General features: G+C 32.0%; 1 protein-coding gene and 1 long non-coding RNA gene across 2 annotated transcripts; both read left to right on the top strand.

The window, feature by feature from the left end:
• Nucleotides 1-129584: 129584 nt before the first annotated feature.
• On the top strand, nucleotides 129585-284475 carry LOC110999252 (hemicentin-1-like). The gene is made up of 17 exons (XM_045631859.1): nucleotides 129585-129763; nucleotides 177192-177325; nucleotides 220425-220587; nucleotides 235984-236180; nucleotides 251619-251729; nucleotides 254896-255102; nucleotides 260823-260977; nucleotides 261525-261669; nucleotides 262751-262881; nucleotides 264111-264270; nucleotides 268153-268304; nucleotides 269206-269422; nucleotides 270586-270801; nucleotides 272156-272290; nucleotides 278786-278887; nucleotides 280086-280243; nucleotides 281322-284475. Exons 2-17 carry the CDS (start codon nucleotides 177253-177255, stop codon nucleotides 281439-281441), a joined length of 2442 nt encoding a protein of 813 aa, XP_045487815.1. The 5' UTR covers nucleotides 129585-129763; nucleotides 177192-177252; the 3' UTR covers nucleotides 281442-284475.
• Nucleotides 196222-197621, top strand: LOC123689904. Its single transcript, XR_006750775.1, has 2 exons — nucleotides 196222-196609; nucleotides 196894-197621. It is a non-coding gene; the product is annotated as an uncharacterized LOC123689904 (long non-coding RNA).
• Nucleotides 284476-288358: the final 3883 nt, after the last annotated feature.

Below are 288358 nucleotides of genomic sequence, written 5' to 3'. Positions count from 1 at the left end.
AAAATGATTACAAAGACAACTTTATCTGACAGGCCACAGACGGACACTGTTAAAGTTCTTTTAAATCCTTGTTACAAATTAATTCCTATTAAACGTTATACTCGTGATGTCACCACGTCATTTGGCTTAATTACACAGAGAATTCAAGATCAACAGATGCTTTCGGGGTAACTGATTTGTATAATTGTCTATTTTACATCAAGGACCCTTATGTATGCTAATGTAAACGTAAACTAACTTCACTTTATTACTATTATAACTTAATTTTATTTATTATTTATTTACACTTAGTTTTTTCGGTCTAGTTATACTTTTTAGTTATAGTTACTGCTACATGTTATTATGTGTTTTTTTTTTGTTAATTATTTATGAATTTCTCGTACTTAAATAAATATCAAACACAACCAGAGAGTATTTGTTTGTTTTTTATGCTTAAGGCCGCCCATTGCCTATTAACTGTTGGAACCTTCTTTTTTATATGTATGTCTTTGTATAAAGTAACGAAGTATAAATAAATAAATAGATATTAGATTTGCATCATGAAACAGATACAGAAATCTTAGACCTTACTTATATTAATACGTGTATACAAGACAATATATTTCAGCTTGTAATAATGTTGAAAACAAGAATCACTTTATTTTCAAGGGAAGCGTATAATTATTGATACTATAACGTTGTTGAATTTTTCTCTTACGAAGAAATTCTGAATTTAAATTAAATATTGGCAATTGTCGAATGCAATAAATAATTCGATATGTTTGTTCCGTTTTCGTCAAATTTAAATTGTCATACAATAATTGGGATAACTTTATACTATAGTATTAAGTAATTATTTTGGATTTATATTATAAATAATAATTATTATTATGGCAAATATGAATCATAAAAATCTTAACAAGACAATAAAGGAACTGTCAAGAATTTGGGCAAAAAGTATTCATGACCGTTAAGGCTGAAATAATTAAGTTAAATTTGTATTTGTTCCGTATTCATGGTATTGTTTGTGAACGCCAGTTCATTGAATATTTTTTTTTCTCTCAATTCATATTAAAGAAGTAACCAACGATATTTATCTTTACTAAATTTAAGTCAAAATTTAACATTAGATTACTTATACCGGGTATTAATTTACCGCTACCAAGCAATTAAAAACTGTTTAAATATTAAAGAGAAATTCAGTAAAAATGTGTTTTTTGTTGATTTTTACTAATTTTGCCTTTAAATTATATCGTATATCGTTCTTTTAATTATATCGTTTATCGTTGCCGCAAAAAGCTTTTCGAGTCTTTTGAAGTCGGTTAAAAATCGGGTTTTAGTTATTCCATAATACAACACATAAATATAATAGTACCTGGATGGCCGTTAAAATCGTTGGAGCCGATCCCGAGATTCCAATTATATATATATATACAAGAATTGCTCGTTTAAAGATATAATATAATCGTATGTATATCTAGAAGCTATTATACTGTACATATGTCCATAGATTAAATAGTTGGAACCATTTACGAAAAAGAAAAATCAATATAATAATTAAATACATTTTACTTAGTAATACAACATTCGGTTGTGTTGTGTGATGGTGTGAAGTAAGGGTGTGCTCATGATTCAGGTGATTCAGCACTTAGGATATTATTCTTAACTAACTTTAAGCATATTTCCCGATAACTTAAACAAGGCTTTAATATTGGTCGTTGTATATACAGGCTGTGCAATACACAACTGAGTTTTTGGCATAGTTGTTAGTGAGGAACGTGAAACAAAAAATGAAGGAACCTTTTCTATTTATTTATTCAAACTTCGTTGCAAAGAAACACAAAACATAAAAATTACAAGGGACCCAACGGGCGGCCTTATCGCTGACAACCGATCTCTTCCAGGCAACCCTAAACACTTGCTCCAGAACAGCTGACTGATTCAACAGAGTTTAGGATCAGATGTAATAATGATTATCAAAATCGGTAAAGAATTATTAAAATACCTTTACCGAGAGGCCTTTTGATTTCAGATCGCGATTATCAAACCTGATTTTCACCACAACTATATGAATGAATTATGTGTGTATGTGCAAAAACACTTTTACGATAAAAGACATTGCCCACAAGACCCACAAAGACAATGGCGTGTGACTAGCCATGAGTTACATACTAAATGAAAGTTTATTGTGATTGAAAATAGTGTATTATTAAAGATATCCGCTACAAAGAAACATTGCCTCATTGAATTGCTAAGCCAATTCCTTGCCGAGTAAACGGCTGGCTTCCGCGGGGTTTGTGTAATTAATTTAAATTGTGATACATAGCACTATTATTGTAATTTAAGGATCGTTGTACTAATGACTCGAAATTTGTTGAAGCCTTTAACTAGTGAATAGATTTACAATGATAAAAAATCATTTTTGATATAATAAACTATACATAATATAATATTATGTATTACCACTTAATGGTTAATAACCTTAGGTGTAAATATATAGAAGTTAAAAAAAACATTAGAACTTGTCAGTTTCAAACCAAACTGAAGTGCCTAATCATTGTAGGTTTATTGTCTATATCTTGCTCTGGGTACTTAGCGATAACCTTAGTCACACTTTCTTTATAATTATTATTTTTAACTGATTGTTTAATTACAACTAGTTAGCTATAAAAGCTGTGGGTTTTTTATTATATCATATTTATATTATTACACTAATGTGTATTAGTCGTAAATGGTAAGATATAACAATTATGTGGAATAAATATTTTAAAATATGCCAATGTAAAAAAAATTTACCAATGTTTTTCAGGCTCAATCTAAATATAAAACTGACTTACTAATACACAAAATATCGAACTTACTAATATACAAAACGGAAATCGAATAGTTTTTGAAACAATACATCTTTACAAATACTTAACACATAGCCGTTTGGAAGTTTGATCTTTAAGTAATGGTCCGTTATTCTCGATAAAAATTCAGTTCCACCAGACGGGTACCACTGATGAATAGTCTTCGCTCAGTAACCAGATCACGCGCGAGCCGCGATTTATATACAAATACGTCCAGTCGGCTGTATTTATTTTTCTGCCCTAATGCGCCCTCTGAAATATTCATGTGAGAGTCGCGCGATCTGTCTTCCTGATGGCCTATGATAATGACGTTACGCTATGACAAGTGTAATGATGATTTAATATCAGTGGATCTCTTTGTCTTACCTGTTACGTTTAATTAGGGTGCCTTGTATTTTATAACGGTCTGTTTTCTTCGTATTAGATTATAGTAAATCAAGACAAACTAAGCTAAAGGGCGAAGAGAAAGATTATTATTTTTTTATTTTTATAGAACGGGGCAAAAGGGCAGGAGGCTCACCTGATGTTAAGTGATACCGCCGCCAATGGACACTCTATTTATTGTATTTAGTATAATCACACAAGATGCTGTGATTGTACTAAATACTGCAAGTTCATGTATTTTATAACGTACATTGTAGTCAAAAAAATGGATTTTTCTTATAACTTCAATCATGCAAAAATGAACAGATTTGCATTCCGTTCGAATAATGCGCAAAAACTTTTATAGCATGCCTTAAAAATATCTTTCTGTATTCGTATCGCAACTAAAATTAGTATTGCGTATATATATTTATTTATAATAAATAATTATGTTGCTTCAGCGTGCGACATCCCTGTGGTCGTAGGCTCGATTCCCCGCTGCACTTTCTATGTGCATTTAACATTCGCTCGATCAGTGAAGATAACAGTTTGCCTTAGACTCAAAAAGTCGACCTACTTGCCTATTATATTGAAAATGATCATGACAGAGAACTCTGAGATAAAAAGACCAGCCCAGACCTAAAAAGGATATAGCGCCACTGATTAATTTTATTTAATAAATAGCTTTAATGTGTAGGCGTAATTTCTAAAGAATTTGTATGCCCAAAGAAATATTTAACCCTACAAAAAGGTGACTCTTATTAACGTCACAGCCTTATGTCCTGTACGTTGCTCTGTCACAGGTATTTTGTTTGGACCGCATTTTTGGGGTAATATTAAAATTTCACCTATTTATTATAATATGAATTATCACTTTCGGTATTTATAGATTTAAGGCATTTAACGTACTCTGCACGTAGTTAGTGACATATAAGGAAACGGAAGAAAAAATATATACAACGTAAAAATACAAAACAATTACCAAAAGTATTTATTTATTTTATTTATTTATTCACACTTCGTTGCTAGAAAGAAACACAAATAACACAATATATATAAATTACAAGGGACGCAACGGGCTAACATTACTTTTATTTGTGGTTTCTTATATACAATTACACAAGAATAATAATTTATTTGCAATAATATGGTACAAAATTATTATTGTGGTACAGTCCAATCTTTGCAAATTTGACTTAAAAGGTAGAATTTTACATAACAGTTACATAATAAATTATAAGTAGTCGTAATAATTAATTATAAATATCATAGTTAATTCTTATATCATTTTATCACTACTCTTCACATTTTTATATTATTACACACAATATTATTTATTTTTTAAGAGCAGTGTTGGCCTAGTGGCTTCAGCATGCGACTCTCATACCTGAAGTCGGGCTGTGCATCAATGGACTTTCTTTCTATGTGCGCATTTAATATTTGCTTGAACAGTGAAGGAAAACATCGTGATGAAACCGACATGTCTTAAATCCAAAAAGTCGAGGACGTGTGTCAGGCACTGCAGGCTGATCGCCTACTTGCCTATTAGATTTAAAAATGAAACAGATTCAGAAATCTGAGGCCAGGACCTAAAGAGGTTGTAGCGCCACTGATTTTTTATATTATTTATTAGTTTCTAATAATCTACGTTTTTGTTATAAAGCTGCGTGTACGACACGTAGTTCGACCTTTATAAATATGAAACGAAATGCAAAGCGAATCGAATAATTAAATAAAAGTCAAGAGAGTTAGCGCGATCGCTTTGCGAATCTATAATTTGAGTCACCGAGTTAATTTCACTAAATTTGGTTAGAAAACGAGAGAGACAGTAGAGAAAATTAGACGAAGAAAAATAAATGCGGTGAAAGGTCGGGGCATACAAAATTAGAGTGAAGTAGCGTCTTGCTTGCCGCAAGTTATAAGCAAGAAATATTTCATGAATACAAATCTTTTTATCCACACTTATGAGATATGAGAAAATATATTTGATTATATTTTGTCTTTGTAACTTATATGATAATGTGGAATTTTTATTAGCACTTTTGTGCGATATTTGAGATCTATTCAGGCGATGACTTGGAATAGTTTGATTAAAATACAATTGTATCGTGTGCTATATATACAATTTCTGAAGCTTTATACGAAAATTTATGGAAAAATATGTAAAAATTTACATTTCTGTTCAGATATTTTAAACTGAAATAGAAAAAATACTGTAAATTGTGATGAGCAACTCTATCTTATGACTTTTTTCGTTAACAGCTTTTGGAGTTTTGGCATGTTTAATTACAACAATATGAAAGTATTTCTATAGTATGAATAGTAATATAGTGGGGTTTTGGCAAAGTCATTTGATTTTTAGTCCAGTCATTAAGTCGGAAAAATCGGGTTAGAAAAAAAAATTAACCGAGAAAGCCAAATTTTTGGTCGACAATTTGAACTTAAGCTTAAACTTTTCTATTGTTGCGTACAAAATAAAATGATCACGTCTAGATCTGCTAAAGAACTGATAAGAAGTTAAACGCTTATATCTCTTAAATTGGACGACATAATAAGTGCTTTAAAAGAGATATGGCTGAAGCGGGTAACTGCAGCGGATATGTGTCATCACTCTGGACTGACGCAACATCGCGATTACTATATAAAATATTCAGTTTTTATTATTCTCTCAAATGTCTACCATTGATGGAGGATATACACAAAAGCATTGTTCGCGTTGTAAATATGTTTTAAATAATCAAAACTAGAACTACGGCCCTCTAACTTTTAGCGTTAGATACGTAGTTAAGTGGTAATAATGAAAAAAGTTGTAAAATCACACCTCAATCATAAGCAATAAAAGACTGTGGCTGCAGTATGAGCTACAAGACAATACTAATACATAGATAGATAGATAAACATTATATATAAGTATAAATAATTGGACACGATATTGGACGCAAGAATATGGTACAAAAATGTGCAAGGTTACAATCGTAAATTCTCATATTCAGCCTCACACAATGGCGCGCAAATTCATTTCATACATATCATTTCATAAGTTGTTAAATTTATTATAACAACAGTGTCTCACGCAAATTAATTATCGAAAGTAATGAAAAGTTGTATTCATTTTCCACACAAGTCAACATTAAAATACAGCTTTAGACTTTGAAAGCCCTCTACTGCAGGAGATATATAAGTTACCAGCCTTCCATCGGTGATGGGAAATATGCAGTATACAATGAGAATAAAATAATAAACAAGTATCCTTAACTACTAGAGTACGTCCAGCAACATATGTGAACCTTCTGGTAGTGTTATTCATAGGTATCATCTAATATTAGGTAATTAGTCCCCTGTAATATAAAATAAGTATGCGTATTTGAGTAAACGTGTGAGAAATGGATCTAGATATATATCAATAAATAGATAAGATACATCAGTAAGTCCTTCTGAGGTTTCTTCTCAATGTTTTTCTCCAGAAGTGTGCAATATTAAACAGCACAAACTAAGTAATATTATTCTATATATTTCTATGTAAGCAGAATATGTATAAATCAATTCGAATATAAACTTTATATTTTATTTAAATAACACGTACAAATCAACTTACATTAAGTATATTGAATTTTTAAATTGAATGGATCCCAAAGTGGTATTTCTTTATTAAAATCACCTTTTCCTTTTGAAAGAAATTGCGAAAATCGCGTCAATATTCTATAAAAGCCTTTCTACGATTATGATCGATGGTCATAATAAAGGAACTTTGCCCTTTATTTATTCACATAACACTGTAGGCGAGAATTTTTCATGCAAATATTGGACGTAACTTTCATAAACGCTTCTGTAATTTTATGAACTCCTATTACAGCTGGCCGAGTTATGAAGAGATAGTTTAACATTTTTTATTTTCAGCTAAAAAATATGTTTCAAGTAATATTTTTTACGTTTTACAGAACTGTTTTTGTTGGTAAGTTTTTGTAAGAAAATTTTAATTTCGAATTGATTTTTGTTTATTTTTACATACCTGAATCTTTTTCCATTATATATTTTAAATGTATATTTTTGTATTAACACTGTTTATTGTATATACCTGATTTCGCTGGTCACGTCCACATTTTTTAGGGACGACACCGCTTTTTATATTTTCGTATGTATGGTAATTTTGACATGTTTTTGTCCTAATTTTGTGGTGCAAATAAAAAAATAATCGGTTTATATAGACATATACCCGAAAGGGATATAGGACAGACTCTAACTACCCTTAACTGATATAAAACTGATTTCCACTACAATTATGCCGAGTAACATTGAGTGGATTCTAGAACAGATAGCAAAAGTAAACATGTCATAGTCGTTAGACACGTTTATCATTTGTTTAAAAATCTATGACTCTAACGATTACGTCTCGTAAATATAAACTCGGCATAAGCTGTTACGTTTTCGTAACGGAAGCAAAAACTTTAGGCTATTAATAATCCCACCGTAGCGTGGAAAGAATATTTCACTCTTTTGAAGCCGCAAACTGGATACAATCAAATTACCATTTGAAAAGGTCTATTTAATGCGTTCCACCCTTATGTTAAATTGTTTTACGTCCGAATTTATATTATAATTAACCTTTCGAACATTCCTTACTGCATACTTTTAAATTAAACAAAAAGTTGTTCCCTTTTCAGTTGTTTAACCTCCTGTAACAAAATAAGATTGATGAATGTATACTCTTTTTTTATGTATTACTGTTTTTTTTATAGAACAGGCTCACCTGATGTTAAGTAATACCGCCGCCCATTGTATCTTGATACGATAGACCCAGTATACATGTACAAATATACATATAACTCTGTAATTTATGGTAATTTATGTATGATGACATCATTTTTTCTACTCGTTACTTTTACGTCAAGATTCGTAGGTTTTTAATAAAAAGAATATGGTTAACATAGGAAGACACGTTCGTTTTGAGTTGTATATATTAACAATTACTAGCCCGAAAAATTTAACGACTTCCATGTGTATGTTCCGTGATAGCAACCGGATTTACGAACACTGCCAAAGCAAGATATATAGATTCTAGAGATTTTTTATTTTTAAATACCAATTTTATAATATATATATATATATATATATATATATATATATATATATATATATATATATATATATATATATATAAACAAGACCTAAGCCTCATCTACTGTGTGTCTGAGGAAGTTATTGTGTTTTTCACTAATATCATTCATGAGAAGGGTAATTTGTAATTAAATTCTTACATGTTCGCACGGGCCGTTCGCTAGAATTAGAAATAATATCTCTATAGTGAAGCAAGCCTTGGTTCTTTCTAACCCATTTATAATCTTCAATATAACTTTGATTGACTCGTCTAAGGGTCTGTTTCACAATATTTAAATAAAGTACCAAATAACTATGCAACACATAAATTATTCGTAAGATAAAAGTTCCGAATAAGAAACTTCGCGTTTCATGACGATTAGCGCTATCTGAGGATGTCAAATAGTGGTGATATATATATGAATAAACAGGTTTAAATTTTGATTTAAAGAATATATAATTATATATATAATATAATTATAAAAAATATGTTTTCTAAAACAGAAAGTGCATTAGCACCGGGCTTGACAATAATATCTACGCAACACTTACTTTATACTTACTTAATTTATAATTAAGTAAGTATTAAGTAATTAAGGCCCTATCCCAGCATGAATTGCTGTGTCAGTGCCTCAGGGTGGTGCGGTGAGCAGTGGAGAGCTGAAGTGGGGCGCGGCGGCCCGTAATATCAATTTTGTTATTTAAAACATGAAATTAATGTAATTTTGTCAATTTGTTTTTCTGAAATTGACTACTAGGCTTGCGATAAAGTATATTGCCTAAATTTCAAAATCATGTTCTGTATTAATTTGCGTCATAAAATGATTGCCAATAATTGGATATGTTTGGATTTTTTTCTATCTAGCGAAGTTATTTAGATCATGTAAAATCTTAAACTATTGTTGTACAATAAGAATATTTTACAACTCAGCATAGGACAGATTGAGAAGATGGTATTTAGGTTTGTTAGTGAATGTATACTGTTTAGAACCGTAGGTAAATTTTTTAAGTAAGTGTAATATGAAATATGGGCGAAGAAAATGCGGTTTCGAGTAGCTGAATTGCAGGTCTGTGTTGTATGTTGTTGTTGTATGTTTTTTTTCCAAAACAGTTTGCATAGTTTATAGAGATTTATGGAAAAATCACCCTTGTCTTAATGCATTGAGTGTTCTCTATCTAACCGGTCAACTGTCACTACACTGTAGTTGCCAAAATATATTCGCTTCAAAGGTTTAGTCATAATGATGGTTTTGACACTAGGTACTTCACCTTGTTGGCACAAATTAAAGCCATCAAAAAATGATGCTTTTGTGGGTCGCTTGTTATCTCAGTACACGAGCCTAAACGTTTAATTTTAACTCTTATAAGAATTAATTTATCCAGGCCGATATAAAACTCGTTGGTTACCTAGACTTAGAAAACATAAAACTTTAACAATGAGAAAATTTTCCTTTCCCGGAATTATTTTATTGTAAAAGTAAGTTTCCTCATATCTCTCAAAGATATTTAAATCGTATTGTTTTTGTTAATTAAAGCAGCCCGTTACAGAAAACAATCGAGCCTGGTCTAATCAAGCCGTTGTTTCACAGAATCATAAATATTGAAAACTTTGACAAAAGAATCGCTTTAATAAGAAAGTCAAGATATAGTCTGCCTCCTGAAAAGGGCAATTGTATTTATATCTTTACAGTACTTTGCTAAATAAGGTCAGGACACAAAATATGGCATGTTTTTTACAAGTTTTAAGTTCCTTGGTATAATACCAACTATATTGCTTAAACATCGGTACTACCTCTTTTTGTCGAATGTATAATTACACTATGATTAGAGACAAATGATAAACACTTTTAATATGAAACGGTTAACAGATAGTGATGTTGTGTTGGCCTCATGGGTTCAGCGTGTAGCTCTCAGGTAATGGAAAATCGAATCGAAGAAATGTGACTGAACCAGTCAAAGTCAAAATAACTTTATTCATATACGTAAATAGGTACAGTTCGGAAGTTGAGGGTTTAAAGCGGTTTAGAAGAACTGGCAAAAAACTTTCCGCCACTCTTTAGTCTGAAATAGAAATAATCAAAGAAACGAATGCATGCTGAGATCAAGTCTCCTAAGTTATTGCGCCACTGGATCAATATTAAAATCAGATAGTAACTTCATTCGTTATAAAAAAGCCAGTCTGAATATTCAATATTCTTTTAACATCATCCTTTCTTATTTTAGTTGAGTTTCATCATCGGACGTCGAGGCAGAATACGAAATTTCATCCGTAACCTCGACGTCCGCCGTTCCACAACTGAGCGTTTTTCAAGGTAGTTTTTGCCACGCATCACCAATTTGAAGAATGAATGAAGACTTAGGGTTCTTCAGGAAAAGATCGTACCAATTCTTAAAAGGCCGGCAACGCACTCGCGAGCCCTTTGGCATAGAGAGTGTCCATGGCGGTGTCACTCACTAACTACACACAAACGCAGGTTGCCCGTTTGCCCCTGTTTTATAAGATAAATCCTTTTCAACTAAGTATTTAACGGTTTGAAAAAGCGTTTTATTCCCTCCGTGAAAATCTTATAATCTCGAGATTAGAGGCGCAATGTATCTAAGTGTCCAGAATTGTTGGAACATTTAAACACTCTTAGAATTTATCTAGCGTTTTCGTTAACTTAAAATGTACCTACGAGTAAGATTTGTCAGTTTGTATTTAACATTAAATTTCACAATAAATTTTAGTAACGCTGTCTACCCTAATCGGTCTTAGGAATTTAATATGGCTTTTTACTTAAATAGAGTAATTAAAAAGAAAATTTGTTTTGATTCTAAGGAAACACCTATAACCAATACATTCCATATATATATATATATATATATATATATATATATAATATTGTATATCTTATATAGAATTTAGGATTTAATAATTCGCTGTTTGAAATATATAGTTTTAAAAAATCTATTTCAAATTAAACTTCAAAAACTAAAACCTACTAATTCACAGAATATTTCATTTAAAATTCTGTACCGGAAACAGAACTATACGTATGTAGCGACCTCAGACGCAATTTGTTACTGGATTTGAAGCCTACTTCCGGATGACGTTCGTTTCAAAACTCGATTTGAACAGTTTTAAATATCAATATTTTACGTTCTGTAAAATTTAAAATCTACATTTTTGGAATAATTTAATTTAACCTTTCAAAGGAAAGGTTAAAAATATTCCAAAGTTAAAAGTTTTTTTTATATTTATTTGTTGTATACATAATCTTAAACAGAAAGAAGTTGATGTAGTGGGAAACACAAACTGGACACAGGTTTAACATTTGAGCTTCTGGAAAGAGCTATGCTGACTTAATAAGACAGGGCTTTACCCACAAAAAGACCAAATCAGCGTGGTAATATAAATTTAACTTGATCTATTCCATTTAGTTCCTTCTCTATATCCATACAAAATATCTATCTAACAAATAAAATAAAAAATTTCTTTTAAAAAATGCAACCATTCCATCAATATTTTCTTATGACACGTTCAACTATCGTCAGTAAATCGACTTTACAGACAACCATTTTTTTTAAATATAACGTTGTTCAGATCTATGTGTTCATTTACATACCATACTTGTAGAAATTTTACTATATGGTTACTGTTATATAAACCTATATTACGTAAATCATTGGGTATACAATCTACTAATGAGATGCAACTCAACACCAGTAATATTATATTGAATAAATAGAATGAAGCCGCGACGAGACAAGTGTTTGTCGCGGAGTTTGCTCTAATTTGTCAACCCTCATTACGTTATCATTCTGTCGTCTCTATTTGTGGAGTTTTAGTTCGCCACTTGCTTTACTGAAGTGCAAGTGCAAGTGTACATAATATTTTGCTTAATGATGTCTTTAAATAGAGCGGAGTTTTACTTTACAGATTGTTATATGGTGAAAAATTTCATATATTTTCCGTTTGGTTAAAGTAAAGCATAGCTAAGCATTTGTAAAGCTTAATGAATAAGAACCTACATGTGCTAGGCATGTTACTTCTAATTAATTTGCGATATTTGTTTAAAATTGTTGTTTGATAATTTTGTTTTTTAACAGAGCACCGAGAGTTTTTTACGACGGCTTTTTCTCTCGGCCTACACCGTCTGTCATCTTTGCCGATGAGTAGGGATGCCCATTTAAATTTAATGACGTGGATTAAGTGATACCTGTACCTTATATTATAAAATTAACATATTTTATTTATATTTTATAAAAAATAAAGAAAAAAGTATGTAGCTGTCTGCCTTCCTGCATAACTTAGGGATAGAAATGAATCAAAAATTATGTAGCTTATATTATTTTTTAAAAGAACATTCATTACTTATTTTTATAGTTTAATGAATAGAAACTTCAAAAATAACACTGATATGTGAAACCACCAAAAATATAGACCTTTATTTGAAACTAAGACATCAGAGAAATGTACTACACAAAAATAAAACATAATATAATATAAAACAATTTTTAAAGCTTTTACAGTTCTTCATCAAAACAAGAACTTTCTACAAAGTGTAAGAAATTTATTATTGTAACAACTTAGTTAAAAGAATACACTAATTGAAGGACACTTGTAATAACGCTATGAAGAAAATACCTTCTTTTTCTATTTTGCAAATTATTCAGAACAAAGCGGAGATAAGGTAAAAAGGAGTTTCACTTCAAAAGAATGGTTCGTTCATTTGTTTATCGGGGAAGGAAAAACAAAAGTGAAAACACAGCGAAGTTGTTTAGCGATAATTGTAGAAACACCGTATTGATTCAAGGTATTAAACTGTTGCTTATAAAGTTATAAATACATTTTAAATGTAAAACATAATCAATCATAAAATTCCGCAAAACAATATTCGTTGAGAATATTTATACTGCATTTAGGCTGTATTAAATATTTAGATTAATCATTACTTAGTGATTCTATATAGTTCCGTAAATCACAAATGCGCGTTTGTTTCATTGCAATTTTTATGTTTTAAATTCCATTTGTATCGATATTAGGATTTGACATGGTCACAATATTTTTCTGTACATGTCGGCTAAGGGTGAACAGGGAGATAAAATGCATTATATAATACCGATAGTATTCAGTAAAATATTTATTTCAAATATGGAATAAACATTTGAAACGCTCTTAAATAAGTCTCCGAATAAGCGTGTTTAAAAATCTCCATATTTTATTCGATAGTGTAATAAATCTTCGAGACGGGCTCTGGTAAATGTATTCAGATTGCTTCGATTGCTTCAGTAAACACTTGCTTCTATTACGATTAAGTTTCTATTTGTGTTAAAATAAAATCTTTTATTTATTAAAACCATTATTATTAGTTAGAGTTATGTGTCGTTAAAGTCAAAAATTAAATGCCGAGAACCAAAACCACAAAAGGATGTTCTTTGGTGATTAATTGTAGTAATGATCACTGAAGAGGTAGAAAAACCTTACGTTTTAGGGTTTCTTTTACTAAAAATTCCTAACGCAAATCCGACACACTTCTAACACACACAAATCAATCATTCTCCACTCCACTAGAATAGACAAATAACAATCATCGAAACCTGTCCCGCCGTTTAAGAGTTCAATTACGAACTCATGGACAAAAGATGTACCAGCTGTGTACTGTATAGATAAATAACCTAGGTACGTAACTGCAGCGCCATCTGCCGGGTTGTTTTTGTGAATCCAAACCATCTAGGGCGCCATCCTAACGTATACAAAAAAATAAACATTCAAATCGGTTCAGCCGTTTAAGAGAAGTGACATACACACGTACAGTAGAATTATATATACAGCTATATGAAGCGTTTTTAAGCATGTTCTTTACGATCAATCTTATTAGTATTATTTACGAATGCGTGATTCTTTTTGTGGGTGTTAGTTGTTATTACTATCTCTTATCATCTTTCGGAAACTACATTACATTCGAAATTCAAATGTTTTTATCTGACTGAACAGTATGAAAGACATTTGTATGCTTCCGTATTCTTTTCTATTTTCAAAAGTTTATAGACATTACGTATAATGAAAAAGCTTGGTGCATTGGCAGACAAATGCGGCATCACGTTTCCGGTTCTGAGCGTCCAGACAGGCATTTACATTCGCGATCCATTGCACTTAACGAGTCCGCTTTCAATAAATTCTGAAAATCCTCTGAATCTTGCAAAACATTAGGGGTAAGGGACTAAATCCACTTAGTAGTGATATATTATGTAAATTTTATATGCAACCACCATAGCTAAAGTTAAATCTTTTTCTAGGAAATCTCTCGTTACTAACGTATATAAAAATTAATAACTAATATATACGCTAAACCATAAAGTGAGTATTTTAAAAATAACAATTTTCTCAATTATTTTTCAATTCAAAATTGTAAATAATAATAATTTTACTACAAAAGCCAAGAATGAAAAATGTGAATGAGGAGATAAAAACATTAGCTATGTAAAACGTTATCGTAAGAGCATCGTCATATATTTCTTTAAATTTAATAATGCAGCGCCTAAGAGCGAAAACTGTTATATATATGGATATACATTACTATAAATTAGTAATATATATATGGTTGTTTTTTATAGTCGATATTTTAAAAACCTAAAGAAACTATAGTTATTAAACGAGCTGAAATTAATATTAAAATATATATAAAACCAATGCGTTAACCAAAACAATTAACGAGAGTATTATCGTTGAAATGCAAGATGTATCTTAGCGTTCTCACTGGTTGTCAACATAAACGCAACAACTGTCTTTTCAACCAAGCGTGATTGTGACTAGCGTTTGATGAATCGCTCCGCTTTTCTCGCCACTGTTAGGCTGGCAGCATACGTACGGTTTCCTGATCGGGAATTCAGATTAGGTTTTACGAAAAGCAACTCTATCTTTCATTGAATAATATTAAAAATAAAAGTGCATATAATTATATAATTGTTCATCGAGTTAGACATGGAAATAAAATACTTATGACTAGGTATGGTGGAAACCCGTCAGTCAAGGACGAATATTTTTAAATTGTTTGAGATATATTAAAGTTAATTGTACTTTCTAGATTAAAAAACACTACGTTGAAGACAAAAATTTGACTAGAAACGTCTTAACTTATTATAATAAAATAATTGTTTTTCCCTTGTACAAGTGCAGAATGCTTGGTTAAACTGTTGGTGAATAGATGACGATACTCATGACTCCATAGCTGGTGATTTCTTCAGGCAGATTGTTCCGCGTCGCTGTAAGATACCAAAGCGTCGCTGTTCGTGGCATGCAGATGCCTTAGCGTCATATCCAAAAGAAGAGACTAGTTCTAGTAACCAGAAACAATTGGCGTGTGAGTATGGCGCTTTCTGTGTCAAGAAGCATAATTCTTGGCTCTGACTTCAACGGCTAATCGCGTGGCTGGGATGAAGACAAGCTGTTACTGTGTATTGCTTCGGGCGATTGCTGATCGTACCATGGGCACAGTAGCGATTCCCCACCACACAGCTGTAATTATACGTACACAGATGGAAATCACTCTCTATATTACTAGGGGTTACAGCAAACAGGTACTGATGGGATCTTCCGCTGATGACTACTATAAAGTATTTATATGGTACACTAGTTTTTGCATACCAAATATTTATTTTTAATGGCACATGTAGTTTTCGGGTTTATAGGTTTATAGGTCGCGTTATAGGCGACATGATACTGTTTGCGCATCGTTAATATCATGTTTTTTAAATAACTGTCACACTGATTGTAATTAAAATTTTGTATAGTTGTTCTATTTAATATGTCATGTTTCTTATTTTTACTAGTGTAAAACACAATTAATTTATAAGCCAGCTTAATATATGAAAAAAAAAATGTAGTTAAAATGTTTTAATAAGAAATATCTATATTAAACCTTGAAGCATTTAAAAGGTCAATTCAATGTCACTTTTAATTTCATTAAAAAATTTAACTTATAGTACCTACTGATTTTTTATATAATAGGAGGTAAACGTCTAGGAGACTCACCTGATATGAAGTGATACCACCGCCCAAGGACACTCACATTGCCATAAGCGTTACCAGTATTTTAAGAATTGGTACGCTCTTTTCTCGAAAGACCCTATATCAAATTCGTTCTGAAATTGAACAGTGGGTAGTTGGTTCCAAAGGTAGTGTCCGGTAAAAACTGCCATAAGATTCAGTTGTGTAACGGCGTACGTGGGGAGACGTCAATAGACCAACATCACTCTTGTTAACTGTTTAGCAAATTGTTATTAAAATAAGCTGCATTTTGTGGTTTTATTTTGATAAAAGATCGTAAATTAATAAGTTTAGTCGTGGCCCGCTCCCGTGCCCAAGGGAGGTCATTAAAAACTTCGCCTAGTGACGGCGTTTACCCACTGCGCATCGTAAATATCTCTTATACTTATTATGTTTCAATCAGGAAAACTTGAACGCCCATAATCGTTACATGCTTACTGGCTAAGTGTGGTTTTTAAACCACCTAAGCTGTGCATCTCATGATCGAGGCATATGCAAGGGAAGGAGAGGTATATATATTAATAACTGAATAGAAAATACAACGTTGATAAAATCACAACCTCAGATGTCTGTATAATAATATGTTGGCAATAGTGTTCCTAATACTATTTTATAAATAATATTTAGTATCAAAATCATGCTAGTAATCTCATGACGTATTTCAGTGTATTAGAAGTATTGACAATAGAATGTTTTTCTTTATAGAACCGAGGGCAAAGGGGCAGTAGGATCTGATGTTCAGTGATACCGCCAACCATGGACACCCTCAATGCCAAAAAGATCGCAAGTACGTAACCAGGGAAGGAGGATAAAGGACCCTAAGTCGAATTAATTCGGAAGTTTCCACATAGTGCTGCGAATATTCCTTTCCCCGTACCAAACTGTCTAAAGTTAGTAATTATTATTTGGGAAAAGGGATACTCTTCTTTAATAAAATCCCAGAGGCTCTTTTATCCCTGCCTTTTATTAAATTTAAGAAATGTATTAAAGAAAAGCTGTGTAAGTCTTACTATAAAGTTAGTGATTATCTAGTTGATAAAAGGGCCTGGGACTAGTGCTGGGCAGGCTACTTCTAATTAATTTGCAGTATTTGTTTTAAATATTGTAGAATTGTTTGATGATTTGCTTTTTTTTAAAAAGAGTACCGATAGTTATTTACGCCGGCTTTTTCTCTCGGCCTACACCCTTTGTCTTCTTTGCCGATGAGTAGGGATGCCAACAGGCTCGAATTTAATGACGTGGAATAAGTGATACCATGATGATCTTATGTTTCAAAATAAACGTATTTTATTTTTATTATTTTTATTTTTATACGTTCAGTCCCGTTGTTTCCTCATTATTAATACAGTATGAAGCAGGAACAACTGATTGTAAGCTTATCAATTAATCTATGCATTCCTTTCTCACGCCTATTAAAATAATTAAATGTCTTCTTACAAAGGTTTATTATATGGTTCCTGTGTATTATGTCATATAATATTGCACAGTGAGTTAACCCTATAAGAGCAGTGAGACCACGCGACCACACCTCGCCTCTTGATTAGTTTTTGATAGACTTCGCAAGGATAGTCTATTTTTTAATAAAGTTATTTTCGCTTTCATATTATGATTAAAAGTTGCAACTCAAAAGGTTTAATGTAATTTCGAGTTGTCGGCAAAAGTTGTGAAATTGTTCGTAGCTTTAAAAAAGGTCCTTCGTGGTACTTATTTATTTTTTACTTGAAATTATTGAGTTGGTATTAAGGAAATACATATACTCCAGAATGTAATACATACAGGGAAGGTGAATAATTATAGAGTACGTTTGTTAAAAATAGATTTTAGCACCAGACTAAAATATGCTAAATTCTGTATTTATATAGATATTTATCCATAACGTTAAATTATAACAGAGGTATATATCATAAACAAATAATAAATAAATTATTTTTTTACTTATTTTATATTTAATTACACACTGGCTGAATTCAAAACATTTCATTACGTATTTATAAGTAGTTTTTGTTTTAGTTTATATTATGATTTTAGTTAAATTTTTATATTAATAAATTTTATATTGTTACTGAAAACATAGAGAATAAATAAATGTTTTTGAAGTGCTTCTTTAGGCACATGAGGGTAAAATTTTACGTCACGAAGATGTGCAGCGTTTTTGTCGAAGAAATGGGAGAGACCGATTGAGAGAGAGAGAGAGTGAGAAAGAGAGGTCGAGAAAAAAACACGCTAGTGGTTGATGTGTTCGTTTAGTAGTTTAATATTAGAACTTTAGATGGCAATTTTGTCTCATAACATCTAGTGTAGAGAAAGATTTTTTTATTTATTTATATTATCATGAGCACGTATACAGTGTGAATACAAATACATTGAGTGATAATATACTGGTACATGATCATCTATTGGTACTTTTACCTTAGTTACAATTAATTTTAGTAACACTTCTGACATGTGTACTAAGTACGCACGCACTTTTTTGGCTAGAGTTGTGGGTATGCATTTTATTCATGGAGCAAATTAAATGTATAAACCGAACACAATCTTAGTTTATAGCCCATAACGTTATTTACCTCGAAAAATAATCCATCAAATGCAAGCCTGTTTAAAAGAAGTTGGATGTATTCGTATTAAGGATCATAAATTATGTTCCCAGTTTCAATAGAGGCTGAAACTGGGTCAGTGCGGCAGGTACCTTCATTCACACTGATGGAAATCTTTATTTTTCAGTTAAACTTTTTGTTGGCGATTTTGAATATTGCCTCTATAGTCTGGATTGAATGCATCAACATTTGCTCTGTTTGGTTATGTATATTTATGTTTCTGTTATATGCTTTTGTTAAATAAACGGTGCTTAAATAAAGACAACATAATAATTAAGAGGAAATAACAGTGTTGGCCTAGTGGTTTCAGCGTGTGACTCTCATGCCTGAGGTCGTAGGTTCAATCCCCGGTTATGCACCAATTTACTTTTTTACTAAGTGCGTGTTTAATATTCGCTCGAACGCTGAAGGAAAACATCGTGAGGATCGACATGTCTTTGACCCAAAAAGTCGACAGCGTGTGTTAGGCAGCGGAGGTTGATTATTGACCTACTAGATATATATGATTATGTTATATATGAAAAATTATCAACAGATGCCGAAATCTGAGGCCTAGACCTGAAAAGATTGTAGCTCCACTGATTTTGAAAGAGTAAATGAAAATAATAAACAAAGATTTATTTGTACACATGAATGTGGATGGTAAAATGCACGAGTGAAAGAAATGTTGTAATAAATTTCAGATTAAAATGTTATATATGATATTCTGTTAAACATTTCATTATTATGAGCGTCTCCTACGTTTGGCAGCGTCTTGATAGCCAACTACGGTATCCAGTACATTATAACCATAGGTCCCACATGCTAGGCAGTAATATATTGCCAACATCATAGCCTACGTAGCCACTGTTCCTAGTCGATGTAGTGTGGTCGATGAACGTTAATACATTAATTTAGTCGCCAACTCCCCCGTCGTACCGCATGCCAGTGATAAACGACGTAACGAATCGATTTTATTATCTAGCAGTATGGAAATTTGGCTTTAAACTTACCCAACACGACTGGATTTTTTTTAATATTTCAAAATAAATTCAACATATTTTGCGTCATTCTAATGGCACAAAAATAATTCATTAATAATTAATTGGTCGAAATCTATACAGTACTATGGAGTTTATTTACCTTTATCATTGTTGATTATACATGTTTCAAATTTTTTATGGAGAAATGCCGTTTAACTAATTGATGGGGTAGACAAATCTGCGTCTGTTTCATTTTTTGAATTTTAATGATTCAAAGAATTCAACACTTTAACGAATCTAGAATCTATTCAAGGCCCTAACTGAAATAGTTTAGTTTCAAATAATTATATATACAGGTAAATAACTCACTAGGGTTCTCATATAAATTGAATCCATGTCTGTTTATTTATTTCGTAATCTAACATGAATAAATTCAAATTCAAAATTATTTAGGTAACACAATTAACGTCAGTAAAGAAATACATATCAAATGCTTCTAATTTTACATTAACTGCCAGTTCTCAAGGGTGTAGAACGGACGAGAAGAACTGGCAAAACTCTCCACCACTCCTTTACATCGCCAAGTTTTTTTGGAATGAGCCAATGTTTGTCAACAAAAATAAAAGACAAAGATTTGTCCTTTTATATCATTATAAAATTATTATACTAAAGATATTACCAAAAATGAAAAATATAATATTTTAAAAAAGGTTCCAACACTTAAGAAGAATCTTATTTGGTTGTGTATTGTGCAGATGTGAAAGTGAGGGTGTGTAATGAGCAATAATCTAATATAGCTTTTATTAATAATTGTAGTCAAACTCAGTGTAGTTTGCACTAAAACTGCCCGACTGAATAAGTTACCCAAGTCTATACGATTGGCTTCCTCCCTATCGTCTTTTAAAACTCTTCTATATTTTTTTTTCATTTCCTAACCTTATCATATCCTGATCAATCGTGACCTGTGTAATTCTTGTATCTCCTCTTCTTTTGTATATGTAATACACTATGTGCTATTCTTGAATCTTTAAGATTAGCTTTTTAGTTTTAGTTAGTTATTAATATTGTTTTTTTTTTATTTTCTCTAGATTAAGATTTTAAAATAAATAATAAAAAATAAATATATATTTTTTTATATAATTTCTGGTTATGCACTTCTTGCACTCATCATTTTTATTTATTGTTTTCTTTTCTTACTGGGGTTGCCAGGAAGCGATCGCTTGTTAGCGATAAGGCCGCCCGTTCCATCCCTTGTAATTTTTATGTATTGTGTTATTTGTGTTTCTTTCTATCAACAAAGTGTGAATAAATAAATAAATGAATAAAAGACGCATAATTAATATCCTATCGTACGTTAATTTCGCAGAAGTTACTGCATACGTTAAGAGCGTTTTCTAAGGATTTTCAAACTTTTATAGGCCGTGTATTTCAAAGACTTCATTTAGCGCTAACCATTCCAAAAAGCCAAATTTTAATTAGTAAATTATGTCTATTAATTTTTTAATTTTGAATAAAGTAATTGAAAAAGAATATGTGGGTATAGCAAACAAGTGCGGGCTTCATTAAGTAATTAATAATATCTAGCTCTCAATGTGAAACCTTTAAATAAAACCCTCTATGTAGATAGGCTTTAGCGAACCAGCCTTTGAATAGAACCTTCAATATTTGCATTCCGTTTTACAATATCACGGTAGTGTGGCAATCCTTGGCAATTTCTTATTGTTGTCTATCTTTTGTACCGCATTATACTCGTCTTTACGCGGCGTTGCAGCATTTTATAACAGCCTTACAAAGAATAGAAAGACAGCGGCATTTTAAAAATACGCCCTGAAAGAATCTGTTTTGTAATAGGTGAAACTATGGTTTTGTTGAATATTATATTATACATATCTCGATGGCATTTACGTTCTTATACTACGTACGAGATTAAAGAACAAATGAAAAATTATTGCAAAATTCTTGTTTATGGCTAGTTTGCTCCAGTTCAAACATTTTGTATTAATAACTTGGCGATTGAAAAGAGTAGCGGAAAGTTTCTTGCCAGTTCTTCTTACCCGCACTACGCCCTTGTCTTGCGAACTGGTAGTAAATGTAAATTTACAATTAATTTTATTTATTTTTTGACGTTCATAAGTGTACATGGTAAACATGTATGTATATATAGGTATTTATATATTTTTGAGTTTGACTTTGAGTTGAATAAGACTTCTTTATTTACGCGACTTCCACATATTAATTATAAGTATTTATTTTAATTTTCGTCGCCAAGTGAAAATTCGACCGTAATTGGTGTATATTTTTCTTATGTAATTTAGAAGATAAAAATACAGAAAGTGTAGAAAAGTCGAAAAAATAGACAAGTTGTTGAAATCGTCTGGAAAACGTTATTTTAGCTCTCAAAGGGAATTCTTCATAATATCAATTGTAATCTCATCAATCTTTCATACAACGAAGAATTCATGTCCTAAATTTTGCCAAATCTTTCTCTTTTCGTTACAACCATTACGATACAATACAGCGTAAATAGCTCAGAAAATTCACAATTCATATTGAATTATTCCTTCGAATATTTTGGTTAAACCTACCTACAGTTTGTATGTGATTTCAATTTTATTGACATATTTTTGCTATTAGCTAACAAACAGCGTACACCTTAGTCTATTGTTCTACTTATGTTGTTTATGAAATTAATCCAATAACGTACAAAGTATTTAAACAACAATAAAATTAAATTTAAAATTTCGTATAACCAATCTGTAATTCATAAATTTAATTGTCATGGATAACATGACATTACTAGGTCAAAAATAGTAGTCCTCAATTCCAAACAGCGCAAAAAAGGAATGAATTATGTATCTAACATTTGTTTGTGTACCTAATTTTAATAGTAAACTATAAAGGTACCTTGTCCTTTAACATTAAATCACTACATATAAATGGTACTTTTTTATTCTTTTAAGTGTAAATTCTGACTGGACGGCCTAATAAGTACGAACATAACGTTTATTTAAATTGTTCTTTCTCTTAGTCCAAATCACTTTTTTTTCTCTATAAATCCATTCCCACTGTTACTCGATATAGTGCTTCATATGTTTAGTTACATATAATGGTGAAAGAATATTTTACGTTTAAAAAACAGGTCTACACTAAATAAAACAAATAGGAGTAATAAAGGCACACAAGAACATAAAACGGGCAAAGAGAACGATGATTTATCCCAGCCTGAGGTTTTAATAAAACGAAATTGAGCTTTGACCGTCACTGGGTAAAGAACTCCGTCAAATTTATGAATAGATTGGACAAAGCCGAAATTTCCGCTTAAATAGAATCCATCTCGCACATCATTCGATTCCAAATTTGAAATGAAAAAGGCTGGAATGATAATATGAGCTACAAATTCAGACCCATGTCTTTTTAACCGTCACATGTCTACCAGATTTATACCTAAAGGAAAATGTCTTTGGCGCCGAACGAACGCTTTTATTGAAATTGGCCGCATTACCATAATAATATTAGAGGGATTGGCAGCCATCGGCGAAGTGTAAAATCTTAGTATACTACTCTCTGTTATCTCCTTCAAGTACTGCAATCTACATACATTTCTTTTCCCCCGCGATTGTGAGGAATTCAATTACTAAATCTTTTATATTACGCGGCTTGTTAGCTACCGTTTTAGTGTTGGATTTGTCAAATTCTTTAAGTATGTGATGTGATGCGTTTTTTGTCTCTTTGTCGAAGCGCTTTAAGGTCGGATTAAATACTTACTACAAACTTAAATTAATTTTGAAAATAAAGACTCTGGCAACTGCCGCGTTTCTAACGCCCGAACCCAATAATGAATCCACAATCTTATATTGAAATAATCATAGATAAGAGTGTGAAAGTCTATCGATCTCCTATCTGAATCCCAATAACCAAACCCTACGAAGACAATCCATTTTTGGCGACGGATCTCTTCGCTTTTTACACTTATATTTGATAAACAATATAAACCAAACAAAGTAAATAAAACCGTACAAATAATATTAACATTTACATGTCTTTGTTTAAAATATATCAAATAGCTTTTTTATTATTTAAAAAACTGGTGTAAGTTAAAATCTTAAGATAGGATATTGACTCAGTTGAACTGTCATTTTCATACAAAGGTCTATCCACATACACAGATCCGACCTACCATGGATAGCTTGTATCAACAGATGGCTATTACAATCCGTCGATTGGTTATTGGCACACTTTTATCAATATTTTGATAAAGATGTCTATCTCAGATGTTCAAAATGGATTGAGATAGGTTATTGGGTTTGACATTTGACAAATGACGCGAAAACTTTTTTAATAGTTACTTTGGCTTGGAATTAATACAAAATATTTTACACGTTTATGAAGTCAAACAGTCAAACGAATTTAAAACTTACATAAGACCCTTGTTTAAGCATTGTTTAATAACGACATATTACACTTTAAGTATTATTTACTTAAGTAACTGTTATAAGCAGTTTAATTTTGATTATTTGACTTACTTAACATTTGTATTACGTAAAGATCGAAATGAAAAAATAAATTGTTTGATAACTAAACGTAATTTATTTCGAAGCTATTATATTTATTCCTTATCGTTACCATATGAGTATTTTTCATAACAATCATAAACCTTTATCAATCTCAGCCCACAAATACAACAACATATAACGTCAGAATTCTCTTATAACCTAGATACTTACAATGTTCATAGAGTCTTTATTAGACATAAGAGGACAGCCGAAGAGCTCCGAATATAATACAACATTTAGCGGAGACGAATACTGACATTATCTACGATTCCATTTCTGTGAGGGCGCTCAAGTTGTGGCACGTAAAGCGAAGCCATTTGTTCACTTGTAAGTTGTGTTTATTCTTTTTTTGTATCCTTTTCGGTTATGAAAAATGGAAGGATGGAGAACGCTTGACACGGACCAGGCTTTTATGAAATATGTTTATAATAGTTTAGGGGCGTTCAGCGTATTGTGATTTTCCGTACGCCCATTGTGCGTTCAAAGATTCATCCTATTATATTGTATAATGCAATAATATTTCCATCAAATATGATATACGCAATTACGAAAAATACCTTACACGTTAGGTGGAATTTTACAGGTGACAGAATAATATATGTAAATATGTATGTCTTAAAGATTAGTGAATTGAACACTCATAGTGAGGAAAATCATTCTAAATCGTTTTCAGCAATAAGTAAAAAAAAACTCTTGTTTCTTAGTAGAAGATAACTCTTTATTAATGTAACGATACAAACGTGGGCAACATATGAAAAGTATATGACTATGCAAAAGTTTTTTTTATAATAAATGGAGCTAACAAGCAGTAGGCTCATCTGATGTTAAGTGTTACCGCCCAAGGACACTCACATTGCAAGAAGGCAATGAAACGCTTGGCTTGAAAGTTCACTGCCGGCCCTTTAAGAATTGCTAGCCTCTCTTCTCGAAGGAATGTAAGTTGAATTTCTTCGGAGAGTCAACGGTAGGCAACTGGTTCCACAACGTAGTAGTGCGCGGCAAAACTGCCTAAAAAATGCTCAGTTAAAGAAAACACTTTTTAACGGATTGAAGCTATGTATTATTGTTAACTTATAATTATTTAAACATAATTTTAAATTTATCCGACGTTTTCTTGAAGGACCCTAAGTATATATAAACTTAAACAACTAAAAATACCAGTTAAAATCTTAAAGCCGCAACGAATTAATAGTATTAAGTAAAAAAGCAACAAACAATATAATCTGTAACACAAGTTACTAGTACAGTCAAGACGAGGGGTTTTGAGAACATCAAATGAGGAATGCGAATTGTACGGACAGTAAAGTTAAGTTTGTCCAGCGATGACAAAGGAACAATGGCTGACCCGGATGTGAAAAGTAGGCAAGTTTTTAGGAAACTGTGGTTAAGGCGAACTTGTCATTATAGAAATACAGTTGGAAGGTGTTAAGTGTAATTAAAAATGTTGTGAATGCTTTGTTCGCGTTTTTTAAATCCCGCTTTTGTGTCATAAAAGACATTTATCAAAAATATTAAAATTAATTTCTTAATGTATAAATTCTTAATTATATCTTTTTTACATAGAGAAAATATTTTCAATGGGTAAGAATTCCATTTTACTTTGAATGAAGCATTGTCAATGTTCAGTAATCGTGATCGAGTCGGCGATAGTAGAAAGAAGTATTATTAAAAAAAATTGAATAAGCCATAACGGAATTAAACTTAAAAATGCAATATTTCTACCAAATCTTGCTTTCCGAAACCAAATGTGGGAAAAATTATATGCATTTCAAAGATTTTATCACGGAGACTGTTATAATAATGTTGAATTAGTAATTAAAAATAAAATATAAATGATCACAAATTATTCTTTTACAACTATATCGTATTTTAATTATTGCTTTAGTTAGTCATGAAACAAAGAAAATCTGAAATATAAAAGAGAAAAGCTATGTTATCGGATAGTGACATAAAAGTAATGAGTTCGCTTGAACAACCAATTTTTACCACAATATTATATGCCACGAACTTGTTTTATCCAATATTTTACATTGTTACTTTTTCCCAATAAATAATATCTTTAGCATTGTATTATTTTATTTTAGGATCTTAAATCTGTTGTAATAATGCTCTAATACGGTTATGGAATGATTTATTGTTGTAACTTTGTCTATTGTAAACACACAGAGGGTGTAGAAACTTTACTAAGGTAATCTTTGCTTTTAAACCTTTTAGGGTCCTTAAATAGTTCGTTGATTTTATACATCTACTAAAATGCTTCAACCTTTTGAGATCCTCAAATATATTAATAATTTGAAATAGATATATAAATCTAAACTTATAAATTAGCAGTGAGAGAGCAGTGTTGAGAGAGGCTTTAGCGTGCGACTCTGTTATCTGAGGTCGTAGGTTCGATCCCCGGCTGTGCACCAATGGATTTTCTTTCTATGTGCGCATTCAACATTTGCTCGGACGGTGAAGGAAAAACATCGTGAGGAAACCGACTTGTCTTAGACCCAAAAAGTCTACGACGTGTGTCAGGCACTGGAGGCTGATCACCTACTTGCCTATTACATTAATTAAAAATGATCATGTACCAGATTCAGAAATCTAAGGCCAAGACCTAAAGGGGTTGTAGCGCCACTGATTTATTTTATTTATAAATTAACATTCTAATAAGTGATCAGTCTCCTCTGCCTAATGCACGCTGCTAGACGGGTCTAAGGCAAGCCGGTTTCCTCACGATGTTTGTCTTCACCTTTTCGGCGAATCTTAAATGCACAGATAGAAAAAAAGTAAAGTATTGGTGCACAGCTGGGGATCGAACCTGTGACCTTGGAATGGGAGTCCAATATTACTCTCCATCTACTTTTACATCAACTATGTGTGAATTTTTCCGGTTCAAAGCCGGTTCAAAGATCCGTTCTTTAACAAAGAATTACATTCACTTGGTGAGTAATTTTGGAGTATGTATATTACTAATAGACATCGTGTTATGAAATATACGTGGCATTTTTACCATTTGCCTCATACAAACATAGAATACGTAAGTTATGATTGTGAGAAAGTGTCATTCAAAAACACCAAAAGATTCGAGGTTTCGTCAACTTAAAATGTGTCATAAATGTGAAGCGAACCTTTTTACATTTCTGTTCTTTGTAAACCATTTGCCACTTTTTAAAATACAAGGTCGTTTCATTTCGACACGTTTTCAATGTACCAGGCAATAATAAAGCGATGAAAGGCGAAAAGATGAATGCCTCAAGAAAGGCTTAAGACAGAATAGATAAGAAGCCGTATTATCCGTCCCCATTAATTCAAACAATAATCTCCGAGGAAATTAACGGTTGCCATATTTAGGGAGCAATCGCCCATCACTGTTTAATTTACTTTACGTTTATTTTTAGGGACTCTTAGGAAAATTAAAAGCTTAGCGAACAGCGGGAGTTTAATCGTTGGCTAAAGTGGAAGGACAGTTGAAATTACAGGCTAAGTACGTTATTATACATTATTGTTGTTTCGGTTTTTTGACGAGTTTGCTTTGCATAAGAATGTCTATTATTATTGTCGTTTAATCATCCATTTGTTTAAACAAAATCTGGAAATATGAAATTGATTTTATTTTAACTAAATTTGAGTTACTAAAAGACTCATATGCGAACAGTGTTGGCGTAGTAGATTCAGCGTGCGATTCTTATCCCTGAAGTCGTAGGTTTGATCCCCGACTGTGGGTTAATGGACCGTTTCGTTTTTGTATTTTTATTACTCTAATAAATATTTATGGTTAAAAAAGCATCCTAATACAAAAGTAAACATAATTTATGTCTACCAGACAGTTGTCTGAATTATAAAAGTGCATCCAAACAGTTGATTGTGTGAAATTTGTAGGTTTAGCGAAGACTGAAATATTTAAGAGCACACGTCTAGAAGCAAGTCACGCGCTGTTGGGTCAGTGATTTAAGAACGTCTAGAGTCTAGACCAAGACATATTTCCTGTCTGACGACGTAGGCTGTAACGATTCACTTCTCGAATCATTTATTTTGTAAGAGACATGACTTCTGTTGGTCTTGCTTTTATTATTTTAAATTTAGAATTTCGTTGAATTTTTGCAATAGAAATGAAACTATGGTATATCAGATTACTTAGGCAGTTGAAGTTGCTTAGGCACTATAGAGCGATGAGGTCTATGATTTTCTAATTTTATTATATTTGGTAATTACATCAACAGTAATTATTTACTTGTTTACACATATTACTTACACATTGTCTATGCTTAGAAAACGAAATGCAATATCGAGGATTCCTACAAAAAAAAGTTTGTGTTTTTGTTTTTTGAGAGCTTTGCTTACATTTGCTTACAAGATGGGGGGGGGATTAGTTGTAGTAAATCTACTGACGTAATACTTGACGAGCTCGATAGTAACTATATATTTAATATAATTTAGTTGTATTCTATAAAATACATAGCACATTAGAAACATAATTAATATTAATGTTTATAATAGTTTTGAAGAGGGTTTTTTTATAATTACTCAAGTTTATTATATGCCTTTATATATACCAATCAAACTAATACAGTCCTCGCTGGTATTCCATAGCATGAAGGCCTTCTAGCAATAATCATTGGCATACAGTTTGGGGTCAGTTAAGCTGGGTATTCAAAGCACGTACGCCAGGCATCTTGGTGAGGCGCTCAAGCCTTCATCTTGAAATACAATGCGCACGCTTCTAAGAATACCTACTAGGATTGTATGGCAAGTGCCGGGTGGTAGATGCAATTTGGTGTCTAAAAGGACATATATTGTGAAATTAGTTATTGAACTAACTTGCTTGATTATGGCAATATAAACATTCAATAGTTCTCTTAGATTGACTTGGCAGTCGCTGCTCAATATTTCTTACACTCGAAACGACGTGTATTTTTAAAGTATTTGAATAATTTCATTTATTATTAGCATATTGTATGACTTTAATATGTATTTAAGAAACAAGTTAAAGGTTGTTGGACTCAGTTTTCGCACTTAGACTAGATCCGTTGTGTATTGAGTCTTTGCTAACTAAGCCAGTCTAGCTCCTTCAGGTCCTAAACGTCACTGCTCCGAGGATTTCTGTACGTTGTTGTATGTAGTATAATTAAGTTTGTGTAAACCAAATATTTCATGATATTTGCGATTTTAGATAAAGTTTATTGTAATTATAATAAACGTGTGGTACTCGGGGACTGCCGCGGTAAAGCTATTGCACCTTTTTTATTATTATTATTACTTATTGCAAGTGTAATTATTTTTTGTATTCTTTAGTATTATTTCTTTTAATTCTACCTCTTTACGAGACTCAGACTTACAAGCCTATGTAATCTCTCAGATTTCTGTATTTTATTATATATTATATTTTTTTTATTCTAAGGCAAGTGGGAGATCATTTTTCATTCTTCTGTGCTTGACACACACCTGTGTTGGGAAGAAACGCGGCTGAACAATAGTGCATAGCCAGCTGGTTATAAAGCGCCTTGAAACACGACCATTACAGTATTATCAATCGAGATTATATACTCTGTTTTGGAATTATTTATTTTAACTAAAATTGGAATCCATAAAATTTACCTAAATATACGCCAAACGCAAGGCACTTGAAGTTTGTAGGTTAAATAGAAATCTGACCTAGTATTACATTAAACTAATGTTTTAATAAAGAAATCTTGGCTCCACTCCAGGAGTTTTTTGTTAAACTTATGCACCCAGTTGCGGAGCGTAAATAGTAAAATTATGAACTGTTTAAATTAAATAATTAGATTAAACTCAAATGCTTTTAACGCTTTAAAATAAAATTTAAATATTAAAGCAAGGCATGTTAAATTTTTTATCGTACGTGAGAGGTTAGAACTTACAGTTCTGAATTTAATGTAGGTATATTTATGTCTGTCTTTTTTTACACAAAATATGCTTTTAATAATGATAAGATTAGAACTGAATTAGAATATACGTCTCATACATAAATAAATAACATATTGTAACTTATTCAAGCCGTCACAAGAATATATACTAGCTGTATCTTTTGTTGTTGCACATAAATACACGTGAAGTATTCGGTGTATTTTGAATCTATTACGTCTTTGAACATGTTCTTTGAACCTATGATTTTAATACCCTTTACTACAATAGGTATTTTGTATAAGTGTAACCTATTGTGGATGCATCTAGTGTGTTTGTTTTGTGTTTCATTTTTGACTTTGTTTTTATTATAAGGATGTTTCTGTTTGGTTTCCGAATAAATAAATAAATAAATAAATAGGCAATGAAATACTATAATACATATATTTTCAGATGATTTTCACCTCTTCCTTCTTTTTTTGCATTAAATACTTAGTCGCACGGTAAAGGTAAACATAACGAGGAAACCAGCATGCTTGTGGACCTGAAATCGATGACAAGCAAGTATATTAGGCACAGAAGTCTGATCACCTATTTTTCCCAATGCCATCTTGAAACGACAGACGTCGAGGTGTTACAGGTGGAATATCGTATTCTACATTACGTCCGAAGATGAAACTCAGCTGCATTATTTGCCTATATAAATTTGGTATTTTTTTCAAATTTTATCACAATACATACCAAATGACCAATTGAGTAAAGCGGTCATGTTTTAACCTATTTAATATTTCGATATTGAATAGCGACTCCATTCTCGTCACGTACACATCTTGCCATCTGGACTGTAACACTTCGTATCTGTTTGTTTCCAACTGCACTAGTTTTAACTCTTATACGTGACTCACTTGCTAAATGAAATTTGATATAAGTTCATTCTTGTTATGTTATTTTCAGTATCATGCCAGTTCGGAACACTCTTAACGAGTGTTGTAGACAGGTTAATTTCATCTAGAAACTTTCTTTATTTATACGTGGAGAAGACTGAAATTGTTTAGAACTGGCCAGTTAGAAACATTGCTAATGAAAACTTTTTTGTTTTCGCTTTACAAGCCCTGAAGATGCGATAGACCCCTCAGGAAAAATAGGCCCACTGCTTGTCTCAATGCGACGATGTGTAGACAGGAACGAAGATTACTTCGAAAAACAATAAAAGTATTTTTCTACTTTTCTTTTAATAATTTTCAGTGTTACCTAAGTAATAAAATAATATATGACCTGTACTATTTTGAGTGACGTTCAAGAGGAAGGTAATATATTTGGATTTCTAGAACTGAAAACGTAGTTGGTAAGACTTTTTATGATACACAAAGCTGGTTAGTGAAGGTGATGCATATAACGTAACGTAACTTTAACGTAACGTAATAATTATTTAAATGATTGTGCTTGTTAAATTTCAGTACATCGCTATTTATTGTGTTGTGCATGTGTTTTGTGTATATAAGAACTAGGTAATCGGCTCAAACTCTTGATTGTTTTTCCAAAGTTGGTCGTCAATATTTCTACTCAAATAAATAATGAAAGAAAAAAAAGAATACACAACATTAAAAGGATGTGTAGTTTAACAAGAAAGTTCACAAAACGCTATTAGACAGAGTGGAGTAGGACCTGCTGCAGCTAAAAGCCAGAGGTTGCGGGAGATGGCCCAGAAATGGGAGTACTGGAAGATGCTCATTTTGGAGGCCAAGCTATTGGGTTCCAGTGCCAGCGGTGTGAGTGATAAAAAAGAGTGACGGGCAGTTTGCCAGTGCTTCCCGTGAGTTATGAGTTTATGTTATGACTGAGCTGTTCCGTTTCAGTTTTTGTATCCTTCTCATTTGTACCTCCAATGAAGTATGATGTAGTTTTCTATGCCTGACAACTATACATAAATACATATACGCAGATACTGTATCTTGCTGAATATCTCTTAGTTAATTGTTTAAAGGCAAGCTGCTTTTATACCGTGGGCGCGTATTCTGTCTATAATTTTGACACAAAAATATAAATAACTTAACTTATTATTATGACCATATGTTAATGTTCTTATTATATTATGACATTGTAAAAATGAATGACATTTGCTTGTTTATTTATATATGGCTAATTGTGCGGTTTTGGTTTTTGATCGATCTAATTGTACCACTATCTTGGCAGTGTTCCGATATCCGATATCAGGTTACCGAGGCAACAATACATGCAGTCAATTAACATCGTTTTAATTAAGTTAAATGTATTTTAGTGTAGTACAAAACGTAATATTTTGCTATCAAATTTCATGTTAAATAGGTGTTACGGCCCAAAATTCGGTTTGAAATAGAAAAATATCGAAAATAGCCGACGGCCTAACAAAGTCAAGCTAAAAGTTAGGCCCGTTACAGGCACCCAGTTGCTATCCGTTGCTCTGAGTTTTTAATTTTATTCCGTAGCCACTTGCGGGAAACCTCGTTACAAGTTTAAATTGGCATTTCTCGGAGTAATAGTTAGACGCCATTGGACAACTTCCTCCGTCTCCTTCACTTGGTAATTCTTATTTAAAATGTATCTTGTTGGAGCGTTGTTTGACACTAAATGTTGCATGTACTCAAAGTTGGTAAGCGCTGGACGAACAATAACTACATAGACGTTAAGTATTGTTCTTGAGGTATTAAAGTGACAAATTTGATATTATTAATAAAGTACCTAAATTTACCCATATTTACGTTATTCTATTGTGAAATGATTTCTATATTTATCAAACATTTGTATACCGTTTGTTTTACAAGTTTTAATCGTACGATATCTTATACAGACAATAACATCTATTAATATCATATGATTGGATAATAGGAAAATTAATATTTTTGATCTATTGCGTTCCCTTTCATATTTTAAATGCATGCAGTGTTGTTTCTATAAAATTTTAAAATGAAATGTCACAATGAAAGTCATAATAAATCATTGACCACAAACTTTGTTGAAAACACAATGTGACACCAAAGTCTCTAGAGAGACAATCAAAGCGATCAGTAATGCGTTTAAGATTGACAATTCGACAAGACCTGAGCTGAATTTTTCACCGTGGAAGTTGGTATGTATCTGGCTTAAGTTTACTCCTTCAGGCCAACAGTCAGACATATATCTGTTTCTCAACCAACTTTTACCAAATAATTCGAACTGAGATCTTCTAAATATACTAAAATAAATCGTATGTATTAATACAGGCAACGATGGCGGAACATCGTGAAACGCATCACATCTGCCCCGTCTATTTCCACTACTACATAACTATCATGACCGCTCTGTCTTCTAATCGTAAGATCCTTACTTTTAAAAAGTGCACACCTGTAGCACAAAGTATAGAAGAAACTTAAATGAAAACTACGCAAATATATCCTGTAAGATTATAATAATAATTCACGTTAACGTATAGAATAATGTATCGCATTAAAACCCCTGTATATTTTAAGAGCTGAGGTCTATGTAAAGAGTATTTAGCATAAAGTGCAGTTTTTAAGACACCCCTTATATTTACACCCTCAGCAAAATTCACGAGTTCTCCTGAATAATAATAAAAAACTGCGCGCCTGAATTTTTAGTACAAACTAAGATACACTGCATAATTTTAATTTTGCTATCGTATGTTCTATGCAGTAAAATGAGGGCCGTTAAGTCTAAAAAATATGAAATGACGGCTCGTTTTGTTTGTATGTTATTGATCTAAAGGAAACGGACGGCGTGTCTATGGACTAGAGCTAATGTCTAATTAATGACTAATTTAATACACGCCAACCCCTCATCTTTTCATAGTTACAAGTTCTCGAGTTAAAGCCTCTTTATCTCCAAAAGTATTGTTAATATTTAAAATTAATGTATTAAATTACCTATTACAGCATGTTTAGTGGCGTTTGATTCCTACATCTCTAAGATCGTAGGTTCGATCGCTGCTGTGCACCATTGGACTATCTTTCTCTGTGCCCATTTAAAATTCGTTCGAGCGGTAAAATAAATCAACGCAATGAAACCGGCAATGAAAAGTCGACGGCGTTTTGTTGTTTGTTTTGTAATTTTTTTTAATTTTTATCATATATTAAATGTTGCATAATTGTAGTAAATTAGTTTATTTAACAAATGTAAACTCGTAGATAGTTTCAGGACAGATATTTAGTTTATTAAAACAATTTAATAAATTCATTTTTTTTCAAATAATCCGGTTTCATAATCTATTGAATGAATGAATTTGTTTTGGATGACACAAAGTATTTGTAGTTATATAGCGAATTAAATCATAGTGGAAGGATTATCAGGAGATGGTGATCCTTAATAGCAATATTCTGATCATTACATTAGCTAATACGGCTAATGTTCTAGACAACTCATTAACCACAGTGTAGTAATTAATATTGCAAACGAAAATTAGTAATTTCCACTGCATTAGGCTGATACAACAGTATAAATTTATATACACTTTATATTAAAAAACTTATTAAAGTGAATTTTGTACATTTTTTTTTAATTTTTTGTCAATCACAATTGAGTAAAAGATTTTTTAAATTTCATTAACGGTTTTGTAGATCTCTATAAAATGATATAGAAACGATATCAATATTTATAATTTGATAATTAAATGGGATTGATTATATGAATAAAGATATTTTTGAGGTTGTGTGTAAAATATATTTTCTTTATAATTGGTTGTATGTGGTGAGAACTCAGTTTCCGTACTTAGATGGTCATTTGGTTCGTTGTGCGTGTAGTCCTGGCTAATTATGCCAGCCTAGCTCTTTCCACGATCTATATTTAATCCACTGTATTAATTAAACACATCATTAATAAACGGATTTGGCAGATACAATACCAAGATAAAACCACCATGACATTATGGAATACATTTATTTTTTACAAAATATATTAATTTTAATTAAATACATAAAATTTTGAGCAGTGTTGGCCTAGTGGCTTCAGAGTGCGACTCTCTTACCCGAGGTCGTAGGTTCGATCCCCAATGCACCAATGGACTTTCTTTCTGTCTTTTTACATTTATTATTATTAAACATTTGCTCGAACGGTGAAGGAAAACATCGTGAGGAAACCGACATGTCTTAGACCAAAGTCGACTACGAAGTAGACTTTTTTTTGGTCTCTGGAGGCTGATCAGCTACTTGCCTTTTTTAGATTTAAAAAAAAATATCATGAAACAGATTCAGAAATCTGAGGCCAAGACCTAGAGTTGTAGCGCCACTGATTTTTTTAAATATTAATTATAATGAAAACTACATTAACATATCAGAGACGTATTTTTTAAATTTTGTTTATGTATAAAATGGTAACTGAAAATTATAAATAAGATAATGAAAAATAAAAAAAAAATATGGTACATGCCAAGTCGCTTATAAAGTTTACTACCTGAAAGCTTGCAAGTGCGCTGCCAGCCTTTAAGATAGTGTTGCTATTTTACCCAAAAAAATTGAGATTATTAGATGTGTATGATTCTTCTTTGAGGCATTAAATTAAAGTAGTCTTCAAAGTTTTTCTACCTTAGAGTTTCCAAGTCTTTTAGCAGTACCAGGATGTATCTATCAAGTTCTGTATCTAATATTACTGAAGACTGTAATTACTTAGAAGTTCGTCTCCTTTAATACTGCCCAGTATTTGAAGTTTCAGCTCATTGAATATTGAAATAGTCTGCGAAGATCTCGAGTTGTTTAACTTTTCATTCTTTCCTTAATATTTTTCTCCACAGTTAAAGTTCCATGGACGATTCTTTAAACTAAAATATTGAAATTAGTTGCATATGTAATTCTTGAAAAAAATGGTGCTACAACCTACCTACGGGGACTGGGACTCAGATTTCTGAATCCGTTTCATGATCATATTTCAATCTAATAGGCAAGTAGTTAATCAGTTCCCAGTGCCTGACATACGCTGTCGACTTTTTGGCAATGACATGTCAGTTTCCTCACGATGTTTTCCTACAGCGTTCGAGCGAATGTTTAATGCGCATAGAAAGAAAGTTCATAGAATTGAACCTACGATCTCAAGGATGAGAGTTATATACTGAAGCCACTAGGCCAACTCTGCTCAAATGTAATACATAAAGGTAAGTAAATAGTAGATCTTAGGACTGTTCTGACAGTCCACACAGTTTTTGACGACAAAAAGTGCTATTTCTTATAAATGTCATATAATTCTACAATTTTATCTACTAGGTATTAAATATCATCGTACAGTAACAGCGTACCAATTATTAAAAGGCCGACAATGCAATCAATCGCCCTTTGCAATTGAAAGTGTCCTCGGGCCGTGGTATCAGTTAACATGAGGTGCGTGTTTGCCCACTTTACTACAAAAAAACGCATATATTTGCATAATAAAAAGCCTCCAAAAAAGCCCACAGCAGCTAAAAGAACAACCACTCACAATTCTGAAATTGAAACTTATACTAAGAGCATCACAAAAAATTTTCTGATGATAGGATAAACTCATTTTTACTAAAGTCTACCCATTATGTGTGGATAACTATCTATATATATAAAAGAAAGTCGTGTTAGTTACACCACTTATAACTCAAGAACGAAAGAACAGATTTGAGTGAAAATTGGTATGGAGGTAGCTTAGAGCCAGGAGACGGACATAGGATACTTTTTATCCCGTTCGACAGCGTTCCCGTGGGACTTGACATGAAACGTCAGTCACTATAAAAAGTGGTATAACAAATAAGAATCAGACTTGGAATAATAAAACGCAAATGATAGCTATGTAATTGACGTATAATGACAGCTATGTAATGACGTATATATGACAATTTGATATTTGTAAGAAATCAATATTCAAAATATTTCTATTAAATAAATACGTTTAATTATTTTTACAATTTACAATTTAATTATAATGATAGTGCTATTGCCCATTCGTATAAACAGTGAAGAGAACTATAAAACTCGGTATTGTCGTATGTATACAGTTCATCCAAAGAATGATGAATGTTTCTATTTGTTGTTGTTTTCGAATGACGCATTTAATCGAGTATTGGAACGGGAACGTGAATATGATCACCAGGAATTAGATTTAGTAGTTCAAACGAATGTACCCCTGTTGAAATACCAACAAAAGGAAGTTTATGATACTTTAATGAAGGCAAACGATGATGAAAATGGTGGTTTATATTTCCTAGATGCCCTTGGTGGAACTGGCAAGACATTCCTCATGTCATTAGTTTTAGCAACTGTTCGGGCGAGATCCAACATAGCGGTTGCAGTTGCTTCTTCTGAAATAGCAGCCACATTGTAAGAAGGATGCCGTACGGCTCATTCAGAATTAAAATTACCGTTAAATCTTCAAACTATTGGAGAACCAACGTGTAATATTGCAAAACACTCAGCAATGGCCAAAGTTTTAGCGGCATCGAAAATCATCATCTGGGACGAATGCACAATGGCGCATAAACGTGCATTGGAAGCACTTAACCGAACATTAAAAGATTTACGCAATGAATCGAGATGTTTTGGAGGAGCAATGATTTTACTGTCTGGCGATTTCCGCCAAATACTGCCAGTAATTCCAAGATCTACGGCTGTCGACGAAATAAACGCTTGCCTCAAATCGTCAAATCTATGGCGCTATGTGATGAAACTGCAGCTGACAACAAACATGAGAGTTACATTGCTTACTGATAAAAAAGAAGAAAAAGAATAAAGATGTAGATGACCTGAACTACATAATGGTATGCGTTTGGTGGTTAGAAAATTGAAGAACAATGTAATTTACGCTACGATAATGATAGGAAAATTCAAAGGTGAGGAAGTTCTTATTCCGAGGATCCCGATGATCCCAACCGATATGCCGTTTGAATTTAAAAGACTTCAATTTCCGATACGTCTTGCATTTGCCATGACCATCAACAAATCACAAGGCCAATCCTTAAAAGTTTGTGGTTTAAATCTAGAACATTCATGTTTTTCCCATGGTCAATTATACGTGGCATGTTCACGGGTCGGAAGACCATCAGCGTTGTTTGTTTTTGCGCCTGATAATAAAACAAAAAATGAAAAAATGTGTATCACAAGGTACTTAAGTGAAGAGCAACCTATGTACTAAAATACAGAAATAATAATGAATGATTAATGTAGGTATTTAATTTTTTTGTATTTTTTCCAATAAAAAAACCCAAACTGCTTATTTATTGCCATTAAGGCGGAACAAAGTTCGCCAGGTCAGCTAGTCTATATATATAAAAGAAAGTCGTGTTAGTTACACCACTTATAACTCAAGAACGAAAGAACAGATTTGAGTGAAAATTGGTATGGAGGTAGCTTAGAGCCAGGAGACGGACATAGGATACTTTTTATCCCGTTCGACAGCGTTCCCGTGGGACTTGACATGAAACGTCAGTCACTATAAAAAGTGGTATAACAAATAAGAATCAGACTTGGAATAATAAAACGCAAATGATAGCTATGTAATTGACGTATAATGACAGCTATGTAATGACGTATATATGACAATTTGATATTTGTAAGAAATCAATATTCAAAATATTTCTATTAAATAAATACGTTTAATTATTTTTACAATTTACAATTTAATTATAATGATAGTGCTATTGCCCATTCGTATAAACAGTGAAGAGAACTATAAAACTCGGTATTGTCGTATGTATACAGTTCATCCAAAGAATGATGAATGTTTCTATTTGTTGTTGTTTTCGAATGACGCATTTAATCGAGTATTGGAACGGGAACGTGAATATGATCACCAGGAATTAGATTTAGTAGTTCAAACGAATGTACCCCTGTTGAAATACCAACAAAAGGAAGTTTATGATACTTTAATGAAGGCAAACGATGATGAAAATGGTGGTTTATATTTCCTAGATGCCCTTGGTGGAACTGGCAAGACATTCCTCATGTCATTAGTTTTAGCAACTGTTCGGGCGAGATCCAACATAGCGGTTGCAGTTGCTTCTTCTGAAATAGCAGCCACATTGTAAGAAGGATGCCGTACGGCTCATTCAGAATTAAAATTACCGTTAAATCTTCAAACTATTGGAGAACCAACGTGTAATATTGCAAAACACTCAGCAATGGCCAAAGTTTTAGCGGCATCGAAAATCATCATCTGGGACGAATGCACAATGGCGCATAAACGTGCATTGGAAGCACTTAACCGAACATTAAAAGATTTACGCAATGAATCGAGATGTTTTGGAGGAGCAATGATTTTACTGTCTGGCGATTTCCGCCAAATACTGCCAGTAATTCCAAGATCTACGGCTGTCGACGAAATAAACGCTTGCCTCAAATCGTCAAATCTATGGCGCTATGTGACGAAACTGCAGCTGACAACAAACATGAGAGTTACATTGCTTACTGATAAAAAAGAAGAAAAAGAATAAAGATGTAGATGACCTGAACTACATAATGGTATGCGTTTGGTGGTTAGAAAATTGAAGAACAATGTAATTTACGCTACGATAATGATAGGAAAATTCAAAGGTGAGGAAGTTCTTATTCCGAGGATCCCGATGATCCCAACCGATATGCCGTTTGAATTTAAAAGACTTCAATTTCCGATACGTCTTGCATTTGCCATGACCATCAACAAATCACAAGGCCAATCCTTAAAAGTTTGTGGTTTAAATCTAGAACATTCATGTTTTTCCCATGGTCAATTATACGTGGCATGTTCACGGGTCGGAAGACCATCAGCGTTGTTTGTTTTTGCGCCTGATAATAAAACAAAAAATGAAAAAATGTGTATCACAAGGTACTTAAGTGAAGAGCAACCTATGTACTAAAATACAGAAATAATAATGAATGATTAATGTAGGTATTTAATTTTTTTGTATATTTTCCAATAAAAAAACCCAAACTGCTTATTTATTGCCATTAAGGCGGAACAAAGTTCGCCGGGTCAGCTAGTATCTAATATATAAAATTCTTGTGTCACGGTAACCCCGTCTCAATCCAAACCATTTTCTACATTGAATAATGAAAGCTCCAGCCAAAACAAAGTTGACCGCAGTCATATTTCATCGATGTTATGTGCGAAATATTACATTATGCAAATGAGGTGTACATTAAGCATCGTGCCGACTTGAATTTAATTATTAATATATTAAAGAATTTAATTAAAATAAATTAAAGAATTTAAACCGCAAACGAATCGCTCGAAGCACGGCCTAACGGGGATAAAATTCACCGAACGAACATAACTGGAGATCATAATTTTGGAAAAAAGGTCCTTTCGGTTTGCTGTACGTGCCTCGTTTACAAATAACTGACTTTAAATGGATGCTTTATGCGTTGATTGCTATTCGATGGCGATTTTACTGGATTGCGAAATTAATCATTTTATTACGATAAACTTTGAAAGCTTTAGCCTTATCAAATAATGAATGAGTCAGTAACTTTCAAGATAATTATTTGTAATAATATACAAGCTAGCTAAATTAATAATAAGAATAGTAAAGTTATTCATAATTGTTGTCAAAACTTACGTTGTAATTTAACTCTCCCACACAATAAAGTCACCTAGCCTGGCCAAGTACTAAAAAAAGAGCATATTCTGCATTTCGTATACTATTTTATTGATATGATGTTTTTACTTAGTGATTAATATTTATTTGTTTTAAAAGCCACACTAGCGACATACAAAAACATTTGGATCAATGGCATATTTTGCGCAACATTTAGAGGGAAACAATGACAAAGAGAAACATACAACAAATACAAATATGTAATTTAAACATTTCAATATAAGTCTTCATATTTAATAGATCTGCTTCGCATCAGAGCGTCGTTTAATGAAGATCTACATGTTAATACACTCGTATAAGGGTATGAAAGACTCATAAATGTATTATGAGCTCGTGATTGGTGATGTGGGCTGTACAGCTTGCTAGTCATTAGACTGTGTGTTTAAAATTTATATAAATTAAATGTCAGGAGTAAGTGTATAGTATATGTATGTAATGTATGTTTGAGCAGTGCAGCTGGTGACTGAATATATGAGAGAAGAACCAGAAGAGCCAGCCTATGGATCCCTAAGCCCTACAGACGTACCCTAACACATAAATAGTAAATATAAAAAAATAATAATATATATTTATATATATACAGGGCGTCCCACGGCGATGCCACACGGAGGGAAAGTACCTTAAATATTAATGATAGGATATTTTACTGAAAGAAGACATCGTTTAATTTTTAATAATAAGTAGAACTGCATTCACAGATTTTTTAAAAATCGCCTACCTCAACCGGGAATCGAACCCGCCAAATGTGACCGTAAAATTACATGTATTTTATAATAGCGTTTGAAAGGGCTACTCATAAGCATTATTTTTTCCTTAATAACCTAGCATATTAAATGAAACTAAAAACATAAAATTTTACATTTTATTAAAAAAATAATTTATCAAATGCTCAAAATGTGATCCGTTCTGTTGTATACAAATTCTCACTCTTTTAATAATTTCTCTCCCTATCCATTTACTTATTTTTGCATGGTGGATGTTTGAAATAATACGTCTAAGTTCATTTTGTAACTCCTGCACACTGTTGTACCGATTCCTGTAAACTAAATCTTTTTTTTTTATGAACATTTTCCTTCCTGGATCGGCACTTTTGGACAAATTAGATGGCCACCGAGATCCCCAGATCTAACCCCACTTGATTTTTTTTATGGGGTTATGTAAAAGATTTAGTTTACAGGAATCGGTACAACAGTGTGCAGGAGTTACAAAATGAACTTAGACGTATTATTTCAAACATCCACCATGCAAAAATAAGTAAATGGATAGGGAGAGAAATTATTAAAAGAGTGAGAATTTGTATACAACAGAACGGATCACATTTTGAGCATTTGATAAATTATTTTTTTAATAAAATGTAAAATTTTATGTTTTTAGTTTCATTTAATATGCTAGGTTATTAAGGAAAAAGTAATGCTTATGAGTAGCCCTTTCAAACGCTATTATAAAATACATGTAATTTTACGGTCACATTTGGCGGGTTCGATTCCCGGTTGAGGTAGGCGATTTTTAAAAAATCTGTGAATGCAGTTCTACATATTATTAAAAATTAAACGATGTCTTCTTTCAGTAAAATATCCTATCATTAATATTTAAGGTACTTTCCCTCCGTGTGGCATCGCCGTGGGACGCCCTGTATAAGTACGGGATGTCTGTACCAAGAGACCAAACAGACAGCTACTGCGGCGGAGTAAGTATTATTCTACGACCTTTTTAATATGAAGTGCTTGTTAATCCATTCACTTTGTGTGATGTATTTCATAATAAAAGCATGGCAATTTTATCATTGCATCATTTTTTTAAATTATATCGAAAAACTGATAACTACGCAAAAGAGGCCTATACTTATAAATAATGAAACATGAATTAGTATTTTATCATGTAGTTCAATATTTATAACCGGTTGAGTCACTGAGGGTTATTATAGCACATCCTATTAACTAGATCTCAGACTTGAAAATCTCATTTGGTTTATTGATCGTGAATTGGAAATGTTGAAGTTAATCAGGGCTTAAATATATTTGCCCTTAATATACGTTTGGCATATTGTGAAGTGTATAAGGTGTCAGTTTTGTCAAGCCCTTAATTTATGTGGTAGACTCGATTCCTAGCCCAATAATTAATCCTCACTAACAGTACAATGACGCCGCAAAATTGTTTCTGTATACCCCCTGGCTTAGTGGCTAGTTAAGTAAACAGGTTGTCTCAATCAATAGTATTAAACAGGTATATAACCATCAAGCAAAATAATTTAACGTGGAAACGGAAATTAATTTGGAAATCTGAATCGCGTAAATACGAAAGCATAATCGTTTAGAGTCTTGTAATACAAATTGCAATTTGTACATCGATACCAAAGTACTCTTTCAGAGCAATTTCAATAACCAGGTTGTATGGCATTGCTGAATGGTACTTTTAATGACGATAAGATTACATTCAAGAATTTCGACCGATGTTATTCACTATCGTATTTGGAAGTTTACAATCAATACAAGACTTGAAGTGAATTTAAACGGGCATTTTAGTCAACTCTTCCCAGTAAATAAATATAAATGAGAAAAGATAGTGAAGAAATTTTTTCACTGCAATATATTTAAAACAATGAAATTGTAGTGTAATAAAGTTATTACTCAAACAACAAACTATTAAACAAAAAAATAACGTTAATATGTAATCAAGAGATAACTCACACAAATCATTATTTTATTTATTGTTATTTCTTTATTTATTAAACACAATATACAGGAATGTTTCGATAAAGTAGAGTGCACTGGCCCCCACACTAGGATTCCCTGTGTTGTGGGCAGCCGATCTCTTCCTTTTCACATCTAAACAGTATTGCTTAATTAATTCTACATTTATATGTACCTATACTATTTTTGTACAATAAGAATGTTTTCTGTATCAGTTTAGGACAGCTTAACAAATGTCTATAATGATTAAAAGATTCAGTTCATAACCACTTATAATAACGTGATTTTGTTATTTTATTTAGAAAAATAGAGTTACGTAAATAATATAATCGTTATAATTTGTATAACTAAATTGTGTTCATATGTGTAAATCAAAGACAACATCACAATTACTGCAAGAAATCGTAGAAATACTTACAGTACTTTTATATATTTTATATTTCATAAAATTTAAGAGATTTAAAAATACATTCAATTTTAATCAAGCCATAAAGATAACATCAATAATGTTTTCTCTTTCCGAAAACTCTACATTAATGCAGCTTTTTGCAAAATAAAATCGAAAAACCCTTTGAAATATTCGCAGCGTAACTGTATTACGTTTTCAGTCTTTCAAAGAGCCGATACAAGTGCAAACTATAAATTATTTTGCTTTGACTAACGTACCGCGCGAGAATATTTACGATTGGCAAGTTAACGATAGCTTACTGTTTTTGAGTACCACTAGGGTGTGTCAATGATATCGTGTTGGTGACATGGTACGTATTAAAAAGGGAAAAGAATTTGAAAAGATTTAGTAGTATTGGATTTGTGCTTTGACACTTGAATGTGGTCTGTGCACCTTAATTACTTCTATCTACGTGCAAACGTAAAACGTCGAAGGAGATATATCCGTATACCACAAGGATTAAAATAATAATAATTACTTAGATTTTTTACATTTAGTAGATTTTTTTTATATTTTTTTCTATATTCTAGTTACCTTCAGTACCGTCGGTTGGAACCGGGTAAAGACCCGTTAAGGGATTCCAATTAGGAGGAGGAGGCCTTTCCTCCAGCTTTTTCCAACTATCTCTGTATATGCCTTTCTTTCTTCATTCGCATCCTGCTTCTACTTCTATTTCTTCTACCGACCTCTTATTGGGGCGCTCTCTTCTCCTGAACTAAAACAGTTGTCTGTAAAGTCCACCGCAGAAAAATATTACTAAATAAAGAGAGAAAAAGGATGTGAATGGGCCTAACTCCTAATACTAGTTTCTTCTAGACAACCCAAACATTAATATTGTAAACATTAATCAAATATTTAAAAAAATGCAACACCAAATTACAAAGGGTTGTTTCGTACTTTAAACATTTCTTACAGAAGTAGTACATTATGTCGATTTTTAAAAACTTCAATCGGAAGAAATTTAATTATTATTCTCAATTCTAAATCTTATTTTCAATACTTTATAATAATTATAACTATAATTTGTTATGAATTACATTATCTAGCTATTGAAGCTACATAACTTGCTTAACTATGTTAGTACAGCAAAAGTACGAATCTCATACCCTGGATTGTTTCTTTTTCTAAAATAATAAAATAAACAAAAGCTACGTGTAATATAAAAAAGCGATTATGTAAAATAAAATCAAGAGTAAGAGTCTTAAAATCTCAAACTATTTCCTAACTAAATTTAATTACGCCGGGCTATTAGCAGTTGCGGTATTATTCTATTAAGTTTCTATTCATCAACTAACAGTCAAGTTAATACTGTTTAATAATTAATTTTAAGTGACTTGGAGTAATGTGATGATGATGATGATGTGCCTTTGATGGGAATCATTAGTAATTTGCATATATCCCTTGAGAAAGTTTTGCATTAGTGACTTAGCGTGTCTCGGTTTTTCTTCGGAGTCTGTATGTTTTAATTAATCGACAATGATTAACGTCTACATTATTTGATGGTGTAGGTATGGACTGTATGTATGCCTCGATGCGTGAGCGAGCTGTATATGTAGTAAGGCGGACGAGTCCTTACTGCATGCTCGTAATGTAATAGCGGACTAGGCTGGACTCTCCGTGCCTCATTATGACTGCTGCTTTAACTAAAAATAAAATAAAAAAAAACTGTGGTACTCGGGGACTGCCGCGACAAAGCTGTTGCATAGCATTTTTATAAACTTACGCATTTATAATTATTTGTTATGCTTTTTTGGGTAGTATTTTTCTTTGGTATTGATTCAACCTTAATTTTTGATTAATTTTTGCATTTATATATATATATATATAGCTAAATGGGGAAAAATTATATCAATTTTGCTACTAATTACATTTAAAGATATAAACCCAAACATCGGTAGTGTATCTATGGTTTTAAATATCTTAACTATATCTTCGGCACCAATTTAATAATAACTATATGGACTTTATTATATATATATAATTGACAAAATTCAAGAAATCTGATAGTTTCTACTAGTTTTATTAATAAATATTAATTGTTTAAACCCAATTGTAGCGGCAACGTGAGAACATTGTCGCATTGCAATTATTACGAGATTTGTAAATGTTTGCGAATAAGTTTATTGCCCCTAACCACGCGAACAGCGGAACTAGGCTACACTCAGCAAGATCCCATAGAGATTGCGAGGTGCTGCGGTATGAATATGAGTCGGTACTTAACATAATTATGGTACATACTTCAGATTTATGATGCTCTGGTACACCGTAATTATTCATACATTTTTTCCCGATATATTTTATGAAGAGAAGTTTCACACGCAACTCCCTCAGAAATTTAAATGAAATCAGGTTGAAAATTCCAAATTCCAACGTTAATATGTGGTTGATATCCGCCGTTATACATGTGAACATACTAAAAACCGTACGCTCGTGATCGCTATAAGGCGCAAATGTGATGTGCTTCACGACGTTCCGCCATCGTTGCCTATTGGAAGTCATCCTGCTGCACTGATTCAGTGTTTCTCCTACGGCGGACTTAATCTGATCAGTCCAGCGTGTAGGTGACCTGCCGCGCGGTCTAGAGCCGTCCACCTTCCCCTGGACGACAAGGCGTTCTATGGACTGATCAGCAGTTTTTTAGAATGCAATTTTGATGTAGTCTAAATTTCCGTAGATTTTTCAAATTTCAGATCACGCCGAATAAAGCAACTCAATATTGAAATTGGTACCAACAGTTTTAAACGCAAATGAAGTTGTAACTTCTAATATATTCAATAGGACACATATATACAGTATTTACAATATACTTAACCTACAAATTAAATAATAATTGAGAAAAATGGATAATGGAAATTAAAACAAATTAAAAAAGTTTAGTGTGTGGTAGTGTATCTTTAAAGCTGGCTGCATTTCTTCGCTGAATACTTATTACGCTGTATAATTATATCCTTAGGGAAACCAGATGAGTAGCCCGATCATTCATAACCAATTATAAATAGAGGTTATCATCTATGTGTAAAATACCTATTTTAATGACCTTATTTTGAGAGTTGTACTGAATTACTTTTTAATAGTCAATAATTCAATTATCAATCCAAGCCGTTTTAAATTTGGAAACACTCTGTTCAATAGAAGTGGCGAGCAAAAAGTTATCAATTCACCGTCTGTTAACGATCCGGCATGTCACATAAACAAGAGAAAAATCCCACAAAACAATTCGTATCCGAAATTGTTCACTTGTTGTGTTGTTGTTCATTTGTTCCTGGAAATTATTATTTTATGTAATTGAGGTAACTTTTTCTGTAAAAATAAATTGATTATTTGCAAAGAAAAAAGGTACATTTAGATCGATTAATTATGAAAACCCACACATTCAGCCATATAATAGTAATGCAAATGGCATTTTTATTGTCATAATATGGTAACATTAACATAATTTCAAGTTTAGTTATTTATAATTGTTATCGAACTTACATTTTTTCATGAGCAAAGCGCTAGTCTATATTGTCTCTTTTCTAGTAATAAATACAACTGTTCAGATTAAACCAGTGCCTACGAGGTGGTTATATGTATACAGCTCTAATACTAAATAAAGCATCACGTATAAAAATTAAAATCCTTTAACGACATACATATACCCCTAGATAAGAATAGTAGGAATCCTCTGTATATACTTATAAAATTGATTTTCGGTACATTTTATAACTAACAGAAAAAAAAGTTTGGATCTACAACAAAATTTTTCAGTTTTTTTATATTTTATTTTTTTAGAACAGGAGGCAAACGGGCAGGAGGTTCATCTGATGTTAAGTGATACCGCCGCCCATGGACACTCTTAATGCCAGAGGGCTGGCGAGTGCGTTGCCAGCCTTTTAAGAATTGGAACGCTCTTTTCTTGAAGGACCCTGAGTCGAATTGGTTCGGAATTACTTCAGTGGGCAGCTGGTTACACAAAGTGGTGGTGCGCGGCAAAAACTACAGTTTTTGTTAAAAAAAAAAAGTTCCTCACAGGGTTTAGTCAAGGTGCCTAATAACTTTCATACAAACTTAGTTTTCGACTTTCTAAATACAGTACTGTTTAGGCATCTTGACTAATGGGGATATTTCACACACCTTATTGCCCTGAGCATAAAATAAATAACAATCTACAGACATTATTTTGAGACTGATAAGCAGATTAAACGTGATACTGTTTAGTCACGTCCCATAAAAAGAAAAAAACACCGTAGTGACAAAACAATTCGCAATCGAAAGTTTAGTATAACTTAAACAAAGCGGGAGGAACGTTTAATGAAATCTGCATAAGTCCTCAGAACAACAAAGAACGTGGAGACGCAGTCTGCATTTCATTCGGGAAAAATATGAGGAGAAAATAAAATAGACTACGGGGCGGGGCGCAATCAACATCTCATTAGTGTGAACCTAAATTCCCTTGTCTCGAGAGACCTATGGCAATTTGAGGTAGTGAGTAATTCAATTCACTATTCGCTCGGTATATTTTTGGATTGCGGGGATATTGGATTTAATACTACGCTATTTTTACCGGAGATTTGTACGGATTGCGGTTTTGTAATTTTTGTTTAACCTTTTTTAATTTGTCGTATGGTATGTGGATGAAAATAATGCGCATATATTTTTACGGTATTTTGAAATTTCTTAGCGCAAACAACTCTTAATTACAAGGATTTTTTCTCGTATATTAAAAACATCTGTGTGACGTGAAGTACGGATATTTTAGTTTAATTACTTAATAAAATTTATTAACATATTTCCAATGGTAATTTGTTTGCATTAACAGCGCAAATTTTCCTCATACCAAGAAGAAAATTACAAGAGCAAATACAAAAACCGCGAGCGTCAGGGACAAATTGATTTAATTCTTGGGAAAATCAAGAAAATATCGGATGTAGGGCTACTAGTATTTTTTCATATCAGTTTCCACTCAACACTTAGTTTAACTCAAGACCAGTGCTTTAAGGGAACGTACATTATTTTTATACATCATTAGTATTGTAAATTGTCATTAAAGTTGGTAGTAAAAATGGAACGTCAATCGAGAATAAATTGAGTCAGAGGAAGTTTAATGAGCTCCGGTGGAAGCCAGCAGAACAATTTGCCTGTATCGCGAGATGGATAACATTCCCGACCGATTTATTGCTTTTGAATTGCGAAATATTGTCCAAACTTATCCCATTTCAATGTTCTGATTTCATAATTATTTGTACTTGGCGCAGTATTTAATGTTAAAATAACTTTACTATCTAATATATAAATACTATCAAACTAATTACTATTATCAGTCATTCAGCTCAGAACGATCGAACTCAACTACCAATACCTATTTAACAATAATTATTGAAAACTAAGTGAAATTTTATACTATAATTTTTATTTAAATACAATAATACATAACTATAATCCGTAAAAAAGTGTTTTTCTTTATAAGTGAAATTTATTTATCGGCGTTGAAAAAAAATACCGTCACAATTATCGGTTACGCGCCATCTTTTTCTTGTCTATGATATTCTTGATTATGGTAAATAACAAAAATATATAATAATGATAACAATGATAGTAATAATTCTATTATACTTATTTAAATTCTATAATAATCTTAATAGTAATAAGGTAAAAAGAAATAATTGTATTATTTGTATTATTATCTATGATATAAGATATAAGATAATCATAGGCTTTTTTATATATTTCTGTTAAGTTGCATATAGAAGATCATTTTTCAAAAAATGAGGTCATAAAGAAGTTTCACTTCTTACGTGTATATAAATTGATGTCCAGTACACGCACACATTTTTTTAAATGTCTCTCTTAGTTTCATATATTGATTTTTTTCTTAATGTCTTATTTACCATAATCTCTTTATGTACGATAATTGAACGTAAACATCCAATTTATATACAAACCATAAAATAAATAAGATAGTTGAATTATCTTAAAAGCAGTCGCATCGAAACTACGATCAGATCAAAGGAATCAGATAACACTAAAATATTCACAATAGAGTAGACTGACAGCCCTCCGACTTCCCGATCTCACGCGGGCTTACTCCAATCTCAGTAATGTGATATGACCCCGTATCTGACCCTTGGAAAATGGGAAAATGTTTCGCAGTATCCTTGTACAACTTCTATGAATTCTACTTATAACAAATGCCAAAGTATACGTGTATACGAAAAATCTAACTTTTTAAAAATTCCGAAAAACATATTTTATACAGTTAAAGTTAAATTATGAAAATAAAAAGCGTGACAGACACTATTATTTCATTGTATATATATCTTTCTTTCTTTTATAAAATTATATTTGAATTTCTGACTACGACCGACTCGTTACATATGGTAAAACTATTGAATGAATCTGCATAAGCAAAGAGGTAGTCTATTGTCTCTCTTACTTAGTCTGTTATTTATAATTGTTAGTCTTACATAGTCTATTATCTCTTTCACTTAGTCTCTGATTTATATTTTTTTTAATTGCTTTAATTTGTGCCAACTGGGCACAAGGTACTTCGCCAGTGTGGTGTAGATGGAGGAGGCATGATTTATAACTGTTAGTCTTACATACCGGTACTTCACTTTTGATAGCGGTGCAGGCAATTTCGACATCAGTGTAACACTGATTTCTTAACCTTGGAAATGTAATGTTGAAGTCGGAATCCCAATCGCTAACACAATTCGGAGTACCGGCATAACACTGTTAATAGTTTTAATTTCGTGTGAATTATATAATTTCACACGCAATAAGTAATTTTCAAATAAGATGCGCTGTGTGTATGGTGGTACAAGTGGTACATTTAGATTTATTAATAATAAGAAAATATATGCACATGTCAGATTTATTTGCAAAATCTCATAATAAGTTATAAACTTATAGTCTATATATACTCGCCTACAGTACTCTGAACAATATAACAAATCCATAATCCCCACCGAAACATGAATTTGCAATATTTCTTATATTATTTATATAATAGATACTTTCAATATATGTTTAGTACATATATATTAAAGAAATACAGAGTTCCTCGAAGCTATACGTTTAAGGTAATGTTCGCTATTAGTACCTACATATACAATACCTTATTTTTATCCTAACATACATGGCAATCCCTAAAACATATTCCAAACTAAGACCACGAGCTACATCTAGCTAGCATCTACTAGCCTAAAAAAATATCAATAAAATAAATGCACATATTTAAGATCAATAACAACAAATTTTGTGCCTCCAATTATATATCTTTAAACAATAATCTTATAAACTTGATTTATGATATTTTGATACTTTAAATAAAATTAATCCCATAAAGTTCAAAGCGGTAATTCCTAATCGCTTTTCAATAAATTCCGTTTTAAAACAATAAGTCTTAAACGAAACTCGAAACAGTTAATTTAAACATTGACTATAGAGAGCATCTGTTCGCCAATTAGGGAATAGGTCAGCTCATTAAATTACTTTGCGTGAGTTCTGCTACCCTGGTACATTATTAGGCCTTTTAGGCCATATATATATACGGTCTGTAAGTTTATGTTCAATCTACCTTTTAACAATCGAAATCGCCACCGAATATGAAAATAATTACCTTTATAATGTGGTTTGTCGTATATTAAAATTATATTATTATTGAAGTAATACTTCTTTTGGCGCGATGGAGAAAAATGATGAGAGAGAATTTTTACGATGCGCGGGCACACCAACACCGAAATTCGACATCGTAAAGTTGGGTCTAGGTGGCATGGGAATCGATAACTATGTTCAAGTTGTATAATGTAGTATTTCTATATTTAGAACACGTGTTACGTAATAGCACAATTAAACAGAGTGAATAAATAAATATTAATTTGGTGTTTTTATGTCAATTTCATATACGATGACGATAGTATTTACTAATAATTTTATTTATTTAAATAAAACTTTTTCATTAATTTTAATATTTATCCTTAAACACTTCTGCATTTTAGTTATTTTTTTCCATACGCCAAACAAGTATAACTTCTAACGTGTACTTAAGTACACACACTCTTTTTTTATACTGATTACCAAAACTTCAAACGCTTGTTAAATAAATAAAAAAGAGTTATAGAATACACTTTAAAAGTATGAGACATTTATGTAATTTAGTATTTGCTACTCACAATCTGATTTGTCAAAAATGTTCTCGAAAAACTAAATGCATATTCGACGTTTACTACAGAATACTAATACGTTTTTGTGCCTTTATTTTTTTTATTTGAGAGCTTTGCTTACTTTTTCTGACAAGAGTGGGGGGCCTCCTGCCCGTTTGCCCTTGTTCTATAAAAAAAATAAAAAAGGGAGTATTATACGTAAAATAAAAATACTGAATTGTTCAATTCGTCAAACAATGCATATTTGTACAAAGCAAAATAACCTCAAAAGCCTAACGGATTATTTCAAAACAATCACGATCAGATTGCGATCGACTATCATCATATTTCATCACGTATCGTTTTGTTTTTGCACACGCAATTTACCTCAATATGTGATAGAGTCCCAAAGGCAACGAATAATATCGACAATCTTGCTATAAGCCTCATAGATACTGACGATTTATTAAACTAAGCACCGTATTACTGTGATATGGCTATTTTGAATAGATAACGAGTAATTTTGTTTTTATGATACATTTTTACGTTAAATATTTTTTTATAGAACAGGGGGCAATCGGGCAGGAGGCTCACCTGATGTTAAGTGATACCGCCCGCCGCCCATGGACACTCTCAATGCATTTCATTATTTTATTCATTATAAAAATAATTGTAGTACATTTCATTTCTTGCCTGTTAATTCAATGTTGTTTATGTTATTTTCTGTTTAATGTGTATACACTATTAAAGATCATCATCTTGGTAAATTAGGTACACTTTTAAAAAATTTAATTAAATTAAAAATCATCATAGTTCTAACATTGATTATGAATTAACAATCATTGTAATTAAAATAATTAGATGAACTTTTTGTTATAACAACGTCTAGATTGAATCCCAATAAATAAATACTGAATGCGCAATGAAGTACGTAATTAATATAAATTGTTATGGCATCAATATCCAGGTTCATAAATAACGCTATTTTATTGTCATTCAGGTCTCGAGATGTTAATTTCTCAACTTGGTATCCCCAGACGCCAATTTAGGTGATATTTTATTCATTGTCTGACTGGCTAGTACGTAATGACTCCACTTCCATCTTGAATATATTTAGAGTTATTACATTTTTATGTCAATACTAAGTACTTTTTCTTTGGCTTACTTTTAAAACCCAAAAGTACCAACAAACATACGGCCTAGTACATACGTGGCATATAAACGGAGTGTTGGAATGAATTCCCCGCGGAATTGAGTTAGTGATGCCGCAGTAATTAAATTTAAGTAATATCCCCTAAGATAGATAAGATATATTAATATCTGCCATATTAAAAGGAACTGTGATAACCTTCATATATTGTAGGTATAACATCATAAATAAAAAACTAGATTTCATTATCTGCTTCGTGAAAGTTTTACTTCAAAAATGAAGTAAAACTTTTTTTGGTGCATAAGTGTACAAATTTTACGGATGAAACGTCACGAACATGTGCAGCGCTTTGGTCGAAGAAAAGGGAAATAGCTATTGAGACCGATTGAGACGTGGAGATCGAGAAAAAATACACGCTATTGGTTGATGTATTCTTTTAGTAGTTATATAAGAACTTTAGATGGTAATTTTGTCGCATAACGTCATGAGCTATACGCATAACAATATTTGAATAAAACTACTATACAGGTCTATTAATGTATTGTTAGTATACATATTCCAATTTTTTTGTACAAATATCGAAAACGTAGAGTATTACACTTTAAAGACTAATAAAAAAAACAATAAAACAGTGTGCGAGATAAAAATAAAATAATTACAGTTTGTATTATAAAACAAAAAATAACAAAAATATTTAAAATCAGATGAGTAACCAATTGATTTTAGTCAAGTTTATTCAATTTGGAAGTCTATCTGTTTATAGAATGTGGAATCCACGAAGACGCGCCCCACTATTTCTCCTAACCGTTTATAGTATATGTGTGCAAGCTTCCGTCAATGTTTGAGTATTATCGGTACACACGCACACTACAATGAACCGCTTACGGTTCACAACTGACGCTCCCCGCGTTCCCCTCAAACAAAAAATGGTGGGGCGCGTCTTTGTTAATTGTTCGATCTATAACAGACACACAAAGACGCTTAGGGCCTGTTTCACAACGTCCGGATAAGTTCCAAATAAGCTGTTTATTACTTATTGGAAGGATAAATAGTATTTTTGCGTTTTACGACTGTCAGATAGCGCTATACGTCATGAAATGCGAAGTATCTTATTTGGAACTTTTATCTTTCGAATAATTTATGTGTTGCACAGCTATTTGTGAAACAGGCCCTTAGGCTTACAAACATGTCAGTTCTTGGTTTATCGAATTGTAAGAAAACTTAAAAATCCCACTACAACTCGTAGCCAAGAGTTTCATGTTTAAATCTTAAATGTTAAATGTCTAAAACCACTTTATTAACATAGCTAAGAACAAAGTTTCAATTTGTCGCAGTGTAAACGCAGTTCCCACTTCAGTTAATTTGCGATAAACAGTATAATCAATCGGGATTTCCGAGCTCATGAATAATTCGGTCTAAGTTTGTCCCTTGTCCCCCTTTGGAGCTATTCAATAAGCCAATTCGGGGGAATGGTTGTACGTTATGTTTTACCATGTTCACAAACGTTTAATGAGTCCCTTGGTAGGTGTGTTAATCAGTAATTCTAATTATTAATAGGCGATATATAATTTAATATATATTTTATTTAAAAGGTACAATGTTCTAATATGCGTTGATTTTGTTGGACTGGGTATTATGAAATTTTCTCTTTTTTTTAAATAATATTGTGACTTCCAACTACTACTAATTTCTAACTTCGATCCCGTAGTAAAATAAGATTAATGATATAAGAGTGTATTTATTGTCACAAATTCTTGCGCAATATAATATCTTCTGCGCAATAAAAATTAGTAATACCAAGGCTAAATCAAACTGGCATTGTTGGTCTAGTGGCTTCAGAGTGCGACTCTCATTCCTGAGGTTGTAGGTTCGAGCCTCGGCTGTGCATCAATGGACTTTTTTCTATTTACATTTGTTTGAACCGTGAAGGAAAACATCATGAGGAACCCGGCATACCTTTGGAACTTGCCTATTAGATTGACTCATCATGAAATAGATACAGATATCTGAGTCCCAGACCTAAAAAGGTAGAGCTGCAGACATTATTTTTTTATTTTATTTTGAATCGAACTCAAAAATTACAAATTTAATTTAATAAAAATGAAGAAAATAATACGGGTCTTTAATAAAAAAAAATCAAATAAGGATTTGAGAAAACATAAAAACTAAATCCAAATGTTTGCTATGCTATACTTAAGAAAATCTCATTTGTATGGACTTAGAGGGCATTTGTCTAATACAACAATGGTGTATGCTTGAGTTCCCGCAGAGGCTATTAGGCGAGCCAAAAAGCCCTTATAATACAAAATAGAAGTAATGGGCTGTATGACTCATGAAAAACGAGGACGTATTCGGGAGAATAGTTAAAACATTGCTATTGAATTTCTTTATAGGATTGTCGTACACAACCACGAACCATTGAAGTTGGTTAAGAAAATGAAAAATTTAGTTCAACAAAGATTATGTAAAAACTCCGTAAGTGGCTATTAAACGAAATTATCAAATAATTAATAGGCAAAATTGAGGTTAATTAAGTTAGTGTAGGGTTTCAGAAAGAAACTTTATTTACATGAGAAACCACAAATAATGTATGATCACTATAATGTCACAGAGTAGAGAGAGAAAGAAAAAGTTACATTATAGTGTGCTGGCGTTGCAAGGCGTGTATTCAAATATTATCTATATTAGAAAGTTAGAATGTTATATATATTAAATTAGTTATGGAAACTCTTTGTTATTAAAAGCTTAAAATCCTCCTCAGTCGTCTTTATAATTTTGAATTATGTTTAATATTTTGTTAGATCCTAAAGCTACATATGAGAAAACATAGACGTCTTGTCTATTCGCATTAGTGAAAGAGAAAATCTTAAAAGCACATAAAAGCACACGTTGAAAAAGCGTTTTAACGTAGGTATATTTTCAGAAAATATAATCTTGTCAAGAGGGTAATGTACTTAACTTATGTACGTATTAAGATTCTATATTTTAATGTAACGTAAAAAAGAGCATACCAAGTCTCGAAAGGCCGGCAACGCACCTGCGAGCCTTCTTGCAATGTCAATGGGCAGCGATAGCACGTAAAATCAGGTCAGCCTCTATTAAAAAAATGTTATTCATGTATTGAGTTTGTTAAGATGAAAGTTTTTGATTAATTCGCTATTGAAACTTCGGACCTTTCTGAGCTGATTTTATTCAGCATTTTTAATGCAAAGGTCACCTTATCTATAAATTGTATTATTTTATTAGAGCATTTTACTACCGTAAACTACTACTCTTACAAGTTCCAAGTCTTCTGATAACCACTACACTCTAAGTGACCTGACTAGTCGTTTGGATCCCATTAAATTTCATCTGACTTTTTCCTTCCTTTAAAATCCCCTATGGTTGTTTAGAAGAAGTAGCTTGTTAACAGTAAGGCTGCCCATTACCTTTACCTGCTATGAGACATGCTCTACATTATAACGCTGAGCTAGGGCTAGTTACAACAGACACACACATTACAATTAAAATGTACCTTAGTCCTCATTTTTTTTGTTATTTTCCTTTTTGATTAGAATTATTCTCTGTTTGGTTAATGAATGTAATGTCTAGGTGTATGCTTTTTTATTGACGTTTAATCGAGACAACGCACTGAAAAAACTATAATATAGAAAATTAATATAACATTATTTCACAACAATAATATATTTTTTACACTACTATGAACATACTGACTGGCATCAATATGCTACATCAGGGTTATTGGCCCCTTACGTTGTTTTAATTCAAATTAAAGAGAATTTTAATGTGTCTGAAGGTGTCTTGGCACATAAGTTGTATTCAAATCTACCTGATAAGACCTTAGCTCTTTTATTTCTTTGCAGTTTGCAGATAACAGTTACTACTTTACTGCTGTAGATTTAGATAATACTAAATTAATAAAAGGTTTATTACTCGTATTTTAAAGCTAGACATGACTGCGTTTTTGGCTACATACTATTTGTATATACGTTGAGAATAAATATTGTGGCAGCCCATAAAGCGATATTTCATATTTATTTTCAGTTCTTTTCGATGTTAAATGCGCAATACTCTCTGGTACGGTGAAGGAATCACCGTGATGAAACTGACAAACTTAAGACTCAAAATGGCAAAAGCATGTTTCTTTCTACATTATTAAGTTAAGAAAGGACTAGTACGTAACGAATAAAGAAATCTGAGGCTCAGACGTAGAAGGTTGTAGTATCATTGTCTTTTGTTTTATTGATATAGAAATAGAAACACGTTCTACATGCCTGTTATAATAGTTATATAAACGGATGGTATAAACGGATTACGTAACGGGTACAGATATCTGAGGCCGAGACGTAAAAGGTTGAAGCGTCATTGGGTGTTAACTCCAGCTTAAATTCAAAATATAGTGCAAATAAATATGAAAATGCTACATCTTACGTTTTTAGTAAACGACTAAAGACAATCATCTAATGTCGTCAGATCAATGAAGGAAGCACGTTTTAAAATCGGGATTCCAAGGTAAGTGATTAATATCACACAAATATGATGAGTGCTGCGTGATTAATTATAGATAGATTAAGTAAAAATAACATAATTTAAATTCATAGTCGATAAAAAACATTATGTACAGTTAAAAGCAAGCTAAAACACTTCTTGCGGCCGTGTAGTCTAATCACAGACAGGCGACCGATTTCACCAATCACAATAAATCGGTTTTATCTTTCGTATGAAATATTCTGCACACATACTTTTCAGTTAATAAAATCTCTGTTTCAAATGCGAGCTATGTTCTAAATAGCGCTTCATTATTCCTCCAATCGTTTAATGAGCCAATGAATCCGTTTCAATTCCCTCACACATGTGTTTCAGATTGAGTGACTGACAATAAATTAGTGCTTATATCGGTTTCAAAGATAATTTACGCCGTACGTGACGTAGTATTTTAAAAGAATTCAAACGAGAAAAAAATCTAAAAGCGGCTTCGCACTGCGTAAAAACATGTATTCACAAACTGGGTTTTACAGGGCAATGAAACAGGACAATGTTTATCAATGAAACAGAACCTACGAACTGTATGTCCATCTATCATAGGACTATAACTATCTAACGTTATGTATATCAACATTTATTTTGCAACGCAAATTATAATTAGTACCTGGATGACCGAACGAAAAACGAAAAACGTTAGAACCGATTCCGAGATTTCAATTTTATATATATAATAATTGCTCTTTGCTCTTTTGCATTAACAATATATTCTACTAGTAGTCAGCGAAACACGTTAAAGAACGTTATAAAGATAGACAAAAGTATTGAAAATACAGCACTTATATATAGCATCTAAAATTTAATGCTATCACTAGCTGTGGACATGAATCGCCAGGATTAGACCAAACGAAAAAAGTTTGTTTGCACATTAAGGTTAGGTGAGCTATGACCGGCTAGGTTTTGGAGCCATGCCAGGAAATTTCCCACCTAGAGTCGAACGTTAGAGCGGTTTAAATATGGACTGAGGTAAATAATTCAGGGAAGAGTTGAGAGGATAACAGCTTGTTTATTGTTGACATTTTAAGACGGTGTTTTTGTTGGCGATTTGTTGGCTTAATCCTATTTATCGCCGCGGTAAACGTTAGCTTTTAATGGCCAGGATTACGGCAGTTTCTAAAAAAAGTTGTGAATTGCACATGATGTTTGAGTCTGTGATTGCTAATCCCCCTTATTGTTAGCCTTTTGATAAGTAATAAGAACTGTTTTAATCTAAAAATCATTAGAAGTATTGATAAGTAATAAGTGTGTGGATAAAAAAACTCAATTGCATTATAATTTTTTTAACAAAGTAAATCAAGAAAGAAAATCTATAAATAAAACTTAGATAGAGAATCAGAGACTACTAGTATTCGAAAGATTAGGGTTTATTTTCATAATCATTTTGAATTTCATTATGAAAATGCGTAGATATGTGGCCCTATAAATGTTTCAAAATGTATTTACGGTAAAAAGAGGTAAGAATTATATTTGTTTGCACTTTACAACTTTACCTGCCAAGTATTGATCCAATATTCTTTAGCAATAAAATTAATATTAAACAATATAAATATTTAATTATAACATATTTAATAGTTACTTCAGGTTAATTGTTGGTATGATGAAAGGGCCAAGCTTCAGCTTTTTTTATATAGTTTTGAAGGGGTTATTTTGATAACTAGTAATTTACTAGACTCATATATATACAGATATAGCTATCTTCCTTTGTATTTTATTAATATAAAAACACAAGCAATCTTCCGAATCATTTAGATTTAAGCCTCCGATTTCGTTTTAAGTTTGTAAATGCGTGCTTTCGATGTCAAATTCTTAAAGCAATTAAGATAAAACTCGAGAGTCTTTGTTAGCATTATCGTGGTAATTACGAACTTCCAAATCAACTGCCCGCATGAATTGACTTTTTTACGGAGTTCTGAGAGTAAACAAAATACTACACAAGTAAAAAGTTTTTATCAATCAGATATATAACATTCTTAACCTACATAGTAATAATAATAATTCAAAATTCATAAATTATATCTGAGCAGTTTAGTCCATGTGGCAGTACACCTTTAACGCTGCGAGAAAATTGCATTATTATATTCTGTTATCTCCGCAACCCTATGATGTCGTAGTATCGTTAATAGAGGCAGTCGATTATCGTCTATCTTTTGCAATACATAAAACTTCTATAGTGAATGTCAAGGCAAAAGTTATTACCTGTTTTCATAACTACACGTTTGAATGCTTTTCAGTCGTGTTCAGCGAGAAACTGCGACAAGATGACATACCCTGCCCACGCGAGCTTCGTTTCGCCTTGTTTTGTTAATTAACCTACCTTTTTAGAAGCATATGGAACATTTTGCTTTGCTACCCCATAGATACTGTTCATTTTTCTGGAATAAACAACTTATTAAAAACGAAATTGTTATTTTTTCTAGTTTTCCTCCAGGAAAACGGTCCTCAGAGATTAAGGAATAAATAAAATAAGTATACGAATTGGCCCAGTAATTGGTACATAATCTAACATTACTATTTACTACGCTTATATTTATCTATAATACTTACTATATAAATATAATGTAAAACTGTCTTTACTAATGTGTAACTTTTGTCTAGGTTAAACTTGCGTTTTTTCTAGTCTGATGTAGATTATACACATCACGATTGTGCAATAATGGACTTTATTTAGGCTAATTTGTAAATTACATCAGTATGTGTCTTTAGTATGTTCTGTATCTAATGACTTTTATTATATTATTTATTATATCATTAAATCATATTTTTTTTATTAACGATATAAATACCTGACTATAGCAATACACTAACCGCTTCAACGCACAATGGTTATTATAACAATAAACAATTAACTTTGTAGAGAAACACACGTTTTCCACTTTGAAAATAAAGCGAAATGTAACTGCAAAATGCGGTAAGCAAAAATCTTTCATACAACCCAGTGCCGTATAATTAGTTCAAGTAACATTTACATCAACGTATAAGCAACGCCAATTTGATGAAAACCTTTTCCAATGTAAAGTCTTAAAGTTTTTTAGTTGGTTTGAGTTTGAAAGTTCGCGAGTCAACTGTTTCCTACATTTAAAGTAAATTGTTAATGAGATTTGAAGTTTGTGTTATTAAAATGGAAAGTTTTCTTGTGACCGGCTTTAAATTTGGATTCCTTAATTGAGAACATTTAAATTTGCATTTTTAATTGCTGTCTTGTTTTATCCATTGCGTTGACGGCGCATGAACATAGAATTCTATGCGGCTCCGCCTCGCTTAGTTCCACTCCAATAAGGGTCCTTGGTTCGACCCCTGGTAATACTGGTACAACTTCTACCACTATGTGATATACCGGTGCAGTGCTTGAGCCTGCAACCAATGGATGCTGTTGGCATCTACACACCACAAGGCTATTTTATTTTTTAATAAGCCAAGTTTATTATATAAATGCTCGCCTCATGCGCACCTATTCTCTTAGATAATAATGATTTCAATGAAGCAAAAATATAATAAATCCACGCCACGTCCTAGTTAAAATGTTACGCAACTGCTAGCACACTTTATGAAAAAAAGGACTTATGATATTAATTATAATATGAATTACGAACCCATCAGCGGCATATTATAACAATTTACAAAAGAATCGTTTCATGGTTGAAAATGAGAAAATTATCTGTTCGAGGTTCCTCATTTTCACCGAAAGCGACCAAAATTATGTGGTCCAAAGTTTATGAGCTTGCAAAATTTCGTATCGTGTAAATGACGGGGTATTTTTTTCATGTCTACACCTCGTAAGATTGGGTTTTATAAGCCAACTTTGGTGAGGTTATGTGTTTTATGTTGCAATACTGTACTTCGTATTACGGAATTTACCTGATCATAATAATTACACTTGATTACAAAAAATCTGTGAAAATAGACATTATTAGTAGTAAGAGAAGTTTGTTTTAGGCTGAAATATTTTAAACATTAAAGAGATACTATTATAACAAATGAATTGTCCTTGCTATCATTTTTAGAAATCTTATCTTAATTGAGTTAAACAACTCGACAGACCAAAATAACACCATCTATATGAACATAAACAATATTAAAATATAAATAACAATACGGTTTTTTGCATTTGGTAAGGATTTTTGTGTTCTTTTTGTACTTAAATTTTGATAAATATTAAAAATTTGGACGTAACATAAAAAACAAAACATTAATTTTAAAATATTATTTTGTTATGCCAAAATGGAGTCACTCAATAATAGTAGGCTATTTCATTGTTATGTTCTCTTCTACACAGTTATTATATATTCTGCGTTACTTCTCGCAATTATATCTGTCTCGTTTTGTCTTCTCTATGCTTTCTCTGTATATTATATAGAAGGTTAACAAGTTAACGTGATGTTAAATACGGTTCACAGGATACTAGGCATATTTAGTTAATTTGTAACAAAATATGTCGATTGATTTGTACCATTAAAGTAACCAGATATAACTACAAATATACAAACTTTTTAACATTAATTTAGATAAGAGAGTCAATGTTTCTGTTTCAATCCATATGCTTTTTTTTAAATTTAGAATTTTTCAGCATTCGCTCCAGGACCACTGAGTTACCGACCGAAGTTGACTTTTGTCTGACAGTCATGTAAATTAAATTAATTTCTTCATTTTCGTAATTTTGTTTTAGATCACTCCATTAAAGATAATATGTTTAGAGAAGATTTTTACTTAATAAAGGAATTCTATTAAACCGCACTAAGTCTAAATTTACCTTTAATGGTATATGTAGCAAAACCTAGAAAATAACACATTTTCCCAAGTCGGCTGAATCTATATTCAGCTCCAGCGAAGCCTCGGGCTTTCCTGTTATAGAATTTATCACTACAAGGAGCCGAGGTACAATTTCAATAGTGAGGCTTCGTTCTCCTTTCATGTAGGGTTATTGAAATACTTATTTACTATAAATATCATATGATGGGTAAAATGTAGTATTACAATTTTAAATTATGGTGATTAAAATACTGGAATACATTTTCGCTTACAATTAAGACTAATATAAATATTATGTATGTTTCTGTGACTGCTTTGAAGAATATCAATAAATTTAACATATTATCCAAATGTACAGAACGTTAATGAAAGTCATACATACGTAACTTGGTGGGAAGGCAGTATTTCAGTGTTATTTTATGTTTGTTTATTTATATCAAAATTACTTATGGCTTCGCCTCTTATCGAATAACTAGTATCATATTATGTCCGTCCCCTGATTGTAAGCCACCTCCCTACTTTTAGACCGACTTTCTTATATATACATGCTGTTTATAAGAGAACAATAAATTTCCTAATGTAATGGGCCACGCTTTGAAAAATACCTATGTCAATTATTGTTTATCTTTTCTATATATCTAAGGATATCTATCTATCTTTATCTATATGCCTAAGGATTCTTAAGGCTTACATGGATTTAAGAAGAACGATTCTTTGCTTATCAAGTAGTAGGGATAGGATTTATTCCTTACATTTTTATTGGAAAGTTTTAAGATATCTAGATTAGATATTCAATATTCAAGCGGGCGTCTCGAAGTTTCAAAGAATACCGCTTAAGCTCATAACTTAATATAAAGCTAAACAACACGATCAATCAGTCGGTTGGCACGCTCATGAATAATACCTATCCCTTGAAAAACTTTTACAAAAGATTTATTTTTCTTTCGGCGGGACGCTGCGAAAATACTCGAAGATTGATTCGTCTATAAATTCGAAGGTATGTCGACATGATAACCTGATCTCTTTGAAGTCAGATATCATATCTAAATTTACATAGAACTGTTTGGAGCATTATTGGCCGTGCTTTGTTATGAAACTACGAAGTATACGTCTTTGGAATGTATAAATATGTTAAATATACATAAGACAAAAATAAACTAATATTACTACTTATTATTTTTGCAAGATATTCTTAATGGGCGAATAGATAGTATATTTGCTATCGTTAATTCCTCTAAGAATTCCACCGTATGCGGCAAGATCACAATTGTTCCATGTGCCTATGTTTTGGGTTTTCTATCTATGACTCTAATTATGAGGATATTCATATTTTCCACCTCACCAAAGAGGATGTGAAGAAATATTTAAAGAGGCAGGAAGAATTTGAAATATTAAGTTTTTTTTTATTTCAAATGCTTAATTTCAGTTTTTTTTTTCATTTTTAGATTCTTGTCTATTATGTCTATACTTATGTTTTATGTTTTATATATATTGTTTATCTATGTAATAGTTAAAGTATGTTGTGAAAGTGTTTTGTTTTATAATATGTTTGTTAGCTGTAAGATTACTAATAAATAAATATGCTTTTTCAACCATATAATATTTCCTATCCGCGACCGGCTTGTGATTGAATCCAAACATAATTCCTCGCTTAGGATGACATTAGCCAACAGATTTGAGACGACGCAAGTAGGAGATTCTAATATCTTTCATTGTATTTTATATAATAGTAGTTTAATTATTGTATGTCATTACAAATAGGAAATTTAAAGACCAAATCAAAGGAAGCCGGAAAAGACTTGTGTAGTGAATTTTTTTCAAATCTTTACCGTAAATATCGTCAGCTCTTAAAATATGGAAGTGCTAAGATTTGTTCTTCTTCATAGCGCTCTTTCTACTCATACTATGAATTCAGTATGTATAAATACATATTAAACATAACAATGACTTTTGAAAAGGAAAATCAATCGGTTAAGTTTATAAAATTTTTGGGTATTTAGAGATTTTTTTTTTCATTTTTAATCCGCATAAACTACTGGTCTTGTACTCGTAACTTTTTGTGTGCAAAGAGTGAATGACCTTTCACAGTAATAAAGTAATAATACGATAATTAAAACATAATCGAAGGCCTTACATTCAGAAGAGCTAAGCGCGAATCTAATCTCTCTCTCTCTTAGCGCTAAGCAACTAACGACAAAAGTGTATTGTTTTTTTTGTGCGTTGCCAGCCCTTTGCATGTTTGTTGTATGTTAGTTCACATTAATTGTTATTATTTCACATTTTATTAGGAGAATTACGAATTGTTTAGATATGAAGTTAAAATGTACATTGAAAGAAAGTTTCGTTCGATATGTCATAGCAGGTATGGTGTATAGCTGATATTGTTTTAATTATTCCGATAACACTTCTAAATATAAAGCAAACAAACGTAATTTCTTATTTTAATTAGTTATAAAGAAAACATAACTAAACTTATTTATATATAATATTTACGTCTCAATCGTATGTTTCCCTATAAAAACCTCAGTACTTTAAGACAAAAATCTATTGTTTTTTAACACATGGAAGTTAATGTATTAATGCTGATAATCAAATATTATGTAAATAAATTTCATCAAAATAGTTTTAGAGAAACATTGAGATTTATATTATAGAAAAATAGTCCTTGTCAGTAACAGTTAAATGCCTAAACGTGACGATCACTACTCTTCGAGTCGCCAAAGAGATTGATTTACGACTTGTTGAAGTGTCCCGATCATTATCTCGTTAATTCTATAGCGATCTAAACTGGCGGGTTTCGTGCCAGATATTTCCTCAAGTCGATTTTCCAAATGCTTTTCAGGCTTTCGACGCTTGATATGAAATATTATAAGAGCTATATTTTCGTATGATTGAATAATTGGTTGGGTAAATATGGGCTTTGTAAAGACAGGTAATGTTGTTTAATAGATAGGATAACAATGATATAAAATTTGCTAAATTTTAATTAAATCTGAGAAGCCTGTACGAGCCACGGCTGTATGTACTTTTTGCTCACTCAGGCTTTCTTAGTTTTAAAAGCCTGATGTTTCCCTAAGTACGTGCCAAGGCTCGTACATGTTGCTCATTTACAAGCGAAATGATTTCCTATATACGTGCCATGTACATTTTGATCATTTATAAGCATGACGATTTCCTAAATGGTCGGAGTCAATTAATTAAAATGATGTTTATCCGTCTTAAGTACAAACCGAAAAATCGATGTACTAAAATCATAGATATCTTCTATTGTATTATTGATTTTTGTTTGGTTTTCGTGCGGTAAGGTAGGAATATCGTTATATTAATAGGCCATAGACGTAACGCTGGTGTCCTAGTGGATTTACCACCGTTACGCGTTACGGCAAGTGCTAAAACACACTGAAAATTCATTAGTACTGTGAAAAAGCAGTGTTGGCCTAATGGCTTCAATGTGCGACTCTCATACCTGAGGTCGTTGACCAATCGACTTTCTTTCTATGTGCGCATTTAACATTTGAAGGAAAACATCGTGAGGAAACCGACATGTCTTAGACCCAAAAAGTCGACGATGTGTGTCAGGCACTGGAGGCAGATCACCTACTATTAGATTGAAAAATGATCATGAAACAGATTCAGAAATCTGAGGCCAAGATCTAAAGAGGTTTGTAGCGCCACTGATTTATTTATTTTTTTAACGTGTAGAGAGCAGTACCTTGAAACATTCCTACATCTTTTTTGAGCAAATAAATGTTTGCTAACTAGATATCATTAAAAGTTTTTAACAGTTTATGGAGAGTGCTATTTAGAATTATCAAAACCAACTTTCATATAACCTTAATCGTTTCTATACGCTCCAAGAGTGCATTGAATTTTAAAGAATATATTTTTTATGAACCAATACAATAACCATTTTATGTTCCATGTCTTTTTTAATTAAAGTCATATTAATTAATTGTACGATCCATGTAGCAATTGAAAATTATTTATATATATCATATATATTGATTTCACATGAAAACATTCTCAAAGTTCGAACATAAACTGTTGTGAATAAACTTTGTGTAAATGAAATGCTTAACACATAATGTTTCCAGAAAAACCAGCGGAAAGAAACAGCGCCCTCGTACTAAGCTTGCCATCTATCAGATTTCCCTTAGGGATGTAGCGATGCGTCCTTGCGATGCAATGAACAATTGTCGTTTTAGTGTTCTCGGTAGGACTCTTCGGTAACGTAAACAATAACGACGATGTTTTAACAATTTGTTATGAACCAAAACTTCTTTACTTTTTAAGCCAAAACTATAATTATTAATGAAGTTTCATAATCGCTTCTTAGATTTTGTAATAGGTTTCACAATTCAAACTGATTTAAAAATATTTACTTCCAGTCGAGTCAGAATACGAAATTCCACCCGTATCACCGAAGTCCGCAGTCTTTGGTGCGCACCACCACTATTTGGAACCAACTGAAAACAGAAGTGTTTCCGAAGCTATTAGACTTAGGGTCTTTCAAGAAAAAAGCGCATCAATTTTGGAAAGGCTGGCAACGCACTTGCGAGCCCTCTGGCATTGAGATTGTCCGCTTGTCTACATTTTAACTAAATTTTTAATCTCCATAATGTTTATAATTAATTTATAGTAAATTTAATATTTATATGTTTTGTAGTCTTGCTACAACAGTGAACATATCAAATTTCGAATGGATAAAAAAATAAAATAAAGGTTATAAAGATGACGATTTTATTTAGTTTGTTGTAGAACAGAAAACGTATAAAGAATTGTATCTTAAAGAAAATTATTTAAGAATATATTTTGTTATTAAATCACAATCAGAACAAGTGAAATCATCTTAAAAGAAACTAACTACTTCTCTGTCTTTTACGCTTACCTAAATCTATCTATAATAGAGACAGACTTATCGCTTTAGCCAACTATTCTGTACCTGTGAACGATGTTTGATTGATTACAAGTGAATGCGGGAAATATCAAGTGGCGTAAAAGTGTGACGACACAGAGCATCGATTTTTCCTGCCCCTATTGTGAGCCTGCGTTTTTGTAGGATGAAATCCCTTGGGTTTTATATATTTCACGATAAAAATGTTTACTGTCTAGCTGTAACATTTACATAATTCGTTGGAATTAATTTTACATATTTTTGTTTGAAGAAATGTCTAATTATAATTGGATGGTATGACTTAGCTTTATATATTTTACCAAGTGTATGATCCACTTTGAGATGTGTTGGGCTAGTGGTTTAAGCGTGCGCCTTTCAAACTTGAGGTCGTGTGTTCAAATCACAATTATCCACACAAGATGTCGAAAATATGAGATTTTTTGTATCAAAATCATTTATATGTAGTAACAGAATGTACACTTATGAACGTAAAAAGATACATATTATATGCTTTACATTTTTCTTATTTTCTGCCAGTTTTAAAGGGCGTAGAACGGAAGAGAAAAACTGGCAATAAACCCTTCGACACGCCTTTTAATCGCCATGTTTCTTGTTTTACACAATGTTTGTAAGCAGTTGCAACCAGTACACCATGCTCCACATCAACCTGTCATTCTCTGTAAGTCCGTGCATCGTGCAAACGACGATCCAAACTGTGATACGAGACTATTCGTCAAATTGCTTCTTCTTCACCTAACTGAAGCCATATACATACATTTTTCCCCTCTCTTGGTCTGCAAAGTTTGTGCGTCAGCCATGCGAAAAAGTTAGGAAGTGCTTTATTAGATTTATTTTATTTGACGAGACATAGGTGCGGAGTTTAGAAAAGGATCAGACAAATTTAGTATATAAGTATATAAATTTAATTCTATATTGATATGAAAAATAAAATTAATTTTAATTATTAATATTAGATAAAAGGACATATATTAAATTAGGAAAAAGTAATTTTAATGAATAAAAGCGGAACGGTCATGTCGAGTATACAAACATTTTGGATTTAATACTAACACACAAAATTATGACAAGTGTGCACTGGGAGAATGTGATTTCAAACATCGTATCCAAAATAATTACTATAGATTTAAACTAAGACCACGCTGAGGTGTTAGTATTTGGGGCATTCATAATGGCTAGTGGTGCTCTTGGCTTAATCTCACTCGAGAGGGCTTCACTGTTTGTCGTTTGTATGCGATAATTAATTGAATTGCTATTGTATCTTGCGTTGCGGATATTATTGAAACTATATTAATATTGTTAGCCGAGATTCTAAACCCGTGACATTATTCGTATACGTAGGATTATAATACTTTTAAGATACAAATAAATTGTAAATAATAATTCTTTATTTAGGATATAATAAAGTCGTTAAATTTACATGGGTGGATATATGAAAAAAATATTATGAGGATTATTTATAAATGCAAAAATTAGGCGTCAGTGTAAAAGTTGCTTATATACAAAAAATATAGATAATGTTAATAATTAATAACTCTTAAACCTAAACATATCAATTAAGTATACATATATTTACAATTTTCTTAACTTACGGAGTTAAGAAAATTCATTAAAAATAAAACAAAAAACTTTTTAAAAATCAAAGGAATCAACGTCCAATAATTTATATATATATAAATTGTTAAATAGACAGATTAAATTTTACAATTAAAAGCGTCTTTATCGACGATCACAGTAAATTCTGCTAAGTACGTTATACTGTATATCATATATACCTCTGTTATTTATAAGATAAATACAAAATACCTGCTTAGTGTAAAGAAATAAAACAGACTCAGTTCGTCCCGCACAATTTAATTGCGAACAATGAAGGAAACTCCGCTATTCAAGTCAAGTACTCATTGTGACATTGTAAAGTGAAGTCCAATTACAGTGGAAATCGATGTGCGTCAGTGTAATTGAGAATGGGGAGCCATTGTTTTCGCGTGTGGTTTGTTGCGTGAAGATCTGAGGGTTTCGAGCTCATCACAGTTAAGTGCGGTGCGAAAGGGTTATAGAATATATAACTATTAAAGTAACGGAACCTTTTGTGACACATCTATTCAGAAGTTGTTTTGAGTTTTCATCTATACTTAATATTATAAAGAGGAAAGGTTTGATTTTTTGTTTGTTTGTATGAATTGAATAGGCTCCGAAACTACTTGGCAGATTTGAAAAATTCTTTCACTGTTGGAAAGCTACATCATTCCTGAGTGACATAGGCTATATTTCATTTTCAAAAAAATAGGCATCCTTACTAAAATTACGATAACATTAACATTTGTTTATTATTTGATACAATTCTAACAGATGGCGCTGAGTTAAAGGTAGTAGTTTGGCAAGACGACGTTTGCCAGGTCAGCTAGTTTAATAATAAATCTGTATTGTCAAATAAGAATTCTCGTCAAGAACAGGTTTATTGCGTTGGTTTTGGAGCGACAATGTTTCAATTGGTTTATTACGTTGTTCGTGCAACTTTGATGCTTTCATGGTAAAAATGTAATATTGCATATTATATCACTGGCCTAAGTATATGTTAATTATTTAAATATGTTCGACGTCAATGACAGAAAAACTGTGTCCATTTTGTGTTTCCAACACATCAACTTCTTTCTATTTAAGATTATGTATACAATAGATAAATAAAATCTATAATGACACTATTCATGAAAGATTTCCTCTGTCTATATGTATTTCAAGAGACAATCGAGCATCATCGTTCGCAAGTGCGTTGCGTGCGTATATTTTTCTTCAGTGGAATTGGTTTTGAAATATTTTTTATATGATTAATACTATTGTAATGTTATGACCGCCGTATGCTGGTATGATGTGGCAGTGGCTGCCTATTGTAATTAAAATATACATTATAGGTGTGTATGTGCAAAATACATGTAGGTATACATTTATTCCATTATTCCTATGCCGATAGCACATAATAGGGAATGACCAAAGTATTTTTGATTATTTTAATAAATTATAAAAACCGTATTCAAAACTGAAATATGATTGTGACTAAAAACAGAATATGATAGTCCTGTAGGTAACTAGACTACAATTTTACCTGGGTTCTCTGTAATAAATTACTCTTAGCAGTAAGACTATACTTTCTTCACGATGTTTTATGATATTGTTTTTGACAAAAAAAAGTCATTATAATGATTATTAACTCAAGGAAAATTATTTTATTAGAATAAAAGCTACGGCGTATTTTGATTTGCGACCTCACCCAGGTAATTACTTGATATTGTTTATTCAATTACACAGTTCACTTAACAAAGGTAATAAAATAGATACACATGGAGAAAGTCACAAGATCCAAATACAATAATTCTTATTAAAATGTATACACTCCACAATTTCTTCAAAGAGCCATTGAGAATATTAGCTCCAAAATTTAATTTTGAAATTGAATTCCGTTGTATGAAATCCTACTTCAATTTTATCAAACAAAAGAAAGTATTGATTATACAAATAATTATTATGTTTATTCTCCTCTTGGTAAATTATAAATCTCGTATGTCAAAACCCCTTTCTGGTGCTTAATATCTAAACACATAATACCCTAATTGCTAAGTAATTTTCTCACGCTAAAGACGCGCACAATTTTTCCTTACAAGTAAGTAAGTTACAGTAAGTTTCTGATCAGTCTTGACGCTGAATCTTATACAGAAACTGTATAATAAATGAAATGTGTCAGGTCAAAGAGAGATTACCTACTTGTCTATAAATATCACAGATACAGATGCAAAAATCCCAGTCCATGACGAAAAATTTATATACTTCTTTATATATGGTTATCGATATCACAGGCCCTTACCTAGTTTGGGATCAAGTCTCCCAATACCTTCTCAACTGTCTAATTGTGTGTTACAAATATTGTATGGAAGAAAATAAATTATTATTATTAATAATACGAGTATTATATAAGATTGATTCGCTTTTGCATATTATTATTAGCCTCATATGTATGTTTACTAACCAATACTAAAATATATACAATACTATGTCGTGATTTTACATTAATATAAAGGATGGATAAGATTAATTACCTCAGGCATTTCCTTATCTGACTCTGAAGAACGATCCTGACGTTAAGCGGGAATGAAGTGCGCTTCAGGGGTTTGAACGGTGTTCCGAGAGGTATGAATATTTTTTTTTAGAGCAAATTAATCATCATTTTATGACTGTGTTTTTGTATAGCATGGTCCCTTGACCCTCTTCCATGACCCCTCTGGTCATGCTATTCAAAAACCAGAACAAAGCTCTCTATGTTCAGTTGAAGTTCAAAGCATGCGGTGGTACAGCATGCTGGCGGTAATAGCGGGACGGTTGGATAACCCTTACATGATCATTGCAATGTACTGCAATTGCCTAGATGGTATATAAAAAATACTGTGTACAATTATAGTAAAATACACAAACATATGTGTTGCAGTGATGTGTCCTGGGAAACTAACTGAATATTAATTTTATAGTTAATTTTAATATTTATGATTGTATACCTTCAAGTTAACCTACTAAGTTAGTGTTAGTGATATTGTTCTAAAACAATTGACAATATTGACTATGAATGTATTCTGAAATAAATAATAATTACTTTAATATATGACTGAATTGTTAGTTATCATAAGCAGTAGTTAACAAAAAAAGGGTCAATGGTTTGAAAATAAAAATTATTCTTATACGAATAATATTCCAGAACGGAATAATATAAAAAGAAATAAAACCGTTTTAAATTCTCTGTATTACTAAGCTTTGAGTGGAAGTTACGGATATTACAATTTCTATCGTTGACACCGTTACCTAGATATTGTGAGGTAGTTTTGTTCAATCGAAAAAATCGTGGATTTTTAGAAAACCTTTGTAAGGTTTCGTGGTAAATTTAAACGTAATTTCATAGAATTATCTAGAAATATTGTGTTACATGAATCTAGACTGAACCTTCGATGCTTAAATAAAATAATGATAATATATGAAATAAATATTGTCTGAATGCTGTAAGGCCACCGAACTTGAATAAAAATGATGACGCAATGTGACTTAAAAATCTCATTGACGTTACAATCTCTGAGTTGCCTCAGAGTATGGTATCTGTTTCGCGATATTTTTTAAGAGTAGTATGTGAGAAGTACCTTTGATTTGGTCTTAGGCACTAAATCGATATGGTATCAGAAGTCACAAACTCATCTTTAGCGCTGATACGGCAAATACAGAAACTGGATGGAAACATGAAAACAGAACATGTTTCATTGGTTTTGTAAATACGGGCCGATTAGCTTAGTATTTATGATAATGTTCTGATTTTAAAATTAATAATTGTTGAGGAAATCGTTATAAACAGATCCAAGTATACACTTTCCGTGTAATGGATTAGAGTCCAACAAATCAAATCAAATAAAAAAAAAATCTATAAAATTAATAATTCAAACACATTAAAGTAAAAGTCTCGAAGAGGTAGAGGAATCTGTCACCCACATAGAACTGGAATGCGTGGCTGTGGCCTCCTAACTTACAGATAGCTTCAGAGCATTAGGGTCGCTTCGTGAAGCATGCCAAGCACCCAGGAAACCACCAAACCAAACGGACTTCTAAGTACGGAAACCCATACTCACTCCATACATACCGTATTCAAATCAAAAGACATACTGCAACGCATGAACGATAAATTAAGGAAATTCCTAGAATGCCGTTTCAATTCAGTCCAAACTGATTTACAAGCATCTGTAACCGGATTACACAATAGTATTGTTTTTAGACTAATCTTCGGCTTGTGAAAGCGTGTTTACAAAGTGAAACACGTCCCGACGAACATTGTCAAGCCAATCTCGAACAGTGAAGCCACAAAGCGCTTTGGATATTGGGAACTCTGAAAGATTAAACTAGTCAATTTCACTACCGCCTCGTCTTATTTATATGGAAGCCGTTATGAATATTGTTAAGGCTTAGGAATAAACGGGACGTTTACAATCCAGTTTAATCAAATAACTTATGAAAGTAGTTATACTACTTATAAGTTATTATTGTTTGTTTTTTTACATCGAAAACATAGAATAATGTTGCATATTTTAAGAATTACCTGTTTGGTAACTAAAAATGTTGGCTTTAAATTCCTGGAAAAGGATTTGCTGATTTTTTGCTCGACTTAAGCGCAATGCCGTACCCCCAGCTGTATAGCCCTAGTTGGTTCATCTAGTATATAATTTAAACGTGAATTAAACAATGTAATAATTGCATATATAAAGTGCGAATCGTAAATCAGAATCGATTTTTTCATATAAAAAGACAATTAAAATTAATGTAAGCTGACTAAAAAACAAACATAATATTTTTTTTACGTAAACAGAGCGGGTAAGTAAAAAAATTGTACGTATAAAGATCACATGTCAGAAATGAAACTTCTTTATAAATTTATTATTACTAAGGTAAAAGCCCTTATCAATATCTATTGGGGCTGTCAAATCAGATTCTGGTATATGATCAGATGATCAGAATTGCTATCTAGAGTCCTTATATGTAACTACTACGAATACATTAACCAATAGCGTGTATTTTTCTCGATCTCCCTTCCTCTCTTTATCGGTCTCAATCGCTCTTTCAGTTTTCTTCGACAAAAACGCTGCACATCTTCGTGACTAATATTATTATTGCGTTTCATCCGTAAAAAATTGTCCCTCATGCGCCTAAAGTTTCACTTCAAAAAAATGTCAGTAGTGCAATAATTAATAGGGAAGAGATATCACCAAGACACCCATATATTTATATATTTTTCCAATCTAGATTTTTCTAATAGGAATTTTTAAGACGGTATTTAATAGTGTATTGTTAGATATCACAAATTATGGAGGGTAGGCCGAACGTATAATTAACGTCGAACTGTTGGCGCCGTGAGGAACATTCTCTTTGAGACATCGCTCTGTGGGGATGTTCCTAAATTTTGTGAACTATAAGTAAATTAAGCAATAACATAAATAACTACATTGTGCAAAAGATAGTTTATTCTTTTTTATTTACAGTATAAAACGTGTCTTAATCAAATTACTGCCGTGGATGTGCAAATGTGCATTGTACTCAAACTGACCATTTGTAGTGTATTCTTAACACATTGAATGCTTAAACAATGGATACAAAATAGTAGCCGGAAACCAAAACTTTTTATGGCGAATTTTGATTAAGTAAACAAGCATGTTTGAAGATATAAATAAATGTATATTATTATTTTATTTAAAAAAAATCATTTTTCGGAATCGTACACATTGAGTGCCGAATCGGATCCGAGAGTTAGGATGTGCAATGGTTTAAAAAAGTGAACGGGACGCTCGCACGGATCCGAGTGAACGGCACTGCTACTATGACACCGCTCCACTCGGATAAAAGAGCACATTATGTGTTAAAACAAAAAGATAAAACTAGTATTGAAATTATGAATGCAAATAGTAAAATATTTAACTAAGGAATCTTATTCTGATATATTTTTGCTCATCTATTGTCGTATGTCGGCATGGTGGGAATGTAAACACAAGCAGGTGCATCTTAAATTACGCGGTTCAACTAAATAGCTCCTGTAAATGGTTGAGGTGACGCGCGTTGCTCGGAGATGTATTATTGCTACTCGGTAAACATTGTTCACAAAATTACGGAGTACGTACTGTTTTGATATTAATACATCTTGCCTTGAAGACACGAAAATCTTCCATGTAAAAGACAGAAACGTAGCAATATAGAATTTGCTACTTAAATATTTAATATTAACTTTATGTTGTATAATACCTTATTATACATCATCTAATTGGCTTACTATATAGATAACGATTATCTATTTGATAAAAGGGCCTGGGACTAGACAGGCTACTTCTAATTAATTTGCGATATTTGTTTTAAAATAAGTGTTGTTTGACGATTTGCTTTTTTAAAAGTGTACTAAAAGTTTTTTACTTCGGCCTCTGTCTTCTTTGCCGGTGGGTAGGGATGCCAACAAATTTAATGACGTGGAATAAGTGATACCTGTATCTTATGTTCCATTAAAACATATTTTTATTGTTTATTATATAGTTAGTTAATTTATTAGTTTTTTATAAAAATAGCATTGTATAATAATTCCATTTAGAGTAATTGGAATTCTAAAACAATTTTTAGAATTGGGTCCTTTTGTCAGAGGTACCTTTTAGAGTGACGTTCAGAAACGAGTGCGAATCATAATTTGGAGTCATAACTCCAGTACATTTTTTAACTACATGACGGGAGACTTGCTGTCTGCCCTCAGCCCCCAGTCTTGTTATTACTACATGAGTATGAGACAGAAAATATTACTAAAGCTAGTATTCGTTTCATATGTTCATAATACCGCTATCGCTTCAAAAGTGATACTAACTTTTGACCAGGCCGCAAAAAATTTCAACGTGGCTGCAAGACTGATTCCATGGTTTACAATAATGCAAGATAAAAGTTTTCATTGTTTTACAATAGATATTCTTAAAGACTCTTGGGCCGTGGGGTTTGAGTGCAAAAGCTAAAGATTTAACGTGGCTCCTGGTAGATAGTACCGCTGAACCCAAAGCTAGTGCTTTCCTCGCTCAACGAATAAGTATCTCAGTTCAACGAAAAAATGCACCGTTAACTGCCATAGTGAATTTGTTTTAATTTTTTTTTAATTTTTTTTGATTAATTTTTAATTATTTTCATAACTATGTAGGTTAAGAAAATTTTAAATACTATAGTTTTGATTTTATAATTTGATTTGTTTTAATAATACAATATATATATATACATATGTATATATGCATATATACGCGTATCCTGCGCACCTCTTAATATTATTGCGTGTGAGACAGATGTATTGCACACTGGCTGAATTCACAATAATTACATTATTTATAATTAGTTATAAAGTTTTAAGTTTTTACTTGTTATGTTTGTATTACATTTTTAGTCTAATTTTCTATTGTATTAGTATTATGTTACTGTGAAAATAGGAAATAAAAATACATAATTTTTTTTTATTATTTATCATTTATTAATAAAAACTTGCAGGAAGCGACAGTATTAGTTAGTACGGTACTTAGAGATTAAAAGGCACGTGATCTCTTATTCTGAGCAGTTACCATTACACCATATATGAAACATTAAAGTTATTCGATATACACGAATAATCCAATAACGTTTGGTGGACGTGAGCGAAATATAAACAGAAACTTATTGCTGGATTTCCAGTCGTTTTAATCCTAGCTAGGAGGTAAATGCTACGTGGACAGCATTTTATGAAGGCTTCGTAATGTTTTAATTGGAAACCGAAGCAAATATATTTTTGGATGGTGTTTTGAACGTTATGATTGGTTTTAGTATCACGTCGGCGCGGGCAGTTAAAGGTGTATGATTTTTGAATTGTTTTTACTGTAGTGCAAAATAGTGATTAATTTTCGTTCTTCTCAAATTCATAAGGGTTTTACTCACTAAGGTACACTTAGTACACTTATGCAATTTAACGCCATCCGTTCATTAGTCTACCAGGAGGCCTTGTTCTGAGAAGAACAGGCAAGAAACTCAGCAAAATCGTTCCTCCATTTACATTATTCATTATTATTACGGGAAAGGTCACAATTCACAAGGTTAATACGTCTAAACATTATAATAATAAGAAAGATATATATGTATATATTTAAACCGTTTACAATATATCTTGCCCATACTCACAATTTCTGTGGAAGTTTTACTATTTTGGAGTTGAAGAACCGCTTATTATCAAAGCTGCCTGTTGCACAACATAAATCTTCATTAATTTACACGGTGTTGCCTGTTTACAGGTAAATTATATGTTTCTATGTCAGCGCCGTAAATAATATAAATAATACGTCGAAAATTGAAATGACGTGACGGTTAAAAGGATCAAATAATCAGCGTCATGTTAAATCAGCCTTTAACATTGTGCAAGTGTGTGGCATAATGAAATTTTCCACGAATCAAAGTCTATAGCAAATTATGAACTTCCACTTCAACGAAGTCGGTAAAAGGGGATTTTTAAAGATTTTTTAATAATTTATTTATCATATTTTCTATATTCGAAATAAAAAATATCTTAAAGATAAAAAATGAATATTTTTTCCTTTCGAGTTTTTTTGTCAAATTTGACGGAAACGTTTAAAATAATTAGTGACCTATCATAGGTAGACTTTACGTTTGAAATAATATCAAAAGAATAGTTTTATATTAAATAAGTACATATTTTAAGACTAATGCTTATTCGTGAATTATAAATTATTTAAAATTAATTTATATTTCATTTATTTTTATAGAAACATCTGTCACAGTAAGTTTGACAGATAAATTTCAAAACATACATAGAAACATGAAACAAAATTATCTGGTATTATCTAGGATTTGGCCAAGCTACCTACATCAATGATTATGATTAGGTCACGATATGTTGTCGATCGATCAAAACAAGTGGAGCGATAATGCTCCAGGCTTGAATATGACTCGGAAGGCTGTCTAAATACGAATTGATTTGCCCCAATATGTGATCGGTACGAATTAGCCTATCCAGTTGTATTTTCAATTTTACGTCATAAACTTTTTTATTATTGAAGGTTTTTATTATTTAACTTGTACGTTTGTTGATGAATCTATATCAGTCTTGAAAAGTTATTGCTTATACTAAACAATACATTTAAAACCATTAAAAAAGAAACAAATTTTTTATGATATATATAATTTATATAGGTATACAACTTGAACATAGTTATCGATTTTAATGCCATGATATCGATGTTATTTCCACATAGCAAATCATATGTGGAAATAACACCAGTGGTTACAAATATACGACATTTAGTTTACGTTCAAAGTTAAAAGACATCTATCCTAATTGTTTAATATATAATAAATGGTATGTTAATGTTCAAATACGATTTTGTTAAATACTTTATACTATGACTTAAAACAGTTTTAAATCTACAGTTAAAGTTGGTATCATAATTGCGATTTCCAACAGCTTAGTCTGGCTCATTCGCAATAGGCAATTAGTGGTAAAGTTTTTTGCACGGCTTTAATTCTCACCGATTAACGGCCACTGCTTAATCAGCGGATTGTTTTAAGATAAAAATGTATTAAGAATTCAACGGTTTTCAAAAGTTATACAGATTCTGTTTAATTGTGTGTTATCTGTGCAGGGCAGCGTCGGAAGACTTTGACCTAGCCGCAGGGGTATAACTATAATATTATTTGGGACTTCATACAAACAAACGAAGCTTCTAATTATTCCACAAGATGTGACTTACTTGCTAGTTTCATAACTTTAATAATATAGTAAACACAGTTAAAATCAAATATTTCCTCTTGATAGTATTTGTAGACTGGTTCAAAGGTTTTTTTTAATTAGAATAAATAAAAAATTCTAAAACTTTATCTATTATCACTGCATTAAAAATATTTCTTACATTTTCGATCCCAAATATGATTCATTTAGTAATAGAAAATTGGTAAAGTCATTGACTTGGATAGCCTTAAGTCGATCTGTCGGACCGCGGGACTTGGCCACCGTACCGATGGATGCAATTTCACACTCCAACGAGCCCTGATATTACTAACTGGTCTGAGGCAATACGAACATGACAAATTTTTTACGATATAATCGATACGGAACGTGTACTGAAAATAGATTTTGTTGATACAAATGGTTCTTTCGTTTCGTAGGTTAGGCTAAAAGTAGTGTAGTCCACATTCTACGTACATTTTATTATTATTTATTCTACATAAATATTTGTTTTCTAAACTATGTTGTGTTATACAATTTTCTATCAGACAAGAAATAAACTTTGTTATAGGAGATATAAAAAATCAAAATAAAACAATTAATAAGAAGTTTAATTTAATATATAAAAGAACATAGAGATCACACATACACAGAGTCAACGTTCTTTTTAGGTTTATTAAAGACAAAACAGAGGTACAGAGTTGGTCTGCTCCGTAGCAGTAAGGAGGAAGGATTTTTATCATGTACTTCAAGGGTCTATAGCAGTGTTGGCCTAGTGACTTCAGCGTGCGACTCTCATACCTGAGGTCGTAGGTTCGATCCCCGGCTGTGCACCAATGGAAAGTCCATTTTATCTTTTTTATTTCATCTTTATCATTTTTGACTTTCTTTGTGCGCGTTAAATGCTCGAACGGTGAAGGAAAACATCGTGAGGAAATCGACATCTCTTAGACCCAAAAAGACGACAACGTGTGTCAGGCACTGGAGGCTGATCATCTACTTGCCTATTAGATTTAAAAATGATCATGAAACAGATTCAAAAATCTGAGGCAAAACTTAATGAGGTTGTAGCGCCACTAATTTTTTTGTCAACGGTCTATGTATTGTAATAAAGGATTTTTCCCGAGAAGACATATCTTAAGAAAGGTTAGATTCCTTAAAAATACTTGAAGATTTTTTCTAGGCCTCCTTTGTTTCCTCCTTTGTTTTGTAAAACCCATTCTTTTGTTACGCGTACCACTTGTTGGCATACTGTACCCACTTTACTTGTCTTTGTCTAGTTAACCTATATGGGCTTCTTACGCAGCTATCATACCGTCAATAGAAGATGGTGATCGTCACGCAATAAATTTTGTATATTTGTCACCATCTATTTTATAATAACTTGCGAGTATTGTTTATGTTGTCTTCAAAAGAGAAAAGAACATAGTGAGGAAACCAGTATGAATTATAACACCAAAGTTGAAAAACTATACATTTAGACATAGACATATTATTTATTACAAACAAAACACATAGACACACAACATAGCAGTAATATAGTAATATTTAATATAATAGTAAGTATTTCTTAATTATAACTAATTTGCTTCTTAGGAGACGGTCTACCATGAGTTGTGCGCCATTGTGTTTTCTGTCTATATGAACAACTAACACCAACTTACAATGGGGATTGCGAGAAAACCTACCTTGTCTTGTATAATATATCAAACACGGTAGATCAATCAAATCAAAAATGTCTGTGTAATAATGAACTCGATTGAAACAGAATACAATACATTATTATTATTAAAATATTAAAGTTTAGGTCCAGTTACAAATATAAAATAACAATATTATTTTCGTATAATGAGCGTTAAATCAGCACAGCCTAGGCCGAAAACCAAATAGAAGATAAATTGAAGGGCGCTCTATTTCTAGGCACTTATTATTGAAACAACGCTGAAATCAAGAGCTCTTATCAATGCTTGTGTCGGGTCGGCTTAATGAAAAGACTGTTTATTCATGCCTTTATTTATATCATCAATGTGTTAATATTTTTTAATTGTGTGATGAAACATTCGGAAATATTTAGACACTTCGTAAACGAACATAAATATGATTTTTTTATATGTAATTCGATTTTTCGCTCCACGTGTTCCGCGTGGTTAATTATTATACAATGGTGTTTAAACACCACGCTGAATAATTCTTAGAGATTTTACAGTTTGGCGTAGCTAACCTTAGCTTGTTCTAGTAAAGAATATCTTGATATACAAACTAAAACGCATCCGCTCAGAAGCTCACTTGCATTTTTTAAAAACTATTTCAATGAAAAGTTTGCAAAAAAACGAATCGAGAAAAGTTTATTTTGAAAGTTCAATTTTTCTATAACAGTGCCTCTCGAAAGCTTTGATGTATTTTTGAAACAATATTTAAACAAAGGAAACTTGTAAACTTGTACAAAAAAAAATTAAACACGATGTCAAGCAACAGAAAAATATAAATACAGTCGCCACTACACAGATTCGTTTCGTACTTAACCGACTTCCGTGAGGTCTTGTTAGTGCGCTAACAACCGTATCGCGAAGGCAGGAGGAAGGGGTGAACTACCCCACAATCCTCTTTTTCCCTCGCTTTTGTCTGTTTTCGTGAAACCAACGGCACTCCGTGTCACCGCGTTTTGTTTTCGCACGATTGTCACGTGTTAATTTTACGCGTTCCCTCCCTCGGGGCTCGTAAAGAGATGTTTTCTTTGTGATTTTTTTAATTAAACGTCTTTAATTACGAAAATTATACTTTGATATAAAATTCACGTTAACTTATGACAGAGTTACATAAACGAAACTCAAATAAAACAGCGATACACTTCCTGATTGTTCGAAATTGTTTAAATTTGATTCGTTTGTATAGAAATTTGTTTTTGCGTAAAAGTTTTTTATAAATGTGACTTTATGACCGCTGCGGCTGGTTTAACTTGGCTTATCTTAACTGTAGTTTAAAGCTAGCCTCTCGTCTTTTATTTTTAATCTCCCCCCAACGGCAAACGTTGGCTAAGTTAAAATTACTTTGTTCTAAGAAAGCTATCGAAGATTCGAGTTCATTTTTCAATACTTAAACTAACTCTAAGTTCTCTATGTAGCTCCTATCTTGGACGGTTTTAGAGGGTAAGAAATATCAAGGGAATTTATAGTTTGAAACAGCTATAAATCATGGAATAAACACAATTACAGTTTCAAATTACTTACCTAGTTTTTCATTTTCACACTGATCATATATAATAATAGGAACCACCTAGTATTCGTATTTTGCAATATATTTTATTTTACTTAATGCTTAGTTTTATATAGAGTAAGTTAGTCACTTACATTAACAACGCTAGCCTATATACAAGCTTGGGGCCCATAAAATACATCTATTTTAAGTCTATGGTCTTTTATAAGTCGTAATTACCAATAGAGTGCTTACAACGAGTAGATCTATTCCTTACTGGCGTTGTGAGGTGAAAAGTGTCTTATAAATCGTAGAATGCCAGGTGTCTCTCTGAATATCGTTAGTACCTTATGTACAGAAACAATCTGTTTCGTGTAGATAAGTTTAAATTTATATTTTACATAAGTTGTCCGGTGTATTTTAGTTAATAAATTACATAGGTTCGCGGACCCTTTTGTTTGTTTAGTTAACTGATAGAAGCTCTATTTATTCGTGCATATAGTTAGTGATTTTTTTAATTATGTAATTTTGTTTCGTCTGTAAATTTTACTCACTTGCTGTTCACTCTTCTCAATTAAGGGTTACCTGTTAGGACAGGATTGATTTTATAAATGAAATGAAAAAGTTTGTACATATCTAGTATTGCTGTGAATAACGTACAAACGAAGATTAAGAAAAAAAAATATTTAAAGCCATTCCTCCAATTCTGAATAAATTGTTAATCGAGTGAAACGCTGTCGGAGTTTTTAATCGGATTAGTCGTTGCCTTTCCCAGTAACTCGCATTTAGCTCGCCGGTGACTTGTTTAGCTTTTAATGTAATGAGAATACTATAGATGTTAATTGTTGTGTAGCCATTGAAATAAAGCTTTTTAGCATACTAGCAAATTTTATTAACACCTTTTTGTTTCTTTCGTTGACCTTAACTCGATCGCTAATCCCTTATGAACATCAAAAATGACCAGCGCTGTGGAACATCCTGCTCCTAAGCATAATGCTGAGCCAAGGCCATTTACAGCCACAGCACACACCCATTACATACTTGAGCCGAACCGAATGGGAAAAGGAAAAATAATAATATACATATATGTATGTCATTGTCTATGTTTAAAAAAGAAATAAATATGAAATGCTCGTAATTTTACATTTACTGCCAGTTCTCAAATCCACTCTCCGCCACACTTTTTAATCGTCAAGTTTTTTGTTTTACTCAACGTTTGAACACAAGGAGATGCAACCAATACACCATGATCCACATTAAATCTTACGTAAATATTATTATATTATCTTAATAGTATTTCCGAACCAATTCAACTGAGGGTCCTTCAAGAAAAGCATTGATAGTGTCCATGGGCGGTGGTATCACTTAACTTCAGGTGAGTCTCCTGCCCGTTTGCCCCCTGTTCTATAAATAAAATATTTAGGTATTTTATATTTGTCCTCTTTCAACAAGTGAAATAGGATCACGCACTTGCATTCTCGTGAGAATCAACGCATACACGAATTCAAGTATTAACAGTCACCACAAGCACCCGTTTACGAGTATGAAGCATGGCCAGTCATAGGCCCTCTCGCCATTTTTTAAGGAGAGAGACAACCCGACGCATGGACGCCGCAAGCTATGAAATTTATGCGAGATGACGATTCTTGAAATGTGTACTTGGCTACATAAGAAAGGAGTAATAATGCTATAAAAATTAATAAAAACAATTAAATCTTTTTATTTAGGTACATTGAATAACTTTCTACTAAATTATATGGGTATATTTATTGTGTATTTATCGCAAATACAGCTTGCATATCGAGGATTTATTTTAAATCCGATTTAAAAAAAAAGCAAAACACATATTGAGCAGTGTTGGCCTAGTAATACTTGAGGTAGTAGGTTCGATCCCCGGCTGTGCACCAATGGACTTTCTTTCTATGTGCGCATTTAACATTTGCTCAAACGGTGAAGGAAACATCGTGAGGAAACTGACAAGTTTTAGACCCAAAAAGTCGACGACGTGCGTCAGGCACTGGAGACTGATACTTGCCTATTAGATTTAAATGTGATCATGAAACTGATTCAGAAATCTGAGGCCAAGACCTAAAAAAGGTTGTAGCGTCACTGATTTATTTTTTTATTTAAATTCATATAGATTTCTCTTTTGTTTCTAAGATTGAATGTCGTCAATGAAGCGACCGTACAAATTCTTCAAACATACTTGAAGAGGAATTAATTTAAAGTTGTGAACTATCATGCAAATGCGGTAAAACGGCTGAATCCTTAATAACTCAAATTAAATTGAGCCGACAACTTCGCGTATCCGCTTCATACTAATTATATTTACGAAAGTGATATCTATAAAAAGTTCCAGTAAACAACAAACTTTTGATTGCCTTCTTTCTTCACCCAAGAGAAACGTAAGCTTTTTTTAATCTTCAGAATGTTTGTATAAAACCACTGTTGTGAGAGAAAAATCAGGCAGGAAGCTAAATTTTTCTCTTGTTCACTTCCCATGTTATTATTAAGTACTACATTAATAATTCATTAACTGTAAGATTTACACTACAACTACTACTACTACTACTTGGTGAGTCTGAACTTAGATTGTAGAACTAATATTAAACAAAGTATGCTTCGCGGTTCGCCTTTGATATAAATTACATAGTGTTAAGAATATCCATAGCGCTAAATAACCTGCAACATAAGCAGACCACACATACTACACACAGCTAGTTTTAGTTTAGCTATATTTTTAGTATAATTTTTTTTGGTATAATCTATGATATCTGACCATCTGATCTATGAATTTATGATAGAAGACAGATAGGATTAAGACAAAAATAAATCGATATATAAATATTGGAATTGTTTTGCTTCAGAAGGATAACTCTAATGGGACATACTTCACAGCCAATCGGGATTTCTTCAGAAGACTACTTCTTCAGAGTCGTTGGTTTCAAAAACAGTCATACTGAGTTTTGAAACAGAAGTTAAACATGCATTGATAAACTGTATATACCCTCTGCAGCAACTAGACATTTCTATATGAGTTAATGCTAAAAGATACTTGGTGTTCACCCACGTAGTCTTGAAATGCGTGGCTGTTGGCTTCCTAACGAACAGAGATCATTGGAGAAGTGATCGTTCCGTGAAGCCTGTGAAGTACCCAGGAAACTTCTGAGCTTCTAGAAGGAGCTAGGCACACTACAGAAAAATATGAAAAATTTCAGGGTGTCATAGATTACTTAGTGTCGCTGAACTGAAAATTATGTTAACAACTGATTTTGATTGCTAGCCTAACTCGACTCAATTAATTTTACCGGCAATCGCGGTGCCCCACTAAGTTCAATATAAACACAGTTCTACAAACTGTTAGTAAGTCAATTAAAGTAAATAGTTCCTTGTTATAATATTTATTTCAAAGTCAAAAGTCAAAATTTATTTATTCATATAGGTTACTTAATGTACACTTATGAACGTCAAAAAATAAATATTAATTGAATCTAATTTTAGATTTACTGCCAGTTCTCAAATCAAGGGCGTGATCATTTCAAGTAATAAATAACATGACAATATTGTTAGGTAGTAAACCCGCTGCCTTACCTTTTTGCTTTGTAGTCTAGTCGTCTAGATAGCTATGATTTAAATACGTTAAAAGATTGGCAAGGATTTCTAACCATTTTGGCATTGAGAGTGCCTATGGGCGGTATCACTTAACATCACATAAGCACGATTATTACATTAAAAATGCCAATTGTATAATCGTTTATTTATTATATTACTTTTCTAATCAAATTTGGCGTAGATATGAGTCAGAATAGTCAGAAGCTTATAAAGATATAATAAAACGTTCTGAGAATTGCGTCTCTTGTGCATATGACTTTGGTAATAAAATTAATAAATTGTATCAAAGTAATGCTTATAAAATACCGAAAATAGATAATCGTTTTACTTCATATACAATCTTTTGCACCACAATTAATGTTAATTTATGTCGAATAAAATTTTTTATTACGACAAGTAGGTACGTCTTGTATATTTGCAATATTAGTACTATAAATATAATCGATATGTCTCAATGCAAACTTTTTTAATTTGCTACGGATTCTTGCCGCACTTGCTGGTACTATTTTTTAGTATTGTTGATATATTCGCATACTAGTTGAATATTGGGCGAATATTTCATAAAATAATTGATAGTCTTATGGCTTCCTTTTATATACTAACTGTCGGTTATTGAACTGTGCTGTTATCGTTCTGGGCCAGTTACATGGTTGAACTATAACATTGGTATAAACTCGGTATCACACTGTATTCAATAACTTTATACTACTGAGATTAGGATTACTATTTCAGACGAATTAATCTATATGTTGGAACAAAACTTATGTACCACGGATTAACTGTCGATATATACTTGATATGTATTTGTTTGGGAAAGTAATAATTCAGTAGTTGTGTTTTGTACCTAGTAGTGTATTAACTCATATTCATACTGCATCAAAAAAAAAAATACAAATATATGATGCATAAAAGGGTTCTTGTAATACTTATACTGTAGCTTGTATTACCCACAGAAATGCTATCTTTAAGGAACATTGTTAATAAGATTTAAAGAACATTATCATACAAAACTAATTTGTTAAACACATACACACAACTCTTTCGAACAATAAGAACAATAGTTACAGTAAATTATTATTTTTATGTATTAAATTATTTTGAATGCAATTTGAAATGTTGTTGGGTATGTTGGTAATATATAGTATATATACGTTACTTTAATATTTAAAAACCGAAACAATAATTGATTGGAATCGCCTAATTAATACGACGAAACCAATTTTTCCCATCAGTATTTATTCGTCATGCACAAATGCACTTATGATTAAGAATAAATAGAAATATATATTTAAGTTCATTTAATTTGATAATTGTGCTCGTATTCGATAGGTCTATAAATGTATTCCTAAAAGCATCTATTATTATTAGACTGATGGATTTCTATAAATAGCTAATCAATGCCTACGTAAGTTCCAAATTGTATTTTATTTATAAGTAAAATAATCTGACTTATTCGACTGGTCAAAGGTTGTATACAATTGGTTTAGAAATTATAATTTTTTTTTATATTCATAAAAATATACCTAATATCTAATCTTAACATTTAATAATTAAAAAAAATTATTAAAAGGAGTCCCTTTAGGCAAGGTTCCGAAGATACTAGCAGCGTTCCCTCTTTGAATAGCTAAACTAATTCTTTGTGCGAGGTAGCTGCCAGCTCTTCGTTCTCCTGTGATGTCGACCAACCTTTTTCATATTTCCTTAAAAAGCCTTAACCGTTGGACACATTATTTTTTTAAAAAATGAATTATTGTTGGTATCCAGCTATTTAAGACGTATACGACGTTGCTTTAATATTTTAATTCTATTTAATAACATAAGAAAAAAAGATATTTTTAAAACATTTTGTTTGTATAAAATTAATTAAATTCCAGCAAAATAAATAGGTAAAACTAGGTAATTTAATCACAAAAGCAGACTTACCCAGATATCACGTTTCTTGTTTAAATTTAAACGAATATCTCAAGGATTCAAGAGTGAATCCAACAAATTAGCGGCGTGGGAACTCAGACTGAATGGGTTCTGCAATGAGTTGGAACTTTTTCGGAACTATGCTAATCAGCAGACAAACGGCTTGATTGGACAATTCCTTTCTCGTTCTAGTGATTAACGATTCCAGTAATTATAAATACCTGTTAACTATCTCATGTTCAACTATTCCGGATAACATCGGATTTAATACGTCATTGCTTCCTCAAACATGATTTCAATTGCGATATTTGAACTCTAGCATCAGATGAGTAGGCAAAGGTCTTTTGCGTGCCCAGTAGTGTCACACACGTTCCAACGCAGTTCAGAAGTTATAGAATAGAAATTCCACGTGTGATATATATTTCTATGTATGGCCAGTCTCTATAGAAGTTATCTGTCGTAGCTGAATTGGCCCGGAAAATATTAATCTATTATTGTTTTATTAAAGCAATTTTTCATTGAAATTGCTATAGTGTTTCAACCAGAAACAAAAAAAAAATCGCCATAGATGTCTCCAGGACCGAGTTGAACGCATACAATTTAAACCGTACACAGATACCGTGCCGCCTTCAATAGCGGCAGTATTGCTCAATTTGTTCCAAACACCAAATCCTTTGGGAGTTAATCATAGCAATAATTAATTTGGAATAAACAGCATTTCCCGTTACCAAAAACTATTTTCAATACGAATAGTTGTTGCTGGAATTTAATACTGCATTCTATGCATTTTGACCCGTGCTCTGGCGTCAGGTAAGCATTATAATGAAATTAAATTCCTGAGGCACCGTTTTGCCAGTACTGCTGCATAAACATCATACATTTGCGACGAATTTCTAAGCCTGGCTCAAGCGCTCTGCAATCTACTAAGGAAAATGAAACTAAGCGGGGAGGGATATTAATACAATTTGATTTGTTCGTTGCATCGCCATTTATTGATTTATCTAATATTTTTAATGTAAATATATAGTTTGATTATCTTGCCGAAGCCTCGTACAACTTATTTAAAGAAATCTTTTAGGTATGAGTGTGTGCAATTATTTAATCAATTACCATCTCAAATTCGCAATATTGGAGTGTTTGACAAATTGAAAAAGGCAGTAAATATTCACGTTACATGTTACAACTGTGTTGACTAAAATTAAGACGGCTACTGGCGACGTGTATCTGCTCGTATATATGTACATATTAATATTAAGTTTCTCATGTAAATAATTTTTTTTTGTACTAAGAAATAAAGTTATTTAAACATTAAATATTTACTTAATGCAAAATAATTTTAACATGCCATATCAATTTTAAATTTCATCAGCATCACCTTGATGACTGGAGGTCTTCTACAGTCCGCTTTACAAGACACTATCTTTTGCGAACTCGCGAGCATTGACTTCCGGTGGCGATCTTTCCAAAGAGTTACGGCCTTCAACTGTTCAAAGTAACAGTGTACTACTCTCTGTAAGGCCGGCAACGCACCTGCGAAAAATGGGTGTCCATGACAATGCCTTTGACTGTTTTAGTGGTCTTCTCTATATGTATATTATATGTACCTAATATAATATATTTGTGTATTATGATTATTAGTCATAGTAATTCAGTGCTACAATGCAGAATTAGTCTTGGACAAATTCACGCCTATCGGAGTGTATTTTTCCTAACCACCAGAGGGAGATTATTAAGTTCAAATTCTATTGGTTAAAAAACTATATTTATAATATTTTCAATGTATATCAAATAAAGTATGCAAATGTTATCGAAAAATGTTCATATTGTTATTCGTATTGATATTTAATGCAGTATCCGGGCCGCAACCGACCACGGTCGAATATCCTGCAAATTGATTAAATAACCGCAATTGAAATCTTTTATAGCGAAATATTTTTATGAACCCTGAAATATTTTTACGCAAATGAGCGAAAGCTCTAAAACAAAGCTATTTTCAATAAAGCTTGTTGGGATTATGAGGGGTTGTAAAATTTTTTAGGATTTCACTAAAAGTTTTCGATGGTCTCATGAATGTTGGGGCCGTCTGTAATAATCGATATTAATAAGGCCCGTTTTCCAATAGGTTTTATGAGTCACAGTTTTTGTTTGCATTGTTATTGTGTCCTCCAAATAAACTTAAGGAGCTAGATTGAATGTATGCTTCAAAGACATTGAATCATTAAGAAAGTCAAGGGTTAAGAGCGCCCAAGAAGAACTGGCAGGTATCTTTCTGCCATTATTTTTAAATGCTAAGTTTTGAGTCATACAAATTGTTTGTACAATCATCCCAAAGAATTAGGATCCTTTAAATATTCATTTACTTTTGACGACAGCTTTGAATTTATTAATAATAGTAATAATTCTGTCGCTTGGGAATTTGTTATAAAAACGAACACAATATCCATATAAGGAGTGGTTTATTTTCTGAAGTGGTTTACTATATATGAAGATTGAAAATTTATTTTGGGGTCAAGCTCAAAGATACAATTTTTTTAGGTTAAGAAGGATAATACCTAAAGTACTTACTATAAAAAAAACCCATTACAATAATGTGACAATATATAACCGTAATGGAACAAACATTTAAAATATGGCGTCCCTAAATGAGTAAAAAATGTGGTACCCCAAGGCATGAAAACGCATTAAGTTATTGTAGCTACATTTAATATATACCATAGAGATTATCTTCTGAAAGCCAACCAAACGCACGTAATTTTTGCTTAATTAGAATCCTGATTAATCTCTCCGTAGGCTAATTACCAGCTTTTAACACAATTCCGTTTGCCAGTGCGGCTGAGGGGAGATTTGTCGATTAAACCTTTGCTAAGTTGCCTTTATAAACGAGTCGTTTTATTATACCTTCGTTCTACCACATATTTATTCTAACAGCTGTATCTGAGACCCTGAGATTGAGGGTTCGAGCCCCAGATATACATTTATTTATCTATGTACATAATAGACATTTATAAAAAATAAAACTCCTAAGTGTTTAAACCAAGTTGACACATTTGTCGAAGTAAATTATACGTTCAATCTATTTATAAAAAAAATAGCTGTCAACATATTAAATGTATAGTTAATACATAATTAATTAATAATTTTGTTTGATATTATATGTATTTTGTGTTAGCTGTAGGAGTACAAAAAATAAAAATGAAATAAAAATAAAATAACTGTAAACATAGTATAATTTCAAGACAATATTTTAAATTTCCAACAAATCCTGTATAATTTATAAAATATTACATGACGTAAGCAATGTTGGCCTGGTGGATTCAGCATACGACTCTAATGAGGTCGTAGGTTCTTGTCCCGGCCGTTAGATTTTTTGTCTATGGGAGCATCTAGGAATGTTTTAGTGAAGGAAAACACCGTGAGGAAACCAGCCATAATTCAAATCCATAAATATGCGACATGTGTCAGTTTGACAGCTCATTAAAAATGATCAAAGAAATGAATGCAATCTGAGTTCAAGGCCCGTATAGGGTTTTGGTTCTACTAGATTATTATTATTATTACTATAAAAGATGTTCAGAAGACTTGTTCGGACGAGAAGAAGAATGTAGCTGAGGTTCATCACCGGACGTCAAGGCAGAGTACAAAATACCATCGGTATCACCTCGACGTCCTCAAAGCCAATTTTTTCCACGCACCATCACTGTGTGCTGCCACCTGCCCTTTAAAGTATTTCCGAACCAAGTCAACCTAGTGTCTTTCAAGAAAAGCCTTCTGACCGTTTGCTTCTGTTACATAAAAAAGAGATATTATATATAGAACACTCTAAGAGTGACATACATATATTTGCTAACGACTCTCTTCGTCTTGCTTATAGCTGGTCAGTATATTGCATAATGTTTTCTAAAATTAACTTCGGTTCTTATTTATTTCATTTACTTATTATTCACGTTTGAATGATCATTAGACGTCGGAAGTCGTGTATATCTTTACATTCGAGCGGACATCTGTCACAAACTCAATCAATTTGCTTTCCGCTCTAGTTCACGAATGGCCATTAGATTTAATATACCGTAAAATATAGTAAACTGAAGTGGCATTGACCTGATATAACATAATTATATTGTAAACTTAGTGTAGAATTTTGTAGCAGTATCTGTTAAACATTAATAATTCTAAATACGTTTTGTAGTTGTTTGTTTTGTTTGTAGGGTTTTAGCTTAGCTTATAATTACTTACTACTATCACAGTATAGTGTCAACAATTGAATTTATGTCAACGTTGAATTAATCTTTTGTTCGAAATTATATATCTGTATTTTTGAAAGTATATAAACATTTCAGCGAATGGAAACAATTAGGAATATATGTGTAAAATATATGAACAGCTTAGCTAAAGACTACTTCCATTTAGTAACTATACAGATATTTTACAGATAATTTAAATTTCATATTAATTATAGGATCAGTATTGAAATAATATTAGGCGTTTAAAACTAAGTAACTACATATGATGATAATATATCTAACTGATGATATTGATTTCCGGTTTGGCAGATACACTACCGGTAGCTATCTTCATCAAGGTTAGTCTATCTCATCCTGTCCAAGTAGAAATGTACAAGTGTCAAAAGTCAAAGTCAAAACATTTATTCCATTAATCGAATCATGAACGATAAATAAATTTCGTGTGGAGAAGAATAGGCAAGAAACTTACTCGTTTAAAATAGAATTTACAATTTTTTTATACATTAATTAAATAATTATATATAAGGCAATGTACACCTAGGATAAAACTACAATACATAAAATATACATACACACAGAAAAACCGTCACACAAGGAAAAGTATATATATTTAAAATGCATTTAAAATATTTTTTAATCCCTTCAAGTTTGCATACCTCAATTATTTTTATTTAAATAACAGATGCTTTTAAAATACCCAAGCAGTGACATTGAATGAAAGAAAATTAATTAATATAATATTTCTTGATTTCTAGGAAAATAGCACTGAAAAGCTCGCGAAAGCACTCAACGCGTATTGGCTAATTAAATAGACGTTTAATAAAACGTGAACTGCGAGCGATTTTGAATAGATCATTGGCTCATTCAATACTTAACTAATTTGTAAGTTACAAAGCTCTAGGCGTAAACTTTGTCGAGTTCTTGCTTTCTTCTTTGAACTCTGTAGCAAATGTAAAATAATTTAAATAATTGCTTTTTCTTCTGTGTAAGTCTAAGCGCTAACCTTTGTAAAAAAATTAATTTTGTCAGTCACGACATTGAGTTCTGAACGTATTTTACGTAAAAAATATGTATATTGTATAGGTTCTTAATGTACTGAATAACGTATTGATTGACAACAAATTGCTTATCAACGTGACGATAATATGTGGAATTTAATATTTTCATATAAATATAATTTAAACCTCACTATCATAGTTGTACACTACATGCTATGTAAATAATTTAATTAAACAACATCACGCATCCGGCGCCATTATCCTAGCTTGCTATCTCGAAGGGACTTCCGGTCCAGTCTTAAAAGGCCCAATTAAAACGTACGAAAGGTCAAATCAAAAGTTTCTCACTTTATCCCGCCCTATTGACCCCACAAAGCCTGTTTAATTATTTACTCCGTATTAATACACCTAACACATTAGACTATACCATTAATCATAATCTACGGGCCGCGTCACCTCCCAAAGGACGGCGGACGCTTGCAAAATTAAATTCAATTTACTCGTCTTGATTAGTTTGTCGGGTATAATGCCGCTTTATTAGGTGCAGCCCTGATGGTGTTCAAATTCAAATCTAAATTGACATTTAAGTCTTCCCTTATTTATACGATATAATTAAGAACATCTATCAGTGTATATGCTAATTTTCTTAATCTCAAACCTAATTTAAAAGGCCGCAATGCATTCGCGAACCCTCTGGCATTAAGAGTGTCCATGGGCGGCGGTATCAATTAACATCAGGTGAGCCGTTTGCCCCCAAAACAAATTTAAAAAGTTTGATCCTGGGGCCTTGCGCTGGCTGCATTTAGGCTGTATTGCGATACTTATTAGTTAAGCGAGTAAAGCAACAGCCCTGGTCATCAGTACTATTTACCTAGCACCAACTAAAATCTTTCATTAGCGCCCATGCACTTGAACCCCAAGGCCCAAGAGTCTCTACTCCGAATAAACTTAAGTTTGGGTTAAGGAAAGACTTTTAAAGTTGAGCCAATATTATCCACCTGCATTGCGGGCACTTGCTTGTCCAAGGGAGGTGAGACGGGGCAACAAGTAGCATCCCATACCAAAGCTCGTCCCATCTTCCAAGGGAACGATGACATCCCATGTGACCACTTGCCATCGCATCGTTAGAAGTTAGTTGAAGTTAGGTTGGTATCAGTTACAGATATTATTAAAAAAATGAAATGCTAAAATGTGTTTAATTTTAAGCCATCTTGAAGTGAGTTCGAATACTGGCACAAACACGGTTTTATTTTAGACAGGAAAAAACGTATTGTATTTGCTATCGTTAATTACTCTTAAAATCGCTCCTCCTAATGCGACAAGATACACAAAATTGGTCCATCCAGTTTAATTGTTTAGAAAATTATTTTTGTATATTTTGTATATATAAAAATTTAATTTAAGTTACGCTCTTTTCTTGAAGGGCCCTAAGTCAAATTGTTTCGGAAATACTTTAATTTTTACGTTTCTTTATTAATTCACATCTTACGTATACGTATTGTATTTCACATAATATTTTATGCCTTATATTTTTCCATTTCAATCGTAGTTCATATGAATAAAAAGCTAACAGTTCAAAGAACAATGACAAAATTTTCCTCGCAATTATAGTGATATAAAATATGTTGGATGGTAATCGTCAAAGAAATAGTTACTGCAGAAGTTGTTATTTGAACTTCATATAGTTTTCTATGCAAAATGTTAATATTGTTCAGTAATATTTGGAGTGTATAACGATGCTTATGATGGGTTGAGAAAATTTATTTCACTTCTCAATACGTACTGTTTAATCAACTACTCCTGTTAGAAATTGTTGCTTACTATTTACATTGCAGAAGAGCCAGTCCATCTCATAATCTCAAACGCGATTCTTCTAAAATATTTTTTTTGATGTGAAACATCTATAGCCGCACGTAAAACCGATTTCTGGCGTGGCGACGCATGCCGTGGCGACGCGTCACCACGCTATATGATATGCTATATATATGTCTAAATGCAGTAGAAAATTTTACATAATTATATATTATAAATATTTATTGAATAAACATTATGAAAATAATGTTTATTCAACAAATAGTCATCGTTATCTGGAAAAATACTAAATTATTGTTAATATTTTAGCTATGATAAATTATAAATTAATTGACTTATATCATTTCCGATGCTCCATTTGTAAAACATATTCTCAAAGATATTATAGATTAAGTATGTTTAAATGTAGAAAAAAATCGGAGCATTGTTATCTTATTTAATTTGTATAAATATTTCAATGCAAACTTATAAAATAATACAAATTCAAAATTCAAAAATCATTTAGTCTTGTTGGTAACATAATGTATACTTATGAACGTTAAAAAAAGAAATTTAATATACATAAATGCTTCTAATTTTACATTTACATTTACTTATTATATAAGACAAAAGCAATTTTCTTGAACTCAAAATCTCTCCATAATACTTAAGAATAAACCTAGCATAGACAGTAAGCTATTACCTTCTCAAATAATCCAACATTGGATAATATATAACAGTTATGACTAGCTTTTCAGACCCACGTCTGAAAGTCCTGCAAAGTTAAAACTTCTACGCTAACACTGTCCACAGGGCCGTGTTTAACACAATTAGGGCCCCACAAATAAAGACATTGCCAATTAATTGTAAGGGCCAATTAATTGTAATTACATCTTATTGATATAAAAAAAAATCACGATCAAAATAATTCATGTATTAAAAAAAATATAGACATGTTGCTTTATTTGTAATGTGTGCAACAAGTCAACGAACACATTCTTAGTATGATATTAATATTTTTTTATTTCTATTTTTGTCGATGATATTGTTGAATCACTGTTATACGATATCTGGCGACTATTTTAAGTATTGACTGCTTACAGTGAGTCCTAAATGTACTCTGTTGGGGCCCTAAGGAAACGTTGACTTCAATTTTGACTTGAGTCGGCTAAACCTCCCGAGAGTGCTTTCTCACTCGAGAATAAGAATGTTGAAGTTATAAGCTAACGTTATGGTTAAAGAACAGACTTGGGAACACGCTAGATCCCTTTATTTTTCTTTTGGCTGAATTTAAAATTCAGGTTTCAATCTTGAATCATGAATCGATTTTCAGGTCTTTATTTATACATGGCTACCATTGTTGATTATCTCTACGTTGATATACACTTTTCGGCTGTGGGATAATCTGACTCGAAATTAAAACAGGTCAGACCTTAGTAATCACCATGATATTCCTATAGTAGAAATTTACGAATAGTGTATTTGTTTTTATAAAAATATATTATAGTAAAAAACATTATTTAAGTACAAATACATCCAACACATAATTTAATCATTTAATTTACGGTAGAAAGTCGACCATTTCGCTAAGCTTACTAAAGGTTATTGACCTTTGTAATCTGATGAAGCCCATGCAATTATACAAAAGTCAATTCTGAATTTAAAACTGCCGCTTTAAATAATGTAGGTGCAGTTAATTAAACTAATTTTATATACACGGTTCCCTTGAAACTCAGTAGAAACATTGTTTGCATCTCAAATGCAACCAGGTTTGCAATTAAACATTCTCAAGACAGAGCGTCGGGTATAATCTTCTTAATTACATCATAACACAGTCAGTATGGTCTCAACTAACTACTACAACTGTACCAACAAATATTTAACTTATGAGATTTTACGTCATCAACATTTCTGAGTAAAAGATAAGATTCAAATGGTATTAAACATACGCTTCGACGACTCTACACTGAGCTTGATTAACAGACTTACGTAACTCGTACCCTAAGTATAGGTGAAATAATTTTAAACTTCGGGCTAGTCACGATTAAGGTTTACGCCTATTTAATGTAATTATTGTCTATTCTTACTACATAAATAAAGTACATACGAACTCTGGCTGCTGACATATCTTTGGAGGTATGTGCCAGAAATAATTGACTGATTTGCCTATACAAATATAATCAAGAGTACAAAAATTACCAAATGCACTCTGAGGCCAATGCAATTACAAGTTTTAGCGCCACTGGATTATTATCACACATTGAAATCGAGTTTTGCTTAGTTTCTTAAGTTATTTTTTTACTAGTGTTTTTTTTTGTTTTGTCAAATAGTTGTTTTGTTTTGTTTATTAGTTGATCTCTTCATGTATGTCATGTTTGCCTATAAGTGCTTGTCACATTTAATATTGTTTTTTGTGATTTTTTTCGCGATTTAACTTTTTATCAATAAATAAAATATTATAAAAACTACCGAATCTGTATTTTAATCATACACAATACAACCGCTACATACTTAATCCCCTTGGCAAAGCTATTAAGTTATTGCTAAAAAAGGTACACCTACGAATTTATTTTTCTTGCTACGAAAACATTTTTCTATAAATGCAATTTTCCTCATGACTTTGTAAACCACTTGAAACGTCTACTCCATACTACGCCGTAGAGCTACGTAGAGGCTCTACGAAGACGTGTGCAATTCTCTCCCACTTAGTTACTAAGTTCACGCAAAGACAATGTTTGTTGCAGAATCAAAGACGTGGTGTCTGATTACCTAGAGTCAGGTTACGTGTACCTGAATACAATTGCACTAATTGGATAGATAGAATGAAGGGTCTAATTTGTGTCCACCACAGTTAAACTAGACTTAACCTTAAATAATAAATACCTATATATATTTTAATGAGTGTTGTAAATATAATTTTGTGAATCTGTATTCAGATTCACTATGAAGACAATATTTATATTTTAAACTGTAAAATTGTGAACTAAACACAAACTTGTAATGGGCGTTAAGTGAAGTCATTAAAAAGCTTCGAGCCGTTTTGTTCTACACATCCGACTTACAATTATAAAGTCTCATGAATCACGTAGCAACTAATTATGAGGTAAGTCCGGGATACTGTTGACATTCGTGAGTACATTTTCTCGTATAGTCGAGGAATGCATGAGTGGTGAATAAATTATCTAAACATGAGCGTAGCTGCAGGTTTCGTTATTAAAATAGAATTGTTCTAGACTGTTAGAAATTGATAATGTTTCATTGTAGTGTTACATCAAGTAGTTTGTTTCAAAGAAAACATTTGTTTGAGAAAGTCTTCAGTGCTATATTTTTGATAAACAAGTTTTGAATCTTTATTATTATTTTCCACACGATCCAGAATTATATGTACGTATGCATAGCAAAGGTTTGAAATCATGACCCCATAGTGATAGAGATAAGTTAGCTTTGAATTGATAATGTTCCATTTTAGTAATACATCAAGTAGTTTGTTTCAAAGGAAACATTTTGTTTGAAAGTCTTCAGTGCTGTATTTTTGATACACGATTTTTTATTATTCTTTACCAAACGATCCAGAATTGTATATACATATGCATATATCTTTTTTTTGACATTCATAAGTGTACATTACGTTACCTATAGGAATAAATGATTTTTGATTTTATTTGATTTGATAGCAAGGGTTTGTACCCCGTTCATGACCTCATAGTGATACAGATAGGTGAGCTTTTTAGTCTAACATCTTAAATATCATCGTAAATATCTGGATGTATTAGAATGGGATTGATACAAGTCTGATTTTCCTTATAAAAGGAATATATTCTATTAAAATTATTTTGATCAGAAATGTTGGTAAATAAGCAAAATATCATAAGGAAAGTAATATGGAATGAAAGGAAATATCTTTCAAAGCCACGTACGTACATTTAATTACCGCTAACAGAAGTTCTGTTAGTAATAGGCTGCGACATTAGTAAATAATTTCTTTACGGACATGCTAGAGACGAGTCCTTGCCTTATTCCAGCATTTTGTTGAACATTGAGTTTTTTGTAAAGAAAAATTCTCTTTATTAACAAATTCTTTTTTTTTAACAGGATCCTAAATTAAGTAAATTATGACTGAATGATATTATTAGACAAAACGGGTTAAGATCTTTGAGCGTTTCTTATATATTACTTTTTACAACAGTATCACCTTATCAAGGTACTTTCAAACCGACTGAAGCCTTCAATGCGTGCGGTGGTAATCTATTTATTTTAAACACTTATAGTAATACAATATCACAAAGACATGTACTTAATTCAAAATGACCATCATGGATGATAATAGATTTCTCCAAGTAAATTAGTTTTCAGTGCAATTATTAAGTTTTGCTGTTATTTAAAATCAAAGCAGAAATAAAAAATATACATCGAATCCATAACATCCTCCATCGGTTACAAATTATGAACACAATTAAAAGCCCGGCAACGCACTTGCGAGCCCTCTGGCATTGAGAGTGTCCATGGGCGGCGGTATCACTTAACATCAGGCGAGCCTCCTGCCCGTTTGCCCCCTGTTCTATAAAAAAAATAAAAAAAAACACAGTATACATTCTAATATTTTCGTTACTCGGTATTTTCTGTAAACCGATTATGTTACTCACTCCATCCATGGTCAAACGAAGTTATACAAACGTATAAATTTAAAATTTCTCATCAAGTTGTTTAATATACAACGAAGAGTATTAAATACTATATTGATATAAATAAAATATGACCAGTAATTATTAATATCATATAAAGAGAATCTCCTACATAATTAATGATATATTTGTTAATTAATGAATAAATACTGTCTCATTTAGTGGCCTACAAGTCGGCCTTAGCTAATTAGATCAATGAAATTCCGATTTTATGTCGTATTTTATCCAAAAGTCTTTGACATAAAGTTGAATTTTCCTTGCCCTTATTGTGTGAATATTTCCACGAAAAGCCCGTATTTTTGATGCCTGTTAATTAGTTATGGAGTTCCTTTTTGTACGACCTCAGTACAGTTTGCCACACGACCCGTATAGATGATTTGCGAATTTGAACCTTATTACATGCTCGTTATGCGATGTTTTAAGAAATTAATTATTCTATTCCCTAACAAGTTTGATGTGGGTGTGGAATTTTGTTTCTCAATGCGGTTTATTTTGAAAACTTTGATGTTAAATATGTACTAATTAGGCGATCATAGAACCCATAGTTTACGATTCCTAGAATTCGCTTTTATTGTAAGAATTTGCAACTAAGATTACGACTTGCGTATTTTACATATATTTCAAAATTTGTTGGGATCTATTGCGTATGCTTCGTTATGCGCATTTAACATTTGTGCGGCGTAATCAAATATCGGGAGAAAACAGGCATGCACGCAAAAAATGTCTTTGGCGTGTTTCAGGCACAGAATTTATTTGCCTATAATAGATAACAAGTGATCATGAAACAGAAATTATAGTCCCAGATCTGCATAGGTATTTTTTTCAATGAGAATGTTTTTAGATTAAACACAAACGTTAAACACATTGAAACCACTCGGACAAACCTTTAATAAATCAATCAATAACTTTAATCAAACTATCTACACTGTTTTTCTAATACTTCGTATAACAAATAAAACCTTTATTATCCGAATAAACGATCATAAATATTGAAATAAATTTGTCTGCGCTTAGAATTATATTCGCAGAGTTATAAGAAAGTTTCGCGTAACACAAGCAGTAAACTTTCAAAATGAACAAACGTGATATTTGTGGAGTTTTATTGTTGAGAAATGAGAATAGAAGTTGTGTGTTTGACTTTTGATATTTGTCGCTTGTTCAATGTAAGCTTGTGGCGTTTCAACCCAATGGCAGGACCATTGGGTTGAAACGCTTCAAACCAGAGATTTATAATAATACTGATTATATGCGCAATTTATTGACGTCTGGACAGATGTTTGGCGACAACCTTACCTATTGTTAAGTGAAATGCGGCCTATACGCATCTCGTCCAAGGAATGAAAATTTAACCATTTAAACAAAGTCATATTACACCACCACTCCTTTACTGTTTTTACAAGAAACGACAATCCAAAGCGTGCAGGCACCTGGATATTTCAACAACCAGCTGAAACCAAATGAAAGTCCAGCGTGCTTCTAGTTATAGATGACCGTTGTTTGTGAGGGCATGACGGAATTAGGTTATGTAGCTCCATTCTCAGTTGAGTTTCAACGAGTGATTCGTCGTCTGTAATTCGCTTAGCTCGATGACGTTTGAAAGCACTAGCCCAGAGATGACTGCAGTACATAGGTACACGAGCACACAACTTGAGTTTGATAAAGATTAAAGCTAAACAAGTTTTTCTTAGAGTGAATAAATCCAAATATCAGATTCTCTTTCGCTATTCTATTAATTTTAATTATTCATTATAATAAAACTGATGCTTGAAAGCTAAATCAACAAATGCAAAAAAAAAACATATAATAAAACAGGAAAAACTAAATTTCTTTGTAAATTTGGTTAAGATTCTTCGGTAATTCAATGAGAATTAATAACAGTTCTCTTTATGTAGACCAACAATTTAGTTACCTGAATAATGTGTTAGATTTATGCTCGGACTAGCGTTAATATTATCTTTCTATGGTAAGACATTATCTTATATCTTCCTTAATGTTTTCCTCGTAAATGTAGTAGCTGAGTGCGCTGTTCTGCCGTAAGTGACGTATACACACTGTGCGCTAATGAAACACATTCCATATTTGAAAATATTAAAACCTAACTGGCAACCATGCTTTGTGTAAGTATCAATCGATTTCTAAATTCAAATATAAATGTTAGCCAAGTTATTTATTACACCTACCTACCGTGTATGTAATACGTCAGTTGTTGTATAATAATAAAAAAACAAAATATAATTGTGCCAAATTAATCCAATTCTAGTCCCCATACTAGGGAGTAAAATATATTTCGTAAATAGTTTAAGTAAAGTGTGTAAACAATGAAAAACATTTATATATACCTCAAAAGAGCCAGCAATATTTACAGTGGGACATTGTACGTGGGTGATAAATTTTGGCCACCTAAATAACCGCACGACGCCAAATATCGAAGGCTTCGAACGAAACAAACTAACAAAATACACTTTTATTGCTTTGCTGTAGTTCGTACATTGCAAAATTTTCCCTTTATTTTGTGTAAGCTGTATGTAAGAGCTGTATACGTTTTGGTACAATCGATGTTTGAAATATATATTGTGTTGGCTGCGACGCTAACACCTAATATTTGCAAAGAACTATGTCCAAATAAGACAATGTACCTCACTAATAAAACGCAATTCAACAAGTATTGAAAAGCGGAAACGATGAAGATGACCACAGCACATTGTGAATTTAGATTTATTACCCCCAACGCAAAAAGGGTGATAAGATTGCCGTGTCTGTAGCATCGTAGAACTTAAACAAATGGGAAGAACTACAATTTATGACGACAAGTGTTATACGATCGTCAATTCTTCTTGTTAGCGGCGGCAGTATTCTTACACTTATATATTTATATAAATCTGTTGTTATTTAGACTAAACATCTTGTAATCGTAAAGTTTGAAGGTTGTCGGGGTTCATTTCATAAGTGCTTGAAGTTTTGGATAGAGGATAGGATACACAGAGCTTTTAAATTTTGTATAATAAATTTACAGAAAAATGAATTGCTGTTCGTTAAATCTATTTTTTTATATGTGGAAGTTCATGGAAGGTTTAAGCAATGGGAAACATAAATAATAAAAAGAATAATTGTACAAACGATACTTGAATTTTACTAAAAAAACTGGTTCTAGTTGGAAACTATTCGAGGTATTTTTATAAAATAAAAAGTGCCACTTGTATATCATATATTTATGCCTTCAAAAATGAATGTTTAAAACTGTTCTATTAAGTTTTGACATAAATATATGTAGATGATAGAAGTTCTCCGGATCATCTAGGAACATAAATAAAACAAGATTATAATTGGCTTAAAAAAGAAATGATTACAGACATTACTCTTTCGTAATTTAAATATAAATACATTACATCTTTGATGATGAATATAATAAGAAACATATTAAATTTAAATTATAGTATTATTATATAAATCAAAACAATTATACGTTATACACAATAAAAATTATGCATTCTATATCCGAATGAGAATTCTCGTCAAGAACAGGTTTCTTGCATCGGCTATCTATGGAGCGTCAATGTGTGTATTGATTTATAACGTTTTACGTTAATAATTTAATGGTTATAATTTTACTGTGTATATGTCACTGGCCTTTTTATATAGTTAATTAACTTAATATATTCGACGTCCTAGTAGACAGAAAAACTGTGTCCAGTTTGTGATTTCACCACATCAACTTCTTTTCTACTTAAGGTTACGTAAACAATTAATAAATAATTTAACAGCGACTCGTTTTAATTTGTTTTTAAAAATAAAATTTCAAATTCTAATTTCAAATCACAAATGTAAAAATATTCATTTGTTCGGTCTATTACGCGTTGGTGAGTATTTGATTCGTGTTCAAATCGCTAATGGAAGGATGATGTTGTAAGCCTTACTGGTCTACATCTGTTTTAAACGAAATCCCATTTGATTAACATAGGGGTCAGTGATTCGAAAACATTAACCAAATCGCTGTTTCGTGTATTGTTTGATAAATGAATGGAGTAGTTATAGCTCGCTTAAAGTTAAAGTCGTATTGTAGTGCATTATTTCGTCGTCATGCTTATTTTATTTATTATTAAAACCACTTAGACAGACAATAAATTACAGTCTAATATCCGATCTTTTACATATATAAACGCACTCGCGAGCCCTCTGGCATTGAGAGTGTCCATGGGCGGCGGTATCACTTAACATCAGGTGAGCCGCTGCCTTTAAGTCCTGCCCGTTTGCTCCTTGTTCTATAAAAAAAAAATGAGTGAGTGTATATACCGAAATCTGTCGGCCGAAAGAAAGATGATTTTAAAGATGCTGATGAAGATATCTATACTAATATTTTAAAGAGAAAACATGTTCTTATATGTATGTTTGTAATGTTTTGACACTAACTGGACAGATTTCAAAAATTATTGTCTGTATCTTCCTTGACTGACAAAGATATAATACATTAAATAAAATAGTGAGTTATAATAAAAATGCAATAATAGGATCAGAAGCAAACATTTGCCATAAAAAATCTGTAAAAGCGTGCGCTGTGGAAACTGTAGATGATAGAACGGGGCATTACTAGTATAAGTTCGTTGATATTCCCTTAATAAGTATTATTGAAATAAAATATTTTTAAGTTTACTTATCACTTACTAAAAACAACCACAAATGTACTAAGAAAATGTATTTTCTTTTGTAAAAGTTTCAATAATATTCTGCCTAAGGGCATATTGGCCGTGAGTCCCTTCAAAGCCAGCTTTTGTGTTTCCTAAGATCGTGGTAATAATATTTTCTTAGAATCGTTCATTGTTATGAAATTAAGGTACCAATAAAATAAATTTTGAAAAAATAAAAGCAATTTAAATTAATTGTCAAATGAAATGGTACGTACGTATTCATGTTGCGAAATCATTGAAAAAATACTTTTTTACGATTTTGATGAAACTTAGTCCATTCCTTGAAACGAAGAGTACATAATTCCTTAGTAAACATTACCATTACAAACACAACTTACGAATAGGTCTTCAGGTACAGAAGAGCTTACCTTAAAGGCTGGTACGAGCAGTAGTTAGAACTCTAATCGACCCATCTGCTAGTGTATTACTCGATCGAATCGTGGTACACTTCACGTAGCATAATAAAAGGGATACACTTACAGGAGGCAGACGGGCAAGAGGCTCATCTGATGCTAAGCGACACCACCGCACATGGAGTCTCAAACTGCCAGAAGGCACGCAAGCGCGCTGCCGATCTTTGATTTTACGTTTTAAGAATTAGTACGCTCTTTTCTTGAAGGAATCTTAGTCGAATTGGTTTCGAAATACTTCAGTAAAAAACTAGACATCCAGACACAATTTGTTTTATTATATACTTCATAGCATGTGTTTTGTTCTCAACATAATTGCGTACTTTTATTTTGCCTGCTGATAATAAGCGTTCGTAACTTTATTATTACATTTTCTTGCAATATGTCCATTGAAGTATAGCCTTATAGTTTTAATGGACATATTCATCGTGTTCGAAATCATAATAGCAGCCAAAGTATTGTAAATTGTTATTTATTTTCTACGAGTAATAAAAAAAATTATTTCATAAATATTTATTAAACCGCTATACAATTACCATAGTGTATACAAAACAGTAGAAAAAACCCCATATAAAATTAATAGAACTGAAATGTGTAATGTTTCAATACATATATAATAATAATGATTCTCAGTACTTGTGTAACATGGCTGACTAGGTCGAGTGACCTGAAAAAATAATAGCATAGATATAAAACAGTGTTACTTTAAGCAATTGCTTATATTTCATTTTAAAGAAGGTAGTCGTTTTAGTTTCTGCAAGCAATCTGAAACGAAACTGGAACACCAGAAACCGATACGCCAGAAATCGTTCAAGCATCGTAGCAGTGCCTGTGTTTTAGAACCCCGCATTTGTGTTATTCAAGTTTCGTGACATTTTGTGAACTCGTACAGCGCCCGAACTCGAATTGACTACAGAGCAGAGCAGTCATAGGAACTGTTGTCATAGATATAGTAGTACTACTAGTGTCTAGAGTCATGTCATTTATATTGATTGTCTTGACATGACAACGTCTTATAATTCGATGGAGCCGGTTGCACGCACGAAAAAACATGACGCATGCGGCGTTACCTCTGTTCAATTTAAGGCTTGAAGTGCAAGCGAGAGCGCGGAACGAGCGACAAAGAGGCACAATAGGCTGCGTTCGGCAGCGTTCGTTTGTTAAAAAAATGACATAATTGTATTTATGACTACAAATGAATATAACTTGATCAATTCAATTGTAATTTCCATTTACTCCATCTCTACACATATCCATACAAAATATCTATCAAACAAATAAAATTAAAATTTTCTTTTGAAAAATGCAACCATTCCATCATTATTTTCTTAAGACGTTGTCACGTTTAACTATCGTCAGTAAACCGTTTTTTTAAGTTGATGATAATATATTTAAAAAATAATAATGACTAGTAATTATTATAAGCGACCGTTGAACAGTCGTTAATTTATGTTCTAGCAATATTGGAAAACCAAATAAATTACTAGTATTAACGGTTATGAACTAATTTGACTTTGATGTCATTTAACTATAATGACAATCACAGCTGACAGTAACGCCATTGGTCTGGAAATAATAATAATTATAAAAGTACTTACTTTTTCAATTAATACTTAATATAATACTTTAAAGATCTAACAAAATTTACAAATCAACTAAACCATTAGTATTAATCTGATAAGACTTAATTTACGTGCTGTGTGACGTAAAATGATAGTGGCAGCCAGCGCCATTGCTCCGATATCTATATATAATGTATATGTTTTGTTTATACTGTTGCTTTTAATCTGTGGCGTATGAAAAAATGTAATAAAAAGTAATATCGCTAATGTGAATATTGAAATATCCTCGGGCTATCGAGAGAGTACCTTTCAAGAAAATATAAAAATGGCCAAGCTAAATTTCGGGTGTCACTCTAAATATTCCGTATAATCTTTTAAATTTTAATTCATTTGTTAAAGAACACATACAATTTAACTATTATAATTTAATAATTTAAAACTGTTCTCATTCTTGTATTTAACATTATGGATATGATTTTATTAAATATCTACATAGTAGATTTGGATAAAACTGTGTTGGTTTGTATATGTGTAACATTCAATAAAACAATGGTACGCTACATGACATTGATAATTTACTTTAGTATAAAAATAAACCTCGTAGTTTTTAAATATAAAATAATACACATTCATGAAGTTTTCACTATAATATATAAAACATATATATATAAATATCAACAGTTAAATAATTTAATTTTGAGGAAAACAAATGCTAGTGGCTTACGCAAGAAACTTGAGTTTGCAGAATATCTCAATTAATTAAATTAAATTTAAAAATGTTTAAAATGTTAAAATACACATAGATATGAGTCCGCCCTAGATATGCAGATACATACTTTAGAGAAAACAAAGTTTATTTATAAATTAAATTAATTGAAATATGAGAAAACTCGCCATTAGGGAACCCAAAAAACTTGGAATACGTCACTTAATAACGTTCAAAGGAAACTTGTATATTAGCTGAGTGTTTTCAAGAATTTTTGTTATAAAAAGCGGTTTTCTGGTCTTATTAACTGGCATATAAAAGATTGTGTGTAATACATTTTATCTTACTTAAAACGATATTTGTTCCTCCGTTACTCATAAAGCGATTCAGTCACTTGTGAATATTTCAAACGTTAATTTAATTTATATGTATTCTATGTGCTATGTTGGCCTAGTGGCTTCAGTGTGGACTCTCATCCCTGAGATCGTAAGTTCGACTCCCGGCTGCGCACCAAGGAACTCATCGTTGCTAGTGCTACATCCTCCCTCGCGAGGGGGACGTTTAGGCCCGTTTTGGGCATATGCCCCCATCAAGTGGTGTTTGGGTTCGCGCCCTGTTGATACAGGTACGGGGGCGCGCAGTATCGCCCTTTGTGACGGCTGCAGCGCGCAGCCGATGGGGTCAGGTCCAGAGTGTGTCAAGTCCGGTGGTGTGGGGTCAAGGATTAATCTCAACTTGACCCTGGTGTCGTAGTTGGTGGTATTGGGCATAAGCTGCACCGGGTGACACCCCCGGTAGCCTCGGGGGAGGCCCAGCGGGGTTGTCGAAGCCAAGGATCTTTCTTTATTTGTGCGCATTTAACGCAGTGTAATGGGATGGGATGGGAAATATCGTGAGAAAACCGGCTTGCTTTAGAATCAAAAAGTCGATGAATGTGTCAGACATAGGAGACCTATTAGATTGACAAATGACCATGAAATAGATACAGAAATCTAAGACCCAGTTCTAACAAAGTTTTAGTGCCACTGAGTTTTTTATATGTTTTATAAATATGTGAATTACCGTCCCATAAACTTTTGTATTTTAATATTATAAACTTGATATTTTTAATATATATATATATATATATATATATATATATATATATATATATATTTAATTTTAATCATTAATTAAATAGCATATATGAATTAGAAATGCAGTATCATATTATTGTTTCTACTAAAACCTAAACTTGAATTATAAAAAATAAAATATTAAAAGTAGTCCCTTTAGGCAAGGTTCCGAAGATACTGGCAGCGTTCGTCATAATTTAAGTTCAAGTTATATAAGACAAAAATAATAATGTAAATATTACTGTGCAGTAAATGAGGTATGCAGTATTGATTTACAACTGAGAGCGAATGCCTACTTAAGAAATAATAGTATTTATCCCAGATATTCTTAGTAATCTTAACAAATACCTATTAAAAGAAAGTTATTAAACGCCGGAGCTTATAATGACATGGTTAGCGTTTTAAATATTTCTAATTAAATCGACCCTCGGGGCATTCCCCGTTCTGAATCCCTTTTATCTCAGACACGTTCCTGCTCAAAGCGATACATAAAAACCATTTAGTGGGTTATTTGCTTATCAGATATTCTACAATTAATCAATGAAAAATAATATTGCGTTGCGTATAATGATATAATTGTTATTCAATTAAAGACATCACAGGAGAACGAAGAGCTGGCAGCTACCTTGCACAAAGAATTAGTCTAGCTATTCAAAGAGGGAACGCTGCTAGTATCTTCGGAACCTTGCCTAAAGGGACTCCTTTTAATAATATTTTTTAATAATTAAATTTTAAGGTTAGTTATTAGATATATTTTTAGTTTGTAATTGTATATTAATATAATTATATGTTGAAGGTCTTATACATTGATATGAATTAAAGTATTTGAGAGATATCTAATGTTACAAGCCCGACAGTGATGATGCCATTACAAATTGTAGGTAGTCAGACTGGTTCAATGAGATGAGTGTATCCCGTTTCAATATGAAATGAATATCGCGTGATCAGGTGCATGTGTATGCAGGTATGGGAGTATTATGTGGGACTCGTCATTGTGCAAACCCATTAAAACCCCAAGGCGCCACCATGAATCGTCTAAGGTGATGCGGTTAGATGATCTATCTGACGCAATGCGGCGCTTGCGTCCACCTCTCCATGCCAGACCGAGTGAAACTTTTTTCTACCGGCCGCTATTTTCCGCGCTTAACATAGCCTTTACTATGTCTGGTAGCGTTTGTTTTGCGTTACATGTAGCAGAGGTCTTCTTTCATCCCACCCTCCCATGCTGAGCAGTCCCTCAGCCTTTGCAGGGCGTCTCACCATGGTAGGTTGGTGCCTCCTCATACCTTACTACATAAATGACGAAATAAATTACAAAAATTAGTTGATTCCAGGCAGTGTGGCTAAAATAATGCAATACTAAAGAGCCGTTTGATGATATGCAGTCTCTTTCAATATTACTTAACACATTTGTTCTATGGGCTACCCTATGTTTTTTAACGCAAAAGCCACCGGAACCAAATTTGACATCGTCTGTCAGCTCTTTTTATGATTGTTTTGACAAAATACAGTTTAGTATGCCAAAGAGTGAAACAATTGTACCTCAGTTATTGGAAAATTATATACTTTTTATGGGGACAATGCTGTGTATTGACGTATTCGCGGGAATTAAACATAATATATGGTAACAGTGTAAGATAAATGAAATAATGTATGTTGCGTCAGGATATTTGAGAGGTCCGGAAGTACGGATGGATGAGCTTACCACAAACTTGTGGGTTCAACTCGGCGGAGACGGACGATTGTCGGGATGAACTGCTTTATTATTTAACGTCTTGACAACTGTGACGTGGGTGTGCGATATGGTTAAAGTATAGGACTCACACAAAATTTATTATTTATGTATGTTTCGAGTTCAAGTTTAGTCTGTTTTGTGTTTAAGACTGTTTAAGTATGTTGTAAGTAAGAAAGTAATTCTCTTTAAATAAATAATTTATTTGGAAATAAAGTGTTTAGATCGATCAATTATGAAAAATCCAAATAAAAAAAGCATGCAACTGTCATATTAATTTTCATAAAATCATTCAATATTAACACGTCATATTAATAAGTTGTTTGTAATAGTTGTGAATCTGATGGTCTAACTTTGCTTTTAAAGGCTTATGCCTATACCTTATGGTAAAAATCTAAAATCCAACAGTATTTTAATTTACCAATATTTTATAATATTATTGTAACAATTGTCGACGCGTCGATAGACCGAAAAATTGTGACCAATCAATGTTACACAGTAACATATTATTTTACATCAATAAATAATAATCTTCCGAAAACTATATACATATAATATAACTCTTCCTTTCTTAGCGAATTCGTTAAGGTCTCCTAAATGAGGTTATGAAATTCACTTCCCGTTCCTATTCGCATAGCTCCTTCTCTATCTTTCTTTAAATCTCTACTGTACCAACATTACCTGTCCACATCGTATCCATAACTTTCGTAGTAACTGATGTCAGACTAATCACTATTATAAAAGCACTATTACTTTTTAATATTATGTCCTTTAGTTTAGGTTTTTGTTCCAGTTTTAGTTTTATCTAAATAACTATGGTATTAAGTATTTTTGCACTTTTTGCTTGCGTTATCTAGTTTGATTTCTTTTTCTTTTTTTTTCACAGTGGTTGCGTGGAAGAGATTGCTCGAAAGCGATGTGGCCGCCGGTTGGCCTCCTTTCCATTTAATTATGTCGATTGTATTATGTATCTGAAACTAAAAAAAATATATTTATTTATATATTCACTTACAGACCATACATGTGGACAACTCACACTAAAAATAGACTATAGAATATTACTCCCATCAAGTATGCGCTTTCCATTTCGTTTTTAATTACGTTCAGACCATGGGCGGCGGTATCACTTAACATCAGGTGAGACTCCTGCCCGTTTGCCCCCTGTTCTATAAAAAAAACAAACAATTAATAACAAATTATCTAGAAAAGAATACATATAAAAATTAATTAATAAATATAAAAATTTAATATACATTTAAAAATAAAATATGAATTATCAAAAGTACCGCAACTTTTTTTTACTATATTGGTTGCATAAAATGAAATACAAAGACTATTCAATGTAATTTTGTTAATGGAATTCCTCTTCCCTCTTTCATTTACACGCATTTCCCAAAGGTAATAACGAATGATTATGTTTAAGTAAGACAAATATTTATATTAAGATGCAAGAACTGTATTTATGAAGCGATATTTGCAGAAATTGTATTATTACTTATTGTTGCTATGTTCTGTTTATTGGCATAGAAAATTTATCAATTATATCTATTTCTTTCTTTTATACTGACGAAATATGTAATATTTAAAGTTATATGTTAAACTAAATGATACAGTATTTTACTAACTAAATTAGAGCTTATATAACACTCTGACTTAGAAATTTAAAACTGATGAACTAAAATATTTTATAATGCCTGTAGATAACCCACAAACAATTACGCCTTATGTATCTTGGATCATTCTGAGGTGCCAAAAAATAACACATATACGCCCACGCATAAAACCTCTCAAATACATGCACACACACTTGCTTAATGTCTTATAAGACTTGTGTTTGATTAGTTGAAAAATTAAACCTACTTTTTCGCACGCAGGGAGTTAGCTACATCCTATTTGTAATTATGAATTAAGTTTTTATTATTTTTTACGAATGAAACGTCACGATGTGTAGCGTTTTTGATGAGGAAAAGGAAGAGCGTGATTGAGACCGATTGAGAGAGAGTGAGAAAGGGAGATCGGGAGAAAATATTTTTTTTATATTTCATTTCTGTAACGTCTCGTGCAGTTAACGAAATTTTATTTAAATTATCATCAGCACGTATACAGTGTGTAAACAGTGTTAATAGATATACAAAAACATGGAGAGATCATATTCTATACAAGTAAAAATTAATTTACAAAGAAGTTTCATTTCTAAAATGTGTATTTTGTACGCAAGAACTTTTATTTAAATAGTATTTATTTTTTACTAATTGGGAACAAGTCTTGCGATGAACTTAGAAAACATTTCCTGTATATGCATCGTACATACTTACAAGTTAAAAAATGTATCATCAAACATCATAAACGTATTACTAAATGGTTCCATTTATTGCTGTGCCAAACTAAAAGAACGTTCAAATGAAAACACAAAGAAACAGAAACCCTTTGCGCTCCTTTAAAATCACAGTTCTTTTAAGTCTGTGAAGTCGCAATTGAGCAGTTTGCTCATGTCGCGACACTGAGGTTTTTTTTACAATTTCTTTGTAGAACTTCAGCTTGTACGCTGTCGTGTAAATTACTTTCTGAACTGACTTTAAGAGTCCCCGGAAGATGGGAATTTTCATACAAACGCTGTTACGCCGGAAATTCATAACGCTTGGATAATGCGTTCCCAAAAATAATGAGGTTACAAATGAATGCGGCTACCTGTTAGTGGATATCCAATTTGAACTACAGTCTGTTGTTCAAACATTGTTGTAGTCTAGAAATTATTATTAATTGTGCAAATAATGCAAATAATAAATGCAAGGTAATTATATTATTATATAATTACTTATTTTAGGCTCAAAATATTTCTAAGTATAACGCTAATAAACTTTTCATTTAAAAGCTTAAAACATAAGAGGTTACAAAATGTATGGAACCACCTTAAACTAAAAACTTTAGTGCATATTTCTTGAATCATGCAGAAACTAAAATTCACTCTTAACTCTTTGGAATAAGGGTCATCATGTGGAGTAAACTAACAGTACCGTGGTGAATTGAAGTTGGTTTTTGAGTTGAAAGTTTTGAAGTTTACTCGCTTTAGAAATTATCTATAAAGGTATTATGTTACTGAAAGGCGAACTTGCCTTATTCTGTGTCAAAGTATAAATACTTATTAAAGAATATTACTTACTAAAAGTTCCTCTATACCTTTACAATTTTAATGAAAAACGTTGAACATTTTAAAACCTTGACATATCATTTTGTTTTGAGTATGAATGTAAGTTTTTTTTTTCGTCAGATGTTCTATCACTATCTCATGGTTTTTAAGAGAGCTACAAGCATCGTTCACTGAATAAATAGATTATAACCATACAGTATAAGTATGAACCAGAGGCAGATACGTTCCATTAGAAAAAATCTGTGGCGCTACAGCCTTTTTAGATCTAGGCGTCAGGTTTCTGTATCTGTTTCATGATCATTTGTTAATCTAATAAGCAAACAGGTGATCAGCCTCCTGTGCCTAACGCCTTCGACTAAGGCAATAACAACAACACTAATAAGGCTAGTTTGGTTACCTCACTATATTTTCCTTCACCGTTCGGGCTATAGTTAAATGCGCAGAAAGAAAGAAAGGCAAGTCATGTCCATGCACAACTGGGGATCGAACCTACGACCTCAGAGAGTCGCAAGTTAAAGCCACTACTCCAACACTGCTCATTGCTGCTGATACGTTCCATTAGATAGAGTAATAATACTTGTGTGTTACATAACGTCCTAAAAGGCTTAGCAGTTAATAAAAGTAATCGTGTTTTAATCATTAAAAAATCAATACTATACAGTACGTGAAATGACGTTTTTTTATTCGAATAAATGAAACAGGTAATTTTGTGTTATAAAATGATTTAATAAATTTTTGACATTATCGCACTTCTTAATAAAGCGTTGAAAGGAATCTTAATCACTGCACTTTAATTAAGTTACGACGTTGGGCGGAAAAGCCTGCAAAAGGGCATTTCAAAGCCTGCCACAAATTCGTAAATTAATCATCATTATTATTAGATATTTTATAATAAACCTTTATTCAATTTTTGACGTTAAGTCGTCGAAGACTAGACAAAGGAGTATATGGTTATATAGATATTGGTCCGCTTGAGTAAAGTCCTGGTGTATTTAGGCAGCCCAACACCTTCCAGAAGCACAGAAGTCTTCTGGGTACTTCGTAGGCTTCACGGAGCGAAAGATTTCTGTACGTTGTTTAGCCACAGCCTCGCATTCCAGGACTACGTGGGTGACTGATTCCTCTACGCTGAAACAGCATCTGCACATGGGACGGTCACGACTCTAACCAACAGATGTTTATTAAAATAAAATGACATAGGACATATATATCTGTCTTGTGTATAAAATCGATATCGATAAGTGAGTATTAATGATATATTATTTTGTCGGGTCTTAAATATTAAATTACCTACGATACTTAACTAAATTAATGAAATACCCCTTCTCTAAGGGCGTCGTCAACTTTTTTATACACAGCGCTTATTTATTAATTAAAATCGTCAGTATAGATGAGCGAATAATAAATGGATGCGGTATGACTTGTACTTTAGAGTGCTCAGTCATTTCCTTAGTATATTTGCAGTACAAGATTTGTTAATTAAAATATACTTAACTGGAAAGGACGTCATGCGTTGCCTATAAAATGAGGTGCCACATTGTTGACTAGTAGTAGATGTAGGTAGAGGCTCTTTTTGACGAAGATTCATAAGACTGGGACTTCCTAATATGGTTTTAATTTAATAAGAATCACGTACACATATATATATAGTTTTATTCATAGTAAAATCATAGCTTCTCCATTAAATGTTTAATGTTTGCGTCTAGACCTTAAATAGAAGGATTGGTTTCTTGAAGGACTCTAAGTCGAATTCACTGGTAGGTCTCCAACCAGACAAAAATAAATAAAAGATAAAATGAGTTGTTCACGCTATTGGCACAGACATAGACTAAGACCTTTATTACTAACAAAACACACAAAATAATAATAATCAAATAAAAAAAATAAAAAAAGGAATCAGAGATAACATTTTTTTTAAGAACTAGGTCATGTGTTAAGTATCTAATGCGTGTGTGTTGTGGTCGTAATTTGCTTTGGTTTAAGATTAAGCTGAGGAGCATAGTATTCTAGAGTTAATGGTCTGATTCTGATAGGTTTTTTTATGGAATCCTATTTTAAATGCACAGGATTATGATATGATTAAACTACTACTTGTGGGTAAGTTCATAATCTGATTTAATCACCGATAGTACTATTTTTCAGCGCTGAAGCCTCTAAAAATGTCCATCACTTACGTAGTAGTACTCAATTTTTTTCCTTTCTCAATTATCATTAATATTATATACATATTTAATTCTGACATTTCATACGTGTTCACTAAAAAAATTCTCATTTGAAGGCAATAAAAATCAAATGCTACCTATTTTATTATATTTACTTATTCATGTGACTTAATGCAAAACTAATTAATATTTCAATATCACGAAAAATATATCGTTATGAAATCGTATATTGAAACGAGACAAGAAGTATCCAAACGATTCTTCAAAACACATCCCCTACTCTTTGGTTATAATTGTATAATACTTTTGATCTTAGAAAGGTGTGGTTTCAGTGTCAAAGACTAGAGTTTTTTTTTATAAAACAGGGGGCAAACGGGCAGTAACAAATAATATTAGTTTTGTAAGTCGTTAGTCCGGTTTTCTTATCAAATACTAATTCGCTGCAATATGCTATTAAAAAAAAGATACTGATATTTTTGATATGAAAACCCAAACTTATAAAATGGTTTAATATAGATTTGTAACTCTCTGTTACGTTGTACAAAAGCTGACATAAGATGACGCTCGTAATTGTCCGTTCTCAGAGCAGATGTTTGCTAGTGCCTTTTCGTTTAGTGGCGACTATGAAAAATGTTTTAGTTTAGAATGAAAAATATTTCAATACGGGCAACCAAGTCGTTGCAACTTTAAATATATGTACACAAGATGTATGCAATCTTAATGCACTGAGATTGAAATGCATTATGTCTGAATTTAGAACAATTTATTTGACTAGTTGCTCTGTACTAGTTTTAGCATGAGTTGGTTTTATAAAATTATTGTTTACTATCATTTTTCATGGTTTTTGTTCAAATGTTTAATTTTACTAAAAGAAAATTTATGCAAAATTTATATGGGAGTTGTTTATTTAGAAAAACGAAAAATAAAATTGCACTTTTCATATAATATAACTAATACGTGTTGTTTCCACGAGAATGTAAGTGTGTGCTTATATTTCACTATGCCTCCCGCCGATATAGGACAAATCATTATTTTTAATTTATTTTATTATTATTAATTAACTACTATTTACTTAAAAAGTCATGTAAAACGTGGCGTAATACCTTCGTAATTACTAGCGACCCGCCCCGGCTTCGCACGGGTGCAATGCTAATACTAAACTGACACTACAGAAAATCTGTGAACGTTGTATGTAAAAATGTGGGTTATCCATATGAGATAGACATATACCATCACGGACTTTTCTGTAGACCTTTTCAATGTGTACAATATGCACAAATACTGCATTATTTTGATAAAACTCGTAGGGTTCAGCCTGCGCTTGCAATGTAAGCGGAAAAAAAGAAATTATTTACGACATCACATTAGTCAAAACATTAGTTAAACATTACCTCAAAAATAAAACAGTACTTCTCCACTATTTAATAGATGTTATTATACATATAAACCTCTAATCACTCTATCTATTAAAAAAAATCGCATCAAAATTCGTTGCGTAGTTTCAAAGATTTAAGCATACAAAGGGACATAGGGACAGATAAAGAGACTTTGTTTTATACTATGTAGTGATGATTCATGTACAAAGAAGTTTCACTTCTGACATATTATGTACTTTGTACGCACGCACCTTTTTTGTAGTTATGTTCATACTACTTGTAGATAAATTTCATACAGAGGTCTATACTAAAACATTCCTTTAGAGGTTTAAATAATATAATGTTATAACAGTATGGATAAAATCTTCGGTTGAATGCGTGTGTGGACAGCGTATCCTTAACACTTGGCCAGTACTTAGCTGTTCATCAATCAGGTGGTTCCGTACAGATCGTAAGGAGTGACTCTGGGTGATTAATAGCTACCACGCCCAGCCTAGTTTTACGGCTACTGAACCCTAATTAATGATTGTTTACAATGTTTGTGGGGTTTTTTATTCGATTTGCTACCATGATTCTTCAATAGCGATTGTATTTACTTTTTACTCATATTGACGCTTTGTTGCACAATAGTAGTTGCAAAAAATAATACTAAAAATTTCAAATGACTACTTTAAAAAAATCTTCCCGCTTCTTCAAATACTTCCTCACATCTGTTTTTTGAAGTGAAAAAGATCAATCCTTTCGAGCAAACAGCCTCTATCAGGTTGCATAGAAAAATGTTTAATATGTTTGTTATTAGAAGGTAAGCTAAATAAAGACATCACATTATGGCGAAACGATTATGGGGCCACTTCAGAAGTATTAAAACATAGAAGAATTATATGAATAATTTGGTCATACAAAGTTTCCAGCCAATACTCATGTATATTTTAAAATCCAAACAAATTAAAATGATTAAAAGCTGCTATTAAAAACTATAAACGCGAATGCTTTCAACGCGTCATGAAAGTTAGCGGACGCCTCATTAAAATTATTATTTGGCAAAATTTGTTTTTCGACAAATATTTGCAGTGTCATTACTGGAATTGCAATTTTAAACTGTATCATAGATGAATTTTAATTTTTATACTGCTGTTAATAATTAAAATGTAGATGAAGAGTAATCGCCCTACTGTAGTCAAATATAATAATATCTAATAGTTTCAATAAAATTAGGTTTTTACCTTCGACTTAGTCTATTGTTTTTTTTATGTAACAGGAGGCAGATAGGCAGGAGGCTAACCTGATGCGCAGTGACACCGCCGCCCATAGACACTCGCTCTGCCAGAAGCCTCGCTAGCGCGTTGCCGGCATTTTAAGAATTGGTTTCCTTACCCCTTTTCTCGAAGGACCCTAAGTCGAATTGGTTTGGAAATACTTCAGTGGGCAGCTGGTTCCACATATTGGTGGTACGCGGCAGAAATTTCTTTGTGGACTACTTGTGGAATACGCAAAAAAGACTAAATAATTACCAGTAGACTTATTAGAGCTTCCAATCAAACCTGTGGTAAACTTTTTCATCTACTCCTTATAAATGATACTCTATGTGTGGTTGTGAGTGTTATTATATTAGTAGGTTTCTACGAGTCATTATACAGCAGTGCAAATGACATCAGCGCGCAACTCTTACCTCTGAAGTGGTAAGTTCGATTGCCGGCTCTGTACCAATGGATTTTTGCTCGTAATGTGAAGGGAAACATGAGGAAACCGAGAAGTAAAAATACACGGTATTTGACAGATAGAAGGCTTGCCACCTTCTTGTCTATGAAATTAAAATTATTAAAGAAACAAATGCAATCTGAGGCCAATTAAGGTACGTAATGTTGCACCTAGATTGTTTTTATTATTAATGTCGTTTCTGCACAAATAGCAAATCTGTTTCTTTTGTATTTTTGCACTAGCATGCAGTTAAAGTAAAATAGAAAAGTGCAGGAAGGTATGCTGACACGTTGTCGTAAGATTCGTAACCAACATAATAGGGGTAGTAAATAGAGTAAAAAAGATACAAGTAAGTAACTTTTCAATGTATAGTAACTTTCTTATTGAATTTCAAATAATATTAATAGATATTTCTTACTTTAAGTTTGGGTAAAATTTATTTTGCTTAATATGAACTCCTCCAAAAAATTAGCTTTTACTACATTTAACGCGATAGGTATTTCTTTTTATGTACTATTAAAACACGAAGTATACAAAAAAATTGTAGGTTAAGTAAACACGTACCTACATCAAGCGATCTTTTTCTTTTTGATCATTGTCTCGAAGAAGTAGATGTCCCAAATTAATGAACCGATACGAAGTGGGAGAGTGTTACAAAAACACTTTCCGCCTCTGGCCAAAAGGACCGACCCTAAACCGAAAATTCTAATGGAAATACAGTTAATGCAAAAACAACTGGCCCCAGTTTTTACCGGTTTGATCCGCCTCGAGCTAGTATATTACGCACTGTAACTGTTATATTTGGAATTATATGGATTTAATTTTACTAATAGAAAATACTAATTACATCATTAAATTACATCAATAAATCTGTCAGAAAATCATTCAAATGGGTATTTTCTCAATCACATGAAAAATGTAGCGAATCTATAATAAGCGATTATTCAATAAATCTGGAGCAATAACAATTAATTATATACGTATGGTCTTGATATTTAAGCTTACTGGAGTGTACAAGAACCTTAGAATATCTGACGTCAAATAAAGCATCTATGTAGAAATCATCTGTTTAACCTGTAGATAACGTAGATTTTTTATACACAACATTTTAATATTAAGTTTTAGAGTACAAATAAATAAAACTTCTACCCTTACGTCACACCACTGACCTAATAAGTATATTAAAATAAGTACCAGCTATTTTCTTGTCGAAGTATATCTAATTAAATGTTTAATAACTTTTCCATCATTTTCTTATTATTCTGAAATAGCGTAACACATTTCTCAACATTTTTATTGCTTAATAACTGTTATAGTCGGTATAAAACAAGGGCATAAAATATCGGAAGCGTATCTAAAAATAAACCTTAAAACATGTACGTAAAGGTAATTATACCATGGCCCATTGAGATATATAAGTAAATATGTATTCACAAGTAGTGGCTAACTACCTTTCATTAAAATAATTAATTTCATTAGACCGGACACGAATGTATGTTTTAAAAATTGTATAATTCTTTGGCCTTATTAAATTCCACAGAAACACAAATAAAATTAGCGGAACTCTTACTTATTTGAGCACGAGATTATGTAAATTTTTACGCATAATTCCAGCGTGATTTAAATAACGAATCCCTATAGAAATGTTTTTCTTAAAAACTTCGCAAATTGTCTGTAAACTCGAGTAAAGTGCTTGTATGTATTATGACCATATGTTGCTTAATGTAGTCATTAAATATAAGAAACGAGTAAGGTAAATAAATGAAAGCTTATCAATACTTGAATACAATCTGTACTATGGTATGGATCTCAAACTAAAGTCTATACAAAGCTACAGGTGTTTCAAAGAACGATGGAACAATGTTTGATAGGGAAGAAAATAATAGAAAAATAAAGAATACATAATTATGAAGAACAACCCAGGTAGACGAAAATAAAAGTGGAACAAGAAAGTAGTGGAACAAGGAATAACCGAAAAAGAGGCAGATAATTTAGAAGGTGTTTAAGGAAGTTTATGTACAGTTATATGTATATATTAGGGTTTATTTAAACTAACTCTATATCTGTTTCATGATTGTTAATCTAACTTTCTAACTCTCTCAATTTTTCGGCAAGCCGGTTTCCTAAAGATGTTTTCCTTCACTGTTCGAGCGAATATTAAATACGTACATAGAAATAAGCCGATTGGTGCACATCCAGAAAATGAACCTGCGACCTCAGGGATGAGATTCGCACGTTGTAGGCGATGACTGCTTTAAAAAAAGTTTATATTCTCATATAAACATAGACATTCATTATACAAAACAAACAATTTGGCATGTACATTTACTTTATTTATTTAAAAGATAATATTAGCAATATTTTTAAAAATGAATATTACGCTTAATAATAAACAGCTGATAATGTTGCCCCAGGTATATGTCCAGTCCTAATACAAATATATCGTAGTACGTACAGCATCATCTAATTAACAAGGTAGGTATATTGTATGCCGAGAGAAACGGGTATTTGAAATAATACAAGACAGGTTACCAAGGACGAAGGAATTTCACATCCTAAGAAAACATTCCAGTTCGACCCTTATTTGTTCTGGTAAGACCCACCCAGGGTGTTCTTATAATAGAAAAATTAATGTAAAGATAATATTAAATCTAAAAACGGCTAGTAATATCATCTAGAATTACTATAATAATTTCGATGATAATTAATACTTTTGAATTGAAATCGGTATGATTGTAACACGATAGCTGTTTTTAAATCAGTATAACTTGTGTTATAAGAAAAGCTTGACAGTTTTATAATTAATCTAGTAAATGTGAATCATATTCGTGTTTTTACTGCATTATATTTATTACATACAATAATTGCTATTGTTCTTTAGGGAGCGTTCAAGTATTACATCACGCATTTTTTGGAGATACTTAACCCCGCCCCCAAATGTAACACGCCGTGAACATTTATGTGGTGTAGTATCGGAAAGTCGAAAATAGTATTAACAATAAGGTATAATTCAATCCCCGCCCCGCATCGTAACGTTTTTCTCCCCCCCCCAAATTCGTTACGTAATACTTCATCGCTCGCTTAGTCGTACTCTTCATCTATGAAAGTCGTATTAGTGACGCCACACAACTTCATCCGCTCTTCTCTGTCTTCAGCAAGCTTTTGCTTGTACGGTCCAGCGAGTAGGGGATTGGTCTTACTGTCTGGTGCCCTCCACTCTGACAGTCACGATAAGTTTTTCTATTCTAGACTTTGTGGATCATGCAGAGTGCTGCATATCCAGAAAACTTCGGATGCGTTGATAACAAAGTGTCGAAAGACCTGTAACCATCTTAATTTAGACACATTATTTTCTTTAACTGTCCTGGGAATTCTTAACAGCTGCAATAATTTATATAAAACGCGCTTAAAAAGTGGTAATTAATAATAGAATTAATTTTAAAAGCGAATTAATTTTAATTGGGACAAACGAGACACTCAATAAACTTTATCTACTAGCGTTTCTATAAATTAAAGGAGTTTTAATTTTTTTATTTATTTATTTATTTATTTATTTATTTTCCATTAAATTTTCCTATCTTAATTTAAACTCGCGTAGTTACAACAATAAATTGTAGTCACCATAATTACTTGAATTATTTATTTTTTTAATTGATTATAATACATACAGACTGTGCCAATGTGAACGAAAATAATAATGACGAGAAAAATAAATAAAATATATTTAACACGTAATATACACAATGTCGCTACCGTGAATTCACTCTGCGAACATATAAGTGTGTCTATAGTATAGGAGGCGGAATTCAGTAGGCACTTTTTTGATAACGGGAGTCTGTGCCACGGCTTGGTTCGGGCCTGTAGTATCGCAAATCCTATAGGCTTTCGCCGTCACATATATCCTATAGGTATAAGGAACCCCAGATCTTGGAGTACACTTGGGTTGAACACTAGTCTCAAGACTTTCACTACGTAGTAGGCAAACTAGGCAAGTCCTGTCTGGTTTCCAATTTATTGTACCCCACCATCCTTAAGACAAATAATGTTGGGTAAATAATAGTAGGAGCGTGCGACTCTCATACCTGAGGTCGTAGGTTCGATCCCCGGCTGTGCATCAATGGACTTTCTTTCTATGTGCGCATTTAACATTTGCTCGAACGGTGAAGGAAAACATCGTCAGAAAACCGACATCTCTTATACCCAAAAAGTTGACGACGTGTGTCAGGCACTGGAGGCTGATCACCTACTTGCCTATTAGATTTAAAAAATGATCATGAAACAGATTCAGAAATCTGAGACCTAAGGAGGTTGTAGCGCCACTGATTTATTTATTTTAAATAATAGTAGAGATAGACGCTATACAGTCTGTTATAAAGGTATCGTATATTTTTTTTAATTAGAAAAACATTTGTTACAACGAACGTTAGTTACAAAAATTAACTTTATCTGAGTTAAGGCAGTTGAAATGTTAATTTGGATTGCGACTTTCGGTGCTAAGGGAAAATTACTAAGTTGGAGCATTGCCACACAGCCACCTTGTAAATGGTCTGATTGTTATACACTATGGTAGCGTGTAATACGAACGTTTAGACACTCGTATATTGCGACGACCTTATGTTACTTTGAATAATTTATCCTAACGGTAATTGCAAAGATATTAAATTTTTTCCTTTGTTTTTTATCAATGGAACTGTTATTCTTAAAAAAAATTGGTTGCTGATCAAATTTTGTTATGTTTTGTTGTATAATACTACAAACGCATTATTTATAATTATCTCACACACTGGTTTATTAATGTATAATCTACGGTTTCGATATTTGTAAATGTGTGAAGAACATGTATACTAACAATACAATAATAGACCTGTATAGTAATTTTATTCTGGGACGTTGTCTTCACATAATATAATAATTTAACCAATATTGTAAATTATATTTGAAAAGAGTAAGTGTTGAATTTCTTGCCCATTCTTCTCCACACGAAACTTTCTTTTGGAAAGCGCAACTAGAATTATCTTTATATTTAATTTAACGTTCAATAGTGCCATTTTAGGTCGTCTAACTGGAATACATGATTTGATTTGTTAGCTTTTTGGCGTTTTGTTTTTTGATTAATTCAGTAAAATTGGGTAACCTATATATGTAGAATACAATAGAAAACAGATACAAAATTTACATCAAGTGTGATGTAAATTTTGTAAGTAGAGAATGCTGACGAATTTACTTATCAGGAAAAATATTACCAACAACAAAATCCAATTGTTTTAATCACGCGAAACTAGTTTTACAGAAGTTCAATCACACGGATCAGCTTTAAACATTGGTATGTAAAGAATTCAATAATGAGATATTGTTCTACTACTTCTGTGAAGTCATACAACCAATCTGGATTAACGGCTTCGTCAGATTTACAGAGATTATCCGCTGGGCCAGCGGAAACTTACCTATTATGAGTTTGTTCACATTTTTACTACGTATTATTTATTTAACGCATAGAGCGTAAATGTAAAAATTAGTATTAACTTATGCGTGTTGGGTTGCAAAGCCAGCGGTGAGTTTGGGTGGGAGTGTGTTGAAAGTCATGGGACAGTGGTCATGTAAAATATAAGAAATTCAAAAATAGAACATAAATTTATGTGATGGTTTGACATAAATTGGTCTCAACTTTTCTGTCCACCGCAGCATCAAATAAAATAACAACGATAATACTATTATAAATTGTATTGTAATTGTAACTAAATACTACAAATTACGTAGTAATTCATTCATTCATTCAGTATAAGTACTGTGTATATATATCATACACATGTATCTGATCTTTGGTACCATTTGAAAAAACTATTTTTTGATAAATATTACTCAGTATATTATATCATAATATATTCATTTAAATAAAACACCTTTGACTGATAAAAAACCCGAATTCAGGGAATCTTAGCCTGTGTATGGGTATGGTAGTGCACTTTACGTTTTTCGATTTTTTTTTATTATATATAATAAAGTGTTTCCTTTTTTAATCAGAAATAGTTTCATCACACGCATTCATTAAATAATATATCATTAAAGGCTGAATAAGTAAAATTGACAAACAAATTTTTAACCTTAAACAAATTTAAACCACAGCTAAATAATGAAATCAAAAATGTAGTGTGCTTAAATTCAGAGGACATATTAATTAATTAAATTTCGAATAAGTGCAGCAGCAGTTCTTCGAATCAGCTTGCAGGTTTCATTTTATTTCAGAAGATATACCCTAGTTATTTAAATGAAATGTTATTAATATTAAGTTTTAAGTATCATTTAACACGTTTTTATAAAGTTCAAGTTAAAATGATTATTTTATAAAATGGGCTTACCCGATGTTAAGTGCCCAAGGACACCTAGACGACTCCCTAGTGTGCTGCCGGCCTTTTGAAAATTGGTACGCTTTCTCAAAACTTGTATTATGAATTGAATATTATTTTTAATTATCTTACATTATTCAGTGTGTCGAAGTTAAGGTGCCGCAAAACATAAGCGTCCTTTAATTAGATATTGCCAATATCCCAGTGGTCTTCTCACATATCCAAATTTTTAAGATATACATAGTTTTTATACAACGTAAAAAAAGGTTTTGGCATTTTTCGTAATGCAAGGTATGGGTGTAGTATGCATATCTTTGCGATAGTATAAGGAAAATGTAATTAAATAAAAACACTATTTTCAATAAATTTAACATCAATGCAAATTAAATAAATATATTCTTGTAAAAAGGCGACGGTGAAAAATTTCAACGCCGCGCTTTGGCGACCGAAACGTAAATACTGCCGCTAAGGACACTTAAATTGAAATAATAACAATATTCACATTAATGGTATACACAATTTTAGATGTTCCTATGAATATTTAAATAAATCTCAATCAGGTATATACTAAGTGTTGCATGTAGCGACTTATCAAAACGAATCGATCGACCTTTTAATTTCAATACAATACAAATATTGTATCCATGATTTAAATTATGTTATAATTATAATTCACAAAAGAAAGATATTACAGTTATTATAGTAACCTATAATTCATCGTAAAGTAACTTTAAGCAATGAACAGTATCAAAAAATATTTCTTCACCGAGAAAGCGGCTCCAAGTTGCTTGTGTGTTGCGTTTCTAAAATTGTGTGTATCGCGTAAATTTCCAAAAATCAGCCGTCTGCATATTAAAATTTAATGTATCTTTGTAATAATATGTAATGAATAGGTTTACGTTTGATTATTTGGGTAAAGTCACGTTATAAAATTTGTATCATATGACTTTTAGATCTAAAGATATAAATAAATTTATAAATACTTTGTTGCATGTTTAAAAATATAAAGGAGGCAACTGCCGGCATTATCGCTTTCATGCGATCTCTACCAGGCAATCACTGTAAGAAAAAAAGAATTCAATTAGATAAAGTAAATGTAAAAATATATACAGTTATTTAGACAAAAATAATGGAACAAAACAAAGCAATTTTCCACAATAAATACTTTCGTTTTTAGATGTAAAGTGCAAAGCACGAAGCGGGACGCGACTAGCTTTGAACTAGAACTGTAAGCGACAGCCGACATCAAAGAATTTTGTACGTTGTTATAAATTTGTTATAATAGGACAACCTATCGTAACAAATGAGTTACGATTTACTTTGAGTTATATGTACGAAATTATTTTATATATGAAAATTATTATGTGGAGTAGAAGTAGTGGAGGCCTGATGACCTGTAACACAGGTGCACAACCTTTAACAGGCATCAGTCTCACATAAACAATAACAATTACTCCAAAGAAGAATGACAATTATTTAGATACTTTACTGTAACATATCATGTTATGAAGTTTTGTAAGTTTTTGTGAGAAATAAATAAATATTATTATTATTATTTTACGGTGTACGAGTTCCTGTTAAATAATATACGTGGTCTTTAGACCACTTCGATTTTAATGGCCTTTACTCATTTGTTTTATTTTACATACATTTATATTTATTTCCTAAATCGATGAACTGACTGCATACATTTTACAGCTGATATTTTGAAATATTACATAACCTAATCATATTCTTGTGTAAGCTCAACGGTGGAAAATGTATTAAATGAATCAGTAAATGCATTACTTTTATGATTTAACACAATTTTATTATTTATTAAGTAATATTAAATATTTATAAAAAATATATCCTAGTTTAGTTCCCAGCGCACAATGTCATCAAACTATAAAAACATATAAGTAAAATAATGCTACAATGTGCATTGTTAATTACTCCCATAGTAACTACTGCTAACAATATATTTAATAATAAAATTAAAATCTTTAACAATAATCTTCATAAAAAGGCTTTAAACTTAACTTTGGTACTAAAAATGTTTTAATAATAATGAGCATCTCTATACACTACACTATACACACGATGAAACTGATAATTACTTAAGATAGGGTTCAGCGAAAAACCTTTCACACCTGAAAGAAAAGCCTCTTTTCGGGCCGTTCACTCAGAATTGTGAAAAAGAAAGAAACAGACATTTTGTAGCGAAAATGCTAAAACAATATAAACTACGGCTTTAAGTTTAGGAAGTTACAACTTTGTACTATAATGTAATGCCGTGTTCGACTCACTTCGTTTAAAAATCGTTCTAATAAATAAATAAACTTCGTTTAAATAAATCAGTGGCACTACAACCTCTTTAGGTCTTGGCCTCAGATTTCTGAATCTGTATCATAATCAATTTTTAAATCTAATAGGCAAGTAGTTGATCGGCCTCCAATGCCTGTCTTCAGTTCTTTTTGGGTCTAAGACATGTCAGTTTCCTCATGATGTTTTCCTTCACCGTTCGAGGAAACGTTAAATGCGCCTAAAGAAAGAAAGTCCATTGGTGCACAGTCCGGGATCGAACCTACGACCTCAGGTATGTGAGTCGCACGCAGCCACTAGGCCAACACTGCTCTTCTCCCTTCGTTTAACATAAATAAAATTTGTCAAGCTTGCTTGCTTGCTTTTACACGTAAAATGCGTTATAATCAGGTCATTATAATCGTTAACAAGGCATTTATAATATGTAATTAAGTTTTTAATTTTATGATTTTATTGCGTCCATGTGAACGTAAAAAAACTAATACGAGGCACTATTCGAATGAATATCAATTTTTTTATGTCTAACAGTAAGGCCTTTGAGTAATAATTTTGTTTTTATCAAGTATCGCGTTTTATAAAAAATATTACTAACTCAAAAAACTCAAAAATATCTTTATTCATATAGGTAAACATGCACACTTATGAATGTCAAAAAACAAATTAAATTAATTGTAAATTTACATTTACTTCCAGTTCGCAAGTCAAGGGCGTAGAGCGGGTAAGAATAACTGGCAAGAAACTTTCCGCCACTCTTTTCTCTAACCAATTTTTTAATACAAATTGTTTGAACTCGAGCAAATCAATCCAAAGGATTAGGATCATTTAAGTATTCGTCACATTCGTCACTAAGACGTAGAAGTGCACAATGACATAATTAAATGAAAGGAGGGCTCGCGAGTGATCTCTTTCTCTCTCTTTATACAGTTTGCCTTTTGAATCTCGAGTAATATAAATACGGCTTGCAACAAAGAGATTTTAATAGGTCAGTTTTGTTGCTTTTTAGATAGTTTCTAACTTCCACTATCATATTTATGGATAAGCTTTGTATATTCTGAATAAAATAAACAAAATGCCTTTTTGCGAAAAAACTGTGTGGGTAACGAATTGTTCATATTTGCGAGTATGTATTGTTTGGTCATACAATGTGGAATGTAGACGCGATATTTAGAAATAAAAGACTAACTCAGCATTTTTAACGAGGGCTTAACATATGTGGAATTTAAATTATTATACAGCTTTAATGTCCAGACATATTTCTGTTTCTGTTTTATTCATCACTTTTCATTATAAGACTGTTCCATAGATGGTCGAATTTTATATCTCAGACATGCGTTTTCTATTAGTTAATTGTGAATCGCATATATATAAAGTTTAATTTCAATTTCATTGTATTGTATCCTTAGCTATATAGAATTTAAATTATTCATATGATTTTATCTTATTATCTCTATAGAAACGAATAGCAACCAAATGCTTTCCGAGCCGCAGTGTAAGATTCATTACAGCTTTAAACATTTGTAATCGTGCTAATTAATCAAGTGAGGCACGTCTCAAGCCTTGCTTAGGGCTGCCAACAGTTTTTTACTGTTCACAGGGACTTGAGTTTCAAAATCGTTGTTATTTTCACGGCAGACTAACCGCATTGGATTCCATTAATGTCTGCTAACGACCGGACGCGTTTCGAATTGGGGTAAAAGGGTTGAGTGGTCTCGTACAATCGTTCTGATAAAGGGATGAATTGAGCTTTGAACGGTTTTAAAGATGTACCGTAGATTAATTTTAGCGCCAATGAACTAAAAATCTTGTTTCGTGCAATTACATTTTATTGGGTCCGACCTGTTCTTATCTAAAGTTGTAAAACTTGGAGAGTTTTATTGCTGAAATATCTTAACGGGGCTTGAGTAATTCGTTTCGATATTTTATACACTGAAGAGTTGAAATGTGTATCAGATTGCAAAACAAACAAAAAATTAAAATAAATAAATGAAAGGTGTAATAACGTTTAATTATTTACGTTAAATTAATTTTAGTTCGGTTCAGTGAAGCTTTGAGTGAAACTTCTGATTCAATTTTTGCGGTTTGAACGGAAAGCATTATTTATTCCCAAAAAATAAATACACTATCCGAGTAACTAGCCGATACGAAAATATAAAAACTGTATAAAATATTTATTTCCACATATTTACTCTAATAATTCGATAAAACTTAAAATTACTTAACTTAAGTAAGTCAGTCAAAATAACATTATTCATAAAGGTAAAGAAGAATACTTATGAATATCATAAAAGAAGTTAAATAATATTTGATTACTTTTTGATTATTTTATTTAAAACGAGAAAAAAATCAGTGACACTACAACCTCTTTAGGTCTTGGCCTCAGATTTCTGAATCTGTTTCATGATCAACTTTTAAATCTAATAGGCAAGTAGGTGATCAGCCTCCAATGCCTGACACACGTCGTCGACTTTTTGGGTCTAGGACATGTCGGTTTCCTCACGATGTTTTCCGGGGATCGAACCTACGACCTCAAGTATGAGAGTCGCACGCTGGAATCACTAGGCCAACACTGCTTATTTTAAACGAGAGCTTTGAATTTATTTAGTGTTTTTTTTTATTTCGCTGGGAGTTCGTTGTAGAAACGAATACAAATTCCATGTAAAGTTGTCCATGTTCCATGCTTTATCTTCTGAAGCCAGGATGATTGTATCCTTAAATTAGTTCTATTTCTAGTGTTATACTGGTGAAAATCAGCATGTATTTTATAAAAATTAACAATTTAAAAACATTAAAAAATCCTAGATCCTATAACTAATAATGTCACAAGCGACTCTTATCAACTAAGACAGTGTCAAAACAAACAGATCTACCTTGATAGTGTGTTATATTAAATACATAATATACGCTACTGTGAACATATAAAGATGCCGATAGCGCAGTCCATACACCGTTTGTTCATCTAGTTATACTGATCACTAAATATCACACTCTAATAGCCAATCGTATCAGTTAGCTGACGATATAAATACCTATAGTACCTAAAGTAATATTACGATACATTTTGTCATCCCATACGCTCGAAAAACTTATGAGGAACCATAGGAAAACTTAGATAGTGTCAATTGGAGTCGCGCCTGCGCAGTCCGTATTTCGTCCGTGCCGAGTGTGCGAGCTTCAGTAATTGGCCGATAGCGGTTCGGTTTAAACCTGTTTCAGCTGGTATGCTATCACTTTCCTGTGTTTACGCGGTGTGCGATCATGGTGAACTTTAGGACATTCTGTGTTTAACATTGTGTGACACTTTTTGCGTATTGTGTGTGTATTATAAAACTGACTTGGATGAAACTTTTTGTGTTAGGATGTGGATTTTGTTTTGGGTAAGCATTTAATTTAAATTCAATTGAAATATTGGTTGTATATTAACTAAATTATAATAAAATTTTAACTGGCTAAACGAACTTTATCATTTTTTTAATGAAATTACCCAATCTGTTACGTCAGAATTATATTTTATGTAGACCATTTTAAAGTATTTTAATATTAAAGTGTGTGTAATATTTGGATACTTATTACCTTCTTATAAATAATAATTATAAACATAAGTTAGTTTATTAATAAAAAAAATATGCAACTTATTATATAACAGTTAAGAATTCACTTATAATTTTTACTTGCTTTATACACTTCAAATTCTGAATTTTATATTTAATTACAGTTTTATATTTCATAATATTTTACAGAAAAACTGCATCTATTAATGTATATATTAATTTTATAAAAACGGATTCTGAAAATCATAGAGGTAAACTCAGACCTCAGTTCTTCATTTGCTTTCTCTGTTTTAAAGGCAATTCTTGCTTCATAATCCGTATTATTAATTATACTTCTAATTCATTTAGAATTAACGTCTGAATCAACCTTACATCGCTGAAAAGGCATAATATCATTCTAACGATATTCAAATACAAAATCAAGCTCACAACTTAAGACTTAAGTAATCAATTAAAGTATTTAATATTCCAGTTGATCGTAACATTGTGGCTGGTGAGACTAGAATCTTCTCTATGGTGAAAAATAGATCCATACATCAAATTGGGTTACACGCCGTTAGCTTAAAATTTAGGTATCCTCTTTTTGAGGATACCGTGGTACACTCATATTTGCATACATACAGTTATTGAATTTACCGACTGAATACGGTTGTATTTCTATGTCATTTCGTATTTCTGGTAAACTGCAATGGGAATATGAAAACATTGATGCGCACTAGACTATCTAAATTTAGTTATATTTTTTTGTTAAAAGGGCTACTTTTCTTGAATAAAATCTCTGAGGCTCTTTTATAAATTTATGAAATGTTTTAATGTAAAAAGGCTTACTATAAAGTTAACGATTTATAACTAGTTTTTAGTTTTTCATAACTAGTTGATAAAAGAGTATGGATCTGGTGCTAGACAGGCTACTTATAATAATTATTTTGCGATATTTGTTTTTAAATAATTATTTTTTGCCATATTGTATTATGATTTGCTATTTTAAAATTAAACCGAGAGTCTTAACTTTTACGTAGGCTTTTACTCTCGGCCTACACCCTCTGTCTTCTTTGCTGATGAGTAGAGATGTCTGCGGTACAAATTTAATGATGTGGAATAAGTGATACCTGTATCTCATATTCCATAATAAAGATATTTTATGTCCATATACAATTTAGTTAGTCGAGATTATCTGAAATACATTTGCAATCATGATTTGAAGAGCTGAGTCAATGATTGCTCTTCTTGTTGGTAGTTTGCGTGATCATAAATTTTACATTAATATGTTTTGATCTGTTTGTCTGGCATTAAGTACATGTAGTCTTCTCGTTGTACTTTTGATGACTTTGGATGTGATGGCTTCCCCCGCTGACTGATCAGATGTTCGCTTTTTAGGCAAACTATAATATATAAAATTATAATTAATTACCATATTTTATTGCGTTATCCCCTTTTCGAAAGTTCAGCAATTTCCATAGATGCACTACTTGACTTATAAAAACTAATTAGAAATATATAATTAAGGCACAATAATATCTGGCCTTGATTTATAATTAGTTAATATTTAAAGCAATACATTGATATAAGGTCAATAGATTTCGATTGCTACGTTACCGTTTCCGTATTTAACTAGTATTGTTTTAACATGTATCAAGTTTGTCTAATAATTTTGATCTTAAAAAAATAAATAAAGATGAATGTTCATAGATAATGTTTTTATATGATTTTAATGTGACGATCCCTTTAAAAGACAATACTCTTTATTCTTAAATAGATTTCTTAGCCTAGTTGACAATGATATAGGTTTAGATTCCAACTATGCACCATTGGGTTCATCTTTCTATGGCACTTCGACCTTTTTACTTCTAAGTAAATCGATCAAAGGAAAACATATAAATTTCAATTATATTTGAAAATGGAATCCTAAAAGTCATGCGGTTTCTTTTACCATTGTGTGTATATATTAAGAAGCATTTAATTATATTTACATGGTATAAATAAGACTCAGTCACTTGTATATGATAAACAAATTTATAGTATAATGTTAGCTTATTAATGTCAACAAGGGTCGCCTTAATTGAGACTTGAACGACTAGTGTTAAGACTTACTCCAAAGTAAACGTTTAGAAAGTCCCAAATGAGCTTCATTAGCGTACTGTATTTTTAAATTGACTATTTTTGTGGGAATCTAAATAAGGTAACTCAGAAGTCTGAACGTGATGATAATGATGATAAAGATAATGAAATTCTAAAGATTTAAATTAAACTTTATATATAGTACAATGTATTCACTAGATGGGTTACTGTTATTTATGGATACGTTTAAACTATTTTTCAATCATATGAATGATCATCATATAAATGGAAATCATATAAATGGAAATCTCGCCGGTGATTTTTGCAATAGAACACTGCAATTTGTGTTTCAGGTTTCTCTATGTACAATCTTCTAGTCGTGATATTGTAGGCTATAGGTGTAACGACTTTACCTATCGATAAAATTTGGAGGTTTATTATTTCATTAGATGTTCTATTGGTTCTATTCTATGACACATTTTGGGTACAATCTTAATATATATATTTCTTGTGTGCGTGTGTATGTGACTGAACTCCTCCTAAACGACTGGACCAATTTTGATGAAATTTTTTGTGTGTGTTCGTGGAGATTCGAGAATGGTTTAGATTCACAATTTTGTCCGCTGGACAATGTTTTTTTTAATTAATTAGTAGTTGTTGATTTTGGAATGTTTTACATTGGATCCAACAGACGGCGCTACCATCGCACTGTCAAATTTTAAATAATATTCGAATTTTAATTTTAGTCTGTCCCGACAGTTAGCGCTGCGATCAAATTAAAAAAAAGTTTTGTTATCATTGTGTTATTGTAGACCATGTGCTGGATCGTTAGATATTGTCATAACATTTGAATAATAATTTTCATCAAAATGGTCCAGAATGTTTTAGCTTATTAAAAAAAGTTTGAAATTTTCAAATTAAAGACGTATAATAGACAGGACAACGTCTGTCGGATCCGCTAGTTTAATATATATTGCAAACGCTTAATATAAATATAATAAACTAATGATCACTCCGCTTCACTCTTTCATTGTTCAGAAATTTAATGTTTTTCGTTGTGATTTGGAGTTTATTTCATTGAGAGGTTTAAGCAACAACATTGTCAATTTTCTTTGACTGCTTTATACCGCAAAGCAGTCAAAGAAAATTATTAATACCACGAATCTATACGTGGTATTTGCACACCAATCGAACATACTACATTGTTGAACGGCAGTCGAAGGAACGAGTGTCTAATAATTACTTTAATATTGGTATAAATTGATTGACTTTGGCTTGAAGTGGCAATCAATGGTTTTAATTATACTAATGACTGTAAAATCACTATTACAATCAACCATTGAATATTTAATTTATAGATTTAAAGGAATTGATGTGACATTGTTGGTGTTTTTTTGGTTATTACCTTTGAGGTGCATTTATATATAACCTAATTAACTGTAGTAGTAATTGTGTATTTAGTTGCTGGTATATAATAAATTAATAAATAAAATATTGATCACACGATGAAGAAAACCATTGGCTACTAGAGTCGCAATAATATAAAGTTCGCAAATCATTTGAAAATTATTTATAATAGAAACTTTATTTGGGTAAGAAGAACTCCCGAATTTCAAAGAAATTATATAAGGATTTAAATAATAGTTTGTATGAATAAAACGTAATTTATAAACGTAATTGTAACGGTGTTATACTGATAAATTTAATCCCGTAAAAGTAATTAATAAATATTTTATGAACTTCGTTTAGTCACAATTAAAAGCGCTTTTGAATAAAAAAACTGGCAATTAGGAAACCATTTAAATTCATTTATTGTAATGTTTTGGGTGGATAATTGGACCAAATTGTATTTAAATTGGGGAATATTTTGAAATCTGATATTGAATTTATTATATGAATTTTTAAACTTATTGGAGTATAATACATACTATTTAATTACTGCCCTACCTTTAGAATACAATATGAAATCACGGTACGGCGTGTTTATATTCCAGATCACAGAGTCGGAGGTCCTACGTTCGATTTCGGGCGAAATTACTGATTCGTGTCAGCAATTTTTGAGATTCTGGGAAAATTTAATATCAATGAAACTTTTATATGTCACTATGAGGTGTTAACTTTTATTTGTGTACTCATTATTTTCGATACAATACAAGTTATTTTTCATGTACAAATATCTTTCATCTAATTTCAGCTTCAGATTTCAGTACTACTAATAATAACCGAGCAATGTTGGCCTAGTGGCTTCAGCGTGCGACTCTCATACCTGAGGTCGTAGGTTGGATCCCGGGCTGTGCATCAATAGACTTTCTTTCTATGTGCACATTTTACATTTGCTCGAACGGTGAAGGAAAACATCGTGAGGAAACCGGCATGTCTTCGACCCAAAAAGTCGACGACGTGTGTCAGGCACTTAAGGCTGATCACCTACTTGCCTATTAGATTTAAAAATGATCATGAAACAGATTCAGAAATCTGAGGCCAGGACCTTAAAATGTTGTAGCGCCACTGATTTTTTTAAAATATAATAACCATCATTTCGTATTACCTTACTATATAGATTTGTATTTATGAAAGCTTGAGTATTAAATTTGACCTTGGTGAACGCCCTGTCTTATACACCTATTATTCAAATTTCAATCAATTTTAGTCCGTCGCGTGTAGGAAATAAAATACAAAATAGAATTTGTTTTATTGAAGTTTTGTTGACCGCAGTTTCGCGTGACTACTATTCACGCAAACCGACCACTTATATACCCATATTTTTTGTATGGAAACAATTTGTCAATTTCCTCACGTGAGTAAAAATTAGTTGATTGTATGAGAGTAATTTCATTTCATTTTAAAGGCAATTCGGGCATTACTGCTAACAATTGTATTCTGATTTATCCAGGTGTGTTACATTAACATTCAAAATATTTCCTATGATCCTAAATTCTAGGAAAACGTTAAATTATTATGCGTTCAAACGTTATTTACTCACTTCTAAATGCGTATTAAAATACGAAAGGTTTACTGATATAATAAATGGATTAATCTATATACGCTAAGAAATAACTGGATAGAAAAACCAATTTATTAACAGTACAGGCCAAGACACAGTAGACGAGTAAAGATTTATTTGATGAAACAGATTTTTGTCATCGGACATTACGATAAACATACTTTAGGAACAAACACAAATAACATTTAAAACTAATGTACAAATTTATTTATAATTTATTAATTTATCGATACTTCGTGTATATAAAGAACCAACAAATAGCTTTAAACATAAAAGTTATAAAAGGTGCAATGGCGGATTTATTGCTAACAAGCGAGCTCTTCCAGGCAATCCTAGTAAGGGATGAGTAAAGTGCAAGAAGTGTTAAAGCAAATCTTATAGAAAAAAAATGAATTTTAACGGCAAACAGAGCATGCATCAGGGAGAGTGTTCAGAGGAGTTGTTTAGAATTTTTAACAAACTTTATACCTAATTACGGCTACTTATGATTTCTTACTATAAGGGCCTGTTTCACAATGTCCGGATAAGTTCCAAATAAGCTATTTATTATTTATTGGTAGGATAAATAGTATTTTTGCGTTTCACGACTGTCAGATAGCGCTATTCGTCATGAAATGTAGTAGTATCTTATTTGGAACTTTTATCTTTCGAATAATTTATGTGTTGCATAGCTATTTAGCACTTTATCCATACATTGTGAAACAGGCTCTTAATATGCGATTTAAAACCTGTTGAATAAAAATGATAACCTATAGTATTAAATAGCTCAGCGAAACTGATTATGAGAGAGATAATATCTTTCATATTGTTAAAGATAAACCTTTATTCCACGAAATACTATCAGAAAAGAGGCGTGTAAACGAAAATAATAAATCCCTCAGTTTTAAACAGATGAAAGGTCGTTTTTCACGAAATCCCTTTGTTTACATTCACGCAACTAAGCTGAAAAATCGCTTCAGAAAATGTTGACGTGAAAACTGTTTTACAGAGGAAATTCATGATTTCGCATTAAAAAATTCGACAGCGGCTGTTTGCTTTAAATTAAAGCGAAAACTGAATATTTAGGTTTTCAAGTATTGTTTACAAAATGTTAAACAACATAATTTGTTATGTAATCCTTTGAATGTTTGACATTTACATACGTGTGGTTTAGTCATCCCTTATAAGTGAAAAATAAAATCCGATTAGTTAGTACATTAATAAACCGCCCTAATAAATATTTATTTTAATTATTTATGTCTTCATGGTTTTTTCTCAAAGGATAGGCAGAGACTATGAATCTCTACTTGACTCCTGTGATCATCTCTTGCTTCATCCACTATTATGATATTCACCAAGCATTCCCGGTTATGGGTACTTGTCCCATCTCTAGTACGCATTAGGTCTAGGCGTGGTCGACAAGGCCTGAGTTCACCATTCACGATTGCCTTGTTTATCCTAGTGTTAACAGCTTCTCCTAAGAATTTCCTTTACGAATCGGCATAACTAAATATATATAACATATATTATATCTTTTGTAACATTTACGTTCACCAAAATTGTCATATTAGATATATATAAGAGCTTGAAATATAACATAAATATTAGTATGATGTGGTAAACTATTCTTCTTGTTCAAATGATCTATGTGAGAGAATGTTGTATGTGGAGTGTTTTAGTGCACAAAGTAGATTTTCCTTTGAAGAGAGAAACAGGTCCTTAAAAAGCGTTTATACTTCCATTTTATTGCGTCTTCTACACATCTTCTCATAAGCAGCTAAGCGGAAATTTATTGAAAATATATTTTTGAAAAAGCGCGTTGAAAGTTAGTCATATTGCATTTAGCCGCAGTTTGATTAACAATTTTTTTTTTGAGTAAGCTTGCTCATGCGTTTGATATCGTCTTTTTAACTCGAGTATATTTAAATTAATCTTATTTCGAATAAAGATTTGTGAATGAGTGATATTTGCATGTTTGGAGCACTTATCACTTCAAAACTTGTTCACCAATTTGACTTTTCTAAAAGCGCATTTTACACTCCTTTGCTTAAGCAAAACACGTGTGAATGAACTTCTACTAGCCTATTAAGAAATAATAGTATGAATCATACAGAAATCTCAAGCCCAGACCAAGTACCATAAGTAGTTTTTTTTTTAATATTGCAATGAATTCACGTTAATATCCGTTAATAATCAGTACAAATATACATATGCTTCTCATTCCTGATTAAACCATTGCGATTTTACATCACTATTTTTTTATTAAAGTCGAAATGAACCGAAATTCATTCCATCTTTGTTTCTTGGGTGACCTTAAATGTTGATCGGCTTACTTATAACAATACCGCATCTGTTGTTTATTAATCTGTGACTAAGCCGCAGCTTTAGTTGCCGAAACAGAAGAGTTAATGTTCAAAGTATTAAATGGAATAATCTTAAATGTTGTACAGAGATTACTTTGAAATTTGGTGTTTTTCAACAATCCTTACTAAAATGTAAAAGCGTTTTATACTACACCTTTACTACGAAAGTGTTCCTAAAAAGCTTTTAGTATTAATAAGTATTACGACTGGGATCTTGTATATTTATTTTATTTATTTATTTATAAAACACTCCTGCCCTAACAGGCGACCCTAAATTGATAAGATTGCACTATATTTGGATAAATTGTTTTGTTTTGTTTTGATTGCTCTGTATCATAGATTTTATTCGTGAAATTTTTTTGGATACATTCAATGTCTTAGTTTATGTTTCATTTTTAAGTTTTTTTATTGTATATATATATCTATACAATAAAAAAATCAATGCCTGCCGTTCCACAACTGCGCGTTTTTCAAGGCAGTTTTTGCCGCGCACCATCACTTTGTGGAACCAGCTGCCCACTAAAGTGTTTCCTAAGCAATTCGACTTAGGGTCCTCAAAAAAGAAAAAAAGCGTACCAATTTTTAAAATGCCGGCAACGCACTCGCGAGCCCTCACGCATTGAGAGTGTCCATGGGCGGCGGTATCACTTAACATCAGGTCAGCCGTTTGCCCCCTGTACTATAAAAAAATGTATCTATATTATTTTCAAACAATTAAAAAAAAATTTACAGACGAAACAAAAAAACAAACTTAAAAATATAATAAATTTACTTACTACCATAGGCACTTCCATATATCTTCTATGGGAGCATGTCTTTTCGTTATAAGAGTCCGTGGAAATATATAATTAAAGAAACAAACAAAATTATCTAGAGCCCATTTTATACATAACATTAACTAGACGAAGGACAGTATTAAACTTAATTAATAAAAAAAAAATTAAATCCATACTGGAGATAACTGTAGAAAACTGTAGAGAAATGCTTAGCCCCGCAGTGCGTCCGCTCCCCAAAGTCATTTTTCATTTGCAAATTACATTCGTACACTCAACTGGATAATACCTTGGATGATGTGTTATTTATGTAGCGCGAACCGTATTTTGTTCTAATAAAGTATGAGATGAATTTTTTTGCCGACTGTACGGGGGAAATGTTGTTTAGGTTCGTGTTACGACTCCATTACTTTGTATTACTGCGGTATTTCATTATTATTAGAGCGTTTTTTACATGTATTTCTAAAGATATTTTAATATTTTGTTCATACTGGTTTTGGTAGTAAGCCCAGCGGAAATATTTCCGAACCAATACCACGCTTGGTTATGTCTTACCTATCTACGTAGTTTAATGAATCTCTAAAATGATATAGTTTGTTAGAGCAACAGGATCTCCAAGAAGTTTGCACAGTCGGCAAGGCATGTAAGCCTCAAAGCAAGATGGCGTAGCACCTATGACGTTTCAAGCCCTTCGAACGAACGTTTTGTATAAAAAAAGTCAAATGACATGATTAAGATAAGACAGACGAAGACTTTATTAATTTATAATGATGCTAATCTATGACGGTGTCACGTGATGAATGTATAAAAATCAATATTTTAAAATTTGGATTTTTGATAAATTAATCATTTACATGTTATTTTACCTCGCAATGCTTTGTAGTGATTACTCGTTTTTTACATGTTACTCGTGATTAAGAATATATAATTTAGAAATTAAGTCATATTGTCACAAATTAAACCATTCATTGTCCGCAAAGACCTGTGTTTTAACTCAGAACTTTTTCAATAATCCAAAAGTTTATATTGTATTGTGTTATATCCAATTATTCGGTTCGTGAAAAGTAAAACAAATTGGTTCATTTTCTTTACAAGTCTTTCGGGGCCCAGCACAGTAGTTCCGGCTCACATTAAACTGTTATCAACCAATCTAAACAACCCGCACTCAAAACTATGACCTTCGGTAAGTGATATAGTTTTATTCACGAGTCATGCGAAAAAGCCGCTTATTCAAACGAAAACAAAGGCTAATTTGAGGTTTAAAAGAATTTGTTAATTTGTGAACAAAGATTTCGTAATAGTTTTTGGTATGTGTATTTTACCTCTGACCTTACAGTTTACCTTTCTTATAAATATAATGCTACGTGAGGAATGCTTTTGATGGTTGACTTTAAACGGAAAACCACAGAGGGGCTTAAATGAGTCTTGAATTTTGAGGTTTTTTTTTAATCTTAAAAATAACCTCATATGATCTTTATGCCCGGAGTATATAAGTAAATTGTTCCATATTTTTAGTAATCAAAGGACGTATCTGATGTGTATTACTTACTTCGTATTAGTATATCTTACAGTCGATTGTACTGCCTTTAACGGAAAGTATGAGTTTCATTTATCAAATGAATTATTCCCAATAAGTTTGGTATTATAAGGATTTTTAGGGAAATATCAAAAAGGTTAGTCGACGTCACAGGTCCGAAGAGCTGGCTACCTAGCACAAGGAATAAGTTTAGATATTCAAAGGAGGAACGCTGCCAGTATCTTTGGAATCTTGCCTAAAGGGACTCCTTTTAATAATATATTTTAATTATTAAATTTTAAGGTTAGTTGTTAGGTATATTAATTACAATTAAATGTTTGGTATTTATTATTATATTATTATTGACACTGTATTTAACAAACGTCGGGATAATATAACGTTTTTTTACAGTTTTTTGTATCGTCGTAAGGCCAGTAAACTTTTACCAGTAATGCTTCTGCATACTAATTAACTTGCCAGATCACGTTGGCCTCTTTTTCATTTACGGCACGGAGTAGCAAGACAATTCAATTATCAATATCAGAATTGACTGACAAAGGGCTTCGGTCATAGTAAAAGCAAACACAAGACAAAATAAAAATACATTTACGCGACGTATTAAATATTAAATTAATATTGAGTTAATCGAAAGAGCCAATAAGCTAGCTACGCTACTGTGACTATGTTGTAATACTAATACCACCTACTTGTCGTAGAAGACAACCATGGGTGCCTGACACCCGCCATCGACTTTGTGCGTGTAAGGCATGTTGGTTTCCTTACGATATTTTCCTTCACTTTACGAACGAGTGTTAAATTCTCATTTATAAAATTCCATTGGCGCAAAACCGGGGTTCGAACTTACGACCATTCACGACTCTCCTTCACTCAACTCTCATATAAACGCAAAAGTATTAAAACCACTTCATTTAAAATGTGTGAAGTCCTAAAGGACGTACTTAGTTTTGATGGGTTAAAAAAGTTAAGCGTTCGTGTCTACACCCTTTTGTTTTTCAAAGGTTATTTTTCGTTAAATTTTAATTGCGCTTCGCTCCAGTTGAGAGGAAAAATGTTAGGTTTTTCATACGAGAGTCGTGTGAAAGTTTGCTCAGCTCTAGAATAGGAATAAGTTTTGTATTCAAACAATGTGAATTGTATAGGGATAGCGAATTGGAATTTTTGAATAACATATACATTATACATTGTGTGACATAGACACGCTTACCAATAGCCACTTACAATCTAGACGTATAACATGTTAAGTTAATTTTTTCATATATGTGTCCTTACTGAGACATCATGGAACATTACGATTAATAAGTAATATAATTCTTTCTAATAAGGAGTTAACCTTCCAGTATCTACTAAAGGGAAGACACTGTTCTTGTCTTATTTGTTTTCACTTACCAAATAATACTAATACTAAATCACTAGTTTAAATGGTTGTGTCCTTTTCAGTCTTCTCACTAGGCCTATGTCAAGGAGTTAAATAGTCGTGAGATTCAAGTGCTGTAGCCCATGTTAGTGGGTTCAAAGACTCCAAGTTAATGCCCTTTTTAATTATAAAACCCTAAGTAGGGTTTTTGTCAATACATTACCACCTAATCTAAAATATAGGTTGTGTTGTTGAGAGGCACAGTAATACTTATCTATGAAAGATTTTTAGTAGTGACATATATGCGTAAAAAATCCTGATGCACTATATATATATATATTGAGTGCAATGCAGTAATCACAGTGAGAGCTGGAAGGATCGACAACTTTAATTCTAAAATTGTACCGTATAAAATTAAATATGGTCATAAAACTATCGACAGAGTATCTGTCAGAATACTATATAATATATATATTTCTATATCGAAATGATAAGGTAGCATTAGCATAGTAAAGAAATAATTACGCCAAATCCTGGCATCATTGCCAGAATTTTACGCATTACCAGCATATAAGCAGTGTTGACCTTATGGCTTTAGCGTGCGACTCAAATCACGAGGTCGAAGGTTCCATACCCGGCTGTATTAATGGTATTTCTTTCTGTTTAAATATAACATTCGCTCGAATTTTTAAGGAAAACATCGTGAGAAAACGGGTTACCACGGCACGGCACAGGAGGCTCAACTAAATGACAAAAAATCTGAGGCCCAGAACTAAAAAGATGGTAGCACCAGTGATTTTTTTGTTTATTTTATATTTACTAGCATATGCATTTTCATAAAAAATAATACAGATTTCACAAGCTAATTTCTGACCCAATTCTTAAACAATGCCGTGTCAGGCGAACAATTTGAAATTACGGGACCATGTTGCGAGGTCGGTCATTTCGTGGAATTTATTAATTAACATAACAACGAGCGTGTAGGTTCCGCAATTACTATTTAGACCTTGAACAGTCCTTGGACTTTTTTTAACCTTAAGCACTTGTGAAATATTGATTTTATGATTTTCCAAGAAATTATTACATTTATGAGAAGTTTTGCGTGTCACGACTTTTTTAATAAAATAAATATTGAACTAACAGCAACGCATACACGAATTCAAGTACGACCAGTCACCACAAGTAGCACCCGTTCACGAGTATGACGCATTGTCAGCCATCGGCCATTATGTGCTATGTAATAATTTTAATTTAATTATATATGAAATAAAATAACTACATAAATAGTCAGATAATATAATTTTTAAATTATTAGCTAATACTTTATACGTAAATGTGGTGTGTGTCCATTTTATTACGACTTAAGTTTCTTAAAGAAACCGTACCACATTTAAAAGTCCAACAACAAACATACGATAATTCAAACATCGTAATTGTTAGTGATTGCAGTATTAGTTAATGTGAGAAGTTTGCCCGGTTCTTTAAAGAGAACTGTCAAGTACTGTATAGAGTTACTCAAACTATTTACTTAAACATTTTTAAATTATTAATTATTATCATATTCACCGTCTACAACTTCTATATTTTATTGAGGAAAACATAAATACAAACTAAAATAGAGGCAAAGTAACGTCTGAAACTTCTTGAGTTTCAGTTGTTTTTGTCTAACTTTATACAGATTTAAAATCTTCAAATACACGAAGACAAAATGAATAATAATAATAATAAAAAGTCTTTATACATTTTAAGTACATTTTCTTTTCAAAGTTTAAGATTTGGAAACCCTTTTAATAACCCTTCCATAACAAACTTAATTACTTAAAATAATGACATTATTTAACCTAAGTAGGTTAAATAATGTCATTATTGTTATTTCTAAATTCACTCCAAATGGAGTGAATTTAAAAATAATTTACTTAACTAAATGTATTTCTTAATTTAATGAATGAAGAATAAAGCTATTAATTTCATATTAAATAATAAATATCCGATTTTCTATACAATTTATGATTATTTTTTTAATCCGTAAATAGTTACAAAACAATTTCGAAGAATGGCTACTACAATCAACCTTACGGGTTAAAAACTAGTCGGAACCGAATTTCAGGATTTCTTTCTAAGATTAGTTCTTCCAGTATTTTTCAAATTTAGGTTTCTAAAAAGGATTTTACAGTGGTATATTGTAGTTAAAACAACTTTCTAAGTATCATTAATATTTTAAAAAACAGGTGTCTTCTGTACCCAACAGACGGTGTCCGTTCAACACATGTTACTTAGATGTTTTTCATTACCGTGAAAAATTGATCGCACGGCAACATTGGCAGTAGAAAAGGCAGTATTTCATTTGTAACGTGAATGATGGAGGCTTTAATTTGAGTAAACCTATTAAAAGTGTCTCAAAGGTACATTGACATAAGTGAAAACCACAGCGCAACCGCAACAAATAAATTATTCTTTCAACGTCATTGCACACGATTGAAAATGCAATCCACATTTCATCATCCTACTTGTTCCGGTCGTCGTTGGTTTCGATTGAATACGTTACGTTATATGATGTGCGTTTTTTTTTGTTTTTATAGAACAGGGGGCAAACGGGCAGAAGGCTCACCTGATGTTAAGTGATACTGCCGCCCATGGACACTCTCAATGCCAGAGGGCTCGCGAGTGCATTAAGTTTCTATATGTTTTTTACGAGTTCAATTTTGTATTGAGACTAGCTGAGGAAATAGTAGAGATGAAGCGCCAAGTCGACGTATTGGTTAGGGATTTTTAAGACAGCCACGACCCTACAGAATGGTAACAAAATAAGTACAAAACTGACATTAATAAACACAAATCGGAGAGTTTTTTTTTTAATATAGATAGAATCATGTTATTTTGTCTTTAATATTATTTCAAACAAACAAAAATATAATATCTTTATTCAAGTCAAGTCAAATCAAATGAAATCTAAATATCTTCATATAGGTAAACATGTATACTTATGAACGTCAAGAAAAAACAAATTGAATTAATTGTAAATTTACATTTACAACCAGTTCGCAAGTCAAGGGCGTAGAGCGGACAAGAAGAACTGGCAAGAAACTTTAAGCCACTCTTTTCAATCGCCAAGTTTTTAATACAATTTATTTTAACTGGAGCAAAATTAAAAATATTCTATCTATATTTTAAAAAAAGTTGGTCGAGTGGCGGACAGTTAATTGCCAGTTCTTCTTTTCCGTTCTACGCTCTTGATTTGAGAACTGGCAGTAAATGTAAAATTAGAAGCATTTAATGTATATTTCTTTATTTGACGTTCATATGTGTTTAATGTGTTACTTATATCAATAAATGACTTTTGACTTTTGACTTTGATATATCAGAGTATTAAGTTATGATTGTGACTTCTTTACTCATTTGGCGATAAATTATATAAACAAATGTAATTACAGGCATTATTTCATTCAGATTCATATCATTATTTAATTCATTCCAACGCTTACATGAACGTATTTATCGTAAGACACTTATAAAATAAATCATTTTATTAAATCCATTACTTTAAGATTTAAATAAAAAAGGAAACTAATTTTTATATGTAAATAGATTCTTTTTAGATAGGTAAAATACTAGAATAATATATATAAATTCAAATCTAAAGTAACTTGATAAAAATAACACATTTTCAGCTATATACAATTTATTAAAATATCTTCATTCATTAATAATCACTTATTAATAATAAATAATTAATTAATAATAATTATCTTTAATTGCTATAATTAAACGCATAACACTACTAATTAAAAATTTAAAAATCATTTATTCATATAGGACGAATAGAATACGTATTTCATTTGACGTATATAAGTGTTATGAACGTCAAATGAAATATGATGATGATAATGCAATTTAATATATTTTAACATAGTTTTATTATTTAATAAATTCAACATTATCAATATATTTGAGCTCCATATAATTATAATCCTGCAATCTGTGCACGCCGGGGCGCTTCATAAATAACTCATTACAGAAAATTTTAATAAAGGTTATTTATTGAATGCGTTTTACCTCAAAATGATTACGATACAACTTGATATATTACACTATAAATTAATAATTAATTATAACGTTTGTAAGGGCGGAAGCAGTGGTAAATCGTGTGATAGGTGATACTGAGCATATATGCTCTATAACATAAGATGTATTCGAATATCGTGAAGAAACTGGCATTCAAATTCAAATTCAAAATCATTTATTCAAATAGGTAGCACATTGTACACCTATGAACGTGAAGAAATAAATATATATGTGAAATGCTTATAATTATACATTTACTGCCAGTTCTCAAATCAAGGGCGTAGAACAACACACAAATACATAGTCGAAGTAACTACCATCACCGCATACATGGATCCTTAAATAGCTATTATCTTGAATATCTTATAATTATTTATTTTTTACTTACATTTCGTTGAAGTAATAAAGAAAGGTATAATATAGAAAGGATGGCGCTAGGCAGTCTTCTCTTTTCCAGGTAACAAATGTAACAAAAAATACTAAATTAGATAAATTGAACGCAAGAAGTGCAATACATACTTTACATTAAACAGTAAAGGGATAATAAAAAAGGACATAAGGAAGAAAAGAGCACACGAATCACGATAATTTTAGTTAAATCAAGTACGAAGGTTATGCATACGATGTGGGCTTGTAAAGCTTGTACAGTAGAGATTTAAAGGAAGATAGCGGAGCTAAGGAATTATGTCGGAGACAGAAGGTAGTCCTAACAACAAACAGATTCTCTGGAAAAATACTGGTAAATTTATTTCATGAGAAATTTCATACCAGGAGAGAAAATATAAATGTTATGTGTTTTAATAATAATAGCATTTAGCATTATTGGATAATCGTTAGTTTAATATTAAATATTATCATGTTTCAAATGCGGTCTGATTTCATTTAACAAATTGTTAACATTCCTACATTGTATTTATGGTATCTTAATTAATTTTAAAGAATCACTGTTTTGATAGTAGTAATAAATGTATATTGTATATGTTTTTTGTTAATTTGATAAGAAAACTTGTACTTTGACAGTTAATTATTTTTAATTTTGTGTTATTAAAGTACTATGAAGCAATTATTATATAGTTTGTTCGGAGAACAAAGTTAAAACAAAATCTATTATTTATTTTAAGTAAAAATAAAAGAAGGTACCTAATGCTATTTTACTAGAATACTAAGAACATTACATGTTTGTATATAGCAAAATGAAAGATATTTATTATCCTATTCGACGATCTTAATATTTTTGCTACGTATTTAGAGCAGCAAATGTCTAGTACGTAACAATGTTTTTCTAGTTTTTATACACCTTTATTTGTTTTTAAACAGTCGCGTTAGCTTTTATATTTATTTTGTAGAATTGCAATCCTAACTTAAACTAAGTATCTATATGGTTCTTGCGTTCTATTTCAGGAAAGTAAAATTATGTAAACGAATATTGTTGAAAGCAGTGTTGGCCTAGTGGCTTCAGCGTGCGACTCTCATACCTGAGGTCGTAGGTTCGATCCCCGGCTGTGCACCAATGGACTTTCTTTATATGTGCGCATTTAACATTTGCTCGAACGGTGAAGGAAAAAATCGTGAGGAAACCTACATGTCTTAGACCCAAAAAGTCGACGACGTGTGTCAGTCACTGGAGGCTGATCACCTACGTGCCTTTTAGATTTAAAAATGATCATGAAACAGATTGAGAAATCTGAGGCCAGGATCTAAAACAGGTTGTAGCGCCACTGATTTATTCATTATTAAACGAGTATTACTCACATTGTGGACACAATAATTTCGAGAGAATAGTGTTTTTTTTATAAAAAAAATGTATCGCAAAAATTCGGAAGAAAGTCCAAAAAAGTCAAAAATTAGAAAACATTAAAATAGTCTTACTAATGCTTTACGATTCTCTTCCTAGGGATTTGATTTGTTTGAAAAGCATAATAGTATTATCAAACAAAGGGGCTTCTCCGCCTGATTTATTGATAATTATAAGACAGTTAAGCGGTTTACCAATTAGCATGTTTACAACCAAGTATTATAATGTTCAACATTAAATTAAGAGGCATCTTTTTGGGATTTGCTATAAAGATCATACAAATAGTAGTTAAAAGAAATAGATAGTAGTGTTCATCATCCGAGTTAGCAATACCATTTATGTAAGCTATTTCATACCTCTGACTATTACATAGTCGGGGAATTTTCTAGAAAATATTTATTAAAAAAAAACAAATCAAGGAAACCATTTGAATTAACATACACGGAATTTATATTTGTTATTTCAGTAAAAATAGTTTTGAAATTAAAACAAAGCACTATTAACAGCTAAATATAAAACAAATACAATGTTCTAAGCTCGCAAGCACATCGTAACCAGCTTGATCGAGCATCCACTTTTAAGCGGATAAGAAACGAAGTCCCTCGATTTATACATGTTTTAAGAACACTCCCGTACCAAGTATACCTTCGCAAGTCAAGGGCTGACTGGCTGAGTGGCTCTCCAATCTCAACGTCAAATGTCATTACTTGATGTCAGTCACACTGCCACGCGAAAGAAATCGGTAATGCGTTGAGGAAATGAGTCGACGTTTTGCTGAGGATTCGAACATATTAATACTACCGATCTACGAAACTTTTTTATCAGGGGTAATCACGATGATATGGTATGGTTCTTAACCATAATTTTTTTGTAGCACAGGCCAAAACGGGCAGGAGGCTCACCTAACTTTCAATGGCTGAGAGCTCGCGAGTGCGTTGTCAGCCTTTTAGGAATTGATACGCTCATTTTAAGCTCCTAAGTCATATTGAAGCTTAAAATGAGAGGTGAAATGATGAATGCAGCTCCCGCGAAGGGGTTCTGAGATAACAAGGGGTCTAAGATATAGGATATACAGCAGGATAAATAAAATAATGTAACAATTATTATTATTAAGTCCTATTGGATCGGAAATACATCGGTTATAGCAATTGAAATGAAAGACATATTGAGATTAATATTTATTTAATTTGATCTTTTTCAAAGTAAGAAACAGTTTGGGTTTGATAAAAATACGATCAATAGTTTTAGCCAATCAATGCATGTCTGGATGGCGTAACATACCTAGAAAGGTTCCCTAAGTAAATTATTTTGACAAATATTCGGAGTTGATTAATTTTTTTGCATTTCTTAATTAAAAACTAAACATACAAAAACATATTATAAAGCACTCAAAACACCGAGTTATGTAAACTTTAAAATAAATTTACAATAATTAATCTCGATTTTTTTAATCGTGTATAATGATAAACAGGGTTAATACATTAATATTATATAGGATTTTGTGACGTAATTTAGGTACTTCAATTAAATGATTACTACAAATGGTGCAGCTGTATTTTCTTCCTCGTTCCATAATAATTTCCTTTGTACTTCAAAAGATAATCAACTTGTTAAGGGAGCGTATTATGAAGACAATCACGTCAAGATTGCTGTGTAGTATTAAATTTATCATTAATGCGCGCTTCATGATTAATTTAATAGCATCGTATTAACTTGTACTGTCTACAGAATCTATTTTGAAATAGCACCTTTGATCTTTTAGTTATTAAAATAAATTTAAAATAAATTCTTTATTCGATTTTAATTTTATACAGTATTTACAATATTCTTACCCTACAAAAAGAAAAAATCAAAAACCTCTGGGATCACCGGTACTATCTTCTAGGCGCCAACATAAATCTTTAATACCTCTGCACTTGAACCCCATGGCCCAAGAGTCTCTACTCCAAAGAAAACAAAGTCGAAGTTGGAGGAAATTAGTTATAAAATGAAAACATCATATATGAAAAATAAAATATTATTATACATTTATTGGATCTAAGATCTTTCTGAAGTAGTAAGTGTTGATTCCCAAAATCAAATCGAATCATTTATTCCAATTAGACCACCTACAATAGCACTTTTGATCGTTAAATAAAATAAAAATTCTAGTTTGAAGATAAAAGGCCTTTGAAAAGGTTGTATTCTATTGTATTGTTCTATTATATATGTTCCTCACATATTTACAAATACTGAACCCATAGAATATTATACATTTAAAAGTAATAAAAAAACAATAAAATGTGTGTGATAAAAACATAAAATAATGCGTTTGTAGTACATAATACAGCATACAACAAAAAATATGTATAATTAGATCAACAAAAAATCGATTGTCAAGGATATATCAAAGAAATTGCATTGACAAACAGTGCGAAATTAAATTGACTTCAAAGTTTTCGCACACTTAGGTCGATATTTCAGTACTTTATTTGCACTTTAATCTAATTTAAAGAGTTTATACACAGATTGAATTAATAAACTAAACTAAACTAATTGCTAAACCAAATCATTTTACACCTCAACCATGCAGAATAATGGTTGACGAAGGAGTTATGCTTGAACAAATACAAATAATTACACGTCAATAAACTTTTCCTTTGAGTTTTTAAGTCGATTTCAACGAAATATCGTGATGTTATCTTCGAAGCTTGGCTTCTGTCACATATCATCCAATTTTGCACAAAAGCTCACAGGCTCCACAATATTCCGTCGGTGCTGCCAAATAGAAAATGAAAACTTATTTATCATCGCCTGTTGCTGACGTAAAGTCTCACTAATATTTTTCTATTTGCATATATTTTTTTACCTAACACCTCCATTAGGCCACATAATGTATATTATATCTCCGCGTATGTAATAGACAGTATATGCCTTTTTAGTGAATATCCTTAGATTACCTATAAGAAAGAGAAAATACAATTTCCGGATGGGAAGTTCTTTCACTCATTAGCACTTACAGAAACATTGATTGAAATTAAGTAAGTGTTTCTAATCTGTTAAGAACTAAGTTTTTAGGACTATAAGCTATAATTTAAATATAACTTAACAAAATTTCTCAAAGTTAATTTTACTTCCGGTTGAGTTCGTAGAAACATGAAATACTTGACTGAGTTAAATTACAAGTAATGTAAAAAAATAAAATCGGATTAAGCCAAAAGTTAAAGGTAAACTTGGCTTGAAGGTGAGTTTAAAAAGAAACAAAAATCGCCGAACTTATAATTGAATTGCCCGAAGGTATTTCGTGATAATTATAATACATAATTGTAATGTATTCATTTTATAGTTACCATGTCGTTAACTAGTCGTGGATTCGATTATCCGTCGAAAACTGGGCTGGTATATATCTTATATCTTTATTACGAGCAATTCTTATATATATCTATATTATAATTATAATTGGAATCTTGGATTAGGCCAACGATTTTCATATAATTTAGTATACGGTGGGTTTCGGGGGCGATAAATCGATCTAGCTAAGATCATTTCTACAAAACTTCATTTTATTCTGTTGGTGAGATCAAAAAATATTTATATATCATCATTTTATTAGTATGTAATTCGTAATAATACATTATTTCCAAAAAAACACAATTCCTAAAAAAAATGACCGAGCAGAGATCGGTCATCCAGGTACTGTGTATTATATCTGAATAATTTTCATGCGAAAAGAAACAACAGTTACAATTTACGAAAATATGAGCTGAAAATAGAAACGGGAAGTAATTAGAAAATAATGACGAACGAAGAATTAAGAGAGGACAAATTTTAATGGGTAAGAGTCAAATAATAAACATAAAGAGGGAAAATGTTCAAGGAATCCCAATATTTATAATAACGAATTTTATTGCCGCTCGATCGCTTAGTAATTATGGCATTTCATTAAAGCCATTTCAAGTAAAATGCGATTTAAAATCATTTCTTTCGTATTCCGTTTGAGAGAGCTTTCCACTGATTTTAAATTGAAATTCGAACTGCCAAATAAAGCAAGAGAAAAAACACTGGAGGAAATTGCGAACCGCCATAGGCGGAGGTCGCGTAAACTTTTATTAATAAAAGAATAAGTAACTGGTAGCCTTCAAACATTCAACGTGGGAGTAATAAAAAAGTAACGAATAAGAGAGAATGAGATGGCCGTCTGACACCTCCGGTGGAGGTTTGTGGGGGGTTCAAACGTTTAAATACTTATAAATGCTTTGAGATCAAGACTATTATAATCGATAAATGTTTCATCTCCTAAGATAATTACTTTTGTTAAAAATTTATTTCAGTCTAATTATGCATTATTTAATTAAAAATAAAATAAATATTAAATAAAATAACGTATTTTTAATTTTGCAAACTTTATCATACTATGGAAGACGGGCAACTAAGATATCTATTTACTGAAACCTTAAATGCAAGATAAATGATTGTATTTCTACGTAAATGTTTTCTTCGCAATGCAAACCCCGAAGCGGCAACAAAGTGCAAAGTCAAGCGACTACCTTATTGTAGTCGGGGGAAGCGAAACAATAAGATAGTTTGTAAATAATGCATTTTGGTCTTTTCTCACTGAATTTCTCACTATTTGAACTGTTAAATTGGCTTGAAGTAGCAATGTGATCATTGCTTCCCGTTTATGTTGGCCACAGTGAAATGACATACCCTGGATTATAACTTGTTAAAAGGATCACAGATTTCAATTAAATACATATATCTGAAAATTTGATGTAAAACAATTAATTTAGAATTTCAGTCAGTGTATACAATATATTTATTTACACACTATTATATTTAATCACACTTCGTTGCAAAGAAACACAAATGACAGAATAGATAAAAATTACACGGGATGCAACGGGCGGCCTTATCGCTAACAAGCGATCTCTTCCAGGCAACCCAAGTAAGAAAAGAAAAAAAATAAAATAGAAATGATGAGTGCAAGAAGTGCATAACCAGAAGTTATATAAATATATATATTTATCTATCTATAGAACCTTGCTCTAGAGAAAAATAGAATATTAATAACTAACTAAAACTAAAAAGCTAATCTTAAGGATTCATGAATAGCTAATAGCGATGTAATACAAGAGAAGAAGAGATATAAGAATTATACAGAAAATTATTATGTAAAATACCAATCATGCAGGTAGGGCAGACTGGTATATATTTATTTATATATGATTAAAGATTTAATCATATATGAAATGCCTCTGTTGCCACATTAGAATAGACTATTGACAGTCGCAACTGACATGTAATGAACCTATTGTATTCGTGATACAGGTATGACGTACTAGGCTGCTGTATCTATTTGGATAATATTGTAATGGTAATGAGCACTATTCAGTTTATGTATTGGCTGGATGACAACCAACCTGGGGTCGTCAAAAAAAAGATAATATTATATACTTTATCAAATTATTAAGAGAAGCTACGCTAAGTTTCATTAAAAAAGTTAGCGGATTAAAAAATAATATTAAAACAATTAATTGTTTTAAATCAAATTTTCAGGCATAGGTATGTAATTAAAATTTGTGATCCTTTTAGCAATTTTTTATTAATGTTTTGTGTGTTAACTTTAAGTATTACGTAAGTATTATTCTTTGACTTTCTTAGTTGGTGATTACGTCATAAATATTTACTTTTTTACTCACACATTCTTTATACTAGAAAACGATTTGGATTCCTACAACAAAAAATAATGCTTTTTACTGATAAGAGGCAAGCAACAAAGTACGTTGCCTTTTAAGAGTTGTTACCCTCTATTTTTGATGGATTGAATATGATGGGAAATATGCAAAATAATTATATGTCTGGCAATATATACAATCTATCGCAAAACGTCTGTCCAGTACAGTTATTTTTTTTTTTTATTTTGTATTATCCAGGTAGATAGTACCAATGAGGCCAACGTAAGAACCCCCAATATAAGAACAGGTCATAAAGACCTAATAGAGACATACGTTATGTTACGTTTTAATTTTGAGGTCGGCCGCAGAGTAGGAAATAAACGGCTGAAATATAAGAGTCGCTTTTACAACTTCGATTTTGTTCCCTTTGGAGTAGAGACTCTTGGGCCGTGGGGTTCAAGACTACAGGCACCAATTAACGATTTATCTTGGCGCCTGGTAGATAGTACTAATGATCTCAGAGCGCATGCTTTCCTCACTCATTTTTTTTTTTTAATTTTCTATTTATAAATTTTAATAATAATTATTAGTATGTAGGTTAAGAATATTGCAAATAAGGTATATTTGTGTGCTGGTAATATAACTATAAATTTTTTATAAATTATAGAATATAATATGTATGTGTGTACTGCATTACAAAATTTATAAGTGTCCGTAATATGATTTGATATTTTATTTATGATACAAATATATACTTTATAGCTAAAGTAAACGTGGTATTTCAACCTTCAGGTTAACGATAATAGCTCTTTGAAATATGGTTAAATTGCAGTTAAAACCTCAGTTAAGAAAATTACAAGTATGTTGAATATTCAAGAGGTCAACGGTTCCTGGTCGGCCTGTTTTCATTACTATGATTGGCTTGACCGGGTTAAGTGTTTTATGAGGCATATGTTTTGTATGAAGATTGCATGACTTGTTTTTCTTATAAGTACTTAATTTCTAGCTTATAATTTCCTGTTGTACATAAAATCGATTGACAGTCATAATTAAGAATCAAGTGGGGTCAGAATATTTTATGGCCATAAAGGATGAAAATAAAGGATTTTCATCCTTTATTTGGTTACGGTATATGAGTGGTGATTAATCATTTATTGTATTACTTTTTAATAATTATACCTAAATTAAATTAAATTAAAAAAACTTTTTTGTTGTTGTACGTTATATTACAATTATTTACGTAATGTTATCACATTTATATCCGTTAAAAATAGCATTTTTAATAGTATGTTCAGACAATGAAGAAATACAATTTATTACAAATTGTTTTTATTCATGGCCTGAAAATACTAATAAAAAATAATATCACGAAAGTAGTACATAGTAGTTGCATGGATAAGCAAAACAACACTAACATGCAAAACTGTCACGAGGTGTTAAGTGATACTTTAGAGTGAAAACTATTAGGGACTAATAAATATTCACAAAGTTATTTACATAATATAACAAAGTTACTTGGTTCAATTGCAAGACTTGTCAATATTTTAAACATTTTTTAAAATTATTCGATACATCAATAATGACGCCCAATAACTGTTTTTGGACTAACAACAGAATAGTCGATTTTTCGACAAAATTTATTAATTTTAAATATAATGATTTAAAATATATATATATATTTGTATACAGAACAAATTAAGGACCTCAAAAACTCAAAATTTCACCAGAATCAATAAATAACGTTTCTAAAAATCTTTTTATAGTAAAAGTAACTTTTTATTTACGTCAAAGCAGTGTTAGCCTAGCTTCGATCCGCGGCTGTGCACCATGGGCTTTCAGTCTATGTGCACACCTAAGCATTGCTCGTTCGGAAAGAAAAGCATGACATGCCAGTTAATGTCTCATATCAAAAAAAATGTGTCAGATAAAAAGCTCACTTATCTTTAAAAAAAAGATCAAAGACACGACTGAAAAATGGAAACCCATATAGGGTTGCCCGACCACTAGATTATTTATTTACAGAAAAAAATATACATCGCAAATGAGTGACCTATTTTAAAAATTAATTTAAAACTCATGTTAAACTCAGATATGCCGAGAATTACGATAAATCTTACGATATATATACATTCTGGATTACCTAGCTACACACCATTAAGAAGGCAAAGACAGTGTACGCCCAATAAAAAAAAACTGAATAGCTTCAACTATAGATAACAATGTGTATACGTATACTAATGACAGTGTAGTTAGACATTTGCGAGTTTAAACATTTTTAAATCTATAGCTTTATAGATTATAAATGCCTGAAATTTAAAATTCAGCGAAATAGCCTAAACGCAATTAGCTAGCTACGTTTTACCTGCCAGCGGCTATACACGTGAAATCCATTAACACTTTTAACTGGACTATGTTGCTGCCTAGATATTTTGTTGCGTGCATCCGTAAGGCTATATATTTTCATTTACGACTTAGCTAACAGGATTTTTATACGTCTAACCAAATGTATTCGTTAACACTATTTTTAGATACAATTCTATTAAAATAACATATGTACGTATGTTAAAATCAAACGTAATCAAAGGATGGATATTTGTGCACTATAAAACAAAATTAGGAAATCTGCATCAGATATTTGTTTTAAAGTTATTTCATAAATGTTATCGCGGGCTTTTAGCGCGGCGACCGAATCAAGAAATTAGACTAAATATAGGTGCGGCCAATACGCGTTAGAGCGAGACGGAAGGCATACTGCGTCTTCATCGGTCTGGCGTGATCGGTGACGTAGCGCAGGTGCATTAGAGTGGGACAGAATGCATACTGCGTATTCACATCTCTCTGATGAGTTCGGTGACGTGGCGTAAGCGGTGCAGCCGGTACGCTTTAGAGTAAGATGTACTAATATAGGCCTGTTAGTCTGATAGAGTGGTAGATTGAATTAATATCAAAGAAAAAAACTGTGTATAAAAAAAAAACTAAAAACATAACTTTAACACGGCAGAACGTTTTCTTTACATAATTTTATTAGAAAACATATATGAAGAATTTGTATTGTATGTAGCTGGATTTTTTCTATTCCAAACAGATATTGTTTTGACGGAGGTTTGACATATTATGACCGTTATTCACAATATGTCTTATATATTTCGATAGATTACTGCTGCTTGTATTGTTAAGAAATATAACGTAAATACCGTAAGTTCAATCTCAGTAAAGATATTTTGGATTCGCAGTAAAATGATAGATCACATGCCTCGGAAGGACAAGGCGAACGGAAGTTGAGTGGGGGAAGCAAGAGACAGCAGTGCTGATTTTCTTTTATCTTTCTCATATAGATAGTAAATGAAATATATATATTTCAGTCAGTAGTTCGTTTGCGAGTTTACTAGTTACGCGAACGGTGATTTTTGGTTATTTTTCGTAATTCTACTTCGTTTTGAACAATTTTATGAATTAATATTTTATTCAATACATTAAATATTCTACGTTTAAGTCGTGTGGTCATAAGCACACTTGTTTTTTAAAAGTGCTTTGTAGTATATAAGAAGAAAAATCCTACAAACTATATCTACACACAATACGTAATACGTATAAATAGTAGAACTTATCCTAAGTCCAATTTCGCTGGTTAACTTCGTAATGGTGTGTTGGCAAGAAAATGACGCAACATTTCCGTCGCCCAGACTATATTGGTTGTCTGGCAAGACTTCAAACGTCTTGTTATTGTTACAACGAAATCTGGGAAAAATTCAATTAACAGACTAGTTCTGGACATAAATTATTTTTAATCCATGTTTAACATTTTTTGTTTATTTTACGTATGTGATTTTGAATTATTTCTTGTTTGATTGCTACGTTATAAGCCTGAAAGCACCTGGCACATTAGATATTTTAATTTTCAACACGACCTTACAGTAAATTATACTTCTGTATTATTGTAGTCAATGTGGTAAGGTTTTATTTAAAATGTTGAAAAAGATTGCTACGTTATATTAGCCTGAAAGCACATGAAACAATATATATATTGTATTTTTAAATATTACTTAAATTATATTTATATATTAGTATAGCCAATGTCGTATAGATTTAACTAACAACTTTAATTCTTTACAATTAAAACTTATATATTCAGACTCTTGAATTGCTCGTTGAGATTTATTTCGTAAGCAAAATCAGTCGAGACACAATCTCTCTAATACAATATAAACAATTATTCACTGAAGTATTTCCGAGCCAATTCGAATTCATTAAGAACGTACGAATTCTTAAAAGGCCGGCAACGAATATGCGAACACTGTAAGTGTTCATGGGTATCACATAACATCAGATGAACCCCCAGCCGGATGATCAGAACTTCTTTAAAGCTGTATTAAAAAAATTGGATTTAGGGTCTGTTTTATAATGTCCAGATAAGTTCCAAATAAGCTATTTATTACTTATTGGTAGGATAAACAGTATTTTTGCGTATACAACTGTCAGATAGCGCTATTCGTCAAGAAACGCGAAGTATCTTATTCGGAGCTTTTATCTTTCGAATAATTTATGTGTTGCATAGCTATTTGGTACTTTATCCATTCATTGTGAAACAGGCCCCTAATCTATTAAAATTAATAACCATAGACAACTACGGCCACGGCTTTCAAATATTATAAAGCAAATCAATTTCATACACATTACAATATTTCACGAGAATTTCGAAGAATCGCCTCAAGCCGTGAACACGTTTCGTTGCATTGTGACAAATTCGTGACTTATTCGAGCGTACGTCGAGAATTCAAGAAAAAGCTGGGAAAGACGTTGAATTATGACACCTTTCTGGCCTGAACCATTTATATTTCCACTCACGTACTGAATAACGTTAAAGTTTTAAAATCGAAATCGATTTTGTTGACCTGATTTGTGCTACCCATTCACCTGTGGAACTGTATAAGGCTGCTGAGATAAGACGACGTATTTCGATTCCCCGATTGTGCTGTATTGTTTCATGAAGCACCTGAATTGAGTTTTCAACGAACGAAGCAATTTTCTTCATCAACACTTGACTTTGTTTTTCTTTCAATATGAACAACGAATATTTGATGCCGAAGCTCGTTATACTTTAGTACTATTCAATAGCTGTTGTATTTTTAGCTTAAAACAGTTAAAATACAAGTTACTAAGAAGATTTATTATGTGATAATTAACATAGTATTTTGTTCTATTTTTTTGTTTTTTTTATTAATATCAAGTATTCCTTAGGGAATTATAGAAGTTTCATAAAAATAGGTTTAGTGGTTGATCCGCTTTAGGTACGTTTGTAACATCAGTTTTTTTCTTTATAGTTGACAGACAGTTGAAGTAATGTTGAATAACTTATTTTCAATTTTATAAGAATGCCCTAATAATACGTTTCATATTGACCTTAATACAGATGAAACGTTATAGACAATCAAACAGGCTCTAGAATAGCTTCAAAATCAAAGCAATTTTCTCTCGTCAACTCAGAACTGCACATGACGGCCCCATTTGTCTAACCCATAAGAGAAATCGGTACAAATGATTACGCTATCGAAAAATTTCGATTTGGCACTTTGGTCGAATATTATAAAGTATTTTTGTATGATAATACGTTGAACGGAGAACGTGATTTAATTTTTGGTTACGCATTGTCTACCAATCTGAATAGTTCATAATTGAAATAAATAACCATGTAGGGAGAGATAATAAACTTGTTTGATACAACAAAATTAGGCTATTTAAAATCATAATAGTTTAAAATTTAATTTAAATAGAAAATCTTAACAAAATATATAACTTTACATACTTAACGAAATAATGACACTAAATTCATATCTCGTATCCAAGTTTCTCATCCAAAAGACTTAAAAATCATTGTCGATGTTCACACTTACTGCAGTTTAACCAATTGTAACAATTTAAATATAGGATCTATTTATCCAACAAAAAAAAAACAATAAAAATTAATAAACATCTATCGTGTAGCCCTTGCTGTATAGCACGAAGCGTGGCGCGTTCACTGCGTATCGTATTCAGCACGCTGGACTAACAAAAAACTGTAATTGACATTTTTATGGGTTCTTAAAAGTAAAGGGATCGCTTATAGCGTACCGAAACTGACGTTTTACAATGTATTAGCTTAACTTAATATATATATTTCTTGTGTGCGTGTGTATGTGACTGAACTCCTCCTAAACGACTGGACCGATTTAGACGAAATTTTTTGTGTGTGTTCAAGGGGATCTGGGAATGGTTTAAATTCACAATTTTGTCCGCTGGACAATGTTTTTTTAATTAATTTTCAATTTATTAGTTGTTGTTGATTTTGGAATGTTTTACATTGGATCCGACAGACGGCGCTACCATCGCAGTGTCAAATTTTAAATAATATTCGAATTTTAATTTAAGTCTGTCCCGAAATTTACAAAAAGTTTTGTTATCATTGTGTTATATCGTGTGTGACCATGTGCTGGATCGTTAGATATTGTCATAACATTTGAATAATAATTTTCATCAAAATGGCTTATTAAAAATTGAAATTTTGAAATTAAAGACGTGTAGACAGGACAACGTCTGTCGGATCCGCTAGTATGATATATAACTTAACGTAAGGTTACGAAACTGGAGTAAAATTAAAATAATTTTTTGAAAATAAGTATAAAAGTACAAAAGATTTGAAGATTAACCTATTCAGTTTGTGTAATTCATTCAACGAATGAAAACATGTAGAGACTCGATACAACATGAAGTAGCTATATGTTACCTGTCGTTAAGGGATACGTATATTTTTCTTATGTCATCTCCTGTTATTCATAGCTGACTTCGTGTAACGATGTTATGTTAACAAATACGAGGCGTAAATATTATATTAATTCTGGGATAAGGTATCGAAAAAGTAGAATACTTTTTCCTTAAATAAATGTATCTATATAATAAATAGTTAACTCTTTATTATAGACCAATATTTTTTATGGTTGTCCTTTACATGCTTTCCTTTGTTACATTAGTTTCGTCTTATGTAATGTTGCACTGTTTGTACTCATTTCATTTATTTATTTTTCCTTGCAGTGATGGCCTGGAAGAGATAGAGAGATATCCCATAGTATTCGAGTTTATTCGTTACAAATATACAAATCTTTAAATATGCAATTTAAATTTTTTTCCTATACTCTATAAATTCTCTCTATATTTATTGATTTCAATTTGACTTTACTAAATTATTTACACAAATAGACAGTACACTTTCTCCGACAAAAGCCCTTAAATTGATGAGTTTTGTATATAATTTAATAAATAAGCGATTATATTAAATAGAGTTGATTTTACTTGGGATGTTACCTGAGTAAGAATGAACCTGTCTAGACAATCAAAAGTCTTAATCAAAAGCAATTATCACGATGAGATTTTCATTTTCGAGAAATTTAAACACGATTTTTTTCAAAATTACACTTAATTAAATATGTTAGTAATTATACAAATCTTATATAATTACTAACATATAAATATAGGTCAAACTGTTGTTTTACAGGAACTAATAAACTTTAGCAAGAAAGTAACGTGTTACATACTATATATTTAAACGCGAGGAAAAAAAAAATAATTACACTTAACATAAGTACAATAATCTTCAGCATTTACAGTTTTTAGACAACACAACTATCTAAGATAATTTCATCTTGCGCATTGCGTGTCAATTAAAACCGTGAATCCCAAGACGCACTTCGTAATACAGCTCTCGAGCTAATGGGGCTGTCAAACGCAGGTGCGTACTGTATGTGTGACGTGTTCGAGTGCTGTAACTTATATTTGCGTTGATACAGCCCTAATTGATGGAAGCGCTTGTCATGAAACATTGTTGGCGATATAATAATGAATTTGCAATTCACTCGTAAAGACTTGCTAATTGGAAACTACGGCAACTATCAAAACGTGTTTTCATTTAGAATAATACTGATGATAAATCTTCGTTACTTAATGTAAATTTATTTGATTTTATTACTTAGAATTTATATTTTAAATTAAATCTGTTGAGATAAAGAGTGAGTTATAAAAAAACATAGATCACGGCTTTCATAGTTTGTGATAACTCTCGACTGAAAATCTTAGATTTAGTAAAAAAGCTTACATATAAAGGTGCCACCAGACTATAAATGTTTGAAATCGTTTATTATACATGTATAGATTATTATAAAAATCCGCACAATCAGCCATATATAAACATGGACGTAAATGTCATATAAATGGTTATGTTACTAAGAATCGATGTCAAAGTTATGATCTAAATATTTTCCCACATTTATTTTAAAAATTTAACTTGCCTGTAAAAATTTAATCACCTTCGCCTTGAAAGCTAGAATATCAGTATCAACATGTCCGTTTTCATTAACTATAGTAGGGTTCAAGTGCACAGGCACTACTTAAAAATTTACGGCATCTACAGATGATCCTTACCCTTCTGGTAGGTAGCCCTATACCTGAAGCGTTCCTCAACAATGAATAAGTATCGCAATACGGCGAGGAAATGCTTCCAGCGTAAAAGGTACACTGCCACCAAATTATTTGAATTTCTTGATTTTCTTTTTATTAATGTTGAATTATTTTTATTATTACCATGTAGCTAATTTTGATTATAACCGTTGAAATTTGTAAATATTTAATAATATCTGATTGTTGTGATTACTAATATTATTAAATTTAAATTATACTACGTATTGGTTTTTTTTCTAAGCCTTATAAATAAAATTCTCCTAAATCCAACGAAATATTAAATGATAGCTGACGCGGGGCTTTCAACGTTCTCGCTTAATTAATTATTATGTACAATAGTACCGAGTAAGAGTCTCGATGTTCGAGACGGATCATTCATACGGAGGGAAATTGTTTCAGCCAACCTGCCTTAATAATTTCCTTAAGGTAAATGTTTGCCAAGAAATCGTCGAGGTAAATAAGAGAGGCTTACCAAATGTGCGATATGCTGTTTGTAATTTATCGACGCGGAAACGCTTAAGTCGTGAGTTATTTGCGCTTATATTGAGTTGTAGCTTTCGCACACAGCTTTGTAAGTAATAAAATACTCTTTGCTTTTGTATTTTTTTCCACGTGATTTGGCTGAATATATTATAGAATGTCTTTAGTACCGAAGATCATCATGTTGGCTCAGTGGTTGGGAAAGCTATTTTCAGTCCTAAAGTGGTTCGTTTAACAGCCGTTATGAACGTGTGAGAAAGTTGGAATGTCAACACAAAAATTGGAAACATGTTACTTTCTCAGACCGCTGATCTGACTTTCCAATCAGCAAAGAGATACATGCAAATAAAAAACAAGTGAAATCTTAGACTAAGCGCCACTTGATTATTATTGTCAAATTAATTATTTATTTATTACCTTTATACGAGTGAAGTTAAAGATTTTTTTCGTCGATGAGTTTGGAATTACAATATTGTATTTTTATATATAATAATTTAATAACAACACCACACATCATAATTGTTTATTTCACAATCATTAAATACATAAATACATTTCAGTAATAAATCAATAATATATCGCCATGGATGAGATCCATTTAAATTTTTAAATTTCATGAACCCCTTATTAATCATTACAACTTACTGTGATGAATATGTTTTTATAATGATATAGTACATAAAACTATTAGACATTATGCTCGTTGGAAATTTCTTAGTATTAGAACATCAGAGAACATCGGTAAGTCGAGATTGGAAGATTCGGGTCAATACGAAGGCAAAGTTTATTAACTAAAAGCTATTACTCGCTCAATTATTCGAAGAAATGAAACTTTTGTTCCTTCAGCATTATCGCACTATTCAAACAACGCCTCGCAAAGTGCATCCATAGTGCATCTCAAAGACAAATAACTGAATTTGAATTTCTGGAAGATTATGAAATTATGCGAGCGTCTTGAAATAACCGTCTCGATAGGAAGATTAAAGGTTGTATGGCTAAGAAAAACAGTCGAGAAACTATAAATTTTGATTAAAGGAACAAGAACTATGGAGTCATAGGTGTTATAGATTAAGATTTTTTTAGGTTTAATATCTGTGAGACATGAGACAATTTCAGTAATATTTTTCTTCCAATAAAAAATTAAAAGGTAGACCTTCTTTCATATCTCACACAATTAAATTATTGTGTTATGTTTTAAGAAACTTCTTAAATGAATATTTACTAAATAAAATAACGCAAAGTTGCAGTCTAATAGTGAATATAGAATTATATTTTGTTTGATTATCAAAAAAATACTCTTTAGGCAATTATTATAATACAGGCTAATGTGGTGTAGAATTTTTACAAAACTCTTACGAACTTATGGTTCGATAGATGATCTTGCCTTACAATTTTAAACGGAACAATTAGTTCAGTTGTAGGTTGAAAGTTGGCTCGCAATAAGAGCAGGTAGGCACATGGTCGGCCTCTAGACAGTCATTTGACCTTTTCTTGACGATAAGATTCGGTCTATTTAAGAGGACGCCTGATATGAAAGAATTCAAAAATTCAAGTTTTTTTTTTTGCTTAGCTATATGTATAGAATTCAGATTAAGGCGTCCCTAGTACGACAGAGGCCTGTGATAGGGAAATAATTGCAAGTATCTTTGTAATAAAATAAAATGGAGTGTAACAAAAATATTTTGTAAATAAATTCGTATTACTCTGTAATCTCTCTGACTCTGTAATCTGCCAAATTTCTGAATTATATTATTTTAATATTACTAATTTAGTACACAGAATATAAGCCTAATTATAATAAAAACAAATTTTATTTATCAAAGTAAAAATAAACAAAAGAAACAAAAGCAAATAAACGAAGGCACATAAACGCTAACTCGTTTAAAATTTCAAAGCAACGTCATCACACTTAACGAAGAAACAAAAAAGATTTCATTTCCAAAGGAAAAATTCGGGTACCTGAAATACGGAACTTTCCCAGCAAGATTATCTACTCCAATCTCTTTATTGTTCTCGGCTATCTATGCATTTAATCCATTTTATTTTTACGAAAGAGGTCTTTGTCCATGACCGTTGATAAGGTGACCTTAGTGAATAAAGGGAAAAATACACCTGTGCATTCATCAGACATTTCATTAGATTCAATGGAGGGTAGGGTAATTGCAATTCTGAGTTGGCTTTTGCTTTATTACTTTTATAAATATAAAAAGGATTACATTTGTTTACGGAGCGTTACGTTGCAACATATTATGTATATATATTATAACATAATGTTAATATAGATTTTCTGAATGACAAGGTTTTAGTTACAATAAGGTAAAAAAAGTTGTGTTTACTTATGTACAGTTATACTTTTAAACAGATTCAGAAATATGAGGCCAAGACCGAAAAGAGGTTTGTAATTTTTTATTGTTTATTCTGAGCTGCCTTTTAATGTTTTTCTTTAATCTGTTCATAGCACTTATAATCTGATAATACAACCATTTTTATCTTTGGTCCATCCAGTAATAGTATCCACCGAATAAATGACAAATAATGCGATTTTTTTGCGGGTCCACTAATGTGTAGAAGCCTTTCATTCTTATTAGTATAAGAAGTGTTTATCGTTGTTATTTTTGCGTGCTGTTATTTATTTATTTTAAATGAGTAATTTCATAATATGAAAATTAGTTTAGTCAAAGCAATACCCCGTATGGGTTTTCATCGTTCTATGATATAGACAATTATGTGATTACTTTTCCTGTACGTAACACATCCCATCTTTTATGGCCCTAGCCGTGCCAGTTTCACACAAAGAAAAATCCGTTGGTGCCATGATTTTAACACACGATATCAGAGTAGATAAACGCACGTTTATGCCATTATGCCGACTCTGCTTAAATATGCAAAATTAAATTTAAATAAACCATTTGGCTTCACTCAAATAAGAATTTGCGTAGGCATGAATAAAGGTGCTTACAAAGTTTACCAAATTACAAATTTATTATTGTAGGCAATTCAGAACAAAGTTGTGTTTGATGCCTTGAGTAAGAACATGCGTGGAATATATTTACATTAAAATTACGAAGTTCAGTTAAACAGGATGTTTTGATAGGATACATGAAAGATAAGAAAGATTAATAATTTTATTTGAAATTGTTTAAAGTCAACGCACTCGCGGACCCGCTGGTATAGAGGGTCCATGCCTCCTGCCCTTTTGACCTTTGTTCTATGAAAAAAAAACATAAAAGAGCATAAGGCCCTATCCCAGCACGAATTGCTGTATCAGTGTCTTAGGGTGTCACTGAGGCACGCCGGACCGTAATAATAATTAGTTATGTAAAACATTAAATTAAAATAACTCTATCAATTTCTTTTTCTGAAATGGATTACTTGGCTAGCGATAAAATATATTGTGTAGATAAAAACGTCTTAAAATGTTTTCAATTTGTCAAAAATTGGCTATGTTTGGATTTTTTTCTATCGAGCGTACATATACTTATTTAACACTTATTTTAATTAATCACGAGGCATTTTTTCGCTTCAGCCAGCCATACAAAAAATCACTTGCAAAAAAGATAATGTAAATATTCGCTTGAACTACGCCAAGTTTCCTAGACACGCGATTTACGAACAAAGTACAGCCGAACTGAACAACTGCCGGCGTCAAACAAATATTGGCTTGAATAGCAAATAGTGGCGCATTGGCAGAGCCATACCGATTACTTAAAGACTGGCTGTAAAGCGGTAGATTTGAAGCGATTCTATGAAAGCCGACGTTTAGTTTACTTTTAAATCATTTATGTACTGGCTAGCGTGTTTAACTTTTAGAAAGTAGATAATAGTCAATGGTCTTTGAGAAGAACTAATGATGAGTATGATTAGTCGCCTAGTAGTAGGTACAGATGTTTAGGTTTCTAAACTTTAAATGACAATTAACTGCGCTTTGAGTCCAGAAACGAGATAATAAATGTTTCTATCTCTCTCTCTCTCTCTCTCGTGTTAGCTGGGTAGAGCTCGAGGCCGTTACCGCAAGATAAAGTAGTAACACATCGTGAACATCTACGACTAGAATATCTGGAATTAAGACACTATACTGTCAGGTTTTGAGCCGTCAGATTTACTGTTTGGACACTTTACTATTTAATATATGAATATTCAGGTGTTCATAGTTCATATTTGCACGAGTTTACGTCAGTTTTCATTAAATTGTCAGTTTTATAATAGTAATTTTTGACTTGCCTGTCTTCACTTCTATCTATATATGATGCCAAATTAATGCCAATGTTTCATGACAGTGTTCATAGCTTTGAAATTTCATATATGAATCCTATCGAGCAGGAAAAATTCTATAGTTAAATTGCGGTTTAAAATACAGTATGTACTATGTATTGAATTACATTATCATGTCCATTAAACGTATAGAAAATACAATATTAATTATTACAAAAGGATTTTATTGTTTAAGCATACATTAACAACACAAACATTGATATTATCCAATCTGGGCTTATGCATTGTATAGGTTTTTATTTCTATGTTTGCGTCTCATCGTTTCATTATATACCATACCAATGGAAATTATGTCACCAGAAAGCGAACCCAGTCGCGATAAATATGATTGAGATTTAAACCTGATTTTCACAAGATATGGAATTGTTTGTTAAATCATATTTATTATATGTGTTAAGGACTACGAACAATGCAATTTGGAGTATTAATTTTTTTTTTCAATTTGTAATTTGAGAGTAGCGGCGGTGGTTCAGATCGAGGCGCCGACGTTTATAATATGAGTAGGATTCAAGTGTCTGAGGTTTCTTCTGAATGTCTAATTTTACTTTAAGAGCGCGGCGTTCGTTCTGAATATTTTAATAGTTCTGTGAATTTCTTTATTGGCTTATTAAAAAATAATTGTTTCATGATCTAAGGCTTATATAACTTTTTGATGAGTAAATATTTATAATTGCTTGAAAATCTAGTTGCGGTTGATCTTTTGGTAAAATTCAGTACGCTTTACCGTAGTGTGAAAACTATAGTAAGAAAACTACATAAAATATAAGAAATAGTTGTGTTTAAGTTTATATATATTTACTGTGCACTAATAAATAAATTGATATGACAATCGCTTGTGTCTGCGAACGCGAAGAATACATAAACAGTTGTTTAATAGAAAGATCGACCCTTAGTGATATTAATTAGTAAAATAAAAACAGTCTTCTTTTAAAATAACCATCATTATTTATAACAGAAACAAAGTAATGAACCCAAAATATGCTTAGCGTAAAAGCGGGAAAATAAAATATACACATTTTCTAACAAAACCTTTCTCAAGTCCATTAAAATTTTCACTCAAGGAAATATTATACACCGCTGCGCGTCAGAAAACTTCACTATTAGGTAGTTAATTTTAAACAATTACCTTAGAAATTTACCTTATATTTTAAACCTCCGCTTTGGGCTATTAAAACGTTTTATGTATTAAAGTACTGATATTTACACGAGTTTACGTCACCTAATAAATGTCAGTTTTCATTAAAATTTAAGTTTTATAATAGTAATTTTTGGATTCCGTCGTTGCGGGTTTAAGTGTTAACACGTGTTTCGGATTTAATTATTTAGTTTTTTCTATTTTTATCGTAGTTTAAGCTGACTTATCTAATTGGTGGTGGTTAATTAATAACATCAACTAATAACGTAAGTTATTTTTATTTATTTTTTAATTTTTCCCTTTAACTTGTTATATATTTAGTAGTCCTTAATGGAGAAACATCCTCCAGACCCTCCGGATCCTCCGGATAGGGTCTCTTCTCCGGTTGAGTTAATGGATTCATCCCCCTCAATGTTTTCCCATCCCGGTGTCAAACGCAGACTCGACACTGACAAAGAAGTTTTAATGGAACCCTCTAAAAAACCATTGATTGAAGGCCGGTCATCTGCTGATGATGTCAACCCTGGGTTTTATACCCATCCATCATTAACTGACTCACCCAAGACTTACCTTGTCAATGACAAGGGTCCTTTTATAGTACATGTTTCTTGCCCTGAAGCTGACCCATCCGCTGGTACATCAATCCGCCCAATTAAGTTTGGTCACTTCTTGGTCAAAAACAAAGTAGCCAACATTGTTCGAGATGGTGTTAAGAAAGTGGGTCGTAACAGAATATCTGTTGAGTTTAAGTCGGGTTTAGATGCCAATAATTTTATATCTAGTCCCATAGTACCTTCCAGCAATTATTCTGTTACTATTCCCAATTATAATGTTTCCCGTATGGGCCTTGTGAGAGGTGTCCCAGCTGATTGGTCGATGCAAGAATTTGTTGAGACTGTTGAAATTCCCGAAGGTTTTGGTATAGTCCTCAAGGCCAGACGCCTAAATCGCAAGACAATCTCCGATGGTCAAATTACATGGACTCCAACACAAACAGTTGTTTTGACGTTTCAAGGACAAAATCTTCCGGAGAGAATATTCTCCTGTCATAATTCCCTCCCCGTAGATACTTACCAACTTCCGACAATCCAGTGTCTTAACTGTTGCAGATTTGGCCATGTTAAGTCACAATGCCGGTCGAAACCTAGATGTTTTCGTTGTACTCTAGCCCATTCTGGCGATGAATGTAATATCCCGGAAACAAAATCATTATGTTTATTTTGTACTGCCCCACACTTTGCAACCAACAAAGCATGCCCCGAGCATAATAGACAAAGAAATATTAAACACTGTATGTCGCAGGAAAATATATCCTATCTGGAAGCATCAGCTCGCTTTAGACCTAGCAGTGGCAAATCTTTTGCAGATTCTGCAAAAGCTACCCCGTCCTCTTCATTCAGTTTATCCCAGCCCATTATTATACCTTCCCAAGTATCCCCCCAGACTACATCATACAGGAAAACTATATTTCTCCCTTCTCGCTCTAGGCCAACATCAGGTAAATCTTATGATAAAGCGGCCCATGAGGCCATTACTTCCAATTTTCCCTCATGTTTACCAAATGGTTGTGCCATAAGCCCCTCTTCCCTTATCAACAATGAAGTTTCCCCTAATGAAAATCTTCTTGACTGCTTATGGTCATTGATTTGTAACATGCTATCTAAGTATGATGATATCCCCGTACCGTCCCACGTTGCCCAAAAAATCAACTTGCTCCACTCATTTGTTACCAAAAATGGCGAATCTGGTGATTCAGTGGAATTGTAAGAGTATTCGTAATAAAAAATCCGAATTAGCCTTTCTGATCAACAAATTCTCTCCATCTATTCTAGCCATATCGGAGACTTGGTTATTGCCGGATTCCCGCTTTAGGGTTTCTGGGTATCGTTGTCTCCGAGATGACAGGGATGATGGCTATGCTGGCTGTGCCTTTTTGGTCAGTCGATCTCTCACCTTCCACTCATTATCCCTTCCTCATAGTGATGGTATTAATGCTGTGGCTATGAGGGCTTTTAATATCTCATTTATTTCTGTTTATATTCCCCATCCCCATTTTGACCTCATTTCTGATTTACGTTCTATTATCCTTTCGGTTCCTCCTCCTGTTGTCATGTTGGGTGATTTCAATGCCCACCATGTTGCTTGGGGTTGTCATTCCTCAGATTCTTTTGGGTCCCTTCTACTCGATTTACTTGATGATATAAACATAAGTGTCTTGAATAATGGGTGTCCTACGAGAAGGTGTCTTCCATCTCAGAATCCCGCTAGCGCAGTGGATTTATCACTTTGTTCTCCTGATCTCTTCCCTTTTCTATCCTGGCGGGTTTTTGAGAGCACATGTGGAAGTGACCATTTCCCTATTTTCATTGATCTCCCATCCAATTTAAGGAGTGTTATTCGCCATTCTCCTCTCTTAAAATTTAATCTGAACCAGGCCAATTGGTCAGACTTTTCATCCACTATGGACTCAAAAATAGCTGCGCTCCCCGCAGTTTCTGCTGAAAACTGTCTATCTTCATACAATGATTTTATCAATTCCCTTAACTCATCTGCCTGTTTACATATTCCTCTTAAACCTTCAACACATAGAAAAATTTCCCCTCCTTGGTGGGATTCCGAATGCACAGAGATGATTCAAAAAAGAAAAGCATCAGAAAGGTCATACAGTCTCTGCATGACCTTGGAAAACTTTTTAATTTATCAACAAGCCTCTGCAGCTGCTCGTAGACTTTTTAATAAAAAAAAACGTCTTGGGTGGCATAAGTTTTGTGAGAGCATGTCTCCTGGTACCCCTTCGTCTGTGGTTTGGAGGCAGATCAGAAGATTCCGATGTTCGCTCAATTCCTACGATGTCCCTTTCAATGATCCTTCCAGCTGGATTACCTCCTTTGCCGACAAATTGGCTCCTTCTTCAGTCCCTTTTTATGATTGTCTTCCTTTTAAGTATAATTCTTTTATCCCCTCTTCAAACAGTCTGGATTGTCAATTTTCCTTGGAAGAACTCAACAAATCATTAAATGGTCTTTCTGACTCTTCCCCTGGAGTAGATGGAATCCCCTACTCATTCCTCATAAATTCTTCGTTAGGCACGAAAAGATACTATCTTGATTTAGTCAACATATTTTTCGATCTTGGAATTATTCCTGACTCATGGAATCGACAAATCGTCATTCCTCTGCTTAAACCTGGCAAGGACCCATCAGATTTCTCTTCATACAGACCTATTGCTTTGTCTTCCACCCTCTTAAAAATTATGGAATATATGATTAAAAATCGTTTAGAATGGTTTTGTGAAAATAACAATATCCTCGCAAAATCCCAGTTCGGTTTCAGGAAGGGCTTGAGTACGACGGATAGTTTAAGTGTCATAACCACCGATATTCGGATTGCTTTTAAAAAGAAACAGTTCCTTGTGGGTGTTTTCTTGGATATCGCATCTGCGTATGACCACGTGCTGGTTCCAGTGCTCAGGCAAAAAATGCTTCAGCTGAGTATCCCTGAGAAGTTAGTACGTTTTATTTGCAATTCTATTTCGTGTCGTTGTGTTATTATAAGATCCCAAAATACCGAGCTGTCTCCTAGATCTATATGGAGGGGCTTACCTCAAGGTTCTGTGTTGAGTCCACTCCTGTATAATATTTACACCTATGATCTGGAGCTTGTAGTGAATTCCTTCTGTCAGATCCTTCAATACGCGGACGATGTAGCCTTATACCTTTCATCAAATTCAATTGAAGAAGCATCATCACGCATAAATTCGGCTCTGGATTACTTGGGTGATTGGTTAGATGATCATGGTCTTTCCATTTCTGTGTCCAAATGTACGGCAGTCACGTTTACTAGAAAATACAGGGTTCCTCAATGTAACATTTCATTTAAAGGGTCCCCGGTGTCTTGCTCTAAGCATGTAAAATTTTTAGGCCTTATTTTAGACTCAAAATTAAACGGTGTTCCCCATTTCAACCATGTCATTAAAAAAAGTGAGAAGGGTGTTAACGTTCTTCGTTCGTTATCTGGTGTGAGATGGGGAGCACATCCCTACTCGCAAAAGCTTTTATACAATGCTGTAGTACGAAGTCATTTTGATTATGGCACCTTCCTTTTAGATCCTGGCAACAAGCAAGCCCTTGACAAAATTTCCAAAATTCAATCAAAATCTTTACGCATCATCCTTGGTGCTATGAAATCCTCACCCATCAATGCTCTCCAAATAGAATGTGCTGACCCCCCCCTGTATCTGCGTAGACAATTTTTAAGTGACCGATTCTTCATCAAAGTCCTTCAATATTCTTCACACTCCATCTTGTCCAAATTACGTCGCTTATCTTCTCTTACGATGCCATCTAGTACAGGTAATGTTCCATGCCTATTACTCAGTTTTAAGAAACTATCTCGTCTTCCTAATCCCGTTGAAAGTTTCCCTAGTAATCCCTTGTTTTTAAATAGTTACGAATCCCTCATTTTTGATCCTAAAATAATTTTAAACTTTGGAATTGATATAAAATCCCCCCAAGCTTCCATTTCTTTTCTAGAAAAAATTTCTAAAGACTGGCAGGGATGGTTGCCGATGTATACTGATGCCTCCAAGTTTCCCAGTAATGAGTGCATCGGTGCGGCTGTATGGGTCCCTTCATACAAAACAGTTTTGAGCTATAAACTTCCTCCTTTGACCTCCGTATTTTCAGGTGAAGCTTTTGCAATTCTGGAGGCTGTTTTGTACGCTGAGTCCCATAACCTGAATAAAGTTACAATTTTTTCCGATTCTCGCAGCTGCTTACAGGCAATTCTTTCTAATCCATTTAGATCTAAAAAAAAACATATTACAATTTTAAAAATAAGAGAAGCTTTGTTTAGGTGTAGTAAAAAAGATATTCAAATTGTACTTATATGGATACCTAGTCATTGTGGTATAGCGGGTAATGAAACTGCTGACTCTTGTGCAAAAGGTGCTATTTTCTGCGGGTCTTGTCAGCACCCTAACATCTCAGCCCACGACCTAACAGCTCTTGCATACTCCCACCTTCTAAAATCCTGGACTATTGATTGGCAATCTTCTAAAGAAAAAACCGGCAAGCACTATGCCAATATTCAATATTCAATCCCTTCTTCGCCGTGGTTTTTTAAACATAAGTTTTTAAGCAAAAAGGTCACATCTTTAATCTGCCGTCTTCGTATAGGGCACGCTTGTACTCCCGTTCACTTAGCCAAAATTAAAATTAAAGACAGTTCTCTCTGTGAGTGTGGTATGGACGAAGGCTCGACAGATCATATATTTTTTAACTGTTCTCTAATTAATGACTCGTTATATGACCACCTACCTCCAAACTTCCCTCGTCCATGTAACCTTAACTCCCTTCTTTCCCTCCCATCCAGTCCTATCGTCAAAATGTTAGGGAAATTTATTTCTGCTAATAAATTAAACTTATAGGATTCTCCCCTCCATAACTTGTAGTATTATGTTAACCTCTTGTATATATTAGTATATATCTATGATTGAAGTAAGCTTTGTGTGTGTTGTCTTTTTTCTGTGAAGTCATTTTTGTTTTGGGTAACTCTGCTTAGATTTAATTCAATCCATCAAATCTATCCTCACCGTGATAATGCTTAGAACGTGACATTGGCGGAATTGTGATTGACACAGAAGTCGCCATTAAAAATAGAATGAATGAATGAATAGTAATTTTTGACTTGCCTGTCTTCACTTCCATATATTTGCCAAATTCATACCAATGAATGTGCAGATAAAGGTCATGATGGGTTTAGATGATGCCCAAGAGTACTGAACCTCCACAGGAACTGTTAAGCTCATAGTAATGTCATGGTCTACTTTACTGGGTTTTAATGTTGGACTTCCGTCGTGCTAGTCCTAGAACCGGGCTCGCAATAAATAGTCGCTTATCTCAGATGCAAATCGGATTGTGCGTACATTACTTAATGTTTTTAGGAATAAATTTTATTACTTTCATGTTTGCAGCCTTGTTAAGTAGTGTGTAGGAAATCGAATGTCAGTAGTCATTTTTTTTGCGCGCGCGATCGACGCAACCAATTGTACATTTCACACTGTCGCTATACAATAAGTGTGGTTTACATAAATCCTCAATGTTGATTAATACTGAAAAGCACAAAGACTTTTTTATTTTCTTAATAATTGTAGCTGAAACATTACATGCCGGTAGAATTCAACACCGATTTTGTTGGTCTAAAAAACAAAAATATTATTACATTCTCAATTTAAAGAGAAAATATTTACCTCAAAACAAAAAAAGACTAAATTAAGTTCAAAAAATAGAAATATATACAAATTAATGTATTATACACAAAATTATATTAGCATAATCAATAATTCAGGTCGTGACCTTTTACTATCGAAGCTTAATACCACGTCTGGAACTAAATAGAAAATGAGAACAAATTAGACTGAGTAATTAATAAATTGTATAATTAATTATCCTTAAATGCACTTGTTATATTACACTATCATTAAACGAGAGTAACGCACGCGATAAAACTACAGTTTTATTATTATTACGATTATCATTGAAATTCAATTATGATTTAATAAGAATTGTCCCGGACTTTTTAAATATAGACTACTCAGGGCTAATAAAAGCAGTGTTGGCCTAGTGGCTTCAGCGTGCGACTTTCATACTTGAGGTCGTAGTTTTGATCCCGGCTGTGCACCAATGAACTTTCTTTCTATGTACGCATTTAATATTTGAAAACATCGTGACAAACGTTTACTTAGGTTGGTTTAAAAGGGATTAAAATCTGTATTGGATTTTTTATATATATTTTACGGGACGAGTTGTGTTTTTTATATATATTCGACGGGGTGTGTTGATAATAAATGAGTACTTACTTAGTCGCTTAAACGTCGTTCAATGTACATAGAAACTATTCCATACGTTATCCGCTTATCGTTGTAAAACCGGATTTTACCTAAGAAGATTATACTTTTCTTGGGAAATTTAAAAGAAAATCTCAGAGTACCAGTTAAACCTATGCTGCATTCCTTAAACATTCTTTGTAAAGTGCTGTCATAATGTAGACTGAATTGAATTGAAAATAACGGTTTACATTAACAACGTCCTGGTTTCGATTTCTAGCTGAGCAGTTATGCTTTAAAGCCTAGAGATTTACTTCACTAGAAAAGTATGGCTTAACGAAAGTACGAAAAGAAACTGACGGCGAACCTCCAGTAATGGAGAGGCACTCAAGAAGAAGAAGCATCAGTTTCATCATCAGTCAAATGCACAACCTGGATTTAAAAAAAAACTCATACATAAATATTTGAAAATCGTTGAATTTAATAAGTATTAGCACAGTCTCAATTAACATCAAACGTTTATTAATCTCGCTACTTAATTTCACAATTTCTCTGCAGTATTTAGCTGTTAATAGATAAGCTGGCGAAACGCTATCAATCTTCATATTTCCTGAGAACAGTGACGTAGAACATTCGTCCCACTAAGTGCTGCTAACGATCCGATTTCTCGCTAAATCTACGTAACGAAACTTAACAAGTTGCTGAATTTAAGGATTTTGATCTATTTTTTGTAACTCAGAAACTGTTTTCACAAGAAAAATTGTATACAATTTATTACAATTTTGATGGAATCAATCACCTGGCCGAATGAAGGAGGCCTATGTCCATTAATAAACTAAATTCTGATGCATAAGGGTTCTAAATATTACAGTGTATTTTAATATTAAAAGTTATTTTTTTCAATTCAAAAAAATTAATGAAATTTTTGTTTGTAATTAATTTTTGGAAATAAAGGCTATTATTTATTATTCTTATTATTATTTTGATATTTTATTATAGCTTAATTTGTTGGAAAAAATTACAATGACAGCGTTTTGCTGGCGTTTGAGCGCTACTCGATTGTTTTTTTTGTGAAAATAAGTATTTGTTTATTAGTTGCGTGCTTTGAGTGATTATAATATATAGTAAATTTCCTATCATTGTCAGTGCGGTTCAGTAAATATTTTATGATTAGTTACCCCTTGTACCTGTCCAATTACCGAAGATCGGCAGACTTTCTATGAAATATAAATAAAATAAAAGATAAAATAATAATATGATAATTAATATTTTATCTTTTATAAAGTGTGTCTATAAATATTATAAAAAGTATCAAATTTACGAAGAAAAATGGTTTCAAAAGTCTATGAAAATGAATTTAAATCTATCATGGTAGTTTTGCGATGTTAGTAAATTCTCGAACACACTTCAATTCTTAAATTGAAGCAGATAAAACAGTAACTTTTTGCTATTTAATTGGAGGTCTAGTGGCTATCAATACACCGGCTTTTATACTAGAAACTTCACGATCGCTTCAAATACAAAAGAACCGTTTCTCTCGAGTCGAGCCAACTGGTGGTTCCTTCACAAATCAGTAATAAACCAATAAAATAAGACATATGATTGTGATATGGGACATATCACATTCATATGTCTTACGTCGCCAAGGCATGTATAGCAGACTGGTGAGGAGTCCGATAAGAACGCGAGCGTAAGAACTGTTACTAGGGCAAAATTATTTAACTTATAGCGTTCGTATTCGTATATGTGGGCCTTAAATCACGTGACACAAATTATATACCAGTGTAGCATATTTATACTTTGAAACGAAAAGCCCTGTCATTATAATTAGAAATACATGGAACGTTGAATATCATATAATGTGTAATAATTATTTGAATTGTTATACATGTCATTATAAAAATTAAGCAATACTGTTTAGATGTGAAAAGGAAGAGACTGGCTGCCCACAACACAAGAAATCCTAGTGTGAGGGCCAGTGCACTCTACTTTATCGAAATATGTATATTGTGTCTAATAAAGTTCTTTCTTTTCTTTATTTTTTTCTTTTCTTTATGGAATCATATTCATCATATTATCCCTAAATAAAACCGTATTCAAGGAATAACTGTTCGAATCGTCGACGACCAATCCCTCTCTGACTCGCTGAATCCCTTTGGTGTTGAGTAGAGGACATAGACACTCTAGCCTTGAGAGTGTCCATGGTGGTATCACTCAACATCAGGTGAATGGTTGCCTCTGTTCTTGAAAAAAATTCTACTTGATATCCGCGGTTTCAGAAATAATTGTTCGAGGACACTTTATGAACCGCTTACCTATAATTTCTATCGAGCAAAGCAAAATCACACATAATTGAATCGCCGAAATGAAAAATGTTATATTTGACAATTTATAATTGCTGCAGTCATTGTTGCGGCATTGATAAATAGTTTCGTAAAAGAAAGTATCGTATTGAATTAAAAAAAAGTCTATTATTAATAATTGTTTTTTATCCCCTTTTTCGTATGCTGTGTACTCTTATGTACTGCTTGTGCATATTGTGTTTGGAGAGTAATATTTTTATAAAACCGAATAACAGGTATAAGACGCCTAAAGAGAACTAAACTTTTGAGTTAATAAACCTAGCGTAGTGAATTTACCTGCAAGTGCGGTGAACATAGTGTCACAGTATTATGTAACACTAAGAAAGAAGAAAGAAAGAAAGAAAGAAATAACTTTATTAGACACAAAATACATTAATGTTTCTATAAAGTAGAGTGCACTGGCCCCCACACTAGGATTCCGTGTTGTGGGCAGCCAGTCTCTTCCTTTTACATCTAAACGTTACTTAATTAATTAATTTTACTTAACAAATTTATACCTATACTATTTTTGTACGATAAGAATGTTTTCTGTATCAGTATAGGACAGCTTAACAAGATATTTTTTGAGTTTTTTAGTGAAAGTATGTAATGTGATTTTTGAAATGTTAGTGATAATTTTATTTTTAATGAAGTGGTTAAAGATGAATGGGCCTCGGAAGGAGAAAAAGCGTTGAGCGAAAAAAGTGCGATTTTTAGGTTGCTTATATAAAGGTTTGCGTTTGGTTAGATTTGGTGTAGGGGGTGTTTGTTTCCAAAAAAGACAACGTTAATGTTAATGAACAATATATAGTTTAAGCTATTCATTACTATTATAGAAAATTTAGTCAACATTACAATTTTTTAAATTGATTACTTACAAGCTATAAATATAGACTAGATTTTAATTCATGTCACACTCTTTTTTGTGTTCTTTATTGTAATAAAAAATCAATAATACTACCGATTACATGTTTTAAGGCATAAATATAATCATATCATATGAGTTATTGCAAAAGGGCCCTCATAAAGCAAATATTTAGTAAATCGAAACATGTTTCAACATTGTATTTAATCTCCAATCATAAAATCGACCAACTTCAAGAGCTTTCAAGTAACTTTGCGTTTAATTTTTCCAGATTACGGAGCGGATGAAAATGTAATCCTAAGAACGGATGTTGGAATTAAAACTAAGTTGCGATGGAGTGTTCCATTGGCCCAAGCCGGGTAATATCCCTATGGACTCTTCTCATAGGCAGCTTCAATATTGCAGGTAATTATGTAACTCTTAAGGAAATTAAAACAATGAACGAATTGTTCTTAATTTAAATAGCTTTATCCTTTGTGAATATATAGGAATTAATTGCTGCAAAGCATTAAGTAATCATGAATATATAAAATTCTCGTGTCCCGGTGTTTGTAATTAAACTCCTTCGAATTCTTGTGAAATTTTGTGTGCATATCGGTTTGGTCTGCGGTAAGTATATCTATTTTTAATCTCCCTAAATGGTAAGGGTCGTCCACCACTATTTTTTTGTTTTTACTTTTTAAGATACAGCATACAAAAATACATACCTTAATTTTACCCTCTACGATCAACCCCTATTTTTTTAATGTTCCTTAAAAACATATGACTTTTACAATGAGGTTTATATAGAGAAAAAATCACAGAAAACTCTAAAAAGTTTTCAGTCCGGAAAACCGAATAGTCTCTGGGCAAAATGTTCCATGTTGGTATGTACTAAAACGGTAAGCTAAGTAAAATCACATAAAGATTAAATCCTTTATATGGTACAGTGGTGGTAGATTGTTGACGTCACAGGCATATGTCATTTTTGATAATAAATTTGATATTTTAAAATGTTAGAAGGATATTAAGAATTTGTTAAACATTTTCATTCTTACCAACCAATTCTTTAAAAATAAAATCTTCATGTAATTTATCTTTTTATATTAAACTTAATACCAATAGTAAAACTTCATTGAGATTGACACAAAACACACACTTTTACAAATCCTATGTACGACAAAATACTAGTATATTCAAGCAATCTTTATTTATGTAACCCTGAATTTTTTTTTCAAGTAAGACTAAATTAGAAATATTTATGAAACCTTTTAAAAAGTAAGAACAGACAAAACAAAGAACAAAACGTGCTTTGTACCTCATTCACACCGATTATATCTAATTCTGTTCTGATTACGCCACTGAGGATGTCTTAAATAAATACTAAGTGAAATATACGAAAAGTATATTATATAGTACTAAGCTAAGATACGCATAATTATACTGACAAAATCACCGGCTCCAGTGCTTGGTATTAGCCTAAGATGTCTCTTTCTGTTACGTGATATTGTTTACTTTAAAGGCAAGTAGGTAATCCTTCTAAATTTCGTCTTTTAGGTATAACACATATGAAACTTTTTTTTACATAACTGGCAAACGGGCTCATCCGATGTTATGTGATACCGTCGCCCATGGACACCTTCAATGCCAGAGGACTCGCGAGTGCGTTGCTGGCCTTTTAAGATTTGGTACGCTCTTAAAGAATTCGAATTTGATCATAACTGTGATAACAACACAGGAAAATGAAACTAGCTTTTGATTACATTGGAGAACATATAAATGTTTACTGAAAATTTATATCTTAACTAACTAATCTGAGTATGAAGTACGAATGCAAAACTAACACGCTCTGAATCCATAACAGTAGGGATATTCATTAGTCTTGAAATACAGCTACGAACATTCATTCAAATACATTACAGTGTAATGCAATTACTTTTATTACGATATTTTGTTTCGTTAGGGGTATCCATAACACTTAACTGCCGAAGCGAAAGCCTTAATGGTTTGAGAGCACGAGATATTCAAAGAAATTCTTTACATTAGGCTCTGTTTAACCTCCTAAGACTTTTATTGATTATTTACACTTTTGAGATCTGTTAAATATCTAGTGTAGATAGTAAAAAGTAGGTGATAAGCAAATGCGCATATATGTTAATTTTTTTTGCAAATAATTTATTTCATACAGTAGATATTTTGTTAGGATTATTCGTAGTTCAAAAATTATCCTTTTCTTATCTAATCGTTTTTATTAAATGGTAGCTTATGTCTAAGCTGGTCAGCAAGAAAGCATCTGGAGCGGACTATTTCCACCGTATTCTGCGCTTCTCTTATTACATTGTACAGTTTTGAGGAAGAGTCTTTGACGTGATAGGTCTAAGTAGCTGGTGAACAGCCAAGTGATCTTTTGCATTCTGTTTTCGCCTCTTTGTATTGTATTGCCGAAATATGAGATACATCGTCCGGCCAGTCGAGATGCGGATTTGGATCAATAATAATAATAATTTATTTATTGCAAGAATATGGTATAAAAATATCGATCTTTAAAATCCTCGGTATTTTTAAATATTTTACCTTTCTTGGGCCAGGATTGTCCAAGTTTCTACTTCATACAGGAAGATAGTGAATCGTAGAGACCGGGACAAACTGATATTGGGATTCACAGCAATACCTATCGTCTTTTTTCCAGATGTTTTATCTTATTTCTACAATAGTATTAAAGATATCATTCATTCCTTTAGCCATTAATTTGCTACATAATAATTTATGAGTAGCTATACCTGATTACAAAATATATAAAAGCAACAAGAAATTTGATCTGTGTAGGAGTAAAAATATTTCTCTCGGATCCCTTTATTGTTTTTTCTTGTAATTTCATAAGAAATAAGCTGTAATAAGTAATGAAGGATATTCTTTGTATTTTTATTACTTTAAATATTGGCTTATATTCTCAAACATATATAAATGCAAATGAATCAAACACATCAAAAATGTTCTTAATACTTATTTTATTTTCAATGAAATATTTTCACGTAAAATCTTTGTATTAAAGTCGATAAAACCAGTCCGTCACATCAGTTATGTTTGTTAATTGTTTCATGTATTTTTCAACGCTATGTATTTAATTTATTCGAGCCTGGAATCACATATTTTTATCCACACATAATAATTATCTTAGCTATCAGCACAACAATCTATACAATTTACAGATGCTTGATGAATATTTACCAGACGGCGCGTTGTTTTCATTAGCGTGATTGCTAGAATTCATTTTTGCAAAGTGTTCAACACAAGTGCTCCCAGATAGTTTTGTTTTGCTTGCGTTATGCTTTGATTGCCTTATTTTTAATATAATTAAATTTTGTAATAATCTTGTGGAATATTATATTAGAACATACGCACAATGTCAATACTCGGAACAAACGCAGGCTGCAATTTCCTCGTACTAGACTATGTAAAGTTAGTAATTCTTTTTTGGGAAAATGGATACTCTTCTTTAATAAAATCCCAGAGGCTCTGTTATCTCTGCCTTTTAATAAATTTAAGATAATATGTATTAAAGAAAAGCCGTGTAAAAAGGCTTACTATAAAGTTATTGATTATCTAGTTGATAAAAGGGCCTGGGACTAGTGCTGGGCAGGCTACCTCTAATTAATTTGATATATTTGTTTTAAATATTGTTTGTTGATTTGCTTTTTAAAAGAGTACCGAGAGTTTTTTACACCGGCTTTTTCTCTCGACCTACACCCTCTGTCTTCTTTGCCGATGAGTAGGGATGCCTACAGGTTCGAATTGATTGACGTAGAATAAGTGATAACTAGATGATTTTATGTTCCAAAATAAACGTATTTTATTTATTTATTTACTGCTGTAACTTTACGTTCATTAATTCAGCAATATATTAATGGACTCTTTACAATACTCATTAGCTAACTGTTATCTTGAAGTGACAGTTATTCACCGACCAAGATGCTGTGTATCTTTCAAACAACGTATAGTTTAATGTTAAAGTTTTGAGTAAGTCATGGCCAGCCATGTCATCTTTAACGCCAATATATATGCCAGAGATAATGTTATAAGAGACTACGATGTCATTTGTTTTTTTTTAATGGAAACAGCACTCCATATCAGTCCCATTAAGATGTAAATTTTCATATGTCAAAGTCAGAAGTGCGTTGGATCTATGATGAAGTTTAGTTCTTCTCTTTAAAATTCAAATGAGGGATGGCAAAACTGATAAGTATCTGGCTAATACTATTCGTTTTGAATCTGCAACATATGTTTAAGGCACTTAAGAATAGATAACAAACAAGCAGAAGGCTTGCAACTACGTTGCCAACATGTGAATATATCTACACTTGCATGAAACTTTAACACCATATCTATATTGTTTAAGTTTTCACTCCTAATGCATTTATGACCCACAGGTGGCCCGTTCCGTTAACTCATTTGTTAAAACTCGACGTCTCAAGATAAAACTTATGTAATATTCAAGTAAGACCTGCCGAAGTAGTTAACTATTAAATTCACAACAAAGTAAATGTGTTAAACCCACTACAATTGTAATCTAATGGCTTCCTAATTGGAAATTATAACTTGGCCATAAATACTGTTATATAGTTTTTATATAATTAATCCAAATTTTTAATTTATTTGAATTTGGAACACGTATTGTATTTTAAAAACTTCTTTTGATTTTGCGCCATTTTACATATTTTTTCGTGTTCATGACAAAGTGGGTATGGAGCCTTGAGTCGTATCCCAGACCTGGTACGATAGTATCAACAGATACGATAATACTTCGTCCATCGCACACCAGAAAAGATCGAAGCGTGCGCCTGAGATTAGAACTACAGAGGCTGTTAATGCTGTTAAAGCCAGAATTCGTTGAAACACCATTAAGAAGAAAAAAATCCACAAAAATATCCTCTTTACCGATGAAAAAATTTACACGATTGAAGAATACTACAAAAAGTAAAATGATAAAGTGTACACTCACGCAGTTCTTAAGCAACTGCTCAAGTGGTCGGAAAGGTACAACGTGGTCATCATCCTTCCTCAGCCAGTTAAGTGCTGCTTGCCTTGTGATAAAAATGTTTTTTTGTGAAGAAAGACTGAAAACTTCAGCCAAAGTGTATCACGAGAGACAGATACAGTCTTGGATCATGTTGTGAAACCTCTCACCATTAAAAATATAGCGTGGACGTACTTGCACCTGGTCAAAAGGCACGAACTACCCAAGCCTGGCTTTAAACCAATATTCCAGATTTTGTAATAGTTGAAGACTGGCCCTCATCTAGTATAAACCTCAACCCTTTAAGACTTCAAAATATTGCACATTTCCCCTGGAAATAGTGCGTATATCCAGATTCGTGGCCAAACAGATTAGATGCCTTTATAAAAGCCGTAGGTGGCCATTTCGAATACAATTTTTTTTTAATTTTTTGTTAAAACTTTATCAATATATAGGTATTTTTTTTTAAATATTACATTACTTTATAAAAATGCATTTTCATTTGTAACAGACCTTATCAAAGAAAACATAAAATAACAAAAAATTAGTTGACGATAATACACTTAAAAAACTTTTGATACACTATTTAATCCACTGAGGGACTCAGATATCAGACCCCTTACCAACCATCTATAACGTAATAATAACCTTAAAAAGGGATTTAATAGGTATAAAGGTGAATAAACTTAGATCTAGCTACCAAGTACTTTTAAGGTACAAGTTTTCTTAGAGCATTTATTCTCAGTTATCAAAGATTTTTGAAAAAGCCAACGTCGCGTCGTGTTTATAAAATGAACTTATATCCTTTGAAAGTTTAAAAAGGCATACAACCTATTACGGAGCTCTATATACTAAACCCTTTCGTGAAGACTTCTACAGAATTTAGTCACTAAATAGCAAAATGCGAAAAGGAATATATTCGTTTATAAATAAAGATATGTTAAATCCTAAAGTTAATGATATTACTGGCTTTGGTATAAATGTAATTAAGCCTTATTTTTAATTAGGTTTCATATTTTAAATATTTCTTGTTAACATGTTTTACATTAATTCATGAAAAAAATAATCGCTATATATGGCCTTCAGAATGTATTGTTTATTGAATTACTAAATAATGTATAATTAAATAAGTATAGTTTGTATCATTTGAACCGCTTTGTATTCAAGGACGAGTGGTTTAAATCGGCGACGTTCTATCCCTTACCAAGCGGCTTGATCCCTTGCCTTCTGTCACTTTTACCATGGTTCTTCAGATCAATACCTACAGCTGGGTTTCATCATCTGACGTCGACGTCGAAATTCCAACCGTATCACCTCGAAGTCCGTCGTTCCACAACTGAGGGTTTTTAAGGCAGTTTTTGCCGCTTACCACCACTATGTCGCAGCAGCTGCCCATTAAAGTATGTCAGAATCAATGCGACTTAGGGTCCGGTATAACTTAACATCAGATGAGCCTCCTGCCCATTTGCCCACAGGTCTATAAAAAAAAGTTAAACACACAAACACTTCACAGTTAGTTAGCCTTATTAATGTTTTACTTAGTCAGGAATCAAAACGTCGTTAAACAACGCTTTAATAATAAGTTTTAATTTAACTTAATATTTAATGAGTGAGATAAGATATTTAGCCTGATGTCATTATATCGTTACATTATAAATTTTGTTAAATCTCTAAAGGAATTTCTCAACAGTTTGCCGGGAATGCCTTTGAGCTGCCTTCTACTTTGATATTCACTTTTGACCTTTTTATATCGAAAACAGCATAAAATTATGCTTTTATAATTATTTCTTTATAAATAGATCTAAAAAGCTTTATTTTCCCTATGAAATGTTTATAGTGGATTTCGTGTATGCTGCAAAAAGTTAAGTAAAGATATCTTGTCACTTTATTAGTGATTAGGCATGCGAACCTTAATGAAATTATTGTTCATCATTTAAAAATTAAAAAAAAAACATTAGCTGGCTGTGTAATATATACATATATATATAATCCTTGTACGCATTTAACTTGCTCGTCTGGATAGGTAAATATCCTAAGTAAATTGGCATTTCTTTGAACCCAATCGGCCATGTATTTCAAGCGGCCTTTTGCCTGATATAAGGCCTAATCAACTTCATTAAAATAATATCTAAAAAAAAACACCGGTCTTATTATATTTATTGTTAGGAGTCCTGATTATTTTTTTTTAATAATACAAAGTTAACCCTTTAGTTTGGAATTTAATTTGTTAGTCGATTTAAAAAAAACTTAAGAAAGACTAACTATTCGATTTCTAAATTAATCTCTATGTATTTATTTCTCACACATCGATATCAACTTTCCGTCAACGGATCGTTTTTTATCTTTTATAAGCTATTTATAACTTTTTAAAATTACAAATTAATTTAACAAAAAACTTTAAATTTGTATTATTTTATAGAATTAATTTAGTAGCAACCAGTTTAATTTATTACATTCTTTATGAACAATTTTATTGAGGTTTCCCATTTATCTTTATAATTTTACAGGCTTTTAAAAATCCAACATAAAAGTATTAAAAAGGTTTTAAAGCGACAGAGTGGCCCTGTCACTTTGACAGACATGTATTGGCGCGAAAACGGTTATTGTTTTTTAACACTAATGAAATGTCAGTTTTAAATAAAGAATTTGATAGAATTCGCAGTAGAAGACAATTGATAGTCACTTAGAGTATTTAGTGATTTTTGGAGGAGTAAAATTTTGATTTATTAGTTTATCTTAAAAGCAACGTGTCTTGAATTATCTCTAAATTAATACACGGCACTTATATTTATTGATAGTAAAATAATAAATACGCAAAATATTTATTATTTCTAATATATTGTGATTGCCTTTTCCAATGATTAAACATAGAAAAATCATTTAAAAAAATATAAAACATATGCATGTATCAATGCCAATGCTAAGAGAGTATTATACCTTACAAATCACGTAAAAGATCAAAATATCACGGGGCCGCACTAGGTGGACCGATCAAGTAAAAGACTCATCGTCCTTAAACTGTACACTGTCATAAGAGAGGCGCTGGTCAGAAACTGGTGGAAACAGTCCACTCTAGATGCTTCGTTGCTAATCACAACGCTCAATGAGCTGCCGATTAAAGACAGACAGACCGATTAAGACTAAGATCTTTGGTCAAATCTTTAATACCTGCTACAATATAAGCTAATATAATGTAGTGCGATTCCATAGATTTATTAAAACCCGTTCGCGTTCCAAAAATAAAAATATCCACTTATCACCAAAAGGGCAACAACAAAGAATACAAACCGGATACATCTCGATATTTCCGATCATAGGGAACGTAATTTACAAAAAATAAAAGGAGCTGAGATGACATAACGATAAATTGAATCCCGAGCTGGGTCGAAGGTCGCACGCAAGTGAACCGTGTTCGCACGTACGACGCTTTTATTGTTTCGCATTGTGCCCCGTCTAAATCCTCTACAAGACATAAAGCTTGACTTCGATAGGAATGCCATCTTTCATCTGTAAGAAATCGGTTCAAGTGGTCGGCTAATGGCAGTATTTAGTACGGATCTACGATACGTTTTTATTCTTAGAACTTATTCCACATAATTAATTCCTTTGTGCAGCTCTATTTTTCAAATTTCGAATAAATATAATTTCATCAAATTGTATTTTTTTTAAGCGTAACATATAAATGACATGGTTACATGCTCCTTAATTATAGTTCATTACATATATGTTTAAAGTAATTCATTTTATGACAACTTTCTACGATAATCGATAATGAAAGAATTCTCTCTAAAAACGACTATTGAAAGTTACAGAGTATCTGCTGGTATATATTGTCACTTATATTAAAAAAAAAACCTTTTGAAAAATCACGAATTTTTCTTTGCTGAAGTTGATCGCATGCTTTCAGACGAGGGCCTAAAGAGATCGAAGCGACATTTGCGTGTTATATTTTACATAAAATAGAACCACTCCAAAAGAAAGGTGCGTGATTTTTGTCAGATATACAGTTGGGGTGAAATTTATGAGTATACTATAATAAGTTTTATTATATAACCTCCATTTGAGGGGAAATGTCCTCGCTTTTATGAACTCCATAAAAAATGCAGTAACACTTGATATTGAAACGTTATGAACGCGTCAGTTAAATGGTAACGACTTTGTGGTTACGTCGAATTCATGCGATAATATTCTTATATTGAAATAAATAAGTAAATTGTTGAATATCTGTGAACCGCTTTTACAAATACAAAAACCGCAATACGTATTTTTTTAAATTAAAAACTCTAACAACAAGCAATATTCTAATAGTAGGTAATTTATTAGTATATTAATTATTATTATTTTAAATGAATGATATCCTGTATATCCAGATATATGTCTGTTTAAAAGAATTTAATTAAAATATTATTTTAACCTTAGCAATGTAGTTGCAAAAGTTTGGCCCCTATGGGAAATGCTTCTTAGCTGGAATTGCATAGCGAATACTTACATTGCGCTAGGAAAGCAGTATCGTTGGTTGTGCTGTATTCTCTGCCAGGCGCTCTAAATCTTTATTTACCGCCTGTGCACTGTTAACCAAACGGCCCAATAGTTTCTACTTCAAAGGGAACAAAGTAAAGTTTTACGAAAGTGCCGAATTTAAGTCGTTTATTGTTTTCCGCTTGTCCAAGATTTTAAAGATCTATCTATATCCTATCTAGCTGCGTCCCATGATACTTGTTGGCTCAAAAATTATTGCAATATTGAATATATAGTATATAGTACTAAGTAATTAGAGAGTACTGTATGATCTCTTTGTTTATAACTTGAACAACATAAAATTATAAAACAAACAGGTATAAAATGCATTACTTTTTAAGGGTATTAAATTCGCTCATACTCTTTTGATCACGAAATTTTTCTGTCTACATCGGAAGAATGTCAACATAAAGATGTAATTAATAAGTTGAGATATTTATAATAACGCCATATATCGCCAAAAAGTTGGTATTAGTCATATATCTAATTGATTTCTTATTTACGTTACATTACGATCACATACGATCATCATATAAAAATATGACAGATTAAATTTATCTATTTTTAAAATAGTATTCATAATTATTTGTAATAAAAAACACACTTTTTACTGCAGTATTGTGGTTGTATGTAGGTACGTGTAATTCAATAAGCTTAATATTCAAATAAACGAATAATGTTTTACAATAAATCTTTATTGGCCCTTTTGAACGAATTAATTGTGCCCAAATCGTCAAAAGGTTCGCAACCATTGAAGCGCATTTCCAATACTATTTTGATTCATTATGGATAAACGGCGAACAATTACTTGTATCTTATGTACGTATTAAAAGATTTAATAATAGACATGGTATTATAATTTGTATATGTGTTTTGCATCATTGAGTACGTTCTTGACAAAAATATGAACATCCAAAAATTAAGAAGGAAAGCATACCTTATTTAAATCACACGCATGGAATTACTAACTGAATAAAAAAAAATTAGAGACTCTTAGATAATTAACTTACACAAGTAGACGACGTAATCAAAATTAGCTTAGAATCGCTTCTTAATATACAGCTGAACGAGCAATCGTGGACCCAAGCATCATTACCAATCCGTTATGGTGGTTTGGGGATTCGAAAAATTTCCAGTGTCGCTTTACCAGCCTTCCTATCTTCTGTCCATAGTTCAGCAAATCTCATAAGTCAAATTTTAAGGGCATCCCCTTCAAAAATTGAGATTGCTGGCTTGGAAGAAGCTAGAAACGCTTTCTTAATTGCATGCCCAGGTCAAAATTTTCCATTTTCTCTAAATTCACCGAGGAGCTGGGACGACATAGACAGTAAAATGACTTATGACAATCTTTTGAGCCGTAGTACAGGTTCAGCACGTGCTAGGCTTTTGGCCGTGGGTACGCATGAGGCCGGCTATTGGCTTCACGCTTACCCTTCGTCAAATACAGGAACTTTTCTTGAACCTGAAACGCTCCTGTATCGCAGCCTGTCTGCGGCTTGGGCTACCGGTCTGCGCTCATCATACATGTCCCTGTGGCAGTGATATCGACAAACTAGGACATCACGGACTATCATGTCAAAAAAGTGCTGGCCGCTTCTCGAGACATGCCGCACTCAACGATATCATACATCGGTCCCTTGCCACCGTCAACGTGCCAAATCTACTTGAGCCGACTGGAATTGCTAGAGACGATGATACAAGAGACCGGACGGTATGAGTTTGATTCCATGGAAGATGGGTCGGGTTTTGGTATGGGATGCCACCTGTTCAGACACACTGGCCCCTTCCAAGCTTCATGGAACTAACAAGAGAGCTGGTGCGGCTTGTGATGCGGCTGAAAAAGCTTAAGTCTGCAAATACAGGGGTCTAGGCTCTGAATATGATTTTGTCCCATTCGGTGTCGAGACCCTTGGTCCGTGGGGTCCTAGCGCATTAAAGCTTTTTAGGGAATTATCAAAAAGGTTAGTCGACATCACAGGAGAACGAAGAGCTGGCAGCTGCCTCGCACAAAGAATTAGTCTAGCTATTCAAAGGGGGAACGCTGCTAGTATCTTCGGAACTTTGCCTAAAGGGACTCCTTTTAATAATATTTTTTAATAATTAAATTTTATGGTTAGTTATTAGATATATTTTTATGTATTAGGTGATGTAGTTGGAATAAATTTCTCATAAGAATTAACTTTATTATTAAACTTAATTTAATATAGTCAGGTAAAAAGATTTACTTTGCGTTTTCTATGTATTAATATATAGTTATTTTTAATTGCTTGAAGCTTAAAGCTTGTGTTACAGCTGTATGTTGTCTGTTTAAATTTCTATTTATTTGTCATAATCTAGTATGTATGACGTATGTAAAATTAATTTATTTATTTTAAGCTTAATAAGCGAAATAGAAATGTTCAATTGTTAGTTAGTTTTTATAAACATTAATATTTTATTCTATTAATTATTTATTTATATATTTATAGCCTTATCAGAAATACAAACTCATTGTGCTTCATTTTTTTTTATTGAATACTAATCTCGTCCAGGTCTTAGGCTTTCCAGCCATTATTATGATTCCACCTTTTAAGTTACCTACCTCTGTTTCTTTTACGGCCACTTGTTAGTCATAATGTTACAGTTTTACTCCATTTACCTGCTCCTATCCATTTTAGTAGTTATGTTTTATATGTTACATTACAATGTAACATATAAAACATATAAACATTAATATAACTGTCCTTTAACTAACATGTAAACGTTGGAGTGCATCGTCGAAACAGTCACATACTAGCTGAAGCACACACCATACTCTAGTGAAGGGTCACTTGTACATTCGTGCAAATGATTCTTCACTTAGTACTTGTATATTTCTGTTTACACAGATTTATAGTAAGCAACATTTACAGATACTTGTATTGCATTTTGAAAAACTATCACAAAAAACACTGGTTTGTAAAATACTTATTCTTAAAATTTCTAAATTGGTTACTTTACTAAAAATCGTATACATATAAGATATATTATTGAAGATTTTTAGAATAGACCAAAAATTATTTCTCTGACATACAAAGATTTGTCACGCCCTTACTATATTAAAACAATTATTGTTTAATTATTCCTTAATCTCACCTGTTAATAGAAAAAAAACATATTTGAAGTTCACCTCCTGGATTATATCATTGAATTTATCTCTCTACAATTTTTTGAAACAATACAGTGCACAAAATAATCTAAACCTCATCCGCTATATAATCACGCGTCACTCCGGTGCGATGCCTACCAACTTCCATAGACAACTTATGAAAGCGGGAAGCACGTCAAATTCATACAAATGAAATATTATTTCGTAACATATTTATTTAAAAAACCTTTGTCTTTGGTTGTCATGATAAATTTAATTAAAAGCTTAAAATTTTAATTATACATTTATGTATCGCTCTTAACATATCAATACATATAATTACAGTAACATCATCTATCTACATAAAATCAAGTTAAAATAACTTCGAAATTTTTTTAATTACCAAAAATACCGACATTGATCAAAATGCCTTGAACAGTTTCTGTATTTCAAAGAGCTAAGAACTTAACAAGTTACGTGCATACAAAAGCAGTGAGACTATTAGAATAACCATCGTGCGCTAATGAGATGTTGGCGACAGACTGCTTTATGTCCCGACTGTGTTACCTGCTGTGCTTTTAATTATTTTCATCATAGTGTTATAAGTTGATTTCAGCTCTAATGAGTGTGCTACAAAGTGGGAAATACTATGATACTATATCCCCGTTAGCTGTAGTATAAATAAAATGTATTATTTCATATAATTACTATTTTTCCTTTTTCACCTTTATGTATTTATCTTTTTCGTTTAGTAATATAATCTTACGTAAATGAAAATAAATATATTTTTACGGAATAAATGTTTTGTCTACCTTAGATAAAAAATAATTTTTTTTTACCAATTACTGAGAGTATTAGTTTGTCGTACATATGCGCACTGAGCAGACTCAATACTTGCGCTATTTTACCATTATCTCAGAACGCAACAAGACTTTACCGTTTTGTGCCATTAAATAATAATACTATAAGTTTTAAATTAAAAGCAATATATTGATGCGTATTCAATACTATAACTTCAAGAAACTTATACAAAATGTGATGATACTTTCAAAGAAGCAACCCGAGCCAATATTCGCGTAGTGTTGCGGTCACAGCTAAGTTCAAAGTTGGTCATTTGGGAATAATTTTTCCTCATCCTGAGTAAACTTGCTTTGTTCATGAGAAAACAAAAAATATTATGTTATTTTTCCGACTCCTACAGGGCCTGTAAAAACAGAAACATTTGTTTGGAAAATTGAACAAAAGAAAGATTTTTTATAATGCATTTTATAATTTATACGATCTGACTCAGGTTAAACTGAAAGACAGCGGTCCAACATTGGACGGGACTATTGATTTAAGTTGGTATTAACTTTGGTTTTATAAACAAAAAACATAACTGAAACGAAACGTTAAATTTTCTTAACAATGTATTTCTCGTATAACGCTGACAGGTGAAAACCGCTGGGTTGCTCGTTTATAAAGTCCTCGTACCGTAGCATTTCGTAGCACTTCGTAGCACGCTATGGATTACGCGAAACTAATCATTATGTGATTGACACTGACTTAAGACTATATGGGTTTCTTATTACCTCCATATATGTGACGGCGAAGGTCTAGGTTATTTGCGATATCAAGGGCAAGAACCAGGCTGTTGTAAGCCCCGTTATTCAAGACTACTGAATTATGTGACAAACACTATCGATATATTTATGTTTGCAGAGTGAATTCACAGAAGCGATATTGATTATATTATGTGTTTAATAATATATGCTTTATTTTATTTTTCTTGACATTATTTCGTTGGTAATAATAAGTACCTTTGTTGGTATCGAACGGCCATGTATATAGGTATCTACACCTTTAAATCATTTATTATAGAATAAGTAAGTTTTAATATTTAAAGTTTTTGAAGTGAAACTTGTGTATCGGCGTTGGAAAAAAATAACCGTCACATTTTTACGTTACGAACCAACTTTTTCTTGTCCTTCCATGGTTGATTTGAAGAGATTCGAAGCCGTTAATAACAAAAATTTATAATAGTGATATCTAACAATGATAGTAAGCATTCTAATACAATTTATGAAATTCTGTAATAATCTTACTAGTTATAATGTAAAATGAAATAATTGTACAATTTGTATTAATTTCTACCATAAAAAAGCCTTTTGTTAAACTTTATTTAATTTAACATATTTGCTTATAGTAGTATTTTACCAAAACTGAGTTCACAAGGAATTTTCGTTTCTTCGAAAATAAGTTTGTGTGTACATTAGTAAACGCAAACTTATTTTTTTATCAAACACCCAAACAAATTAACTAAGAATACTAGGCGAACAGTTCAACGATTTTATAATTAAGTTGGTCACTTATCATTAAATAACCCTTGCACGTTTTCCATTTAATGTAACAATAAAAAAACATTAATTACCGTATACAGTGCGCTATTTCAAAGTTCTACAGTCACGCTAGCTAACCACCATTCATTAACCACGACGACTGACGATCAACGTTTTAATAAGCTCACTACGTTACTGTTTCAATCGGAAAGTAATTTTAAAGTACGAATGGTGTCTAGGGGGTGAATTTTTTATGAGACTCGCGGAAGTCCATAGTACGGGATATTTTCTTTCTGCATTGAAATAGGTTTTAAACTTGTGTATAATCTATTATCGTGTTCTGGTTAGTTTTTGTATGCTAGTCATGCTGTCTCGGTCTCAATCTTTGGCCACACTCTAATAAATTTTGATAGAAAATGGTTGCTAGTAGCAACCTATTATTATCATTATTATGTATAGGCTCAAGGAAAAAGTAGTCTTTTACACCATCAAGCGTAATTTTCTTAAAAACTTTGTTTTATTTATATTAATAAAACATAATTATTGTTGTTACCCATTGTTTTACAACACAGCAGTGTTGGCCTAGTGGCTTTAGCGTGCGACTCTCATAGCTGAGCTCGTGGGTTCGATCCCCGGCTGTGCTCCAATGGACTTTCTTTCTATTTGTGCATTTTGCTTGAACGGTGAAGGAAAACATAGTGAGGAAACCCACATGTCTTAGACCCAAAAAGTCGGTGACGTGTGTCAGGCAATGGGTGCTGATCACCGACTTGCCTATTAGATTTAAAAATGATCATGAAACAGATTCAGAAATCTGAGGCCAAGACCTAAAGTGGTTGTAGCGCTACTGATTTATTTATTTATTGTTTAAACAAGCGTCTAACGTAATTGACACAAGATTGTAAAGAAATATCGAGAAATTAAACAGTTTATCGATTCAATTAAAATTAGATTAAGAGAATCAAAAATATATATATATTACTGTTATAAATATTTTCAGTCATTCTGATACTGTTAAGTAGTGTTGGAGGATTCAGTGAGTGTGTCTCCAAACCCTGAGATAGTGTGTTTCAATCACTCATAGCAGACGCTCGTAGAAAACATCGGAAATAGGAAACCAGCATTGATTTGCAGTCATAGATGTGTGATCACCTACTAGTTGCAAAAATGAGAGCAAGGCCTAGCCTACAACGCCACTGGATTAACTATCTTAAAATATCACGTGTCACGTTAATTGTCCGCGATGCACTCCTAAACTAGCGAACCGATTTCAATCAAATTTGCACACCGTATGCAGTTTGATCTAACTTACAAGATAGGATAGATTAGCTTTAATTTATACCCGCGATATTATTTTCTTGCCAATATTTGTTTATTAGTTGATACAATTCTAATAGATTGCGCAGTGTGAAAAGTACCAACGGTTCACATAAGTTCTCCTACCATTTCCCTTGAATAATTTACTACTATGTAATATATATAACAAAAACCTTAGCTGCAGCAACGCTTGGTCGAGTCTGTTAGTCAAAATATAAATAGAAGATTTCATAAATAGATTTATCTATATTTGCTATATGTTAATCTTCCCAATGTCATGTACACAATGTTATCTTTTTTATACAGAATAGACTAGTTACAATTTACAACAAAAAGTAATTTAAAATTCACAAAGTGAACTAACACTGCCATCGTATGATCGATACCAACGTGACACTTGTTTCTACATTAAATTGTGAATAATATACAACCATTCTCTATTCCCTCTGCAAGTAATGAAATGCTTCAGTAAAATTAATTTATTCTTTTAAGAATTGCTAAATTGTAAGAAATAACTTGATGACATAGAAACAATATTTTTAAAATAGAATTTGATTCAGTTATTCGGCCTTGGAGAGTTGTTAAAATACCATCATGTGAGTGCACTCAAATTGGATCATTCATTAATGTTTTTTCTATGAGCTAAATAGTGTATGCATCAAATCAACAAATCTACGACGTGTTTTATGCAAAAATATTTTTTAAAACAAATATCATAAAAAACAGATGTTTTAACGACACTGGATGGAAAGTCAATCATGCTCTTAAATATAACCTTTTTCAATGTTTCGAGGCTTTTCATTTTAGCAAACAAATTCCTTGAAAAAGGTTTCAAAGGCTGATTAATCAATGTGACGTCATCACTGAAGCATATCGAAGCGAAAATAATTTATCAAAACAGTTCATCGCTTATAATAAATGAAACTTTCTTGATCTTCATTTATTTCCATTAATTATGGAGGCACTTAAGAAATGAATATTTAGTAATAGCTTCCATACTTTAATGCAGATCCTTAAATTACCTCTTTTCATACTTTATTATTCGCAGAGTATAAATTTAGCGCACAACTACAAAATGTTTAAAATGTTTTAAGATTTGAAATTTGCTGCAAAAATGTTCGGTTTTATTAAACATGATACCATTACCATAGCATATTTTTTTTTTAATTTAAAGGCACTGGCACCCACGATGCTAAGCACTAAAAGCGATTACACATTGGGCGTTCGGCGTTGTGTTTGACGCCCATTAGCATACCGCACTTTGCAGAAAAAATTGCCTTTTCTTAAAATGTATATATTCTTATCTTTATAATCGGGACTTTCGAAATATTTGGTCGCTTTTGGATTTCATCGATAAAGAAATCCGTATCAAAATTATTGTACTCCATTTTCGTCAACGTGCGTCCACTATTTATAAAAGAGCCCTTTTCTACATTAGCGTACAAAAAAAAGCCGCTTATGCGGCTGGCGCATACGCAATGCACGTTCTAACCAAAAACTGTAACGCACGTCTGACACGTTAACTACAATCAGTTCCTTATAACGTGCGTTACCAAAGCGCGCGGTTCAAAACGCCTAATGTGAACGCGCTCTAACTCGTAACAAAAATAATATCACCAATTCTGTGTACATATCTGCAAACCTAATTTTAAAAGTTCAAAGCGATGTCAAACGATCAGGCCAACTTAGCTTTTAGCTCTTACATTAACCAAAATACCATTTCAACTTAAAGTTTACTCAAATATGGAACCACCTAATATGTGCCCCTTTTAACGAAACATACTAGTGCCGTCTCTTTCATTAGCGATAAGTATGAAAAGGACGGAAATTGTCACGTCGACAAATAATTTAGGCCCGATGTCCAGTGCACTGCGATACAGCTTGTTTTTTGTTTTGCTATCCTATATGGAAAGCTGTTATGAGATTTTTTTACAAATTGTTATACATATGTTATCGGTGTAATATAAAGTATTTTTATTATACTTAGATTATATAAGCAAATAATTATTAAATAGTGTTAGTTTCAAATAAAATAATATTACCATTATATTTGTAACATTTTCTTTACAATCAATATAATGTTTATTTATTAATTAATCTCAAACATACGATACAAATTACCTGATAAGTCGTTCTTTGAGCGGCTTCATTTATCCTCACCAAAATCAACATAAAAATCAGGAAGTATTCCGAGCAATACTTATAATGTCATACATTCCTTGCTTATCATTACATGTACGACAGACCTAACTTTGTTGCTGAGTGGCACAAGTGACGCTGAGTTGAAATTTCCCTAACAAGATAGGGCAAGTTTGGCCCTTGTACGCCTACTCATGTTGCGATACAAATTAATTATGAACATATCGCTGAATTTTAAGCGCTCATCCGAACATTTCATCCTCACATTTATGTTTTAAACAGTCTCGCAAATTTTCACATAGTTACATGTGTCTGAAAAGAAAGTTTACATTTAACTATTTTTTTTTATTTATATATTTATTTTATTCCACTACATTTTTCTATCTTAACAGTTACTAATAATTCGATAGCATTCCAAAATAATTCCCACTCCAATTATCCTTACATAAAAACATTAAAAAATAAACTTATATTCCTAAATCTTATAACAAACAATATAGTAAATATAATAAAAAACAAATAAATAAATTTTATTGAGCGTTATGTCAAAATGTTACACGACTTCTTGTTGCCTGAATTTCAAAACCTGGCTATAACCAAAGAACATGGTTTCAACAGGACGGAACAACGTCACACACACCCAATACGTCTCTGCCACGGGTTCGTGAAGTTTCCTCACGCAAATCGATTTCCAGTAGAGGTGACATAAATTGTCCTCAATGCAGTTCTGATTTTTTATGGGGTTATATCATATCTAAAGTTTACGCCAATAAGCCGACTTCTCTGGCGCAATTGAAAGAAAATATCCGTCACGAAATGTCAGCCATCACTGAGTCCACCTGCCGAGCCGTCATAACTAATTTTATTGTTCGATTAAATGAGTGACACAAACGCGAGGGTATATCGCACACCCAGATCAATACTGCACTAAGTCAAAAAATCCCCGAATTGACTTATTTATATAGTTAAATAGGCATTTTTTTCCCGCACATACCACAAAGACAGCCATATCTTTATTTGCTAAAACAGCCAACAGATGTCGTGCTAAGTCTCTTTTGGTGAATGAATAACTGCCTAGTCGTACCACGAATAAGAATCTAATTCGAGTTGCAACTTGTTCCTTTATAGAAGCAGCATATAGTGACGTTACGTAACAGTGAATTATTTTGTAATGGTTAAGTATTGTTGAATGAAGTAGAAAATTACTCCGAATTATTTAGATTTAATGCAGTGTTGGTGAATTTCCTGCTTCTGCTGTTTTGATAGTATTTCTAAATAATACTGTATTGGTGACGAGGGTATGTTATATTTTTTTAATTATTCAAAAATAGTACAGTGTTGTTTGATAAAGCTGAAAATTAGTTAAATAATGCACTATTGATGGTAAACGTGAATAATGTTATAATTTCTGGAAATAGAGCAATATATTATTTTTTAATACTCAGAATTACTACTTATTATCTAAACTAAAAGAATACTTTTGAAAATTGGTTTTAGAATTTATTTTTAAGAAGATTTAACATATTTTTTGAGATAATGCAGTATTAGTGAATGAAATTGAATATTTTATGTTATTTGGCAGATGATGAAGGGTCGGGGTCTATTGTTGCTTGAAAAGGCATTGGAAGCAACGGCAACCGAGGCTGCGTCAACCACTTCACAAAGAAAAATAGAAATTTGTGTTGAAAATGAAGCAAAAATTTAGATGCATCACCATCATCAATCGTGGTATCACCAGTTACATGATTATTTATCACGGTATCACCCGTTGCAGCATCAGCTCTCGAGGTATCATCTATTGTAGCTTCAAATAAGTCTTTGACACCCGAAAAGAGTAATGAAAGAGATTTTATAGATGATTCGGATCGGAACGGATCCTACTTTTTCTATCCGAAAAATACAAAAATTCCGGCCACCTGTAATACCTAGACGGGTATCTTCGTCTTCCTGCTCAAGTACCTCTTCAGACTCAGGCTCATCGTCATCAAGCTCTAGCAGCTCAAAGTGCTCATCTGACAATGAATCCAATAGACCAGGCCCATCGGCAGAAGATACCCGAAACCGAAGCGGAGCGCGGTGCAAGTGAGATCGGGAGTTGTGTCCTTGCATACATTGAGTTGATACTTGCAAAAAAGGATCCTAATAATGATGTGATGTCATATTCTATAGCGACAATTGCTTTCGGCAACAAAAAAACAAATACTGACTATCTTTCTATGCTTACGCAGTTAACAACATGCTTAGAGTTAATTCCATAAGACATAATTTCTTCCGCGGGCATTCTCGAAACGAAGGGGACAACGTCCACAGTGTAATAGACAAATAGATTAAAAGATACTTAAAATCTGTTCCTATTTATTGCCCACAGCAATATGCTACTTTAATTCGTGAAAAAACAACAACCTGTGGCTGAAAACAAAAAGAGAGATATAATTAAAAAATATATTTTTCCTACTAATTATGTCAACTCAGTTACAAGACAGCATTGAATTTAGAGTAGCACAGCACTTACAGGAAACGTAATTTCCTTCATTGAATTAAAAATTTCATATCTAAGTATCCTGTGATTATTTTATTTTTTATAGAAAGTTTAAGGTAGTCAATAGATAATTATGAAAGTAAACTTGTGATGTTACATTAATTTTTGGTTTAAGATTGCTTTTTTTTAGACCCCAAACATGTAAGACTGTTTTTCTTCATAACATAATATAGCTGATCACACTGTCACAGTATATAATAAAAGTGCATGCTGATTTTCATAGATTCCATTATTTTGTTTACTGTTTTATGAATACATTCTTGAAATTGAAACAGATAATTCTTTGTTGAATATTTTCGACCAAATATATTATGATAGGATTACACTGCATTATTTCAGAATCAATCAGTAAGAACGGAGTAAATAGAAATAATTTTTATTTTATTGGTTCAATAGTTTTACAACAGTGAATTAACTCGAAAAGTAAGGATTAAACACTTTATGTGAGTTTTTGACAGTAATTAACTAATGTTTATTGATAAGCATTTGGTTATTTACACAATATTTAAAAAATCTTAGTAATAACTTTACATCTTATATGATAAAACAGTTTTTAGTCGATACTCAAAAAAGTTATATTTTGACTTAGTGCAGTATTGATCTGGGTGTGCGATATATTTGGACGGTATTATTTTTAAGATATAAATTCCCAAAATTTTGTACTAAATAAACACTTTTTTGATACGCGTGATACTTTTTCTTTAAACGATCAACTAAATATGAACTTCTTTTTGAGACACATAAATGATCTAGTACAATTTAATATTGTTGTCTTGTCACTTTGAATCAAACAATTTAATTTCGCTGACAATTTCTCTCGCTGTCTATGTTTTAAAATCATTGTAAATTCAAGCGGCCGGAGAGGATGTCTTTGATCTCTTGAATGATGGACGGGCTGGTATGGGATGCTACTCGTGTGGATACGTTATCCCAGTCTCACCTCCCTTGGACAAACTGGCGCAAGGCAGACGGAATATAATAAGTGGTTTGGATTTTGTTCCCAATAGAGGGCGTGGTGTTCAAATACATAGGCACTAATTAAAAATTTATGACCTCAGAGCTGGTACTTTCCTCGCTGAACGAAATTTTTTAAAATGTTTTGCACATAAATAATTTTTATTACAGACAAATTTCAATATATTAGTTTTAATTTACGTTTACTAGATATTTCCAATGTCTGTGTCACAGACACTATAATTCATCTTAAAGGTATATTCTATTTATTATTAGCATTGGTTTGAATCAAATAGTTGATAAATGCTCAAATATAAAAATTTAAATTAAAAGAAAATACTGCCGCATCTAAGCCACAAAGTAAATTATATAAGACTTTCGCAAGAATTTAATCAGCAATAAACGAAGTATTTTACAACCAGTCCAGTTTGTGTCCAATATAACGCGAACATGTCTATTTACCTAAACACTTTGTGACATTTCACATTGCAATTTCAAGCACTACACTTGTTCACTTCATATGAAATTGCAGCGACTCGAATTCACACATAACTTTTATGTAGGTCAATGTTCTAAATCCGAATATCTGTACCACCTAAGGAAACGGTACAGCAATAGACACAAAGACGAAACAATTACTCAGATTATTGCACGCCACAGTCACAAGCAAGTTTGATATTGTTCAACATTCTACATTAGTTCGACACTCGAATAGGCAATAAATTTGGAATGTCTTAGGGAACTATGCGCCGTATAAACTGTTTTGCCAATAAATGATGAATGAGCCGATACAATTATCTGCGATTGCTCTCGCATTGTTTTAGCTTTGTAAGCGGGATACAATGCTTGCTGTAAAGAATTTGTTTGGATAGTTCTAGTTGAATGTGATTGATAAAATATATGTATTAACATATATAATTTCATACCTTCGTTACTTTTTTTATAAAAATAAAATAAAAAAAATAAAATACGTTTATTTTGGAACATAAGATCTTCTAGGTATCACTTATTCCACGTCAATCAATTCAAACTTGTAGGCATCCCTACTCATCGGCAAAGACAGAGGAGGGTGTAGGCCGAGAGAAAAAGCCGGCGTAAAAAACTCTCGGTACTCTTTTAAAAAAGCAAATCATCAAACAATATTTAAAACAAATATATCAAATTAATTAGAGGCAGCCTGCCCAGCACTAGTCCCAGGCCCTTTTATCAACTAGATAATCAATAACTTTATAGTAAGCCTTTTTACACAGCTTTTCTTTAATACATTTCTTAAATTTATTAAAAGGCAGAGATAAAAGAGCCTCTGGGATTTTATTAAAGAAGAGTATCCCTTTCCCCAAAAAAGAATTACTAACTTTACACAGTCTAGTACGGGGAAATTGCAGCCTGCGTTTGTTCCGAGTATTGACATTGTGCGTATGTTCTAATCTAGTATATTTATCACTATTTTTGTATACAAACATAATATTTTCATAAATATATTGCGAGGGAAAGGTAAGTATATTAATTTCCTTGAATTTATCTCTGAGAGATTCCCTACATTTTAAATTATAGATTGCACGAATAGCCCTCTTCTGCAGAATGAAAACAGATTCGACATCAGCAGCGTGACCCCATAACAATAAGCCATAAGTCATTAGGCTGTGAAAGTAACTAAAATAAACAAGTTTAGCTGTATCGACATCAGTCAGTGAGCGAAGCGTCATATAAGAATTTCTCTTCATAAGAATTTCTCTTCTCATTTAGATTATTATATTCTTCGATACTTTACAAAACATTTTGAAACAAAAAAATATTTTAAATTAATACAGTAAAAATGCAAATGGTGGGATCATGTAGTGTTCAAACTTGAGGTCATGAGTTTGAAACCCTTGGACAAAACTTACTCGTTTACATTTTCCTTTATTCATAAATCACATGGCGGTTTGATATCAGTACGTTAAATCCTTTTTGGAAAAATTAGTTAGCGCTAAATCTCTGGCTTATTCTAGAACGTCAGATAAAATCTGGTCTGAAGAGACGTCATTAAATTTTTGTCTGTATGATGTTGGACGTATTTGACAGTGCTCAAGACGACATTGTTACTTATCTAAAATCAATAATGTGTCATCTGTCATCCCACATTGAGCCAGTGTAATAATCTTACACTCACTTCTTGGAAGCCTTCCTCCAACGCTGGGGTTAAAATTATGGCTTTGAGGCTGATAAATAAATATGTGTAATGTGTTTTCATACAATAGTAACGATAATTTGGAATAGGTGAAAAATAGTGCGTCCGCATCGAAGTAGTGAAACTTCGTAATGTGGAAATGAAAATGGGAAGGGATAGAAATGGATTTTTTGTGTAATCATATTGTTTATTTAAGAAAAACTTTATTAACATTACTTTCAATTAACAATTATTACTGCCGTGCACTTATTCTGTTCTCTTCTGTTCTCTTTTTATTCCACTAGGAGCGTTGAATGTTTAATGCAACCTTGTTGAAAGTCACTTAACTTCAAAACTCCATTTTTTTTAGGTTTTTAGCCGCTTCCATGATCTGTATAGCAATTTAAATTGAAAATATGTATGAAGTAACTGATACGCCTGAAGTAAACAAATTCGGGACGTGTCAGGTGATGTTAGCAAAATCCCGCGCAAAATGTCGGCGTTTCGAGGGTTCAAATTTATTCAATATTTCAAATTTTATGTAAAAAAATAGTTTGAATACTTCAGAGACTATTTATATTTCTATGTATGTAAATAAACTGTCAATTGAGGATATAAAAAAGTATTTACTCTAACACTACAATAATGTAGTGTCTATGGGCGGCGGACTTCTGCCCGTTTGCCCCCTGTTCAATAAAAAAACTCATTTAAAAGAAAATATAATCTCTTTGTTTCTAAGCCAAAACGTATAGGATTACACACAGGAACACATTATTAATTCATTTATAAAAGTGCATCCATAAATTATGAAGCAATTATCGAATCACGACCAATGGATTGTTCCTACTATGCCTTTAATTGGCACTAATCCGGTAAAGGCAAAATTCGTAAGGTGACTGAATACTAAACATCGATGTCAGACACAGAAGGCTATAAATTATACATTATATTCTTGTCTATAAAAAACAGATACACTGTGAAGTGTAGCCCCATATAGGCTTAGCGACATTAGATATATTAATTGTAAAGAAATGATTATACACAAATCTTAAGTATGTGGTAAGCTATAGTGGTGTACAACCCGCAGTGATTTCTAATAAAATATGTATGTAACAAAGCCTCCAGTGAACCTGTTCTTGATTATTCAAGTAACGGAATCGTTCCAAATTTACATTTCCAGATTGAGTTGTATTACAAACCGTATACCTAAGCTTTTGATCAAGAGCTTTTGATTTTGGGTATTCGTTATCTTCATTCTAGTTGTGGTTATGATACTTGAAATATTATGATATTATATTCATTAATATTAAATATTTATATTTATAGTCATTAATATATCAGCCTTATTCTACTGTTTAATCCATCATTTATATTTTTCCGTTTAATTCATCCCTGAGGTCGTAGGTTCGATATCTGGCTGTGCACTTACTTGCACATTCTTTCTATGTACGCAACATTCGCTCGAACGGTGAAGAAAAAGGGAAAACCGACTTGACTCAAAAAGTCAGACACTTGGAGCTGATCACATACTTGCCTATTAGATTGACAAATGATCATGAAATATGTATATATTTGTATTATGTATAGATTTCTGTATAGAAATCTGAGGCACATACCTGAAAAGGATTTGGTACCATAATAACAATAACATTTTTGTATGTTAGCTAGTTAAATCGCGACGATATTTAAAAGGTTTTTTTTTAAATAAGAAACTTTATTAGTCAGTAGTCGATATTAGACTCCTATTTAAACGGTGGTCGATGTTAGACCCTATTTTAACGGTGGTCGATGTTAGACTGATCTAAATATTATGATTACATTCTTACAGCTAAAAACCCCTACATGATAAAAAAAAGCTAAACATTCGTTGAAGTATTTGTATTAACACTTATGGTGCGTTCTGGGTATATGTGTGCCAATGTAACTACATACTTCCATTTATAAATCTTTAATGATATTTTGTTATGTACAAAACATTTCATCTAAATAATAGCTTTGAAGAGTTGATAAATAATAGCCGTATAATTTACATACTAAATAATAAGTATACCTATAATTGTAATGTGTAATGCTAGATTTTTCCTTCTTTAAATTAATTATGATAGTTTGGTAATATGGTTATTTTCAGCTCTTAAACTATCAACCCTCACCTGACGCAAGGGGCCAAGGCTACCGAGTCGTTGCGATAAGATCGCCTATTAACTTTTTCGGGCTTTAATTAAATCTCCTTTAATTGGATCGATTTAATATAATCCTTCTTGTTATGTTCAATATTTAATAGTAATGACGACCAAAGTTATGAAAAGTGGTTACTAATCTCACCTCCCTGACAACACGCCTATCGGCTCATTATCAGCTTTGTGCTGGTGACTTCAAATTTGACTTCGACATATGATAAACTTACTTTTGACACGTGAATATTGGAGCAAAGAGTTTGGACTTAAAATTGCTTTAAAGAGAAATGTCATCTTCATCGGAAGCCCATACTTTATGTCAAGTGTCAACTGGGCTCAGCCAAACATTAACCTCCATGGCATGGCCACTCAGTAATACTGTCAAAAATCTTAGTCCAGAAGGTGTCAGGACTCTTTTGCTTTATATTCTTGTTATGAAATGAATTAGGTGCTGATTGATGGCCTGCAAAATTTCTGGATTGGTCTGAGGAGTGCAATTGAAATTGAGAGTGTCCATGGTCGGCGGTAACCCGTTTGCCCCCTGTTCTGTTAGAAAAAAAAGGAAATATTTTTTTTACAGACACATATACATACAGAAAATGCCAATTACTTAATGTCGAGAAAAAAATAACATTAAATAAAATAATATTAAATTAAGAGGCATTTTGGGAATTTCTTCTAACAGCTGATCCTTTTGAGATGTTTTGAATCCCCACCATTAAGTTATGGTATACGCTCCCAGATCCCATATGATTAGCTTCCTAGCTAAAGTCTTACGTATAAAGCCTTTTAAACATATACCTTCGACCTATAATTGTAAATACTTTAGTTTTACTTTTTTACGCACTGCACTTTAGCCTTAGTATTTTTATTTTCTAACTTTAGTTGCCTGGAAGAGATCACTTGTTAGAGAGTTTGAGATTTTGTAATGCTCTCGAAGTTTGCGTCATCAACGCCTATGGATATATACAGAAATACATCGAACTTGCATAGATCGGGATCTGTATCTTTGTCGCTATTGAAAAGTTTAGAGTACCACAACTGGACTATTAATGTGATTGCAAAAAATTAAGGTAAACTTAAAAATATTAAAATTAAAAATTATGGATTTTCTATTAGACTTTATAAAGTTATATAAGCCGGAATATTTATTTTATTTTATTTGCAGTTGAAAGCATTGCAAAGCTCAATACAAAATAAATAGTCGATACCATTTTTTGATTCTTAAAAAGTTCAATTAATACTATAATAAATTATATAATCATATAATAATTCACTATACAATCACAACACAATTTTAATTAATTAATTTCCATGAATCATCAATCCGTCCATACATAATAAATTTCTAATATAATCTGCTACGATACTTAATAATTAGCAAACTGATTAGGAAGCAAGTAAGTCGTTTGACAGCTGTGAACTATTATTATTACTTAATGTCTTAAGAAACTGATAACTCGAAATGAACGACTTCAAATAAGTTTTCTTACAAAATTGATAATTCAGAAAGGAGGCTTATTTTCAAAACCCAAATATATATTTACAATATTCACAACATACATAGTATTATTCTACTATAATAATATATTTAAAATTAAAGAAAGTGGCGTATGATATCACTAAATATTATATATAATAGAGGTATAATAGGACTAAAAACGAGCACAAATGTTGTGTTATATAATATTATATACAAGCAATCATACAAACAAGTGCCATATAAGCGTAAACTCAACTTTAAATAGGTTACAGAAACCCCTCCATTATTCAAAAGCAACATTTGACAAACACTAAGAGAATTCCAACGTATAAACTGCTAGTGATGTCACCGATGCTCGCAAATCTATCGATAAACGAAATAAACAGGCGGTCCAGAACATTATTTATTATTATTACCTACTTGTTTAATTAAATATGTATGTATATCATATATTTTATTTTTCTAACTAAACTCCTTATAAAATCTTCACTTATTTGAATTTATTCAGGATTCATAGTAAACGCACCAGAGGCTCAATGGCAATATTATTTTATCTTTACGAAGAATTCTATGTATAACTTACTCAAGTTGGCTCTGCGAACCAAAAAGTAAAGACACTCAAGGGCCTGGGCCTCCAAAATGAGAACCTTCCCGCTACCAATTGCTGGCTGCAGGCTCTCCTTCACTCTGTTGATCTGTCCTCGGTACCTAGGCTTAACTAAACGGCCGGTGTCCGACAACTACTCCGGATAAAGTATGCCTTCTTTACAAGCTAATATGGACCTATGTGGTCAAGGTGCCCCAGCCAACGTAGTCAATGGGCCTAAGCGAATAGTCTATAATTATGGTCATCTTTTACGTTTTAACCTGAATACCGAGATTTAGCAGTTCCTTTATATTACGCCTATTATTGTTTCGTCTCATGTGGGGATACTCGGTTCGGTTTTCTCTCCTTAGTAGGGATACAATGTTTGTAGTGACATTTTAGTAAAGTACGCACACATCTATCGACAAAAAGCTGGCATTCCGTAACCAATACATCACTGTAAGCAGCGCCAATTATAAAGGCGCGCTCGTTTCGGATGCTAATTCGTCAGTCCCTTGAATAAATTGAGCAGTCAAATTTATCCCTATTGAAATCTTAAGTTGATAGTCGAAGATCCGAAATAATCTTATCACAGAATGCATCTGGCCGTGAACTTTAATCATATCAAGTTACAGCTTTTAATAACTTATGACTGAGACGACCTTGGTAATACAATCTGGCCTAATTTAAGACTAGTAGGAATTTTAATAAAGTGTCTCATAACTTTAAAACTCGACGAAGACAATATGACATAATGCATGAAATCATGTCATTTTGGTCGGATAATTTGCCCACGTTCTCGCTTTTTGCTAGCGCTATCGCTTTTTGTATAGCATATCTTTAACATCCCCATATATAAAAGAAGAAATCCAATGGTGTAAGGTCCAGGAATCTGGCCGGCCATCTAATTAGTCCATTTGTAACAATCTAAGTAGGAAAACCTTCATTTAGAAAATCTTTGAAAAATAACATAAACTCATGTCTTATAACTTTGGGACGACCTGTATGCAGATAGTGCAATTCACTAAGACGCGCCCCACCAAGAACGCCAACTTAAATATTTAATTAGCGCCCATGACAAGCCCACGGCCCAAGATTGTCCACTCCAAAAGGAACAAATCGAAGTTGGAGGGAAGACCCTTATATTAAAGTCGTTTATTATTTTTCGCCTGCTCATAGAAAATAGTTTATGAAATACTAGCGACCCGCCCCGGCTTCGCACGCGTGCAATGCTGATACTAAATACACTACAAAAAATCTGTGAACGTTGTATATAAAAATGTGGGTTATCCATAAGAGATAGACATATACCATCACAGACTTTTCTGTAAACCTTTTCAATGTGTACAATGCTTAGTACATTATTTTGATAAAACTCGTAGGGTTCAGCCTGCGTTTGCAATGTAAGCGGAAAAAATGTAATTATTTACGACATCACATTAGAAACCTCAAAAATAACAGTACTTCTCCACTATTTAATGGATGTTATTATACATATAAACCTTCCTCTTCCTCTATCTATTAAAAAACCGCATGAAAATCCGTTGCGTAGTTTCAAAGATTTAAGCATACAAAGGGACATAGGGACAGAGAAAGCGACTTTGTTTTATAATATGTAGTGATAAATATAAAGGCGTGTATAGTTTATTGTCTGTTAGGACAAAATATCCATATGGGATCGCTGATTACTCCATGAAAATTTCGAACTTTTTGAAAACTGTCAACATCATAGTACTGAAGTTAGTTTGCATGTTACCGCCAGAGGCGCTGCGTGGAAAGTTTCTTACAAATATTTTACATAGATTTTAGCGGGAGCTTCACCTATATCATGATTAAATTTTGATTATACCTGAGGTATTTCATTCTCATAAAATATGTTAGTTAAATTATTGAACCTTATATACATAGTTTTTATAAGATATAGTCGTCTTTCTAGTAATGTAATATACTATCCATTTTACCAGTACCATAGTAATTGAAAAGTTGCTTAAAAAATTTGCACAGCGTACAGTCAGTGTATCGTCAGTCCTCCGTCTGCTGAGACCCTCAAGAAAAAAGACACTCACGTCGCTATATATTTATATAAGTAGTCTATATATTGGTCGTGTTTTGTGATAAAGTGGTTCGAGTTAGGAAAACTAAGCCGTTATTGGTTAGGGGTGAGGTATGAATAGCAGGATCTTCTTGTAGAATGGTGATGTCTAAAGAAACATTTAATTAATAAACGTAAGTATTACAACTATTGGTATGACCCTAGTTTCGGTATATTAATGATTTAGTTTTATTTTATTACTATAGTATAATATAAAAAGAAAATAATTTTATAATCAATTATCTTTGTAACGAATAAACGCTAACTACTGGATCGATATAAAAGCAACTATTTTTTCATAAATATCCAACCATGCAAAACTGCTCGTTATGTTTAACACGAAAGTGAAATAAATATATCTAATTTCAAAATCATCGTTTCATAAGTGCACAAATCTCTTTCAAAATTAAGCACCTAATCTCGACATAAATTAAAACATCAGTATAAAGAACGAAGTTAATCCAGTTAAACTTGACACAAAATCCCTGTATTCGTAGATAAAAGGTACGTTGTAATGTAGGGAATGTGTGAATGAGATTACGTGAGTGTAAGCCGTGCGTCGCATGCAAACTGCTGATGTCATAATACATTATTTCGACTTCACCAAGTTAAACTTCTCCTTATGATACTCTTGTATCGTTTAAGCTGAACGCTTCGTTGTCCGTGAGAATTTGAATTAGGAATGTTTCACGAAAACTGCGTATTGTGTACCTTGCGTATGATATACTTTATTGTATGATGATATTATGCTTTTTGATTAGAATGCTGGTATTTTAATGCTTATTAGCTAGTACAGCTATTGCAGAAATTTTAGAATTATTTTTTTCAGTGTAACTTTAGGCGGATGAGAGTATTTTTTTAAGGAACGTCACGAAGGTGTGCAACGTTTTTGTTTAAGAAAAGGGAGAGAGCGATTGAGACCGATAGAGAGAGGGTGAAAAAGGGACATCGATTAAAATTACATGCTATTGGTTGTTGTGTTCGTTAAACATATGAGAACTTTAGATGCGTGATTATATGTGTGAATATAAATATATACAAATACATGGAGTGATTTTATACTGGTACATTATACTCTTGGTGCTTTCACATTAGTTTACATTGAAGTTTCACTTTTGACATGTGTACTCTGGACGCACGCATTTTTTTTAGTTGGCGGTGTATTTCCAATTTTGTACCCCAATATAATTTTTTTTGTACTCTTTTAGCGTCTAAACATATCGAGATTTATTAAATATTTTTATCACTTTTGAATTGTCCAATATTACAGTATATATACAATAATAATACTTTCAAAACACTTTAAGACGCCAAAACATAGAATGTACCACGCACAATCCTATTAAAAATAATTCACTCCACAAATGTGTGCTTTTATTAAAAGTATCCTACAAAGACAAGCTTATCTTAAACACGCTCATATCTTGTGGAATAAACAAAGCATTGTTGGTATAAGCGTTTCATTCACTTACTGTAAGTCACGCGACGCAACGCATCGTTGCGGGAAAACGTTTTATATGTAATCTACCATTTTTTATTTATTTAGTAAATGAACCTGATAGTAACTCGGACAACGTTTTTGAAGTGATATTTCTATAATCGTATAAAGGTAAAATTTTTACGGAACGTACGAAGATGTGCAGCATTTTTTTTTCTTTTATAGAACAGGGGGCAATCGGGCAGGAGGCTCACCTGATGTTAAGTGATACCGCCGCCCTTGGACACCCAATGTCAAACAAAAAGGAGAGAGCGATTGAGCCCGATTGAGAGAGAGAGTGATTACGGGAGGTCGAGAAAAATATACGCTATAGGCTGATATATTTGTTTAGTAGTTATATATTAGAACTTTTAGATGGAAATTCTGTCGCATAACATCTTGAGCATTAAACGTAGATTTTTATATATATTATCACTAGCGGACCTGACAGACGTTGTCCTGTCTACACGTCTTTAATTTGAAAATTTCAAACTTTTTTTAATAAGCTAAAACATTCTGGACCATTTTGATGAAAATTATAATTCAAATGTTATGACAATATCTAACGATCCAGCCCATGGTCTACAATAACACAATGATAACAAAACTTTTTTTTAATTTGATCGCAGCGCTAACTGTCGGGACAGACTAAAATTCGAATATTATTTAAAATTTTACACTGCGATGGTAGCGCCGTCTGTCGGATCCAATGTAAAACATTCCAAAATCAACAACAACTAATAAATTGAAAATTAATTAAAAAAACATTGTCCAGCGGACAAAATTGTGAATCTAAACCATTCCCAGATCCCCTTGAACACACACAAAAAATTTCGTCAAAATCGGTCCAGTCGTTTAGGAGGAGTTCAGTCACATACACACGCACACAAGAAATATATATATTAAGATTAGCACGTATGCAGTGTGTAAACCGTATGAATATAGATATATAGGAGTGATCATATACTGGTACAGGATCATCTACAAAACGTCATCTCACAAAGAAGTTACACTACTTACACGTGTACTTTGTACGCACGAACCTTTTTATTAAATCTAGTAAATATCGGAGTTACTCTTGTTCATACACGCAAATATAATTAATTTACCTTATGTACTAATACCTCTTCACATAACATTATCTATACAGGATTAAAAATTGCAGTGACGACCCAAAAGGTAAGTGTCGGGTCCGGTCTCGCGTGTATTAAAGCCTAGTGAACGACGTTATTGTGAATATTTCATTCGATTCGTAGATTGACATCATTCTGAGGTCACTTGATGATATAAATGGGGTCAACTTAACAGACTAGAGGACTCTTGTTGTATATTGAATTAATTAGACCTCAATTAATGTTCTAGATTTCTTTGAATATTCATGAAATACGGGAAAAAAGATTGTTTGAATTATATTCTATTTAAGATTTGAAAGGAAATTAAGAACTGAAATAAGGATGTTTATTTTTAATCTCAAAACGACTGTGAATAAATTAATCATGATAAATCTTATATTTTTAACGATAGTGATTCAAAAATTGTGATCTATCGTCGTGAATTGTGTCGAAATCTATTGTAAAATCGTTACGTTGATAATTTAACCGGAGTTTATACTGTGAATGTTTCGTTTTAATTTTTCACATACATCTATTTGTAGGTAAAAGACATCTTAATTTTGTTACAATATTTTTCATTATTGTACGGGCGAGGAGTTATTGCTAATAGAGATAAAAGTCTATTGGTTGCGTACGATGAAGCCACTCACGACTTCTTTTAAGTACTTAAAACGTCAAGTGGTGTTAAATACTAATTAATTTGCTGTTTACATTTGTTTTAACATAACACAGAACTTTTTATGGTTTACAGCCTAGAAGAATGTTCTGTATTATTAATTATAAATTAAGGAAGGTTCGGTTTAGGTATAAAACCTGGCACAACTTTTTCATTAATTATTTAAAAAGCAAGCACGTGATAAAGGTTCTATATCTGCCGGCCAATCAGTCAGTCATTTAAATGAAATTTGATGAGCAGTATTGCCCACCATGATGGTTACACTCGAGGCATTTACTATGTATGCATTTACATCTGTTAAATAATCGAAATAGTTCTTAACACTTACGTGAAAAGTTTATTATTCAATCGTGTATGGTCAGATATTTCATAATATCGTTCTATCACTCCTCCTTCACTGTACAAAGTACCGAAAAGGCCGTCCGTGGCCTAATAACTTATGTAAACTGCTTTTCGTTGTTTTATTATATGTATGATTTTTTATAATATACTGTCGAAGTGTAAATAATAACTCTTTAATATACGTCATCATACTTCCAAGAAAGTTACATAAGTGTTAAAGCCTTACTGCATGGGGAACTAATACATGTTGAACTGGCTTTAATAAGGCACTCCAAGTTAAAAGCGTTTGGAACTTTAATCTAGGACGAGCTCAATACAAGAGCATACTTTCCAAACAAAGTTCATTACATCACATCACTAAAGCTTTTCAAGCACTTATTAATTAAGAAGTTTGACTCATAGCCATAACTGACTGGTCAAAGAGGTATATAATAGTTTTGTAATTACCTGCTTAATTAAGATATTTCATATGAGATGTCGAATAAAGGACATAAATTCGCAGTTAATTATTTCACAAACTAATGTAATTTTACATAGTTTACATATTAATATTTATGCATATAAAATGGTAACAAACACGGTGTTATTAGTTTACTTAAATCTGTAATATTTATCTATGATTTCCCTAAATTGAAAAATCATTTTTCGCATACAATTATCAAGTTTATGAATGTCATCTCGACGAACGGACGGTTCCACAACTGCGCGTGTTTCAAGGCAGTTTTTGCCGCGAACCACCTCTTAAGTATTTCCAAACCAATTCGACTTAGGGTCCTTAAAGAAAAGAGCGTACAAATTCTTAAAAGGCCAGCAACGCACTCGCGAACCCTCTGACATGAGAGTGTCCATGGGCGGCGACTTAACATGACGTGAGCCTCCTGCCCGTTTGGCCCTGTTCTATATAAAAAAAATATTTTTTCACGTTTATTTTTTCCCAAAACTCACAAAAGCGATAAGGGCGAAAGCAGTTACGTAAGTGAAATGAATTAACTATGGCAAGATGTAACTGAGAGTTATTTTTCATTTCGCGTTCAGTTTCTATCTTAAGAGCAACCGTTTAAGCTGCCACATTAACATGCCGCGTAGTCTCTCTATCATGAATATTTATACCAGCACCGCATCAATGTTCAGCGATATTTAACGGCATCCTCGTTACTGCAACTAATGTAAGATTAAGGCGTTCTTATACTTGATATGTTTTATAGACGCATTAAGTTCAGGTGCATTTATTACTGCTGCATAATAATAGAATTTTTATATTCGCTATTTGCTCACTAATTCAATACAATCAAGGTTACATACAAATTACATTTCTTTAAAAATATAAGCCCAAGTTAATTGCTTTTTTCAAGCTAATATTGGTAATAGGATACCGAAAATGACTCGAATTTAGAGCGATATAAATACTGCAATAAATTATGTTGAACAAACTTTATTTACGTCAAGGAATAGGAAAAATAAAGTAAAAGGGTGTCCTTAACTATAACATTTTTGATTCAGATATCACTTGAAAAAATGAAGTCGGATGTTTGGACCATACATATAGTTATATCTGATATCAATTCCCGCAAAAATCTTTATTGAAAATAAATAAAAAAAATATATTCAGATAGAAGATAGAAGTTAATCTACGATTCTATTTAGATTAAACGCTACGCCGGCGACTTTAATTATCTTCAATTCCATATCATTCATTTCTTCCACAATTTTATATCTCAATCTTCAATTCCAATACTTTTCCGCCCCAATAATCTGAATCCCAAGCGTATTTAAAATCAATATCCGAACTAAACCAATTCACAAAATCGGGACACGGTAAAATCGAGCGCTTTTATCAGCGCTACTGATAGCACTGTGTCACAGAGCATCGTTTAACGTCCTAACTGTCCAATCACAATGAAATAGCGTCCGCCACTTGGAAAACTCCCAGATAGATGACGAAGCAAAAAATCAGTGAACAATCCTAGTCCCTAAGGAGGAGAGGTTAATAGATTTCATTAATTAACCCGTTCAGTGAGCCGGGTGATTGCAGCGCTGGACCGAGATAAAAAGTGACAATTCGGTACTGAATTTCGGACGCGTTTTTACGTGGGACGCGGGTAAGCTGGTTAGAATTTGTTTCTCTTTCGCCTTATCTAAAGCCGCAATACTAATGTGTTTGGTAGTTGGGCGACGCTTTTTGTGTTAGCGAATAGACAGTTTGCGGGGAATGTTTTTAGAATGGATATCCAATTTATTTGTTTCAAGTTTTGAATAGAATGTATATTTTATTCGCTGTATTTGAAAATGGTATTTCATGCTGTTTTTTCAAAGCATTTATGAAACATTCTCAATATACTAAAATTTGTTTTGTTTATATGCAGGCTGTATTAACGTGATAGTGGAATAAAATATTAATTGGTTAGAGGAATTGAGAAGAGAATCCTGTTTGGGTATTTCCAGTAAATGAAACGTTACAGGGATATGTAGAATTAGATATTTCTCTGGTCACCAGAAATTCGGATGAGCAATATCCATTAAAAATAGTCCTCGAGCCTATGTCACCCTACGGCGACATGAAAAGCGATGCAAAGGATCGCTTTTCATTTTTGATTAGTTATTGGAAGGAGACGGACGTCTCTCCACTCACTTTCTAAAATTGTTTTTAAACTAACCTTCTACGTACCTACATACATCTATATCACACATTTTAAAGATCATTATAAACTCTGATCAAACATTTCGTATTAGCAAACAGTTTGGTGCTTTAATTTGAAACTCGCGATGAAAGAAACCACCAACTGCTCTAAAGCGAATGGCTGCTTATTTTTTATTGTTCGACCAGTGGAGAGTTAGCTAAGCGAAATGGCCGTACTGCTAACCGCAGCTAAAGGTCACAAGAACGTAGTACTCAAGACGAAATAAACTCTATCACAACGACATAGAGTCGTAAGTGGCGTATGGTAATATTCGTAATGTATTTATTCGTATGTTGTCGACCGTACGTTAAGTATTGCCTTTTACCTGAGATGAAAATGCACTATAATATTGAGCGCTATACTGTTTTTAAAACATAAATACTGTTTCATTTAAGAGCTTAGTTGTTTTAATACATATCTCTAGAGTTTTGTTTCTATTTGTATGTTAGCATTACATAATAAAACTCTATATATTAAAAATATCATAAGTTTCAATAGACAATACAGCGTCGTATGGTGAAATGTCAGCGCAATGGTGAAATGTGTATGAAAAATTGCTAAGAACTTAATAAATCGACTTTTTTTAAGGGCTCAGCACAGGCTGTTTTGGTAAGCGTAGTTCGGCCTTAATGGGCGTGTTTATTTAATCGATATTGATCGTTTTACTTAAAACTAACACTCGAAAATATAACTATGCGGCTTTGAGATACCTATACTAATACTGTAAAAATATATTAAAAGAACTTTTATCAGGTAACTTAAAAGTTTTTTTAATATATATCTAGGTAATTAGGTTATTTAAACATTATTATTTCTTGGTTAATCTACCAGTTGATACTGTCCATTACGTTGAATGACATATGTCATTGTGATTTATCCACGCAAAGTTTGTACGTTTGAACTAAAATAAAATTATTTAAATTTCGAATTTGTCACTTTGAAGTATTCAAATGTTTCTAGAAAAAAAATCAACGCTACAATCTCTTTAGCTCTGGCCTCAAATTTCTGAATCTGTTTCATGATCATTTTTAAATCTATTAGGCAAGTAGGTGATAAGCCTCCAGTGCCTGACACGTCGTCGATTTTTTGGGTCTAAAACATGTCGGTTTCCTCACAATGTTTTCCTACACCGTTCGAGCAAATGTTAAATGCGCACATAGAAAGAAAGTCCATTGGTGCACAGCCGAGGATCGAACCAACGACGTATGAGAGTCGCACGCTGAAGTCACTAGGTCAACACTGCTCAAATGTTTCCAGAAAGGAAATAAATAAAACGGGCAATTATCTACTTTGGGAGTAAAAAAACTGAGCTCCACTTAAAGAAGTCAGCCATAACGGGTTAAGTTGTAACTACGTCTATTATAAAAAGAGGACTTTCAGCAGAAGGATTTAAATGGACTGCCATTTTTCGCGGGAGCTTGAACAGACTTCGGACTTGGAATTTATGTTTGAACTATTTTAGAATATTCCAGCTGTATATTAAAGAAACTTTGTTTGTATTAGCTAATTTTCAACATGTTTTTAGCTAATGTATTAAATTTAAAAGAGCTTTTTTGAAATGGTTTAGATATATTTAGGCAGTTCTTACCGCGTACAACCACTTTGTGGAACCAGCTGCCCACTGAAGTATTTCCGAACCAATTCGACTCCTCCTCAAGAAAAGAGCATACCCATTCTTAAAAGGCCGGCAACGCACTCGCGAGCCCTCTGGTCATGAAAGTGTCCATGGGCGGAGGTATAACTTAACATGTACTATATAAAAAAAATATTTTAAATATTACTGGTGCATCCGTAAAATCTCAACTTTTAATACCTATCCGAATAGATAAGACTAGGAATATATAATTTTTTCTCATTACAAAGAGAGTTTGGATAACGTGCCCTTTTATATTAAACAAAAGAATTATCCCAACACAAATCTTGAAGATGGGCAATTTGAACGTTATTTGACGCAAAACTGTTACACAAATCAAGTTGATAAGTTAGGGTTAGTCCATTCCATTTTCAATCGTAAAAATAACGCTGCGTTGTTTGCAATTTTCTCTATTCAAGACATTTTACGTTTCCCCGGCGTCCAATTGTTTTCTCGCGAAATATATGTTTCAATGTCATTTTTAATGAAAACTGTCGCTGTTATTCTCTTTGGTTTCAAACATATTAATGCGTTAATAGTCAGATATTTATTGAGGCTTTATGTGAAATAACTACACGCAGGTTATAAGGTTTTGAACGTTCTCGTCTCACTCTCCAACCATGGAAAATCTTTGCAAATGACTGATATTTATAAACCTAATTTCCTGAAAGTTACACCCTGGAATCATTCATCCATAGAGTCATTTTTCATATTAGGTGCCTGTTATTCAAATATATATACCCAGAAAATTGTATTCTATTTTAAACTAACAGCAACCAAGCAATGCTGTGGCTAAGTTTTTTGTTATATTACATAGTAGTAAACTATTCAAGGGTAGGAGAACTTATGTGAAAAGTAGATAGCTTATGTGAAACGTTGGTACTGTTAACACAGCGCCATCTGTTAGAATTGTATCAAATAATAAACAAATATTTGCAATAACATATACATACAATATTGCTCCTACTGCTATAAATTGAAATGTAAGCAATCCTATCTTTTAAGTTAAAGCAAACTGCACATGTTGTGCAAATTTGATTGATATGGGTTTGGTAGTTTAGAAGTCCATAGCGGACAATCAACGTGATATACGTGTTAAATTACGATTTATATACATTAAGATATACGTTTTATAAGTATAAGCTAGTTACAGTAATAAGCCGAGATTAAAATTTAAGTTCAAATAGTGCAAGACCTCGTCTATGCAACTTTATAAAATGTATTCGTGGCTGTAAAAGTTAAGCTGTACAAGCTTTCCCGTCATCAAGCCACACACGAGAAAGGCTTACGTCTTCCTTGTCACGTAAGGGTGCGAACAGTTTTAACATTGAACGTGCTCGAAAGTTAGCGCAAACTTGCCTTTGGTGATTTTCAAGAATCAAAATATAATATTGTGTGTTTAGTTTTCTTTGTTTATATTACGTAAATATTTTTTTGTAAAAGTAGAAAGCATGCGAGAGAAACTGAATATTACAATTGCCATATTTCATAAAATTTGCGTCCTTCAACCAAATTATTGTTTTGCTGGTATTCAACCCAGGAATACAGGTTATATGCTATTATTAGTCGCATAAAATTAAATAATAATGCTTCAGAGAGAGTTTCATTCTTATATTTATGTCTTCGTTGAAGCCCATACAGGTAAATTCAGGGCAAAGACTCTTAATATCAGTAATAAAAAAAAGTCTATACATTTTAAGTAGGTACATTTTCTTTCCTAGATGTAAGATCTGGAAACTATTTCAGTAAAAACCTGTGTCAGGGTTCCCAGCTCCTCCATAAACAAACTTAATTCTTAATTACTTAAAATGATTATATTATTTAACCTATTTTATTTATTAAAGATAAACCATCAACCGTTATCATCACGCCTGATTGCATGAGTAAATGTATGAGTGAGTGAGTGAATCAGTACTAGATTTGCGAGAAACTAGATTTAACAAGGACGAACATCTATGTACGATTTTAATTTAATTAGGTTAGGAAATGAAAAACAACGGCAGTTATATGATAAGTGTTTGTATTGAATCAAATAAAAATACTATTAATAATACATTATTTATATGAGTTCAGATATGACTTTTATATACTATCACTAAACTTCAGGTGAGCCTCTCCTCCATTTGCCTCCTGTAACATAAAAAAGTGAATTTTACACAGGATATATTTTATCATACGATCTGGGACTAGACAAGTTGTTTACCAGACGCTAAAAGCTGGTTTTTATATTGAACGCATAATACCAAACTTCACCTTTAGCAATAACACAATATTTCAATCGAATAAGTTGGCCAGGCACGATCTCACCCATCAATAGCTATTTGAAGACAATTGTATCTTGTCGTCTTGTGTCACGTCGCAAGAACAGTTGTTTTCAATGTCTGATCGTAAAACTTGCTCCTAAGTCGTGTGTGCTCCTTTACTCGATGTTTTACGATTTAAGAAAATTAAATTACGCTCGCTACAAAGTAATATAGTTGTATACGTCGCATAAGTTAAAGGTATGATTTATTTGTTTATTGTATATAATAATAATAATAATAAATTTATTGTTTCTCAAATTTTTACATCAATAAATGAGTATGAGACAACCCCCTGTAAGTCAAGATACACTTGTTGGGGTTGACTCGCTAAAAACATTTGATTGAACAACTAATAAGTTGTAAAATTTATATAATACTGCTACGTGTTTTATGTTATACCACAGCTACGCCGTAGCGCTACGAGTAGCTCCATTCCCTAAATAACGATGCAGACGGTGTTACATTGGCGCAACGACTGAGTTTCGTCAGCGTTAAAATCCTTTGATATATTGGCTCGTTATTCGAACCATCTTCTTCGGGGACGGGATTGTTAATCGGACCATTTGTCACGATCGCGCTTGGTATTCACTGCAAAAGAACGACTCAAATTACGCGACCAATTTCCCAGAGGAATCTGGTTGTGGCGATTTCTGGAATTATCGAAGGATTATCCGATTTAGTTGATATGAAAGTGAACATTGGTTTACCACTTATAAATATGTAAATATGATAAATATAAAATGGTAATAACTTACAATGTTGCAAGATAATTTTTCCTATGAAAATATTTGTTCTGTGTAAACTTTCAAAGGTTTTTCGCTTAGAAAGCAATGTGGGTTATAAACTTGTACCCAATTTGTTGACGAATAATTTTATAATTTTTCATAAACAAACTCGGTATTTGTATAAAATTACAATACTCATTTACATGATTTATAGCGCACGCCACATCAAAATATTGCATGAAAACATGCATGATATAATTACATACCCCAGTTACTTGTAAGCATCGTTAGAATAAAACTAACTCTGCACAACTCCCACTAATTGGATTTAGTCTGAGTTTTTTGAGATTACATATAGAGTTTGTAACTAATGAATTATTTAAGGTCGTGACCCTCAATATGCAGGCTGCTTTATTTCGTATAACACTATTTATTTTTAAATTAATAAAGAGAGTTCACAAGACATTAATACCGAGCTATACTCCACTAATATACTAAATATATCGAAAATAAATTGCACAATAGTTACCAAGTGCACACATTGAATTAAAAAAAATAGTTCCTTATTTCTATTCCTATACTATATTTTAGACAAAAATTATTGATAAAAAAATTTTGCTTACGTACTCACTCTAATATTATTTTTACTTATGTTTGAAACAAACTTGGTATTTGAGTCATATTTCTTTGAGTAGTTAAGTTAGTTAGTTAAATAATGTTATATACTAAAATAAATCAAACATTAGAAGAAGTGTCATCAAGAATAACAGGGACCATGAAATTTAAAAAATAACACAATTATTCTCATTCCGTGCGATGGTTCAACGTGGGTCATTTGGTTACACAGTGTATTGACTAAGAAAGCCTAAGATGGTTGCCCTTAGTTCGATTCCTAACCAAAAGTACCGTCAATGCATCTACATTCAGTGTAGGCGGACGATACATACAATAACACCAAGTGTTTGACGTTAATCTTGAAAAATGCTCCAAAGATTGCAATGGGGAGGAGAACAGCCTGTGGAACATTCTGCTCCTCACTTACAGCCACAGCACACACGCATCACATGCTTGAGACGAAGCGAATGAGAAAAGGAAAAAAAATATCTCTCATTATATCTTTTATTTAAGTTTTCCTCTTTGATTATTGTTATTTTGTGTGTTATAAATAATATGTATATTTCTAAGTTAATTGACTTTAGACAAAAATTATTGATACTAAAATTTACCGTGCCTACATATGGTGTCATACTAAATCTAATTATATTTATAGTTATGTATGTTTGAAATTTATTTGAATCACATATATTTGAGTAGTTCTATGATGCCCTCTATCAGATGTTTGACCCATATTAAGTCAGTAAAAGTTACGCTACAAATTGCTAGTGTTGCCAAATTGCTGACGAGAGTTTCCTAGTTGGCTCGGTCAGAGATTACTTGACCTTACCTTATAGAATTAAGATTTTTAATTTGTATACCAATTATACAAAAACATTGAAGTAAATTATGAATTCAGTTGTACATTTTCTACATTATATTAAACTTAAATAACTAAATCGTGATTGATTCAACGGGTGACCCTAATAGGTATTTAGTTAAAACAAAAATATATTTATTAAATTTTTTAATATTTTTTACATGTCATATTTTAATATTAAACATTTTATTCATTTTACTTTGTAACTAGTCCATAGATAGCTAGGCCATAAATACGTATACATAAAATGTTTTTATTTTTTCAACATTTAAATTATTTTGAATTTGGAACACGTATGTTATATTAAAAACTTCTTTTAGTTCTGTGCTATTTCATGGTGTGTTTTCGAAAGCCAAGGGTGGCCATTTATAATATAATAATTTTTATTTTTTGCCGAAACTTTAATAAATATGTAGGCCATAATTTTAATACTATTACATTACTACAATAAAAACGCATATTCATTTGAACAGAAGTTATGACTGGACAATAGAATTTTGATACAGATGTACGATACGATATGAAGATAGATTTAAGATATTCAATAAATGAAATTCAAAAAATAATTAGACTTTTGCAAACATGAAGATATTGTGACAAACACACCACATCACCTAGTGTAAGCGTGCAAAAATTTATAAAAGTAAAAACATTATGGCCAAAAGCCGTATATGGTTGATACTACACTATATGCTTATTATATACTCACATTTCAGGGCTCCGTCCGGGACCGAGTGTCAGAGCTGAGTCACTGGATGCGGTCAACCTATCAGCAGTGTCAGGAGGCGACGCGACACTCCCTTGCGACACTCGCTCGCCGCAGCCTCCTGACGCGTTGTTACTTGTCGTCTGGTATAAGGATGACGTGCCGATATATAGGTAAGAGTTTTTTCAAAGCATTATTTATGATATAGCAATACTTTATTTATGATACAATCATACAGTCAACTATCATATAGTAGACTAGCAGACTCGGCCAAGTGTTGCTGTGGCTAAGGTTTTTGTTATATTATATCGGAGTAAACTATTCAAGGGAAACTTTAGGAGTACTTATTTGAAAGGTAGATAGCTTTTGTGAAACGTTGGTTGGCGGCGCTGGTTGCTGATTATATTATTTATATTTATTGCAATTTAAAGTGGACTGTAATTTTCTTAATACGGTTGCTCAATATTTGGATTTTATATTGGTGAAAGAAAGAAAGGACACGGCACAGTACCTTCAACCTTCTCGGCTTCCTTTCTTATGGCTGCATGTGGCTTCTTGCTGAATAAACAAGATAAATAATTAATAAGGTTAAACGAAGCGATGCGATGCGTGCGGAGACCGAAACCAATCCACAATGCGAGGCGTCCAAATTAACACTACCCGCTGCTCAATTTTCCTTTTTCTTAAATGTCGACGCATTATTATGCGTCACCTACAGCCCGTTCCGGTACTAGTGCCGTCATAGGGAAGGACATTAAGGAGGGATATATTGAGCAACCATTAAGATAAAAAAAAAATGCGAATTTGGCGCAACCATTCCCCCGGGCTTGAAGGGTGGCCTTCAAAATAAAAAAAACAATAAACAATAAAATAAACTAGAATACAATAATCGAAAAGTTCATTAAGCTTAATAATCTACCTAGTGATCTATTAATCTAATCTATACAAATGTAATATAATATAATAATGCGAGAGGTACCGGGATCATTGGATAGCGTGCGACACAGTGGCCGCGAGTTCATCACTGCCTCGATCTGTGCAAGTACCGTGCTGAACTCCTCGAACGTTAGAATTTGATCACCTATCACCCGGTATAAATGAGTCTTTACACTTTTGATTGCCGCTTCCCAACTACCACCAAAATGTGGAGCGTTAGGCGGAATCATTTGCCATGTAATAGGATTTTCGTTTAATACGCAGCGAAAGTCCTCACTGAATGCGTTAGAAAAAATGAAATTTTGAAGTTCGCTTAAATAGGAACGTGCACCAATAAAATTGGTTCCATTATCAGAATAAATGACTTGGATTGGACCTCTGCGCGACATGAATCGTTTTAAAGCATTCAGAAATGAGTTAGTACTTAAATCAGTTGCGGTTTCTATGTGAATCGCTCTTGTCACAAGACATATAAATACGCAGATATAAATCTTTTCACTTTTACTACCCCGTCTACGAATAGGGGTATATGATAAATCACTATAGAATTTCTTCCATGCTTTAATAATATGAGGAGGAGCAATCTCATCCCAATCCTGTTTTAAAAGCCAAAGCTCCTTTATTAGAAGTTTTACGTGTAGTATGAAAGGTGCGGCAAAACCTAGCACGTCCCATAAACGGGCAATGATAGAAAGCATATTACGCTTAGTTGCTGTGACATTAGTTAAGTTACTTACTTCGAACGAGAAGGTATCTGATTTTGAATCCCATTTTACACTTAAAACTTTATGAAACTCATTTGAGTCAAAATGAACTGCTTGCGGATGCAAATGATGGGAAGGTAAAGAAGAAAGTAACTTTTCAGAATTACTAGACCATTTTAAAAGATCAAATCCACCAGCTGAAAACATTTTAATAAGTTGAGAGGATACTTCAACTGCTTCGGGAATCGAATCGCAACTACAGCAAATATCGTCCATATAATAATTACCACGATCAATAACGTCAGCAGCCAAAGGATATTTGGCCCTTTCATCATCGGCTAGTTGTTTTAAAGTCCGAAGCGCTAAATATGGGCTTGAAGAAAATCCAAAACAAACGCGCTTAAATTCAAATAATTGTAACGGATCAGACGGATCAAATCTATAATAAACGCGTTGATATTTATTATGTTCAGGAAGGGTTTTCAGTTGTAGATACATCTGTTTAACGTCAGCGCAAAAGGTGATAGGGAACGTTCTAAACCGAAGTAGAACTGCAAATAAGTCAGGCTGTAAGTTAGGACCGACATGTAAAATATCATTAATCGATATGTTATTATCAGTCTTCGCGCTGGAATCGAGCACCATTCTAACTTTGGTGCTTATAGATGACTCACGAATTACACCGTGATGTGGAATAATGTAACCTATATTGTCGCACTGATCTACTACAGGAGAAATATAATCTTTTTCCAGATATTCAATGAATATTTTGTCGTATGCCTCACGATAACTAGGCGATGACTGTAATTTACGTTCGAGTGACATAAACCGCTTTTTAGCTATGTCCATAGATGAACCCAGATTAAGAGGGCTTTTCTTGAATGGAAGTGCAACAACATATCGACCTGACAATTCACGATACGTGGTAGTCTTATATATGCGTTCACACTCTTCCTCTTCCTCACTAAGGAAAGCGGAAGACTTAGATGACGGCTCCTCAAGCTCCCAGAATCTTCGCAAAATGTTTTCTAAAGGGATACTCGAGTAAGCGCATAAAACCGATGAACTTTTTATATTAAAATTTGTAGACAAAATAGGCGCTTCACCCATTAAAATAAAACCAAATGTGGTTTGAACAGCATCAGGCATACCAGGCGGTCCCTGGATACGACCCTGCTTGAGTAGTTTCGAAAACAGCTGCGCACCGATTAACATATCAATCTGACCGGGTTCATGAAATATATCATCGGCGAGCGGTACGTTAAACAAATACTCCAACTTCGTTCTATCAACCTTAGAAGTGGGTAAATAATCCGTAATGCGTTTCACGATTAAAGAATTAATAGAATATTTAATATTTTTATCAAAACGAGAGGATATAACAATATTGGTTGCTCCTATTATATCATTCGAACAGCCACCAAACCCGTTCACAAACATAGGTTCGGAAAACGTATTGTAATTTAATAGTAACTTTTTACAACACTCAGTCGTTATAAAATGATTTTGAGAGCCGTTGTCTATAAGACAACGCAAAATATGCGGGTTACCACGCATATCAAGAGTACATACGCGGGCAGTACCAAGTAAAACCGTTGACGGTTGTGATATTAAAGTATTCGCTTCATTCTGCAATGAACACAGAGAAATCGGCGCGTGATTGTTATTAGGTTCGTCAAAGGAGCCAGACGCGACGCGCGGGGTACTGTCGACTAGCAATGACTCACGCTGCGACTTAATGGCTTGCGCGTTTGATCGCAGTCCATCGATAGCAGGTTCGAACGGTTTCTCCTGTTTATTGAACAAACTGGAATTTAACGAAAAATGCAGCAATGTATTGTGCGTATTAGAATTACATGTTTTACAACTTTTAACAGAATTACAATTTGTGGTTTTATGTTTTACGCTTAAACACTTCACACAATAATTTCGTTTTTTAATGATATTGAATCGTTCTTTTGCATTTAATTTTAAAAAATCAGGACAACCGTATAACTGATCATGGTTTTTACTATGACATAAAGGACATTTTAAATTAGTTTGATCAGAGTTAGAAGTTACAAAAGATTTCACGGTTTTGGCATATTTATTATTAGCCGGTTTAATAATAATAGAATTTGTTCGATCCAAAACTTTACACTGTTCTCTTAAAAACATAACTAATTGCGTGTAACAGGGTAATTTTTCTTTTCTAACGGAATTCTCAAATGAAATAATTGTTTCGTTATCTAATTTTTTAAGTGCCAAAAATAAAAATAAAAAATTCAATTTATTAGGTATTTCTAGGTTTTCAAATGCTGCGATTGATGTAACAAAATTATCAAGAAAATTATTTAAACCCTCTGTAGAAGAACTAGTTAATGTTTTGAAATTATATATATTATCTAAATACTGAAAGCCGAGAGACCGTATATCTTGATATTTATCAACCAAGGTAGAATAAATTAAATTATAATTATTCGCGGTTGGATTTATGCCAGCGATCACAGTTAGGGCCTTACCTGTTAGTTGCCCACAAAGATAAAACACCTTTTCTGAGTTCGAAATTGACCCATTATTATGCACTAAATGGTTAAAGGCTTCATAAAACGACGTCCAAGTATTTGGGTCGCCATTAAACTGTGGTAATTTAATTGGAGGCAATTTCAATTTCGGGTGATCTAATTTCTCCTCAGGTGAAGTATTTTTAATTTCCTGCAGCTTACTTTGTATGGTTACGTACAGGTCCTCAAAGGACTCCCATGTTTGAAAAGAAGGAGTGAACTGAGGGTTATGCTTCATTTGTTCAATATTTAATTGAGTTACTAACTCATTAAATTCACTACGAAGTACTTGTATATTAAACGTTTTAATTTGGAAATTTTTTTCGTCTTCTTTACTATTAATATTTAACGACAAATCGTATAATGATTGCATCTTAGAAAAATACGAATTTTGTCGGGCTTGTAATAATAATATGGAACTTTGAACATGTTCTAACTCGATTGGTGAACATTCACCGGCCTTTGTTCTTGTTCTTTTGTCCATATTATCTACAAATAATTATTAATCGTTTCAAAATTAACTTTATAAAATAAAAAATAAAAAAATAAAAAAATTAAATATGAACAATACGATTAAATTAAACTATAAACAGATTTATTTCGATTGTTCACTATGAAACAATTTTTAGAAACAAGTGATGTAGGTACTAATGTTACGCATGATCATTCTCACCAAATCAGGCACAATATATTATTAAATACGTAATACGTAATACGGTATATGAAATACGGATAATAGATTTATAAATACATATAATATTTAAAATCTATATTAAAATTGTCGTTATACAGGTAATATAAAATGCCCACCGGCAATTTCACCTAACGAACAAAATTGAAAGAAAATATACGAAAATAAATATGCCTAACTATGAGATATGATACATATACGGCTCGAAAAGGACCAAAAAAAATGGCGGCGCTGGTTGCTGATTATATTATTTATATTTATTGCAATTTAAAGTGGACTGTAATTTTCTTAATACGGTTGCTCAATATTTGGATTTTATATTGGTGAAAGAAAGAAAGGACACGGCACAGTACCTTCAACCTTCTCGGCTTCCTTTCTTATGGCTGCATGTGGCTTCTTGCTGAATAAACAAGATAAATAATTAATAAGGTTAAACGAAGCGATGCGATGCGTGCGGAGACCGAAACCAATCCACAATGCGAGGCGTCCAAATTAACACTACCCGCTGCTCAATTTTCCTTTTTCTTAAATGTCGACGCATTATTATGCGTCACCTACAGCCCGTTCCGGTACTAGTGCCGTCATAGGGAAGGACATTAAGGAGGGATATATTGAGCAACCATTAAGATAAAAAAAAATGCGAATTTGGCGCAACCATTGGTACTTTTAACACAGCGCCATCTGTTAAAATTGTAACAAATAATAAACAAATATTTTCAATAAAATAAAATTGCGACTATAATTAAAAATCTAAGCTATCCTATCTCTTAAGTTGGACTAGACTGCTCACGGTGTGCCAATTTAATTTAAAATCCGTTAAGTAGTTTAGGAGTCCATCGCGGACAAACATCATGACAGGAGATTTATATATATATTAAGATGGAAACGGATTCACTTGATCTGTGATACTGTACTTAAAATTTAAGTTAAGCTAGGGTAAATATAGGTTTTCTATGTTTAGATATCTCATAGCGAAAATGTTTATTCATAAAACAACAAAAATATTTTGCACCAGACTCTTCCGCATTTTAAATGCGTTAAAAGCAAACAATCTTATCTATGCAATAACACAATGTTATCCTTCAAATAAGATATAATAAAAGTATCGTTCGTAAAAATATTGAATATGGAATGGGAACTTTCTAAAAACTATTTGAATAGTATAATTTGTAATTTAAAGTTACTCACTGGCATAACTCACTCGCTACAATTCTTTGGCGTAACTCAGATTTTTAGCGCAAGAGAATTTTTAATCAATACCAGTAACCCAGTTTTTCAGCATTCATAACTGTAATTATTTATTTTTCAATCCACTGCTTAACATGCTCCAAGAATTTATACAAACAGTAAGGCAATACCACTAAGAAATCGGTAATCATTTTGTTGAAATATCGATGTTTTTGTATCGCGATCTTTGAGTTTGTCGTTCACGGTTCACTACCAAAATCGGCTATTGTTAAAAGAGTACTTTATTTATTCATAAACGCAGAACAAAATACAGATACTAGGAACCCATTTCTTTAGGGAGATAATTGAAATGCCAAAGGTATTATAAACTTGACGGCCAAGCTCAAATAATACTACTTTATGCGTGCTTCAACAAAATCTATATTATAATAAATTATATTTTAAATAGGTTACGCACAGCTAAAATATTTATCGTTAATATAATAACAGGTTAACAGTATGTATGTCGATGCTGTTTTAGTCATTTTTAACCATACTATTAAATGCGTTTTGTGACTGACGACCCAGTGTGACTTTGTTTAATGAACTATGTCTATGTACACTTGTCGTACAAGTTCGGGTTTTGCCAATTATATTATTGCTAATAACGGGTGTACAAACAGTATCATGCAAATATAGTTTTCACTTGTAGCTTCTTAGAACATGTATATAGTATATTTATTCTATAGTTTCTATGTTCAAAACAATCAAGACAGAAGCTCAATAAAATATGGAAACAGTTTGCCTGTCTGGCTTACTCATTGAGTTACGAGACTTCATTTAGAATATACAATCATAAAGTATAAGCTAATCCTTCATACAAGCAGTATAATATAACCATTGTTATGCTTTTCACAATCTCAACGGTGTGTTGGGATCAAAATACCTCTGAAGACGCGACGAGTGTAAGCCGAGGCTTAAGATCCCTTATCCTTAGGATAAATCTTATATTAGAATAGAGAATAAATATCCCTGTATCAACGCGATTGGCAAGGATTTTAGGTCTTTCATTTGTGGTATTCTCGAGTTTTGCTTAGGAAAAATGGTTGTAATTAGACAAGGAATGTAGCTCTTATTGCATGTTATATGATAATGTTTTATAATGCACTAAAACTATAAGTTAAGATAGATTTATGAAATAAGAATTAAACTTTTTGAACAGTAGTCCAAAAAATTATGTATCACAAAGAATGGTTCGGTGGCCGTCGATACATAATCTTATACTAAAATAAGTCCTGAGTACATACCTCGTTGTACTGCTCCTCAGTAGGAAGAAAGGCACTCAATGACGTCAGCCGTAAGGATAGAGAAATTGTGAGTTTGGGAAAAAAGAGAGGTTAGACTGATGCTGTAACTTGCTTTACAATAATAATAAATAAAAACAATTTAATAAATATATATTATCCCTACAAACAAAAAAGAGACATGCATTAATAAGTTAACCCAGGAGTTATATACCAAAAAATCATTTCCTAAAATCTGCCATCAGTAGAATTACTAATTATAAAACATCAGCCAATAATCATTACTCAAAAAAAAATTCAATGTGAATATTGCTTCGATTTTGCATTTTTACAATTACACAAATGTTTGGTGTGTATTAGTTGTGAACGTTATACCTTAGTTGTTCAATAGTACATGAGCGTCCATAATTTTTGTTAAGGCTTTCTTTAACAGCATAAATTATGAATTAAAGTTTGTCGTTGGCGTTAGAGTATAATTTACAAAATAGCACGCCGTAAAGTGCTGATTGCGTGTTTAGTTTTCAGTCTATTCATAGGCGGAACCGAATGCTTAATGCAAAAATAAAATAGGACGACAGCGATCTATTGATTACCATTGAAAGTAAGTACCAAGAGTGCTTTATCAAATAGGGGATGGTTTTTTTTTAGAACACTTGCTTATTTGCATTTTAATCTGGATTTCCTATTCAAGGTTTTCTACTTCATTTCACGACATTTTCTAGTGTCAATTGCTGGTCGTACATAGGATTCTTTCGCCACTACATTAATATGTATTAATAGAAATAGTTTTATTACGTTGGCAATAACTCTCCGCCATTTTTTTAAATTACCAAGTTATTTTGCTAAACACAATGTTTGTGATGAGCTGCAACCATTACACCATGTGCAACATGACATCATAAGTAATTTACAGTTAAAAAATAATAATTAAATAAATTAAGAACAAAGATCACGCGGCAAAGAAGCACGCATTTATATTCTCATGGGAACTTAGTATAGAAAATGGTTGTTAAATCAACTTCAGAATTATTGGTGGTTACCATCTTACATTTCTGAGGTATAAAACTCATTTTCCTAATAAGGATAAAGAACCTCCACCTGCTGTTTTATTTCTCACATTTAAATCAAAAAGTCTAATTCCAACCGCGCAGCGGAAAACAAACTCTATTTCAATGGATTAGAGTTGATTTTACAGACTGTATAAATTCAGAGGTTTTTAGGCTTACATAAACGGGATTACTATACTAAGTGGGCCAATCGTCAAATTTGTAGTCCTACTTTAAACCATCTTTATTAAAACCTCAATGTTCGTTTTTGGAATTCGTAAGGAAATGAAAATATATTTGCAATTTCATTTTTCGGTAAATACAATTTGGTATTATTTTTGTTATTATAAAGTAGTTTTTATAAATTGTTATAGATCTTTGATTCGTAGGTTTAACTATTTAATCAATCCATCATCTTGTGGTGTATGGAGAGGGAAGATAGTTATCCAAAGTTATACCTTTGAGCACTTGTGATTTTAAGGTCGACTTACATAAAAAAAAATCTAATAGGTACATCACACATTCGTTTGACTGTTGCTAACATATTTAAATTAATATTCATCATAATTAATTTTAATGTTCTGATCAATAAGACCTTGGAAATACGTACTTTAACTTTGCTGCTTGTTATTGTATTAAGGTAAATAATTTTCAATGTTAGAAAATAATTTTATCGGAATTCATACTCAGGAGAGCTGGGTTATTGCGTTAAAGGTGTTAATAATGTTTATTGGTATAAAAATATAATTACATAATTCATTTATAATAAAAATTATGTCAGTGCCTCTTCAACCTTTTTAGGACTCGGTCTCAGATTTCTGTATCTGTTTCATGATTTTTTGATAATCTAATATGCAAATAGGTGATCAGCTTCCTGTGCCTGACGCACGTCGCGGCCGTCTAGTTTTTGGGTCTAACGAAAGCCGGTTGCCTCACGATGTGTTTCTTTACAGTTCGAGCGAATGTTAAGACACACAGAAAGAAAGTCCCTGTTCACAGCCGGAGATCGAACCTACGATCTCAGGGATAAGAGACGCACGCTGAAGCCAGTAGACCCTGCTTGTGTATAATAATTACTTTTATTTGTATAATGATTTAGGTATATTTTTTTGTCTAAATTCTATGTAGAGATGCTGTAAACTAAATCGAAATAGCGATTCCAATTTCTAATAACTACATATTATTTAAACTTAATAATTATTCAATTGTTGATACCAGGTTGTATAGTGATACGAAGTACACTATAGAGAGTTCTGAAGAATTGATTGGGATCCCTCGTTTAATTATCGCTCAGGCCAAAATAATACTCGCTTTCCACCTCAATGCTAAAAGTCTTCCACAGTCTTGTCAAATAGACTTCTATTGGTCTTTAAAGGCCAACAATGCTTACTAGTCTAATAAAATATATGTAAATTTCGCGTTTTTAGTAATTTGTTTATATCTCTCGCGTTGTTTGCGTGTAATATAATTCAAAGTATGAGTCCCTGTCGACGCATCAAAAATGTACCATCCACTTATAACGAAAACGTGACTGTGAAAGTTTAATAGCGCGTATACATATAAAATTTTTACAGTATGAATAACGTGTTCTTATGAAACATATATTTATAATATTATATATTATGCGTACGGTTTTGTAAAAATATATAAAATAGAATAGCATTTTTTTAGTGTAATCTTTCGGTAATTGGTGGAAAAATTAATTACATTCGTTTGTGCTAAATCGGTGTCAGTCAAATAAGGATTTAATTGTAGATTTTGACTTTGACTTTGACGCACAAACCGGAAATAGGCATTGAACCTCACACCATACTTCCGCATTTTATTTTATTTTTACAATAATAAGGGTCCAGTGCTTGAATAGCTTAATTTTTTTCTAATCTGACAGGTGACATACAAGCCATGGCCAACCATTTTAGCGGAGGGGAGAAACAATCCTGGATTCAGGTGTCGGATAATGAGGCCAAAACAATATTAATGTTACATACAAAACCCAAAACCATACTAATCTATAATAAAATATCACGGAAACAGACGCAACGGGACTAGTTAGTAAATCAAATACTTCAAAACATGTGCATAGTATTAAAAATATGTTAAAAAACCCAAAATGTTTTTAAAACTATCTGATCGTTAAACTAAACCTTTACTAGCCAATATTTCACATGTACTAAATCAAACCTGGTGTTCGGTCGTTATCCAATATCGTGCACGCTATAAAAGGATAAAAAACTTCCCTCTGCGTTCATAACGGTTTAATAAGAATTAGTTATACTCCACTGCGTCACAGAGATGGCGTGTAATTCAAAAAAATTAAACCTAATCATGTTCAATTACTTCATACTTCATGAATCAATATCTGTTTTCTGAAGTATATTAAAGTAATGGTACGGTATCATGGACTGTGGTTATTTTTCTATTGCCATTTTTAGACCCTCAGACATAGATGTAAAATAAGAAAGCAATGTGGCACCTGGGGACTACCGCGGTAATGTAATTCAATTAAAGTAATTTCTTTAATATTATTTCAAGGTTTTTTCTTTGATATTACTTCAATCTACCACTCCACCAAACTCAGTCTAATACGCCTATATAGTCTGTCTTACTCTTACACGTACCGGCTGCACCGGCCGCGGATACGTCACCGGTCTCGTCAGACAGATGTGAATTCGCAGTATGCGTGTTGTCCCACTCTAACACACCTGCGCTAAGTCAGCGATCACGCCAAATTTATGCGAGACGCAGTATGCGTTCTGTTCCGCTCTAACGCTTATTGGCATGAAGTGTTAAGTAATTAAACATGATTAGGAGCATTTTTTTTGATGTCATAAGCTATTTAATTAAGATAAAATCTCATTTTATTGTATTTATAACCCTCTTGTTTATTTTGAACAATTACGTTCCTATTTTCATAATATTGATTAGCATAATCCTCATTATTTTGTAGGTGTGGTTGAAGTGTCACGTCATAATGTCACGTTATGTCCGTAGTCTATTAAAAATCATACAATGGTACGGTTATTTTTGATATAACTGAAAGTCTTCCGAACCATTTCTACTTAATAATGCATGTGGCAGTCACTACCGCTTCTGTTTCAATTGCCTTTCTGTGCAAGCAAAGTGCACTTGTATCTGAATTTGCCTTTAATTTTCCGAGAATTATCGCTTTCCAGATAATGATTTTCTTTGTGATATATTATATAAAACTAGCTGACCCGGCGAACTTTGTTCCGCCTTAATGGCAATTAATAAGCAGTTTTTTTTAATTGGAAAAATTGAAAAAAAAAAATGAAATACCTACATTAATAATTCATTATACGAATGGGCAATGGCACTATCATTTCATTATAATTGTTAATTATTTATTTAATAGAAATAGTTTGAATATTTATATCTTACAAATATCAAATTGTCATCTATACGTCATTACATAGCTGTCATTATACGTCAATTACATAGCTATCATTTGCGTTATTTGTTATTCCAAGTCTGATTCTTTTTTGTTATACCACGTTTTATAGTAACTGACGTTTCATGTCAAGTCACACGGGAACGCTGTCGATCGGGATAAAAAGTATCTTATGTCCGTCTCCTGGCTCTAAGCTACCTCCATACCAATTTTCACCCAAATCTGTTCTGCCGTTCTTGAGTTATAAGTGGTGTAACTAACACGACTTTCTTTTATATATATAGATGAAAAATCCTTTGGTTCACAGCCGAAATTCAGACATACGACCTCATAATGGGCAAACCCATTTATAACACGGTTGGTTCCTTGATTAGTAATAATAATAAAAAATGTGTGCGTTGCACACGCGTAAGAAGTAAAACTTTAAAGAAATTTGTTAAGTAAAGTTAAATTAGATAAAGTTTAACAAATGGCTTTCATTATCATACACATGAATATAAATAATACAATTATTTCATTTTACCTTAGAAGACTAAGATAAACTAAGATTATTACAGAATTTCATTAATTGTAATAAAATTATTAGTATCATTATTATCACTTTTATATATGTTTGTTATTAATGGCTTCGAATCTGTTCGAATCATCCGTGGTAAGGCCGAGAAAAAGATGGCACGTAACAGAATAATGTGACGGTAAATTTTTATCCTAACGCCGATAAAGAAGTTTCACTTCAAAAACGTTGTCATTCGTATAATACACTTCATATTAGCCTTATTCTAATAATATGACATTTTACAAAAACTCTTCAGCCAACTGCAGAATCTCCACTGTTCCCCATTTTTCCATTTCCTATGAAATTTGTCATACTGCTTATGATCATTCTGCACTAGGTTCCGCTACGTGCAATACATAACGTCACCGAAATTGAAAACACTCACTTTTCTCAAGTACTAAACTAGCAATTACGGAAATTTCCAGTGACAAACCTAATAACAAATTGGTATCACTTGTTCAAAACGGAAACGCTCATATAAGCTAAAGTTCGCAGACAATGAGCATTGCTAGCATTTTCTCGAATATTCAGCACATTCGCGTACAATTTCTTGGGTCGTGTCGAAACTAATTTGACATCCGCACGAAACGACCATGCATAGCAAATGTGCTTCTGAGTGATGTATAAAATATGCACGCACGCCCTGATTGTGCTATAAGTAATATCACTGTTATTGCCACCTCATAATTTTAAGTTACTATCGTGATTTGTGTTTGGGATATAATATACTAACGTTTGGTTTGATTTAATGCAGATATTTAAATCAAACATGTTGACTGCCACGTTCGGCATTTTTTTATTTCCTTGAATAAATTTTTGGTTATATTTAACGAAATTAAAAAAAATAACAAGGGTAACAAATTCGACATGTACTTTTTTTGTGTCTGTTCATTGATCCTTTGTTTGTGGATTGATCTTAATGATCGAGAGTCGAGATGTCAAATAAATGGGCTAAATTGATATAATAGGAAAATATTTGAATTAAAAGAAAATAAGTTAATGTAAATTATTTCTATTTATAAATTAAACGACTCAATTCTATTTTTAAATTTATTTGAACGCTTCAAATAATCTCGCCTAGTCGTAGAATACCGTAATGCACAAATTAATGTTATTCTAGTTTTTTAGAAATACAAGGATAATTAATAATAAAAAATAGTTACTAAAATATCAACTAAAGACTTTTTTCAAGGTAAAAGTTTATTCCTTTAGGATATATTATAGTCAATTCGCGACGGTATTTAAAAGGTTTTTATAAAAAAAGAAACTTTATTAGTGAATTAAAAATAATACAAGTGTTAATTTAAAGGGTAGTCGATATAGGACCCCTATTTAAACTGTGGTCGATGCTAGACTATTTTAACGGTGGTCGATATTAGACTAAAGTTAACATGATTACATTCTCACAACTAAAAACCCTTACATACTAAACATTCGTTGAAGTATTTGTATTAACGCTTATGGTGCGTTCGAGGTATATGCATTATAATTTAACTATATTCGATTGATAAAGCATGTTTTTATATCGCAAAGCTTAGAAAATTGTAAAAACCGTGACGATAAGTTGCCTTATTGCTGCCTGATTATGATAAATTAAAAAAAAAAACATTATGCCTCAAACTTAAAAAAACGTGTTTAAATATATAAGATATAATAAAGCCATACATAATATAATCCCGCGTACAAATTAGATACGGTGTATGCATATAAGCGCCGGGAGAGTATTTAGCAAACTGGATTGTAACCGCATTATTGCTGACCAGCTTCTCTTGTCGAGGGACGCTTTTATAGTCGGATGATATTTAAATTTAGAATGCTAGATATTGCATACAACGAGAGAACAGTAGATCCCTAGAGGTTCGAATTTAGATATTATTTTTGTAAGAAGCTGTCGAATGAAAAAGCAAAGAGTGGCGGAGAGTTTATTGCCAGTTCTTCTCTTCCGTTCTACGTCCTTGATTTGAGAACTGGCAGTAAATGTTACATTAGAAGCATTTAATGTATATTTGTTTTTTTGACGTTCATAATTGTACATTACGTTACCTATATGAAAAAATGATTTTGAATTTGAATGAATATTCTGCAATTATAGGTGATATGCGTTATTTGTATTCACAATTAGCTAAATCGGTCATAGATATTTAGACTTATTACTTTTACTACGTTCCGTAACTAAGAGATGGAGAAGGAGATGAACACAGGGACTACACATATTTATGAAACTATATGCGATCGATAACAGTCTTAGTCATTCAGTCAGTCCTAACAATAAAATACTGAGAAAAATAAATTTGTATATGACTGCGTATATATTTAAGCAATATGTGATGATATATGATAATGAATTGTAAATTAATTTAGCATAAATTCAATATTTAGTTACAATGGCGAAATTCATTCGTAATTAGTCGTGCATCAAATTTCGTAATTGAAAATTTCAAGTGTCCTATCTATCTATTTGTCAAAAAATTGAAAAAAAGCCGGGAATAAAAAAAAACTAAAACTTATTTTATGGCCCGATCTATTAACAGTTGAGGCATTTACGGAGTATAACGACAAAATGCACAATTTTAATGTTTTTTTATTTAACGATTTTTTTAATATATCCAATTTTCATATTAAGTATAGACCAATATTAAAAGCGTATATTAAATAAAAATATAATAGAAAATTTTTTGTTACATATTTTCCTTTTCTCTGTAATACGAAAATGTATTATCAAAATACGTTCATATTTCTCTATTTGGGTTTCATTTATTTTCACGGATATTAGATGGCCTTCATACAAATATCTATTGTGTCTTGCTATAAAGGTCAGGTTATACACAATACAATTATACAAAATAAAATATACTTTTATTTTAAGATCCCAATTAATGAATTCTAAATAGGAACAAAAACGTGATATGTAATTATTGTGTCAGTGACAATTGAAACCCACAACTTTTCACACTTTTTTACGTGCCATATAATATATTATGGCCATCTACATTGGCCAATCATATAATCAAGTTAAAAATAATATGTCAAAAATTTAATCAAACAGGTGTGATGATATTCAATTGATAGAGTACATTTAGAGATATAAAATGTGAATAATAATTTATAATAATCGTTAAGCACGCTTTACAAAAAATCCGTTGCCTTGTTTTTGTGTTCATCTCAATCATACCTAGTCGTTGTAAAATATGGAATGTGAATTTGTTTTTTCAGCTACGATGGCCGAGTTAAGGGACCCACAGCGCATTGGGCGGACGCGTCCCTCGGAGGGCGGGCAAGATGGCACGCGTCACCACACTCCGCTCTCAAAATACGTGACGTTGTCCCGACCGACCGTGCCCTGTATCGGTGTAGAGTCGACTTCAAAGTGTCACCAACCAAAAATCATAAGCTAATGCTACATGTTATAGGTAAGTAAAGTATATTTAATATAAATTAAGTGTAAATAATTTAATTATGTCCTGTCATAGAAAATTTGGAAACCTAATTGATTTATTGAATAAGTCATGATAAAATAAGGTTTTATATATGACTGTTGCTGACTTCTAAGCTTAAATAAAAATTTAATTACATTTACAACGTTAATACGAGAGAATCAATTAATGTCAAATAAATATACTTATCATTAGTATGATGAAGTGCTAGTCAAGCCTGCAACTTTCATCTATAGGAAGGAAAACATTGTGACAGGCATGTTAACTCCAACAATCCACGATGCGTCAGAAAAGGCAGATCACCTACTTGTCTCTGAAATAAAAATGATCAAAACTGACACAACAGTTGTAGTCTGAGCCAATATTCATTTAGGACTATTGTGCCACTGGAGTTTAAATTAAGTTAAATATAAACATTAAAAAAATACGTTTATTTTGGAACATAGGATCATCATGGTATCACTTATTCCACATCATTAAATTCGAGCCTGTTGGCATCCCTCATCGGCAAAGTAGACAGAGGGTGTTGGCCGAGATAAAAAGCCGGCTTAAAAACTCTCAGTACTCTTTTTAAATAAAGCAAATCATCAAACTAATAGTTCTGGTATATTCGATAAAACGTTCTAAAATTTCAGTCTGTATCAACTCATATTGGTCCAAAGCTTAGTAGGCGTGAGTCAAACAAAACTAAAACGCCCCACCACGAGTCAACTTCAAAGTATCACTTGGAACTTGTAACGCCTGCAAGTTGTATGTTATCGGTGCAAACTTCATTCAATACCAGACTAGCTGCATGGTTAAAAGTTTGGACTTGATTTAATTTAGAGCAGTGCGATTTAAACTTAGGGCTTTGAAGAGTCTTTGATTTGGAATCTCTGTATTGAATTTAGAAAATACGATAAGTTTTTTTGCTGTAATAGTTAATGAACATGTATTTTAAAATGACTTTAGTAACGGAGTAGGGTTGTTAATCTTTGAGTATAATACTCGTGTTTCGTGAGTATGTTTAGAAGCGGATTTGTTATATTTAATATTGTTTCTTCCCATACCAAATATTTTTTTGCTTAATTTATTCAATGAATTGTTAATTTATTTTTAAAAATTTTGTCCCTGAGACAGTGTAGGTTTAACGCTGTATTGCTATACTTATTTGTTGTGCGAGGGAAGTACTAGCTCTGGGGTCACCGGTACCATCAACTAGGCGCCAAATCAAAGCTTTATTCAGGTGCACTCGAACCCCACGGCCCATTCATTAATTCCAAAGAGAGAAAATCGAAGTCGGAGAAAAAATATTCTTATATTTGACTAATTTATTATTTTCCGCCTGTTTTGCGACCTCAGCTTGTCCGAGGGAGGTGAGACGGGGCTAACGTGTACACATAAGTAAAATCCTATATTGAAACCCTTCCCACCTTTCAAGGGATTAACGAATACATGGGAATTTGGCTAAGAGATAATAATAAATCCGTTTTCTAAATAATGTAAATAAGGTTGTAAGTTAAAAAAAAAGATTTAGTGTTTTTATCCGCACTATTAAATTATTAATATTGTAAAATGACTTGTCTAAAATTATTGCAAAACTATAATTTAAATAGAAACAAAATATGACAATTACAAACAGAACCTTTGTTAAAAGCCTGATATAATTGATAATGCTATTGAGCGTGTTCCATAATCTTTTCTATTTTAACCATTACAAAATATTACAATAATTTAATACGAAGTACACTTTGAAACTATAAAACGTGATTCTTTGCTCTTATAGAGACATTAAAACGATATCTGATAATAAAAAAACAACCATCCTATCAAGAAAAGTGTTCTGTATAAAAACGGATGTCTTAATGGCGTGATAAATATCCTTTTAGTTAAAATCTAATCAATCACTAGGAACAGCTGATGTGAAAGATTCCACTTTTTGCTTATAACTAAGAGTTATACAATTACACTTTTAAATCGATCCTAAAATCGATCTACTGTAAATAATTAGCTAAACAGATAAGATTCGTTTCGTTTTGTTGAATTTCGTTTCATGCAGCCGATCAGTGATAGTCTAATACATTTTCTAATAATGAATTTTTAATTATAAATATAAAAGCTACAAACTATGTTACAGCAATCTCGCTGTTATCAATCCATACCCTTCAATTGTATATATTTGCTATGGTTTAAGAAACCATTAGCTCTTACTGTATGTAAATGTCCAGCACTATAAAATTCTTATAACTGAGACTATCGTAGTTAAGTGGCTTCCTGAAAGAACATCAGGGTTATGTCTCATGCTTGGCATTTTTTGTGAATACCGGGTGGAGTAATATGTATTAACAATGTATAGGTTTTTTACTTCTTTAAAAAGCACACTGTAATGTTAAACACGTGTGTGGGCTATACTGTTTAAATAACTTTATTTCTCATTACAAAAATGTACTTTTAATACATGAGAATTTTAAAATATATGAGATACACGTCGCCATTAGCCGTCCCCATTTTAGTCAACTATATTTACTCTAACATGCATCTTTAATGCCTTTGTGAGTTTGTCAGACGCGCCAATATTGAAAATTTTGGACGGGAATTGTTCAAGTAATTCTAGTATCGTAGGTAATTATCTTATAGGTCAGATGTCTGATACTCTACTATGCATTCTACATAATGCTAGGTACATTACGAGTTTGAGCTCGAGATAGCGTCTGCCCAGGCCAGTGCTAAAATAAAAAATAATCAAGTATGGGCTTTTAAAACTCAAATTCTGTCCGATTCTGATGGTAATTGTTCAGACTTCTCTCATTGTTTTTTTAAAACAAACGGTGTATCAAAAATACAGCAAAATGCTTTTAATTCCAAAGCAGAGGTTTACCTATTTGAAGTTTTGTACAAACCGTTCCGTAATATAAGTTCCAACCTGCCTCGTGATTCGTTTGTTCTTCCCCCTATTTCCTGTAAGAAAATAGAAAACCCACAAAAGCCTTTAATCAATATACGTTCCGTTGCAGAATTAGCCCGTGAAATTCCGTATTGCGATGCCATTTCCACTCCTGTTTTCAAACCTAGCCTCAATACAATCTTTATCAACACAGCCAAAATGTCTAATATAGTTTGTTTAACTAAAAAACTGTAGTTTACAATTCTTTTATATTTGTTGTATTTGTGTTATGGTTTATAAAATAATTATTTAATTATATAAGGGTAAAATTACGAGTTATATATTTAGTTCAAGAATTTATATTAAAAGGTGATTTAATGTTTAAAGGTTTATAGTCTGTAAACCTGCCTGAAAGAGTATTTTGACAACAAGTATAAATAACTTAACTGTTATTATTATTATGATACTGTGATAATTAATATGATATTTGTATACCTACCTATTTTTATGTTTCTGATTGTGAGTTTTTTATTATTAATCAATCTAAATGTACCAATAGCTTTTCAAAGAAAAGATTTATTGTTATTATTATCATAACTTTTTATTTATAATTTTATTTCATATTTTGCGAATGTAAAAAGAGACATACAATTTTAACTTTAAGAAGTTTTAGCAGTGTTAGACTAGCATTTAAGGGAATCTCAACCATGAAGTAAAAGATGGAAAATTTGTTGGATTTAAAGGCCTTTACAGCTCAGCTCGGACTGTTTCGACGATCGTGATTTGGCTGGAATGGGCTTTTTCCCGCAGCTGGAACTGGAACTGGAAGGGCGTATTCTGCGAGACTGAGCCCTCGCTTTGGGCCGTCGGACGGTAGTCAGTTGCCTGAAGGGCAGGACGGAAGCTAACTGAGCGATGAGCGAAGTAAAGGTCCATGCCTGGCCTGGTGAAGGCGGGTGTTATATAGAGCGCTGACATCGGCATAGAAGGCTAGCTTCACATTGGGAGCTCTAGGAATATCGCCGATAAATACCGATAATATGTATTCACCAAGTCTCGTCAAGAAGTCATGTACGATGCGCACGAGTTTATTGGCACTTGAAGACGGTAGAGCTTGTAAACCAAGCTGTTTTTCTAAACCTTGGTGGTATATTTGAGCTGACTTTGGACGAATTTTTAAGCTCAATTAAAACCTGTACGAAAATTATCGCGATGTCCATTAACCATCACCAAACTTCACGTATCAGGAAAGAAATCAATATAACAAGTCACAATAAGGCAAAAACCCCTAAATGTTTATAGCAGTGCATGTATGATGTGCCAGATAACATCAGTCATCGCTTTAAACTTTCGTCCCATAAGCACTGTATTAAAATCACTTGATAAAAATTCGTTAACTTTTATGATTTTAACCAACAGTAAAATGCTGTTTTAAAAATAACGTTAACTTTTTGCATTTCCGACATTTATGAAACATGCTCTGCGTAATAAAATTACCGGTCCAGTTAAAAGTAATTAACGGGCAGTTATTTTTAACGATAGTTTTTATTGTCAATTGTATTCATACAACTCGAAAATTATGGGTGATGTAAGCTTATTAATGAGGTAAAATATTTTAATAAAATCTTTAAAAATTGTAAGAGCCGTTTAACCAGAGGTGTCCATTATGGCATAATAAAGTTTTTCCTGTCTGATATAGAAGGATAATGCATCGTCTTTTATTTCGACCATATAATGTAAATTCTATAACTTAATGAGGCGATGCGAACTCGTTAGAAACGAAGAAGAAAATAATTATAATCATCTTCCTTCGGTCAAACTTTGAGAATTGTATTGTTTAGTATGTGCTACATAGGACATTATTGATTAGGATTTGTATAATGTCTACATGAAATTCTTCAGGCATATAAATTTGTGTAGTTTTAACATCTAACATACATAAACATCGTCTTCTGTAATCCGCATAGTTTTAGCATTCTTTAAAGTTATCAGGATTACTAAATTAAGTTATATTAGATGCGAGACTCATACCTGCCGTAGTCGCATTTTAACACCACTACTATTTGTTATACATACTCAAAATCTATGCCCAAAAAAACACTGAAGAAAAATGATAGATGCCAAAGTTATTTTTATTATTGATCAATCTATATACACCAATGGCTTTGCAAAGACAAGATTTATTATTATTTTTTTAATAATTTTATTTCATATTTTTCGAATGTAAAAAGCATTGTACAATTTTAACTTTAAGCAGTTATAGCAGTCTAACTAGCATTAAAGGGAATCTTAACTATGAGGTAAAAAATAGCCACACTTTCAATTTTTTTATTGTTTTTAAAGCATTAGTTTTTTAATCCATCAAATTATTTCATTCACACATGGGCCAATATCTTGCAGTTATTGATACAAATTGTTATTTAGTTGCTATTAATAATATGTTTTATAATTACTGAATTTAAATACTGATACAGTTGGTCGCTCAAATATCGAGCCTAAGGTTAATACTAGGGAAATTTAAAATTATACTTTCAACTGACACAGTATGTACGTGACTTTATTAACCGCAAAGTAGTATTTTTTCAATAAGCCAGCACACTATGTAATATTGAACAGCACGTGAGTTAAATTACTCATAAAATGTGCCTTACATTCACTGGCCCGCAGCCAATTCTTCCTTTATTGTATATAATTCTTTTGTAATTTATCCTTGCGTTACAGCTTGTGGTAAGCTGCCTTAGCAAATTTGAGGCTCGTATAAACCACAACATATATTTATTTAGTAAACTAGAACTAAAGTACAAGACAATTAAAATAATTAAATAAACAGAAGTGAAACTAGCGGCATTATCGCTTTTGACTGATCTCTTCCAGGAAACCATTATTAGATTAAAATGAAGAAGATGAATCTACATAAGATACATACAGTCAAAATTTTAACATGTTACAACAATGTTGATACTCGGAACAAACAGACTGCAATTTCCCCGTACTAGACTATCTAAAGATAGTAATTTTTTTTTGGAAAAAGGTCTCTCTTCTTTAATAAAATCTCAGAGGCTCTTCTATCTCTGTCTTTAAATAAATTTAAATAAAGACTGTGTAAAGTTAGCGATTATCTAGTTGATAAAAGGGCCTGAGACTAGTGCTGGGCAGGCTACTTCTAATTAATTTGCTATATTTGATTTAAAAAAGTATAGTTTGATGATTTTCAAGACAACTTTTAACTGTCTTAAAAGGTTGAATAGAAGTAACAATTACATTGTAAGTCTATCTTATATTATTTCATGACTATATAATCAAATTATTACGTTATCAAATTAATATTAATTATGTTTCACGGAAATGATCATTCATACAATACATTATTTTCCAGAAGTACATTAATTCGATTTAAAAGCTTTAGTAGAGAAAGATCTTTGAATTTCATTGTAAATTATTGTAAGGCTTGATTGCCATACAAAAGGTTATTTTCCTATTCAATCCAGATTAATTTTTGGCATAGCAAATTTCTCCCTATGTTTACTTTGACATTGGTCCATTCCCTTTGACTTAAAAATTTGTTAAATAAACATACAGGAAAGAAATAAATACATATATACTAAAAAAAAAATCGTTCCAAACACCGCTTATGCTAAAGATGATGACGATCATAGTTGTATGCACATTGTGCATTTAGAACAAACTTCCTAAGATTAGTCCATTTGATACCAAAGTCAATACATATATGACATAAATTAAAATGAATTTATAAAAGGACATTGTAAACAGCTAACTCCTGTCATGGAACAGCCAAGCCAGAATATACTACACGTTTTAAATAAAATAATACAGAATAATTAGTCTCATTGTTTTAATTACAAGAACAAATTACGTTAATGCACATATTAGCGGTTTGTCATAGTAACACAATTGAGATTCGCTCTGTTTCAGTTTAATGATTTCATGTAATGAAGTCCATTAATTGTAACATTTACATTTTTTTTTATAATTTAAAGTTTTAATAATTATGCTACTTTTACTTATGAAGTACTTTAGGTCCTGTATTAATCCGAAATCAAAATAACTTATAATTTTAAAGCAACGTCCTAAAATTTAAATAAATAAATATTAGAAATTTAATGATGTATTCATGGATTAATATTCAATGTTTACAAAAGGCTAACCGAATAGCCTCGAATCACTTCAGCTATTGCTGTATACCGCGACCACGTCAGCTAACAATATATTCTTTGTAAAAAAAACGAAAGAGACTGTGCCTGCAAATGACGGTCCCTCGTAACATCGTGCCAGTGCTACAATAAGACCGCCACGTTGCCTCGCTTCGCTGTTCAATCATTGTATGGGTATGAGTATACCAAGTACTGTTGCAGTCGACTCCTTGTCTGACATATGACAATCGTATACGATTATGACATTTTTAAAATAATTTGTAGATAGGTTTTGTATCTGTAAATCAATCATTATGTAGTGATGTGGCTTTTGAAGTGAAAACTTCTTTAGCGGCGTTGTACACTTTTTTTGGAATGGGTAAAAAATGTTAAACGCGACAGGACACGGGACCTGATCGAAAATTCGTAAGACGGATGGCGAGTAGACAGCTGGCGAGGCGTATTCAAAGTAATGTAATAATTGTTGTGTTTGTGTACAATAGCGCAATAATTAAATATTGTATTCTAACACATAAATGATAGTACTTTTATACTGATAATTAAAGCAATTCTTGAAAAATTATTCTATAACCATTCCATAATATCAAGACTGCACCACGTTAAAATACAAGTTTTCACTTCATCGTGCAACCTGTCGTTTTTATTTATTTAATTCTTCGTTGCAATCAGTACAATAAATATAATAATGAGGACAATGCGACTAACAAAGATATTATGTTGCGGGCTACTCGATTGTGAGGAAGTTGGATGTAGTTAGCGCTGCGCCTTTAAGTTCTCATGTCATTCTCACATGTGTGTAACATAACATATTCTAAGCGCGCTGATCGCAGCTTGTAAACTGCTCGCGAGCTGCACATTCGCGGCATATTCGCCAGATGTGGACGCACCCTAATAAGTATAGGATTGTTCTCATTTTAAATGTGTGATATTTGAAAGCAAAAATAAATAAAACTAAACTTGCACACTACATTAGCGATTGTCTATGTTGAGACCGCAGCAAGGAAGTCGCTATTTCTAATGAGCCAATATAATTTCCAAACAAATTATATAGGCGTATAACCAGCGAAAATAATATTAATATTGTGTTACCTTATAAACGTCATTAATAAAATGTTTCAAAATTCAGATTTACTGCCAGTTCTCAAATGAAGGCCGTTAACTGACAAAAAGAACTGGCAATATCAACACTTTATATCGCTTAGTTTTTTGTTTTTATTATATTTTCTTTTGTTGAAGCAAGTAATGTTTCAGCTACTATTGTCTGTGCTATTGTTAAATTTCTATAGCCACTAGATCGCTAGAATCTATTATATATTTTCTAGTGGTTGAGTGGCGGTAACCGCACAGTTGGACTAACTGCCCCAGTATGTGTGGACGATAATATAAACACCTATGTAGTATAAGATCCGCGCTATTCCTGTGTGATTTTCAAACCGCGTGGATCCTGCCGTGTCTTAAGTAGGCCTTACTAGCTATTTAGTTGTGTATGTCCAGCGGAATATAGCAAATACCAAATTCGCGGCCAAAGATGACGTTAATATGGCAAGTATTTATCATCATAGACTTCGTAATAGCAATCATTTGCCCTGTCTGTGTCAGCCATAAACATTCGGTGGGTTCTAAACATTATTTCAGCGGCAATATTGGCAAGATGCTCGTACTATAAACCGGCTCGATTTGGCTTCGTTCCTATGTCGAAACATAAATTCTGAACGGACATCTGGTTCAGGTGACTTGTACGTTGGCAACACTGCACCATAGTAATTATTACAGTAATTGATAGCTAAATGATTTACATTGTTTTTAATGATATGCAACACAGTAAGTAAATATTATTATTAAGCCTTTATTACTGACACCCAGTATAAAATATATAAACATTAATTCTAATTACTACTACTACTTATTTTTTGTTATTGGTGATCAGCGTATTCCTTTTCTTATTGGTATATAATATGCGTATATAAAGCTAAAATATAAATCTAAAATATTGCTAGATATTGATGTTTCTTAATTAAATCAGTGGTACTTAATGAACTGCAGATATTGCAATACCTGTTTCGTTGCCTAAGCTTGCCCCGCGGTTCTTACGTTAATTGGATCGAAGTTTTTTATAAAGCCATAATAGAACGAAAAAAATCATTGGCGCTTCAGCGGCTTTAGGTCTAGGCTTCAGAATTATGTATCTGTTTCATGATCATTTATCCATGTAATAGGCAACTAAGTGATAAGCCTCCTGAGCCTAAGACACGCACGTCGATTTTTTTGGGACAAAAGTAAGCCAGTTTTCTTACGAGGTTTTTGACTTTCACCATTCAAGCGAATGTTAAAATATATAGATATAAATTTCATAAGTTTACAGCTGGGGATCGAACCTATGACCTCAAAGATGAAAGTCTCGTGCTTAAGCTACTAAGCCAGCACTGATGTTTCTAGTCGATGCCCTGTCTAAATATTTAATAAAATAATTAATTAAACATTTTAGAAAAGGGAGACGGCGTTAAATAAAAAAGACACAAGTTATTATATCTATTAGAAAATTTAAGCAGTTTACAAAAGCACAAATATTTCTTAATTTGGAATTTAAAACCCATTTCTAAATCCATGTTTGTCTTGTTTCAATTGGCCATAAATTAATAATACTTAACATTTATTCATTGATAATCAAAACCTTTCTCTCTCATCTAATCTTGAATAACACACAAATACGACGTATTGTTACCCTCTTTGAAGTCTTTAAAACATCAATAACCTTAAAAAACGCCAAACGTGATATCAAAATTAAAAGTGCATACCTATTTTCATATTCCAATCAGTATACAAAATACCATTTCGATATCGCAAAGACCAAATAATGAATACAGGAATAGCATTTTGAGTTGCATGTTAACGAATACAGATATTTATGGCAAAGGGAAAACCTTAAATAAATGCAAATTTACATATTCACACGTGGGTGGAACCAATCACGATATGTTGGTAATTTATGAAACGCTGAATGTATGGAATCTCGTTGAAATGTAAAAAAAGACGAGTTGCAATACTTGCATCGGGTAATTTACATACATTTATACTTTATCTTTCAACAGTATCCGACCCTGCCCTGGCTTCTTAGTTATTTCATGGTAACGCCTAAAATATTAATCCTCCTAATTGAAATACAGTCGAAACGACGACGACATTTCGGCGTTTAGAACAACATACCGGTTATATTAACCAAAATCAAAGGTCCCGGCGGGTCAAGGTATGTATTGGGTACTTAAAAAGATGTTATAGGTTAGTATGTCTATCGGTTTTTACGAACAATATGAGTAGTCCCTTCGATATCGTGATGACAGATTTTGACTGTATTAAGTAATTATAATTATATACAAATCGGGCGGGAGGATCACCTGAAGAGAAGACGCAAGTCGCAAGTGTATTAAGTACTAAAGTACCGGCCAAAAGTACTCACATAGTTATTGATATCTAGTTGAATTTTATCGTATTTGACAAGCACAAGCTGATCACCTACTTGCCAATTAGATTGACAAATGATCATCAAACAGACACAGAAATCTGAGGCCCAAAGATAGAGCCACAGATATTTTTGTCGCATTATCGGTAAATATAAAAAACTACGACGCAATTAACGTAGGAACCGTGGAGCAATCTTTGGTATAGGTATTGCGATATCTGAAGTTCATTAAAAATCTGCTGAAAATGGCATCGATTATGTGTAGTAGCCGATCGCAGTTATTACTTTGCTATTGTGTCGATGCACTTACCTTGATGACTCCACTTAGTATCTTGGCTCAGCTGGACAATTACAAAATACCTTACACTTTTTCTTTAAAAGCTTTTTATCTTGCTCTACTTTGTACATACTGTGTTCATTTTGTTACATATTAATGTTTTTAAGCGAAAGTATCTTGAGACCGGAGATATAATTAAATAAGAGTTATGATGAAAGAGAAGATTTAATAACTGTTACTTTGTAACACACCCACTTGCCTACACATACACACACACACACACACACACACACACACACATACACACACCAAATTTATTTTTAGACTCCGTTTGCATTAATTTATTTTAGCACTTACTCATTTTCTTCTATTGTATCTTAAGACAATGACCTGATAGTACGTGTTCCGGTCCGGTGGTGAAGAGGCTGACTATCTGTCACTCAGGTCTCCTGTTACAGAGACCAGTCTCTCACATACACTTCCAAATCTTATTATCTTAGTTTAATCATAATAACCGTGTACATATTAATATATGAGAGAGAAGAAAGATTATTCATTAATAAACTGAAATAACCTTATTACAACAAAAACAATGACATGGCTGCGAACGCCTGGGTATTATAAATATAAAAAAAATATATGGAGTAAAATAATAATCAGAGATAATGTAGCATTTTAACTGTCAAAGTGTTTTATCAATCAGGTTAATGAGTATTTTATTTCATACGTTATGTACCGAAACAGAAAGGATTCCTATTTATTATAGTAATATATGAAAATATGATAATAAATTCAATTAGTTTAATTATACGAAAAATATATCTTCATATGCATCAATAATTGGATTGGTCGTCGGAAGAATTTTTTGATAAAAATCAAGTAGGTGGCTGCATTTAATTACTTAAATGTTAAAATTATTTTATTCAAAGAAACTACTCTTTATAGTTATGTATATGCAAAATATACAGTGTCATATCTTGCGTGTTGTTCAAGAGAATGTTAGTGCGTGCTCCTATTTCACCATGCCTCCTGCTGGAACACATTTTTGTTTTTATTTTATTTTAAGTTAATAAAGATACCACGTGGAACATGGTGTACTGGTTGCAGCTCCTTACAATATGTAAAACAATTTGTTTGATTTGATTTGATAAATCAATTTATATTCACACATATTAAAAAAAACATTTCTTTTCAAGTATTCTGCTCTCTTTCTCTTTTCTCACAGAAAGTAAGATCACCTCATACCCAATGACTTTATTTTGATAATAAACATATAATAAAGTCATTCCGGCAACGCACTCGCGAGCCCTCTGGCATTGAGAGTGTCCATCACTTATCACTTAACATCAGGTGAGCCTCCTGCCCGTTTGCCCCCTGTTCTATAAAAAAATTCTACATACATAAAACTTTTCATTCAACATTTCAAAAAGGCTTTAAAATTGCGAATCAAAAGCCTTCAAATGAATTATCGTACACCACCGGTACATTTAAAAGCGATTTTTCAAAATAAAGTTAGAATCATTTGACATGTGTGAATGATTGGTTTAATCGTTAGATCTGCGTTGGAACGGATTCCGTGACAAAATTCAACGAATTTTAAATAGATTGCCATATAAAAGGTATTTGCTCACTGTTTGTCATTGATGTTATATTACTATTGACAAAAATAGCTGTATAGAGTTTTAGAACATTAACATTATTATTGATGAACATATTTGATTTACAAGTAGGTATTATAGATTAAAAAAGTAAGATCTAGATATATATACATTAGTATACATAAATAAATGTGTTTATAATTTTGAGAGGGAGACACGTCTAGCTATAGCTTCATCATCATGGATTGTGTTGATGAGGCATCAGGTTATCCAGATACAGCGTTAGAAAATTTATTTAACTCGACAAGTGCTTCACACCAACCGTGATCAGAATACAAAGCTCTTCTGACATTTCAGGTAGTATTTGCTTCTAACAAAGCTTGTATATATACATTGAATTTTTGAGGCTTATTTGAAAATATACTAGTTCGCTAAATCGGGACACTAAACAAATACGTGTGAAATAAAAACTGGTATAAAACTATTGTGAACCAGCCCTAACGTGTATTTGTTTTTAGAATCGATACGTATTTTAGTGAGCCAATCGCGTGTTATTTAAAAGTTTTGACAGTTTACCTGAAAACACATTGGATATAATAAAACCTGTTAAATCTAAAAAGTCATCTGTGTTCGAAATTTAAATTTTTAAATTGTTCAAAAGGGTGTGTTTAATTGGGTTATGATTCAGTAGTGTACGTAGCTTAAAAGTTCGATTCTAGGTGTAATATTTGATAAGTTAACTGCGCGATTTTCAAGGCAGTTTTTGCCACGCACAACCACTTTGTGGAACCAGCTGCCCACTAAAGTATTTCCGAACCAATTCAACTTAGTGTCCTTCAAGAAAAGAGCGTGCCAATTATTAAAAGGCCGGCAACGCAATTGCGAGCCCTCTGTCCAGAGTGTCCATGGGCGGCGGTATCACTTAACATCAGGTGAGTCTCCTGCCCGTTTGCCCCCCTTTTCTATTAATCAAAATATGCCTTTGTTTTTTTATGAATATTGCAACAAAATACAATTTCACTTGATTAGAAAAAGCGAAGATGTAGTTGCACACGTGTAACTCAGTAAACTAAGAACGAAGTAAATTAAAAACTAACAAGATCTGAGCAAACAAAGCAGACCTAACACGTAACTTTAGTATAATTCCGATGCTGATTTTCTTCTACTACTATGTTATTCAAAACAACGACCATGAGTTCCTTCGTTCAACTTTATGATTGTAGAATCGATACTTTGCTACAGACTAATTATTAATTAATAATTCATTAACCAATAATTTAACCCTAGAAAGATAGTCTGCGTAAAAATTACGCATGCGTTTTCGAAAAATTGCTCTCACTTTCTAATTATCGCGAATCCATAGCTGTGCGTTTAGGACATTTCATTCGTCGTTGGGAGCTGCCACGTGTCATAAGTGTCAATGAGGTAAGTGCCACCGATTTTGAAATATAACGACCGCGTGAGTCAAAATTACGCATGATTATCTTTATCGTGACTTTTATGATTTTGGCTTATATGACAGTTTTATTTTGTTTCGTAACTTTTAATACTTTATATCATAACTAATATTGTTATTTCATTTTTAAAGATATTGAGGCAAATATATAACACAACGGGGAGTACCAATTTAAACGAACACGAAATCCTGGCCGCTTTTATGCAAAGTGATGATGCTTTCGTGTGAGGACACCGACAGTAAAGTAGCGGACCACGACAGTGAATCAGATGTGTCAGTGATTAGAGTGAGATGAAGTGCAGAGTAACACAGAAGAAGGGTTTGTAGACGAAATACAAGAAGAACAGCCGACGCCAAGCGGAAGTAATATCTTAGAAGAGCAAAGCAGTACTGTGCAACCAGTCTCCACATCGGCCTTTCGTAGGATCGTAGCCTTGCAACAGAGGACAATTGGTTTACCTCAATCCCTTTGGCAACAAGATTGGTCCAAGAACCTTATAAAATAACCATTGTGGGAACCATACGATCAAACAAACGTAAGATACCGGAAGAGCTAAAAAACAGTCGCTCCAGGCTAGTGGGGACATCTATGTTTTGTTTTGACGGAACCCTTACTCTCGTCTCCTACAAACCGAAACCGGCAAAAATGGTTTATTTGTGAGGAGAATGCTACTAAACGAAGCTACTGGCAAACCAGAAATGATAATATATTATAATCAAACAAAAGGTTGCGTTGACACGCTAGACCAAATGTGTTCTCTGATGTCCTGTAGTAGAAGACAAATAGATGGCCTTTGGCTTTATTCTATGGAATTTGCCTGCCTTAACATTGCCTGCATTAATGCATATATTATTTACAGCCATAATGTTAATCGTAAAGGAGAAAAGCCTCTAGGTCGCAAAAGATTTATGAAAAATGTTAGCTTGGGACTGTCTTCTTTGTTTATGCGTAGACGTTTAGAAGTACCTATTTTGAAGAGATATTTGTGAGATAAAATCTCTGATATGTTGCCAATTAAAGTGCCTGATACATCCGAAGACTATAGCAATGAGCCAGTAGCAAAAAATAGGATTTATTGTTCTTTTTGCCTTTCTAAAAAAAGGAGAAAGGCAAATGCGTCCTGCAAAAAATGTAAAAAAGTTATATGTCGTGAGCATAATACTGATATGTGCCAAAGCTGTTTGTAACTTACTTTTATGTAAATGTATGTTCCTAAATTATAAGAAAAGCTTACTGTTGATTTTCTAGTTAAAATGAGTCTGATTATTAGAATAAAAAATAAGTTTTCATTAGGAAGAGTAAGTGTTATACTATTTTATTGATTTATAGGAGACGTTTAAAGTTTTGTTTATTTTTTAAATACAAATAAAGAAGTTTAACAAATTATCTGCATTATTAATTAATTTAATATATGAGTATATATAATAACATAGAATTTATTAAAATAAACTATTAAACCTAAACCTAGAACTAATTCAAATTCATGCGTAAATTTTACGCATGATTATCTTTTCCGTATTACAAAATATGATTATCTTTCTAGGGTTAATGAGTAGCCGTGCAGAGATCAATAATTATTTTTTATTTCAGAATTGCCAGAAAAACCGAAAATATTTGACGAGACTGATAAAGAAATTGTCGGCGTTGCCGGGCCCTACATCGAAGACACCAGTCTTAGACTTACCTGTGTTGTAAGTGGAGGTAAAACTAGCGGACATTTTGGCAACATTGCTATAACTTCTTATACTTATTATTAACATTTTCTTTTATATTTTTGCTTAATTATGAAGCTTGAATGGTTGTAACGGAACTCCGCTATTTAAAGAAATCAATTAAATGTTTCTTTCTATACAATAAAAAAATAATATAACGGTATCAAGTATTTTTAATACTTTTAAGTCTAGGACAGACATTCATACAGCAGGTTCATAATACGTTATAAAAAGTATTTTTTAATGTTAAAGTCAAAATTGTTTATTCATATAAATAACACAATGTACACTTATGAACGCCAAAAATAGAAATACCTATTAAAAGCTTCTAATTTAAATTTAGTGCCAATTGTCAAGCCAAGGGCGTAGAACGGAAGAGAAGAACTAGAAATAAACACTTCTTAATCGCCAGGTTTTTTGTTTACACAATGTTTGTAGTTAATGTGGTGTAATAAACTTTTTTTTAATAATTATTATTAGATTACATCATTTTACAATGAATTACCAAAATAGATGGAGTTTATAACACGTAACCGCAAATTAGACTAACTAATATTAATTTTGTAAATAATTATTGTTTATAATAATATTGTTTTATATTAATATTATTAACTTTATTCATATAACCTTGATCTACTAAAACTAAATACTCGTATTTAAGTGTCATACACACCTATAATTTTATAATGCTGTAGTTTAAACGAAACCATATAATTTATCAAAACTTTTAAAAGTTTTCGTGTTCATAATTCAGTACTTAAATGCGTGTCCTTAACCTAAATAATAAAGAACAATGGAATGGTCAGTAAGCTACTGTTCCATGATAAAAATCATTCTGTGATATCACGTTATATTTCAGGCATAATTTGTTAATTATTTATACCGTAATATATTTTTGTATTTTATTGAAGTTGTACTTCCTTTTGCGAGTTAGGGAAAAATTATGAGTAAATTTTTCCGATGCGCGCGCACCGTCACAAAAACCCGACACCCAGAAGCTAGCACAGTCAACATTTTAAAATAAAAATGTCATTTTCTTTAATTATGTAGAAATATTTTTTGTGACATTTCAATAAACATTATCTAACTAGATAATGCGTTATAATAAAAGTTTCAATGCATTTAATTCCTTTTTTCTATTGTTTGTGTCGCTTTTCCTACAAACGTAGAATAAGGCGAAAGATAAAAAAATATAATAGATTTTTATCTTGTTACACTAAAGAAGTATAACTTTTAACGCTTTAATTGTACTTAAGTAAACACACATTTTATTTTTATTATTATTTATTAAATATCAAAACATAACAGTTATAATTATAGAAGTGTCATAAGAAAACCAGAATGTTATCAAATTTACAGTAGAAAACACAACTAAAATAAACAGAAATTAAAAAGCACTTAAACTGTAATTAAAGAGTACTCTGTGTACAAGTACCTATTAAACAATAAAAAAAATTAAACGACTGTAATTTTTACACTTTTAAAATAAACAGTTCCATAATTCCACTCTTAATTAAATATGATTAATCATAAATACAAAGTCGTGTTAGTTACACCACTTATAACTCAAGATCGGCTAGACCGATGTTAATTATCTATTTTTTGGTAGAATTTTTAGAATTATCAGAATAAGTTATAAAATAGTAATATATAAATAAATTAATATATCGTGTGTAAACATGTGGTGTCATCTGTTCGTGTCAGTTCAAGAAATTCCGATCTTGAGGTGACTGAGGAGATGCATCTTGATCGACATGTGTCACCTCATCAAACAATTTTGTATATCAGAAAGTGCTAAAACATGCAGTGTCGCCAGAGAGAACAGGCCTATTGTGTTAAACTGCCATTCTTCTTTCGCAATAGCAAGCAATAAAACATTTCTGTATTTGCAAAAAATTACATTAGTATTATGAAATCTTAAATTTAGTTTAACTAAAGTTAACACGATATTATTAGACTGTTAGGCGGAACAAAGTTAGCCGGGTCAGCTAGTATGTTTATACAAAAGCGGTGATTTGACAACCTTCAGAGAAGCAGTTATTACGAGAGTTATTACATTAGGTTTAGTAGGTAAGTTTTTTCGTCTTTCTTTTTTTTTTGATAAAAAGCTTGCCAACGCTTGGCACTTATAGGCAAATATGACATACACAAAGAGATCTAATATTGAGCAAAACAAAACAACTATTTGACAAAACAAAAAAAAACACTAGTGAAAAAATAAACTTAAGAAACTAAACATCTTTCCCGTCTGAAATAATGATACCCTATCAAATTTTGTTCATACAAACAAAACTATACAGTACACAGAAAACAGTACTATAAATACTAGTGTTGTAGACAATATGCAGATAAACCAGCATATAGGGCACAACAAGAAGGAAATTCTATAAACTCTGAGTAATTTTTAGCTATATTAAATCTAGGCTAGGTGCAAAAACGTGTGCTGCATTTGTTATTTAGAACTTCTTTGACAGCCCTCATAGCTCTACGCTACTCGCACCTACTACCTAAGTGGAATACCTTGTACTAGCTAAAAGTGTTGTATTACCCAGTCCGCGTTGATACAGAGATATTAATATGTTAATATCATGCGAGCAAATATATTTAGTGTTGTTTCATCGTATATTTCTCTTACAAATCTACGATGGTTTAAGTAATTTTTATATATTTGTATTTTCTTATGGATAATATATTATCTGTTTTATTTTAAGTTAATTAGTTAACTATTAAACATTTAAAATGTACACCAGTTGACAAAAATAAATTACACCGGAAGCTTATATCAGATAAAATAAAAAATATTCATGTCAAGAAATCTATATTACACTATAGTACTAAATTATTACTCTTAACGCTGTCGAAATAAAAACAACCAGATATACTACTATGTATCTTTAATAAGCAGTTAAGGAGAGTCAATGATTAAAAGCTAAATCTGTCGCAAAATACTTTTTTAGGCTTCTGTTTATCTATTTTGTTATTATAGACTTCAGAAGTTAAATCGGCTCATAGATAGCTCATAGGCTCATTACACTGACGTTGAATTTTTTTTCTATATACCTTTTTAAGGAAGGATTTGCATGAGTATTGTTTCCGTCTTTCTATACTATCTTTAACAATTAAAAACTCATATTTAATATTACACATATTTTTAGGTAAACCCATGCCGCGCGTTCGCTGGTGGCGCGGCGACAAAATGGTGTCAAAACTAGATCCAGTCGAAGATGGTTCTTTACTCAGTACGTTAGAACTAAAGATACCAAAACTCAAAAGGGAGTACTTTGAGGCTGTGTACACATGCGCTGCTGATAATACTGCACTGGTGCCGCCATTGCGAGTCAATGTGCAGATCCAATTGTATTGTGAGTATATAATATTTTTTTAATATGCCACGTCTGTTTTTTTTATAGAATAGGCGGTAAACGGGCAGGAAGCTCACCTGATATTAAGTGATACCGCCGCCCATGGACACTCTCGATGCTAGAGGGCACACATTTATTGCATTTGTTTATTATTATTTATGATTGATAACACTAACCCGAAACAATTACTTTTTTGTGATTGACATACTAAACCACTCAGGAAGTACTAAGCCGTATATATGTAAGAAAATGTAAATATATACGAAAATATTGTAATTGTGACCAATAAATTAAGAATGTATGTTGTTATAAGGTGAGTTATATGTAATATATTCCTCGCTACCGAGTTATTATTGTTTTGATAAAGTGTTCGGTTCAATTAGTTCCGGATCGAGTATGTAAATTGTTTAATGGATAATTTACGTACGCGATAGTTGGGATAATTTCTAGATAATTGTTTAACATTAAAAATTAAATCCATTTGTTTTACGTTAAATTATGTTCATGTCCAGTTTATAAATAAAAACTAGACTCAAATAGTTTAATTATTTTATAATTATTAAATATTAAATTACAACATAGTTTTGCATAATTTGTAATAAATCTTAATATTACGATGTTTATTTGTGTAAAAAAGAAATTTACGTAAGGCATTGAATACGGGCCAACAGTTTAAGCAGCGTCAGCTACTAAGGTACATACGTACGTACGGATATCCATGAAGGAACATTATATAACAGTTCTTCAACGTAAATCTACATTCCTTCTACGTAGAATTACTAAAGCATAGGTTCATGTTAACAATGTGACATCTTCAGCTCTCTAACTTAACAGCTTACAAGCGTTGCCGGATTTCTAGGTTCTGTTCGTAACAGGGCAAACAAATGACGATCACCCAGGGCACTTAATCGATTCTGGCTTTGTGGCTATACTGATTTGCAATGCGATTGTAGTGGTAACTTGTATTGTAAATTGATTAATGGAAGGATAACCAATCAAGTCAAATTAAGTCAAATGAATTAAAAATAAGTTAGACATTTAAAGAATTATAGTTGCCCCTTGTAATTTAAAATTATTTAATTTTATGCAATTACAATAATTATATATGAATAATATGTGGCTAGAACAAATTAATACTTTACTGAAATAAAATAGGGGCATGGCGTAATAAAAAAACAAAGTAGCGGCAATCAAGTCGATTGACTTCTCCAGTCAAATCAGTTAGTCCAATTAGGCCAAGGGTTTAAGGGTTTAAAAGGCAAAGTCAAAATTAGAAAATTAATAAATGAAATAATAATTTAGAAATTTAAAAAATAATCTAGTTGCAAAAAGTCTGATCTTTTAAAACAGTTTTCACATTAATTATTTAATTTAATTCAATGATAGTATTCATTGATTTGATAATTATATATGAAGAACATGTTCTATACTTAAATAAAATAGGCATATATTGTTATAAAAAAATAATGCAGCAAATAAAAAAAATAGATATATGGTGCTCACATATTTACAAATATTGCTATTAAAGATTTTATATATATGTTTAAATATACAAAAATAAATTATTAAAATACAGTCAAATGTGCGTCAAGTGTGTAATACTCAAATAATCTCAAGAGCTCAAATGGTCTTAGTTATTTATAAAACTCACGTTAAAAGAACTGATAAACTTATTTTTATACATATTTCTCAGGTGAAAGACGAACGTTCGAAACCCGACTGTCAACCAATATTATCATTATTATGGAAGTCTTAATAAAGATAATATCTGGCAAAGATGATTTATTATCTATGCGCCTATATACCATAGACATAGAGTCAGAATGTTAGAGCGACCCCGGAGCCTGTCAAACGGGCAACGGGCCCCAGTATGCAGATTAATATCTGGAGTGGGTGGAGCCCCAGATACCCTTGCTTCTTTCGGAGACTTGTCATATATTTGGCATAACTTATTTCGAATACAGCCCAAAACAAATACATTTGCAGAATTTCATACTCAAAGTTTTTAAATACATTGAAATGTTTGATATAAACTTTTGATTTATAATAGCGTCCCGAAATCTGAATTATTAAATTACATAGTAGTAAAATATGATAAAGTTACAAACAATATATCACAGTTGAAATCAAATTGAGTTCGTTCATTATTTGTGACCTCAAACAATGAAATGTTGACACGAAGTTGAATACTTTAATTCATAAATCACGCCGACAACAAACTGTTGTATAAAAATACTGAAATAGACTAAACATTAACAAATTGCTTTATCAATTGTATTGTTTATTGACTTTAACTGCTGTTTTGGGTGATTAATTCTGTTCGACTGCAAATCATGAGGTCGCTGAAGGTTTGATAGAAAGATGAAATTGTATTTTTACAAGAGAAATATCTATTGTGGTCCAAACTTAAAAAGTTTGGGATGCTAACTTTGGATAACATTTTCTGTGTGTTCATCTGTCTGGCGTGCACTTTGCGATACTACGTTGGGATATCTGTTCCAACAGATACAGAACAGTTATAGAAGTTAAGGAATATAATGCAAATACCTATAAGTACCAGTTCTGTTCATTTTTTTTGTGTTGACCAGACACTCAATTAAAACGAAATGTTATTTTAAACCATATCATCGTAAACAATTTTGACTGTATTTACGAAAAAGGACTATCGAGAACTGAGCGTTATTATTTTGCGACATGTATCTCGTTTATATTTCAATATTTTTTACAAACAATACCTGTTTAAGCCTTTCTCAAGATAAGATAAGATATTTTATTAAAGTAAATTTAACCTTATGATCAATGTGTAAAATTTTAATTAGTTTATCTAATCCCCAACTTATCTTCGGAAGTACATTGTAACATCTGAATAATATAATTCTGTTGTTATCTTCACAAATGCTGTATAATTAATACGCTGAACTATTTCATATACAGTACATTATCGTGACATGTCAAAGATCCCGTCCATTGACCTCTACCCGTCCTAATAACGGGGACTTGAATTATTGTTCTCAAAATTAGACAACCCAACATTTACACTAATTCCTTAAACAATTCGTTCCAGATATTATTGTGTTAGAAAGCCTCCTATTATGAACACAGACTAAAGCAATCATTTAAATCAAGACTGAAGTCACTGAGTTTTCATAACTAAATGTAATGGTGATACAATAGGTTTCAAATTGTATAAGTGATTGATATTTTCAATAAATGATCAGTGTTTGATTTTATTAATTATAGGAGAAAGTGTACATTTGCAAAGAAAGTTCGTGCAATTCTTAGTAATAGAATTATGCACATTAGTTCAAATACAAATGAAACTAACAAATTACGCTTGAGACCTCGCGTTCTCCAAAAGTTAGACTAAGTTTATCTTAGTCACGAACAAGTTAGTTCAGATATTAATTTAAACAAAATGCTTGAAAAGACTTTGTGAAGTTTTATATAAATAAATCTAAATAATTTTGTCTCATTTATTGATATATTTAAAGAACAGATAATTATGTGGTCGTGGACGGTGAAACATAATTTGGTCACAATTTTTCTGTCCACCAAAGCGACGACATTCATTACATTAAAATTATAATAAAAATAAAAAGCATTTTTATTTGCAAAAGAACAAATGAAACTTAATCCGATTATATTTTTTTGTATCTCTACTAAGCTCTAAACTTGTGGATAATTATCGATTAATAATGTCAAAGTAAGACAGTAGGAACCTGTCATTGGCGCCCATGCTGTGTCAAAGTCTTTAAAGTTGACTTTATATTTCCTTTAGATTTACGTCTTTGTACAAAGACGTAAATATACAATATTTTTTTAGGTTTTTTAAAATTTTACCGATCAATCTCCTTCGTGCCTTCTCCATCTACACGACACTGGCGAAGTACCTTGTGCCCAGTTGGCACAAATTAAAGCCAAAAAAAAAAATATATACAATAAATCAATTAAAAAGAGAATATTACTAATACTTTTATATCGTTTGATCAATGTAGTAGTTTTAAAATTATATTTAATATTTTTGTTAGTCAATTTTACATGTAGTTTAGTATTAATGGTTCTTATAATATTTACATATTAATTTTAATATATTTGTACTCAAAGGCTGTGTTTGAAATACATATTTTTGATTTTATTAAATTTGTTGAGGGTAATCTCAAAAATCTTTACTCGGTCGACCCTAACATTTTTTGTCGTTAGTGTTTATTAAGATTTACTTGGGTAACGTTAGATGCATTTTTATATATACTGTTTGTTAATTTCTTGTCAACAGTTACGTCCTCCATTTAGATTTTTATAGTGAGTGCTTTGTGCGTGTTCTTGAACTATTATTGGCAAGGTACAGCATCAGTCTAACCTCTCTTTGTTCCCAAACTAACAATTTCTCCATATACTTACGGCTGACATTATTGTGTGCCTTTCTTCCTAGTATCTATCATAAGATTATATATCGATGACCACCGAACCGTTCTTTGATGTACAGTTTGTGAGAGAAGTTCTAATAGCAAGATGGCTTTCGTAAATATATAAATAACTTAACAGTAGTCTTATCGAAAGCTAGAAAAACCGTATTTTATCCTGAGCGTCCTTTAATCAGTTGTTGAATTCAATTAGAGATACTCTACTAGACGACTATGAGAGTGGTTGTAAATCTAAACTATTCTATGATTTTGGCAACATAATTTCAAATAAAATTAAAAATAATATAAACGAATAAATTTCAATTATGCATAACCCGGTAATTCAAGTGCATCAGTCATGGTCAGCGGAAGAGCAATAAATATGCGGTTATATTTTTAAAGAACATTTATTTAAATTAACGTAGAAAATAATAAATAACATGATATAGCAATATAGACGTAAACAGTTTTTTCCCGCAGACGTTACTCGTTTAACAAAATCCCGTTAAATTGCCAATCTCATCTACCTCATCCCGTTTAAATAAATCGACGGTAATTACAACATTGGCCAAATTAACCGCACAAAATTATCCGAAACTTTAAAAAATACGCGCCACGCCGCTCGAAAGTAATTTCACGAAATTGCCATTCTTCCACTCTTATTCACCTGCCTCATTCCCTGTTATTACGAAGCGAAATCCACAAATCCCCGCGATTAACCTAGATCAAACGGCACACCGGCTCAAATAAGCCATAATATGACGACAGGTAACAGATTTCTTTTGTCTTTTCTCATAGAGAATCATTAGTTTATATTTGCTGGCGTTATACCGGCGAAAATCCTGGATGTTATTTCTCATTATGATTATGTAAGTTCCTATGGCGGGCTTTTCATTCCACTTTACTAATGTTAATGGACGGCATTAATGCCTTTTTGTTTTTGCTTAATGTTCAAGTCGTGACGTTGTTTTAATATTTTAATATCGTAGTTTGAACTGGTTGTTATAACTTTGTTCCATTAGCCTTTAACGCACTTTTGTAATTTAACTATTAGTTTGGAATTATTATGTTAGGTTTTTGAAGTTAGGTAAAGTATTTTGTTGATAAAAATATATATCTAATTCGTATAATAATAAATTTTTTAAATTATTAAATTTTAAGTTTAGTTATTAGGCATATTTTATGTATTATGTTATTTAGTTAAATATAATAATTGAAATAAACAAACATTTATTCGTATATATGTTTTATTTACTAAGGTAATCCATTGGGTTACTAAGCGAACATACTAAACGAATTTCATTAATTTATTGTTTATAGTGCGACCTCTACTCGTGGAGATTTTGTCCAGAGAACAGCCGCTATCTGTTGGTAATGAAGCTGAATTAGCCTGCAGAGCAATTGGTGCCAGACCACCCGCTGTGATCACTTGGTGGCTTGATAACAAGGAAATGACGGTCACTGACCCCCAAAAGGTAACGTTGACGCAGGGTAGCACGCAGTAAGTATTATGATATTTAAAAAGAAGTGTGGCAGACTGCAGCGGTAAAGCTATTGCATGGCATTTTTTATCAACTTATCCAATTATAATCACTCTACCATTATAATACGTTTATATAGTCTGTTTCACTCTAACGTATATCGGCTTAAGCGGCCGCGCCTACGCGACGTTACCGATCACGCCAGTCCGATGTGAGACGCAGTATACGTTCTGTCTCTAACGCGTATTGGCTGCACCTTTATTACGTCATCGTGTTAGGTTTTTATTTTCGTTACGGAATTTCTGGATTCGGTCGCCGCGATAAAATCTATAGCATAAAAATCGTATATTTATTCGAATTTTAAAATTTACTTTGCTAGAAAGCATAAACACACAATCAATAAAAATGTTGGCACGAATAGCATTTATTGTTTGGTACCTTAACACCTTCAACGACGCGTTTTATACCAATGGCGGGAGTATATATGTCTAATTAATAAAGATATGATAAGATTATTCAAAATGAAATAAAATGTTTTTAGGATTCAGAAGACCGTAATGAAACAATATCATTTCTTCGATGGACGCCTCGTATGGAAGACGATGGCCACACTCTCAAATGCCGTGCTACGCACTCTAAACTCGAGCACGCTACTCTTGAAACCAGTATAAAACTGGATTTACATTGTAAGTGTGGCGAAAATTTTCTAAAGCAGTTTTTTTCAGATGTGTAAGAAGTATGTTTGATTACTACTATACTAATATTATAAAGAGGAAAACTTTGTTTGTTTGATTGTATTGAGTAGGCTCATAAACTACTGGACCGATTTTAAAAATTCTTTCCCCATTCGAAAGCTACATTATCCACGAGTAATAAAGGCTATATTTAATTTTGAACAAAAATAGGGTTCCGTAAGATATTAGGGTTTTTCGGACACAAGGTGTAAAAAATCAACCAAAAAAGTTACTTATTTTAAGTTACTTAATTTTTTTTCTGCCTAAACTATTAAAGATAGAACCATAAAATCTCCTAAATAATTGTAGATCTTATAAATATCTACAAAAAAGTCCGCGACACACTATATCTATTAATGTCGAGTGAGGCACAATAACCATAAATGATATAAGTACATGGCAAAACAATGTTTGCCAGGTCAGCTAGTATTAAATAAATACATTACAGTTATGGATCGATGTTCATATCGTACTTCTAGTTGAGTAACGATATATATTACTTAATATTTGGAGTATTCAATGCCTTAAGGGATTTTCTGTCAAGTTTTAAGAGCTCCATAAATACATACAATTTATATATCCCACAGGAGTAACTGAGCTGGTGGAATGAAAAACCTTTTATCTAAGTTAACGTAGAGGTGACTTTGGCCATTCCCGTTTAGTATTTTATACATTCATAATCAAAATTGCGTCTTATTTATATATAGAACAATATTGGAGTTGTATGCATATATCATACTTTTATACATTACATTCTAGTTAGTAGAATAGTTAATTAAAAATATTAAAAAGACTAACACATTTGCATTTTAAAGTTAGAGAATTATTATTTGATTTTTAGTAAAATGTTGGCCTAGTGGCTTCAGCCACTCGCTCTCCACTCTCACGCTCGCCACTCTCATACCTGAGGTCTTAGGTTCGATCCCCGGCTGTGCACCTTTGATAAAGCAGATTAATTGGTGTAATATAAATCATTCCCGTTGTTTATCAACTTAATAATTACTGGTTCAATAAATTTCTATTTCTTTTTCAGTTATGCCGATCGTGACGCTACAGTTGGGGTCCAAAATGAACCCTAATGACATAGAAGAGGGCGACGATGTCTATTTTGATTGTATTGTAAAAGCCAACCCACCAGCGTATAAAGTTGTATGGGAACATAATGTATGTATATTTGTATGTATGTATGTACCTTGTAGAATCCTTCGTAGAATTTGATGAGGCTGATTCATAAATTTACACATACTTTTTATAAAATATTTGAAATATTAATTTTGAAGTTTTACTTCTTTTGGCGTGTTAGGGTAATAAGAGTGAATTTTTACAATAAACGCGGACACCGTTATATAAAACCAACAGCTTGAAGTTAGATGTAGTCAACAGTTTGGTTTTTTCTATTGTAAGTGTTGTTTTTTCTACAAGCGAAGATAAAGGCGAAAGATAAAATTTTTGAAAAGATTTTTATTTACGCCAAAGAAGTATAACTTCTAACACACGTTTTTTTAAATCTTAGTAGTTCTTGTTCCTGAATATAATGTATATACATATAGAGAGCGCATGTGAGCGATAAGGCAGCCTGTTGCATAGTGTAACCATGTTTAAATAAATAAATAATTATATATTACTTAAGTCACTACGATGCATAGAAAAATGTAATTTTTATCATTTTAGAAAATAGATAAAAAATTAGTTAAGCTGGCCCTTCTAACAACTAATCCCCATTTAACGACAGCTAAAAGCATTATTGCATTACGATATCGCCAAATATTGGTTATTTTATAATTTTTTTTATTATTGACTAATTTTACGATTCTGCTGCGACATGAAATCTTACAAGGGTTTGAATATCGATAGCTTTCTTCAATGGCAATCCCTTTCTTAAATTAAGTATGTGTACCTAGAATCAAATGTGTTACAGATCCCCTAAACAAATGACGCATAAAAATTTTTGAAATTTGTTCACTCAGTTTAATTTATAAGCTGCTTGGGAATGACAGTCGTGACAGATGACACTTGAACGTCTACTGATATTTCTGATTCCTTGCCACTAAGCATTTTCCTCATGCGACGAATGAAATCACATTTCCAAATTCAAAAATACATTTGCGACTTCTTCGCATTGGGTAAAAATATACGTACAAATAAAAATATAATTTTACTTTTTATGATACAAAATTACGTGGCATTTAGAGTTGTATCAAGGGTGACATAGCTCCCATCTACGAAGTCATGAGTCAAGTGATTTAAGCTATGAAAATGAAAACAAAATGAATGAGAACAAAAAGGCAATTTGGATTGAAAATCAGTTATTTTGAAATCAGAAAAAGTCACTTAAATTGCAATATATAATTTATTATTATTTTTTTAACATCATATATCATTTTTTTATAAAGGGACAAGTGATGACACACAACCAGCGCGCGGGAGTGATTGCTGGCTCAGCACATCTGGCGTTGCAGGGTGCGTCTAGAGAACAAGCTGGGAAGTATGTGTGCATCGCTTCCAATGTGGAAGGTGATGGGCGATCAGAACCTGTTAATTTACAGATATTATGTAAGTATATTACAGCTCATATCACTACAATAAGCTCTAAGCTACTGGAAAATATTTTCTTGTGTACCTATATTAGTGTTATTTATTTAAACCAATTTTATTTCATGCTTTGTATAGTAAAAAATATCAAATGAAATGGGTGTGTCGTGAACACACTTAGTCTAGTTATTGTTATTATTATTATCTTGTCTTTTAGTATGAAACCGTATTGGGTAAAGATAGTACTAAGCTAAGAAGTAATTCTGTAAACATAAGTCCCGAAATAGAAGTCAAAGCTTTTTTCTGGACTTTTAAATCTATTTATACGCAACATTGGTAAGCCACTAACTCATGAACGTATTTTATCTAAAATTAACTACTTTAATTTATGACTTTTATATAAGCTTAATATGCTTATAATCAATATTATTTCTTACTCAGTAAAAAATAATATTGATTATAGGGTGTACTTTCCCCACCGGAAACGGAACTGAATAAAATTTGACACGGAGATATACAAATTACACATATCTCTTATTTTTAAAGAATGTAATTTGCACACAGAACAATTATAAATAGTAACAAACACAAACAAATGAAACGATGAAAAGGAAAGTATGTTCATAATAATAATAAAACAGGCAATCAGAAATCAACAGTGTAGTAATACTTTTTAAATATTTTCATTCGTTTACTTAAACAATTTTTTTTTTAAACATTTTAACTTCTTTACGCAGGCTTGACATTTAAATGTTCTTTCTCGCTTTCTCAGCTAGTAAACGATATATACATATATTTCAGTCAGTAGTTCGTTGGCGAGTTTACTAGCGTTAGGCGAACGGTGATTCTTTTGTTATTTTTCGTAATTCTGTTCCGTTTTGAACAATTTTATGAATCAATATTTTGTTCAATACATTCAATTTTCTACGTTTATAGTAAATAAAACTGTAAATTCATTTTAGAGTTAATGTTTTGTGAATTTTCGGGTAAATTGTAACAAATTCAATAATAGAAATAAAAGACCTATGCAAAAATATTAATTTACCAATGAAACAAATTATATCATGAATAACATATCAACATGAAATAAATTTAAATATTTGTAGAAAATTAAAAATTGTAAATGTACATACTTACATGTATATATTTTACACGCACATATTTCTATATATATACATACAGATGGAGCGAAAGAAGTTTCACTTCAGTTGTCTGGTCATAAGCACACTCGTTTTTTTTTATTTTTAGATGTCAATTTTCCGAAAATAATATGTAAAATCTGAATATATATGAAAATTCAATTCCATCTAGGATCCAGCGTGATGAGACATGAATTGCTGTAATATGCAGTCACATGCAAATTTTGCAACTTGAGTGCTAACTTCCCAATGAATTTACATATGCAACCTCATACTAAAATACCGTCACAGGATTTTTGGTAAATTATTCTCACATAAAATAAAAATGCTATTTCCGCACGTGACAATAAAATATTTCAAACGACTTTACAGAGAAATACTTAATGTGAATGTTTTATTTAATTACCTTCATTCAAATCAAACAGTTTTTTCTCTCAGCCTTTGTCTTGTTTGCCGATGAGTAGGGACGCCTACAGGTTAAAATTTAATGACGTGGAATAAGTAACACTTCGATGATCTTATGTTCCAAAATAAACGTATTTATTTTATTTTATGTATAAAAATAGACATTATTGCATCCAAATTCTTACTGAACACATAAAAAATCAGTAACAGTTTTGAAATGTATCACCATAAACTATGTGATAGTGTGAAAATTAAAACATTATTGAGTTTTGAGAGTAATCCTTATCTTAGATTTTGGAGTAAAGTTAAAACAAAAAATTTGTAATAATATTGATTTTCATAAATAATTCATGTGACACAAAACGGTACCCGATTATTCGATACGACAATGACGCAGTTTGTAAATGTATCTACGTGTGTCTAACTAATACTAAATTGGAGTTTGATGACTTAAAATATTGATTTCAATTGAAATAAAGTAAATTAACAATTCAACCTAGAAAAAATTGGTGTTTATTTACGTGTATAGTGCGTCGTAAGGACTGGCGCGACGCCATCTTGCCAAGAGAAGCATTCATTATAAAATAACTGCAGGTAAATATATAAATAATTCAATTATTACAATGTAGGTCATAATACTAGCAAGCACTACTAATAATACTACAAGCAGTAATACATTACAGCTTGCTAAAATACCTTTTTACTTTACATTTATATAATTAACCTAAAAACATTATTAAAACAGCCTCAATAAATACGAAAAACTAACTCCTAACAAACATAGAATGGCTCATTGAATCGGATCCTACAACTCCGAAACAATGCAGAAGAGCTAAAAACTCGGAAAGACCTTTTTCCGTAGGTAATTTAACTTTAACAACGGTGTACGTTGTTTTATTTCGGTTCTAATAGTGATGAGAATATCTCTGTGATTTTAAATCACTGCGCTTTTTCACTGTGAATTCAATCAAGAAATATTTACGTGGTATAATTAAAAATTATTAAAATCAAATTTAAACAGTTTGGCCTGTGTGGCAGTGTACCATTAACACTGGAAGTATTTCTTGTTGAAAGCACCAGCTACGCGGCTTCAGAAACTACCAGGCATCAGTTAGTACCTACACTTTAACCCCCTCGAATATTAATGATATTTAGTATTGAAATATTTTAATTTCACATTAATCAATAGAAATAGCTACACTAAATTAATGAATATTAGGTTAGTTCTAACCCTGAATAGTGTTTATCTATTCATTTATAAATACAATTATTTATATACATATTCTAAAACAATGTGTATGTCTAAAAAAAACATGACATCACAAACTTAACACACAATTACATTAGAACATAAGCAATATATCAAAAGAAAAAACTAAACAAACAACCAATAAATAAACAAAAATAAAATAAAACAAAACAAAAAATAATAAAAATAACTAAAAGACAAGTTTCAAACCATATCAGTCACTGCTTTCCGTAAATATAGAACTAACAGTGAAATATCACATTAGTATGCTATATCTTCAGCGCTGTGTGAAGTGGGAACGTGATCATATACGGGACAAAAATGTCAAGTGCTCTGAGTACAAATACAATGAGAACACCGCAGTCAGAGAAAAGTGCTTTTGTTAATGAAAGAAATATAAAATCCTCCTCCTGTCTAATCGGGCTTCGGGTTGTGTGGTTTTTATGCAAAAATTTCGAGAAGTGTCGAATGTAGCGTAACAAAGATTTCGCTTCATATACATTTAAAAAAGCAAGCATCAGAAAAAGCGGTACAGTCCATATGATTAAGGTCTTATTAACAGACTTCATTTTAGTATTGAAAGCTTACTATTCCTACTGACGAAGGAAAGTGTTACTTTATTGTATTGTGTTATATTCCAAAACGAACATTCACATACTCACACATTCACGCATACTTATACGAATTTTGCTTGATAACTCGTAGGATTAAAACTAATTTTTCTTTAAAAAATAATTTAATTAACATGACGTACCACGGAATAATTGTAACTTAGTTACCCATAACAAAAAGATTTCCTAGTGTCTGAACTAGCGATGAATGTTTTTTGTCATAACGTATTTCTGTCATTTTAATATTACTATACAAATTCAATCACGATATGTTTATATAAAATAAAAATCCTTTAGTTCGTTAATGTTGAGGGTCGTAACATCTATTTTCATCAATCCTTATTCTTTATAAAAAAAAATTATCGTGATTCTATAGAAAAATTCACGATTTTTCTTATATGAAATATTTCCAAGAACCGTGTTAGTCGTTTTACTCCTCAAGATATTTTTTGGACAATGATAATATGTATATATATATATATAAATATGTTTGTTGCAGATAAGCCAGTGTGTAAAACCCCAAGTAATGCAATAGTGGGTGCTGCCATCAACGAAGCTGCTAAGGTCACGTGTGAAGTAGACGCGTTTCCGCCACCTAAAAACTTTCAATGGGTTCTTAACAATACATCGGCAACAAAGGAGCTTGATGCTGTATGTGCATATCTTTATCATCAGTCTTAACCTAAGATTACACCTTTCTTTGACATATTTATTTATTGAGGAACCTTCTATTTGTGACAAATGACGTCAATTTTCGAGCCAGATTTGCTTGGCTTCCCCGTGTTAGTAAAATATAAAATATAAAAATAAATCAGTGGCGCTACAACCTCGTTAGGTCTTGGCCTCAGATTTCTGAGTCTGTTTCATAACCATTTTTATATCTAGTAGGCAAGGTGATCAGCCTCTAGTGCCTGACACGTCGTCGACTTTTTGGGTCTAAGACATGGTTTACTCACGATGTTTTCGTTCACCGTTCGAGCAAATGTTAAATGCGCACATAGAAAGAACATCCGTTGGTGCACAGCCGGGGATCGAACCTACGACCTCAGGTGTGAGAGTCGCACGATTAAGTCACTCGCCCAACACAGTTTGCAGTTATTAATTTTCATCTCTAATTTTTTTTGTAAATATTATCTCTATAGCTAGTTAGTGATACGCCCGAACCCACATACATAAAATAGCAGTTAATGAGACTGCTATTGTAATCACATGTTATCAATTGTTGTCTATGACATTCTTTGCCATGATTGACATTGATGAAGAATCTATTAAAGCTATATTTTTCAATTGTAGAATGATCAAATATTGATATGTATAAATTAACATTTTTGAGTTAAAAGTTTCAACTTCGATACTGTTATAGCTATACTATTATAAGCGTCGGAATTTATAAAAAATATAAATAATATGTTTTCAGCTGGTGACTGACATACGACGTATAACAACTTGAATCTATTTTATATAACCCTATTCAAATACAATTAATTAAAAATGTATAGTTTTCTTGACTGGTAACAGACACAGCTTACCTCACTTCAAATTGTTTTTTTAGGGTATTTTCACAGTCGGTCCAGGACGATCCGTACTAACATTCATTCCAACGGCTGAGGCGGATTATGGATCTCTATCTTGTCGGGCTACGAACCTGGCTGGCCAGCAAATCGAGCCATGTAGATACACCCTTCTACCCGCCGTCAAACCAGACCCACCAACTAATTGTTCAGCTAGGAATTTGACAGAAGATTCAGCGGAACTGCGTTGTGCCGCTGGTAAGAACAGTATTATATTATTGATATATGCTCATATGGGATGTTCTTTATTTTTATAAATCACAACCCATTTTTATCTTTGTTAAATTGATATATTACTTCACAAACAACGGTAATTAATTTATATTCATATAGAAACGCTCAAAGGAAAAAATACATACTCACTATCTTAAAAGTCTGTTCTGAGTGACGTCTGTTTTATTCTTTTCTTAGTGTCCTGTATTTATATTGCCACATACATCAAAATCGTTTAGAAAATACTACACCATATAGTATGTACATTTTAGTGCGTATCTACGATACGCTACACTCAATTAAAGAAAATTTGAGGTTCATCACGATGTTTCCCTACTTTTGATTGCACACACACTTAAAAAAATACACAATTTATTAAAAAGTTCATCGTTACGACCCTAAGGAATAGATGATATATATGATTTATATATGATAGAGATCCCATGTTAAAATTCATATACGTATTTTGCGCACTGGAAACTTTCTAGTCCCATTTTGTATTATCTAATAATATATCAAAAATTAATAATAGATTACAAAAAGTACAAACTGAACCAAATAGCTACTCATTGCACTGACCGTAACTAAAAACGGTTAACGAGAGTCACATAGAAACTAAAAACAAAGAATGTCTAAATAAAAGTTCATATAAAATTGCATAAAATAAAACAAAAGAACAATGACACAACTATTACATTGCGAACTCTTAACTCCAGTAAACGTTGTAGAAAATGTCATGCACTTTATAAAGTCCACACTTTAATATTATTATAAAATGTTCCGAATGAAAAAGATAGAAAGTGTATTAAGGTTTTTTATTAACAGGTAATTTCATTAAACTTGTTATATGAACGATGGTGAGGCTTGCGTTTTGTTTTTATTTTTAACTTTTACAACTTACGTTTGGCAATTAAAATATAAAACCATTTATTCATATTCAATTCCACTGGATTAACTTACCTTAAAGCAATTTCATGGGCGGCGGTATCACTTAACATCAGGCGAGCCTCCAGCCCGTTTGCACCCTGTTCTATAAAAAAAAACATTTCAATTATGTTTTCCTTTTGCTTGCTAAAAAATAAAACGTATAAAATAAAGCCACGGAAACAGTGTCGATATCTATATATATATATATATAAATATTATAGGTTACGATGGCGGACTACAAACAACATACTTCGTGGAAGCGTGGGCTGCAGGCGAGTTAATCGCCAATGTATCAACGATTACTCCTGTCTGGAAGCTTCAAGGCTTGGGCTCTGAGACAGCTTTGAAGCTGGTTTTCTACGCAAGTAACGCACGAGGCCGATCAGAAGTAACTACGATCAGAGTGCATACGTTGTCAAGACTTGCCTTGCACACAGGTATACTTATTTTATTAGCGATTATCTTACAGACTTAAATATAGAAAAAAATCGTTCATATAGTCCGTTTATCAATAGGGTATCAGTAGGCTATAAAAAATTCAAATGGTTTCCGAAATGTTTTATAGCCACGACACACAAATATTTAGACTATATATATAATAAGAGTTTTATGTATATATATATATATATAACCGATTTTTATGAAATTGCATATAACATTCAATAGGTCTGAAAATAGGTCGTAAGATTATTAGAAATATTATTATGACATAACAAAAATGCATAAATTCGCTAATTTTTATCATTCTACCACCAACCCCCATTTTCGAATAGCGATATTTGTACTGTTATAATTAATATGATATGTAAAACGTTTGTCGGGTCAACTTATATTTGTAAATTAATTAGACATATCAATCCATAAAATGATGTTTGCCTGTTTAATTAAAAATAGAATATTAAATTCTATATGAGAGCAGATATTTTATCGGAAAATTTATAATGAACGTGATATTATACAACAGAATGCAATCTCTGCTGAAGAAGCTTGAAAAATTAATATATTTTTTAAATTAATATTCATTCAATGCATTAAGTATTTTTAATCATTATGAGCTCTATGGTTCTTTTAGCGATGGGAATGGACATACTATGTGATTTGCTTTAATACCGCTACCTTTCAATGGGTTTTATATTTATATGATGACAGATGGGAGTTAAGTAGTTTTAATGAATAATTTTGTATAATCTAGCACTTTTATATGTATACTGTAATGATTAAGAAAAACTCCAACATATAAACCTTCGATACAATAAGAATTTTTATCTGATAAGCAAAGGAAAAATAGGATTTTAATTAGCTAATTTTAAGTAAAGGTGCAACTTATCTGGTATTTAAAAACATATGTGTGTACTTATGTACCCGCGTTAGAAGTTATATTTGTCGAGTTTTAACTTAATATGGTGTCGGTTGACCGTGTACACGCGCATCGTAGAAAATTACTGTCATCATTTTTTCCCTAACGCGCCAAAAGAAGCATAACTTCATCAATACAAAGAAATTCACACTACATTTACTGAGTTCTCTCCTTGTTATTTTTAAAATTCACTATTGACCGTGTGTTTAGAGATTAGCTGTCTTATGATGAAGTAGTATTGTAAAAAATAAATGGTTAGCAAGAATAAAAGTCAGTGGAACCGATTTACTTAAAGAAGGCTTAATTATAGAAACTTACAGTCTTTTGAAACTAGCTTCATGAGATGTTTTACGTTTGTATTCTATTGTAAGGCTTGAATTATTATTAGAATATAAGCATTCTTATTTCAAATATTAATTAATAATTTATTTCAGAGGCGAAAAGCAATCACGTCGGTGTTGATACCAGCTGGGCTCTTGGCATCATTGCAGGCATCATAGGAACACTTGCAGTGCTAGCTACTTTGGCTTTACTTGCGAGGAAACGTCATAGGCCGCTCCAGTATGAAGGTAAGTTTGATAAAAAAATGTTCATCGTCTTCTGTGCGTTCCAACATCCTAGCAATAAAACCATTCATCTACATCTGTTCCATCTATCTACGCCACGAATGTACTTAGATATATGGCGACTGATTTCACTAAATTTTAACTAGTTTTATTTTAAAATTGATACTGATCTAAGAAATTATATTAATCAAAATTAATATTATTTTACGTTGCGAATGCCTTGTATTTATAAATGAAATGTTGGTTATACAAAGTTATATTTAAATTAGCAAGAGCTCTGTAAAACGGTGAATACACAATCCCTAGAGGTATTGCAAGAAATGCTAAAACAAATATCATTTCTGTATTAATGTAGACAATCCAAACGGGAGTTAAACTTTGTGTATAACCATAGATACGTGTATACATTAATAGATTGCATCGCATATATACGCAAATATTACGTTATAACTTTAAATATGTGCATTCGATTATGATTGGTCAAATGGATGTAACATTCTCATGTCCCGTGTCAACGCCTATTAGACTAGAAATTCTGTTGACAAATAACATTGAAATAGTTGTTGGATCGTATTTCGTCAAACATTCTGCTAGAAACAATATGGTCATAACGGTCATAATTGTTAACGTTCGAAATGCAAATATTATATTCTCACATGACCGAGAAGATGGTACAATATTTTCGACCGATTTTTGCATCCTTTTTTTGTATCCAAGTATCTGATCCTTCGGTGCCTTGCTTATGGTCTTTTATTCTACTACTCTCCGTGGTGCAGTGACCCAAAGTTTCAATGCACTTGTCAATCGGGCATTTGAAACTCGCCGAGGTCATTTTCAACGACATCTTTACAGCGATGTTCAGACATCGCTGTATACCACTGTTTACTTTTATTTGTTTAAGATATATTGGTTTATCGTATCGTTGTTCTAAAACCATGTCTTCTTTGAAAGAAAAATCCATTAAATCCAACTTGGGTATAACGCTCACAGAGTCAAAGATCGTACTAAAAAAAATATTGTAAGATTGAATTAAAACAAGTTTTATATGTGGAAAATAACGTAGACTTTATTTAGTTTGAAAAAATAACACATCGGCTCGTAACGTTCACAGAGTAGAAAGGCTGGCAAACAAACGAGAAACAGATTTCACATAAAATACAATTCAAGTCAATGGAGCAAAATGAGCGAAATTTAAATATTACAAAAATGAACTTCTGTATTTGACACAGGTACTTTATACTTCAAAGGATTTCTAAACCAAAACATTGTGATGTATACTTATAATGTATTTATTTATTAACTCTTCGTTACATAAAAATAAAAAAAAGAACATAATTAAATGAAAAGGAGGGCAACTGGCAGCCTATGGCCTATAGCCTTATGGCTTTCGATCTCTTCCAGGCAACCACTATAATAAATAAATTTATTTCTAATTATTAACTACTATTCCAAATTTAATACACTTGAGCCTAAACATCGAGTTAGTATGAAACGGTAATACGTAATTTGCGTGTAGAACGAACATAAAAACTTGTTAATGTTATATTTGAATTTTTATGACTTGATTATTATCACCTTTAGTGACAGAATTTTAATGTAAATAGCCCATATCGTTAATTAGTTAATTGCAGTATTTGAATTAGTGTTAAGTGTATTGCAATGTCATCAAGGAGTAATTACCGCTAATAGTTTGCTTAATGTAGGCACTGAAGTAATAATATGCAGATTAATATAGCTTGTACTTGGATAGAAATTGACTAAAATTTGTTGTATCATACCATAGCAATCGACATCACAATATTATGTGTCTATTGAAACTTGCCATTTACGCAACAGAAAATGTGTAAATGTGGGCGCGAGAAGTGTACTCTCTGTTCCATTACCCATTTATTCTACGAGAATATTATACAATACCAGACAAACTTAATCGAAATGTATTTATGCTTATTGATGACTATATATACATGTCAACAATTATCAACACACAATACCCACAGCTAATATATCTAAAACATGGGAGTATTGAAACACGTTTTTAGTTAAAGGTACATTATAATTTCACAATCGCATATAAATAATTTCAGAAAGTAATATGAAACTATTTACTTGTACTATAAATAAAATCGTTAAATTATTTAGTAGTTTATAAAAATTTCACGATTACACAATCGTGTAATATAATCATATCAAGAGCTTCGCGGAGAAAGCGGCGGGATTAAAATTTGAATCTTATCGGATTTAGGATAACTCCAAATCCATCATTAATATTAAACGAATCAATCTGTTTATTGTAGGTCACAATTTGTAACCAAATTGTATTAATTACATAAAATGTTTTATGAGTGCAGAGTCAATAGTGTCTTAGTGGCTCAGCGTTTCTTTATATATATTAAGATTATATACCCAGAGAAACAAAGCATGTAAGTGAAATTTCTTGTGTTTATAATATATGCGATATTTAGGAATTGAATCTAATTTTGTCACATCCAATTTATTTATTATATAAGCACCGCAAAAAATCATTAAAATAACTGTTCTTAATTATTTTGTTTATAAAAAAACGGCTATATCTATTTCAAAATTGTATTATTCTAATATAAAAGAAATACAGGAAGGAACAGATTGAAGAAACTTCTATGCCTTAAACCAAGAGGTTGATGGCGTATGTCAGGCACAGCAGGCTGATGAACTTCCTTATTAGAGAATACAAATGATTACGAAGAAGAGAAATCTGAAGAAAACCATTGGTTTAATACTATATAAAAATACAAATAATATTTCCTCTTTATAAAATTAGTATAGAAAAGAGAACGCATAACGGATTTGCTTTAGTTGAAATATTTAAAATTAGTTTTCATTTTTGAAATCTGTTTGGAAATCCAATTCAGTATCTAGCCAACTTTGGAACTCACAATGTATGTTTTGGGTTCCACTTACCAGTTAATTGAAATAAAAATAAGATATGATTTTTTTTAAATAAAAGATACATACTTAAATATTTTGATATTATTAACTTAAAATCAAAATATATATGACAAAAGATTTTAAAAGGCCGTTTTACTGCTAAGAATAGTTTATTCTTGCTAACACAGACAAAGATTAGCTATAACGAAACATTTGAAAAAGTAAAATGTAGTATTCTCATTTGTGACACCTTTATCTTTGGTTAGAAATCATTGATATAACGTCATAGTCTGAAACGTGCTATCAAAGTTATTTCGACCGCTTAGCTTAAATATAACTTCGCCGACTGCAGCCTTCGGGCCAGTCTGGTCGAACATTATCAGGTTAAAGAAGTACACATATTAAAATCAAAACTAAATAAAACATACAATCGTAACAGAGAAAGGACTTGTGTGAGTTCATTCTATACAAATTTTGGTACAAATAAAATAAAAGAACATACCTTTATTTCATGACTAAAATAAGAATGTGTTATAAATTCTTTGCGAAATGTCACAACAAGATGGTGAGCCAAAATATCTACGTCAGTGCATGCAAAGAATAGAAAGAATCCCGCGCGTCTAGAAATTCACAGAGCTACACATTTCTCTACATTTCCTGTGTGATTTATGCCCCTTAAAAATTGCATATTTCGTCACTCACACGACATTTGTATTAACTTTCCAATAGCGCAAAAGGAATAGTGTTCCAAATTTAATACATTTTCGAGTTATAAATTTCTAACATTGAAACGCACAGTCAATGACATATTCTGCGGGCATATTCAACAAAATGGAACAGTTTCAATTCCGTTCGACGGTTGAGTGCTTTCTATTTAATTTCCAAAAGTGAATTTACTGGCGAATTGCTAAGGAATAGTTTGTTTATGAATTCACAAATGCATAACGTTTTTGAAAAGTACGGCTTTTCAAATACACCTGTGAGTCGGCCAGCTTCGGTCCATATGTTGTATTTTATATAAAATATTTTCAACGTAATTTCGTACATAGGTGAATACAAATACAAATTTTGTTTTCCTTGTATTTCATTCTTTTCTGTCTGTTAATTTTTAAGATAAGTAGGTAATCGTCCGTATGTACGAACCAATACGAAACACTTTTTACCCAAGGTCTAGAAATTTAGAATTCTATAGGTCCTTTATAATATGCAAGATTGAATCAAGGAAGTTGTAGATTAATTAGTCCAAAATATGTTTATAAGAGATATTTCCTTAAGATTAATTTAAATTAAATAAAGAAAGAAAAAAAATAGATATATATTCAGTGTATTGTATAAATGTTACCAGTAAAGAAAATTTAGTTTAATTTTTTTTCTTCCAAAAACCTTTTCTCTTGTTAGTCTATTTTTTATTATATAATTGCACAGTTATACAACTAAACATCGTAAATGGAAAGCTTATATCTGCAATAAATATGTAAAATTTAAGTGTTATATTTCAAGAATTTATAAGCCTTCAATTTATATTCGAAAGCGGGGAAGCAATAATTTCTTGAAGTGTGACCTAGTGCCAGGTATGTATCGATACCTAAGTGTCGTTTGGCGTGTTATTTGGCTATTGATGAGACGTCAATGTTTCAGTTATAGGATATTTTACTTGAAAATATGTGAACGTGATGCCTCAGTAACTTTATGTGATGGAGAAATGATTGATGTTGTGCGAATTTAGCACATAGACGTATTTTACCTTGCAAGAAGCTATCCAAATTTCAGAAAAATGCTTATATATAGTGGTTTGCATCATGGTTTGCAATTGCTGACAAGAGACATCTATCGTAATCGTCTTACCATATTTAAGAAAGTTATAGTGAACGACCCCGGCCTTTTTCACTTTTGTAATAAATTAGTTTAAAGAAATATTTTCTTTATTCACTTAGTTGGTTGATAAGCTCAGTAAAAAAGCAAAAAAGTGTATGTTTTTTAAATATAATAATTTAAATAAATCATAAACCGGTTTACTTTGACGATATTCTAAATTATTAATACATTTTTCTAATGTATCTATTGTAGATTTTTGCTAGGTAGTTTCACCACAAAACACACACTTTATGTTACTGTTAATATTACTCGTAGTTAATATTTTTAAACTAATATAGGCATACAACACTGCACTTCGGACATACTTCGGCTTGTGGAAATCGTCAGATTATATTTTTGATCATCCTTGAATTCTTTCCTAAGTAAAATGTCAGATTAGTGAATTATATGCATATGAGAATATCTGACAATTTATTTTTTTACTAATCTGATCTTTTGACACATAGAGTTTTGAAGTTGATTGGTTGATGTGTTTATTTCGAGATTCTTCTCGTGCCAATATTATTATTAAACATACGACGGTAAAGACGATCCAATTTTTTCCGACAAAGTTGTAATAAATGGGTTGACTATTTTCATGAATGTTTAAGTGGATTTAAGAAAAGATCAATAATTTACAAAACTAATACATACATACATATAAAGAATCAAGTTCAATACTCTAGAACAATAATAATGTTACTGATTACTAAATCAGTACTCAGAACTCAAATAGTTCTATTTCCGCATCGACTCGATTGCTAGATATAATGACAAAAGGTTGACCATCAAAGTCAATTTAATATTGAAATTGTGTCCAAACTAGTCAAATAGTAATTGACATTCTTGAGACAGCTTTGCAGCTCTGAAGCTGAAATTTCGTACTAAATATAAATAGTCTAATAAAAGACTCTCATAGAAAGTTCAGACTATTATTTGATAATGTTCAAATAACGTAGTTTTGTTGTATAAAACTGGAATAGTATAGTAATACTAGCTGACCTGGGAAACGTCGTTTTGCCATGTATACCTATCATTCATAATAAAAAATATGGGTTGATCGTAGAGGGGTGAAAATTAGGGGTTGTATGTAATTTTTAATCCTGTATCATAAAAAAATTTTATCAAAAAAAAAAAGAATTATTTATAATTGAAAAAAAAATGGGTGTGGATTACCCTTGACATTTAGGGGGATGACAAAATAGATGTCCGATTCTCAGACCTACCTAATATGCACACAAAATTTCATGAGAATCAGAAAAGCCGTTTCGGAGGAGTTTAACCACAAACACCTCGACACGAGAATTTTATATATTAGACTAGCTGCTTCCGCAAACTTCGTTGCTCCTTGATGTGATATATTTAAAAAAATTGCTTGACCTGGAAATTTGGAGTAATTGAAAATTTTGAGTCGTTTGTGCAAAAGTTACCTAAATTAATAAATGTGTTTAAATTTATAGGACAATAATGTAAATTAATGATTTATCATCGTCACTGTGGCGTACGTTTTATCTCATTAGATTACCACGAAAGATATAAAAAATAAATGACTGTGAAGGCCTCATAAATCCTGGACAAAATATAGCATCGTGCTTGTTACCATGGTAACCATTAACATAAACGTTACCATGACAACAGACTCCTTTCTTCATATTTGTACACATTACACTACGACATATATAAGAATAATACACTAAAATATATCTAACGCATTTGTATTCAATATTATTTATTTTTCAGCGCCAGTGCAAACAGTAAAGGCGTATAAAGGATCAATGCAAAGTGCGAACCACTCACCCATAGGAGACGACAAGAACCCGGACGTAGTTCCTCTAGGAAAGGGTAGGTATTTGTTTCTCTATTGAAACAGGAATGCTTTGTACTCAGATACTTTTATTGACAATCGTGAGCAACCGATACAGTAATCTATCCGAGCGACTGTGTTTTGTTTACCAATTGATCGAATTATAGTACTGCAGTTCGTTAAATAAACGTATATATTACATATATCAATTTTTTCCCAGAATAGGATTCTAATCTTACCTAGATGTTTATAAATTAGGCACGGTTGATAGGAGAACTTAACTTCAATTTGAAAAAACGGTATTAGTAGTATGTGTTCAAAAAACCCTTACCAAAATTATTATGCTGTGCAATATGGGGCGATATAGTGCGTAGAGATAAAATTAACCTATCATTGTTAAATAATGCCAACAGTGTTATATTTACTTATTAACACTGTGCCTACAAATAACATGTAAATTTTAAAAAGAACACCGTTAAGAAATATCATATAATTGATAAATCGGACTAACATTACTAAATTAACTTTCGGAATATAAAGGCTATATATTATTTTATATTATGCGGTGCCATACAATTTGCATTTAATATCCCATGAGAGTAAATGCATTATCTATTCAAATTTTAACATTTTCTTGTGCTTAAAATAATTTGTAAATTTAATATTCTTGTGATACTCGCAGCGACGAAATAATGGTTTTGTAACTAAATTATAGACATAGGGCTTATAAATTAGAATAAATATATTTTCAAAATGAATTTATATTTGAGATACTTAATGGATATAGGAATAATGTGTGTTATTAAATCTTATGATTAAGAAATTCATTCTGTAGTAATGATTTTCAAATAGCAAAGATCACAGAGGGATTTTCAAATTTGCATTAAAACTATATTATGTTATTGATGTGAAACATCTATAGCCGCACGTAAAACCGATTTCTGGCATGGCGACGCATGCCGTGGCGACGCGTCGCCACACTATATGATATACAGTCTAAATGCAGTAGTAAATTTCACATTAAAAATATTTAATGAATATAAAGTTTTTTCAACAAATAGTCATCGTTATCTGGAAAAAAATTGTAATATTTTATTTTATCATTATACTATATTTATTTCCTATCACAGTCTGTTCTTTTCTGCATATTACTTTTAAAAAAATAATATCGATGTTTCACATCTGCCAGGCGTCCCGTGACGGCTCACATTTTTATTTATTTTTTTGTTTGTGTAGACTTCAACTGTACGAGAGATTGTGAACGGCCACCTGAACCGCCACCCTACGCTGCAGTTGTCTCGCCACCAGTTGGTGCATCCCGTAGCGCACACAGCTTGCACGATACCAGATCAAATACACCCCATACACCGAACACGCCAGCTTCTGATGCTCAGGTATTGAAGAATCCCTTATTATTAGAAATATATCGGATATTGGCCTATGTAGGGCCATACCTCACAGTGTGTGTGTGTGGCAACGTGGCCAGCAACGTTCCCATGGCTACATCTGGCGTTCCTGCGTCGCCATACTAAGTCACCAAATCGCGTTGCCAATGCATTGAGTTCTATATTAAATTCAATAATATTATCAATAAAATCATAATAAAATAAATCAAATTTTAAAATCTTTTATCTAAAATATTAATAATTCGGAGTGCAGAAGCCTTACTAACAATATCTTTCAGGATAATTAAGTAAAAAACAATTAATATAAAAAAGCAAAAAAAAGTGCTAAGGTGTGCTAATTTGGCTAATTTGATTGGTGACTGAGTGAGTGATGGAGCATACAAACACGTGCAAACAAATGGCGACGTCGCCAGGTAGCCAGCCTCGTCAGTCGCCGCATGAGAAGCGGTCAACTCTGGCTACACTGGCTACTAGGCAACGTCACTAGTCGGTCGCCAACGGATTTAGCATACATCATATATACGCAATAAGACCTAGTTGGCAACGTCGCTGGCCACGTCGCCATGGCGTCTCGGTGTGGTATGGCTTAGAGTGCGATTATCCCTCGATTATCCGTTGGTTCGATCCCCGGTCGTGTAAGCCAGAAGGCTGATCGCCTACTTGTCTATGTAATGAAGAAAATCAAATAAACCAAACAAACCATATAGGGCTGTAGCACAACTGGCTAATTCTTGGATAGACATAGATTAAGGAACTATTATATTTTACATAACTTCTTAATCGGATATAAACTCGAACTTATTACACTATTAAAGTTCACCTCACGGTAGTAAAAATACCTTCAAAACATAAATAAATGTCGCAAAAATTGTATTACTCAAAGGCACATTCCATATAATATACAAATTCATTACAGACACACATTTTAAAGTTACGTTGTATTGTTGATTATAACGTTTCTTTTGATCGAAAAAAGTAATTAATTTATAAACTACTTCCGTTAACTTAGTTTAAATACTTTTGTCTTTAATAATGATGGTACATTAATAGTGATTTTTGATTCTAGAGCATCGGAACAATGGCTGATGACCGGAGAAGTGTGACAAGTGGAACTCTCTCCCGGCGGAGAGAAGTCGTCACGACCAGGACACCTCTATTGGCCAACGCTAGAGAGAGTTGTGTATAAATAGATAGTCTGTAGATAGAATCCTCCATAGTCTAAGGCCTAACTTGGAAAAATATTATCAAAAAATAACTGTTGCACGTTGTAATTAATAAGACACAATCACTGGTTGTGTCACACAGTGGTATTGATTATAAACAAAGTAATTCTATAAATTGTGTCTTCAGTTCTTCAGTCAACGAGTCATACAATTAAAGCAACGATTAGATTTGTTTCTTGAAAAAGGTTTGAAAGGAGAGTTTAATTTAATTTTTAGAGTTTTATTACTGAGACTTTTATTTAGTGTATCACTTTGGTTTAAATACTGATAAATTAAAAGGGAACTATTGCTGTATCGCTTCAAAGTATACAAAACTGAAATAGATTATAAACGCAATGCAAAGGATATTATTTTATTTTTTAAAGCTAGATGCAATTGAGATAGAAACAAAAATTTGAATCGTTTTCAGTCAAACTGTGGAACTGTAGCTCAGAGTACAAAGGGGCTAATTCTTTGAGCAATAAAGAAAATTCCTTACAAAGAGAAATGCCTCGGTATTCAAATCAAAAACACACAAAAAGTCCTGGTAATTTAAAATATTATTAACGTTTAGTTACGATAAAATTGGTAAATCTTCAAATCTTTATTACAATAAATTAAAACACTTAACACGTTGTTAAACGACTTGTCATTGATGAATAAAACGCATTAAAATAAAATCTAGTAGTTTATTAACCGCAATAAATACTTTTTGTTATTGTTAGAAAAAAAAACAATGACGAAAAATTCAAGCAAATTGGAGTTATTTTCTACTTTAACAATTTAGATGGCGAATCGCACTCGAATAATATTGGAAAAGCTTGTGATCTTTTTTCTTTTGCACCGTGGCTATTTCAAAATTTTATTTAAAAAACATCAAGAGTACTATGCCTCGTGTTGGGCGTCAAGCGGTGCATAGGTCGTGAATAAAACATAGGAAGCTTGCATTGACGCGCCAAGCCTAGAGTAGAAATAGACAGACGTGACAAAGGTTTTATATTTTTTCTGCATATTTTTACAGTTTTAAAATTCTTCGTGTTATTCTCACTATACTAGGGCTTTTGAACAATGCGTTTTAACTGGTATGACCTAAATTACAATAACGTTGAATTTACATCACAACTTTCTAGTAAATATTTCAACAAATAACAAATGCTGACAGGTTTCATAGTAAGACTGTATAAAGAAACGAAAGTATCTTTTAAATGTGAATCTTGGGTATTTGGTATGGAATGTGCATTCCTTACGCTCACTACATCTGTAGTCTGTCTAGTTTATCGCCTGCGTAATGTCTACGCCGTAGCAAATTCTTGCAAGCCTCATATCCTACGCGTTTCAAGCAACTCACTCCAAATACTTCACTGAAGTATTTCTGAACAAATTCTACCTAGGGTCCTTCAAGAAAAGAGTGTACCAACCGTTCAAAAACCGGCAACGCACTTCCGAGCACTCTGACATATTAATATCAAGAACGCCTCCTGGCCGTTTCTTCAATAATATATATTTTTTAATACCACTTTTCTTCTTTCCTAATGGTCATGAGTCTCTTCTGCAATTGGGACACAGTCGAAGTGGAAGGAACCGTGCCCTTTGAACTGAATCAAAAATTTATTATTAAAATGCAATATTTATCAGATAAACCAAAGCTAGTCCACTAGATATTAAAAATAGCGTATACAATTTCTGCTCAAATAAAAACTGTTTCTCTGTTGAGAAACGCTGTGGGAAAACCAGAAAACGGGCCAAGGCTGAGTTGAGCGCTTTTAATCTATTTGTACCAAAATAAAATAATGTTGCATAAAAAAATTCTTCGCTCGTTATCAAATATAAAAAAACACTTATATTAGCTAAGTATATTATGTTTCATTTCTTTTATAAAAGACTGTTTCCATATTTGTCTAGATAGTAATGAAATTTAACGGTTGTATATATGTTTATAAGTTAAGACAGTTAAAATAATTAAATTAATTTCACAGTTAAGTTTAAAGTTACTCTCGTTTAGTAATTTTTTTAACGGTTCGTTTGTAGATTACAGACAATAAAGTCACAAAACTAGTGCAATTCTAATGAAATAAACTTTTTTGAAATGTTTGTAATATTATATAAGTGTTATTCACACATTAGATGAGTGTTATATTTTAATGATATTCTTTCATATTTTGTGAGTAAACAATTATATATTTAGCAATATTGAAATTATAATACTACCTTACATCTTACTTCTACTAACTATAATATTTACATACCGAAAATATTACCTCTTTTAAAGTGAGGTAACTAATCTGTGTCTTCAAAAACATCAACATCATTGTTTGCGCCATGAAAACTGGACATTACTAATTAAATCACAGAGATTTTATACGTTTATAGACAAAGCCTAAAGAAGTATACAAGTTCAAAAACCTATGATCAGCATTAAGAAACTTTTCAAGTGTTTCCTCTGTTTGATTCTAGTTACTTAATGACCCAATAAAGAAGCATATATTCTAAGATTTATTCATCAAAGGGCTAAAACCAGTTAAAATTGAAGCTACATATGAATCACCAAAATCACATTACTTGAATGTAACTTTAAAAGAAGGAACGCGATGAAACTATTAGTATCATTTATATGTTCATTTGTTTTAATATAGATAACTCAGTTTAATAGCGACTTTAAATTAAATTGTATCCTTATTGTGTTTCTTCTATAGAACTTTTATTATAAAATTTATTAGATTATTTACTGTAAATTGAGATTGTATTATAAATAAATTCACTGTGATGCTATTAAATTATGTTAAGAATTGATAATGAAATTCTAATTGTAAATAGATAAGAGAACTATGCTTATCTAGTCACTGTAAAATACGTGGTAATTGAAAAATTGTAATCGAAAATAATTTGCAATTAAGTTTTAAGTAAATATCACTCAATGTAAATAACGTCAATATTCTTTATGAGTTATTGTTTCTGATGTTCGATATCGACTTCACATATCGTTACTTTAAGCAGATGTGTAATTTCTTGAAAATAAATTTGCCTATTAGAAATTACTTTGGTGTTTTCATTATTTTCTTCACTGTTGTTATGTAGTAAACTATGGTGTACATTACAACAGAATTTAATTAAATTACATCAATAGGTTTATTATTCACTTAACATGTCAGTCTCTCGTTTGCAAGCAGTTTGTACGGCGTTTAACATCATTACAAAATTGACCTGATTTATGGTTAAAAAATAAAAATGCTAACAAATCTTATTCTAACCGTAAATGCTAACAAAGCCTATGTCGGTACAGGAAACTTTATTCTGTACCAGTTGTTAAACTTATTTAGTATCCCAATAAGGCTATTATTATTAGGAATAGAATGATGCGCCCTAGCAATATGATAAATTAAACACATGCAGAAATCTAACACCATGTGCATATTTCATATACGTACTGCATATTGTTGCGGTTATGTGTGTATTAAGGTTATCAACATAACGTAACGTTACGTAACGTTATCAACTTAATGCGGGCGCGAACCAGACAACCCCCGCAAGCCCATGGGCGTATCGGCGCTCCCTGTGCCACCCACGGGTTAGCGCGGAAGACAGCAGATAAAATAATGTGTAAGAAAATATGATTACTTACAAAATGGACTTGCATTTTTTTAATTATTATGAAGATTCGCAACAAAACAAAATTATCATTAGCATAATATGCATAGCATTTTTAGTAGGAATAGGAAAGTTTTTATAAAAGTTGATCAGTCTTTTGTGTTGTATGAAGCCGGGGCTCGAACACACGACCTCATGGCGGAAATGACTACAGATTTATGTTTTAAACCGACACGCTTAGTGAGATACAAAATAATATTTGCATATTTATTTTTCTAAAATCCAATTATCCCCAGTAAGGGATTTTTATAAGTAAAGGTGATTTAAATAATAACTAAATGTAACTATTAGCGATGGAGTTCGTTTAAATGTTATAATTTGAGTTGTAAGAGTTTTAAAAAATTATGTCAACAAAGTAAAAATAATTGAATAATCTTGCATAAATATATTAAAGGCATACAAAATAACAATATACCTTTATACCATAAATCATAATAACAGCCTACCGCATTAAGAATGTAACAAAAGGGAATGTTGTAAAAAGTTACCTTATAAACTGTTGTTCTTTGTAACCTGTTTAGAATACCCGTGGTTTTATTAAAAATTCTGTAGGAAAAAATTTAAACGACCGTAATGTCCATTGTTTGGGGATTACGAAAATTCTATGTGGCCGTTACTAAGGCCATGAACAAGGTAAGCTCATCACGTTCTATGATAGGCATTAAATTCACCTTGCTTCGACAAAAGCTGAAGATAAAAGTTCTTATCAAAGCTCTTCAACGACCTCTAACCGCGTTTTATCGTTAAACGATTTTAACTTTTATTGATATTAGACAACACAAAATACAGCTTATACTCATGACACTTTCCATTTAAATTGACATGTCTTTATCATAAATATAAGCAGCTTTATAAAGTGTCAATACACTTTAATGATAGTCAAAGCAAATAAATAATGTACCTAGGAATAGAAATGTATATTAGTAGAACATGCTTTCCCACAATATTGCTGTGCCTAACCAAGGTCCTTATTGTAATAAATTATAACGTGATTTGAGTTTGAGTTAGTTCTGTCTTATTGATTGATCGTTTTTTCTAGGTTATCAATCAATAATAACTGTGAAACATGCCAGTTCTGTTACAAAATTTTCTATATACCTTGCAAAAATAAAAAAAAAACACAAAAATCTGTTTTACTTTCATTTAAATCATTAAATTAGTCATACAATTGTAGTAAATATAAAAATGCTATGGTAAGTAATTTCATAATACCATTTATTTTCCGTTTAAATTCAAAATTCGCTTCAATCTTGTAATAACCGCTTCTGACCGGTTATATCTCGCTTCAACCAGTTTTAGTCGAATTAGCCTATGGATGACGAGGTAGCGATCGTTGCGTGTTCCCTCTGAGCTTGTGTGCATATGTAATTGGGGGTCTTCCTTTCAATTTAGGGTTGAATTTGTTGGACTTATTTCTTCCACACTATTAGCAAGTGCGGAACTGCATTAATTAGTCAGGGATGATAATACTGTTTGAATGATTTTGAATAATTTGAGGTTAAGCTTATAATTAGGAAAATCGTAATAAACTTTTTATGTTTATATTGCGTACCAAATTTCTTGAAAAAGGTTAAGACATAAACATTTGTGTAGTCATAACTGTAATTTTTTTCAGTTATAACTCAATTCTTAAAAGGCTGCCAACCGAACCCTCGTTCATTGAGCCTCTTTCCCTTTTTCCCCCCAGTTCTATAAAAAAAACCTTGAAATAATGGATTACATTTTATAATCATATGATAATGGACATACAAATCTCTTAAAACTATTAAATATCTAGTCTATCTAGAAAATTAATCTAGTTCAAATTTCAAACACTTTCAATTACTGCGTATCCCTATTTGAAAGCGCAACTGTTTATAAAAACAAAATCCATTCAACCGATTTCATTACAGAACAGTAATTAAAGTCCCAATCAGTATTCCAAATTTAAACACTCAAATCACTAAAAAAACTTTAAGCTTTAAAACATTTCCACAACTAGTTCCTGATTAATTTTCGTTTCAATTTGGAACAGACAAAGACGTACCGCCCGAGACCATCTGTGTAATTGATACGTACGATCTTAAGCGATACGTTTACTCAGCTCTCGTGATCGGGAGAAAATTGCAAACGCTCCGTGCCAAATTCACGTTATTACCGGATGCGTTTTCAAATTTATCGTAGAATATTGGTTGGGTTTGCGGTATGTTTATGGTTGGTACACAATGTAAAAAGGATTTATATTTTGGCTTGAATTGAATTAAATTATAAAACAAACCAATTCTGTATTATATTGAATTAGTTTGAATTCAAGGTTAAGAATATATACTGTATTTTTTTCGTAATCCTACAGCTAACATAAATTATATATAATTACAAACAAATACACTGAAAATATACCCAAAGATGGAATACATGATATATTTTACTGCAAAAAGATTTACAAAAGGAAACAAACAAACAAAAAGTATTTAATACATTTAACTAATTGTCATTTCATTTATTTAACTAAGCCTAATTTGGTTGTGTTCTGTGATCGGTGTTATAGTGTGGGTATGTATGTGATGGTGTGTATGTGGGGTGTGCTGATGATGTAGGTGATTTTGCGCTATGGATATTCTCAATACACTTAATTAGTAATATTGCTGTTCTTATTAACAAAAACATTATTAGAACTCCTAAATCGCAGGCTGCTTGAAACAAAAATTTGTGTAGAATATTAAATTTATTGAGGTATAGAAAATACGCTACCACAGAAATATCGTGGTTGGAAATATCTTACAAATATACAAACATTTCCTCTTTATAATATCAGCATTTATTGCACAACGGTAGTAAACCCATAGAGAGTAGGTGTTATAAATCCCTTGCGATTGCATGTGGGCGTATTTATAATAAGTATTAAACATTATTTGAAGTTGTATGTTAAGGACCGCCATATTAATTTAATAATATTTGCTGCCTATTGAAATAGGAATGTTAATATTTTCGATATAAAAACTTTCACATTTTAGTAACAGATAATAGAACAACTTTATTAAAATTCTATGAAAATATAACCGAGTAGAAAGAAAAACATTATTTCACACAATTTAGGTAAAAATGAAGTTCACTAGGATTTCTTGTATCATTATTGGTATTTCTCCCCCTTTCGTAGTTTCGACATGACACTTACAATGTACTTTTAAACTATTGTTACAATACAAGAATATTAGGACATAAGACAAGTGGAGAATATGTTGTTTAAGATTGTTTGTGTATAAAATTTTGAACAATT

Source organism: Pieris rapae, chromosome 17 (assembly GCF_905147795.1).
Source record: "Pieris rapae chromosome 17, ilPieRapa1.1, whole genome shotgun sequence".
Lineage (NCBI taxonomy): Eukaryota > Metazoa > Arthropoda > Insecta > Lepidoptera > Pieridae > Pieris > Pieris rapae.
Note: the sequence above shows the minus strand (reverse complement) of the source record. Positions and strands in the feature narration are given on the sequence as shown.

Bases quoted from the DNA above. Each gene is read 5' to 3' on its own strand.
- LOC110999252 (XM_045631859.1), top strand. From the start codon at position 177,253: ATGGAGTGTTCCATTGGCCCAAGCCGGGTAATATCCCTATGGACTCTT. The intron at 262,882-264,110 runs GTATGTATATTT...TTTTTTATAAAG, and splicing joins AAGTTGTATGGGAACATAAT to GGACAAGTGATGACACACAA. The intron at 269,423-270,585 runs GTAAGAACAGTA...TAAATATTATAG, and splicing joins GGAACTGCGTTGTGCCGCTG to GTTACGATGGCGGACTACAA.